We start from the raw sequence: 288,358 nt of genomic DNA, 5'->3' as shown, positions 1-288,358 counted from the left end.
ATGTTGGTGTAAATGAACATTGGACATTTTACACAAATCAATCGACTGAACATCAGATTGGAGCGGAGAATATTTTCCCTCGTTCTCTGTGTAAATGAACGGGCTTCGCGCTCGACCGGAAGTGTCTGGACAACGGAAGTGCCGAGACAAAGCAAAAAGTGGCAAAAGTGGGCGGGGCGGAATAAGGTGAATGTATATAATATACAAGTGACAGCTGGTGTCCACTAAGCCCCATTCACAGTAATGGTCCAGAGTCGTCTGTGAAACATGGCTGCTCGATCTCCTCCTACGAAGCCTGTTCCTTAAAAGGGCATAAAGGCGGGAAGTCCCACTCTCGCAGGGCGGGCAGACCCTCCACAGAGCTCTAGAGCTCTGGAGCTTGATTGACAGGCTCTGGAGCCAGTCAATGCACTGAAAAATGAATAATGTTTATTGTTCTTAGATATTTGCCTACTAAGCCAACTTCAGCTGAAAATACATTTTGAATGCTTCCTTCCTCCTACATTGACATTTCCTTGTATGTTTGAATCAGATAATATACATTTCAAATTAGCAAAACACATCATGTATGTTGCTGTATTAATCAATGGTCTGTTAGTGTTACTAGTTACAGAACCTGCCCCTCAAAATGTCTGTGCACGTCACTGCTCTTGTGGTTTTCCAGCCCTTGTAACCGCACGTGTAATTCCATATTTGATATCACAGTAACGCACGCCTCTTTGGTTCCTCTGTGTGTTTCCTCCTCAGACATTATTTCGTGTCCAGCCCGTACCTGGTGGCGAACCCCGGGCAGCAGTTCTTCATGTTCTCCGTGGTGGCGGCCTGGCTGCTGAACGCCGCGGGGCGCAGCTTCACTGAGCCACAGGAGTCTGACGAGCCCAACGCCACCATCTCCAACATCCTGGCAGAGCTGAGGAGCTTTGTACGGCACTTCTCCTCCCTATCAGACAGTCTTTCCCTCAGTCAAGTCCGAGCAGTGCAGCCCCAGTGGTTAAAGGCCCTGTACCATCTTTTTTGTAGTAGTGGGATTCTGTATAGACCCTTTCACTGCTTACATCATCAGTGACATCAGCTGGAGGCAGGAAGTGATCAAGAGAAATAAGATTAAACTAAAACTAGCGACGATAAGTGCCTCACTCTACGATCTAAGACCTGCAATTTTCAATTTTCCTTGTCCACAGGGCGTGAGGGTGGACTTTCCTCCCTCCAAGCTCAAGTCTGGCAGCGGAGAGTATGTCTGCTACGTGCTGGACCGGCTGGCTGAGGAGGCGCTGAAGAAGAGGGGCGCCCCCTTCAAACGGTGCGTTCACTGACTGCGCCTAGAGCGGGTCTGCATCGGGCCGGCGCTCTGACGTCTGCTCTGGTTTGTGTTGTGTCCAGGCCCAGTTACCCGACAGAGAGCACCGAGGAGGAGGAGCTGCAGGGCGACGAGGCAGAGCTGACCCTCAGCAAAGTGGAAGAAGACTTAGTGGTGCGTTCACTGTGTTTGTTTAGTTTCAGCCAGACACGGATTAGAACTATGACTCAGTATATACAGTGGGCTGATGAAGTACATGAATACTGGTCGTACATCGGCTTGATGAAGCATGATTAATGTTTAACCTGAACCGAGCGCCTTTTCACCAGTTTACCCAAATCTAAAGGCTTTTTGAAAAAAAAGCAAAATGGAGACTAAAACGACGATGTAACGGCAACAACAGGTGCCTTTCCACATGCAGGCGCGTATCAGCCGAATGACTCTTTCACCCACTGTGTTGAGTTTTTCCATAACAAAGGCCAGGGCCAAACCGGTCTGACCAGGTATAGGTGTTGGGACCGACCTCTGGCTGTGGCCAAAGCGCTGACCTGATGTGACCTGACCAGACAAACGTGATCACTATTGACACGCAGGTCATGCCATTTAATATTTCACATACGCTGTTCTAAAAGGGGATTTTGTCGATATTAGCATTTAGCCGCTGTTAGCGCGGCTTTAGCTTGTGTTAGCATAACATTTGCATGTAGCATACCTTCTGAAGGCAGCATTTGTCCCCATTTGTTCTCATCGTAACGTAGATGGTGGGGTGCACGGTCGGGTCGCGCTATGTGGAACAACAGCTTAAAGGAACAGGCCACCATTTTTACATACTGAGATATGTTCTTGCCAGAGCTTAGACGAGTTGATTTGTACCTGTCTGGTCTTTGTGCGTGCCCTCAGTCACTCTCCCAGCATATTCCTATAGCTCCAAATGGGGGTGAAGTTAGAAGCGAAGGGTGACCTTTGGGCACCCCTGACTTAGAGCAAGACACGACTCATCATTCTCATCACGAGTTGAAACCCCAGAAAGTTTCCTCAGAGCCTTTTCCCACATAGGTCTGCGTTCTAAAGGTCAAAGCCGTAGCCAGCAGGTGACTGTGTAAAGTCAATGCCATGTGTGATGTCTGGTCTTGTGTGTTGGTACTTTGTTTGAGATGAGCTCTGTGGTCGCAGGAGGAGGCGGAGGAGGATGAGGAGGAGGATGTGATGGACCTAGACGCTCTGAAGCTGCGCTCTTCTCACACGGTACGATTTTGGCGGCGTTCTCTCACGCGTTTCTCAGCTCATGCTCTTGTCATCATGTGTGTCCCGTCAGGAGCAGGAGTCACGGCTGAAGCCAGAGGAGATCCTGGAGTCCACAGTGGATGCAGCAGAGTGGAGCCTGGAGGTGGAGAGGGTCCTGCCCCAGCTCAAAGTCACCATCCGCACTGACAACAAGGTCCAGCACACGCAGGCGGAATATCCACTTTAATGCCATTTATTTACTTCCTTTTTCAAACCACTATTCACATACAGAACATATACAAGCAGCTCAGAGAAAACGCATCATCATCTATGGTCTAGTATGGATAAGTTATGAGCGTTATTGTTAAGTTGGTTAGCTTGCTAAACCTACAGGAGCAGTGTGCATGTCTGACTCAAATCTGAAAGTGACGACTTCCGGATTTTTATGACTTGTGACCACTCAGGCTCAAGCCCTCTGTGCCCTACACCCAGGTGTAACTTTTTTACCCTGTCTGGGGTCAGGGCAAGTCCCAGATTTAACACGACGAGATGTGAGACGGACGGCCTCTTATTGCAGGGGTAGCACTTAAAGTAAACTTGCCATATATTCCAGCTTTTCTGCGACAATGTCCAGCGAGGACAGCTCATGAAACTGCGTAAACGGTGAACAAGTTTGACCATAGCTTAAAAGTTAGCAGGCACTAGTTAATGCTTTTTTATTGGCTCTGAAAGGGGAGCAAACACCCAGCACCCCATTACTCTCTATGGAAGGAATGAAGTTAGTAAGATTTTAAGATTCATCAGCCCAGCACAATAAATGCTTTTTAAATGCAAATAGAGAATTATGATGTGGGAGGAGTGCCTTTTTGTTTTGCTTTTGTGTCTTAGTTCCACAAACACCAAACACCAACATCTTTCCATGAAAAAAACAAATTCTGTTGTTGACTTCCTGGGCACTTTGTCTAGTTTTTTCCTGTGTCAATAGGTTCAACCGAAACACCTGAAGATATTTAACAACATGACTAAATGTAGCTTCAATGCCAGGGTTTTACAACAGCAGGCGGTTGTTCAGTAGCAGAGATGCCTTTTGTAAACAAACTAGACTGCACTCATGTTTCTGTCTATGAACCTTTAGCCTAAACACAACATTTAACAAATTCATCTCATCAGTGGATAAAACGGACTGCATTGTTGTAGATGTTACCAAAGAGGAAGGCCTTATGTTTTAATTTCCACACAGCTAAAGCGCAGGCTAGCTAACTGCGGCACTATTGTCACAGAGGGTTAGGGTTGACGACATCAACTCCTTACTGCAAGATACAAGACACATACTGTCGCCTGCATAAGTTATATTTGTTGGGGGAAGAGTGGAGCATGCAGCCAAACACAGCGCTCCTTGGGTGACAAGAGACGCAGACTTTAAAATGACAATGACAAACTAGCTCAGAGCTGCTGAAGTGTCATGCTTAAAGGCACAATGGCAGTATGACCAGTGAGCTGGAGTGGCTTGTGTCTCCTCAGGACTGGAGAATCCATGTTGATCAGATGCACCAGCACAGAGACGGCATCAACTCCTCACTGCAAGATGCCAAGGTGAGATTACACACGGTCAACACGCACATACAGGATATCACACTTTAGTGATGCACCGGGTCCCCATCACACCCAGACCTGCGGGTGTTTGCTTTCATTTGCCCATGTTTCAGTTATCCCGTATACTTCTGCACTCTAGACACCACTCAACACTCTGATTTACATTATACAGAGATTTACATGAGGTCTTTTGGGTTTTATAGTCTGCTGGTACCTAAGTTCCATTCTTATGGTCATTGCTAGGAAAAGGTGTGCCCTCTGCTGGAATTTACTGTAACTACATACTTCCCGCACCTAAAGTAACTAGTCCATTTTACTTGTCATACTTGTACGTAGGAAGAGGTGTCCAGTGCCTCCGCGGATTTAAGTAATTCAGACTGAAGCGAGGGCTCCTGGATCTGCTGCTGCTCCTTGATTTTTATGTAATAATATATTGTTTTAAGGCGAGACACTGCAGGTGAATAGGGAAACATTTTTTTTTTTTACAGATATCAATTTGAAACTTTTGCTGTAGATTAACTGGCATAAATGTGAGAAAAAAAATACATTGCAAGTTTTCTGTCATTTTTATCTTTTCATATAAGAACAAGGTGTTCTTTCGGCAACAAAATCTAAAATAATGGATAGAGCTACATTCAAATTTGTGGTTTCATTTTATTGATAAATGAGTTACCGAGACTTTTTCAGATTTCTTTTTTAGTTTTTAAAAAAAAAAATCTGTTTTTTAGTGGAAAAATGTGTACACATTTTATTTTCGCCTTATTTTTTGACATTCAAAACTCAATAAATCAGGCTAGGGATTAGATAATAAAAAATCCCTCTGAAAAAATCTTCCACATATTGTTCAGTCCAAGGCTGGAAAAGGTGAAGTCTTTAGGTCCGACTGACGTGGACATAGTGTCGCCACAATGACAGAAACATGTGTTTTGAGAAAAAGGCCCTTGAAATTGCATTGTCCCATATAAGTCTATGGGGGAACATTGAATCAGCACTATATTTAAACATGTCATTGTGAAGATTAGGTATATTTTTTGTTTCCGGGTGAAAGCTTATATGTTCAGAGACCAATTTGGCCCAAAACCTGAAAACTGAAAAAAAAATAGTTTTGCCTGTAGTGTCTCCCCTTAAGCTGAAAAAAACCCACAACTTTTCATTGCAACTCTTGGAAAAATGGCCGGCAAAATCAAGCATTTTAACCGATTGATCTGGATCGTGGGATTCTTTGTGAAGGGGCACCTGGACAAACTGCAGGAGGACATCAGCAAGACTCTGGAGAAGGTCAGCAGTCGAGAGAAGTACATCAACAACCAGCTGGAGGGTCTGATCCAGCAGTACCGCAGCGCTCAGGCCCAACTCCGAGAGGTCGGTCAACGCTCCGTGTTTCTGTACAGCAGCCTGTCCTGTCAGTTCATTCTGCTGTGTTTCAGGTGAAAGAGCGCTACCAACAGGCCAGCGGCGGAGTCACAGAGAGAACCAGGGTCCTGGCCGAGGTCAGTCAGCGCAACATCCAAGTATTTTGTATTGCTCCAGATGAAATAGATAGACGGATAGATGGATGGATAGATAGGACCACAGATGGACAGTAAAATCATAGGAGTAACAGTTTGTTCCTGTTGCGTGTGTCAGATCAGTGAGGAGCTGGAGAAGGTGAAGCAGGAGATGGAGGAGAGGGGCAGCAGCATGTCTGACGGAGGTAAGCTGGTGCTGGTGGACCTCTGTCCGGTGTCCCGGTCTAACCCGGCCGTGTGCTCCCCCTGCAGCTCCCGTGGTGCGCATCAAGCAGTCGGTGACGAGGCTGAGGCAGGAGACGCAGCAGATGGAGGTGCGGATGGGCGTGGTGGAGCACAGTCTGCTGCAGGCCAAGCTCAAGGAGAAGAGCAACATGACCCGCGACATGCACCACGTCCCCGACAGCGTCCCGGGACACTTCAGCTGAGAGAGAGTACCTGGAATACTTCAGCTGAGAGAGAGTACCTGGAATACTTCAGCTGAGAGAGAGTACACAGGACATTTCAGCTGAGGAGAGAGTATCCAGGACACTTCAGCTGAGGAGAAAGTACCCGGGACATTTCAGCTAAGAGAGAGAACCTGGGATACTTCAGCTGAGAGAGAGTACACAGGACACTTCAGCTGAGAGAGAGTACACAGGACACTTCAGCTGAGAGAGAGTACACAGGACACTTCAGCTGAGAGAGAGTATCCAGGACACTTCAGCTGAGAGAGAGTACACAGGACACTTCAGCTGAGAGAGAGTATCCAGGACACTTCAGCTGAGGAGAGAGTATCCAGGACACTTCAGCTGAGGAGAGAGTACACAGGACACTTCAGCTGAGAGAGAGTATCCAGGACACTTCAGCTGAGGAGAGAGTACCCGGGACACTTCAGCTGAGAGAGAGTATCCAGGACACTTCAGCTGAGGAGAGAGTACACAGGACACTTCAGCTGAGGAGAGAGTACACAGGACACTTCAGCTGAGGAGAGAGTACACAGGACACTTCAGCTGAGGAGAGAGTACACAGGACACTTCAGCTGAGGAGAGAGTACACAGGACACTTCAGCTAAGGAGAGAGTACACAGGACACTTCAGCTGAGGAGAGAGTACACAGGACACTTCAGCTGAGAGAGAGTACCCGGGACACTTTAGCTGAGAGAGAGTACACAGGACACTTCAGCTGAGAGAGAGTACCCGGGACACTTCAGCTGAGAGAGTGTACCCAGGACACTTCAGCTGAGGAGAGAGTACACAGGACACTTCAGCTGAGGAGAGACTATCCAGGACACTTCAGCTGAGGAGAGAGTACCCAGGACACTTCAGCTGAGGAGAGAGTATCCAGGACACTTCAGCTGAGGAGAGACTATCCAGGACACTTCAGCTGAGAGAGAGTACACAGGACACTTCAACTGAGAGAGAGTACACAGGACACTTCAACTGAGAGAGAGTACACAGGACACTTCAGCTGAGAGAGAGTACACAGGACACTTCAGCTGAGGAGAGAGTACACAGGACACTTCAGCTGAGAGAGAGTACCCGGCACACTTCAGCTGAGGAGAGACTATCCAGGACACTTCAGCTGAGAGAGAGTACCCGGCACACTTCAGCTGAGAGAGAGTACCCGGGACACTTCAGCTGAGAGAGAGTATCCAGGACACTTCAGCTGAGAGAGAGTACCCGGCACACTTCAGCTGAGAGAGAGTATCCAGGACACTTCAGCTGAGGAGAGACTATCCAGGACACTTCAGCTGAGAGAGAGTACCCAGGACACTTCAGCTGAGAGAGAGTACACAGGACACTTCAGCTGAGGAGAGAGTACACAGGACACTTCAGCTGAGAGAGAGTACACAGGACACTTCAACTGAGAGAGAGAGAGTACCCAGGGTACTTAAATTGAAAGACAGTATCCATGATTGGAAGAAGAAGAAGAAGAAGATCTTTATTTATATAGTTAGTTAATTATAAAGTAATTGTACCTAATCAATAAAGATATTTTTTTGAATGAATGGACATTTGTTGAGCTCTCTAAATGAAAGGTTCTAGCAAGTCGGGGCGTTCGGTCAACTCTTCAGAGTCCGTTAGCTGCTCAGTGTACTGTCTTTATAGCTGTTAGCATTAGCCTCAAACATCGCAAATAATCAACAACCCAGATGTTTTCAGGCGTTGTCAACCGCTTTTAGGTCCAAGCCTCCTTAGAAATGATTAATGACTGCTCAGACCTTTTGAGATTTTACTTTAGATACAAATTAGCTAAGTTAGCAAAATGCTAACTCAAATTCAGTTCAAGTTTTTAATTTTTGTGGGTTGGAATCACATCCAATGTCCAGTACGTCAGGTTGCAGCACTGTGTGAATGGCTTTCTTTAGGTCATGCCAGCATCTCAGTGGGGTTCGGTCAGGACTTTGACGCTGCTTTATTCTTCTGAAACCATTCTCAAGTTCATTTGCTTTCGTGCTTTGGGTCGGTTTTGTTGCAGCTCCCATCCTCTTTTGAGTGTCAACTGTTGGGAGATGGCCTCAAGTTGTTCTGCAAAATATCTTGATAAACTTGATCAAATTATTTTTTCAATTGATGCTGTTGTTCAGGCCCTGAAGCAACAAAACAGCCCCACACCAAGATTCTCCTGCTCCAGACTTCACAGTGAGGAGAAGGTTTTGATGTAGGTGATGATTTTTCCTCCACACATGACGTTGTGTGTTCCTTCCTCAAGTTCCATCATTCTTTCAAGTGCAGCAATGTCTCCGTGGCGTTCTCCCATACATTTGTCTAATTAGCTCTTGGAGAGTCCTTAACCAGGAGGTTCACTTACTCTTTCCTCCCTGTCCTGTGAATGTTTCCATGTTATGGCAATTAGACATGTAATTACTTGGGTGGTATTTGACGCTGTTTACTCATTCTTGTGGTTTAAATAAAGATCAAACCACATCTTATGAGCAATTTAGGCAGAATTTGTGTGAAATTCCAAACGGTTCACACACTTATTTCTTCCCACTGTACCTCTCCATAGTTTAGTATAGCGCCTTTTTCACATATTTATTTGTATGGGGGTACACATTTGCAGGTACAAGCTCAGAGCTTAAGACCATTTCTATTATTTCTATGGTTTCACAACTTTTCTGGTAATGTAAAAAACAGCTGTCACCATTGATAAAAAAAAAAAGGCTTTATGACACTCAGCGCAGTTTATTCTCCAGTAATATCTGCTTTTGCACTGCACAAATTTGGTAGTAAAAAAAACAGTACAGCCCTTTAAACTTCATGGGCAAAATTATATATATAAAAACAGTAAATGAACTCAACTGTCACTACTAGTGGCAATCTAACACTGTATTATCCAGTGTCCATGTTTTATGTGAACAATATTGCCAGTATTTTACTTGTTAAAGTGCATAATGACACAGCAGACACTTTTTTTGTTAAAACATAGTTAACTGATTTATATTAGAAATTTTGCTAAAAAAAAAATTACCCAGTTTTCTTTAGTTAGACATTATTCGTGATGTTTATAGTTTCACTTCCTTATGGGACACCAACAGGAAGTGACATAGATCGAGGCAATCGTTTTCTGCTTCCAGTATATTTTGAGAAATACACTGTCAGTGGGTTCAACTGGTCTGTTGACGATTTAATATAAGTACAAATGGTTTATTTTGAATCACATAAATCTTTGCTTCAATCCCGACCTTTATTAAAGGATCTATATCCTGCTATTTTAGCCATTCCAAAGTTAAGTATAGGCATTTATATGATATATTGTACCTCTACCATTATGGAGCACTCATTTTTGTGATAAATATAAGTGTTTTCTGGAGGTATTTTTCAAACCCGGAAGACACAACGCTTCGATTCCGTTAACTCCGCCCCCTCTCTCCGCACATACTTTACCGTAATATAAATAAACAGCAGTAAGTGAAGTTACTTCACGATGCAGTTATATGGAGTTGACATCTGCAAAACAGCTTCATAAATGGCTAACACAAATGCTAATATGCTAACACACATGCTAATATGCTAACACACATGCTAATATGCTAACACACAAGCTAACACGTGCTTGGATTGACTCACTGCTCTGCTCCATCGCTGTTTTATGGGACTCGCGTTGGTTATAAAAGTTAATCCACTTTGGTTCTGGCGAAGGTTCACAAACATCCATCAGAGACATTCACAGAAAAACAATATTTTGGTGAAAGTCGCTGAATCCCGGAGAAAAAAACAACTTCGATTGGCCTCTTCTTGAAAAAGGTTGAACAAACTCCCGTCCTCGTAGCCAAACGCGCTTCTTTTTCTCTGTGACATTATCGTTAGTTAAGAATAAAGAACAGGTGTGTCCAGTTTAGAGATTAGATCGGGCCCAAAAAATCAAGCCCGACCCGAGCCCGCGGTTATAAAGCCCGACCCGACCCAGCCCGAGCAATTAACGTGAATTGTCAGCCCGAACCCGAAACAAACCCGACGTAAATAATTATTTATATAAGGCTCAGATAAGTGCATCTGCACAGCAGAACCATGTTTGCAAGGTACGTGGCTACGCGCACGGCATACGTGCACGCAGCAGTAGCGGACATACCTGGGTGGGCAGAGACGTACGCGGCGCGGAGCAGCTCAATGTGTCTGTCTCCTCTTTTCCGTCTCTCTCTCTCCTCCTTCATGTTTCATAAACATGGCGCTCTACAAAAGCTACTTTTTACGCAGTAACAGGAACCAAACTGCTTATTTATCCACTGTTAATGAAACGCTGTCCTGAGAGAAAGAGCTTAGAGTGATGTTCTCTGTGTGGCGCCGGTGTCACAGCCTGAACATGCTGCTTAAACGTGACAACACAGCAGCACGTGCGCCCGCCCCCCGCACCTGCACCACCTCCCTCCCGGACTCCTCTCCTCTAAAAAAAAAAAAAAAAAAAATTGAGCCCGACCCGACCCGAGCCCGACTCTCATGCGGGAAATCTCGGCCCGGCCCGGCCCGAATGTCGGGTCGGGCTCGGGCCGGGCTCGGGCTCGGGTCTAAAATCTAACCTCTAGTCCAGTTATAACGAGCTCCATCTTCAGCTGCAGCACAAACATGACTGATCTGTTCAGACGCTCAGGGATGTTTTTGTTTTGGCCTCAGCTGACCTGGAAGGTCTCTCTTACGACAGAAATAGTGAAAAAGCTGTTTTACAAATTAAAATCATGCTGTAAGACATTACATTACAGACGTCGAGCACTTCCGTTCTGCTGTGACGGCACAACTGAGCAGGTCAGTCGTTCACCAGCAGAGGGCGGAGCCTCAGAGAGCAGGATTCAGGAGGATTACTGAGAGCTGCGTGAATGAAGCCACAAACCACTCTGGGGGTGTTTTTGATGAGGAAATAGCAAAACAACATGGCTAAAAGCTCTAAAATGTCGATTTTAGCATGATTTAGGACCTTTAAAAGTTAAATACACACACGACACCACAAAGTAAAGAAAACAAAACACGAGTGAGAATATCTAAATCAGTTCATCGCTAAGAAGTGTTTCCTGTTTGAGCCGTTTTATTTTGAAGTACTTCCGGTGCGCGTGTCTGACCTCTAACTTGCCAGTTCTTCCGCGGCGCTGTTTCCTGTGTGTGTTTTGAGGGGAGAGGCTGCGGAGGCTGTCAGCTGCTGCTCAGCGCGCGGCCACTTCTTCACTTCATTACAACATTCACAGTTCAAACGACAAGAAAAACACAAACCGAGACAGAAACCGAGCCCAGGTCCGCGAGCGCTGCTTTGGAAACGCCGGTGTCGCTGGAAAACACGCCAAGGGGTAAGTTTAGTCTGATTCCGTTATTTCTTTGTCTTTTTCCTGGAAATCAACGAAAACTTTGATCTGATAGCCGTGCGCGCAGAAACTAATGTAAACATCTCAGTCTGCACTCGCTCCTTTCGCTTTCTGTCCTTCAGCCGTGCGTAAAAGTACTTTGTTTCCACTTTTGTGCGTTACCGTCAAGGGACAACTGCGTAAACCCCGTATTATTTTAAGCATTTGATAAGGATTCTGACGTAAGGAATTTAGGAACGCACTAAACTTAGCGCAGCTTTATCAGCAGCACGAGAGGAGAGGAGAGGCTCTACTTGGCTTTTTTTTTTTTTTTTTTTTTGAGAATAAACGAGCTTTGTCTGTCTAAAAATGTTCCAAATTGCAAAAGCATCCATATTTTATATAGGCTATACCTATATTTTCTAATGTCTTATAATTATAGCCTGTCCCTGAAATGAAAGATATTCTTAAGTAATAATGTGGAAATGTCAGTTATAGTTATTTGACTCCTTTTTGTTGGTCTGAGCCTATTGTTTTTATCATTATTATTTTTTTGTGAAATCTAATCTAATCTTATAATGTAAATATAATATGAATATAAGAAGTTAAACAATATTGTCAGAGTTTTTTTTATTAGATTGTTTTTTTTTAATTCAAGTTATTTTAATTGTATTTGTAGATATAAATATAAAAAAACATGAGCACATTTCCAAAAGAATAAACAAAGAAGCAGCAGTCTGTACATGTATTTGTGAGCATTCTCTGGTCATTTTCGGCTCACATTGAAAGAATCTTCCCCGTTTGAAAGTGGTAGGCCCCGGACGATGACGCGTTTAGCTCCAGCATCAGCAGCTCCCCGTTGTTCCCACAGACACACGGCGCGGCGCTGCAGCAAGGCATGATGGGAAGTGTGCGGAGGAGGAGGACGAGACCACCGCCAGTGGGGGGGTCCGCCCCTTTACACCCGTCTCCAGTTGTGCTAGTGGCAGGCCGTGATATTGCAGCCAGCAGCCCAAAAAGCCCTTTTTGTCATAGACACTCATGTAAAAGGAGCAGCCTGTAAAATGGTCCACAGGGCATCTGGAGTTTCAGACTATGGCAAATATATTTCTTAAAAATTACTATTTTTAGGACATGGACTTTTTTTCTTCGAAAAAAAATTGTAAAGCATCAAAAATACATTTTTAAAAGTTTTCTAATGACGTGACGTCACCAGGGCCGTAGACGTGCGCGAGCGTGTGCGTGATGACTCATGAACGAGCAGAGTTCTCCCTCGTGTGAGTTAGCGGCTGAAGTCTGAGCAAAACAAATGAACGGACTGGACTAAAAACAAGGATAAACGCGAAATATCTCAAGTAAGTTTATGTTCCTCCATGTCTTTAGCCAAAAACTAAATACGAAATGTATGATGAATATAACATGTGTTTATAGCATTGGATTATGGTTAATAAGAAACAACTAGTCTACATGTTATTAAACTCATTTCTGAAAATTAAATAATGGCACTAATAACCTGTAACTGTTTTATTAATTAAAAAAATACTACCAGCATTTAATGTACTTATGTACATGTACATTATTTGTGTAAGTAGAATGAAACACACAAAAAATGCATGATTTCCGCATCTGTCCTGGATCCAGTACAGTACAGTGCAGTACAGATAAATGCTATATAAAAAACAATATCTCACATTTTACCAATGAAAATGTAATATAAAACACTTTTGCAGTGCTCATTCTTTGTATTTCAGCCAAACAATTCTAGTTATGATGTTATACTAGCAAATACAGTGAAGTAATAACTCGATTTTTATCAATTCTATCACAATATCAAGACTTCCAGCACTTACGAAACTTCCCAGAAAAGTGACCGAGCGGAAGTTCATGAGCGCGGCTACGTACGTCCGAAGGGCCGCTAAGCGCCCGGTTGTTCAAAGAGCGGGCTAAACTAGCTTTTTAAGCCCCGCACTGACAAACTAACCCCCTAAGTCATCGTAGCATGGCAGCTTATTCGCCTGAAATGGCCTTAAAAAAACATTTTGTATTTAAAGAACGATGATATTAAGAGATTTTACTTTTTGCGTAATGGCGTCCGCTCCGCTCTGAGGCTTCGTCGGCAGCCGTGCGCGCTCACGCTGCTTTCACCCACTTGGGCCGTGGGGAGCATAGATACAGATGACGCGTCATACGGGTACTTTGGGCCGTTATGGCGGACGAAACTGGAGTCATGCGCCACTGAGCACCCCTATGCAAAGAGATAGGAGCTGGGACAACATGCCTCTTCCATGTATATATTTCTATGACCACCGCGCACAGGAAGGGGGAGGGAGGGAGGGAGGGCGGGGCGACCAGTGTTAGGACAAGCTGACCCAGTGGAGGAGTGTGCACGTGAAGCAGAGGGTCATGGAGGAGTGTGCACGTGAAGCAGAGGGTCATGGAGGAGTGTGCGCGTGAAGCAGAGGGTCATGGAGGAGTGTGCACGTGAAGCAGAGGGTCATGGAAGAGTGTGCGCGTGAAGCAGAGGGTCAAGGAGGAGTGTGCACGTGAAGCAGAGGGTCACGGAGGAGTGTGCACGTGAAGCAGAGGGTCACGGAGGAGTGTGCACGTGAAGCAGAGGGTCACGGAGGAGTGTGCGCGTGAAGCAGAGGGTCATGGAGGAGTGTGCACGTGAAGCAGAGGGTCATGGAGGAGTGTGCACGTGAAGCAGAGGGTCATGGAGGAGTGTGCACGTGAAGCAGAGGGTCATGGAGGAGTGTGCACGTGAAGCAGAGGGTCATGGAGGAGTGTGCACGTGAAGCAGAGGGTCATGGAGGAGTGTGCACGTGAAGCAGAGGGTCATGGAGGAGTGTGCACGTGAAGCAGAGGGTCATGGAATAGTGTGCACGTGAAGCAGAGGGTCATGGAGGAGTGTGCACGTGAAGCAGAGGGTCATGGAGGAGTGTGCACGTGAAGCAGAGGGTCATGGAGGAGTGTGCACGTGAAGCAGAGGGTCATGGAGGAGCGTGCACGTGAAGCAGAGGGTCATGGAGGAGTGTGCACGTGAAGCAGAGGGTCATGGAAGAGTGTGCACGTGAAGCAGAGGGTCATGGAAGAGTGTGCACGTGAAGCAGAGGGTCATGGAGGAGTGTGCACGTGAAGCAGAGGGTCATGGAGGAGTGTGCACGTGAAGCAGAGGGTCATGGAGGAGCGTGCACGTGAAGCAGAGGGTCATGGAGGAGTGTGCACGTGAAGCAGAGGGTCATGGAGGAGTGTGCACGTGAAGCAGAGGGTCATGGAGGAGTGTGCACGTGAAGCAGAGGGTCATGGAGGAGTGTGCACGTGAAGCAGAGGGTCATGGAGGAGTGTGCACGTGAAGCAGAGGGTCGTGGAGGAGTGTGCACGTGAAGCAGAGGGTCGTGGAGGAGTGTGCACGTGAAGCAGAGGGTCATGGAGGAGTGTGCGCGTGAAGCAGAGGGTCATGGAGGAGCGTGCACGTGAAGCAGAGGGTCGTGGAGGAGTGTGCACGTGAAGCAGAGGGTCATGGAGGAGTGTGCACGTGAAGCAGAGGGTCATGGAGGAGTGTGCACGTGAAGCAGAGGGTCATGGAGGAGTGTGCACGTGAAGCAGAGGGTCATGGAGGAGTGTGCACGTGAAGCAGAGGGTCATGGAGGAGTGTGCACGTGAAGCAGAGGGTCATGGAGGAGCGTGCACGTGAAGCAGAGGGTCGTGGAGGAGTGTGCACGTGAAGCAGAGGGTCATGGAGGAGTGTGCACGTGAAGCAGAGGGTCATGGAGGAGTGTGCACGTGAAGCAGAGGGTCATGGAGGAGTGTGCACGTGAAGCAGAGGGTCGTGGAGGAGTGTGCACGTGAAGCAGAGGGTCATGGAGGAGTGTGCACGTGAAGCAGAGGGTCATGGAATAGTGTGCACGTGAAGCAGAGGGTCATGGAGGAGCGTGCACGTGAAGCAGAGGGTCATGGAGGAGTGTGCACGTGAAGCAGAGGGTCATGGAATAGTGTGCACGTGAAGCAGAGGGTCATGGAGGAGCGTGCACGTGAAGCAGAGGGTCATGGAGGAGCGTGCACGTGAAGCAGAGGGTCATGGAGGAGCGTGCACGTGAAGCAGAGGGTCATGGAGGAGTGTGCGCGTGAAGCAGAGGGTCATGGAGGAGTGTGCACGTGAAGCAGAGGGTCATGGAGGAGTGTGCACGTGAAGCAGAGGGTCATGGAGGAGTGTGCACGTGAAGCAGAGGGTCATGGAGGAGTGTGCACGTGAAGCAGAGGGTCATGGAGGAGTGTGCACGTGAAGCAGAGGGTCATGGAGGAGTGCGCACGTGAAGCAGAGGGTCATGGAGGAGTGTGCACGTGAAGCAGAGGGTCATGGAGGAGTGTGCACGTGAAGCAGAGGGTCATGGAGGAGTGTGCACGTGAAGCAGAGGGTCATGGAGGAGTGCGCACGTGAAGCAGAGGGTCATGGAGGAGTGTGCACGTGAAGCAGAGGGTCATGGAGGAGTGTGCACGTGAAGCAGAGGGTCATGGAGGAGTGCGCACGTGAAGCAGAGGGTCATGGAGGAGTGTGCACGTGAAGCAGAGGGTCATGGAGGAGTGTGCACGTGAAGCAGAGGGTCATGGAGGAGTGTGCACGTGAAGCAGAGGGTCATGGAGGAGAACGTTGTGTCACCATTGTAGCCCAAAGTGAAGAACCATTTTCTGAGTTCATTAATGCATTACATTAAATATGACCAAGTGGGATGTTCTACTACAAAGAGTAACCCACACCGTAACTGAGTGCATTTTTTCCAGTTGAGCATTTGAAAGCTAAGATTTTTTGCTTTTCTGACATGTTTTGGTCACATTATAGTGGCTTAAAGCAGTACTAAGTAACTTAACGCTAAGTGCCTTAATACATCCTCCCCGTAGTCCCTGTGGGGGTAATACAAGTGTTAATGGGATGATTGGAGGGTCTTTTATCCCCCCCCTGGTGTCTCTGGCCAGAAAACCACAATGCAACTTGACTGCCACCGGGTCGGAGTCAGCAATACACACTAATGGAATCACGACGAAGACGCTAACAGGCTAACGGGAAAAGCTAACTGCGGGCTATCTTCACTTTAAACAGTATTTACAGCCAAGATTGAGTGAAAACAATGATCTCCATTGTGTAATTGGATGAACAATGTCCCTCTGTCCCTTCGCCTTTCCTGTCAGCGTAAAAAAACGATTAAAAAAATCGCAACTTGCTACGACACCTGCAGTTGCGTTTATGGCCTCTCGGGGCAAGAGTTAGTTAGTCCTGCTTTAATCACAGTTACATTGCCAAAACGCAACAAAAAAAAGAGAATATGACAAGAAATTGGACATAAAAAAACTGACAAAAGCGTGACAAACATGCGACAACAAAGCAATAAAAAAACATGATAAAAATGACAAAAACGACATACAAACGACTAACATGTGAAAACAAAAACAAGGAAGAACCTTAGATGAAACTTATGGTCTGTAAACTCCAGTCCAGAAGCTTAAAGATTTAGGTAAAACTGTAGAAAATATGCTGCAGGTTAAGGCGGGAGTTAAGGGGTTAGGCTTAAATGACTTAAATTGAGGTTAAGTACTTGAAAGAAAGACTAAATATATTGAAACAGGTCAGAGACATGTAGAAGAAATGAATAGTGAAGAATCAGTAATCTCAATGATCGAAGTGAAAAGTCCATCTACATCTAACTCGCCAAAACAACTCAATTTGGATTGTTATGCTCAAATAGAGAATTTTAAACTAACCCATTTTGCAGTGGATGGACAGTATTACACTCATACATGAACAGGTATTTGATCTCTATTTTGCATAATAGTTATATTTCTCAAAAGCTTCTCTGCTGGAGGGCCGGATTTGGCCCCCGGGCCTGACGTTGCCTACCCCTGGAGTAGATGCAGGTGCAGGAGGATGGTCATGTTTCGGTCCCGGGCCGTCCTGCTGTGGGAAAGACCCCGCGGACTGACTGCAGTGAACAGAGGCGTCTTTTGTTTTGTTGTTTTTTGAATGGAGGGAAGTCCGTTTGTCTCTGACCCACTTTGTCACAGAACCGCTCTGTGGGACGGACCGCCCTCCTCCGCCAACGGCTCTGGTTTATGGGGATCTTCCTGAGGGCGTCTCGAAAAACCGTCTTACACTAGGGCTGTTCAATTAATCGAAATTCGATTACGATTTCGATTACAACAGTAAACGATTACAAAATTAGCATAATCGCAAAAAATCGATTATACATTTTTTGTTCAATTTTTTTTGTTCAATTTTTTATTTTTTAATATTTTTTCTAATTTTTAATTTTTGGATTTTTGTCTTTTTTTGCTGTTTTTTTGTCACTTTTTTGCTGGATTTTTGTCTTTTTTTGATGGATTTTTGTCACTTTTTTGCTGGATTTTTGTCTTTTTTTGCCGGATTTTTGTCACTTTTTTTGCTGTTTTTTGTCACTTTTTTGCTGGATTTTTGTCTTTTTTTGCTGAATTTTTGTCACTTTTTCGCTGGATTTTTGTCACTTTTTTGCTGGATTTTTGTCTTTTTTTTGCTGGATTTTTGTCACTTTTTTGCTGGATTTTTGTCACTTTTTTATGGATTTTTGTCACTTTTTTGCTGGATTTTTGTCATTTTTTTGATGGATTTTTGTCACTTTTTTGCTGGATTTTTGTCTTTTTTTTGCTGGATTTTTGTCACTTTTTTGATGGATTTTTGTCTTTTTTTTGCTGGTTTTTTGTCACTTTTTTGCTGGATTTTTGTCACTTTTTTGCTGGATTTTTGTCTTTTTTTTGCTGGGCAATACATAATCGTTTGAATAATCGTGATTTCAATTATGACAAAAATAATCGTGATTATTATTTTTTCAATAATCGAGCAGCCCTATCTTACACTTTTGTTTAGTCCTGCATAAATCCATGGGTTTAATTTCAGCTGAATCCAGGTTTCCTCTATCTTTCGTCTCGGTTAAGCCCTTGTAGGAACCGATAATGTAATATTGGCCGATAACGTAATATATTTGTCCGGTTTCAAAATGCAATAAACCGATAACATAATAACAGGCCAATGACAAGATAAGATAATCCTTTATTGATCTCACAGCGGAGAATAATGACGTAATAATGATTTGCCGGTGATCATGTAAACCGTTAGTTTTGGCCTGAACAAAAGTGTGATGAAGTCGACTCCCTGCTCCCACTAGTTGCCGTTTGTTTTTGTCCAGAATGTATTATAATGAATACTAAATCGGCTCATTTCTAGTTTTGCCTCGGCTTGTTCTGAAACCAATACTGGGCGATATGCACAGATTTTCAGGCATTGGCAGTTACCTGAACCAAAACATATTCAATAGTGTACTGTGTTTTTGTGTTAAAGGACGTCGTAGACTCGAGCTGCGGCTGTTGACTGTGCAAGCCTACAGCCTAAAACCAGCATGTTTTGGCCTTCATTTAATCTTTAGAGTGAAGCAGAATGGAGTAGAGCAGGGCTGTCCACATATCGAAGCTGTGCAACCCGTTTAAAGCTGCATTATGGCCATTTTATGCAAAAAAAAAAGTAGGGCTGTCAACATTAATCGTGATTTATGGCAAAAATAATGAATCGCGATTAATTTAATTAATCGTGATTAATTATTTTAATTAATTTAAAGCAGTACTAAGTAACGTGTTTACCTTAATAAATCCTTTCTGTAGTCCCTGTGGGGGTGATACAAGTGTTTATGGGATGATTGGAGGGTCTTTCATCTCCCCCTGGTGTCTCTGGCCAGAAAACCATGTTTGCAACTTGACTGCTACCGGGTCGGAGTCACCAATACACACTAATGGAATCACGAAGAAGAAGCTAACAGGCTAACGGGCAAAGCTAACTGTGGGCTAACGTCGCTTTAAACAGTATTTACAGCCAAGTTTGAGTGTTTTTTTTAATTTTTATTGTATATTTGGATGCACAGTAACCCTCTCTCCCTTCGCCTTTCCTGTCAGCGTAGTATTTACTCTCCAAGACAATTAATAAGTTAAAAAATCGTAACTTGCTACGACACCTGCAGTTGCGCTTATGGCCTCTAGGGGGAAGAGTTACTTAGTACTGCTTTAATTAATTTTAATTAATTATCCTATTTCAACAAAAAATATTTAAATTTTGTCTATATTCTATATCTATATATTCTAGTTCATGAGCCTAAAAGTTTGCAGTTTCTGTCCAAAAGGTTCAGCACAAAAGAAAATGTCTCTAAAAAGTGAGTTCTCAATCCCAGGATCTTCAGAAATGGCTGAAGATCCCGGTTTTCAGCTGTTGGGCTTCTCATCTTCATAAATATGAAACTGTGGATTTGGTCAATGAAATGTGCAATCAGTAATCACGTGCTTTAAAGTGTTTTATGTGGGATAATCGCGATTAAATTTTTTAATCTATTGACAGCCTTAAAAAAAAAGAAAATGATATTAGTGCATATTTGACTTTTTAGTGACCCAGCGGCTGTATGAGTGGTCACTGGTCAGCATATTTGAAATCACAGTGGGCGGGGCGTATCCACTTTACAGTCTCTTCAATCCTTCAGCGACAGCTCCAGTGTCTGAGTGTAAAACGCACATTTCGAACGGCGTCTTTCCCGCAGACTTCAGCGCTTTGTTGTAAAATACAGACTCGCCCACACCTGTCACTGCCTTTGCCCAAAGCCGCACATAGATGGGCCGACATGGAGGACTCAGAGCGGGATGAACAGGGTCGGTGGCGTTGACAGGGGAGACACTGAGCTGATGAGGATGCTTAATAAGCCTCTATCAGAATCAGATATTCTCAAGTGTTGTTTTGTGCCCAGACAACACGGGAGCACGAGCTTAGAGGAACTGTGTAGAGACAGAGAGAGAGAGAGGGTGAAGTTTGGGCTGGTCTCTAATCGGACAGTTTAAGTTTGTGTTCTCACTGGTGTTTCCCCCCCACAGACCCGGCAGACGTCCATCATGTTCTCCGGAGCCGTTACCAGTACGTCTCACGCTGCCTCCGCACGGCTCACATACAAGACCCCCAAAAGATACACTTCTAATCTTCATTCTATCTTCTGAATGTTCCAGGTTCACCCATGAAACGCAAACTCAGGAGCGACTTCTGCCACAGGTAAAAGTCCTCATGTCTTCATTCCTCCAGGTTTAGTCAAGGGTTCTAGGAGAAAATATGTATCAGTGTTTTTATATTTCTGGTTCAGTTCTGATTTTCTCAAAGTTCTGTCCATAGGTTCTGATGTTTAGTCTTCTCGTAGTTCTGGTGTTGGCCTTGTTTTTCCTTCGTTATTTGTCATACCTTTGTACTTGTGTGAGGAAAAGCCGTGTGTCCAGTCCTGCTTCAGTCCCGGTCCATCCCCAGTCCAACTCTCTCTCTGTTTCAGTCCGGATGTGTCGCTCCTGTCCCCTGACTCCTCGTACCTGCTGGACTGTTCAGACGGCGCCCCCTGCAGCTTCCGTCGCTCGCCGCGGCTCCTCACCAACGGCTACTACGACGTGACGCAGGGGAGCTTCACCTGGGACCAGGACGGCAACGTCTCCCTGACCCCCGGGAAGTCCAGCGTGTGCTACAAGGAGAACCTGGTCCGGTGAGAGCCAGAGCCTTTCTGCAAACTCTTCAAATAGCGTAGGAGCGTTTAGGCGTGAGAGGAATTGGAGCTGTTTCTGTCCAACAGAGCAGAGGGTGAGAATAAGAACAGCAGGAGTGGCCTGATCCACAGTGTCTGCAGGACCTTGTTTCTGTGGGACATTCAAAAGTTTGAAACGTCATTAAGAATTGTGCCCAAGTTAAGGCATTAAATGAAATCACCAAAGCATTTTATTCAATCTCAAAAGGCATTCATTTATCAATTTACTTCTTAACCATCCAAATGTCCAAAGAAATGGTTGGGTGAATACTGGATTCTGATTGGCTGGTGCATTATTTTCATATAACCACACATGTAGTCCGGTAGTTAAATCACTGGGATGTCACTCCGCTGTGGGCATCGCCATAGCGACGCATGACACAGCTGAATCAGATAAAGGCGTAATTAGTGACTGACAGGAACGTATGAGATGGATTTAGTGTTTGCTAAATGTTTGTAGAGGAGAGTGAGCAGCTAGGTTAGCTACTGTTAATAACATATGAGCTTTACATTTCTATTGGAAACGGTTAAGGCTATTCATGATTTTCAGGCGTACATAAAATGATCCTGCATTGAAGCACATTTGTCTGGATTAGTAAAGTCAAACATAAAAGTTTGAGTTGGGGGGGCCCAGGTGTAAGCGACTCCACCGCAGCTGTTTCCATAAACAGTTGAGCTGGTTGAGCTAGCTAGCTTTAGCTTCAGGTTAAACCTTGTAAAAGGTAAATAACTCCTGCCCACGAGTGCCGCATATCGGTGTTTCCTTCCAGGGAAAAGTGTTTCCGGGTTAGTCCTGTTGTGTTGTGATTCTGTGCTGATGTTGTGTCGTTGAGCCTGACTGAGATCCTCGTAATAGCTGCGGAGAATGACTCGCTCTGAGACCAGCCTTCAGTGACCGGCTAATAACCCACATGTTTATGGCATGTGTTCTTGACTCCGCGTCGTGCATTATAACCGTCTAATGCAGTGTTTCCCAACCAGGGGCACTCGAGGACCTAGCAGGGGGTACTTGGAACTATTTGAGATCATTTTTTATAGGAAAAGCTATATTTTTCAGTAAAATGTGTTGCTTTGGGAGAGTTTTAGGTTTATTTTGACTGCAACATTGTCCTTTTTCTTTTAAATAATTACTTTCTAAAAAAACTGTAACACCCTTGAGGTAGGGGGTGCACGGTTGACCACTGAAAGGCCAAAGGGGTACGAAAGACAAAAAACGTTGGGAACCACTGGTCTAATGCACGGTTCCTGGTTGTTTAATTCTTACTTAAAGAACATTCAGTCGGACTGGCTGTTTCCTGTATGAACGCAGGCGTGTTCGATGCACTGAGTGACATAGTCGCTCTGTTGTGATAAACAGAGACCGTCGTCTGAACAGCTGTGTGTTTGCTCAGAGCGGTGCCTTCTCTGTGTTCACATGTGTTCAACTGGTCCTGCATTCCTCTGGGCTGACGTCGACATCAGTGTGTGTGTGTGTGTGTGAGTGTGAGAGAGAGCTGTCACTGTGATGCAAGAGCCTGTTTCTGACCTTCCAGTGATCACTGCAGACTTTGAATCCACTGTTCCTCCTCCTCCTGACAGTGAGTCGGGACCAGACTGACACATAACCGCAGACCTGTCACGATAACAACATTTGAAGTTCAATATATTGAGGCGATAATATCGAGGACCACTTCATAGCCACTGAAACCAACTTCAAAAAATGGAAATCTCAGTAATACCTCATTCTAAAAGTAGGGGAGGGGGGGGTAAGTTGAGCCACTCTTTGCTTTGGTGGTTATTGTGCAAAAACAGTATAGGGCACATACAAACAGTTATTTAACATTAATTTACATACATTTTGGGATGTTTTCTATTTGTTTGCATCTTCAAAAATCATCAGGAATATATGGTTTTAAAGATGCTAATCTTCAAAAAAAAAGAGAGAGAGAAAACAAGTTGTCTTGTGGCTCTCGCTTTACCCCAAGACCAGGGGAAGTGAACCCAGTGTTGGGGAAAATTGAACCACTAGATTTAAAGGTCAAATTGACACTGAACATCATAAAACCTTATTTATTTTTTACATTTTAATGTTTCCCATTAGCGATTTTATGCAAAAACAAGTTAGCGGGTCATTTACCAAGCATTTGCTCATGTGCAAAGCGAGTAGTCGGCCTATGTGCAAAATAGGGGTGTGACAATACATACATTTTGCAATATATCGCAATATTTTTGCGATGCCTATACATTTTCATAGACCTATATCGACACTTTTGATTACACCATGCATATTAATGAGGTAGCAGTGCTCCCCTGGTTTTCAGTCAATAGAGGCTAGTGAAGTCTTATCGTATCAGTTAAGAATTCAGTCAGAACAGTAGAGGGCAGCAATACCTCGGACACTGTCACACAAATATGTGACTTTTAATTCTAGTTAAAACACAGCATTGTAATACAGGCAACATCAAATGGTAGATTAAGTGCAACATGCCACGAAATAGCATATTTTATTCTTCAGCTTGCACTCGCTATTTAGCACCTGCCTTGATAAATGGCCCTAGGGCTGGGTGATAGAGCCAAAAAATAAAATCTAAATTATTATTTTCTCAGTTTGGACGATTACGATTTTAATTGATTTTATTTGAAATAAACTTTAAAAAAGTCTCCTGATCTTTCATATGAAGAAAACTGCTCAGAGTCCTGCTCATTATCCGTCCGTCCGTCCGTCCATCCATTTTCTTCCACTTTTCCACGTTAAGGTGGCGGTTCCAGGAGGGGAATCTGCTTGTGAATATTTCATAATGTAGCTATAATCAGGCCCATTAAGATAACATGACCCTTTATTTAAAAATGTATTTCTGTTTTAGATATTCCTCGTCTGCTCTCAAAAGTAAAACCTTGAAATCTGCCTTAACTATTTATCTGCTTTAATACCGAACTAAATGACCAACCAACATCAGAAAAGAAAAAGGATCTACTGTACATGTTTTGGTTTTTGTGGAACAGTTGTTTGTGTATCAGGCCAAAAAGTCCCTTTTTGAGCCAAACCACCTTCGCTCTGCCTCATCCCGTCAGATCTCGGGAGTTAAGCAGGAAGGGCCTGGTCAGTGCTTGGATGGGAGACCGTTTGGGAACATCAGGAAGCCTAGGGTGAATGTAGTGAGTGAGTGAGTGAGTGAGTGAGTGAGTGAGTGAGTGAGTGGTGGTCGGAGGGGCTGATGGCGCAGACTGGTTGCCTCAATTCTGTCAGTCTACCCCAGGGCAGCTCTGGCTAGTAGCTTACCAACACCAAGTATGGAGTGAATGAATAATGCAATGTAAAGTGTCTTTGAGTGTCTAAAACAAATTGCCATACAAAACCGATTTATTATTATTATTATTTTATTATTATTTTACAGACATTTTTTTTATCAAGCAGGTTAAATTAATGTAAAAATCAACGAAAAGAAAGAAAAAAAGGCCTACGTATCTGTCTCTGCATCATTTTTCTGTTATTTCTCCCTGGCGCACTCTCTCGTTTACATTCGATTAGGGCTTTAATACTATAATACAGACAATTTCAAATGGGAAAAAATTAAATGCAGCATGAAAAATGCAAAAGCTATTATACAGCTTGCATTTGCTGTTTAGCCCCTGTCTTTATAGTATAGAGTAGCACTTGATGAAAATACTGCTTCTGTGAGTGCTGTGTGTGTCGATAATATGAAACTGTATCTGCGTTTTTGAACATATCAATCAAATGTATGTTTTAGTGTTGGAATCAAATGAACAAAACAAAGTCGTGTCTAAATATTGTTGGCTCCAAAGAACACACCCTGGAATTAGGTCAAACAACAACGACGCAATAAAAGCTCTGAGTAATTGTGTCATGTGAAAAGAGCTGTATGTATATATGGATAAAGTATGACTTCCTTCCCCAAGGCTCATGAGTGAGGTCCACTATTCTTAGAAAATGGAAGTATCCCTTTTGGGTCAAGACCGGGCCTCTAAAAAAATGTTGTTTCTGCCTCACAGCGCTCACCACATACATCCTGTCCATTACAACTAACTGCAACATGTGTTAACTTTCTAAACAATCTTAAAATGCGCGCTCCGTTTAGAAGGTTCCTCTAGAACAGGGGTATCAAGCATATGGCTCGAGATGATTTAATCCAGCCCCTGCCCTGTAGAGCATAACTTCCAGAGTATGTCAAAAAAAGTAAGTCTCTAGCCCATTACTGTGCGGAGTTTTGAATTTTTAAAGAATTACCAGAATGATCATTCTAGCCACTAGGGGGCATTAAATAATAATTTTAAAAAAAGGATAGAGTTCTGTCCAGCAGAGGGCACTGACATAATAAGAGCTCAGGATATGAACAACACATTATATAGCCATGTGGTAAATGGACAGTCTGCCCCAGGGCGGCTGTGGCTTCAATAACAGCTTACAACTACCAAGTGAATGAACAATGACCACTGTACTTTCAGGACCTTGTGACACAGGCTTGTAAAGTGAAATGCAAGTGTGAGCCGTTGTTATTAATGAAACTACTGTCAAGTTGGGGCTTTGACCAAATCAAATAATGAATTATTCACTTATTGGAAACATGTTCTCTATTATATGCGGCCCGCGACCCACCGTGGAAGCTGAATTTCGGCCTGTGACCCAAAATGAGCATGTTTTGTATTATGGGCAACAGTATAGTCCAAAATGTTACGCAGTGTGCCTTAAACAAAACCAACCAGAAGATCACACTGTAGATTTAGGTAATGACATGGTGACTCACCAAAGAGTCAGGGAGGCGTGGAGTGAAAATAGAAGCCCCGAAAAAGGCAAAAACATGAAATCCTTTGAATAGAAAACAGAAGCTATTTCCAGACATTGACCACGAGAGGCAGGAGGGCGAGTCACCTGATGCCTCCCAACGTGCACTTCTTTGCATACATTTGTCTAAAATGTGTAAAAAATAATGGTCTGAGGTTCTGTGGGTCCTGGATGGTGCTACAATAAAATGTTTTCACTTATATCGGCAAACATGATGGGAGGGGCATGAGCAACATTATAACCGAGACGCCTTATGTCTATGGGCCGGTGTGGTGCAGTACAGATCTGTTCACTCATCTGGTCTGACCGGCCCAAAAGCACATTGGTCCACAGAGAAAACTCCCAGTGCTTCCAATGGCCTGTCCAGCCCTGGTTCTAAATATCAGTTCAAACAAGGTCAGGTTTAAGGTGAGCTTAAGGTTGAGCTTCAAACCATGCTATAACGTTGTTCCTGGAGTAGTAGTTGACTGCATTCACACTGTTTTGAGTAATCCACGGACAAAACTGTTCAGCTGTCTCCTCTTCTACAGTTCCAGCGCTTCGTTCTGTACTTCCTCAATACAAATGTGTCAATAATGTTTTTAAGTCCATTTGAAAGCCCCGTACGCATGATGTGTCCACTCTGATGTGGGATCAGCCTTCGTCCTGAGCCGTGTTGTGTTTCCTGTTTGTGTAGAATCTTCCGGCGCCGCCGCCGCCCACACGGCGCCCTGGTCAGTCTGCTGCACGACGTCAAAGACAACTGTCAGTCCTGGCTGGACCATGGCCTGTTCAGAGGGATGTTCAGGACCAGCCAGTGCCAGGACCTCGATCCCCCCAGCCCCGTCTGCAGCCCGCACAGACCCCCCTGGGACCAGGACCAGGGCCTGGACCAGAGCCTGGATCTGGACTGGAGCAAGGCGGATACAGACGAGCCCACGTGGACCAGGCTCAACAGCACTGAGCTGGAGGAGAGGAGCCCCTTCGTCTATGGTAAGTGTCATCCATGAAGCAGAAAAAGATGGAAATCCTGATCCACGTTCTTATAAATGTTGGTGTTTTTGGCTTATCATCCATCTATACTTTTGTGTCATGCCCGGCCATATTTAATCACAGCTGACAGGGTTCCCACAGGCATTGAAAAGTATTAAAAGTCATTGAATTAATTGAGGCCTTGAACGATATTAAAAGTTATTGTGCCTGAGAGGGTTACCAAACACCTGTGAAGAGCAGAATATTCCCTCTTTAATAAATAATTGCCGCTTTCTCTTTCTCTTCCGCAGACCCCACAGAAGCCCCGCCCCCTCCCGACAAACAGCCAATGATCCAGGAAGAGCCCCGCCCGGACACCTGCCAATCACAAGACGCCTTTAGCCAACCGGTGGGCGGCCTGTCGGAGGTCCCGCCCACCCCGGTGTTTAACTCCCAGGGCTGCTGCTGCCCGAGCCCCCAGCGGAGCGCGGGTAAACCCCTCGACTCTCAGCTTTCAGGGGGGCGGCTGCTCTTTACTCACTGTCTCTGCCTCACAGGTCTGACTCTGAGGGGCCTCCTCCTCTTCATCTTCACCGTCTTCATCACGGCCATGCTCTACTCACGGTAAATACTCGTCCGTTTGTTTAGAGCGAGAGAGTGGAGTTTGCATGTTCTCCTCATGTCTGCGTAGGCTTCCTCCGTGGACTCCTGTTTCCCCTACCACAAAGAAATCAAAAAAAGAAATATAATACATAAACGTGAAATTTACCCTGGTAAAAATGTATTTTGGTGGTTCAGTGACAAACAGGAAAATGTGAATGTGTGAAACTCTTTCTGTTCCAGGTGTCTGTGGTGGAGCTCTGCTGTGGCTTCTACTGTCCTCATCACTCTGTCCACATTCATGAGTGAGTCTCATGCAATGACCTCCACTGACTTATACTGACCCACACCGACCCAGACTATACAACCAGTATAGGCAACTGCCACATACTGAAATGCTTTGGGGATGTATCATGTTAAAAGCGACTGTCTTTTCCTCGTGTTGACCAGTATCTGGGACACTGACACTTGTCCATCTGAACATAACCCTTTACTGGTCCGACATTTAAAAAAAAAAACATGGCCTCATGTCCACCCAGACCGTGCAGTAGTGTGCTCAGTCTCAGTATGGTCCCCCTAGACCTAGATTTGAGCCGCTCCAATAGATTTTGTTGGGTTCCGCGAGGGGGTAGGGTGTGCCAATACTTTACGGAGCAAGAGGAAGTGTCTATCCCCCCTTACAAAGGCCCCTCGGCAGCAAGTCAGCCCTGGACCAAGGGAGTATTTAACCACAGACTGGGTGCAAACTGTACGATCTGAATGTGTCGGCCATCTTGTTTTTAGACAACATCCCGACTACTACAAACATACGGCGAGCGCTTCTGCTGTTTCGTGTGTTTCTTCTCCGTGTTGATCAAACGTAGATAAATCAATATAGTACAAACAACAGGCAGGAGCTCCGTTTGCTGTGCTCATTTGCATACTAGGGGGGTCCCACTTCTTAGGAGAAAGTCTTCACTTGCACTTCCCTCATTGAGGAGACTTTACTGTGGAGGGACCTCAGAGCAGAGGACTGGGACTGGGACTGGGACTGGGACCTGTACTTTCATTTCCACAACCTGGTCACTTCGGCTGGTTGGATTACGCTAATATCAGCTCTAGTAGTTTATCATATCAACCAACAATGTCTGGCCCTGGGCTTTCATGTCGTCCTCAAGTCCCCCGCACCAATCATTTACATTATGGTCAAGTAAAATGTTCAGAATTCAAAAGATAAAGCTAAAATACTCAAATGTTTTTACGCCTTACAATATAGTACCTCTGTTTACCCGCTTAGAAAATCGACATCACGTAACTGCATATAAGTAGCGAAAACGTGGAACAGCTTCTATACCTTTGCTAGGAGAGGCTAAATGCTAACAACATTTGCGTGACTGAGGACACACACAAAAACCAGACAGGTACACATCAACTCGTCTAAGCTAAGGTAAGAACATATCTCAGTACGGAAAAACGGTGGCCTGTACCTTTTAAAAGTACAGCTACTGATGCCCTGAGCCTCCAAACAGACAGCTCTGTGGCGCCCCCTGCAGGCTGGACTCATGAGCGTGTTCAGCTGTATGTCTGTGTGGAGGTTTGAGCTCGTCTTAGAGCTTAGATCTTTCCAGTGAACAGTGACTTTAACACAGTTTTATCGTGTGTTTCAGTTGTGACCAAGTCCGGTCCCATGGGCGAGTGGAGGAAGGCCAAGACAGAGGTACACGTTCTCTCTAGTCTGTAATCTCACTGACAAAGACACCGGGACTAACAGGCTTTCACTTTCAGGACATTACGTCAAGAAACGAGTAGACGCCAAGACAAAGGACGGGACCGACTGCAGTCCTCCTGTCCACACGCTAACAGGAGATTCTCAACTTAACCTCTCCGCTCGCTGCCACCTGGACAACACCATGAAAGAGGATCAAAATGTGAATGTGTTTGGTGGAGAATGGCAGCCTCATCTCTCAGTTGGCCCAGGCAGCTCTGGCTCACCAGAAAATGAGTGCCGAGTAAAGATCTATATTATTCCAATTATGATGATGTTAGACTGAGCTCGGCCTGGCCTCAGTGTGTGATGTGTTCACTAGGGATGTCACGATTCTACATTTTTCAATCACGATGAGGAAATGAGTAATTTTACGATTATCCACGAAATATTGAAAATGTTTATGATGAACCTACCGGCAGCTTTCATGACCGCGGTTATTGTAAAACCGCTAAATCTTGACATCTCTCGTGCTCAGTTTTTGCTGATGTTTTAGCTTCAGATCATGTGGTAAACATAATGGGGTTCTGTGTGTGGGGGATGGTCAGGGAGAGGTCTGATGAGCAGCACCTTCTCCACTGGGGAACTACGCAGCTTTGTCCCATTGACGTAATAAGAACGACGTAATGTGGTTAAAAAGAGCTGCGTTTAGAAAAGTTCAGTCAAGTCACATTTAAAGAACTTTTCTCTTTGACCAAATGATGTTGAACACAATCTGCTTTATCAGGAGGAAACGACATTTCTTTCTTCGTGGTGGAATGTCAAATCTCTTTAGTGGAGTCTCCTTAAAGTAAATGATGAATGCTCGGAGGCCTGTGGGGTGAAGCAGCATGGTTCCTCTTCAGACCAAAGATTGGGTCATTTGGAGTGCACGTTTGTGTCTCTGTGGTTGTGGTGCATGTAATGTGTGACAGATACTTTGCCACAAATCAGTGTCAAATATCCGTGTGGGGGAAGCACGTGATGACCGTCTGTGGATAGAAATGAAGTTTGATATTAAATGGATTGCGCTCACGTTTTAGAATGTGATGTCATAATGTCAGTTGGAGCAGGATGCACGATTTACTTGGCATTCAAAATGAGCAGGGTCCCAAACGAATGAAGAGAAGCTCAGGATTGAGAAAAGGAGTTACTGATGGTCAGCCACTGCAGCCTGTTAAAAACATCATGTTCACTGTGAATCCTGCCCCAAAGGAAACGCCAGTGGTCGTAAGGGCGGAGCCAGTGTTTAATTTGATCTCCTGTTTTGGGGGAGCGCATTCCCCCAATTTTCACCTTTTCAGGGTAAAGGATCCGGGACATATTTAGGAGGATCCGGCAAAGATTTGATCTGATATAATGGTGTTTAATGAAGCACCGGTAGGATCTTTTATTTTGGAGCTAAAGGCAAGTGTTAAAGGGATATTTCAGGATTTTTCATCCAGAGTGTCCAGATTTTTTATTTTTTTTTGTAATTCAAGCAGTTCTTACATTTGAAGAGTTTCGTGGCGCTAGGCTAATGCAAGGCTAGCGCATTTCTACAATATCAGCTAGCCTGCATTAAAAACAGTCTGACCCGCTCCACAGTGCACCTGAGGCAAATCACTTATAACACCAGACTAACCATATAAATCTGTCCATAGAATAATTTTAACCATTTTGCATTTAAAATAACTTTTATTTGAGCAGCATCAGCTTCGTGGTTGTATAAGCTACGCAGCGGCGGAGTGATCTGCTAGAAAATAGTCCCTCAAAATGTGATCATTCATGTGATGCAGGTCAGTTATATTCCAAAAATTATTCTATGGACACAGATATGGTTAGTCTGGTTTTATAAGTGATTTGCCTCAGGTGCTCTGTGGAGCGGGTCACACTGTTTTTAATGCAGGCTAGCTGATACCATAGAAATGCACTAGCCTTGCACTAGCCTAGCGCCACGAAACTCTTCAAATATAAGAACTGCTCGAATTACCAAAAAAATATCTCCAGAAATCAGCAACACTCTGGATAACTAGGAAATGAGGCCCTATGTCAAAAATCCGGAAATATCCCTTTAAGTAATGATGATATAAAATGTAAACTCAATAACATTTAAACTACTAACAGGCCGTTCCTTTTTTGCGCAGGCTTTGCACTAGTTTTAATTTTATCCGTTAGCCTCGAGACAAAAACACCCACCGTTATGAACACGGGGGTTTTCCTCCAGTGAAGTCGTCACGTCTCACGTAATGTTTTTAACCTTAACTTGTCCTTTACCAAATCCTGAGCTGTCTCTTCATCTGTGTGGGGTCATTGTGCAAATAGCCCATACAACTCTATGGGACAAAGGCGGTTTCTGAAAGAAATCTCCGAAAATAAAATTGACATGTTGTTCCTCATCAGTATTTGGAAGTGATTGAATTAAAAAAAAAAACATATTGTTTTACGGCTGAAAGTAAGTAAGTTTAATTTGTACGCGCTGATAGAGGAAACATGGTACTTTGAAATTTGCTCAACTTCCGGGTCCAACGGAACTTTAGCCCTATTCACTATGATGGGATTGAACTGATGGAACTAAATTATCATAGAGACTGTTGGAATAGATACATTTTAAATCATGTTACTAACGTCTGTATTCAAATATGTATGTGTTTAACTAAAACCCGGGAACTGTTTCCTAAATGAGGTTCAACAAAGTCTGATTTTAAAAGTTAACTCTATCTCTCAGGAATTAAAAATAAATAAATATTTATATAAAGTAAGTCAATTGTGTAACTAAAGTAAAAGCACTTAAGCCAAAAAGGAAAGTACTGCGACTGAGTGAGGCCTCCTTTCAGAAACAAACCCTTATTTCAGTGTGGTTAAACCCGTGTGTGCCTCGCAGCTCCACAAGGGGGCGCACTGGGGTTTTATACTCTTATTAAATGTGCTTTTGTACATGGCACTTGTTTTACTGTAATTATAATGCACTAAACTGAATAAATTCACTTTAAGTACATTCTCCTGTGTGTGGTTTGTAAAGTAAAACTTTATTTGTAAAACTTTATTGAAATATATGTGTTTGAACAAATGGGACTCATGTTTGTTTAAGTGTCTCTGTTATTGAAAGTTTTGCATTTGGCTTTCTGGTCCAATCAGGAGGGGAGGAACTAGATGTATTAACTTTCAAAATAACGGTTTGTAAACGCTTTCAAAATAAAAGCCCCACCTTTAGTGAGAACAACAAGGAAGTACTTTATATTATCTCTCTCCAATACATGTAAGTCAAACCAAACCAAACCAAACCAAAAAGACATTCATCTAAGGTACCAGGTACCAAAAGTATATTTAAAGTGATATTCTGTATGTATAAATGTTTTACAAATATAATAGAGTGTGTATAATTGAGCGCTGGTGTTTGAAATTTGATGTAATATGAGGAATATTTAAAAATGATACATTTTTGAAAGTCCCTCCCCTCTCCAGTGTCAGGGCCAATCAGAAGGGAGGGGGGAGGAGCTTAAATGTCTACTTTTGAAAGTTTGTTCTTGCTTGTCTTATTTTGCAGACTAGCAGTGGCTCTCGGGTCCAATCAGGAGGGGAGGGGCTTGATTGTTTACTTTCACATTTCAGTTTCAGTCTTTCCTCACTTTGCAATCTTACAGACGATCACTTTTTAAAAAAAAACTCCTAATGCCACATATTTGTAAGACCTACAGTGTAGAAGAAATGGTTAGAGAAGAATATGTTTGTAATATGTTGCAACAGACTTGTGAGCCAAAGCAAACTCAAGTTTATATCTTTCAGTTTTATTTACAGTTGAAATAATACAACAGTCAAAACTAGTCTCCTGTGTGTCAGATGCCCTGCCAGCCTCCTACACTCCAGCTGTTAGACCCATGGGCAGGTCACATTCTGTGGGGCTCTCTGTGAGCGACTTCATGACAAAGATGTAAATGTGTAAATATGCCACTCAGTTGGATTCGGAGGATTCTTTACTGCATTGCCCCAGGTCTTCTGTGTCCATTAGTAACCCGTCGTACACCTCAGAATCTTTAAATATGGCTTCATTTCTGCGAGACCCTGAAAATTCCTGTGAGGAAAAGAAGAACAGAAGACCATTTTGCTTGAGTGCGCGTCCTCCTAATGGTTTAAAAAAGTGGGATTATCAGCCTGGAATCAGAGCACTTGATTTGCAATGACGGAAATGTTTGTTCTGTTATGGGTACGAGCAAACGTTGTCCATTGAATAACATAAGCAAAATAAATAAATAGAAAAAAAGCCATGGATCAACTTTGTTCACAGCATGTCACTGTAAGTAATCGCTAACACACCATCAGCGTCACTGGATTACTTTTAAGTAATAGAACCCATTACAAATGTAAAACTGTCATTGGATTATAGTTACTTTACACAGTAACTATCAACTACTTTTTGTAATATTTTGACAGCTGAAAACGTCTTATTGTTCATAAAATGTCAGAAAGTTACACAAACAACAAAGTCTGACTGGAATTAGACGTTCTCAACTGTGAAAAACTCAAAGTCTACCTTGATAAAACAACTGCCGTCGAAAGCCAAACCAAAAACAGAACAAGCACAAGGCCGACACCGGCGATTTAGTTTAGCAGCTTAGAAAAATTTGAAAACATCGACAATGTTATTAATACTGCCTAATAATGAACATTTAGGCCATTTTATTTCAAAACCAACTTATTATTTATATTGTACCTGCACTGTGATGCATTGAACCATTACACCCGTAGTAACTAGTAATTAGATTACTTCTGAAATAAAGTTATCAAAGAAGCAACTAGACTTCTTATAGCAGGAGTAGCCAGTAGGCAGGACTTGCCCAACACTGCACACCGTGGTCCAACTGTTGATGTGAACGTTAACTCCGGTACTTTACACGGTAAAATCTCTATTGATTTATTCTTATGGAATTCTCCCCACATCCAGGACTCTTTTCTGAGCTCTAAAGTGAAAATAGACAGGATTCATCGATAGTACTACTCTTATCGATACTCCTTATCGAGCCGGCACTTTAACGGTACTCTTATCGGTACTTTGAAATGAAAAAAAAGGTTTAAAAAAAAGGTTAGATAGAGGCTACAGTATAATAACCTGGCTAACTCCAGGCTGCTGTGTGCGCTCGAATCATTTGGACCATGGCCCAAATTTCGCATGGATTTGGGACCCAATCACAGAACGAGGAGGGACGGCAAGATGATGACGAGCTATTCCATATACGGAAGCTTGTAGGTTATTTACGGATCAAACATGACAGCAGCAGATGCAACGCTATTTTTCGATCAAGCTTCAGGCCGTTCTAAATAGTTTAGCTCGAACGTTTACAGCGGGTACGTCACACGTCATCGGATACAGTATAGTAGCCTCTATCTTAAATGTAGACCAAATGCATTTTTTAAAATTATTACAAGGCTCTTATTTTGTAAATGAAGGATTAAGTCTCTAAAGTGTTGTGTTGGTTAGATTTGACTGTAGTTCTGGGACTGAGCCGAAATGAAAACTTATAAATAAAATAACCAAGAGCCAGCGTCTGTTTTCTCCTTGGTGTGACACTTGTGTCCAGTGGCTCGTCACCGGCTTGCGCTGACGTGCACGTGGAAGTGCGCACACGCTACCATGTGCACACGCTACCATGTGCTTGTGGAAAAACAGACTCCTCCTGAGACTCTTAAGTTTGGGTGTTTGTGAAAGAAGAAAAGTGCGCGTGGCTCGTCTGTCTGTTCAATACCAAGTTGTTTTGTTTTACTTTTTACAGCGGCAGCACCGTGCGCGCTCTAGGGCTTATTTGAGCGCACGTGGTTAATGCGTCAGCGCAGCGGCCCCGTGAAGAAGCCGGGTGGACCGGCACACGTGACACGGGGGTTCGGGACCCATCCCTATTCAAAGGTTTACTCAAACACTTGTCAGTTGAAAGGACTTGAAGTTAAAAGATGAAATGACTACGATTGCAGATCCACAAGTCAGTAAGAACAATAAGACGGTTATTTTCACAGATTGAATAATGACCAGTGGACACACAGGCCCCTGCCCTCCGTCTGACAGGACAGTCTGAGACATTGTGAACAGTTTGTGGGTGCAGAGGTAGCTCCCCTGTCCTCAGAGCGCCTGTGGCTCGTTGGGGTGGTGCTTTTGCTGGTGTATTCTCAGATTCTGTTTCCCGGCGAACCTCTTCCCGCAGAGCCGGCAGGCGAAAGGCCGCTCCCCCGTGTGCACGCTCTGGTGGGTCTTCAGGTGCCCCGACTGGGTGAAGCGCTTCCCACACTGAGCGCAGCAGAACGGCCTCTCCCCCGTGTGCACTCGGATGTGGGTCTCCAGCCCCCGCGCCGATGAGAAGTATTTCCCGCAGTACGTGCAGCCGAAGCGCCGGTCACTGCCGAAGCGGTTCAGGTCCAGCTGGGACGCGCTCAGGCCGATGAAGGGGAAGGCGTTCAGGTCACAGTCCGGGGCGGTCCGTGTGCCGTTGGTGGGGTTTAGAGAAGGGGCCGGGGTCAGGGTGAAGGGTTTGTGGGCGGGGTCTGGGGTCAGGGCTATAGCCGTGTCCGTCTTCACAGCGCCCCCTGCTGGATGAGGGTCCATGCACTCCGAGTGCAGCCCTGAGGGCCCCGCTGTGCTGTCCTCCTCTGATGGAAGAACAAGACACATGTATGAGATTCAAGTAGGGCTGGACAATCGGATTTTAATGAAGGTCGATCGCAATAATCACGTGGCCAATCCTGTTGCAGAAAAAACATGTGGAACGGGGCAAAAGGAAGCGCCTACTAAAGAGAGGCGTCTGTAACAACTTTAACAAACTTATTTATTCTCTCAAGAACCATCGTTCCTCTGAACTAGGGCTGAATTGATTAAATCGACAACTTATCGATTAATAGTTTTTGAGTAAACACCAACTCAAATGGTGATTGACTTTTGCAGTTTTCCAATTTTTTTCCTACGGGATTGGGAAATTTCCGCATGCATCTGTATGTAGAATCTGGCCCATTCGTGTGTATGGGGAGTCCAGCCCCTGCATTTGAATAAGATTTCAGGGACTCCAGGTCTTCTGCAATTTCAGCACTTCAACAGTTTGAACAGATTATGGAATTTCAAAAGTTTATGCAATATAAACAATTTATGCAGGACTTGAGGCGGTGCCACATAAACTATTCCTGAATGAATGCAAGGCACAGACAGGCTAACTAGCATTAGCCACACTAGCTTCACCTTGTTACCAGCGCTGTCCTCCATTCATTCTTCCAACACCTTTTCCTCATCAGTGCTCAGTATCTGTGCTCACCTTTGGTTCAAAGTCTGCCACATTTTGTCACAGATATTGTTGTGGTTCGTTGTATGTTTGTTGGAAAAAGACAGTTTCATTTATTTGGACAAATGACTTTACAGTGAATGTTAACGATTATTAACCTCTATTTACGTCACATCCGGTGCTCCATGGTCATCAATGTGGAAGAATTTTTTTTTTATTTCATTACCAAAATCAGGCAAAGTTTAAATCTGATTCTTAAATGTAGTTAAAAAAGGAAGGTGTTTTGATGGAAATGAGCCTGGTGTGGAGTGTTCCTCACCGGTTTTGCAGATGAGCAGTTTGTCTGGAGTTGGAGCCGTTGGACCGTCCTCCTCTGTGTCCTCCTCCTTTATCAGCATCACCTCTGCGGTGTCTGCTTCTGCTGAGGTGGACAGGTCCTGGACACACGCATGCGGTCAGCCAGAGACACTGCTTGGATTCTACACTCTCTCTTACCAGCCTGACGTGGATGCTCTGTGCTGCTCTGGGGCTGGGCTCGCCGAGGGGCTGTGGGGGAGAAACGCTTCGACAGGCCTTCTTCACTTTGGCTCCACGGCCTGGCGACGGGACTCGCTCTGGGCGAAGACAACAGCACATGTTCTGTCACAGCCCTGTCAGCCGTGTGGACAACGTAGGTGACATGTAAGCATTGTAAAAAAGAATTTCAAACACTGGACTCCAGTCATCAAGCCTCGTGAGTAACTGGAAACAGTTACTCACACTTCGAAACCCTGGAGTTATGGTTCACAGTAAAGCAGGGGTCACCAACGTGGTGCCCGTGGGCAACCAGGGGCCCTTTGGGGCATGTCCAGTAGCCCTTGGGACATTTTCTAAAGTGTAAAACACTTCATTTTCTTGAATCTAATTCTTAAAATTACAGTTATTTTGGTTCTTGTGACTCAGTATGAGTTTAAAATAAAGCTATTTTAATATAATGTGGGGTCAATATCCTATAAGTGAACAGTGTACGTTTAAGTCTTTAGGATTTGTTTTTAACTGGTAGCCCTCGAACAACTTAATGCTCTTAAAATTGTACTTACTAATATTAATATTGATATTATCATCTGTAAATATTGTTGCGGGTGGTAGTAACGGGAAAAAATATGGGAGACATTGTGGCACTGTTAGTAGAAAGTTTTACTGCTGTTCATTATACATGTATTTATGACTGTGTGTATATGTATGTGTGTATGTGTGTATGTGTGTATGTATGTATGTATGTATGTATATATATATGTGTTTATGTATGAAAGTACGTGTATGTATATATGTGTGTGTGTGTATGTCTATATACATGTGCACATATCGTTATTGTTCTTGTGTTTTATGTCTGTTGTTTACTTGAGTCCCTTAGTATATATGTCTTCTCTATAGCTTTGTAAAAAAAAAGCTTCGTAAAAATGTTTTATACACAAGGTGTAAACGGATTGGGTGTGGGGTATTTAGTATTTTTCTCTTTTTCTTTTCTCTGTTGATTTTTCCTTATATGTTTACATCCTTTGTAAATGTATTGAATAAAAATTAAATTTAAAAAAAACAACAACAACAAAAAACTTAATGCTCTTAAAGTAGCCCTCAGCTGAAATAAGGTTGGTGGCCCCTGCAGTAAGGCATTTTGGACACTACAGTGAGCTAGACACCTTGTGTAGCAGAGTCCTGCACGGGTCCATTTTTGAAGATCAAAAATAGCCTTAAATCATTGCTAATTTCTCTGTAATTCCTGGGCCAATTCACATGAAACAAAAACAGTCACAAAGTTCAAAGTCCTCTCTTCCAGCACATATGAACAAATGTCTAATTATTTCCTCACAAAGGCGTTTAAAAGTAGAGACAATATTCAAAAAACATGAGCTTGATGTTGGCCAGTAGAGAGGACTTTGAGCCATAAAATTCACATGTCAGGTTTTTGAATCCAATCACTACCACATGATGATCAGAGAAAACATTTGGACATTTTCCTTTTGGAAATTTCTTTCAAAAACTGTTTCTCTCCCATATAGTTGTATTGACACCTGCCCTCCAACTGAAATAGAATGCCAGAACGTGAATGCAACCGCAGGTTCTAGAATGTGATGATGTCATTGGACCCAACAGGGGGCAGGAGCCAGTTTTTCCTATTAACAGCATGACACTTTCACAAGTCATAGCTCAAAAGAAAATGTATGAATTACAAAAATGATCATTAATATCATTCGCTGGGTCCATGATCTCTCTGTACAAGACCAAACATTTCCTCAAAAACAAAATCATTTTTCCTCCATACAATAGTATTGGCCTTTAGAACGCTGTGATGTCACCTGCAACCCAGCAATTAAGAACATCACAACCACCCCTACTCCATCAAGAGAAACGGAACACCGTCTGGACAGAGGGAATCTTCATGTCAAGCGGCAGTGGTTTGACATGCCTTTCCCGAGCCCAGGCGTTCGGATCAGAGGAGTCATACGCATCAACAAACTTATGGAAACAATAAAAATAAAGGACGCACTGGATTACAAACATGTTTTTAAGAGGATAGGACAGGTAGGCCACTAAACGCTCCAAGCCCACACGATTTGAAATAATATCCAGGAGAGGGACAGAGGAAAGAGGCGAGGTTTGTCTCAAGTGTCAGAGAAATGTCCGCTCGTATAACCATACTGTCACCAAAGCAATCAGGAAACTGTTTTCCTTCATATCTTAGAAGCAACAGCGCGAGCCGTGTGGTCAGGTCTGTAGACATCATAATCAGATTAAATATTGTACGGCTAGCAGCTGCCCGCCGACCCGTCCGTGTGTTATCACTACCCACCCGCAGGTTGTTCCAGGACGTAAAATCCACCCGTTTCAGCAACTTTTGCAGGTGCCCGACCTGGTGCAGGACTCTGTTGTGTAGTGGTGAATAGCAACTATTAAAAGGTGCATTATGGAACTTCATTTTTTCAATTATTATTATTGTCTAATTTTTGTCAATTTATTGTCACTTTTTCCATCACATTTAAGACTTTTTTGTCACATGGCAGTCACATTTTTTCACTTTTTCATCACATTTGAGACTTTTTTGTCACATGGTAGTCACATTTTTTCACTTTTTCATCACATTTGAGACTTTTTTGTCACATGGTAGTCACATTTTTTCACTTTTTCATCACATTTGAGACTTTTTTGTCACATGGTAGTCACATTTTTTCACTTTTTCATCACATTTGAGACTTTTTTGTCACATGGCAGTCACATTTTTTCACTTTTTCATCACATTTGTCACTTTTTCCCCTCCATGCTCACCTACACCCAGCAACTAGTTTCCAATAATTTCAGTAAAAACAACACATTTTTTGTGGAACTTTTAATGATTTTTAACTAAAGAAATAAATAATTAAACTTGTAATGTTTGTTGTCTTAATCTCTGTCTGGCCCCAAAAATAGATACAAATAAAAAATAAAAGAGCAAAAACATCACACGAGTTTAATCTATTTTGTTGGACCACCTTTAGCTTTGATTGTTATTTCTTTAGGAGTGGGTCACTCTGACCCTCGCTGGGACCCCAGTGACCCACAAAACATAATAAACCCAACAACACTCACCGATGATGAGGTCCATCCGCGCCCCGCCACAGCCCTCCTCTCTGCCGCCGAACACCAGCACGTCCCCGCGGCGGTGCCCTCCTCCTCCCCCCCGGGCCGCCGTGCTCTCCAGCAGCCTCAGCTTGCTCCTCAGCGTCTCGTTCTCCCGGTGGCTGCGGCTGAGCTCCAGCTGCAGCGCGGCGTAGCTGTCGTCCAGCAGCTCGCACATCTCCGCCACAGCCGCCATGATGGAGGCCAGCTGCGCCCGGAACGCGTCGTACGTGGCCATCCCAAGAGCCGGCGCGGGACTGCGGGAGTCGGGTCCACTCGTACGGGCCCAGAGGAAAGAAACCGGAGCCAGGGGTGGCGGTGGTTGGGTCTGTCGCTGGAGCGGAGTGCTGTCCAGACCGGTGTGCCGTGTGTGCGTTTCTGAAGGAGCCTCTTCCGGTGTGTCCCTAGAAACCACAGGAAGTCACTCACTTTCACAATAAAATCCTCATTACCGCTATAGTAGGACTTTTACTGTCTGAATCTAACTATAAACCTGGAACCGCTCAGGTGATGTCAAAGAGAAGGGAAGCCCAAGAGAGACAAATGAATTCACCTTATTCCGCCCCGCCCATTTTTGCAACTTTTTGCTTTGTCTCGGCACTTCCGTTGGACAGACACTTCCGGTCGAGCGCGAAGCCCGTTCATTTAAACGGAGAACGAGGGAAAATATTCTCCGCTCAAATCTGATGTTTAGTCGATTGATTTGTGTAAAATGTCCAATATTCATTTGCACCGACATGTCAACACTGCACCGTTTCTCTGCGCGGCCGAAAAACGGCTTTGTTTTTGTGTAATGACTGATTTTATGTGGACTTCTCCAGTCCCATGTTAATATAGGAGAAAATGGGCGGGCACAATTCATGGCGGCGCCCACGCGAGCCTCCGGAAAAAGGTGAATAGGTACTGACCATACTGAAGGCATCACGGCATTCTACAAAACTACTCAAACAAATGTTGAATTATGAATTCAGTTTTCTACCCAATAAAGATAGAAGACATGGAGAGGAGCAACGGAGAACATGATGCTCATGCTGCTAACACTAGCTAACATTAGCAACGGCCGCTGTTTTTTGCTTCTACTGAACTGTTGTGAAAATCAATATGGAACCTATTTAGACTTTATTTGTGTGTGATAAATGAGTTTATATACCACCATATATATACCCAATCTCAGTGGGACTAATACAAATTTTCCTCCTTGGCGAGGCCACGCCCCCTTCTATGACGCGATGCCGTCGGCACGGTTGCCACGGCAACGCTCCCCAACAACAGGACGACCATGGTCTACAGTAAGTGAAACAGCCAATCTATGAACTTTATTTTATGTTACAATGTGACGTTCCTCGTTTCTCGCTGGCTCCTTCGGGTTTTCGGCATAAATAATACATTCCTGTTGTAACGTTCGCCCAAAGTTTGTGTAACTTGAGGAGCTGGGTGTGTTTACAGTGAGTGGCAGTGCAGCGTGCTTTTCTACCGCACACTAGTTAGCATACAGCAGGCTAAAAACATTACCCTTTAAACGTTTATTACAAAATCTCGTGGAGACAAAAACAGCAAAAAACAGGCAAGGCAAGTAAAATAAAATAAGAGTAAAATAAAATAAGAGTAAAATAAAATAAGAGTAAAATAAAATAAGGCATTGTTCTCAGATAAACAACAAGGTGTTACAGGATCAAAAACATTTCAGCAGCATTGCAAATTGCTTCCACAGTTTGGTTGGATCTTTTTACAAAATTCAAGGGGTATAAAAATATACACAATTCATTTTTAAAACAGCTAACATTTGGCAGCTGTTTTTTTCACTAATTGTATTATTTAACCAGTTATGGACATCCTGCCAGAACTTTCCACTAACTGGGCAAGAGAAGAATAGATGTTCTGTTTGTTCTGGATTTTCATGACAAAAATCACAAGGGTCAACATCAAAACCAGATCTACCCCTTAATGTCTCCGCAGATGGATATAAATTATTAAGAATTTTAAATTGCATTTCTTTTGCTGCCATGATAAATGACCCACTTGGTTTAAGTTTTGGACCAAATTTATGAAAACCTAAAGTTGTGCTTTCTCTATTCCAGCCTTTCAAAAATGTGTACAAAATCAATCAGTTTACGGAGCCCAGGAAGGGACATGAGTGGTGATAAAACAAAACAAAAGAAAGAAAAATAGGAGTAATTATGTTGGGATATACCGACATAATTACAACATTATCTGTGAACCACTTTTGGTCCTCCTGCCTCCTGGTGTTGTTGTAAGGTGCTATAGAAATAACATTTGATTGATTTTTGAAAACTTAGACCTACAAAACAGATCTAAACTTTTTTTTGTAGCATTTTGTTGCTTTTTTAAAAGTTGTATTATTGTTGCTTTTCCAATGCATTTTTGTCTCTATTTTGATGCTTTTTTCAAGAAGCTTTTAGTTTGAGGTAAAGCCAAACTGGAGAAACATGTCGAGATAGACATATAAAACAGGTGTCTCGGCCAGTATCTCATTCCCCTCGACTTACTTAGTATCTCGTGCCTCAGACTTGATTATTATTATTATTCGCCGAGGGGGAAAACAGAATCTTTTGTGAAACACAATTTTTTTTTACATTTTTAGCCATTTTCTGGTGGAACATGAAGTTATTTATCACACATAAACAAAATCAAGTCTAAATCAGGTCCATATGGACATTTTTTCACAGCAGATTGTTTAGTAGACGTGAAAAAATGGCAGTCATAGCTAGTGCTGGCTAGTGTTAGCAATAGCACAATGCTAGCATGAAGCGTCATGGTAGCGTTCTCCGTTATTTATGTATTTTTGGGCTGTTGAACCACTCTGCTCCTCCCCATGTCTTTGTTTCTTTATTGAGTAGAAAACTATATCAGTAATTCAGCATTTGTTAGTTTTTGAATAATTAGAGAAAGTTTAGATTTTTTTTCCACTTTGTTTTTTCCCTTAACTGTTTTCAAACATGACCATATATGGGTGATTCCAGAGACGCCGTCTGTATTTATTGATAGAGGTAAAGTTCCACAGCCGTTTGACTCACACATTTCCCATTGACGTAACATGGTCGGCACAGGCTTAAAACTTGAAAATTGAAAGTAAACTTGAAAATAAACTGAAATTTTACCCCTATATAACGCTACTACTACTGACATCTGTGGCATTCCAATAAAAGACACAGCAACATATCTAGGCATTAAAAAATCAAAAGAGGATAAGAACTTGGCTAACAACAACATTTTGCCTGTCACTGATGCAATCAAAAAGAAATGTAATTGTTGGCTGGCTAGAGACTTATCCATATATGGTGGAGTGCTATTAAGCAAAGCAGAAGGCATGTCAAGAGCCTCTTACATGTTTTCAACACTAGATGTCCCCAAAGCTCTCTGTTCCAACTGTGATAACATTTTGTTCAACTTCCTCTGGAAGAACAAGTCTCATAAAATCAAAAAATCTGATCTCTCCAACAAATTAGCTGAAGGGGGTTTAGATGTTTTATCATTTACTACTTTTAACCAAATACTCAAAATAAATTGGCTTAAAAAATTTCTAAAGAACTCCCCAATTTTTTCTTCAATAAGTTAGGAGGTCTACATTTTTTGTTGCGATGTCCTTTTGCCATGGGGAAACTGCCTGTAAAATTAGCTAACTTTCATCAACAGCTTTTGCTATGTTGGTCTTTATTATTCAAACATAACTACTCTCCTCACAATTGCATTTTATGGAACAATGCTTACAGAGTGCTTATTCAAAATTATACATAGATATTACCCGGTAAAAGATTATATTTGTCGTTTTGTCAGTAACAATTGCTCCTTTTGTCAAGGTGATGGTGAAAGTATTGAACTTTTATTTGTGGAATGTCCTTTTGTCTGCACTTTTTGGTCTGATTTACAGAACTATCTCACAAGAATATTTAGTAAGAGTATTACATTGACAAAAATTCATATTTTACTGACCTTTGATAATACTACCTTCACTTCAGATGAATCATTTATAATAAACTTAATTATAATACTAGCAAAATATTATATTCACAAAATGAAATGGAGTGAGAAAATACCCTCATGGTTCCATTTTTTTATTTTTATTTTTTTATTATCTTTTTATTTCACATAAGTTGCAAACAAGACAGTCTATGTGGTTTTTCCTCTTATGTCCCACCCACTTCCCACAAAACACACAAATAAAGTAAAATAATAATGACAAGAAAATTAATTAAAAATAAAAAAATAAAATAAATTAAAAAATAAAATAAAAAACCTTGTTACACTTAGCACTATGAATAGCAGTAATAATGAGTAGCAGTACTAATCATAGGGATGTCATGATCGTTTTTTTTTTGGGGGGGGGAGGGTTTCCCCCTTTCCTTTCCCTTCCCCTTTTCTTCTTTACACCATTGTTATTATCATTTTATCATTATTATGTATAATAATATTAATAATGACTGTTTTATTGTTTTCTCTCCAGTTTCATTCCATTTTTTTACTCGACTTTCTTTCTTGATTTCTTTCTTTTTGTTTATTTATTTTCTTTTCAATTGAGTTGAAATTTTTTTTCATCCTAATTGAAATTTAATTTAAGGGAGATCAACTTAGAGAGTTTTGGTCATCACAACATCGATATGAAACGTGTACTGCAACAGGACTGATACAGGTATAAAGCAGCAACCATCATTTCATGCCAACCAATTCCTACTTACACAACATCCAAAGGTACATTTATACATATGATTCCTGAACAGATGACACAATATTGTTACAAATGATAAATAATAAGGGTCTTAGCCCATAGTCACTTTTCTAAAGGAATCGTCCATGCTTAAAAGTAATGGGTCCCATAGTTCATGAAAGGTTTGGGTCTGGTTATATTTTTCAAAAGTCAGCTTTTCCAGTGGTAAAAACTGAGACAAAAATGTTTTGAAATTTGGAGGAGATTCATCCTTCCAGCGTGTAAGTGGTAAGTGGTTCCATTTTAAAGAATCTGATTAAAAAAATTATTTTGCCTCCCTTGAGAAAATGAATGTAAATAATAAAAAACTAATTAAATCCATCACTCTTCTTGAAAAATACAATCTTATTGTAAATTAGCAGACCCCTGTGTTTTGTTGTTGTTGTTGTTTTGTCTTATAGATTGTTTATTTGAACATGAACATGTTACATCTATGTGTAAGATAATTTTGATTGAAAATGAGCATATTGTAGTAAATTGTATACATTTGCACTGATGATAAATAAAAAAATAAAAAAAATACATGGTTGGCACAGCAACAGTTTAAACTTTTCCCCTATTTATGTCATTTCCTGTCGGTGTCCAACAAGGAAGTGAAACAATAAACATCACAAGAATGGTCAAACTAAAGAAAACTTGGTAAAAGGTTAAGCAAAATCTTGAATATAGTGTTTTTGCAATAATTGTGTCATACACACTTTAGGTCATGGACAGAGTGTGTGACTGCTTTGTGCTCTGCAAAACAGTAGCCTTTACCCCCCTGTCCTAGTTCCTGCTAAACTGGTGGATCTCTAACTTTAAATTGATGAACTCTGTAATTACTCTCTGAAATCTGTCTGCTGTCCCTTCTAAGCTCATATGAAGTGTAGTTAGTCAGCATCATAATGACAGCCTGTAATCCTGTATAGTGCATGTGGTAAGCTTGTTGTGTAGCATGTCGTAAGCGTGTTAATGTGCACAGTCACGGAGGAGCTGGTGCGGCGGCGGGCGGAGCACAATGACTGTGAGCTCTTCTCTCTGGAGGAGCTGTCTCTCCATCAGCAGGACCTCCAGAAGATCCAGTACCTGGAGCACTGGTGCAGGGAGCTGCGCATCCTCCTGCTGCAGAACAACCTCATCCCCAAGATCGGTCAGTGTCCAAGCATGCCGCCTTCAGACTTAAGTCTCGGTTTACTCTGAGTTTAAGAAGTGAAATCCCGGTCTAAGTATTAATCCTGGGTTAAAGGTGTATTATGTAACTTTTTATGTGGGGAAAAAGTAGATCCTTTTGCACACTTGACCTCTGAGTGACCCAGCGGCTGTGTGGGTGTTTTTTTTGTGTGATTATTTTCATGGCACCTTTATTTTCACGTTGATCATGCGCCAGGATTAATCTTTTTTTAGGGTTTCTGGTAGGTTTTTGGATGTATTGTCTGGGTAACCATGGAGATGGTTCCTTCAGAATCAGAATTGTTTCATTGGCAACAGGTTCACAACTAGGAATTTTGTTTGGTTCAATTGTGCAACAATGAAACATAAAACATGCAACACATAACTTTGATAAATAATAAACTATAAAATCTATAAATCTATAAAAGCTATAAGACTATAAGGGCATACATTACAAAATCAAAATATGATCAAGACAACAGCAATTTGACATAGATGTTACAGATGTGCCTTGTGTCGCAGCAGATCTGAGTGTGGACAGACCACGTGGTGCAATAGAGCAGTGCAAATGGTTGGAACAGGTGATTACGCTCATGTGGTTGATACAGTTATTAGGCCCGAGCGCCATCAGAGCTGGTGAAGGGCCTCTTGTAATCCGCTTCGCTCCGCGCACTCCCCCAAAGTGCACGGAGTGCTCCCCTCCTCTCAAACACTCACTAACGCGCTCTTCTTGACGTCCTGTGCACATAAATATATAATGGGCCATCTTGATGAGGGGCTGATGGTTGGCTCCCATTTGAGGTCCTGGGAGATCAGCAAAGAAAACCTGCCAGGAACCATAAAAAAACAATTGATCAATTGAGTGTCATAATGGCCAACCTGAAAATAAGGACGGCATTAAAAAAACACCTACACAGCCGCTGGGTCATTCAAATGTCAAATATGCAAAAATACCTTTTTTTCCGCATAAAAAGTGACATCATTCATCTGCAAGTTGTTTAACCTGGGTTTAGTCTCCGTTTTGTTTAGCTCTGCTTTAGCTTTTGCTGATTCTATTCCTGCATACTGTGGGGCCTTTTTTATGTTATCCCCTCGACTACATACAGTGGTGCTTCAAATTCCTCTACTACTAAAACATGTATAATAGGGCAAAGACTCCCTTGATAAAGAGATAATGAGTCTCGGAGAGACTTCCTTGTTTAAAGGTGCATTATGCAACTTTTTATGTTTAAATAAAAGTTTATGTTTTGTAATAGTGCATATTTGACCTCTCATTGACCCAGTGGTTGTATGGATGCTTAGTGCCTTTACTTCCATCTCTGTGGTTGTCCAGACATTCCATCCGACAAACTTACCAGAAACCCTAAAAACCTTGAACGTGATAGAGGCCAATGTGATGGAAAATAAAGGCGCCAATACAGCCGCTGATTCAGGTCAACTATGCTCTTACTGAAATGGTCAACTGTGAAAATACTGAAATGAAATTGAGCCTGCTGATCATAAGGCTATGATGCTTCAGGATCCATTTTATTTTAGGTGAAAACCTACCAGAAACCCTAGAAAACAATTGATCATGGAGCGTGTTAGAGGCCACTGGGATGGCATGCTAACCACCCAAGCAGCCGCTAGGTCACTGAAAAGTCAAATACACACAGATACCATTCCTTTTACATAGAAAGTTGCATTGCGCACCTTTAAATAAAGGTTAAATACAGAACCTTGCAGCAGTACATAAAATATGCATGTAAAATATACATATAAATATACATATAAAAATAAACACTGTGATATGATTGTGTATCCTTTCTGCAGAAAACGTGGGGCGGCTGAAGAAGCTGGAGTACCTGAACCTGGCTCTGAACAACATCGAGTTGATCGAAAACCTGGAAGGTCAGTGTCTGCGGAGAGTGTATATATGTATATATGATAAATATCTTTCTAGTTCGTCGGAATAAGGCTAAAAAGAGTGAACAATTGTGATTCCCAAAACATACTTCCTCCTGCCTCAGCTAGGCCACGCTCCCTTTTCTTGACATTTTACAATTCTGCGCTCAAGTGCGTTCATTACACTGACTTGTTAGCATGCCGTTATCTAAAAACGAAACCTTGTATTTACTATTTCTGTGTTTCTCATTCCCACCTTTCTGATCATTTCAATGTATTATTAAACTGCTGAGGTAGCCAAAAGAATGTCTCAGGTCTCGTTAAGTGATGGCTTGGATGAGCTCTACCCGACAGAAGCTGGGTGAGGCGTGTTCTGCCACCGTCTGTAGTCGACTCTTTGTGGTGTCCAGGCTGCGAGTCCCTGCAGAAGCTGGACCTGACGCTGAACTTCGTGGGGCACCTGAGCAGTGTGGGCTCACTGACGCAGAACATCCATCTGAGGGAGCTGTTTCTGTTGGGGAACCCCTGCGCCGAGTTCCAGGGGTACAGGCCGTACGTGGTGACCACTCTGCCCCAGCTACAGGTCAGCACTGGTTTGAATTAGATCATCTAAAACACATTCAGTTGCAGCTTTGAAATGAATCTTCTGCAAAAAAGGATCACTGTCCATGAGCTGTTGTTGTTTCTACGTGCTACAGAAAGCCTTCGCGTTAAACAGAGCCTTGATGTTTCAGCCGCGGGTGGATTTTGCTGAGTCACAGCTGCGTGGGAGACAAAGACACTGCAGCTTCTCTCTCCTCCACAACAGGGGCAGACCCCAGACTGGACAGGTTTCAATCATTACTGGCAAGGGCGTCGGTTTTGGTGATGAGTGATAAACTCCACTTCTTGACAGACCTAGCAAACATTGCCAAAGGGGGTGGGGCTTTTGCGAAAGGCCAATTCGGGCGTTCTGCTCTCCCAAAATTTCATCCGATGGGCCGGGGAGCGACTGAATTTTGCAGTGCATTATGGGTAACAATAGTCTTCGCAAGTTCCGGTTCTGCTGGAGCGTTTTCGCTCGCTCTGCTTGCTTCATCTTCTGCTAAGAGAGGAATATAATTCTGTAGCAGATACTTTATGATGCAGACTTCGACTGTTCCGACTCCCTACATTTGGGGCTTGTACCTCGCGCCCCCCCTCCTGCCTTCAGTGGACACTTTTAGCCACGCACTGCCCCGCTGTACGGTCTCCCGGCTCGGAGCCTCGAAGGCCGGGCAGGATAGCTAAGTGTTGACCCTGGGGTCTGTGAGCTGTCCCTGGGAGACTATAGTAAAAAGCACTGACAGCCTCTGATTATCTCTCTGCCCAAAACAACTTTATTGTGTCTGTGTTTTCACCGGGAGAACATCAGCCATGTCAAAAAAATAAGTCTGTAGCCGAGCTGCTAACCGCTCGCCCGGAGCTAACTAGCTCCTTAACGTCAATACAGCCGGTAACTATATAAAGCAGCCTTTGAGACGATCACACACTGAGCCGGGCTTGATGCATTTGTAGTTTATTGTGGACTTTTCATCAACAATGAGCTGTAGGCGATTGCAACAAGCTAACGGGGCTAACCTGGAATAACCATCGTCCACTGGCACAAAAATAGTCCTTTATTCGGACGTATGGGCTGGATATGAACTTAAATACTGGGGAGATCCTTGTGCAGATCGTGTGTATAGCTATAGTTGAAGATCCATAGGACATGGCAGTAACAAAGAGGGACTAGTTAGAACCAAAACAGCAGTTCTTTTTCAGTCCAGAGCTCCTTCCTACACTTCAGAACACATTCAAACTCACTCGCCCCTGACGTCTAAATCAATCAGTGGTTTTGTTTAGCCCAATATCACAACAGGAGTTTCCTCACAGGGCTGAACAAACCATGAAGGCAATAAAACAGAACAGAAAAGTCTCCATCACCTTCAGTCTGAATACACCTTTTGCTCTATTCACCTTATTCCGGGGGCTCGCGTGGGCGCCGCCTTGAATTGTGTCCGCCCCTTTTCTCCTATGTGTTAACATGGGACTGGAGAAGTCCACATAAAATCAGTCACTACACGAAAACAAAGCCGTTTTTCGGCCGCGCAGAGAAACGGTGCAGTGTTGACATGCTTTTGTTTTACACAAATCAATCGACTAAACATCAGATTTGAGCGGAGAATATTTTCCCTTGTTCTCCGTTTAAATGAACGGGCTTCGCGCTCGACCGGAAGTGTCTGGACAACGGCAGTGCCGGGACAAAGCAAAAAGTGGCAAAAGTGGGCGGGCGGTATAAGTTAATAGTTTCCCGTTGTGTCCAAACTGCTTTTAAATATACAAACCTCCCCTTATTCCTCTGTACGATGTCACAAAAGCTTTATAAAGCTTTGTTTAGCATTTGCGACTTTGAAGACATTAAAATGGCATTGTGACATGTTTTTGTTAACCTGATTTTCAAGTTCATTTCAGTGATGTTTTTATTCAGTAAAAGGCTTTAATTTGACAGTATTTTAGCTTCATTTTTAACAGAACACTCCACTAAATATTGAATAATCTTACTTTAGTTAATCTCGTTGTGAAAATATTAGCCGTATCCTCGAGGTAAGGTAAATATGTTTATGTACTTTCAAGGAAGATTTCCGGAAAACACATTATTTTCACTTTTCAGGTTTGCTCAAAACATTTTCTTTCACCTGGAAACCAAGAACATAATCTTATCCTCCATAGATTTATGTGAGAGCTTGTCATTTCAAAACTCACACTCTGGGACAACACCTTAAAGTTGCACCTACTCACACCAACAGTATTTGGAAGATTTCTTGAGAGAGAAATAAGTTGTTTTTTCTGGACACAATCAATTCCAGAGCTAAGCTGTTCAAAGCAGCTTAAAGAGCCAGAACAAAGCAATACTGTAGGATGGATAAACAGAAGCTCCTCCAACACTGTCTGGCTTGACCCACTGCACTGACGATAACCATTGAAATATAAGCAACCTTCTTTGCATGCTTGTCAGTTCCTGGATGGGAAGGAGATCAGCCGGTCGGAGCGGCTCCAGGCGGTGCAGGAGCTGAAGCAGCTCAGGGCTGATGTCCACCGACAGGAGCAGGATTGTCTGCTGAGGAGGGAGAGGGAGAAGGAGGAGGCCAGCGAGGAGCCAGGAGGTCAGGAGAGGAGGCCACACATCGACGGCACACAGTGAGTATGATGCCAGCATTAGCACCACAGCAGAAGTTTGAAAGTTTGAAAGTGATGAGAGTGACATTTGAAATTAAACAGTCAAATTCCTCCCCTCTTTAAAGGGACACTGCGCAACATTTTGGACTATACTGTTGCCATCAGTGCAAAACTGCTCCTATTGACCAGCTCGACACAGAGAGTGCTATTATTGCAGTGAGGAGGACCTAGGCTATTTAAATCTCAAATTCTACTGACTTTAGTCACATCTCCATGGAGACGAGCTGGAGACGTACCCACTCTCGGTAAAAGTTACAGTCATGTCATAGGAGAGCTGAGCAAAAACACATGTTTGTTTGTATAGTTATGAGGTATTTTTCCAATGATGAAATGATCTATCATGAAATAAATGCTAGTATTTCAATTTTACCTATAAGTGAAAATCCTACACGGTGTGGCTTGCAAAATGAGGAGAAATGATGGCGCAACATTTTCAAAAGCGCATGGTCAAACTCCTCCCCCTCCCCTCCTGATTAGGTCAAAGTGGTATCCCGTGGATACTAATTAGTTGCTGAAATCAGCGAAGGGCCTTTTGAAAAAATATTATTATAGAATGTGTTACCTCAAGTTTCTGATACAGGAGGTCAATTATACACAATCTGATGAATTTGTAAAACATTTAAACTTGCAAACATCACTTTAAGGGGAGACACTACAGGCAAAACTCAATTTGTTCAGTTTTCAGGTTTTAGGCCAAATTGGTCTCTGAACATACAAGCTTTCACCCTGAAACAGAAATTATACCTAATCTTCACAATAACATGTTTAAATATTGCTCTGAGTCAATGTTCCCCCATAGACTTATATGGGAGAATGCAATTTCAAGGGCCTTTTTCTCAAAACAAATTTTTCTGTCATTGTGGCGACACTATGTCCACGTCAGTCGGACCTAAAGACTTCACATTTTCCAGCCTTGGACTGAACAATATTTGAAAGATTTCTTCAGAGGGATTTTTTATTATATAATCCCTAGCCCCATTTATTGAGTTTTGAATGTCAAAAAATGAGGCGAAAATTACATTTTTACACTAAAAAACAGCTTATTTTTAAACTAAACAAGAAATCCAAAATCCCCTCTGAAAAAGTCTTGGTAACTCATTTATCAATAAAATGAAACCATAAATTTGAATGTAGCTCTATCCATTATTCAGATTTCCTCGCCAAAAAGATGGGAAATATGGGGCATTTTAGCCATAAAACTCCTTGTTCTTATATGAAAAGATAAAATGACAGAAAACTTGCCATGTATTTTTTTCTCACATTTATGCCAGTGATCGACAGCAAAAGTTTCAAATTGATATCTGTAAATATACATTTTTTCCCTATTCACCTGCAGTGTCTCGCCTTAATATAGAAAATCTATGAACTTATGGCAAGTTTACGACCATTTGTTAACACTTTACAAGAACAAGTATGAAACATCATTCTGCATAGTTTCATGCGATGTTGGCAGAGGTTCATGAGTCAGTGATAATTGTCTGTAGTGTTTATGCAGAGTAGTTTATTTAACACATTTGTCTGGTTGGTAATATCACGGCGCAGGAGGATTTGGAGTCCATTGTGTGGGTGTTGTAGTTTTTATGAATCAGCTGTTGGTTGTTCCCTCCGTCGGGTTAGGAAGGCTTAGATTGTCCTGAGCCGCTGGAGCTCCTGTTCCTCACTGCTCAGGAACCCCATGGTCGACCTCATGACGTAGGCCTCAAAGATGAAGGAATAGGAGGAAGGAGATGGAGGAAGGAGCTATTATTGACACTTATTAGATGCAGCCTGGATCTCCCATGGCCACACGAGGAGGTCACGTGCTTCATTCATAAACGATCGTGCTTCTCCCCTCACATGCTATATTGCAATTTCTATAATTTATGCGACAAAATGTAAATAATCGATAGAGCCATGTTTAAATGTCTGGTTCTATGTTGTTGATATACTATATTAGTTACAAAGATTTGCTAAGAGGGGATTCTTAGTTGTATTTATTAATGAGGAAATTTGCAAAAATTCAAATTTCACCTTGTTATTGCGGTTCAAAACACAATAAATCAGACAGGAAATAAAGATTGGAAAAATGTTAATGAAATAAAAAAAATCTTGTCAAAACCTTCAAAATATTAAGTACAAGACTGAAAAGAAATGGTGTTTGATGAAGATGAAAAGGCTGTTGAAGTTGCAGTTTTCTCATATGAATCTTTTGAGAAACGTTGAATCAGTGCAATAATTAAACACCATATTGTGGAAATTTGGTCACTTAATTTTTTCCAGGTGAAAGTTCACAAAAAGACCAGAAACCCTGTGAATTCAATTTGTATTGTTTCCTGTGTTGTCTCCCGTTAATGCATCAAATTTCCCTGTATGTGTCTCATTTGTGTGTGATCGGATTTGTTTAGTGTTGCTTTAAACCAGCTCCACTTCATTTTTATTTCTTCATCTGCTCCTCTTCATCGTATTGACTGCACGCCTGTGGCTCCTGCAGGTGTGACGAGGAGCAGGCCGAGTATGATTTCTGGAACAGCCCATGTTCCAACAGCCCCGAGTCTCGACTGGCCGCTCACAGACACATGGAGGAGAAACGCAAGGCCAGAGAGTAAGTCAAGCTCTCCAAAATCCTATCACTGAAGCTCACATTCATCTAAAGGCTTGGATCAAATGTGCTATGACTCTGGTTAGACTTGAGGTCAAGGTCAAGGTCAAGGTCAAAGTTTATTTATAAAGCACATTTAAAATACAGTTGACACTGCCCAAAGTGCTGTACATGTTTCAGTGCGAGACAAATATATATATATACATACACACAGTACAAAAGAACAACATGGAATGATCAACTCAGCTCGTGTTAAAAGCCAATGTGTAGAGGCGTGTTTTTAAGAGTGACTTAAAACTCTCAATGGATGAGGCTGATCGAATGCTCAAAGGGAGCTCGTTCCAAAGTTTGGGTCCAGCGACTGCAAACGCTCTGTCACCTCGGGTTTTTTTCTTAGAGCGGGGACAGGTTAAAAGCTGTTGGTCACATGACCGCAGGGCTCTCACAGGAGAATACAAAGTCAACATTTCAGACAGATACTCTGGAGCCAGGCCATTCAGTGATTTAAAAACCAACAATAGGATTTTAAATTGTATCCTGAAGGGCACCGGGAGCCAATGAAGAGACTGTAGTACAGGAGTTATGTGGTCATAGCGCCTGATGCCTGTTAGGAGCCGTGCAGCTGCGTTCTGTACGAGTTGCAAACGACGAATGGATGCAGCATCAAGACCGTGGTACAGAGAATTGCAATAGTCCAGACGTGTAGAAATAAACATGTGGACTTGAATCCAAAACCTTTCCATGTCTTTTCATTATGAAAGCTGTAAGTCCAATGCACCAGAATAGGGGAAAGAATGAAGCGAATCCACTGTGATGGTGCACCGTCTGCTGGATAGACAGATCGAGACCGATCATCTTTTAGGAAGGTTAGTGACGATATGTTGATCTACTTAACGCACGTGAGGAGTTAGTAATTTAGTTATTTCCATTTTTTTCATTGCTTCTGTTGATTGCTAAAGACAACGTAACTTAGAACAGCAAAGAGTCAGAATCAGAATAGTGTTTTTTGCCATGGTTATGAACAGGGTCACAACTAGGTTTTTTTTTGGTCAATTGTGCAACATGAATCATAAAACAAATAACATACAACTTAGAGAATAAACTATAAACTTTAAACTATAAGGACACACGTAAGAAGATTAGATTTAAACGATGCTACAGACAACAGGAATTGCTTGTTATTTTTTTTCCTAAATGACTCTAACCCTAATCGTAATCCAAATGACCCTAACCTAACCTAACCTAACCTAACCCTGATCCTAGTCCTAAAAACCCTAACCTGATTAACCCTAATCTTAACCTAACCCTAATGACCCTAAAGTAACCCTAACAATAATTGTTAAACTAATATATACAAACATTGGCTATTTCATCATTCCCTGTTCACTGTACTAGACTTGCAACTGGGGATGTGCGTATATATTTTTGCTGTTAAACATTTAATTAACGAACAATACCGTCGTTGATCCGCTCCTACCAGCAGAGGGCGTACTGTCACCGTGAATCAGCCTCACCGTCTGCAGCTTTCCATTATTGACGAACCACAATGAGCCATGCAGAAACAGTTACTGCAATTAACCACGCTAGTTTTTTGATCACTTGTAACGTCTTGATCAAATATTTCTGTGGTACTTAAAGAGGGGGTATTATGCTTTTTTCAGCCACATAGCACCAGTCTATGGCACACTACAATGATGACGAAACCTTCTGTTGGTCTGTAAATGCAGTAAATTAGAATAACTGCCTTGTATAAAATTGCTCTTTCAAAATGGCGGTAGCAAAAGACTTGAAATAGGCCCCTGTCTCTTTAAGAACCTCTGACCCTTTCCGACACGCCCCCTCCACACGCTGTCTGTGGCATCACAACAACACTGCGCTCGTTGTCTCAACTGTATTGAAACTACGATCGGTGCATTTAAATTTTTATTGTTGGTAAGGAGCTACTGTTTATCACTTTGTGAACAATGGCCACACAGGATATTATTTGGAGACAAACCTTCCACACCGGACGCTTGGAAGGGGCTCTTGCCTGAAAAATAACTGCTGTTTGGAGGCTCTCTCTTTGCATCTGCCATGCCCTATGGATCTCTAACTATACCCCCATGGACGACACCAGGATCTGCAGGAGCCCATACGATTCAAAAGACGGACATTATCTGTGCAGGTGGACAGTGGTTTTTCGAGGTTACCCGTTAGCTTGTTATAATCGACTACAGCTCATTGTTGATGAAAAGTCTGTAATAAACCACAAATGTGTAAAGCCAGGCTCATTGTGTGATCATCGTAAAGGCTGCTTCGAGTAGTTGCCTGCTTTATTGACGTTATTTGTGCATAATATGCTGCCTGTTTTCAATGAATGTTGTGAAGGTGAAGGTTGTTAGCTTGTCGTGGCTAATAGTGCCTTAGCTCCGGGAGAAAACCACTCGGCTACGACTCACTGTAGATGAAATGTGAGCAATAAACTACGAAATCAACAAGCCCGGCTCAGTGTGTGATCATCATAAAGGCTGCTTCAAGCAGTTGCCTGTTTTAGTGACGTTTTCAATGCATAATATGCTGCTTGTATTCAGTGAATTTTCCCGTTAGCTTGTCGCGGCTAGCTTGTTAGCTCCGGGAGAAAGCCACTCGGCTATGACCCATTGTAGATGAAATGTGAGCAATAAACTTCCAAATCAACAAGCCAGGCTCCGTGTGTGATCATTGTTAAACGGTTCTTTATGTGTGTGGTGGTTTTATTGACTTTATGTGTGCATATTTCTCGTTTTCACGTGATGACTCGAGGTTTAGCTTAGCATTAGCTTTCTCCGGAGGCTCTGTGCATCATCAAGGCCCAGCGCAGAACCAGACACTGAAATAAGTGTTCTTGTCACCGGTTTTAATCCTGGGTGTTTCGGTAACAGAAACACTGATGTGTGTCTTTGTAAAAGTCTGCTGTGGCTCCGGTTCACCACACATGAAGCTAATCCTCCATGATGACTCTGTTTACATCTTAGGGCTAGACACTGCGGGGAGGGGGTTCTGCTGAGTGCTCGGCTGGTGACGAAAGGTTGGAGGCGTATCCTGGAGGTCGGAGGCGTTTCCTGAAGGAATCAGGCGTTTTATCCCTAAAATGGCCGCCATCGGAGTTTTTACAGATTACTCGAAAATACGTGAATGTGCTAAGGCAACACTTCAGGCATGTTTTTAATGAGGGAATGACTTAATAACATGATGTAAAGCTTGAAAAAGTCGATTTTGCATAATACCCCCCCTTTAAGAAAGTTGTGCGAGACCATAAATCTCAAGTCTTTTCATATGAATCCATTGCGCCACAGAGCCATACATTTGAGTTGATACACTTCACCATTGGATTGTCCCATTGACAAAAAATGTAAGTCAGTGAGCAAACATGATAGTCATGTCATTGTCAAGAAGTGCTTCCCAAAGTGGGGGTCACAAAATTATTTTGAGACATAATTTTTTTTTTCTGACATTGAACATTGAACAGCATATTTTACTACTAATATTAAAAATATTACAGGACAGTATCTGAAAAACATCTTTGAACCAGATTTTAAATCTGGTTTTGAGATTACATTTTATAGAAGGGGTTCCAGAGTTTTTTTCTCTTTACATTCTCTACAATAAAAGCTCTACAAGTCATCTTGCAGGCCCGATATGTCTTATGGGCCTTGGGTTTGACACATATGCAGGAGACCGTTAATAACCATTTATCACCAGTAATGTTATACTCAAATAAATCTGTGGTACTTTGACTGAGAGATACATAAGAAAGCTCACACACTTACGGGAACTGAATATGCTTAATATATAGTATTTTCCTCATAAGCCATGACTCTGGTGGGACTCGAACCCACAACCTTTGAATGTCTTTACATGTGAGACCGAGAAGTCCAACCCACTATCTATTGCACCACAGAGACATACATCCATGGACTGACATTTTGACAACCTTTATTGTTGGATCTAAGACGGGGCTGCATGCCAACACATCATGTCATGGTGTATACACTGATAGTAAAGAAGAGTGCCCAATTTTATGGATGTAAAGTTGAATGATCTGGCTTTACTTTCTTAAACTACGATTCTGGTGGGACTCAAACCCACAACCTTTGAATGTCTTTGCATGTGAGGCCTAGAAGTCCAATGCGCTATCCATTGCGCCACAGAGCCATATATACAGGTGCTCATAATCTTTACTGTTTGATTCCCTTTAAAGGGACTATAAGGAGTTTAAAAATGTTAAAATTAAGTATTTTCCTCCCCCTACATGTTCCAGCCATGTCCTAATGTGTAGAATGAGCTCAGACCTGTTCACCACAACTGCCTCTAAAATCCTGTACGGTCACTCAAAAATGTGGCACTTCGGCCCGAATTGCCGTCATGCACGAGCTTAATACAGAAGGTGCAGTTACACATATGGCCTGAGGTGGCAGTAGTGAGTATAAAATGGCCAACTTCCTTCCAGCCCCTTTAAGACACGGCTGCATGCCAACACATCATGTCAAGGTGCATACACTGATCATAAAGAAGAGTGCCCTCTGGGATTCATATTTATGGATATGAAGTTTAACTCCATCATTTTATGGATATGAAGTTTAACTCCATCTCTCTGGCCATGGACATGTCAAGGTGTATACACTGATCGTAAAGAAGAATGCCCTCAGGGATTTATATTTCATGGATATGAAGTTTAACTCCATCTTACCTGGAATAAACTACTGACTGCAGAATGATTCTGCTGTTTCTATAGGTCTGAATCATATAAGCTCCAACTCTGGTGAGACTTCAACCTATGGCAGTGCACAATTTGCTTCTCATCCTGAATGTCTTTTTTTTTTCATGGTTTTGTACCTGCAGCTTTCCTGATATGGAATTTCAACCCATGGAGTGCACTCTACTGTTTCCTGTCCCTTTTAAACTCAGATGCATTACAGACAGTTGTTCCACAAATTAAAGGTCAGAAGCCTGATTTGTACATGATTTGTACATGCCCATCTGGGTTTGCTTTCTTAAACTGCGACTCTGGTGGGACTCGAACCCACAACCTTTGAATGTCTTTGCATGTGAGGCCTAGAAGTCCAATGCGCTATCCATTGTGCCACAGAGCCATATATACAGATGGTCGTAATCTTTACTGTTTGATTCTATTTAAGACACGGCTGCATGCCAACACATCATTCATATTTTATGGATATGAAGTTTAACTCCATCTTACCTGGAATAAACTACTGACCGCAGAATGATTCCGCTGTTTCTAAAGGTCTGAATCATATAAGCTCCAACTCTGGTGAGACTTCAACCTATGGCAGTGCACAGTTTGCTTCTCAACCTGAATGTCTTTTTTCTTTTCATGGTTTTCACCTGCAGCTTTCCTGATATGGAATTTCAACCCACGGAGTGCACTCTACTGTTTCCTGTCCCTTTTAAACTCAGATGCATTACAGACAGTTGTTCCACAAATTAAAGGTCAGAAGCCTGATTTGTACATGCCCATCTTGATCTGGCTTTGCTGTCACAAAGTACGACTCTGGTGGGACTCGAACCCACAACCTTTGAATGTCTTTGCATGTGAGGCCTAGAAGTCCAATGCGCTATCCATTGCGCCACAGAGCCACATGGCCATGGACCAACAATCTTTACTGTTCGATTGTCTCTAAGACACTGCTGCATGCCAACACATCATGTCAAGGTGTATACACTGATCGTAAAGAAGAATGCCCTCAGGGATTCACTTTTCATGGATATGAAGTTTAACTCCATCTTACCTGGCATAAACTACTGACCGCCGAATGATTCCGCTGTTTCTAAAGGTCTGAATCATATAAGCTCCAACTCTGGTGAGACCTCAACCTATGGCAGTGCACAATTTGCTTCTCATCCTGAATGTCTTTTTTCTTTTCATGGTTTTGTACCTGCAGCTTTCCTGATATGGAATTTCAACCCATGGAGTGCACTCTACTGTTTCCTGTCCCTTTTAAACTCAGATGCATTACAGACAGTTGTTCCACAAATTAAAGGTCAGAAGCCTGATTTGTACATGCCTATCTTGATCTGGGTTTGCTTTCTTAAACTGCGACTCTGGTGGGACTCGAACCCACAACCTTTGAATGACTTTGCATGTGAAGCCTAGAAGTCCAATGCGCTGTCCATTGCGCCACAGAGCCACATGGCCATGGACCAACAATCTTTACGGTTCGATTGTCTCTAAGACACGGCTTCATGCAGACACATCATGTCAAGGTGTATACACTGATCATGAAGAATAATGCCCTCATGCACTCATGCCCCTTTCATGGATATGAAGTTTAACTCCATCTTACCTGGAATAAACTACTGAGTGCAGAATTATTCTGCTGTTTCTAAAGGTCTGAATGACATAAGCTTCAACTGTGGTGAGACTTCAACCTATGGCAGTGCACAGTTTGCTTCTCATTCTGAATGTCTTTTTTCTTTTCATGGTTTTTTACCTGCAGCTTGTCTGATGTGGAATTGCAGACAATTAAAGTTCCACAAATTAAAGGTCAGAAGCCTGATTTGTACATGCCCATCTTGATCTGGGTTTGGCTTCTTAAACTACGACTCTGGTGGGACTCGAACCCACAACCTTTGAATGTCTTTGCATGTGAGGCCTAGAAGTCCAATGCGCTATCCATTGCGCCACAGAGCCATATATACAGGTGGTCATAATCTTGACTGTTTGATTCTATTTAAGACACGGCTGCATGCCAACACATCATTCATATTTTATGGATATGAAGTTTAACTCCATCTTACCTGGAATAAACTACTGACTGCAGAATGAATCTGCTGTTTCTAAAGGTCTGAATCACATAAGCTTCAACTCTGGTGAGACTTCAACCTATGGCAGTGCACAGTTTGCTTCTCATCCTGAATGTCTTTTTTCTTTTCATGGTTTTGTCCCTGCAGCTTTTCTGATGTGGAATTACAGACAATTGAAGTTCCACAAATTAAAATTTAGAAGCCTGATATGTACATGCCCATCTTGATCTGGCTTTGCCGTGATAAACTACGACTCTGGTGGGACTCGAACCCACAACCTTTGAATGACTTTGCATGTGAAGCCTAGAAGTTCAATGCGCTATCCATTGCGCCACAGAGCCACATGGCCATGGACCAACAATCTTTACGGTTCGATTGTCTCTAAGACACGGCTTCATGCAGACACATCATGTCAAGGTGTATACACTGATCATGAAGAATAATGCCCTCATGCACTCATGCCCCTTTCATGGATATGAAGTTTAACTCCATCTTACCTGGAATAAACTACTGAGTGCAGAATTATTCTGCTGTTTCTAAAGGTCTGAATGACATAAGCTTCAACTGTGGTGAGACTTACACCTATGGCAGTGCACAGTTTGCTTCTCATTCTGAATGTCTTTTTTCTTTTCATGGTTTTTTACCTGCAGCTTGTCTGATGTGGAATTGCAGACAATTAAAGTTCCACAAATTAAAGGTCAGAAGCCTGATTTGTACATGCCCATCTTGATCTGGGTTTGGCTTCTTAAACTACGACTCTGGTGGGACTCGAACCCACAACCTTTGAATGTCTTTGCATGTGAGGCCTAGAAGTCCAATGCGCTATCCATTGCACCACAGAGCCATATATACAGGTGGTCATAATCTTGACTGTTTGATTCTATGTAAGACACGGCTGCATGCCAACACATCATTCATATTTTATGGATATGAAGTTTAACTCCATCTTACCTGGAATAAACTACTGACTGCAGAATGAATCTGCTGTTTCTAAAGGTCTGAATCACATAAGCTTCAACTCTGGTGAGACTTCAACCTATGGCAGTGCACAGTTTGCTTCTCATCCTGAATGTCTTTTTTCTTTTCATGGTTTTGTCCCTGCAGCTTTTCTGATGTGGAATTACAGACAATTGAAGTTCCACAAATTAAAATTTAGAAGCCTGATATGTACATGCCCATCTTGATCTGGCTTTGCCGTGATAAACTACGACTCTGGTGGGACTCGAACCCACAACCTTTGAATGACTTTGCATGTGAAGCCTAGAAGTCCAATGCGCTATCCATTGCGCCACAGAGCCACATGGCCATGGACCAACAATCTTTACGGTTCGATTGTCTCTAAGACACGGCTTCATGCAGACACATCATGTCAAGGTGTATACACTGATCGTAAAGAAGAATGCCCTGATGCACTCATGCCCCTTTCATGGATATGAAGTTTAACTCCATCTTACCTGGAATAAACTACTGAGTGCAGAATTATTCTGCTGTTTCTAAAGGTCTGAATGACATAAGCTTCAACTGTGGTGAGACTTCAACCTATGGCAGTGCACAGTTTGCTTCTCATTCTGAATGTCTTTTTTCTTTTCATGGTTTTGTACCTGCAGCTTGTCTGATGTGGAATTGCAGACAATTAAAGTTCCACAAATTAAAGGTCAGAAGCCTGATTTGTACATGCCCATCTTGATCTGGGTTTGGCTTCTTAAACTACGACTCTGGTGGGACTCGAACCCACAACCTTTGAATGTCTTTGCATGTGAGGCCTAGAAGTCCAATGCGCTATCCATTGCGCCACAGAGCCACATGGCCATGGACCAACAATCTTTACTGTTCGATTGTCTCTAAGACACTGCTGCATGCCAACACATCATGTCAAGGTGTATACACTGATCGTAAAGAAGAATGCCCTCAGGGATTCACTTTTCATGGATATGAAGTTTAACTCCATCTTACCTGGAATAAACTACTGACCGCCGAATGATTCCGCTGTTTCTAAAGGTCTGAATCATATAAGCTCCAACTCTGGTGAGACTTCAACCTATGGCAGTGCACAATTTGCTTCTCATCCTGAATGTCTTTTTTCTTTTCATGGTTTTGCACCTGCAGCTTTCCTGATGTGGAATTTCAACCCACGGAGTGCACTCTACTGTTTCCTGTCCCTTTCAAACTCGGATGCATTACAGACAGTTGTTCCACAAATTAAAGGTCAGAAGCCGGATTTGTACATGCCCATCTTGATCTGGCTTTGCCGTGATAAACTACGACTCTGGTGGGACTCGAACCCACAACCTTTGAATGACTTTGCATGTGAAGCCTAGAAGTCCAATGCGCTATCCATTGCGCCACAGAGCCACATGGCCATGGACCAACAATCTTTACGGTTCGATTGTCTCTAAGACACTGCTGCATGCAAACACATCATGTCAAGGTGTATACACTGATCATGAAGAATAATGCCCTCATGCACTCATGCCCCTTTCATGGATATGAAGTGTAACTCCATCTTACCTGGAATAAACTACTGACTGCAGAATGATTCTGCTGTTTCTAAAGGTCTGAATCACATAAGCTTCAACTCTGGTGAGACTTCAACCTATGGCAGTGCACAGTTTGCTTCTCATCCTGAATGTCTTTTTTCTTTTCATGGTTTTGTCCCTGCAGCTTTTCTGATGTGGAATTACAGACAATTGAAGTTCCACAAATTAAAGGTCAGAAGCCTGATTTGTACATGCCCATCTTGATCTGGGTTTGGCTTCTTAAACTACGACTCTGGTGGGACTCGAACCCACAACCTTTGAATGTCTTTGCATGTGAGGCCTAGAAGTCCAATGTGCTATCCATTGGGCCACAGAGCCACATGGCCATGGACCAACAATCTTTACTGTTCGATTGTCTCTAAGACACTGCTGCATGCCAACACATCATGTCAAGGTGTATACACTGATCGTAAAGAAGAATGCCCTCAGGGATTCACTTTTCATGGATATGAAGTTTAACTCCATCTTACCTGGAATAAACTACTGACCGCCGAATGATTCCGCTGTTTCTAAAGGTCTGAATCATATAAGCTCCAACTCTGGTGAGACTTCAACCTATGGCAGTGCACAATTTGCTTCTCATCCTGAATGTCTTTTTTCTTTTCATGGTTTTGCACCTGCAGCTTTCCTGATGTGGAATTTCAACCCATGGAGTGCACTCTACTGTTTCCTGTCCCTTTTAAACTCAGATGCATTACAGACAGTTGTTCCACAAATTAAAGGTCAGAAGCCGGATTTGTACATGCCCTTCTTGATCTGGGTTTGCTTTCTTAAACTGCGACTCTGGTGGGACTCGAACCCACAACCTTTGAATGTCTTTGCATGTGAGGCCTAGAAGTCCAATGCGCTATCCATTGCGCCACAGAGCCATATATACAGGTGGTCATAATCTTGACTGTTTGATTCTATTTAAGACATGGCTGCATGCCAACACATCATTCATATTTTATGGATATGAAGTTTAGCTCCATCTTACCTGGAATAAACTACTGACTGCAGAATGAATCTGCTGTTTCTAAAGGTCTGAATCACATAAGCTTCAACTCTGGTGAGACTTCAACCTATGGCAGTGCACAGTTTGCTTCTCATCCTGAATGTCTTTTTTCTTTTCATGGTTTTGTCCCTGCAGCTTTTCTGATGTGGAATTACAGACAATTGAAGTTCCACAAATTAAAATTTAGAAGCCTGATATGTACATGCCCATCTTGATCTGGCTTTGCCGTGATAAACTACGACTCTGGTGGGACTCGAACCCACAACCTTTGAATGACTTTGCATATGAAGCCTAGAAGTCCAATGCGCTATCCGTTGCGCCACAGAGCCACATGGCCATGGACCAACAATCTTTACTGTTCGATTGTCTCTAAGACACTGCTGCATGCCAACACATCATGTCAAGGTGTATACACTGATCGTAAAGAAGAATGCCCTCAGGGATTCACTTTTCATGGATATGATGTTTAACTCCATCTTACCTGGAATAAACTACTGACCGCCGAATGATTCCGCTGTTTCTGAAGGTCTGAATCATATAAGCTCCAACTCTGGTGAGACTTCAACCTATGGCAGTGCACAATTTGCTTCTCATCCTGAATGTCTTTTTTCTTTTCATGGTTTTGCACCTGCAGCTTTCCTGATATGGAATTTCAACCCATGGAGTGCACTCTACTGTTTCCTGTCCCTTTTAAACTCGGATGCATTACAGACAGTTGTTCCACAAATTAAAGGTCAAAAGCCGGATTTGTACATGCCCATCTTGATCTGGGTTTGCTTTCTTAAACTGCGACTCTGGTGGGACTCGAACCCACAACCTTTGAATGACTTTGCATGTGAAGCCTAGAAGTCCAATGCGCTATCCATTGCGCCACAGAGCCACATGGTCATGGACCAACAATCTTTACGGTTCGATTGTCTCTAAGACACTGCTGCATGCAAACACATCATGTCAAGGTGTATACACTGATCATGAAGAATAATGCCCTCATGCACTCATGCCCCTTTCATGGATATGAAGTGTAAATCCATCTTACCTGGAATAAACTACTGACTGCAGAATGATTCTGCTGTTTCTAAAGGTCTGAATCACATAAGCTTCAACTCTGGTGAGACTTCAACCTATGGCAGTGCACAGTTTGCTTCTCATCCTGAATGTCTTTTTTCTTTTCATGGTTTTGTCCCTGCAGCTTTTCTGATGTGGAATTACAGACAATTGAAGTTCCACAAATTAAAGGTCAGAAGCCTGATTTGTACATGCCCATCTTGATCTGGGTTTGGCTTCTTAAACTACGACTCTGGTGGGACTCGAACCCACAACCTTTGAATGTCTTTGCATGTGAGGCCTAGAAGTCCAATGCGCTATCCATTGGGCCACAGAGCCACATGGCCATGGACCAACAATCTTTACTGTTCGATTGTCTCTAAGACACTGCTGCATGCCAACACATCATGTCAAGGTGTATACACTGATCGTAAAGAAGAATGCCCTCAGGGATTCACTTTTCATGGATATGAAGTTTAACTCCATCTTACCTGGAATAAACTACTGACCGCCGAATGATTCCGCTGTTTCTAAAGGTCTGAATCATATAAGCTCCAACTCTGGTGAGACTTCAACCTATGGCAGTGCACAATTTGCTTCTCATCCTGAATGTCTTTTTTCTTTTCATGGTTTTGCACCTGCAGCTTTCCTGATGTGGAATTTCAACCCACGGAGTGCACTCTACTGTTTCCTGTCCCTTTTAAACTCAGATGCATTACAGACAGTTGTTCCACAAATTAAAGGTCAGAAGCCGGATTTGTACATGCCCTTCTTGATCTGGGTTTGCTTTCTTAAACTGCGACTCTGGTGGGACTCGAACCCACAACCTTTGAATGTCTTTGCATGTGAGGCCTAGAAGTCCAATGCGCTATCCATTGCGCCACAGAGCCATATATACAGGTGGTCATAATCTTGACTGTTTGATTCTATTTAAGACATGGCTGCATGCCAACACATCATTCATATTTTATGGATATGAAGTTTAGCTCCATCTTACCTGGAATAAACTACTGACTGCAGAATGAATCTGCTGTTTCTAAAGGTCTGAATCACATAAGCTTCAACTCTGGTGAGACTTCAACCTATGGCAGTGCACAGTTTGCTTCTCATCCTGAATGTCTTTTTTCTTTTCATGGTTTTGTCCCTGCAGCTTTTCTGATGTGGAATTACAGACAATTGAAGTTCCACAAATTAAAATTTAGAAGCCTGATATGTACATGCCCATCTTGATCTGGCTTTGCCGTGATAAACTACGACTCTGGTGGGACTCGAACCCACAACCTTTGAATGACTTTGCATGTGAAGCCTAGAAGTCCAATGCGCTATCCATTGCGCCACAGAGCCACATGGCCATGGACCAACAATCTTTACGGTTCGATTGTCTCTAAGACACTGCTGCATGCAGACACATCATGTCAAGGTGTATACACTGATCATGAAGAATAATGCCCTCATGCACTCATGCCCCTTTCATGGATATGAAGTGTAACTCCATCTTACCTGGAATAAACTTCTGACTGCAGAATGATTCTGCTGTTTCTAAAGGTCTGAATCACATAAGCTTCAACTCTGGTGAGACTTCAACCTATGGCAGTGCACAGTTTGCTTCTCATCCTGAATGTCTTTTTTCTTTTCATGGTTTTGTCCCTGCAGCTTTTCTGATGTGGAATTACAGACAATTGAAGTTCCACAAATTAAAATTTAGAAGCCTGATATGTACATGCCCATCTTGATCTGGCTTTGCCGTGATAAACTACGACTCTGGTGGGACTCGAACCCACAACCTTTGAATGACTTTGCATATGAAGCCTAGAAGTCCAATGCGCTATCCATTGCGCCACAGAGCCACATGGCCATGGACCAACAATCTTTACTGTTCGATTGTCTCTAAGACACTGCTGCATGCCAACACATCATGTCAAGGTGTATACACTGATCGTAAAGAAGAATGCCCTCAGGGATTCACTTTTCATGGATATGAAGTTTAACTCCATCTTACCTGGAATAAACTACTGACCGCCGAATGATTCCGCTGTTCCTAAAGGTCTGAATCATATAAGCTCCAACTCTGGTGAGACTTCAACCTATGGCAGTGCACAATTTGCTTCTCATCCTGAATGTCTTTTTTCTTTTCATGGTTTTGCACCTGCAGCTTTCCTGATATGGAATTTCAACCCATGGAGTGCACTCTACTGTTTCCTGTCCCTTTCAAACTCGGATGCATTACAGACAGTTGTTCCGCAAATTAAAGGTCAGAAGCCGGATTTGTACATGCCCTTCTTGATCTGGGTTTGCTTTCTTAAACTGCGACTCTGGTGGGACTCGAACCCACAACCTTTGAATGTCTTTGCATGTGAGGCCTAGAAGTCCAATGCGCTATCCATTGCGCCACAGAGCCATATATACAGGTGGTCATAATCTTGACTGTTTGATTCTATTTAAGACACGGCTGCATGCCAACACATCATTCATATTTTATGGATATGAAGTTTAACTCCATCTTACCTGGAATAAACTACTGACTGCAGAATGATTCTGCTGTTTCTAAAGGTCTGAATCACATAAGCTTCAACTCTGGTGAGACTTCAACCTATGGCAGTGCACAGTTTGCTTCTCATCCTGAATGTCTTTTTTCTTTTCATGGTTTTGTCCCTCCAGCTTTTCTGATGTGGAATTACAGACAATTGAAGTTCCACAAATTAAAATTTAGAAGCCTGATATGTACATGCCCATCTTGATCTGGCTTTGCCGTGATAAACTACGACTCTGGTGGGACTCGAACCCACAACCTTTGAATGACTTTGCATGTGAGGCCTAGAAGTCCAATGCGCTATCCATTGCGCCACAGAGCCATATATACAGGTGGTCATAATCTTGACTGTTTGATTCTATTTAAGACACGGCTGCATGCCAACACATCATTCATATTTTATGGATATGAAGTTTAACTCCATCTTACCTGGAATAAACTACTGACTGCAGAATGATTCTGCTGTTTCTAAAGGTCTGAATCACATAAGCTTCAACTCTGGTGAGACTTCAACCTATGGCAGTGCACAGTTTGCTTCTCATCCTGAATGTCGTTTTTCTTTTCATGGTTTTGTCCCTGCAGCTTTTCTGATGTGGAATTACAGACAATTGAAGTTCCACAAATTAAGGGTCAGAAGCCTGATTTGTACATGCCCATCTTGATCTGGGTTTGGCTTCTTAAACTACGACTCTGGTGGGACTCGAACCCACAACCTTTGAATGTCTTTGCATGTGAGGCCTAGAAGTCCAATGCGCTATCCATTGCGCCACAGAGCCACATGGCCATGGACCAACAATCTTTACTGTTCGATTGTCTCTAAGACACTGCTGCATGCCAACACATCATGTCAAGGTGTATACACTGATCGTAAAGAAGAATGCCCTCAGGGATTCACTTTTCATGGATATGAAGTTTAACTCCATCTTACCTGGAATAAACTACTGACCGCCGAATGATTCCGCTGTTTCTGAAGGTCTGAATCATATAAGCTCCAACTCTGGTGAGACTTCAACCTATGGCAGTGCACAATTTGCTTCTCATCCTGAATGTCTTTTTTCTTTTCATGGTTTTGCACCTGCAGCTTTCCTGATATGGAATTTCAACCCACGGAGTGCACTCTACTGTTTCCTGTCCCTTTTAAACTCGGATGCATTACAGACAGTTGTTCCACAAATTAAAGGTCAGAAGCCGGATTTGTACATGCCCTTCTTGATCTGGGTTTGCTTTCTTAAACTGCGACTCTGGTGGGACTCGAACCCACAACCTTTGAATGTCTTTGCATGTGAGGCCTAGAAGTCCAATGCGCTATCCATTGCGCCACAGAGCCATATATACAGGTGGTCATAATCTTGACTGTTTGATTCTATTTAAGACACGGCTGCATGCCAACACATCATTCATATTTTATGGATATGAAGTTTAACTCCATCTTACCTGGAATAAACTACTGACTGCAGAATGATTCTGCTGTTTCTAAAGGTCTGAATCACATAAGCTTCAACTCTGGTGAGACTTCAACCTATGGCAGTGCACAGTTTGCTTCTCATCCTGAATGTCGTTTTTCTTTTCATGGTTTTGTCCCTGCAGCTTTTCTGATGTGGAATTACAGACAATTGAAGTTCCACAAATTAAGGGTCAGAAGCCTGATTTGTACATGCCCATCTTGATCTGGGTTTGGCTTCTTAAACTACGACTCTGGTGGGACTCGAACCCACAACCTTTGAATGTCTTTGCATGTGAGGCCTAGAAGTCCAATGCGCTATCCATTGCGCCACAGAGCCACATGGCCATGGACCAACAATCTTTACTGTTCGATTGTCTCTAAGACACTGCTGCATGCCAACACATCATGTCAAGGTGTATACACTGATCGTAAAGAAGAATGCCCTCAGGGATTCACTTTTCATGGATATGAAGTTTAACTCCATCTTACCTGGAATAAACTACTGACCGCCGAATGATTCCGCTGTTCCTAAAGGTCTGAATCATATAAGCTCCAACTCTGGTGAGACTTCAACCTATGGCAGTGCACAATTTGCTTCTCATCCTGAATGTCTTTTTTCTTTTCATGGTTTTGCACCTGCAGCTTTCCTGATATGGAATTTCAACCCATGGAGTGCACTCTACTGTTTCCTGTCCCTTTCAAACTCGGATGCATTACAGACAGTTGTTCCGCAAATTAAAGGTCAGAAGCCGGATTTGTACATGCCCTTCTTGATCTGGGTTTGCTTTCTTAAACTGCGACTCTGGTGGGACTCGAACCCACAACCTTTGAATGTCTTTGCATGTGAGGCCTAGAAGTCCAATGCGCTATCCATTGCGCCACAGAGCCATATATACAGGTGGTCATAATCTTGACTGTTTGATTCTATTTAAGACACGGCTGCATGCCAACACATCATTCATATTTTATGGATATGAAGTTTAACTCCATCTTACCTGGAATAAACTACTGACTGCAGAATGATTCTGCTGTTTCTAAAGGTCTGAATCACATAAGCTTCAACTCTGGTGAGACTTCAACCTATGGCAGTGCACAGTTTGCTTCTCATCCTGAATGTCTTTTTTCTTTTCATGGTTTTGTCCCTCCAGCTTTTCTGATGTGGAATTACAGACAATTGAAGTTCCACAAATTAAAATTTAGAAGCCTGATATGTACATGCCCATCTTGATCTGGCTTTGCCGTGATAAACTACGACTCTGGTGGGACTCGAACCCACAACCTTTGAATGACTTTGCATATGAAGCCTAGAAGTCCAATGCGCTATCCATTGCGCCACAGAGCCACATGGCCATGGACCAACAATCTTTACTGTTCGATTGTCTCTAAGACACTGCTGCATGCCAACACATCATGTCAAGGTGTATACACTGATCGTAAAGAAGAATGCCCTCAGGGATTCACTTTTCATGGATATGAAGTTTAACTCCATCTTACCTGGAATAAACTACTGACCGCCGAATGATACCGCTGTTCCTAAAGGTCTGAATCATATAAGCTCCAACTCTGGTGAGACTTCAACCTATGGCAGTGCACAATTTGCTTCTCATCCTGAATGTCTTTTTTCTTTTCATGGTTTTGCACCTGCAGCTTTCCTGATATGGAATTTCAACCCATGGAGTGCACTCTACTGTTTCCTGTCCCTTTTAAACTCGGATGCATTACAGACAGTTGTTCCACAAATTAAAGGTCAGAAGCGGGATTTGTACATGCCCTTCTTGATCTGGGTTTGCTTTCTTAAACTGCGACTCTGGTGGGACTCGAACCCACAACCTTTGAATGTCTTTGCATGTGAGGCCTAGAAGTCCAATGCGCTATCCATTGCGCCACAGAGCCATATATACAGGTGGTCATAATCTTGACTGTTTGATTCTATTTAAGACACGGCTGCATGCCAACACATCATTCATATTTTATGGATATGAACTTTAACTCCATCTTACCTGGAATAAACTACTGACTGCAGAATGATTCTGCTGTTTCTAAAGGTCTGAATCACATAAGCTTCAACTCTGGTGAGACTTCAACCTATGGCAGTGCACAGTTTGCTTCTCATCCTGAATGTCTTTTTTCTTTTCATGGTTTTGTCCCTGCAGCTTTTCTGATGTGGAATTACAGACAATTGAAGTTCCACAAATTAAAATTTAGAAGCCTGATATGTACATGCCCATCTTGATCTGGCTTTGCCGTGATAAACTACGACTCTGGTGGGACTCGAACCCACAACCTTTGAATGACTTTGCATATGAAGCCTAGAAGTCCAATGCGCTATCCGTTGCGCCACAGAGCCACATGGCCATGGACCAACAATCTTTACTGTTCGATTGTCTCTAAGACACTGCTGCATGCCAACACATCATGTCAAGGTGTATACACTGATCGTAAAGAAGAATGCCCTCAGGGATTCACTTTTCATGGATATGAAGTTTAACTCCATCTTACCTGGAATAAACTACTGACCGCCGAATGATTCCGCTGTTTCTGAAGGTCTGAATCATATAAGCTCCAACTCTGGTGAGACTTCAACCTATGGCAGTGCACAATTTGCTTCTCATCCTGAATGTCTTTTTTCTTTTCATGGTTTTGCACCTGCAGCTTTCCTGATATGGAATTTCAACCCATGGAGTGCACTCTACTGTTTCCTGTCCCTTTTAAACTCGGATGCATTACAGACAGTTGTTCCACAAATTAAAGGTCAGAAGCCGGATTTGTACATGCCCTTCTTGATCTGGGTTTGCTTTCTTAAACTGCGACTCTGGTGGGACTCGAACCCACAACCTTTGAATGTCTTTGCATGTGAGGCCTAGAAGTCCAATGCGCTATCCATTGCGCCACAGAGCCATATATACAGGTGGTCATAATCTTGACTGTTTGATTCTATTTAAGACACGGCTGCATGCCAACACATCATTCATATTTTATGGATATGAAGTTTAACTCCATCTTACCTGGAATAAACTACTGACTGCAGAATGATTCTGCTGTTTCTAAAGGTCTGAATCACATAAGCTTCAACTCTGGTGAGACTTCAACCTATGGCAGTGCACAGTTTGCTTCTCATCCTGAATGTCTTTTTTCTTTTCATGGTTTTGTCCCTGCAGCTTTTCTGATGTGGAATTACAGACAATTGAAGTTCCACAAATTAAAATTTAGAAGCCTGATATGTACATGCCCATCTTGATCTGGCTTTGCCGTGATAAACTACGACTCTGGTGGGACTCGAACCCACAACCTTTGAATGACTTTGCATATGAAGCCTAGAAGTCCAATGCGCTATCCATTGCGCCACAGAGCCACATGGCCATGGACCAACAATCTTTACTGTTCGATTGTCTCTAAGACACTGCCAACACATCATGTCAAGGTGTATACACTGATCGTAAAGAAGAATGCCCTCAGGGATTCACTTTTCATGGATATGAAGTTTAACTCCATCTTACCTGGAATAAACTACTGACCGCCGAATGATTCCGCTGTTCCTAAAGGTCTGAATCATATAAGCTCCAACTCTGGTGAGACTTCAACCTATGGCAGTGCACAATTTGCTTCTCATCCTGAATGTCTTTTTTCTTTTCATGGTTTTGCACCTGCAGCTTTCCTGATATGGAATTTCAACCCATGGAGTGCACTCTACTGTTTCCTGTCCCTTTTAAACTCGGATGCATTACAGACAGTTGTTCCACAAATTAAAGGTCAAAAGCCGGATTTGTACATGCCCATCTTGATCTGGCTTTGCCGTGATAAACTGCGACTCTGGTGGGACTCGAACCCACAACCTTTGAATGACTTTGCATGTGAAGCCTAGAAGTCCAATGCGCTATCCATTGCGCCACAGAGCCACATGGTCATGGACCAACAATCTTTACGGTTCGATTGTCTCTAAGACACTGCTGCATGCAAACACATCATGTCAAGGTGTATACACTGATCATGAAGAATAATGCCCTCATGCACTCATGCCCCTTTCATGGATATGAAGTGTAAATCCATCTTACCTGGAATAAACTACTGACTGCAGAATGATTCTGCTGTTTCTAAAGGTCTGAATCACATAAGCTTCAACTCTGGTGAGACTTCAACCTATGGCAGTGCACAGTTTGCTTCTCATCCTGAATGTCTTTTTTCTTTTCATGGTTTTGTCCCTGCAGCTTTTCTGATGTGGAATTACAGACAATTGAAGTTCCACAAATTAAAGGTCAGAAGCCTGATTTGTACATGCCCATCTTGATCTGGGTTTGGCTTCTTAAACTACGACTCTGGTGGGACTCGAACCCACAACCTTTGAATGTCTTTGCATGTGAGGCCTAGAAGTCCAATGCGCTATCCATTGGGCCACAGAGCCACATGGCCATGGACCAACAATCTTTACTGTTCGATTGTCTCTAAGACACTGCTGCATGCCAACACATCATGTCAAGGTGTATACACTGATCGTAAAGAAGAATGCCCTCAGGGATTCACTTTTCATGGATATGAAGTTTAACTCCATCTTACCTGGAATAAACTACTGACCGCCGAATGATTCCGCTGTTTCTAAAGGTCTGAATCATATAAGCTCCAACTCTGGTGAGACTTCAACCTATGGCAGTGCACAATTTGCTTCTCATCCTGAATGTCTTTTTTCTTTTCATGGTTTTGCACCTGCAGCTTTCCTGATGTGGAATTTCAACCCACGGAGTGCACTCTACTGTTTCCTGTCCCTTTTAAACTCAGATGCATTACAGACAGTTGTTCCACAAATTAAAGGTCAGAAGCCGGATTTGTACATGCCCTTCTTGATCTGGGTTTGCTTTCTTAAACTGCGACTCTGGTGGGACTCGAACCCACAACCTTTGAATGTCTTTGCATGTGAGGCCTAGAAGTCCAATGCGCTATCCATTGCGCCACAGAGCCATATATACAGGTGGTCATAATCTTGACTGTTTGATTCTATTTAAGACATGGCTGCATGCCAACACATCATTCATATTTTATGGATATGAAGTTTAGCTCCATCTTACCTGGAATAAACTACTGACTGCAGAATGAATCTGCTGTTTCTAAAGGTCTGAATCACATAAGCTTCAACTCTGGTGAGACTTCAACCTATGGCAGTGCACAGTTTGCTTCTCATCCTGAATGTCTTTTTTCTTTTCATGGTTTTGTCCCTGCAGCTTTTCTGATGTGGAATTACAGACAATTGAAGTTCCACAAATTAAAATTTAGAAGCCTGATATGTACATGCCCATCTTGATCTGGCTTTGCCGTGATAAACTACGACTCTGGTGGGACTCGAACCCACAACCTTTGAATGACTTTGCATGTGAAGCCTAGAAGTCCAATGCGCTATCCATTGCGCCACAGAGCCACATGGCCATGGACCAACAATCTTTACGGTTCGATTGTCTCTAAGACACTGCTGCATGCAGACACATCATGTCAAGGTGTATACACTGATCATGAAGAATAATGCCCTCATGCACTCATGCCCCTTTCATGGATATGAAGTGTAACTCCATCTTACCTGGAATAAACTTCTGACTGCAGAATGATTCTGCTGTTTCTAAAGGTCTGAATCACATAAGCTTCAACTCTGGTGAGACTTCAACCTATGGCAGTGCACAGTTTGCTTCTCATCCTGAATGTCTTTTTTCTTTTCATGGTTTTGTCCCTGCAGCTTTTCTGATGTGGAATTACAGACAATTGAAGTTCCACAAATTAAAATTTAGAAGCCTGATATGTACATGCCCATCTTGATCTGGCTTTGCCGTGATAAACTACGACTCTGGTGGGACTCGAACCCACAACCTTTGAATGACTTTGCATATGAAGCCTAGAAGTCCAATGCGCTATCCGTTGCGCCACAGAGCCACATGGCCATGGACCAACAATCTTTACTGTTCGATTGTCTCTAAGACACTGCTGCATGCCAACACATCATGTCAAGGTGTATACACTGATCGTAAAGAAGAATGCCCTCAGGGATTCACTTTTCATGGATATGAAGTTTAACTCCATCTTACCTGGAATAAACTACTGACCGCCGAATGATTCCGCTGTTTCTGAAGGTCTGAATCATATAAGCTCCAACTCTGGTGAGACTTCAACCTATGGCAGTGCACAATTTGCTTCTCATCCTGAATGTCTTTTTTCTTTTCATGGTTTTGCACCTGCAGCTTTCCTGATATGGAATTTCAACCCACGGAGTGCACTCTACTGTTTCCTGTCCCTTTTAAACTCGGATGCATTACAGACAGTTGTTCCACAAATTAAAGGTCAGAAGCCGGATTTGTACATGCCCTTCTTGATCTGGGTTTGCTTTCTTAAACTGCGACTCTGGTGGGACTCGAACCCACAACCTTTGAATGTCTTTGCATGTGAGGCCTAGAAGTCCAATGCGCTATCCATTGCGCCACAGAGCCATATATACAGGTGGTCATAATCTTGACTGTTTGATTCTATTTAAGACACGGCTGCATGCCAACACATCATTCATATTTTATGGATATGAAGTTTAACTCCATCTTACCTGGAATAAACTACTGACTGCAGAATGATTCTGCTGTTTCTAAAGGTCTGAATCACATAAGCTTCAACTCTGGTGAGACTTCAACCTATGGCAGTGCACAGTTTGCTTCTCATCCTGAATGTCGTTTTTCTTTTCATGGTTTTGTCCCTGCAGCTTTTCTGATGTGGAATTACAGACAATTGAAGTTCCACAAATTAAGGGTCAGAAGCCTGATTTGTACATGCCCATCTTGATCTGGGTTTGGCTTCTTAAACTACGACTCTGGTGGGACTCGAACCCACAACCTTTGAATGTCTTTGCATGTGAGGCCTAGAAGTCCAATGCGCTATCCATTGCGCCACAGAGCCACATGGCCATGGACCAACAATCTTTACTGTTCGATTGTCTCTAAGACACTGCTGCATGCCAACACATCATGTCAAGGTGTATACACTGATCGTAAAGAAGAATGCCCTCAGGGATTCACTTTTCATGGATATGAAGTTTAACTCCATCTTACCTGGAATAAACTACTGACCGCCGAATGATTCCGCTGTTCCTAAAGGTCTGAATCATATAAGCTCCAACTCTGGTGAGACTTCAACCTATGGCAGTGCACAATTTGCTTCTCATCCTGAATGTCTTTTTTCTTTTCATGGTTTTGCACCTGCAGCTTTCCTGATATGGAATTTCAACCCATGGAGTGCACTCTACTGTTTCCTGTCCCTTTCAAACTCGGATGCATTACAGACAGTTGTTCCGCAAATTAAAGGTCAGAAGCCGGATTTGTACATGCCCTTCTTGATCTGGGTTTGCTTTCTTAAACTGCGACTCTGGTGGGACTCGAACCCACAACCTTTGAATGTCTTTGCATGTGAGGCCTAGAAGTCCAATGCGCTATCCATTGCGCCACAGAGCCATATATACAGGTGGTCATAATCTTGACTGTTTGATTCTATTTAAGACACGGCTGCATGCCAACACATCATTCATATTTTATGGATATGAAGTTTAACTCCATCTTACCTGGAATAAACTACTGACTGCAGAATGATTCTGCTGTTTCTAAAGGTCTGAATCACATAAGCTTCAACTCTGGTGAGACTTCAACCTATGGCAGTGCACAGTTTGCTTCTCATCCTGAATGTCTTTTTTCTTTTCATGGTTTTGTCCCTCCAGCTTTTCTGATGTGGAATTACAGACAATTGAAGTTCCACAAATTAAAATTTAGAAGCCTGATATGTACATGCCCATCTTGATCTGGCTTTGCCGTGATAAACTACGACTCTGGTGGGACTCGAACCCACAACCTTTGAATGACTTTGCATATGAAGCCTAGAAGTCCAATGCGCTATCCATTGCGCCACAGAGCCACATGGCCATGGACCAACAATCTTTACTGTTCGATTGTCTCTAAGACACTGCTGCATGCCAACACATCATGTCAAGGTGTATACACTGATCGTAAAGAAGAATGCCCTCAGGGATTCACTTTTCATGGATATGAAGTTTAACTCCATCTTACCTGGAATAAACTACTGACCGCCGAATGATACCGCTGTTCCTAAAGGTCTGAATCATATAAGCTCCAACTCTGGTGAGACTTCAACCTATGGCAGTGCACAATTTGCTTCTCATCCTGAATGTCTTTTTTCTTTTCATGGTTTTGCACCTGCAGCTTTCCTGATATGGAATTTCAACCCATGGAGTGCACTCTACTGTTTCCTGTCCCTTTTAAACTCGGATGCATTACAGACAGTTGTTCCACAAATTAAAGGTCAGAAGCGGGATTTGTACATGCCCTTCTTGATCTGGGTTTGCTTTCTTAAACTGCGACTCTGGTGGGACTCGAACCCACAACCTTTGAATGTCTTTGCATGTGAGGCCTAGAAGTCCAATGCGCTATCCATTGCGCCACAGAGCCATATATACAGGTGGTCATAATCTTGACTGTTTGATTCTATTTAAGACACGGCTGCATGCCAACACATCATTCATATTTTATGGATATGAACTTTAACTCCATCTTACCTGGAATAAACTACTGACTGCAGAATGATTCTGCTGTTTCTAAAGGTCTGAATCACATAAGCTTCAACTCTGGTGAGACTTCAACCTATGGCAGTGCACAGTTTGCTTCTCATCCTGAATGTCTTTTTTCTTTTCATGGTTTTGTCCCTGCAGCTTTTCTGATGTGGAATTACAGACAATTGAAGTTCCACAAATTAAAATTTAGAAGCCTGATATGTACATGCCCATCTTGATCTGGTTTTGCCGTGATAAACTACGACTCTGGTGGGACTCGAACCCACAACCTTTGAATGACTTTGCATATGAAGCCTAGAAGTCCAATGCGCTATCCGTTGCGCCACAGAGCCACATGGCCATGGACCAACAATCTTTACTGTTCGATTGTCTCTAAGACACGGCTTCATGCAGACACATCATGTCAAGGTGTATACACTGATCATGAAGAATAATGCCCTCATGCACTCATGCCCCTTTCATGGATATGAAGTTTAACTCCATCTTACCTGGAATAAACTACTGAGTGCAGAATTATTCTGCTGTTTCTAAAGGTCTGAATGACATAAGCTTCAACTGTGGTGAGACTTCAACCTATGGCAGTGCACAGTTTGCTTCTCATTCTCAATGTCTTTTTTCTTTTCATGGTTTTGTACCTGCAGCTTGTCTGATGTGGAATTGCAGACAATTGAAGTTCCACAAATTAAAATTTAGAAGCCTGATATGTACATGCCCATCTTGATCTGGCTTTGCCGTGATAAACTACGACTCTGGTGGGACTCGAACCCACAACCTTTGAATGACTTTGCATATGAAGCCTAGAAGTCCAATGCGCTATCCATTGCGCCACAGAGCCACATGGCCATGGACCAACAATCTTTACTGTTCGATTGTCTCTAAGACACTGCTGCATGCCAACACATCATGTCAAGGTGTATACACTGATCGTAAAGAAGAATGCCCTCAGGGATTCACTTTTCATGGATATGAAGTTTAACTCCATCTTACCTGGAATAAACTACTGACCGCCGAATGATTCCGCTGTTCCTAAAGGTCTGAATCATATAAGCTCCAACTCTGGTGAGACTTCAACCTATGGCAGTGCACAATTTGCTTCTCATCCTGAATGTCTTTTTTCTTTTCATGGTTTTGCACCTGCAGCTTTCCTGATATGGAATTTCAACCCATGGAGTGCACTCTACTGTTTCCTGTCCCTTTTAAACTCGGATGCATTACAGACAGTTGTTCCACAAATTAAAGGTCAGAAGCCGGATTTGTACATGCCCTTCTTGATCTGGGTTTGCTTTCTTAAACTGCGACTCTGGTGGGACTCGAACCCACAACCTTTGAATGTCTTTGCATGTGAGGCCTAGAAGTCCAATGCGCTATCCATTGCGCCACAGAGCCATATATACAGGTGGTCATAATCTTGACTGTTTGATTCTATTTAAGACACGGCTGCATGCCAACACATCATTCATATTTTATGGATATGAAGTTTAACTCCATCTTACCTGGAATAAACTACTGACTGCAGAATGATTCTGCTGTTTCTAAAGGTCTGAATCACATAAGCTTCAACTCTGGTGAGACTTCAACCTATGGCAGTGCACAGTTTGCTTCTCATCCTGAATGTCTTTTTTCTTTTCATGGTTTTGTCCCTGCAGCTTTTCTGATGTGGAATTACAGACAATTGAAGTTCCACAAATTAAAATTTAGAAGCCTGATATGTACATGCCCATCTTGATCTGGCTTTGCCGTGATAAACTACGACTCTGGTGGGACTCGAACCCACAACCTTTGAATGACTTTGCATATGAAGCCTAGAAGTCCAATGCGCTATCCATTGCGCCACAGAGCCACATGGCCATGGACCAACAATCTTTACTGTTCGATTGTCTCTAAGACACGGCTTCATGCAGACACATCATGTCAAGGTGTATACACTGATCATGAAGAATAATGCCCTCATGCACTCATGCCCCTTTCATGGATATGAAGTTTAACTCCATCTTACCTGGAATAAACTACTGAGTGCAGAATTATTCTGCTGTTTCTAAAGGTCTGAATGACATAAGCTTCAACTGTGGTGAGACTTCAACCTATGGCAGTGCACAGTTTGCTTCTCATTCTCAATGTCTTTTTTCTTTTCATGGTTTTGTACCTGCAGCTTGTCTGATGTGGAATTGCAGACAATTGAAGTTCCACAAATTAAAGGTCAGAAGCCTGATTTGTACATGCCCATCTTGATCTGGGTTTGGCTTCTTAAACTACGACTCTGGTGGGACTCGAACCCACAACCTTTGAATGTCTTTGCATGTGAGGCCTAGAAGTCCAATGCGCTATCCATTGCGCCACAGAGCCACATGGCCATGGACCAACAATCTTTACTGTTCGATTGTCTCTAAGACACTGCTGCATGCCAACACATCATGTCAAGGTGTATACACTGATCGTAAAGAAGAATGCCCTCAGGGATTCACTTTTCATGGATATGAAGTTTAACTCCATCTTACCTGGAATAAACTACTGACTGCAGAATGATTCTGCTGTTTCTAAAGGTCTGAATCACATAAGCTTCAACTCTGGTGAGACTTCAACCTATGGCAGTGCACAATTTGCTTCTCATCCTGAATGTCTTTTTTCTTTTCATGGTTTTGCACCTGCAGCTTTCCTGATATGGAATTTCAACCCATGGAGTGCACTCTACTGTTTCCTGTCCCTTTTAAACTCAGATGCATTACAGACAGTTGTTCCACAAATTAAAGGTCAGAAGCCGGATTTGTACATGCCCATCTTGATCTGGGTTTGCTTTCTTAAACTGCGACTCTGGTGGGACTCGAACCCACAACCTTTGAATGTCTTTGCATGTGAGGCCTAGAAGTCCAATGCGCTATCCATTGCGCCACAGAGCCATATATACAGGTGGTCATAATCTTGACTGTTTGATTCTATTTAAGACACGGCTGCATGCCAACACATCATTCATATTTTATGGATATGAAGTTTAACTCCATCTTACCTGGAATAAACTACTGACTGCAGAATGATTCTGCTGTTTCTAAAGGTCTGAATCACATAAGCTTCAACTCTGGTGAGACTTCAACCTATGGCAGTGCACAGTTTGCTTCTCATCCTGAATGTCTTTTTTCTTTTCATGGTTTTGTCCCTGCAGCTTTTCTGATGTGGAATTACAGACAATTGAAGTTCCACAAATTAAAATTTAGAAGCCTGATATGTACATGCCCATCTTGATCTGGTTTTGCCGTGATAAACTACGACTCTGGTGGGACTCGAACCCACAACCTTTGAATGACTTTGCATATGAAGCCTAGAAGTCCAATGCGCTATCCGTTGCGCCACAGAGCCACATGGCCATGGACCAACAATCTTTACTGTTCGATTGTCTCTAAGACACGGCTTCATGCAGACACATCATGTCAAGGTGTATACACTGATCATGAAGAATAATGCCCTCATGCACTCATGCCCCTTTCATGGATATGAAGTTTAACTCCATCTTACCTGGAATAAACTACTGAGTGCAGAATTATTCTGCTGTTTCTAAAGGTCTGAATGACATAAGCTTCAACTGTGGTGAGACTTCAACCTATGGCAGTGCACAGTTTGCTTCTCATTCTCAATGTCTTTTTTCTTTTCATGGTTTTGTACCTGCAGCTTGTCTGATGTGGAATTGCAGACAATTGAAGTTCCACAAATTAAAATTTAGAAGCCTGATATGTACATGCCCATCTTGATCTGGCTTTGCCGTGATAAACTACGACTCTGGTGGGACTCGAACCCACAACCTTTGAATGACTTTGCATATGAAGCCTAGAAGTCCAATGCGCAATCCATTGCGCCACAGAGCCACATGGCCATGGACCAACAATCTTTACTGTTCGATTGTCTCTAAGACACTGCTGCGTGCCAACACATCATGTCAAGGTGTATACACTGATCGTAAAGAAGAATGCCCTCAGGGATTCACTTTTCATGGATATGAAGTTTAACTCCATCTTACCTGGAATAAACTACTGACCGCCGAATGATTCCGCTGTTCCTAAAGGTCTGAATCATATAAGCTCCAACTCTGGTGAGACTTCAACCTATGGCAGTGCACAATTTGCTTCTCATCCTGAATGTCTTTTTTCTTTTCATGGTTTTGCACCTGCAGCTTTCCTGATATGGAATTTCAACCCATGGAGTGCACTCTACTGTTTCCTGTCCCTTTTAAACTCGGATGCATTACAGACAGTTGTTCCACAAATTAAAGGTCAGAAGCCGGATTTGTACATGCCCTTCTTGATCTGGGTTTGCTTTCTTAAACTGCGACTCTGGTGGGACTCGAACCCACAACCTTTGAATGTCTTTGCATGTGAGGCCTAGAAGTCCAATGCGCTATCCATTGCGCCACAGAGCCATATATACAGGTGGTCATAATCTTGACTGTTTGATTCTATTTAAGACACGGCTGCATGCCAACACATCATTCATATTTTATGGATATGAAGTTTAACTCCATCTTACCTGGAATAAACTACTGACTGCAGAATGATTCTGCTGTTTCTAAAGGTCTGAATCACATAAGCTTCAACTCTGGTGAGACTTCAACCTATGGCAGTGCACAGTTTGCTTCTCATCCTGAATGTCTTTTTTCTTTTCATGGTTTTGTCCCTGCAGCTTTTCTGATGTGGAATTACAGACAATTGAAGTTCCACAAATTAAAATTTAGAAGCCTGATATGTACATGCCCATCTTGATCTGGCTTTGCCGTGATAAACTACGACTCTGGTGGGACTCGAACCCACAACCTTTGAATGACTTTGCATATGAAGCCTAGAAGTCCAATGCGCTATCCATTGCGCCACAGAGCCACATGGCCATGGACCAACAATCTTTACTGTTCGATTGTCTCTAAGACACGGCTTCATGCAGACACATCATGTCAAGGTGTATACACTGATCATGAAGAATAATGCCCTCATGCACTCATGCCCCTTTCATGGATATGAAGTTTAACTCCATCTTACCTGGAATAAACTACTGAGTGCAGAATTATTCTGCTGTTTCTAAAGGTCTGAATCACATAAGCTTCAACTCTGGTGAGACTTCAACCTATGGCAGTGCACAATTTGCTTCTCATCCTGAATGTCTTTTTTCTTTTCATGGTTTTGCACCTGCAGCTTTCCTGATATGGAATTTCAACCCATGGAGTGCACTCTACTGTTTCCTGTCCCTTTTAAACTCAGATGCATTACAGACAGTTGTTCACAAATTAAAGGTCAGAAGCTGGATTTGTACATGCCCTTCTTGATCTGGGTTTGCTTTCTTAAACTGCGACTCTGGTGGGACTCGAACCCACAACCTTTGAATGTCTTTGCATGTGAGGCCTAGAAGTCCAATGCGCTATCCATTGCGCCACAGAGCCATATATACAGGTGGTCATAATCTTGACTGTTTGATTCTATTTAAGACACGGCTGCATGCCAACACATCATTCATATTTTATGGATATAAAGTTTAACTCCATCTTACCTGGAATAAACTACTGACTGCAGAATGAATCTGCTGTTTCTAAAGGTCTGAATCACATAAGCTTCAACTCTGGTGAGACTTCAACCTATGGCAGTGCACAGTTTGCTTCTCATTCTGAATGTCTTTTTTCTTTTCATGGTTTTGTACCTGCAGCTTGTCTGATGTGGAATTGCAGACAATTAAAGTTCCACAAATTAAAGGTCAGAAGCCTGATTTGTACATGCCCATCTTGATCTGGGTTTGGCTTCTTAAAGTACGACTCTGGTGGGACTCGAACCCACAACCTTTGAATGTCTTTGCATGTGAGGCCTAGAAGTCCAATGCGCTATCCATTGCGCCACAGAGCCACATGGCCATGGTCCAACAATCTTTACTGTTCGATTGTCTCTAAGACACTGCTGCATGCCAACACATCATGTCAAGGTGTATACACTGATCGTAAAGAAGAATGCCCTCAGGGATTCACTTTTCATGGATATGAAGTTTAACTCCATCTTACCTGGAATAAACTACTGACCGCCGAATGATTCCGCTGTTTCTAAAGGTCTGAATCATATAAGCTCCAACTCTGGTGAGACTTCAACCTATGGCAGTGCACAATTTGCTTCTCATCCTGAATGTCTTTTTTCTTTTCATGGTTTTGCACCTGCAGCTTTCCTGATATGGAATTTCAACCCATGGAGTGCACTCTACTGTTTCCTGTCCCTTTTAAACTCAGATGCATTACAGACAGTTGTTCCACAAATTAAAGGTCAGAAGCCGGATTTGTACATGCCCTTCTTGATCTGGGTTTGCTTTCTTAAACTGCGACTCTGGTGGGACTTGAACCCACAACCTTTGAATGTCTTTGCATGTGAGGCCTAGAAGTCCAATGCACTATCCATTGCGCCACAGAGCCATATATACAGGTGGTCATAATCTTGACTGTTTGATTCTATTTAAGACACGGCTGCATGCCAACACATCATTCATATTTTATGGATATGAAGTTTAACTCCATCTTACCTGGAATAAACTACTGACTGCAGAATGAATCTGCTGTTTCTAAAGGTCTGAATCACATAAGCTTCAACTGTGGTGAGACTTCAACCTATGGCAGTGCACAGTTTGCTTCTCATTCTGAATGTCTTTTTTCTTTTCATGGTTTTGTACCTGCAGCTTGTCTGATGTGGAATTGCAGACAATTAAAGTTCCACAAATTAAAGGTCAGAAGCCTGATTTGTACATGCCCATCTTGATCTGGGTTTGGCTTCTTAAACTACGACTCTGGTGGGACTCGAACCCACAACCTTTGAATGTCTTTGCATGTGAGGCCTAGAAGTCCAATGCGCTATCCATTGCGCCACAGAGCCACATGGCCATGGACCAACAATCTTTACTGTTCGATTGTCTCTAAGACACTGCTGCATGCCAACACATCATGTCAAGGTGTATACACTGATCGTAAAGAAGAATGCCCTCAGGGATTCACTTTTCATGGATATGAAGTTTAACTCCATCTTACCTGGAATAAACTACTGACTGCAGAATGATTCTGCTGTTTCTAAAGGTCTGAATCACATAAGCTTCAACTCTGGTGAGACTTCAACCTATGGCAGTGCACAATTTGCTTCTCATCCTGAATGTCTTTTTTCTTTTCATGGTTTTGCACCTGCAGCTTTCCTGATATGGAATTTCAACCCATGGAGTGCACTCTACTGTTTCCTGTCCCTTTTAAACTCAGATGCATTACAGACAGTTGTTCCACAAATTAAAGGTCAGAAGCCGGATTTGTACATGCCCTTCTTGATCTGGGTTTGCTTTCTTAAACTGCGACTCTGGTGGGACTCGAACCCACAACCTTTGAATGTCTTTGCATGTGAGGCCTAGAAGTCCAATGCGCTATCCATTGCGCCACAGAGCCATATATACAGGTGGTCATAATCTTGACTGTTTGATTCTATTTAAGACACGGCTGCATGCCAACACATCATTCATATTTTATGGATATGAAGTTTAACTCCATCTTACCTGGAATAAACTACTGACTGCAGAATGAATCTGCTGTTTCTAAAGGTCTGAATCACATAAGCTTCAACTGTGGTGAGACTTCAACCTATGGCAGTGCACAGTTTGCTTCTCATTCTGAATGTCTTTTTTCTTTTCATGGTTTTGTACCTGCAGCTTGTCTGATGTGGAATTGCAGACAATTAAAGTTCCACAAATTAAAGGTCAGAAGCCTGATTTGTACATGCCCATCTTGATCTGGGTTTGGCTTCTTAAACTACAACTCTGGTGGGACTCGAACCCACAACCTTTGAATGTCTTTGCATGTGAGGCCTAGAAGTCCAATGCACTATCCATTGCGCCACAGAGCCACATGGCCATGGACCAACAATCTTTACTGTTCGATTGTCTCTAAGACACTGCTGCATGCCAACACATCATGTCATGGTGTATACACTGATCGTAAAGAAGAATGCCCTCAGGGATTCACTTTTCATGGATATGAAGTTTAACTCCATTTTACCTGGAATAAACTACTGACTGCAGAATGAATCTGCTGTTTCTAAAGGTCTGAATGACATAAGCTTCAACTGTGGTGAGACTTCAACCTATGGCAGTGCACAGTTTGCTTCTCATTCTCAATGTCTTTTTTCTTTTCATGGTTTTGTACCTGCAGCTTGTCTGATGTGGAATTGCAGACAATTGAAGTTCCACAAATTAAAGGTCAGAAGCCTGATTTGTACATGCCCATCTTGATCTGGGTTTGGCTTCTTAAACTACGACTCTGGTGGGACTCGAACCCACAACCTTTGAATGTCTTTGCATGTGAGGCCTAGAAGTCCAATGCGCTATCCATTGCGCCACAGAGCCACATGGCCATGGACCAACAATCTTTACTGTTCGATTGTCTCTAAGACACTGCTGCATGCCAACACATCATGTCAAGGTGTATACACTGATCGTAAAGAAGAATGCCCTCAGGGATTCACTTTTCATGGATATGAAGTTTAACTCCATCTTACCTGGAATAAACTACTGACTGCAGAATGATTCTGCTGTTTCTAAAGGTCTGAATCACATAAGCTTCAACTCTGGTGAGACTTCAACCTATGGCAGTGCACAATTTGCTTCTCATCCTGAATGTCTTTTTTCTTTTCATGGTTTTGCACCTGCAGCTTTCCTGATATGGAATTTCAACCCATGGAGTGCACTCTACTGTTTCCTGTCCCTTTTAAACTCAGATGCATTACAGACAGTTGTTCCACAAATTAAAGGTCAGAAGCCGGATTTGTACATGCCCTTCTTGATCTGGGTTTGCTTTCTTAAACTGCGACTCTGGTGGGACTCGAACCCACAACCTTTGAATGTCTTTGCATGTGAGGCCTAGAAGTCCAATGCGCTATCCATTGCGCCACAGAGCCATATATACAGGTGGTCATAATCTTGACTGTTTGATTCTATTTAAGACACGGCTGCATGCCAACACATCATTCATATTTTATGGATATGAAGTTTAACTCCATCTTACCTGGAATAAACTACTGACTGCAGAATGATTCTGCTGTTTCTAAAGGTCTGAATCACATAAGCTTCAACTCTGGTGAGACTTCAACCTATGGCAGTGCACAGTTTGCTTCTCATCCTGAATGTCTTTTTTCTTTTCATGGTTTTGTCCCTGCAGCTTTTCTGATGTGGAATTACAGACAATTGAAGTTCCACAAATTAAAATTTAGAAGCCTGATATGTACATGCCCATCTTGATCTGGTTTTGCCGTGATAAACTACGACTCTGGTGGGACTCGAACCCACAACCTTTGAATGACTTTGCATATGAAGCCTAGAAGTCCAATGCGCTATCCGTTGCGCCACAGAGCCACATGGCCATGGACCAACAATCTTTACTGTTCGATTGTCTCTAAGACACGGCTTCATGCAGACACATCATGTCAAGGTGTATACACTGATCATGAAGAATAATGCCCTCATGCACTCATGCCCCTTTCATGGATATGAAGTTTAACTCCATCTTACCTGGAATAAACTACTGAGTGCAGAATTATTCTGCTGTTTCTAAAGGTCTGAATGACATAAGCTTCAACTGTGGTGAGACTTCAACCTATGGCAGTGCACAGTTTGCTTCTCATTCTCAATGTCTTTTTTCTTTTCATGGTTTTGTACCTGCAGCTTGTCTGATGTGGAATTGCAGACAATTGAAGTTCCACAAATTAAAATTTAGAAGCCTGATATGTACATGCCCATCTTGATCTGGCTTTGCCGTGATAAACTACGACTCTGGTGGGACTCGAACCCACAACCTTTGAATGACTTTGCATATGAAGCCTAGAAGTCCAATGCGCTATCCATTGCGCCACAGAGCCACATGGCCATGGACCAACAATCTTTACTGTTCGATTGTCTCTAAGACACTGCTGCGTGCCAACACATCATGTCAAGGTGTATACACTGATCGTAAAGAAGAATGCCCTCAGGGATTCACTTTTCATGGATATGAAGTTTAACTCCATCTTACCTGGAATAAACTACTGACCGCCGAATGATTCCGCTGTTCCTAAAGGTCTGAATCATATAAGCTCCAACTCTGGTGAGACTTCAACCTATGGCAGTGCACAATTTGCTTCTCATCCTGAATGTCTTTTTTCTTTTCATGGTTTTGCACCTGCAGCTTTCCTGATATGGAATTTCAACCCATGGAGTGCACTCTACTGTTTCCTGTCCCTTTTAAACTCGGATGCATTACAGACAGTTGTTCCACAAATTAAAGGTCAGAAGCCGGATTTGTACATGCCCTTCTTGATCTGGGTTTGCTTTCTTAAACTGCGACTCTGGTGGGACTCGAACCCACAACCTTTGAATGTCTTTGCATGTGAGGCCTAGAAGTCCAATGCGCTATCCATTGCGCCACAGAGCCATATATACAGGTGGTCATAATCTTGACTGTTTGATTCTATTTAAGACACGGCTGCATGCCAACACATCATTCATATTTTATGGATATGAAGTTTAACTCCATCTTACCTGGAATAAACTACTGACTGCAGAATGATTCTGCTGTTTCTAAAGGTCTGAATCACATAAGCTTCAACTCTGGTGAGACTTCAACCTATGGCAGTGCACAGTTTGCTTCTCATCCTGAATGTCTTTTTTCTTTTCATGGTTTTGTCCCTGCAGCTTTTCTGATGTGGAATTACAGACAATTGAAGTTCCACAAATTAAAATTTAGAAGCCTGATATGTACATGCCCATCTTGATCTGGCTTTGCCGTGATAAACTACGACTCTGGTGGGACTCGAACCCACAACCTTTGAATGACTTTGCATATGAAGCCTAGAAGTCCAATGCGCTATCCATTGCGCCACAGAGCCACATGGCCATGGACCAACAATCTTTACTGTTCGATTGTCTCTAAGACACGGCTTCATGCAGACACATCATGTCAAGGTGTATACACTGATCATGAAGAATAATGCCCTCATGCACTCATGCCCCTTTCATGGATATGAAGTTTAACTCCATCTTACCTGGAATAAACTACTGAGTGCAGAATTATTCTGCTGTTTCTAAAGGTCTGAATCACATAAGCTTCAACTCTGGTGAGACTTCAACCTATGGCAGTGCACAATTTGCTTCTCATCCTGAATGTCTTTTTTCTTTTCATGGTTTTGCACCTGCAGCTTTCCTGATATGGAATTTCAACCCATGGAGTGCACTCTACTGTTTCCTGTCCCTTTTAAACTCAGATGCATTACAGACAGTTGTTCACAAATTAAAGGTCAGAAGCTGGATTTGTACATGCCCTTCTTGATCTGGGTTTGCTTTCTTAAACTGCGACTCTGGTGGGACTCGAACCCACAACCTTTGAATGTCTTTGCATGTGAGGCCTAGAAGTCCAATGCGCTATCCATTGCGCCACAGAGCCATATATACAGGTGGTCATAATCTTGACTGTTTGATTCTATTTAAGACACGGCTGCATGCCAACACATCATTCATATTTTATGGATATAAAGTTTAACTCCATCTTACCTGGAATAAACTACTGACTGCAGAATGAATCTGCTGTTTCTAAAGGTCTGAATCACATAAGCTTCAACTCTGGTGAGACTTCAACCTATGGCAGTGCACAGTTTGCTTCTCATTCTGAATGTCTTTTTTCTTTTCATGGTTTTGTACCTGCAGCTTGTCTGATGTGGAATTGCAGACAATTAAAGTTCCACAAATTAAAGGTCAGAAGCCTGATTTGTACATGCCCATCTTGATCTGGGTTTGGCTTCTTAAAGTACGACTCTGGTGGGACTCGAACCCACAACCTTTGAATGTCTTTGCATGTGAGGCCTAGAAGTCCAATGCGCTATCCATTGCGCCACAGAGCCACATGGCCATGGTCCAACAATCTTTACTGTTCGATTGTCTCTAAGACACTGCTGCATGCCAACACATCATGTCAAGGTGTATACACTGATCGTAAAGAAGAATGCCCTCAGGGATTCACTTTTCATGGATATGAAGTTTAACTCCATCTTACCTGGAATAAACTACTGACCGCCGAATGATTCCGCTGTTTCTAAAGGTCTGAATCATATAAGCTCCAACTCTGGTGAGACTTCAACCTATGGCAGTGCACAATTTGCTTCTCATCCTGAATGTCTTTTTTCTTTTCATGGTTTTGCACCTGCAGCTTTCCTGATATGGAATTTCAACCCATGGAGTGCACTCTACTGTTTCCTGTCCCTTTTAAACTCAGATGCATTACAGACAGTTGTTCCACAAATTAAAGGTCAGAAGCCGGATTTGTACATGCCCTTCTTGATCTGGGTTTGCTTTCTTAAACTGCGACTCTGGTGGGACTTGAACCCACAACCTTTGAATGTCTTTGCATGTGAGGCCTAGAAGTCCAATGCGCTATCCATTGCGCCACAGAGCCATATATACAGGTGGTCATAATCTTGACTGTTTGATTCTATTTAAGACACGGCTGCATGCCAACACATCATTCATATTTTATGGATATGAAGTTTAACTCCATCTTACCTGGAATAAACTACTGACTGCAGAATGAATCTGCTGTTTCTAAAGGTCTGAATCACATAAGCTTCAACTCTGGTGAGACTTCAACCTATGGCAGTGCACAATTTGCTTCTCATCCTGAATGTCTTTTTTCTTTTCATGGTTTTGCACCTGCAGCTTTCCTGATATGGAATTTCAACCCATGGAGTGCACTCTACTGTTTCCTGTCCCTTTTAAACTCAGATGCATTACAGACAGTTGTTCCACAAATTAAAGGTCAGAAGCCGGATTTGTACATGCCCTTCTTGATCTGGGTTTGCTTTCTTAAACTGCGACTCTGGTGGGACTCGAACCCACAACCTTTGAATGTCTTTGCATGTGAGGCCTAGAAGTCCAATGCGCTATCCATTGCGCCACAGAGCCATATATACAGGTGGTCATAATCTTGACTGTTTGATTCTATTTAAGACACGGCTGCATGCCAACACATCATTCATATTTTATGGATATGAAGTTTAACTCCATCTTACCTGGAATAAACTACTGACTGCAGAATGAATCTGCTGTTTCTAAAGGTCTGAATCACATAAGCTTCAACTGTGGTGAGACTTCAACCTATGGCAGTGCACAGTTTGCTTCTCATTCTGAATGTCTTTTTTCTTTTCATGGTTTTGTACCTGCAGCTTGTCTGATGTGGAATTGCAGACAATTAAAGTTCCACAAATTAAAGGTCAGAAGCCTGATTTGTACATGCCCATCTTGATCTGGGTTTGGCTTCTTAAACTACAACTCTGGTGGGACTCGAACCCACAACCTTTGAATGTCTTTGCATGTGAGGCCTAGAAGTCCAATGCACTATCCATTGCGCCACAGAGCCACATGGCCATGGACCAACAATCTTTACTGTTCGATTGTCTCTAAGACACTGCTGCATGCCAACACATCATGTCATGGTGTATACACTGATCGTAAAGAAGAATGCCCTCAGGGATTCACTTTTCATGGATATGAAGTTTAACTCCATTTTACCTGGAATAAACTACTGACTGCAGAATGAATCTGCTGTTTCTAAAGGTCTGAATGACATAAGCTTCAACTCTGGTGAGACTTCAACCTATGGCAGTGCACAGTTTGCTTCTCATTCTGAATGTCTTTTTTCTTTTCATGGTTTTGTACCTGCAGCTTGTCTGATGTGAAATTGCAGACAATTAAAGTTCCACAAATTAAAGGTCAGAAGCCTGATTTGTACATGCCCATCTTGATCTGGGTTTGGCTTCTTAAACTACGACTCTGGTGGGACTCGAACCCACAACCTTTGAATGTCTTTGCATGTGAGGCCTAGAAGTCCAATGCGCTATCCATTGCGCCACAGAGCCATATATACAGATAATCGTAATCTTGACTGTTTGATTCTATTTAAGACACGGCTGCATGCCAACACATCATTCATATTTTATGGATATGAAGTTTAACTCCATCTTACCTGGAATAAACTACTGACTGCAGAATGATTCTGCTGTTTCTAAAGGTCTGAATCACATAAGCTTCAACTCTGGTGAGACTTCAACCTATGGCAGTGCACAGTTTGCTTCTCATCCTGAATGTCTTTTTTTCTTTTCATGGTTTTGTCCCTGCAGCTTTTCTGATGTGGAATTACAGACAATTAAAGTTCCACAAATTAAAGGTCAGAAGCCTGATTTGTACATGCCCATCTTGATCTGGGTTTGGCTTCTTAAACTACGACTCTGGTGGGACTCGAACCCACAACCTTTGAATGTCTTTGCATGTGAGGCCTAGAAGTCCAATGCGCTATCCATTGCGCCACAGAGCCACATGGCCATGGACCAACAATCTTTACTGTTCGATTGTCTCTAAGACACTGCTGCATGCCAACACATCATGTCAAGGTGTATACACTGATCGTAAAGAAGAATGCCCTCAGGGATTCACTTTTCATGGATATGAAGTTTAACTCCATCTTACCTGGAATAAACTACTGACCGCCAAATGAATCCGCTGTTTCTAAAGGTCTGAATCATATAAGCTCCAACTCTGGTGAGACTTCAACCTATGGCAGTGCACAATTTGCTTCTCATCCTGAATGTCTTTTTTCTTTTCATGGTTTTGCACCTGCAGCTTTCCTGATATGGAATTTTAACCCATGGAGTGCACTCTACTGTTTCCTGTCCCTTTTAAACTCAGATGCATTACAGACAGTTGTTCCACAAATTAAAGGTCAGAAGCCGGATTTGTACATGCCCTTCTTGATCTGGGTTTGCTATCTTAAACTGCGACTCTGGTGGGACTCGAACCCACAACCTTTGAATGTCTTTGCATGTGAGGCCTAGAAGTCCAATGCGCTATCCATTGCGCCACAGAGCCATATATACAGGTGGTCATAATCTTGACTGTTTGATTCTATTTCAGACACGGCTGCATGCCAACACATCATTCATGTTTTATGGATATGAAGTTTAATTCCATCTTACCTGGAATAAACTACTGACTGCAGAATGATTCTGCTGTTTCTAAAGGTCTGAATCACATAAGCTTCAACTCTGGTGAGACTTCAACCTATGGCAGTGCACAGTTTGCCTCTCATCCTGAATGTCTTTTTTTCTTTTCATGGTTTTGTCCCTGCAGCTTTTCTGATGTGGAATTACAGACAATTGAAGTTCCACAAATTAAAATTTAGAAGCCTGATATGTACATGCCCATCTTGATCTGGCTTTGCCGCGATAAACTACGACTCTGGTGGGACTCGAACCCACAACCTTTGAATGACTTTGCATGTGAAGCCTAGAAGTCCAATGCGCTATCCATTGCGCCACAGAGCCACATGGCCATGGACCAACAATCTTTACGGTTCGATTGTCTCTAAGACACGGCTTCATGCAGACACATCATGTCAAGGTGTATACACTGATCATGAAGAATAATGCCCTCATGCACTCATGCCCCTTTCATGGATATGAAGTTTAACTCCATCTTACCTGGAATAAACTACTGAGTGCAGAATTATTCTGCTGTTTCTAAAGGTCTGAATGACATAAGCTTCAACTGTGGTGAGACTTCAACCTATGGCAGTGCACAGTTTGCTTCTCATTCTGAATGTCTTTTTTCTTATCATGGTTTTGTACCTGCAGCTTGTCTGATGTGGAATTGCAGACAATTAAAGTTCCACAAATTAAAGGTCAGAAGCCTGATTTGTACATGCCCATCTTGATCTGGGTTTGGCTTCTTAAACTACGACTCTGGTGGGACTCGAACCCACAACCTTTGAATGTCTTTGCATGTGAGGCCTAGAAGTCCAATGCGCTATCCATTGCGCCACAGAGCCACATGGCCTTGGACCAACAATCTTTACGGTTCGGTTGTCTCTAAGACACTGCTGCATGCCAACACATCATGTCAAGGTGTATACACTGATAGTAAAGAAGAATGCCCTCAGGGATTCACTTTTCATGGATATGAAGTTTAACTCCATCTTACCTGGAATAAACTACTGACCGCCGAATGATTCCGCTGTTTCTACAGACAGTTGTTCCACAAATTAAAGGTCAGAAGCCGGATTTGTACATGCCCTTCTTGATCTGGGTTTGCTTTCTTAAACTGAGACTCTGGTGGGACTCAAACCCACAACCTTTGAATGTCTTTGCATGTGAGGCCTAGAAGTCCAATGCGCTATCCATTGCGCCACAGAGCCATATATACAGGTGGTCATAATCTTGACTGTTTGATTCTATTTAAGACACGGCTGCATGCCAACACATCATTCATATTTTATGGATATGAAGTTTAACTCCATATTACCTGGAATAAACTACTGACCGCCGAATGATTCCGCTGTTTCTAAAGGTCTGAATTATATAAGCTCCAACTCTGGTGAGACTTCAACCTATGGCAGTGCACTCTTTGCTTCTCATCGTGAATGTCTTTTTACTTTTCATGGTTTTGTACCTGCAGCTTTCCTGATATGGAATTTCAACCCATGGAGTGCACTGTACTGTTTCATGTCCCTTTTAAAGTCAGATTTTTAACAGAAAGTTCTTTTTATTAAAATGATAATTCAAGGGGCATTTAGAATAGATATAAATGTGTGATTATTAATCACAAGATAACAATGACATTCATGAGATTAATCGCAATCAAACTAGTTTTTATACACACTTTACAATTGTACTGTCCCCGTTGAAAAAAATGTAAGTAAGTGAGCAAACATGACTGTCATATCATTCTCAAGCAGTGCTGAACCTTCATTGAAGATAGAAAACTCCTGAGCTTACACAGACAATCTTAATGGAATTGAAAAGGGTACTTAATTGTACCTGCCCTTGAATCTTGATGTATTATTGATGGAAACAAATATCAAAATACAGTATCCAAACGATAACGTCAAGCCAGATTGAAAATGTTTTGCATCTCAAATGATTGAAAATGCTAATTAATTTTCATAGAAGGGGGTCCAGAGTAAATCTTAAGACCTTTTTACACATGCAACGTCGTGTTTGCTTTTGCTAAAAATCGTTAATTTTCCTTCTTTTCAGCTTCTCTTTTGAACTTCTCTTAGTCTGTTTCATTCACTCCCCACTGTTGCTTGCAGAGGTCACTGGAACCACTCAAGACTTTCCTTCTGCTCTTGCAATGAAAGTCTCTGGCCCTGGTGTTGTACAAACTGAAGATTAGAGTGAAGTATCTGTTTCAAACTAACTCCCTCCTAATGTGTTTCTCACAGTAAACTCAGGGCTCAAGACAGCGAGAAGACAGTCCCTCCACCTCCCACCCTCATCACAGCGGACGGACGAGTGTGGAACATCAACCAGCCCAGGTCAGGGCCCTCCCACTGTTACGGCACAGCATTTAGTCCTGCTTTAGTCCTGGTTTAGCCCTGGTTTAGCCCTGGTTTAGTCCAGGCTTCGTCCTGCTTTTGTCCTGGTTTAGCCCTGCTTTAGTCCTGCTTTAGTCCTGGTTTAGCCCTGGTTTTAGTCCAGGCTTAGCCCTGCTTTAGTCCTGGTTTAGCCCTGGTTTAGTTCAGGCTTAGCCCTGCTTTAGTCCTGGTTTAGTCCTGGTTTAGTCCTTTTTTACTCCTGCTTTACTCCAAGCTTAGTTCTGGTTTAGTCCTGGTGAAGCCCTGCTTTAGTCCTGCTTTAGCCCTGCTTTTGTCCTGCTTTAGTCCTGGTTTAGCCCTGCTTTAGCCCTGCTTTAGTCCTGGTTTAGCCCTGCTTTAGCCCTGCTTTAGTCCTGGTGAAGCCCTGGTTTAGCCCTGCTTTAGTCCTGGTTTAGTCCAGGTTTAGCCCTTCTTTAGTCTAGGTTTAGCCATGTTTTAGTCCTGTTTAAGTTCTGGTTAAGTCCTGCTTTAGTCCAGGTTTAGCCCTGCTTTAGCCCTGCTTTAGCCCTGCTTTAGTCCTGGTGAAGCCCTGGTTTAGCCCTGCTTTAGTCCTGGTTTAGCCCTGCTTTAGCCCTGCTTTAGTCCTGGTGAAGCCCTGGTTTAGCCCTGCTTTAGTCCTGGTTTAGTCCAGGTTTAGCCCTGCTTTAGTCTAGGTTTAGCCATGTTTTAGTCCTGTTTAAGTTCTGGTTAAGTCCTGCTTTAGTCCAGGTTTAGCCCTGCTTTAGCCCTGCTTTAGCCCTGCTTTAGTCCTGGTTTAGCCCTGCTTTAGCCCTGCTTTAGTCCTGGTGAAGCCCTGGTTTAGCCCTGCTTTAGTCCTGGTTTAGTCCAGGTTTAGCCCTTCTTTAGTCTAGGTTTAGCCATGTTTTAGTCCTGTTTAAGTTCTGGTTAAGTCCTGCTTTAGTCCAGGTTTAGCCCTGCTTTAGCCCTGCTTTAGTCCTGGTGAAGCCCTGCTTTAGCCCTGCTTTAGTCCTGGTGAAGCCCTGGTTTAGCCCTGCTTTAGTCCTGGTTTAGTCCAGGTTTAGCCCTGCTTTAGTCTAGGTTTAGCCATGTTTTAGTCCTGTTTAAGTTCTGGTTAAGTCCTGCTTTAGTCCAGGTTTAGCCCTGCTTTAGCCCTGCTTTAGTCCTGGTGAAGCCCTGGTTTAGCCCTGCTTTAGTCCTGGTTTAGTCCAGGTTTAGCCCTTCTTTAGTCTAGGTTTAGCCATGTTTTAGTCCTGTTTAAGTTCTGGTTAAGTCCTGCTTTAGTCCAGGTTTAGCCCTGCTTTAGCCCTGCTTTAGTCCTGGTGAAGCCCTGGTTTAGCCCTGCTTTAGTCCTGGTTTAGTCCAGGTTTAGCCCTGCTTTAGTCTAGGTTTAGCCATGTTTTAGTCCTGTTTAAGTTCTGGTTAAGTCCTGCTTTAGTCCAGGTTTAGCCCTGCTTTAGCCCTGCTTTAGTCCTGGTTTAGCCCTGCTTTAGCCCTGCTTTAGTCCTGGTGAAGCCCTGGTTTAGCCCTGCTTTAGTCCTGGTTTAGTCCAGGTTTAGCCCTGCTTTAGTCTAGGTTTAGCCATGTTTTAGTCCTGTTTAAGTTCTGGTTAAGTCCTGCTTTAGTCCAGGTTTAGCCCTGCTTTAGCCCTGCTTTAGTCCTGGTGAAGCCCTGGTTTAGCCCTGCTTTAGTCCTGGTTTAGTCCAGGTTTAGCCCTGCTTTAGTCTAGGTTTAGCCCTGCTTTAGCCCTGCTTTAGTCCTGGTGAAACCCTGGTTTAGCCCTGCTTTAGTCCTGGTTTAGTCCAGGTTTAGCCCTGCTTTAGTCTAGGTTTAGCCATGTTTTAGTCCTGTTTAAGTTCTGGTTAAGTCCTGCTTTAGTCCAGGTTTAGCCCTGCTTTAGCCCTGCTTTAGTCCTGGTGAAACCCTGGTTTAGCCCTGCTTTAGTCCTGGTTTAGTCCAGGTTTAGCCCTGCTTTAGTCTAGGTTTAGCCATGTTTTAGTCCTATTTAAGTTCTGGTTAAGTCCTGGTTTAGTCCAGGTGTAATCCTGGATCATCTTCATTGAGAGTGCTCATCATCAGTGACGTGTGTCCTTTGTTGGTGATGCTCTCTCTCCCACACCACCTCCTGCTGATTACCATGTCGCTGTTGTTGTTTTTAGATTGGACTTTTGTTTGACTGAAGATGAGGAGAACAACACCATAGTTCTGGATTTGGCCATTTACCGGTGAGAGCAGGTTGATATGTTAAACTGAGCAGATGCTGATGTTTGGGCCTTGTTTATGGCTGATGATCTAAATACTGGGCCTCAGCCACAGAACCAAAGCCAAGTCTGACAAGTGGTCCAGGTCCTTCTCTGAATGCACTGACCCGACAGTCCTGGACTTCAGAATAAGACTGTGATGAAGTCACAATGGGCCTCATTCACCAACTTTCACAATCTGTTCTTATGCACACATTTCCTTCAAGGCCTTCTTTGGAAGATTTTTGGCATTCAAAAAAACTTGTTCTTCGCTGAAAACGTTCCTCTGTAAGAACAAATCCTAAGAACTGTCTGGAGGACTCTTACAAAAAACTCTCCAGTTCTGTTCACGATCATGCTTCTGATGGGCACATTCTGAGTCATATATATTGTGCATTATATCATGTATTCATTCATTCCAGTATGTAAATATAATATTAAAATACAGATGCCTTTATACAGAAATAAGTCGCTAAAATCACTTGTAAGGCAAGTACCAATGTATTACTGCTAAAACTTTTGAATGCTGCCATTCATAAATAATGCAGCATTAAATGCGCTGCATAAACGTTATTTGATAAAGACGATGCTGGTTCTCCATCCTGCGACCTTGTGTTCCCGAGGCACGTGCTCGACTCAGTGAGCTAACGGGACGAAGTGTATGGGACTGACCCGCGGGGAGAGAAGGAAAACCTTTCACAATGTACAGGTTATATCTGTTTAAACATTCTGTGATGAGAGTTAATTCGGGGGCTCATTGAATGTATATTAGCTCAGAACTGATCCAGTGTTGGAAGTACAGATCAGAGTGATTCAGCAGTAAAAGAATATGAATATGAATGAAGGGAAATATTTCATTAGGCCTGTTTTAGGCGACAAACATGGGTGAAAGCTCGAACAACGACAGTGAGAGCAGTCTCCTTTAAAATGCTGGTGGAAGTCCAAACTCTATCCTCATTTCCAAAACTAATTTCTAACATCCTGATTGAAGGCGGATGATAGAAAAGTGATTTATTTTTGAATTTTTTAGAAGTCACATAGATAGAGGTAAAATTCCATACTTTTGTTAAAGGGGCTGGATGCAAGTTGGCCATTTTATGCTCACTACTGCCACCTCAGGCCATATGTGTAACTGCACCTTCTATATTAAGCTCGTGCATGACGACACTTCGGACCCGAAATGACAGCTTTCTGAGTGACAGTGCAGGATTTTAGAGCCAGTTGTGGTGAACAGGTCTGAGCTCATTCTACACATTAGGACATGGGTAGGCAATGTCAGGCCCGGGGGCCAAATCCGGCCCTCCAGCAAAGAACCTCTGGCCCCCAAGATGATTTTGAGAAATATTATTATGCAAATAAGATCAAATACCTGTTACCTGACACCCTAAGAGAGAGAAATAGTGTCAGTATTTTAGAAATGTCCTGGCAGAACATCCCACTTGGTCATTTTATATAATGTAAAATGGGGATTCTAGACCCAAAAGTGGGTCGTGGAACCATTTTCAGTGGGTCGCGAGTCTAAAGGGAACTTTTATTCAATATTGTCCATCTGAAACTGCATGTGAACACTAACAGAGTTGGTTAAAATTTCTGTTATTGGGTTGTTTTGATCATAATTTCAGTCTTGTTCAACAAAAACTTGTGTGGAAAATACAATATTTTATACGACATGACACGATATGACAAATTACAGGTTTGTTTGGGACGCAGATTGTCATCCTGGGGTAATGCTAGGTCCCATAGCCACTTAAAAGCCACTGATGTTAAACATTGGTTTGTGCAGAAATAAGTTCTTTACTTTCGGCTACAATGGTGAGGTTCGGCCCCTGGTGTTTCGGCAAAGATGAAAATCGGCCCTCCACAACGCAAACTTGCCTACCCCTGCATTAGGACATGGCTGGAACATGTAAGGGGAGGAAAAAACTTAATTTGAACTTTTTTAAACTCCCTATAGTCCCTTTAACCGTGACTTACACACAATAATAAGCTTCTTCCGGGTCCAAACCAACGCAACTTTTTCTGAATCTCCTGCTGAAATAATATATCTCACCATTTCTCCAGGCAAAATGGAGCTATTTCTATATTTACAATAAGCCTTCAAAGAGCGGAAACAAGCAACTTGATCCTGGAAGTTTAACAAAAACTTTCTGAGGCGAAGTCGTCACATAAACTGATAGAAGAGACTTCTGTCCTCTCCAGGCCAAAGGCAAAAAAACGGTTTCCATCTTTCAAAATGCACATTAACACTTATGTAAGGGATAATGTATAGAACGCTGGTCATTATCGGGAAAATAAGTACCGACAGGGCGAACCGGACCCCGACGCGAAGTGGAGGGGTCTTGTTTCGCCCTGAAGGTACTTATTTTCCCGATAATGACCAGCGTTCTATACATTATCCCGCTTATTATACGGCCATTTGCCAACTGAACACACACAACATAAACTTCGTACGCTTTTATGAAGGCCGAAAGGTTTATTTAATGACATCCGCGACAAATAGTTCCCAAAAGTTTGCGCGTTGCGCTGCAGCGTTTGGCTAGGCTAGAAGCAGCAAGGCTAGCAGCTAGCCTAGCTGCTTAGTTGAAGGCGCAGTTGGAGGAATGGTGGTGAATCTTTGGGTAAATTGAAAGTCAGACTCACGCTAACTTCACGAGCGATTACCCCGACTTCTCTCTCAGTGACGGGGACAGAGATAGTGTCGCTACTACGTACGCGCGGAGTGATATGAAAGCACGAACTCCGTTGCCATGGGCAGCGGTCATTATTTTTTTCAGAGGTCCTTTATCAGAAAATAATGACCGGTAGAACGTTGGGAAATCCCATTCAAATCAACGGAGCTTCTACTTACGTTGTGAAGAGCCATATAATAATAGCAAATATCAAACACCACCCTGAGCAAGTGGATAAACTTCTTATGGCGAGTTAAGGGTTTTAAATGTGAAATTTGGTGTTTCCATCACTCTTCCAAACCTTCAAAATGTGCTTTAAAATCAAGAGATGAAAACGCAGTTAATGCCCTGATGCGAGTTTTGTTTTTGTGTGGTCAGACACTTGGACACGTCTCTGATCGACGTGGACGTTCAGCCGCAGTTCGTCAGAGTCACAGTGAAAGGGAAGGTGAGGTTCGGTGTATGTTCCGTCTGTGTGGCGTGTTGGATGACTGTGCTGTGGTCGACGGCAGGTGTTTCAGATGGCACTCCCCGATGAGGTTCGCCCAGACGCCTCGACGGCTCGGAGGTCCCAGACCACAGGGCACCTACTCCTCACCATGCCCCGGGTAACGAAGCACATACACATACTTAGAAATGTGACAGAAGTTCACAGGAGCGTGTCTGTTTCAGGCCAATGGAGAAATCCAAGTGAAGAAGAACAAAACTCCGGGCCCCAAGCACCACAGAGAGGCCCCTCCGCACACGGCCACGTGAGTTTGTGCTGCTCTGTGTGGACTTGAGTCACTTCTTGAACTCACATGAACTGGTTTTATCACACAAACATTTTACTTCAACTTGAGAATTGATATGATATTGAAGTAACTTCTCACTGAGAGTAGATCAGTCAGTGACAAAAGTTTAATTCATTCAAAGGAACAGGCCACCGTTTTCCATACTGTGATATGTTGGTACCTGAGCTTAGACGAGTTGATGTGTACCTGTCTGGTCTCTGGTAATTACATCAGCAAACCACCAAAACATAAATTTGACTCTTTCGCTCAGTTACTCTGTGCTCATTGTACTCAAGAAATATTTTCACTAATAACTTTAAGTACGTCAACTTTTAGTTTTTATTTTGGTCACTACTTTCTAACTTCTACTTGAGGACAATTATTTCAAAGTAAGTCCTGCTTTAGTAAATATTCTCTGTGACCTCTGCAGGGAAAGGAGAAAGCTAAAGTAGTTCCTATGATGTAACCTTGTAAAATTACGACAAAATGATATATTTTGTATCATGTAGTGTCGTACACAATGTGTAGCAGCGAACAGCAGGGGGCGCCAGCTGAACGAGAGCAACACCTGAACCCGGTGCTGCTGAGCTCAAGCGCCCGCCCCAGGCCGCCCATCATTACAAAAAGATTCAATAGATATTGTGTGATCTCTTTCACATTATTGAAGTGCAACACAAAAACACAGATGTAGCGCAGTACTTGGTAAAGTTGTCATACTGTTCACGTAGCTCTGAGAGGAGAGCATCCGGTTAACAAGCAGGGGGCGTGAGTTTGAGTCAGATGATGGTGGTGCCTGAAGATCCACTGGTAAACAAAAGCAAAAGTATGTTTAGTTGTCACAAGCACCATCCTCTTAGTCAGTGACTTCATTTTCAGATGGTTGTACCACTGATACTTCTCATTCATTTGTTTCTGTTCTCATTATCCGGAGCAGTTTCCTCTTTCTGAATGATCACTCTCAGCTGTTAAACAGCTCAATCCTGACGATTTGGTTCACATTTCTGAACGAGAATCAATGAGCTCAGTCAGTGTTGAGTTCGCTTTTTCAGACTCACTGCTGCAATGCCTTTTCACCACTAGATGGCGCCTATACGCCTACCAACACAGTGCGATACAGTGTGACGATGTGTGTGACACACACTTTGAGGTATCATTTACCCATCACTAGTTTCTGCTCTGCTTGTGCTGGTTTTAGTGTTTGCTCAGTTACATTTGTGGGAACAGTGAATAAAAAGATCTGTCATCGTCCCAGCGTCACATCACTGTCTCTCTCTCTGTGTTTAGGGTCAGAGCTGCGAGCCAGGCCCTGGAGGTGGATCCAAGCGGACTGGTGGATTTGTCCAACATCGTAGAGGGTCCTCACAGCAGAGAGGGTCCTCACAGTACAGAGGGTCCTCACAGCAGAGAGGGTCCTCACAGTACAGAGGGTCCTCACAGCAGAGTGACGGTCCAATCAGAGCCTGTGTCCCTGGGCTTTGTGGATGACCCTGACGTGCCCCCACTCATTTAGAAACGTACGTTTACATGTGTTGTATTGTTTCATTATTTCAGTAATAAATGTACTTTGTGGAAAATGTTTAGTTGGCCCCTGCACGACCAGTCAATAAATGGGTCGTGTCATAATCGGAAGGTCGGGGGTTCGAATCCCGACTCCTGCAGGTGCAGACTGTCGTAGTGTCCTTGGGCAAGACACTTCACCCAATGCCTATGTGTGTGGTTGGTGGTGGTCAGAGGGACTGTTGGCACAGATGTGAGCAGCCTCACTTCTGTCAGTCTGCCCCAGGGGAAACTGGCTACAAATGTAGCTTACCACCATCAGCATGGAGTGATTCATGTGAATCACTTTGGGTGTGACTTGTGTCATATGAAAAGAGCTATACAAATAAGATTCCCTAAAATAACTAAAATTCATAATGAATACAAAATTATGCTGGTTATTTAAAAATGTGATGTTAAAGGAATAGGCCACCGTTTTTACATACTAAGATATGTTCTTACCTCACTTTAGACGTGTTAATATATCCCCGTCTGGTCTTTGTCCGTGCGCTCACACATACGCAGCCTCTCCCACATGTCACATAGCTCCAAAAAAGCTCACGATAGAAGCTACCAAGCTCTTCCACGTGTTCCCTATTTAAATAAAGTTACGTGAAGTGTTTTCATGCGAAGTATATTTACACAGAAATGTAACATGTCGATTTTATAATCAGATAAAAAGGGGGACTATATTGTGAGAAAGAAAGACTTCCCCCGCTCACTTCCGTCAATAACCTTTAGGAGTTACTGCGGGGCCGTTTTACTCCTCGTATCATTACGCCTCACAATATAGTCCCCCTTTTTATCTGCTTATAAAATCGACACGTTACATTTCTGTGTAAATATACTTCGCATGAAAACACTTCACGTAACTTTATTTAAATAGGGAACACGTGGAAGAGCTTGGTAGCTTCTATCGTGAGCTTTTTCGGAGCTATGTGACATGTGGGAGAGGCTGCGTATGTGCTCCGTTTGCGTGACAGAGTGCACGGACAAAGACCAGACGGGGATATATTAACACGTCTAAAGTGAGGTAAGAACATACCTTAGTATGTAAAAACGGTGGCCTATTCCTTTAAGGGGCAGTCAAAAAATGCAGCGGCACAATATCATCAAAGCATTACATTCAGCAGTTCGTCATGAAGTCCCTCAGGACAGTTTGTAATGTGGTCGCCTCCTCTGGGTGGGCCAACAGTCCCACAGTCAAGGGAGCTAGATTACTGGATTGCTTCATGAGTCTATTATCAAACAGTGAAACAGTTTCTCCCAGGTGCTCTTCAGATTGGGGATCAAATCATAACTTTTCAAAAAAGACAGAAACTCATGGGTTTAGCAAAATATTAAAAAGCCTTTATTAATTCATGGCTATATCATAAAACACGCCACCACGTTTCAGCCTCTCCAGGCCTTCATCAGGGCATATGCTGCTTTAAAAGAATCAAAATGGCTGCCAGACCTCTTTTATACCTCACGGTCATGTGACATGTTCAGATAAGGGACAATGCACTGCCATACTACAGTCTTAGTGTTCATAAAGTCTACTTTTTAATTTTCTTGTCGTCCACACAGACACTCTGTACACCACACATTCTGTATGACAACTGAGAAATTAATTTGTGTCATATTCTGTGTTGACATCCATAAAATGAGTTGTGTTCATCATGTTATGACAATGATTACAATGGCCACACTTATAATTTCCAAATTGTATTCTGAGCCATGTTTTTGGTTGTAAAGGGGGTATGTCTTCTAAACAGTTTATCACTTCATGTTGGGGATCTTCTAAAGCACACTGTGGGTCGTTCTGGCAAGGCTTCTCACAGTACTTTGTTCTGGCCGCTTCATCGGGTGTTTACATTATGGGATTCACGTTGGTTGTAAAAGTAAATTCACTTTGGTTCTGGTGAAGGTTCACCAAACATCCATCAGAGACAGTCACAGAAAAAACACTGTTTTTGTGATAGTCGCCGAATCCTGGAGAGAAAAAACAACTTCTGGCGAGTGGCCTCTTCTTTAGGAAGGTGGACAAAACTCCTGTCCTCTTGTAGCCTGACCTACTCTGGACACATTATCGTGGTTAGAAAGAGCTCCTTCACAGCTTCCATCTGTTCAGACGCTCAGGGGGTGCTTTGTTTTCCCTGCAGGGGCAGCACGGACCAGTCAGGCACGTCCTTTTTAATATTTTTTTTTATTTCTTTCATATAACAGAAATAATGAAAAAGCTGTGTTATAAATTAAAATCAGGCCATAAGGCCTTACATTAAAGACGCCTGGCTCATCCTGTTTGACACTATAACGTATAAAACGTCAGAGTGTCACAACTCAGTGCTTCACCAGCAGAGGGCGGAGCAGCTGCTCAGAGAGCAGGATTCCGGAGGATTGCTGAGAACTGTGTGTATGAAGCCAAAAAAACACTCTGGGGGTGTTTTTGATCAGGAAATAGCCTAAAAGCTCCAAAAAGTTGATTTTGCATGATATAGACCCTTTAAGTATATCCCAATTTCTACTTATAACTTTTTGCATTTGCTTCACCACTATATTGTGTGACAAAATGAGCTTGGTTTGAATCATATTGTGTTTTTTTAGACTTAGATTTAGCTTTCTGACACTGTATTACAAATTCAATGCTGCGGTCAGACTGTACAATAAGACTGTGAAGTAACGCCGACTGTAACAAGTGAATTTCTCCTTTGTGAGATCAATAAAGGTTTATCTTATCTTATCTTATCTTACTTCAATGAATGAACAAAAAAATGCCCCCAAACAAAATGCAGCTCCATATGCAACCTTTGGGTTTACCAACCCAAAGGTTGGGTAACTTTGGTAAACCCCAAAGGTTTACCAAAGATGCTGTTGAAGGGTTTCCACGTTTTACTACATACCTCTTTCTCTTTTTTTACTTCATACACACCCAATTGAATGATGTCTTTTCTTTTCTTGTTGCCAAAATACTATATTTTCAGTGCCACAAATGCAAAAAAATAATGAGCATTTTCCAAAACATAGGATTTGCAAAAAAGAATGAGGGAAACTTTTCAAAAGCAAAAGCAAATTGAACAAAACGGGAAACAATTTCAGCCAAAACTGCAGTAGACTGTGTTTTAGCCCATCATTGTTTATATTTGAGGAACTTACACAGTAAATCTACTTCTAAAGCCCTTTAGAAGTAGAAATCATATCCTTTAGTAAAAGATTCACAAGAAATGACACGACCATGACGTAAGAAAAGTAGACCCCTTTATTGTCAGCTTAAATAGAAAAGAAATACAAAATAAATATCGTTGGACTTTGGGGCCGAGAGGGTCCGAACCGGAGAATGTAAAAAAAAGGAACCGAGAGCACAGTCTTTATCCTCCACCTTCAATAAAGCGACATTCATCGAGAGGCGCCGGATTTGGAGGCGCCCAATTGGCCGAGAAGACCTGCAGTGGGCGGGGCCGGAGGTAAGAATAATTATTTTTTTGGAATGTCATAATAATGTTAATAAAGTGTCTTAAACTGGACCACCGCAAAGCTTTTCACAATCAAGTGTTGAACTGTAGAGACAAACCGGAGGAAATGAGAGCGCTCCGGCCAAAAAGTGCTACAATAAACTCATACGCCGCCATATTCTGCCAAACTGACTTTTTCAAAAGCTTTTAAACATGTCATGATGTTTCCTTTCGAAAAAAAAAAAGAGACACCCCTGGAGTTTGTATGATTCACACATGCACAGAACCCGCCTTAACTGCACCCTGAGCCGCAAGAACAAAATGGAGTCACTTTTGCCTTGTCGCCATGGAGACGTTTTGTAACTGACGACAGTTCCATGGCGACAAGGCAAAAGGTTAGTGCGAGATGTTCTGCTCCGGAGGGACGGTCTGCTGTGAAAACGTGAGATATCATGACACAAATGAAGGTTAGGGCCAGGGAAATGGTTCACCTCTTAACTCCCGCCTGAACCCAGAGGATCTTTTTACTCATGTCATCGGATTTTTTTTCCAACATTTTTTTGTTGGGTGTTCAACTCATTTTTGTACGTTTTCTGTGATTTTTTATCACATTTTTTGGTCCATTTTTTTGTCAATTTTTTCATCAATTTTTAATCAATTTTTAATCCATTTTTTGGTCACATTTTTGTCATTTTTTCATACATTTTTCGTCAATTTTTAATCAATTTTTTGTTACATTTTTGTCACTTTTTCGTCACATTTTTGTCATTTTTTCATACATTTTTCATCAATTTTTGGTCACATTTTTGTCATTTTTTCGTCAATTTTTAATCAATTTTTAATCAATTTTTTGTTACATTTTTGTCACTTTTTTCTCATTTTCTCGTCCATTTTTTTGGTCAATTTTTAATCAATTTTTTGTGACTTTTTTTGTGACTTTTTTGTCACATTTTTGTCATTTTTTCATCAATTTTTCGTCAATTTTTCATCATTTTTTTGTCACATTTTTGTCATTTTTTCGTCCAATTTTGGGTCATTTTTTAATCAATTTTAATCACTTTTTTGTCACTTTTTTGTCAATTTCTTGTGACATTTTTGCCACTTTTTCATACATTTTTCTTCTCTTTTTTGTCAATGTTTTCTCACTTTTTTGTCACATTTCCATCATTGTTTTATTGCTATTTTCACAGCTTTTTTCCAGAAGCTTTTGGAATGGGGTAAAGCCAAACTGGAGAAAATGTGCTCGGTTCAGGTGGGAGTTAAGGGGTTAACCTTAAGGATTAGGGTTATTTGTATTTTTAGACAAACCAACTCAAAGATCATTACAAACTCACAGCAGACCGTCCCTCCGGAGCAGACGATCTAGCACTAACCAAGGCAAAAGTGACTTCATTTTGTTCTTGCGGCTCAGGGTGAAAGAATCTTGTGAAGTTTGAATGAGCCTTATATGGATTCAAATGACCTGGGGACGTGGGTAAAACTGAAACTACCATTCGTCTGTTATTCACTCATTTTTAAGAACTTTATCCAGAAATGAGCACCGGTAACACTTTATAATTAAAACAATGCACAGAAAGACACCGTCCAGGTGGGACTCGAACCTAGGACCTTTTTAGGTCATATTTTAGTCGATGAAAATATCTGGATGTTTTTATTTAGCTTTAGTCTCATTTTAGTATTACTTTGACTAAAATGAGGACACAATGATCACTGAGCCTGTGTTGTAGAGGTTTTCACTTGTCTTCGACTGGACTGGGTTGATTAAGTAAAGTACAATGGAAAGAAAAAATTAAACTGCGGCCTTTAATAAAAAGTCAGTGTAAAATAATAAAAGGTCATTTATTTCAGCCCTTACGCATTCTGAAAACCTGTTGAAGAGTTCACTTTTTGATATTTAATGTAGTTTTGTGCAGCCCGAAATATGTGAAAAATATATGCTCATTGGCTAATCAAACCTTTTGAAACCATATTTGAAATCTGCCCTCAGCTATAATACTTTTTCATCAGTAATTGGAGTAGTGCCCTCATAATCCTGTGTGCAGCACAATATTATCAGCAGAATCCACAAGATATGTAGCAGTAAACATTCTGAGACTTACATGTATTTGCTGAACTGCAGCTTTCATGTAAGTCTGTGGTTTTGGCATTTCGAACATCAGTGTTTACAGAGCAGTGTTTTTTTTCCCCGCATCCCATGAACGCCTCATACACTTCCCTGAGCGTGCTTTATAAAAGCTCCATGTTCCTTTGATGAGGGCTTCAAGCTCCATCAGAGCAGATCGGTCAGATGTTTCTTTTGTAAACTTCTGTCATAATGATCAACTGTGACTGTGTTAGCCGCTAATGCTAAACTCTGACTGTACTAGCCGCTAATGCTAAACTCTGACTGTACTAGCCGCTAATGCTAAACTCTGACTGTACTAGCCGCTAATGCTAAACTCTGATTGGGTTAGTCGCTAATGCTAAACTCTGACTGTTAGCCGCTAATGCTAAACTCTGACTGTACTAGCCGCTAATGCTAAACTCTGATTGGGTTAGCCGCTAATGCTAAACTCTGACTGTTAGCCGCTAATGCTAAACTCTGACTGTTAGTCAGAGTTTAGTCGCTAATTAGTCGCTAATGCTAAACTCTGACTGTGTTAGCCGCTAATGCTAAACTCTGACTGTGTTAGCTGCTAATGCTAAACTCTGACTGTGTTAGCCGCTAATTTTTAACTCTGACTGTTAGCCGCTAATGCCAAACTCTGACTGTGCTAGCCGCTAATGCTAATCTTTGACTGTGTTAGCGGCTAATGCTAATCTCTGACTGTGTTAGCCGCTACTGATAAACTCTGACTGTGTTAGCCGCTAACCGTTGCTGCGTCTGCTGCTTCAAACATTTACGATCCCTGCACGTGTCAGTGTTTACATGTTGTGGGGACGGGTGGGGGTGAGTAGGGGGGTGTCCTGTGAGGCGGGGGAGGCGCGGAGCTTGTCTGCTTCTGTGGGACAAAGCTAGCTCGCTGTTTCGACGGTGGCGCATCTAGCAATGCAATGAGGAAATGCAATCGTTCCGGTTCGGAAAAAGTAGAGTAGCTGAGGGTAGCTTTAAAGTGTAACCGAGATTTTTTTACCAAAGATTATTGAATTGTCTTGAAAACAAAACGTGAAAATTGACAAAATGTGAAATGTTGTCCACGTCTGCGCTTTAAACGGTTGCTAGCACTTTGTAAACCAACGGCACTTGCATGACGCCGTGTCCGCGCCTCGGTTCATTTGCGCAGGTGTGAGTGTGAGCCGGGGCGTAAATAGAACAAATGCCCACTCCAGGTCTGTTTTTGAGTGGAAAAACCGCACAACATTATTAAAAGCAAAAAAAAAAAAAACCCCAAACAAAAACAAAATCAGTTTAGCAAAATACAGACTTTTGAAAGATTATGCATTTGAGATCACTGGACAAAACCAAGGCATGACACTGAACAGACCACCACAAACCGTAATCCCATATTCAAATGTACTTTCTTTAAACACGTTCAAACATTTCCTCCACCAGCCCTTTTCTCCGCGTGGCTTTTTTTTTTTAGTACAAGTTTTTTTGTGCCAAGTTTGTTTTTCCGAGAAGAAGTCCCGCCCCCCCCCCACCCCCCGTCCCTCTCTTCCTCTCAGGACAGCTCGGTTTTGTCGGTGGACTCGGCGTGGTGCCCGCTCGCGCTGTCCGAAGCCGCGGGCGCCAACAACGTCCTGCGGTTGTAATGGTGTCCCTTCATGATCCCCGAGTTGTTGTTCTCGTTCAGGATCTGCTTCTGCTTCTGCCGGTTGAGCGACTGCACCAGGCCCAGCACCACCGCGGCCAGCGAGTACTGCCCGGTGATCTTGCGCGGCTGCAGGATGAGCGGGTTGGGCTGCACGCGGCCCAGCAGGAAGTGCGTGCGGATCTTGCCCTCCTGCTCGCTGATGCCCTTCACGTAGATCTCGCCGCGGTACTCGAAGGCGAAGCCGCGCTCCTTGAGGATCAGGAAGGTCTCCTCGGGGACCTGGATCTTGCCGCTGACCCCGGTGCTGTCCATGCGGCTGGACAGGTTCACCGTCTTGCCCCAGATGTCGTACTGCGGCTTCTTGGCGCCGATCACGCCGGCCACCACCGAACCGTGGGCCATGCCTGAGGGGGAGGAGCGAGAACGGAAATGTGAGGAAACTTTCAGAGTTGTTCAGGTTGTTGAGTAAAATGGGCCGTATTTTGAACTTGCTATAAAATGAAATGTTGTTTTATCGATGGGCTCTACGCACGCGAGCGCCACATGTCTTAATCCTCTCCCCGGCTCATTATTTTTCTACGAGTTAGTACTAGGACTGTCTTGTCCAAATATAAGTATACATAACTGAAGATTACACGGCAGCAGTGAGTTACTGTTGGACAAAGAAGCAAAGACTTCACCGGAGGAAACTTCCTGCTCATCGCTGTTAGTGTTTCTGTCTTCAAGCTAACGGCTAACACTAAATGAAAATAAAAACAGCGCCAAGATTTTGAATGAGCACTCAAAAAATACTGGCCCTGTGCTTTGTATACTACTTTGTGTTGTTGCTTTTTGATAGCCGTTACTCATAAACACAGATGTTTCCTGCTGTCAAGAATTTACATTCAACGTAATGTTTTGAACATGTCCCAGTGACTTTCTGTCTGTGATGAACACCAGGGGCCTGAGTGAGTGCTAAGTGAGGGAGTGCTTGGTTATATGTCAAACTGACCCAAGGGCAGCTGTGGCTACACACGAATGAAAAATTGTGAAGCGTTTTGTGACCAGCCTGTGAAAACACACACGCTTCACAAAAGCCCTCCGTGACTCCTCCCCATTCTAAAGGGCAAAATAATAATAATGAAAAAATAAACCCATGGTAATGTTCTTCTGTTATTTCAAAAGTCCCATGTTTTAACTCAGTCTTTGTCTTGGTCTGCTATACTGCCCCCATGTGGATGCTTGGTAATACCTCCCCTTATACAGTAACACTGCATAATAACTACACCTTAGCCTTAATAAATAAACACTTAATTCATCATGAACAATTCATTAGTTAAGTGTGACTAACACTTCATAACCACTTAACAATGAATAAGTGAAGTATGTGAAGAACTATTATGAGTTAGGTCAGGGGTGTCAAACTCATTTTGGGTCGCGGGCCGAAATTCAGCTCCCACGGCGGGTCGCGAGCCACATATAATAGAGAAAATGTTTCCAATAAATGAATAATAATAAGCTGTGATTTGATCAAAGCCCCAACTTGACTGTAGCTTCATCAATGACAACGGCTCACACTTGTATTGCACTTTACAAGCCTGTGTCACAAGGTCCTGAAAGTGCAGTACTCATTATTCATTCACTCGGTGGTGGTAAACTTTTATTGAAGCCACAGCCGCCCTGGGGCAGACTGTCCATTTACCACGTGGCTATATAATGTGTTGTTCATATCCTGAGCTCTTATTATGTCAGTGCCCTCTGCTGGACACGTGTGGAACTCTAGCCTTTTTTTTTTATTTAATGCCCCCTAGTGGCTAGAATGAGCATTCTGGTTATTCTTTAAAAATGCATAACTCCGCACAGGAATGGGATCCTTTTTTTTTGACATACTCTGGAATTTACGCTCTACAGGGCAGGGGCCGGATTAAATCATCTCGCGGGCCTGGTCCGACCCTAACCCGTATGTTTGATACCCCTGAGTTAGGTGTTCCCGGCCCGTTTTTCTGCACAAGGGATTGAGGCGCTTTCTTTTTTATAATTGGTGGGAATTGGTTCACTGTAAATAACAGTATTTATTCATCTTTTTGCTAATGTTAAACACTGCCTTTTTTATAATTGATTAAACCAGAAGCGCAATGATCACGTGACCTTGCAACGCGAGTTTATAAAAGCTCGGCCCACAGCCTCAGAGCAGAAGCTGTGGCCCAGTAGTGGGCCGTGGCCTACGCTGTTTTACACCTGGGACGTGTAAGTGTCGTTTTATCTGTTTGTTGACCCATTTTAACTTAATCCCCAATATGCTAAAACCTATTTTATTGTTTGTTCACAGGGGACCTATGTTTACCTTTTTTTTCTGTAATATTTGAGCTCAAAATAAACTTTGAAAAGACAACTGATTCTCCCTGAGGGGGCAACATAGGCATTAACTGTAGTAGTTATTAAGTGATAGTCACACTTAACTAATGTATTGTTAACTAATTAAGTGTTAGTTCATCATTAAGGGTAAATAAGGTGTAGTTATTATAAAGTGCTAACACTTTATAATCTCCATCTGGAAGAAAGAAGCATTACACTGCCGCACACAGTGCCAGAGTGAAAGGGTGAGTTCCTTTGCCACATTCACTTCAGTGACATTTGAATCAGTTCAATCCAAAGCAGCTCAGAGCAGGCGGGGGAAAAGCAGCTCAGAGCAGGCGGGGGAAAAGCGTCTCACCGATCCGCAGTTCGAAGTTGTTGAAGGAGTGTTTGTTGATCTCCTGGATGCTCTCGTTCAGGGCGGTGGCGAAGTCGGCCAGAGCGCACAGGTGACCCCACTTATCCTCGCACTGCTGCCAGAGACACACACAGCACCAAAGGTTTACTACTACACTTACGATTGGTGTAGAAAAGTAAAAGCATACCCTGAAAGAACACTGTATATGCCCACATGCTTTACAGCTGCCCCCTGGTGGTCATTAGACGGCTTCACTGAGCTGTTTTCTTTCCACTGCGCTGAGGGAGACTCTTTCATGGGTCACAGTTCTGCTTTTGCGTCAGTAATCTCATAAAGTACATTTTTTCCTTTTGTCAGGCACTTTAGGGGCTCTGCACAGGACAAACTCGGTTCACAGTGTCTCACCTGTTTCTCTGGGGACAGGCCCGACACAGCCATGTAGGTGCTGCCGATGGTTTTGATCTTCTCAATGTCCTGGAAGCGGTCCTCTCCCAGCAGCTGCAGGCGCACACAAGGAGCAACCATCAGTGGATGTCTTTAAAGTGAAAAAGCCTCTTCTAGTACAAACAGCAGTGAGTGTTCGCGAAACCCCCACCTCGTCGAAGTCCGCGATGATCTCGTTGAGCAGCCGCAGACACTCCACGCCCTGGTTGTTCATCTCCGTCTGAGAGTAGAAGTCTGCGAAGCCCGGGATGGAGGCGAACATCACTCCCACAGAGTCGTACGACTGAGAGTACAGCTCCTGCACACAGCAGACCTCAACCCTGTCAGACCCGTCACAACAACTGCTGTTACCCCAGGAGGATCAGAAGTGTTTTATTATTCGCCAACGGGACAAAAGCCTCAACCACAAGAGAAGAAACAGTGTTGGGGAGAATACTTTGTGACTGTGTTTAGTTACAGAATACCAGGGGTGTGCAGGGACATCATTTCGGACGTGAGCTTTATCATTTAAACCAGCCTACGTGTCCCCGAAGTGAAAGCTCATTTTGTAGGGCGTTAGTTTTGAGAACTTGTTGTAGGATCAGTTCCAACTCTTAGGCCATGACACTCATAATCTGGGCCTGACACATCTCCACAGTGACCTTTGAGTTCTGCAAATGAAAAATCAATCATGTATGCACTGTTCATGCATGGGCACTTCTGTGTTATCTCTGCTGGACTGCCACCATTTTTCCACACTGAAATATGTTCTTACCTGGGCTGAGACGAGTTGATACGTACCTGTCTGGTCTTTGTGTGTGCCCTCAGTCACGCAAAATGACCAAAGATGTTGTTAGCATTTGGCCTCTCCCAATGTATTCCTATGGCTCCAAACGGGGGTGAAGTTGGAAACTACCACGCTCTTCCGCGGGCACAAAGACCAGACAGGTACACATCAACTCGTCTAAGCTCAGGTAAGAACATATCTCAGTCTATATTTGATTTACATGACAAACAACATTAGTGTGGCACAGTTACAACTGTGAGAGTGCATAGGATTTTAACCAGTTACTTTGTTCACTCAGAGTATTGTATTTTGATTACTTTCACATTGATTTTCATTGTATTCATGTACAAAAACTGCATGTTATTCCAAAACGTAGTTGTTGGAACGCTTGTTATAAATGTATTTACCACTAATTAGGAATTCATAACTCAACAAGTATGTTGTGCGATAAGAAGATACATTGTTAATGGTTGAGTACTGTTATGTATTTCATTGATTTGAGCAAAGTAATTGTATTCTTAATACTCTCCAATGAAAGAGTAACTGCACTGGACATACTACATGTATGTAGACATACTACATGTATGTCCAGTACAGTTACTCTTTCATTGGAGAGTATTTTTTTTTAATTAATCCAACTCTCTTACACCAAACAAAGCAGCAGTAGTAGTTTGAGCTCAGCTGTAATTCTTCACTCTGGCCACTAGAGAGCAGTGTGCGCCTGCTGTATCCAGTGGATCTTTGGTCACGTCCACTACTTTACAATCATTTATTCACTCAGCTGTTGAAACTAATGACAGACGAGCACAAACGTGAATAAAGAGGGCTGTTCTCCACTGAAACATTTCAGAGCACTTTTCAACAATCATTATTTGAATATTCCATATTTGCTTCATCGTTGCCAAGTGTCAACTCTTGGCGACTCGTGCTTTGTAACGGTGGCAAACTGAGCATTGGTGAGAGCTTTCCCACTGCTCCCAGTGAGTCATGATTTTGTGAATGGAGAGCTAACGCGAGTTGGGGGAATGACTCTAAAGTTGAAAATCCGAAAGCACAAGTGGACAAATCGTTATGAAACAACCACATGAATGCATCCGTTATTTTCTTCTATTTTTCACGTTTACATTAAAACTGTACCCAGTCCTAAGGCTAGGGCTGGTTACCATAACAAAACTTAATTTACGCTACCGTTACCTGAACAATATAGTTTTTGTAAGCCTGTACTAAAATATTTGCATAAAACACTATTTCTTTAAAATGTGTGTAATTTACAGGGTTTCTACTTTACTGAAATGTTTTTTTATTGCCATTGTAAACATTCAATCAAACAACGAAAGGGGTGGAAAAATCCGGTATTCAAAAAGAAATTTGACACAACAGCCAAATTGTCAGCAAACGTTTCTTTAAGTTCAGTCAGAGCTGAAGCTGAGATTGTTCTAGACCAAAGTTTTTCTGTTTTTGACAAATGTACACAGTAAAAATAGTTCAGCGATGTCAATGTCTCAATATCACAACACGAGTTTGCCCACAGGGCTGCACTGAACGATACAAGAGTGAAACAATAACAAAAGTAATGTCCAAACAAGAGTAATGTCCAAACAAAAGTAATGTCCAAACAAAAGTAATGTCCAAACAAAAGTAATGTCCAAACAAATATAATGTCCAAACAAATATTATGTCCAAACAAAAATAATGTCCAAACAAATATAATGTCCAAACAAAAGTCATGTCCAAACAAAAGTCATGTCCAAACAAGAGTAATGTCCAAACAAAAGTAATGTCCAAACAAAAGTAATGTTCAAACAAAAATAATGTCCAAACAAAAGTAATGTCCAAACAAAAGTAATGTTCAAACAAAAATAATGTCCAAACAAAAATAATGTCCAAACAAAAATAAATGTCCAAATATAATGTCCAACAAATATAATGTCCAAATAAATATAATGTCCAAACAAGAGTAATGTCCAAACAAAAGTAATGTCCAAACAAAAGTAATGTCTAAACAAAAGTAATGTCCAAACAAATATAATGTCCAAACAAATATAATGTCCAAACAAGAGTTATGTCCAAACAAGAGTAATGTCCAAACAAACATAATGTCCAAACAAAAGTAATGTCCAAACAAATATAATGTCCAAACAAATATAATGTCCAAACAAAAGTAATGTCCAAACAAGAGTAATGTCCAAACAAACATAATGTCCAAACAAAAGTAATGTCCAAACAAAAGTAATGTCCAAACAAGAGTAATGTCCAAACAAATATAATGTCCAAACAAAAGTAATGTCCAAACAAAAGTAATGTCCAAACAAATGTAATGTCCAAACAAATATAATGTCCAAACAAATATTATGTCCAAACAAAAGTAATGTCCAAACAAACATAATGTCCAAACAAAAGTAATGTCCAAACAAACATAATGTCCAAACAAAAGTAATGTCCAAACAAATATAAAGTCCAAACAAAAGTAATGTCCACACAAATATAATGTCCAGACAAATATAATGTCCAACAAAAATAATGTCCAAACAAATATAATGTCCAAACAAATATAATGTCCAAACAAGAGTAATGTCCAAACAAATATAATGTCCAAACAAGAGTAATGTCCAAACAAATATAATGTCCAAACAAGAGTAATGTCCAAACAAATATAATGTCCAAACAAGAGTAATGTCCAAACAAATATAATGTCCAAACAAGAGTAATGTCCAAACAAATATAATGTCCAAACAAAAGTAATGTCCAAACAAATATAATGTCCAAACAAGAGTAATGTCCAAACAAACATAACGTCCAAACAAAAGTAATGTCCAAACAAATATAATGTCCAAACAAGAGTAATGTCCAAACAAATATAATGTCCAAACAAATATAATGTCCAAACAAATATAATGTCCAAACAAAAGTCATGTCCAAACAAATATAATGTCCAAACAAATATAATGTCCAAACAAATATAATGTCCAAACAAATATAATGTCCAAACAAGAGTAATGTCCAAACAAATATAATGTCCAAACAAAAGTAATGTCCAAACAAAAGTAATGTCCAAACAAATATAATGTCCAAACAAATATTATGTCCAAACAAAAGTAATGTCCAAACAAACATAATGTCCAAACAAAAGTAATGTCCAAACAAACATAATATCCAAACAAACGTAATGTCCAAACAAATATAATGTCCAAACAAAAGTAATGTCCAAACAAATATAATGTCCAAACAAAAGTAATGTCCAAACAAATATAATGTCCAAACAAACATAATGTCCAAACAAACATAATGTCCAAACAAATGTAAATGTGTGTTTTTTTAACGTAGAGTGATGGCTGCAAATCCAATTCCCCTGCCAGAACATAACATCACCTTGACCTTGAGAAAAAGTCGATTTTGTCTAACATGGGCCGTGTAACCGCCGTTCCCGCTTCACAGACCGCTAACATTGTTGACAGAAGCCCTTTTTTCGACAGACAGAAGGTCGAGCCTCACATTTTCACTGGCAGGAATAAACCCACTTGACCGGGCTGATCTGGGAGCTTGTTGAAGCCTCTTAAACATCTCCCCATAATGATAATGAGAGATAATTAAATATGCAGCGAGCGGGATGTCCCCCCCCCCCCCCACACACACACACACACACACACACACACACATCCATTTTTAATTACGGCCTTTTCATCAACGCTCCATCAGCTGCTCTCACGATGAACACAACGAAGCCCCGATCAGCTCTATTGTCCCGAGGAGACAGGAGACTCCGCACACGATCTGGCTCCGTCTGGCCGAGTCCTGGTTTTGTCAGGGCCAGATTATTTCCTGGACAAAGTAGTGCAAATGGAGGTGCAGTACAGAACAGGAAGGCAGATGAAGGCATATGGAATCACACGCAGAAGGCAAGTGTCAGATGCAGCTAAAAATAACTGTTCTCCTCCTGGATTTGAACGCTGTCAGAGGTGAGCCCTGTCTCACATCTTCAGGAGGATTTCAGCTGCATAAAACTGAAACACAGTCTCAGCGTGTGTGGACCTGACTCTGGGACCGGCAGGAGACCGTTCCCTGAGGTTCTTAGAGCAGAGATGGTTCATTTGTCACACTAAATTTGGAGAGCCACGCGGTCGACAGTCACAGGAGACTGTAGTGTTCCAGGACGCAGAACCACATTTGGTCAACAATCTTTTCCTATGTAGCAGTGAACCTTTTGAAATGATTTCATGCACAAACTAGCTTATTGTCCAAACCTGCCCAAGGAATGGTTATCAAAGCAAAACTGTACAGTGAACTTTAGGAACCTTGTGTAACATCAGCACGTTCAGGGACAGCTCTTCTTTTTGCACCAAATGTCTTTTGTGCATTGAGTCAAATAATCAATAATCAAATAAAGAAAATTCACAATTTAAATATGTAAACATATCCCAACATGTCAGAGAGGTCCTTTTGTGCTGAGCTGTTTTAAGGTCTATGCTCTGGGCGACTGAAGCCAGGCACTGGACTAATATGGTGGTGGGTCTCGTCAGGACGGGAGCAGCAGGTGTCTGACAGACCGACGCCTGGATCAGTCTCTCAGTCTGGTTCAGACATGATACTTTTGATCTGGACAATGTTTCAAGACAAGTGGCCTTAATGTGACTGTTTAACTCTGGTTGAACCTGAGACCCGCCCTAGTTTCAACTGCATTTACTTCAAAGTTAGTTCAGTCCGTGTTCACAGGCGCCTGCACCAGACATCGCACCATCAGTCACCTAACAACGATTAGCCGTTCAAAGAACTTATTCCCATGGCAACGGGCATGTACCTGTCAATGCGCCAACACATGCACATGAACGTGCGCACTTCCCCGTTGTTACCTGGTGGTCACTCCTCTCCCTCGTGGTTAAATACAGTGAAGCTGATGAAATGACCTTAATCAGCTCATGAAGAGGAAGGTTTTAAGGTGCGCTGGATTCACACTGACCCAAAAGGGCCGCTCGGGTCGAGAGCCCCTTTAGGTCGACCTGACCAGAGCCTGTGTGAAACGGCGAGTTTGGTCGTGACTCGGCGCTGGGTTAGTTTGGTTCTGCTGTACCTCTTTTGTGTAGTTGTTACTGTAGTTTTTCTTCATTATGACTCATATGTCCTCTGGCTCTAGTCGTGTCCTGCTTCAGGTTAGGTCCTGGATTAGTCCTGCATTAGCCCTAATTTAACCCTGGTTTAGCCCTGGTTTAGCCCTAGTTTAACCCTGGTTTAGCCCTGGTTTAGTCCTGGTCCTGACGTCTTTTGTGCGCAGGAGGTGACTAAACTTGACACTTTGGCCAGTCGCACACAGAGGTATCAGGTCTAGTGTCTAATAAGAAGCAACAAAAGCCTCCGCTCTCCGGTTGATGAGCGCGTTTGGATGGACCCGACACGGAGCGCTGGACCTGGGCTTTGACACGGACAGCCTTATTGAATCAGGTGTTGTAATTAGGGCGCACAGAGAATCTGGAAATACCCACATCCATCATGACTCCACTGTTCTCCTGACACCAGGCTGAAACTTTACTCCTCTGCATTCACAATGATGTTTATTACCTTTGAAACCACGTGAAACCACAAAAGCATTGAAACGGGGGACAATACATCCATCACAAATAGCTCGAAGCGGGAAACTAGAGGAGTTTATGGTCTGTTGTTGACTGTATGTTGATGCAAAGTGACTTTTTGGATTAGAAGTACATAAGCGGCAGGAGGAAAAAAGTTCTGGCTCTGACCTGGGTTTGGTTGAGTTTAGACCAGAACAACTTTCAGATCCAAGTTTATCCTGAATGAAACTCATTTACCTGTTGCTCCTGTTTCCTTTACTCCAGCGACATCAGCCATCAACAGAGAAAACACTCCCATTTCTTAGTTTGTACCGGCTTGTGAGATAAAATATAGATGTGTTTGTTCCGAAAAGCATTAATCGTCAGGTCAACTTTAGGAACAGTCATGTTTTAAAGTGGCCATTTAGTTTCCCTGAGGAGAGAGGAAGTGGATACAGCCGAGTGAGGAGCACGTTTCTGATCACAGCAGACTCATGTCCAATCACCTGGGCAGGAGCCGCTGACAGGTGGACATTTTCCCATCATGCACGGGGCCGTGTAGACCTCAGAGGGGTCCCAGGTGTTTTCTGTGCACCAGGTGCCCATGACATCAGAGCAGGTCTGGGGCAAGTCGGACAGAAATCTATCCAGCACCGTGCGTCAAAACTCCAGAGACGCTCATGTCCGGGGTGTTCTCTCTGGCTTTGTAGTTTCCAACCTGATTACCATAAAACAATCTGAATATTAAACCCTGTCATCGTTCTTAATCTTATTTCTTAGTTGTGGGGTTCATATCCAGCCTTCTCTCCAATCTTAATGTTCACAAGCTCCATGTTTGTCGTAAAGAGAGATCATATTCTGAAGGTTCGGCCCCACCCTTGTCTCTAGCCCGGGCTCAGGTCTGCGCCTTTGGATAAACAGCGGGTTGTCTTTGCATTGGAAAAATCAATGATTGAGAAATGAGAGCTTTGGGACCTGTGCACAAACAGGAGGAAAACAAAGACACGGGACGGAGAGTCAGAGTGCTCACTGTAGCGCCACACAGACACAGAGGGCTCAGAGGCTGAAGGTCACACGGTCTTGTCCAAGTATAGTACTGCACAGGCCCTCAAGCAAAATCGGCATCAAAGTATATATATTTTTAAAAATGGCTTTGTCACAATAACCGGCAGCCCTTTAGACAGCACTTTAGTTGAGCTCCAATAACAGCTCCGAGCCGTTTGCTGGCACTGCAGAGGAGAAAGGAGAAAACATGAGCCTGACGGTGAGAGTCTCTCTTGATCCTTCCTTTCCCTACAGTTCAGATCAGACTTTCATTTTGGATAAAACAGCCCAAACTATTTAAGCCCCGGCATTATTTTCGGCTGTGGTGTAAGGGCCAGTCTTCTGCTGTTCTCTCTCATCCGGCCACAGAACACAATCTCATGATTGAAATGCCAACAATTTGTTTGGCTGAGAACGTTGGCTTTCTTTTGGAGACTCTTCCGAGTAAAGGTGACGTCTGAGAGTACTGGCCAATATTTCTCCAAGCAACTCTGTACATTTACAGGTGTCAGAGAAAAGAATTGGATATAAGTTGATACAGAGAAGACGATGAACTTTGAGACAGTTTTTGTGTCATGTACAGGTGAAACTCGGAAAATGTGTATATCGTTAAAAAGTGCATTCATTTCTGTTAGTCAACTTAAACTGTGAAAGTAATATATAATAGACTCATGACATGCAAAATGAGATATGTGTGGCCTTTATTTGTTATCATTTTCATTATTATGGCTCAGCTTGTAAAAACCCCAAATTAAAAATCTCATAAAATTAGAATATTTTAAAAATGGACTGTAAGCCATGATCATCACAATTATAACAAAGGCTTGACCTAATCACTTTGCATGTCATGAGTCTATATATTAGCTTCACATTTTAAGTTGAATTACAGAAGTAAATGAACTTTTCAAGGATATTCTAATTTTCCAAGTTTCACCTGTAGATTCTCCCAGTAATGACAGAGATATGAGCCAAAAGCTAAGACAAAACATCTGCAATTCCACAGTTACCATAGTTACCACCATGGAATTTTCCAATGAATGATAATTTGTCAATTCTTTTTTATAGAGATTTCTTTGAAAAGTTGCATCTTTTCCATAGAGTTGTATTGGCCCCTGCCCTCCACCTGAGATCATGATGTCATCACGATCTAGAACATGTATGCAACCTCAAAACCTTCAAAAAAGAGAACGATACAAGGTCACATTCTGCACACTCGAATGAAGGCACAGACTGAGCCCCTCGGAGGTGAACTCGAGACCACTGAAAACTCTGCTGGGGCGACCTGAAGGATCTTATGTCTTCTATGTTGTTCTAAATGTAGTTTGGCACAATGTGCAGTATCAAGGTAGTGTAAAATAAAGTGCAACCAAGTAATAATTTGAGCCCTGCAGAGTCTGGTCCAGGTCTGTACTATAAAACACAGAACATCAGAAACACACGTGTAAGGCAGAAGATGGGCACGGCTTAGTTTAAGTCTCATCCTGGTTTAGTTGAATCGACTTTAAAACCAGTTCTTCTTAAACCACTTTGAAGTTAGTCCAGTTATAGTATTTATTTAAAACTACAGTGGGCTATCTTCTCTCTCATAGTTTCCAAACAACCCCAAAGACAGTAAAAAGAAGTGATGATGAGAATGTGTTTGACCTCATTGTCGCGGTCCTTCTCCAGGAAGTGTCGGGCCACGTGGCTGGGCAGGATGTTCCTCAGCATGTTCTCGTTGTGCTCTCTCAGCTCCTTCATCTCATTGATCTCCTCCTTGGCCTGGACCCTCCACAGAAAGTCCAGCCGGGCCGTGTACTCCAGCTGTGCAACCACACACAGCAACAAGTCAGTGAAAGCAGTGAAAGCAGAGTGCGCAGCATGTGCTCCTTTCACTTCACAAAAGCTGCTGCAATCACAACACAAGCTAGATGTTCACAAAATGAAACAAGACGTTATGTGTTGTGTATACATATATACATACATACATACATACATACACATATATATATATATATATATATATATAATATATATATATATATATATATATATTTAAGGGATGTTTTAATGGAAAACCTGCTGAACATTCAACCTGTGTCCTTTATGCTTTTAGTAAAAAAAAAAAGATAATTAAAATAATAAGTAGGCAATAGCGTATCTAAAGGAATTGGTGTGATTGTTTTAAAAAAAATATTCCCTAATAATAATCTGATCTCATAAATTCACTATATAAGAGTGACCCAAATCAGCTGATTTCTTCGTTTCACTTTTGTTTGTACCACAGCATAACAGAAGCAGTGCTCTACATGGTTCTTTTGGGACTCTTCCTTTGGCAGTGTGATGCAAATCTAGGGATGCAACGATCCGATACTGGTATCGGGTAGCAGAGCCAATACCCGAAAAAATACGGCATCGGCTACAAATATCCAAAACTTCACCGACACTTCTTTAGGCTTTGTAACGTTCATTGTGTCGACTCGTGTTACTGCATCACTTTTAGGGTTCATTTTGTCAGACACGGGGTTAGAGATGTTGAAATCCTATTTAGGCTTAAACGGTTTAAAAACCCAACTTTCACAGCTAAATCTCAGTGAATATGGGCCTGCTGTATCATATTGAAGCTTAGAATTCAATATGTTAATGTAATATGTTGTATGTTAATCGCCGCATATGACGCAGCTAGCGACAATACCCTAATGCTAGCGTCCACATGCTAATGCTAGCGTCCACATGCTAATGCTAGAGGCAGCACGCTAATGCTAGTGGCAGAATGCTAGTGCTAGTGGCAATATGCTAATACTAGTGGAAGTATGCTAATGCTAGCAGCAGAATGCTAATGCTAGTGGCAGTATGCTAATGCTAGTGGCAGCACGCTAATGCTAGCGGCAGAATGCTAATGCTAGTGGAAGCATGCTAATGCTAGCGGCAGAATGCTAATGCTAGCAGCAGTATGCTAATGCCAACGTCAACTAATCAAAGCTGGGTCCGAAATTCTGATTGGATCACCTCGTACAATCAAACTACTGTACTTTAGTTTATGAAATGGAGAACAGGTTTTGAATGCACAGGTTGTAATCATCAGATGAGTGTATGTGAGTAATGTAATGTACCCTACACTCAAGAGAATCTAGTGTAGGAAAATCCTTGTTTAATGTTTTCTATTACAGTCTATGAACAGATATAATTGGTCATTTACATGTAATGTAAAGTATCTTGGTATCGGTTAATATCGGAGATCGTCAGATACTCAAACCCCCAGTATCGGTTTCGGAAGAAAAATAACTGGATCAATGCATCTCATGAGAAAATGGCTCAAATTTGCTCACTGGATTATGGAACGTGCCGCTGAGTTCGCCGTGCTTCTCGCCAGAAGCTTAAAGGAACAGGCCACCATTTTTCCATAATGTGATATGTTCTTACCTGAGCTTAGACGGGTTGATACATACCTGTCTGGTCAGTCACAAACGACCAAAGATGTTGTTAGCATTTGGCCTCTCCCAATGTATTCCTATAGCTCCAAACGGGGGTGGAGTTAGAAGCGACCAAGTTCTTTCATGGACAAAGACATCAACTCGTCTAAGCTCTGGTAAGAACATATCTCAGTATGGAAAAACTGTGGCCTGTTCCTTTAAAGCCTCTCGGCCAGTGTAAAACCTCATTTGAAAGCTAAGACCTACAAAACTGAGCTAAATGGATCTTTTTCCTTGCTTTTGTATTTCTGTCACATTTTTGTTGCTCTTTTTGTGGCTTTGTTGTCCCTTATTTGTTTGCTTTCATTGGTTCATTTTTGTTGCTATTTTGACGCTTTTTCAAGAAGCTTTTAGATTTAGGTAAAGAAAATTTGCTCGGTTCAGGTGGGTGTATTTATATATATTTCAGAGAAAGGAAGTGACAAATAACTAACTCATTAGTATTTAAAGGTACTGCTTTGAAATCTTCTGGACCTGAACGATTTTCTAAGCACAAGGAAGGAGGAGTGAACCCCTGAGTTGGTTTTTGTTTGGTTTCTCAGACGCGTTCAGTGGCCCTCGTGTGAACACAGCCTCTGAAGCCTGGTTTCCGGCGCTAAAATGGGACGATGATTAAAGTCTAACGCCCAATCACAATGAGAGCTTCTCCGTAAAACACTAGGGGTGATGGGTAATGGGTTTGAACGCTGCGGGACGTTTCATGCTCCCATGAACTCGGCGACCGCGGCAGTGGAGCGCCCTGGGAGGAGCGCTTTGCTTTACTGATTAATTCTCCAATCAATTACGCTTTTCAATCGAATAAAGAGCGAGCAGACGGCGCGGAGGAGAGGCTTTCACAACCGAGCGCAATCAGGAAATAGCACTGACGCCCGAGCAAGACTTTATTCAGTTGTCCCCAAACTGAACGTCTTCCGCTCCATTAGGTCTTAGTTTGCACTAAAGTTGCAAATCCCAGTAGTTTAAAGTAAGCTCTTGGATGAGAGGAGAACAGACGACTACTTTTTGAAAACATTTACCCCATGGAGTAATAGAGAGAGGAGTGAGTGAACAGACGTGTCCGTGTGGCTGACCTGCTGTCCGTGGTAGAAGACCGCCAGGAGGAACATGGCCATCAGCAGCAGAGACGTCTCTTTGGTGCCCAGGAAGTTCCTGCAACAACAGTCGACGTGTCACAACGGGGCAAAAAAAGTCACATTTCAACGTTTTTGTCAACTCGGCGTTCTGTGACAGGCACACACTGCTCTAAGAAATCAACCTGGACAGACTCAAACAGACAAAAGCAGCGATTAGGGAGATTTATTGACATGTATATTAGTTTTGGCGATCAGACCCCGGCGGTAACATCCATGCATGAAAGTCAGTTTGGATGAACAGCTTGTAGTTAGGGAGGTCTTCCCCCGGAGCCTGGACACTGGTGGTGGTATGGGAGACCCGTGAAGCTGCAGCAGGGAGAAGCCGTGGATGGAAGAGGCGGAGATGGGGCGGAGGCGGGTCGCAGCGCAGCCGGGAAGCGAACGAACCATGATTGCTGGGGCTTAAAAGAGGTGCGGCTCTTATGCTGATGGCTGAGGTGGAGGTGTGGCCCTCTCGGAAGTGATCATTGGCTGGAGGTGATGCTGAAAATCATCTCCCAGGTTGAATTAACGCCTAGGCTTCATTATCATCATGGTGTTTAGCAGAGATAAAGAAACGCCTACAAAAGTGTAAAGAAGCAGAAAGAGTGCCTTGGTTTGTAGAAAGTCCATATCCTGCTCCCTGTCTCCTTCTCAAGAGCTCAGAACACTCTGTCCCACCTGATGATGTCATGAGGTGATGCTCCTCTGGGTCTCTAACCTCCAGATACATTCAACCGGCTCATGATGATCGTCTCAGAGGCACAGTGGCGCAGCAGTTAGTGCCAGGTTGGATTCTGTGGAGCTTGCATGTTCTCCCCGTGTCTGCATAGCTTTCCTCTGGTTTCCCCTACCACTAAAAACATGTACAATAGGCCAGAAGGAATGTAGTGAGTGAGTGTCTTGGTATAATCTGAACCATTAGATTTTTTTTACAGTTTCCCACTAGCTTTTTTATGCTGAAAAAGACATGATTTCTCTAAAGTTTGGGCTCACCCAGGCCAGTCCTATAGCTTCTCTAACCAGCTCAACAGTTTTCAGCAGAGCAGCAAAATGACACGAATCATCACCATTAGCTAACACAATGCACCATCAGACGCCCTGCACATGTGGAGATATTCCATTTTCAGCTAGAAAAGGCATTCACAACATTAACAATGTCTGAGTCATTTAATGTTATCCTCATATAATCCTCAGCAGTGCTTTTCCAGCAAAAATAAGGACATTTTGAGTGACCCCAAACTTTTCAGTGGTATTGTTTAGCCTATTATATATTTTTTCTTTCCATCTGCAGATTATGACGCTTTGTCCCTAAAAAAAATAATAATAATAATATAAGTATGATATTGAATTTCTTTGTCTCCACCAAAAAACAGATCCTAGGATGTTGTTCAGAACTCTAAAGGCTTTCTTCGATGTTTTTTGCCTCCTGTTTTTGAGGCTCACCAGTGGTTTCTCTGGTGAATCTTCTCTTGATTGTTGACTTTGACTCACACACACCACCTCCTGGAGAGCGTTTTTGATCTGACCTATTGTTGTGAAGCGGTTTTCTTCACCAGGGAAACAATTCTTCGCTCATCCACCGCATTTGTCATCCGTGGTCTTCCAGGTCATTGCTATCTCTCTGATGATTGATTTTTCAGCCTAATAATGGCTTACTTCACTGATAGTGATCTCATATTGAAACTAACAGCAAAAATATCCAAAATGCAAATATCACAGTTGAAATGAACTCTGGACGTCTCATCTGTTCCTTTTAAATGTGATTATGAGGGAGGAGCAAACACTTGACCATGGAGCAGCTGAGCAGACACTTGTCCCATTACTTATGGTCCCTTGAAAAGTGGGAGACTCGCATACAAACACTTGTAATTCCTAAACCGTTCATCTGATTTGGATGTGAATACTCTCAAATGAAAGCTGTGTTGTTTCATTTGAAATTGATTGTGGTAAAAACATAATTGAGTTGATGTGGACCGTTATCGGTGCTGTGTTAGTGTGGGACAAAGTTTAGAACAGTCTCCCTGTCTGCCACAGGCCATAGAGTCGTCTGTGTCCCTGCAGAAGGTAAAGAGCCATATTTCCTCTGCGGCGAATCAACTCATCATAGAACTGTAATGAAACTGACTTTCAAACGTCGGCGTGTTGGCTTTAATGGTTTATCCAAAGCTCAGTGCATGAACTGAGGGATGTTTTGACAAGTATCTAACTGACCTGCACCAGGAGTGGGTTTGAGTGCAGTTCATCTGTACGTCTGGTTGGTCCGTGCGGGGCTGAAGGTGCAGCAGTGTGTGGATGGAGTCTGCATCCTCCCGCTGTTCACTGGGGCTGATGTGGAAAGGCTGCGCTCGTGTCCACGGGCGTCTAACACGCTGCTGTCTCTTCTGGTTCATAAATACTTTTCCACAACTGTCCCATGTGAGAGACTTTTTTCTTCAATAGGTCATATTGTGCAGACGAGGAGATCTAGTTTGTCACCAGAGAATGTGAACAAGCTGGTCAGCCTGAGTGACCGGTGGAAGAAGGAGAAATAGAGCTTGGACTGATTGACACAAAGCTACTGACTGTAAACAGCTCATCACCACCTCTAATGTCGGCCTACAGCTCAACATTCATGTTTAACTGAATAAACAGTTACACGAGTGCATTTTATTGAACATGAATTATTTTCATCACCAAGTATCAGAGTAGAACGTTCTCAAGCAGGTTGTGATGCATTTTGGAAACAGGAGATGAGCCCCTGGTCTAACGCACCACCTGCTGAGAAACCTGTTCTCAAAGACTTGCTTTTATTTGGGTAGCAGACATATTCTGAATGCCTTCGACAGAATTCAAATGAGCCACTTTAAACTAGATTCATTCCATCACTAACATATACTGTATATGTGTATGCAACAATCGTTTTTGTGAAAAGGTCAAAAACGCTTTTTTTGTTCAAAGTGGGGTTCTTTTCAGGCAAATTCTAATCATGTAAAGATCATATCTATAATCTAACATAAAAATTAAATGTCTGACTTCCCTGATGATTAAACTATGGGCTGTTTTCCCAAATGACTTCTAAAGCTGCTAATTCAGAGTGAGGGACAGTATTTGTGTGAAAAGAGTGGAATGAAGTCCGGTGAGACGGAGAAGAGTTGTGTTCCTGCCCCGGTCACATGGTGCGGTGCTGTCAGAGCAAAGGTCGCGGTGCCTTCGCAGACAGGCCTCAGGGTGGGATTTCTCACCTCTGCATAATGTGATCAGAGAACAAAGGTCAGCGCTGCTCGACAATCAGCCTGAGTGTTCGCACCTTACGCCTTACTCTCATCTGTCTGCTGACCACACAGGCCACCCAACACCTCCGCACTGGGCAGGATTAAGGAGGTCCATCTGGAGCGTGGGGGTTAACCGGGTTTAATGCAAAGTAGGAAGTCCAAAGCCATTTAAATAAGTGTTAGGAAAAATAACTGATAAATTTTTTTTTTTTTTTTTTTTTTTTTTAATCCACATGTGTTTTTTTGCTACAAATGTGGTCTCAATTCCCCTCTGTATGGCAACACAATAGGGACAAACCTTCCTCCATGTTGTGAGTCAGTGGTAGTACATCTGCACAGCGCCACCTACTGCATCACTAGGCTTCTCAAATGAACCAAACACATGGACAAATGGACTTTTGACTTCGTAGAAATGTGGTGGAGTAGAAAGTATTACACTGTAAACAGTATACACTGTATATACAGTCAGGTCCATAAATATTGGGACATCGACTCTTGTCCCTATAGAGCACTACAATGGATTTGAAACAAAACTAAAAATATGTAGAGTTTCAGCTGTAATTTGAGGCTATTTACATCCAAGTCGGATGAACGGTGTAGGAATTACAAGTGTTTGAATGTGAGCCTCCTACTTTTCAAGGGACCAAAGGTAATGAGACAAAGCAACAATTATGAAACTTTTTCCTTTTTACAATTTGGTTGTAGATCCTTTGCAGTCAATGACAGTCTGATGTAGAGGCACAGACGTAACAGACGCTGGGTTTCATCCCTGGTGATGCTCTCCAGGCTTCTACTGTAAATGTCTTCAGTTCCTGCTTGTTCATTTTCCCTTCAGTTTGGTCTTCAGCAAGTGAAATGCAGCTCAGTTGGATTCATGTCAGGTGATTGACTTGGCCATTGAATAACATTTCATTTACAAAGCTCTTTGGTGGCTTTGGCAGTAGCTTCGGGTCATTGTCCATCTGCACTGTGAAACGGCGTCCGAGCGTCCGAGGCTGAATATGAGCTCATAATATTGTCCCAAACACTTCAGAATTCATCCTGCTGCTTTTGTCGACAGTCACATCTGTAATAAACACAAGGGAACAGTTCCATTGGCCCAAACAAGCCCAGGCCATGATGCTGCACCACCATGTTTCACTGATGAGGTCGATGTTTTCAATCAGGAGCAGATCCTTTATTTCTCCATATTTTTCTCTTCCCGTCACTCTGGCACAACTTTGTCTCGTCTGTCCTGGGATGTTGTTTCAGAACTGTAAAGGCTTTCTTAGATGCTTTTTGCCTCCTGTTTTTGAGGCTCACCAGTGGTTTCCACCTTGTGGTGAATGGTCTGTATTCTCTCTGGTGAATCTTCTCCTGATTGTTGACTTTGTTTGACTCTTATTATATGACAGGCACCTGTACAATGACAGAGCCCCTCAGGCCTTCTGTGTATCTACTCTGTCCCCTTTGTTTTCTCGCCTGGGAAAACTGCTACACAGCGCATTTTCAGCAAATCACAAGCGCGGAACTAAGGAAAACTCTCCTTCTCTTATGACATGTCAGAACGAGGCCAAATGAAGTGGATTTATTACTGATGGATATTTGTCGCCTCTCCCTGATGAAGAGCTCTGATAGAAAAGCAGCGGGAAACTGCAGAACGAGAAGAGTAACTTTGGTTTACACTCGTCCAGGGAAAAACAGGTATGAGACTCGGGGGCACTCACTGTGTGTTGTGATGCACGGTGTCGTAGCGGACGAACAGCGCGGTGTAGAAGGCCTCGGTGAGCAGGGAGTAGATGCCCATCATGAGCAGGAGGATGGCGAGCTTCAGCACGGAGTTGAGGCGCAGGAACACGGCACAGGTCACCATGGCCAGCACCCCCGTGAACACGAAGTACTGCGGACAAACACATTCATGTTCGGATCTGGGCTGGATGGAGTCCACTGGTTCTCAGTACGTTCACGTGACTTCACAACATTCTAAAGAGCCTAAAGCAGAGGCGGAGCAGCTGAAAATTCTTTGGTGGCAACTATGGTAACTCTCATAGATAGTGTAGAATCACGACTTCAGTCTGTTAAAATGACTGGTATCAGGTTGTTTTGGCTTGTTTAATGCTTATTCAACACCAATTTTGGAGGAAAAGAAAATATTTTACATTCTATTTTACAAGTCGCAACTCCAGGGGGCTTGTGGGTTTTGACACGATACCCGAGCCACTGTCGTAGACTACTCCAGTGTTTCCCAGCTGGGGGCACTCGAGGACCTAGCAGGAGGTACATGGATCTATTTCAGATTGAAAATAATAATAGGAAAAGCTATATTTTGTAGACAAATGTGTAGTTTTGGTAGAATTCTAGGCAACATTGTCTTTTTACTTACAAATAGCACTTATTGCTTTCTAAATAAACTTGAGGCAGGAGGTACACGGACAACCTCTGATCCAAGGGGTCCACGAGACAAAGATGGTCAGAACCACTGGACTGCTTTATCAATGAAACATGAACATGTGTAACACGTTTCCTTTTTATTGTCTACAAAACCAGACCAAGCTGTTTTTACAATAGGAACGGCTCTTTAGCAAAGACATGTTTCTGTTTAAGGGGTTGAAGTCTGGAATGGGCGGCACGGTGGCACAGCGGTTAGTGCTTGTGCCTCACAGTAGAAGGTCCCTGGTTGGATTCACCTGGACAGGGCCTGTGTGAGGAGTTTGCATGTTCTCTGTGTCTGTGTAGGTTTTCTCCGGGTACTCCAGTTTCCGCTCAAAATAGATTAACCTCTGGGGCCAGGACTCCCCTGTAAAAGAGATTTTTAATCCCAGTGGGACTTTCCTGGTTGAATAAATGTAAAAAAAAAAATCTAAATGGAACGATCAATTTAGATTCTTTGGTAAAAATTGTGTAAAATGTGATATAATTCATACAGTCCAATTAATTCATACATATCAATTTGCTATTATTGTCCCGCCTTTTTTGGCTGTGATGTAAATACAATAATTATTGTAAATAAAGTCATTCATTCAGTCTGGACAAAGGCTAAGCTTGTTCTAAACCAGGGACTTACCCTAAAGAGGGAAACAGGGCTGCTGACAATCAAAGGCCTCAGAGACACGAGTCCTTTACTCTGCACTCATGTGAAGGCCTGAACCCCGGCTTCACAGAAAACTCCTGAGGAGGGGGTTCCATGTCTCAGCCTCTCGGCCTCATATCAACTGCAGAATACGAGGACGAACGCAGAGTAGTCACGACACAATCGCATTATATTGTTTGTGAAGCTTCTCCCATTTACTATATTCTAGAGATGCACAATAATATCGGCCGCCAATTATTATGGGCAATTATTGGCATTTTTGACGCCATCCTTGATAAAAAAATGTTTGGCCAATAATCGCTGCCTTTCTCTCGGTGGCGGCGCCGTCCCACTCCTCCTGCAGCCCGGAGCTGCTGCAGATTCAACACTGCACATTTACAGCAGCAGATACACACTTTCTCCGGCCGACTACTGCACTGTTTTAGCTGAAAAATATGAAGAGTATTTCAGCGAAACAACGCTGTGCAAATATATGTACATCATTATTGGTGGCATTATCGGTTATCGGCATTGTGGTCTGGAAATATTCAGCTTATCGTAATAGGTTGAAATTTCCATTATCGTGCATCACTACTGTATTCAGTTAAAGATCAGGCAGTAATTAGTTTGTATTGACTTACTTTTACCATTGCCACTATTGCCATGAGAACAACGCCATTATTTTGACCAAAACACTGTGTTTCTTTCTGTTGTGCTGTTTCAGGACACACTGAAGAATTCAAAGAACAGAAGTATCGAGGAAAGCCCCTCCAGAGCTGCCGTCCTACTGCCCAGAGTGACCGCTCTCTCATATGAGCCTGTGGTCTGCACATCAGTATCACTGTCCTCATGGGCGAGTGGCATATGTGAAGACATGGAGATGATCTGTGTGGAGGTACCTCAGGGTAGAAGCAGATGTCGGGAACAGCCACAGACTCATTATACGTCTGATTCCTGAACGCACTGGGCTTAAAGTCGCACCACAGCTGCAACACAAACACATGTGCACTTTTATTAACAATACTCAACTTTGTGCATAATATGTATCATCAACAAAAGAATGTTCCAGATTGTCCATGCATTCATCCATGTTTGCTATGGCGCGCTCGGACTCACGATGTTGATCATGGCGGCCAGGAAGTTGGTGAGGATGGAGAGGCAGACGATGGCGTGCCGGGCGGTGGAGGTCTCGTTGATCCAGCAGCAGGCCTTCCTCAGCACCAGGGGCAGACACTTGTAATCCTCCGCCGTGGTGACCAGGAGCAGGCCGGAGTGCAGCACGATGAGGACGGAGAACTGCACGGCCATCGTCACCATGCTGCAGCCACGGGTCACATGTTAAACCAGATGTGCAACATACATTTGTACAGTGATGTTAGTGCAGTGATAACACTCCTTCCTCCTGTGAAACTTTGGAAGAGGACAGAAAGCCAGCCTCGCCAAGCAGTTAGAACAAAAAACAAATAAATAAATAAATTAGCCTACACCCCGGGGCTCGCACTAAAAGGCCAAACAAAACTAAAGGTGGTGTCCTGAGTTAGAGCTTGTAGGATCGGCACCGGGTGATGAAGGCAGTGTTGGGGACGATTCTTTGAAACCAGTACTGTACTGTATTCTGAATACTTCGAATACTTTCACTTTGATTTGGATTCCATTCATGCATAAATGCAGCATATCATTGATAACATGTTGGCTAGACTTGTTCCTAACAGGCGTGCTGTTAGGAACAAAAACACTTTGCAAATGTCCACAGCCCAAAACGACACAGAGCTAAAGTTCTCCTGGCGGGTTTGATCTTTTCTTTCTTGTTAATGTTTTGAATATGAAAAGTAACTGTATTCTAATGCTGCGTTCCAGGCAACTGGTAATTGGTAAATTTCCCACCTCCTACTTGGAAATTCCCTTGTAGCCGCTCCAAGTGGTAATTAGAACTTGTAAACTCGGAGAAGTCCAGACTCCTCCGAGTTCAGATACAAGTCTGCAATTGCGGCTCCACTGGAGGAGCAGCTAATGATAAAACTGTAACCAAACCACTGCATCAGTGATGTAGACGTTACTTTTGGTCACCGCCTTCAATATAACATTATGACACATGTTTTTTAATCATATCTGGAGTGAAGAAACATTCATATAATGTTAGCATCGTACTAGCTAACTGTTATAGCATTAGCTGTTTTGTTTACATATGACTTTATTCAATAATAATGTTACCAATTGCCTGGAATGCACTATAAAGACCCTCAAATTAAATCAATCAATCAATTTATATTTATAAAGCACTTTTCATACATTTCATGTACTTTACAGATTAAAAAACACTCCCTTATACCCACCTCCTCCCACAGATAAAAACACGTAGTCACAATCACACTTGCCCATTCTTCCAAAGACACACCTCACACACTCAAGGTAAAACAATGGAGACAGTGGACATAAGGCTGAGGTAAGGCTGAGATCAGGCTGAGATCAGGCTGAGATAAGGCTGAGATAAGGCTGAGATCAGGCTGAGATAAGGCTGAGATCAGGCTGAGATAAGGCTGAGATAAGGCTGAGATAAGGCTGGTAACAGATAAACCAGGTTAGGAAACACCATCCAAGGAGCGTCTGCAGCGGGAGCGGCTCCTCGGCTGCAGCCACAGGGACCAACACAGGGCGCCCGGACAACACCACACTTCCATCCAGACACCCACCGGACAGCACCCCAGCAGCCACAGCCAATCACCGCTCCCGAGACAGAGGGCCCCTCCAGCAGGAACAATTAAATAGCAATTAAGGCGAGACACGGCAGGTGAAAGTATTGATTTTTCACGCAGTGGTCGAAGTGGAGATTTTTATCCATTTTCCTCCCTTTACATCTTAGTTTTCATGTCAGATATAAAAATGATGATGTTTATTTTATGATGTTTTGTCTGCGAGGTGGGGGCGACCCGGAAGTAGAAAGGCCGTCTTTCCCGCGGGTTTTCATTCATAAATATTGACAGATTTGACATCCACGTGTCCTGCTAAGGGGCCCCGTGATGACGCTTTCACCCAAATATGGTGTTTTTCCTCCTACGAGACGCTGGAGCGGAAAAGTGGAAGAACGGGCCGAGCATGCGCACTCGCTACAAAACTTCAGGGCTGGTTTTCTCTGAATGTGAGAAGCCGCACTCGGGCAGAGCCTGAGCCCTTATAGAAGCTCCCACAGACTCCACACTTTACAGGCTGAGACTAAACAATATTTTGAAGGTTTTTTCAGAGGGATTTTTTAATATCTAATTCCTAGCCTGATTTATTCAACTTTGAAACCGAAAAACACAGGCGGAATTTGAGTTTTTACAGAATTTTTCACTGATGATTAGTTTATTGAAAAACTAAACAAAATATCCAAAATCCCTCTGAAAAAATCTTAGTTACTAATATGTCAATAAAATAAAACCATAACATTTTAATCTGGCTCAATTCATTATTTTGATTTCGTTGCCCAAAATATAGGCAATTTTGGCCATTTTAATGCTCAAAATGCCTTATTTTTGTGTGAAAACATAAAATGACAGAAAAAGTGCAATACATTTTTTTCTCATATTTATATCTGTGATGTTCAGCAAAAGTTTGAAATTGATATCTCTACATTTTTTTTTTTTCCTATTCACCTGCAGTGTCTCGCCTTAATAATAATTATAAGGGTGTTGAGATAAATAAATAGGCCTAGCAAGAATACATGTCAGTTATAAGCTAAACTAAAAAGCTGGGTCTTGAGCCTGCTCTTAAAAACATGAACGTATAGCTGTACCTGAATACAGTTAGTCATATTGAGTAATCTAAATAAATGTATTCCGCTACACATGGAAGGATGACTGGCCATTGACCGGGGGGGCGGGGCTGAGGAAACATATTGAGGCAGACGCAGAACAACGGGGGCGTGGTTAGGGAGGGGTATGTGTGTGCAGTTGTTTACAATCTCAGTTAGTGTTCAGCTAGAAAGCTAAGTCCTTATCTGGTTTAGCTCCGTGGCTTGGCTTGGCTTTATAAGTCAGAGATCGTAGGATCAGTCCCAGCTGATGACACTTTCTCTTTGTCACAGGCCTCTACACACATGATGCCTTTCTTTTTCTGCAGCACCGGCCACTCCATTGTTAAACGACTGACCCTCCTGATTACCCAGCACGCCATTGCCTCCCATGTCAAATGGTATCTCCCTGTTAGGCTAATGATGAAATGTAATAACAATGTATGAAATAACGCAGAAGGTCTTTCTGATGTCAATCCCTTAGTCATTATTTGAGAGATTTTTACATGACAAAAACAAACACCTTTGTGTAAGTTTTATTGACTGTTTTTTACTAAAGCCTAGGCCCCGGCTCCTGCTGCAGCCCAGTGAAACAGTGTGGTAATGTGGTTTACCTGGCGGAGGGCAGCAGGTTCTGGATGGTGGTGATGAAGAGGAGCACGATGAAGGCGCACACCAGGTTGGACTTGAAGACCTCGTCCCTCATCTGGGAGTACTGCAGGGACAGGGGACAGGGCGGTCAGTGAGAGAAAGAACCACACTGTCCTTGACACGATAAAATGACTTAAATTAATAACATTTGTCTCCATATTTATTACATTTTCTTATTAGTTCATTAGAATTCAAATCACAAACACGCTTTGACATAAGTTAAATAGTCTTGGAAGGATAAATCAGACCTCAGATGGCTCACATGCAGAGAACATGTCTCAATTCAAGTCATTTAAAGTGTAAATGTTTGCAATGCGCAGTCAAATCCACGAGTACGAGCTCACATGAACGCACCACGAGCAACACACAGGCGTCACGGAGAGCACACGGCACATGCAGCAGGGCGACACCACGGACACGGAGCAAACACCACATTCAGAGGACTTTTCTTTGACCCAGGGCTACCGTAGACTTTAGCCCATCCGGCAGAAAATCTGTCCGGAGCAGATGACCCGCAGAGCCAGGTACAGCAGACGCCTGGAGAACATGCACGCCGCCCGCCCATCAACCATGTCCCGTATACGTTACACTAGCTCCGTGATATCGGTCTGGGATGGCTGCCATTGGAGCAGTTTGTGAAGAGGACGGGATTTTAGTGGAGCATTTGCAGTGAATGCATCAAAAAGCAAACTGCTATGACCGTAAGTATATATGATAAAAAGGTTAAACACATTTGGGGCCTGGTTTCCTGAGCCAGGTGCTGAATTGCAACTTGCTTGTGCAGTTTTAGGAACTGTTTCTATTAGAAGTGCTGCACATCTGATATGTAAGCAGCTTTTCGTGCTGATGACAGAAAGAAACCATTACTGTACCTGCTTTTTGCCTGAATACTTTTTGGATCCGCAGCAGACTCAGTTGCACATTTTGAACTCATGTCACATTCTCTCAGATTTGGGACCCTAAAATTGGTAAATTAGGTGCAACATTCCCACAAATGGCTGTCTTCTATTTTCCAGCTGCCTGTCACTCACAATTCAGCGCCAGTCTCCATAAATGACCCCTTTGTGTTTGTGTAAATGTGTAGCACAACCGTATGTCCTTTTGGACGTCCTGAGTCGCCCCAGGACGTGATCTGAAATCAGAATAGTTCCCTCACTTGCTTCTAAAGAATACAATTTGTTTCTCTGATTCATGGATGGAGTTTTTAGACTCTTCAGTTAAAGAGGGCGCTCGAAAGTCCTTAGGATATTTTTGGAACTTCTGCCCCTGAACCACTCCATCCTCTTCAATAGGCCGGCAGATAAAAAGATTGGTGACCGTGGTGTGGCGCAAATCGAACATTTTTGTTCTGTGTGAAACCTAATTGTAGAGGTGGAGCAAGGGCCCAGCACTGCCCCCCCCCCCCCTTGGAATTCAACAGGCCACCTCGCCCAGAATATCTGAAAACGTGAAACACATTTGAAAATAAGATTGCTAAGGTTTGGCAGCACTTTGCTCCTTCAAAGCTGTCCACCCCCTTCCTCCCGCTCACTGCCGAGTGTGGACAGAGCAGCTAAAAGGATTCATCTTTGTTAGTGAAAAGAATCCAGAAACAACAATGACAGGGTCGTGTTAAGCTGTGGAGCTGAACCTACATGTCCCACAGAGTGAAGGGGAAGATAGTTTTTATGGCCACTTGTTGAGAACAGGTTCACAAACTAGGAATTTTATCCCAGGGATTGGCAAAGCCCATATTTAAGCACCATTTTTGTGTCAATAATCCTGCATGTGGAGCCCGTGTGGCAGTGCATTGGTGGCACAGTGGGCAGTGCTCTTCCCTCACAGCCAGAAGGTCCCTAAATATAACCCTGAAAAAATCACCAGCGATTGAGTCTGGTCAGAGTCGGCATCAACTACATTTCCGAGCGGAACATACACAAACAAAACAGGAAGTGGAGAAAACCAATCAGAGAAGGGCGGGCTGGTGTTATTGTTGCAGTGTTAATATTTCAGCAGGATTATGAATCACAAAAGTCACCTACGATCGATGTGTTTTTGGTCATTCACTCTCTCTCTCCTGTGCACCATCTGTAGATTGTTATTGAGGGACTTTCACATCCTAAGAGTGACGCTGGATCATTCTGGACTGGCCCACCCTACAGGCTGCATGTTCTCCCTGTGTCTGTGTAGGTCTCCTCCGGGGCCTCCAGTTTCCCCTACCTCTAAAAATATGTATAACAGGTGTCCTCTGGGTACAGGACATGCCTGAACACGAGATACTGAAATCTCAACTGCTGATACATTTGAACAAAGGCCGCAAAGTCAGGATAGGACAGGTCTTCAGTGTCATTCCAAAATGAAACACAACGAAATTCATTTTGAGTCGTAAGTTTGTTGACTGTTTTAAACTTCAGATAGAAAGTAGCGCCCTCTGCCAGTATTCTTTTTTATAACTACACTCCATACATCTAAAGAGGTAGAGGTCTTTTCTAGAAAATGTTCTAAAAACACAAAGAAATACTGTGGCCAATGTTTCCAAAGTACATTAGATTAAAAAGCAAGAATGAATCACTTTAAAGAAAACAAATGGGAACAGTTTCTCAGTCCAGGGAGTGAAACAGCACACGAAGCTAAAGACCACAGGGGGGGAGGGGGGGCCAAACCAGCACCCAACAGGTCATAGGGCAACGCACTCTGGGGTGAAAACAGGAGGAGCAGCAGAGCATTACATTCACCACACAAGTGAGGGCTCAGCTCAGAAACCACAGCCACGTCCGCCTTTAAAGCGGAAAGCATTGGCAGCTCCACAGTTTGAAAGGGCAAAGGCAACATGGTCGAGTCATGGTTTTACAGTTGTGTATAAATGAATGTTTGTTTGTTTGTTTCATGTCAGAAGAAGCGTGTGGAGTACATGGAGCCAGTGGGAGATTTGGAAATGTGACAGAGAGGCGACTTCTTAGTTTTCCCTCAGTGAATGTAATGCAGGAGAGTTTTTCCTACAGCCTTTAACAGTCGCACCCACTTCGCCCTACATGTTCGGCTCAAATGGTTCTCCTCGTGCCAGGGGTGCTCTGGACTTTTGCCGTCCTAATGGTAAAGCAAAGTTTGACGTTGATAATGCTTGTGGTCGGTCTTCACCAGTGGTTCGCAAACTTCACACACCAAGCACCACCTCGTAAAACATAAGTCCAAGTATCATCATCATCGGCCCAAAAACATCACCAAATCTGCTCAAGACTTCTGCCTCAATTTCGACAGCACCACCGTCACTCCGTCCCCACTCATCCGCAACCTGGGTGTTCTCCTCCACCCCACTCTTTCCTTCGAACCCCATGGATGGCGTTCTTCCATCTCAAAAACATATCACGACTCCGCCCATCCCTCACCTTCTCTTCCGCTGAAATTCTGATTCATGCCTTCATCACATCCAGAATGGACTACTGCAACTGCGCCCTCTACGTCTCACCATCCAAAACCCTCAATAAACTCCAGTACATCCAGAACTCCACTGCCCGCCTCCTCACGCACACTCGCTCCCGTGAACACATCACCCCTGTCCTTCAGAACCTCCACTGGCTCCCCGTCCCTCAACGCAGTTCAAGGTCCTCCTCGTCACTTTCACAGCCCTCCATAATGTGGCCCCTCCATACCTCACCGACCTCCTCCACCACCACCACCAACCTCCTGTTCCTCCCCTGTAAGACCAAGAGCCGAACCTGGGGAGACAGAGCCTTCTCCATCGCCGCCCCCACACTCTGGAACTCACTGCCCCAACCACTCCGTGCCCGTTCTGACCCCCCCCACCTTCAAGAAAGAACTCAAAACCTACCTCTCTAAAAAGGTTTTAATGTGCTAATTTTATGTGTGATCTTATTCTTGTTTTCTGTAAAGCGGCTTTGAGTGTCTTAAAAAGCGCTCTATAAATATAATGTATTATTATTATCATTATTATTATTATTATTATTATTATTATTATTATTATTATTATTATTATTATTATTATTATTATTATTAAGTACCGCTGGGCTGAAATCAAGATAAAATCAAGGTTAAATCAGGTCTAATGGCTGGTGTTCTTTGTCACATTACAAGACGTGGTGTTTGTAAAATCGTGAGCCTGTTCTCGTCTCCACTGTGCGATGGTTCAAAGAGACAGTCATAGCTACGACTTAGTCCAGGCTTAAGACGGCATGTGTTTAGCCGTGTGTGCTAGTGGTGTGCATGGAAAGTCCTGTAAAGTGCGGAGTCAGCGACCCTGGCGGAGGTGTGGTGTTGACGAGACACCTGACAGAGATCCATCCTGAGATTTTCCCCATGACGAGTGATCCTTTGTCACAGACGGCTAAAATCGTTCCTGTCTGAACGGGATACGGTTTGAATGTGTCCGCACTGATGTTTGCAGAAGTAAACACAGATAGAAACACAACCAAGTGGATCAGGCAATGTGAAAGTTGTGGGAAGCTAATGGAACCGATATATTAATGACCTCATCATTTTTAAGAAGGAGCATAGACAGTTTTTTAGACCATGGACTTTTGTGGAGCAGATGTCGTGCCGCTGTGGAGTCCAGAATTCACCCTAACTTCATTCATAACAAGTGCACGTGTTGTTTTCCAAGTATCAGATTTCGGGGTCACATTTGAAGATCAGATACAGGTTAAATCGGGGGAAAAATAAAATCTGCTTTGGGTCATGTCATCCTGCGGTCTGAACGAAGCCTGAAATAGATGGGTCTGACCCGTGTGTAAACAGCACACAGTTCTCATTCAGGCAGGTTCATAGGATCTTTTATATTTAGAAACAATGTGACTTTACTTGCAGTATGTTTTTGGAGGGAGGGGCGTGGGTGTCATAAAGACAAAATGCCATGAGGATGCCCTACGGAAAGGGAGCGAAACGTTGACATCCATCCAAAACAAAACAAGTCATGTTGCATTGATTTTGCATTTGTTTTAAAACCGATTTATTATTATTATTAAAGCACATGAAACTACTCGGGGTGGGAACCTCTGGGTCTGAGTACCTCACATTTCAATACGATACGCGATACATGGCTCACGATGACGATAATCTTACGATACGCCGATATTGCAATACAATTTTTAACCTTCTTTTTTTAAACATTACATATTATTCAGCATTTACATTTGTTTTCATGAGATTATTTCCCTTTTCTTAAAGGAACAGGCCACTGTTTTTACAGACTGAGATATGTTCTTACCTGAGCTTATACCTGTCTGGTCTTTGTGTTTTCTCAGTCACGCTAAACGACCAAAGATGTTGTTAGCATTTGGCCTCTCCCAGTGTATTCCTATAGCTCCAAACGGGGGTGAAGTTGGAATCAACCACGCTCCTCCACAGGCACAAAGACCAGACAGGTACCTATCAACTCGTCTAAGCTCAGGTAAGAACATATCTCAGTATGGAAAAACTGTGGCCTGTTCCTTTAAATGAATAAGTCAATAAATGATTTCTGACTTACTGAGAATGAGTCTATAAATCTGTCGGTGAAATCACTTCACTTACACAAAACAACAAACCATAGCCCTGTTTCAAAAGTAAAAAAAATCAACCGCAAATTAACCGTGAAAACGGTGACATTGGTCATTAATATGATCATCCAAAGAATCAATATAGAAATAAAGAAAAGCATTGGTATCTCATCGTCCTGCAAAATATTGCAATATATCAATATTGTCACACCCCCAGAAACTACGTTTGAGTCAAATGAATAAAGTGTAAAGCTTGCAGCATCGCCTGAAGAAGCCCAAGTACCACAGATTGAGAACCACTGGCAACCAAAGATCACCGGTAAATGTTCATGTTGTTCAGGAAGAAGCGGCTCCAGTGAACTGGAAAAGGCTGAAATGTGGGTGGATCTGAGTAAGTGGGTACCAGAGCGAAAGGCCTGAGTGTGGACTCACAGAGGCAGTCGTTCTTTTCTTACAGATAGATGTTAAAGGACGGAATGATCTTCAGGCGAGACACTGCAGGGGAATCATATAAATAATGAGGCATTTTGAGATGGGACGATCTAATCTGAAAAATGATAGAGCCATGTTCAAATGTATGCTATCTATTTTTTTGACTTGTATGATTCAAAGGTTTGCTCAGGGCGGCTTTTGGATCTAGTTCAGTATTTGAATAAGCGAGTTATTAGTGGAAAAAATGATTTGAAAATTGGATATTGTAAATCCCTCTGAAAAGGAGTGTAACGAAAACTACATATTGAGAAAACGGGCCCTAAAGTTGAATCAGTTTGTTCAGGCATGTGCATGTTTGTCTCCGCACACTTTGCAGGTTTCACCTTCCACAAACGAAATGACCATATTTGGATTAAAGTCTTATCTGGAAGGTAAGTATTTGTGAATTGTCTATTTTACTTTGTCATTAAAACTGAGACGTCAAGACAGAAAACTTGCCACACCTTAACCTGCCATGTCTCGTCTTTCAAGAACATTTCCATTATTTTTTTCCAATGTAACAATATAAAACCAATCACCAAAATCACGTGTAAAAAGTGTCTCTGCCTCTGTGCGTGAACCCTGATGGGGCAGGGGGGGGGGGGGGGGGGGGGGGGGGGGGGGGGGGGGAATGGGGGGGATGCTCTAAAGCCCACAGCTACCTTCTGTTCCAGGCTGGAGACTTTAAACATCAGTGACAATGGCTGGATATGCTCTCGTCTCAACTTATCGCCACTCCGCAAGTCGATGGCGCTCCCTATCCGCTCGTTAATTTCCTCGGGGCCGCACTGGACATGCAAAGCTTGAGCGAGATGGTTTGGAAGCAGATTAATGGAGTTTCTGGTTAGGGCAGCCAAGGTCTACGGGGGAGAAGCACATGCACAGAAACAAAGTCAGCCGCAGTGTGTTTCCCAGAAGGTCGGCCGCCCCAACACGTTGCACGGAGGCAGCTTCCGGCACAGCTCTGGGCCACATGCGGCGCGACGGGCGGCCTGATCGCGGCTCATGCTCGAGCAGACCTGATCGTAGTTAGTAAAGTGACGGAACAAGGGAGGTGGAGATGAGGGGATGTACAGAGGGGAAAGTCATGTGAATGGAGCGAAACAAAACAAGTGTCATTTTTGAACTTTTCGCTTTTCTTTTTCGATGAGTTTTCGATGGTCGCAGACTCAGTGTCAGAACATAAACCAATCCGACAACTGCTGTTTTCCCACTGGATTGGACTGCGCCAAGTGAAACTACAGTGGAGGGGTTTCTGATTTTGATACATCCGTCATTTGCGCTTGTGTCAGTTACGTTCTATCTGGAAGAGCAGCCCAGGCTCCTGCTGCAGCCCAGTTAAAGCCTTTAGCCCCGGAATAGCACAACTGTGAGTCTGTTATTAATCCATTATTTTATTCTGACGGCCCAGAAGCACCGTGGCCCACCGGGAAATGTCCCGACTCTCCCGATTACCCAGCACGCCTTTGGAGATACACCAATCCAGCTTTTTCCTTTCCAGTACTGATACCAAGGGTTTGAGTATCTGCCAGTATCCAGTTAGCATTGCATGCTGCCGCTAGCATTAGCATGCTGCAGCTAGTGGCGACATTTTATGGAGCGATCAAAAGTACATTTGACGAGGTTGAAACTACTCAGCGCTAGGATTCTCCAGGTCCAGAGCTTCAAAATGACATGCAGCATGCTCCTATTCACCTTATTCCGCCCCGCCCACTTTGGCCTCTGATGTTCAGTCGATTGATTTGTGTAAAATGTCCAATGTTCATTTGCACCAACAAGTCAACTCTGCACCGTTTCTCTGTGCGGCCTGAAAACAGCTTTGTTTTCGTGTAGTCACTGATATTATCTGGACTTCTCCAGCCCCATGTTAAAGGAATAGGCCATCGTTTTTACATACTGAGATATGCTCTTACCTCACTTTAGTCGAGTTAATATATCCCCGTCTGGTCATTGTCCGTGCGCTCTGTCAGGCAAACGGAGCACATACGCAGCCTCTCCCACATGTCATATAGCTCCAAAAAAGCTCACGATAGAAGCTACCAAGCTCTTCCACGTGTTCCCTATTTAAATAAAGTTACGTGAAGTGTTTTCATGCGAAGTATATTTACACAGAAATGTAGCATGTCGATTTTATAAGCAGATAAAAAGGGGGACTATATTGTGAGGCGTAATGATACGAGGAGCACAGCGTCCGCGTAGTAACTCCTAAAGACTTCCCCCGCTCACTTGCGCACAGAGAAACGGTGCAGAGTTGACTTGTTGGTGCAAATGGCGGACAAAGACCTGACGGGGATATATTAACTCGGCTAAAGTGAGGTAAGAACATATCTCAGTATGTAAAAACGGTGGCCTATTCCTTTAACAGATAGGAGAAAAGGGGCGGGCACAGTTCATGGCGGCGCCCACGCGAGCTTCTGGAATAAGGTGAATAGTCACACGGAAAAAGCTCAATACCAGTGTAAGCCTCTATTATTATTTATTACAATCCTTCCTTGCTTTCATTTTAAAATCACAGCTCATTATTATTAATTTATAAGAAACATGTTTTGTCAAGTTAGCATTTTCATGTTTACATTACATGTGACCTGCAACCCGCCGAGGAAGCTGGATTTCGGCCCACCACCCAAATGAGTTTGACACCCCTGTGCTAAGCCGTAACAAAGACTGTGGAGAAGAGCTGGTGATGTGAAAACAAAAGAATATTGATTCAATAATATGGCTGATGAGAGACGAGGATTCAGTCCCAGCTTGAACAACAAGAGAGACAGGTAGCACAAAGTAGGCCTGTACATTGTCTGTTAGCAGCCATTATTTAACACAGTGTCACAGAGGGCCAGTTACACTCTCCGTACTCTCACTGTGCCCCCACCTGCGACCCCACCCCGATGAGGAGCGAGAGTGAACTCCACAGTTTAAACTGAGATCTGTTCATTAAAAGGCACCACTGAGACTGACAGGATTCAAAATGTGCTTACCAGCTCTAAATACTTTTATTTTACTCTCACTCTCTTTGAACCGTGGCATTCGTCAGGGAGAAGTCTGACTTTCTTTAACTCAAGAAAACACATTTCTGTTAAATTGGCCAAACGTTCCTATAGTTTTGGGGAGAAGGTCTGAATCACAGAAGCCTTTTTAAATTCAAGGGTTTATTGTGCGTTTATAAAATGTCCAAAGGAGACTGTGGTTGTGATTTTCAACCAATCAGACTTGATAACTATTGCTTTTGTCCATGTCCTTTACTGTACTGTCTCATGTCAGTAGTTCAGCGTCCGCACAGTAAAGTGAAGATTACTGCGCGGATTTCGAACTACTGGTATTATTACGCCTTACAATATAGTTCCCCTCTTTATCCGCTTAGAAAATCCACATTGTTTAATTTTGTGTAATTATACTTTGTAGTGGAACACTTCACGTGACCATATTTAAATAAGGAAAACGTGGAAGAGCTTGGTAGCTTCTATCTTGACCTGGTTTGGAGCTATAGAGGAGAGAGGGAGAGGCTAAATGCTAACGCCGTCTGTGCTGTGTTTACGTGACTGAGGACCATAGACTGTAAAAAAAAATGGACGTCTTATGCTCACTCCTCCCCGTTTACCAGATTGACCACGGCCGTGGGGCAATTCATGGCGGATTTACAGGCTCCCCCTCCCCAGCTCTGACGAAGCATGTTCCTAAAAAGGACATACAGGCGGGATTTTTACCGTAGACTCGGCCCTTGCGTGACGTGTAGCTCGCGCTGCTCCAATGCTAACAGTCCGACCCTCATTAAGTACGAGATTTCAAAAAATCATATTACGAAAACCAGCCTGGTTTCATATATTGTTATTAACCCAGCGTTATCTCAGGAGGAATATCTAGCCTAGTCTAGTGTTGAAACAATTGAAACCAGGCTTTAAAGTAGTTTTTAACGTGTCTAAAGTCCAATGCTTTTCAATGGGGGCCTAGCGGCGATATGGAGGTACTGCAGCAACGGCGGAGCAATGGCGGCCCCCACGTTTGTGGTCAAAAAGCAGGGCAGCCAGCGGCCATTGCTGAGGACACGCGTGAAGACCAGACAGGTACACATGAACTCGTCTAAGCTCAGGTAAGAACATATCTCAGTATGTAAAAACGGTGGCCTGTTCCTTTAAAGCCAAAGTCTGAGGGCTTTCACCGGAACATTTACTCGCCTACACGCCATGATTGTTGAACATGGCGGAGGACGTCTCATTCAAGCTGCGACCGTTAGCCCCGCCTTGAGTCTCAATTTGGAAATCGTGTCCTACCACAATTCCAGACCGTCTTTTATATGTATTTATAAAAACATTAATGAAGTCAGTCTGGCTTTATGCAAGGCTCGGTTTAAAAAGGATCCTAATTCTGTTTAATCCCCGTCTTAACCAGGAAAACTCCAAATGCAACTCTAAATGCATGACTAAAGCAAAATAAAGTCATCTCTTATTAAAACAAATAAACTAGAAATGCAGATGACCCTGAATACCACAGGACTATTTCTGTGTTTGCAGGTATGAGCTAAATGGCCTGAAACCTGGAGATGGAAAAGCTGCGTGCAGTATTGCCTTTAAAAACAATAACACCACCATCCTTACTTTCAGTATATAGGCACAAATCAGCAAGGTGACATTGAAGCATCCTTCTATTTTTATCCGCCGGACCACCCCCCACGCGCTGCGCTGATAAGCTCGACTGGCTCCTCGTGCGGACCTGACCGCACCACCTCCGCTGAATAAGAATGAGCCGCATTAAGCGAGGCCCCGATGACAGCGGCATGCTCATTCTGCCGGGGACAATTGCTGACATTTCCACCAATCACAATCAGAATACCAGCGGTCAGGGGTCAACAGCGGCCCCTTCACATCAGCGCGCTCGCCGATCCAGGCTGGAAATAGATCCAGTCTATTCACGGCACGCCTGTTATGAAGATCAGGCCACGTTCGTCTTTTTTTTAATAGGGGTGTTATGAAAAACATACCATCCGAATAAAAAGGAGAAGCGGCGTTCAATCCTAATGCATGCGGAGAGCTAGCAAGTCGGCTAGTCCGGCTTTTTCCTATTGCCGTTAGCATTAGCCATCAAACATTGTCAACCCATCGACCACATAAGTGAGGTCAAAACCGAAATCGATAACATTATACTGCAGATACAAATGAGTGAGAAAAAGAACCAGTGCAATGAAGACTTGATGGTGTTTGTGTAAAATAAGTAAATGTCCTGATGAAATAAAGTCAGAGAGCGGTTAAAATACTGGAGGAGCTGGATCCGGTCAGAAAATAGTCCATATACATGTCTGAGAGAAGCGCGGTGGACGAACCGTTTTCATCAAGCACAATGGTCACCTGCAGAGTGTGGTTTGTTTGAACACCTATGCTGTGGAATCAGCCCATTCGTGCCGTGCCGCGTGTTTATTTACTTTACGTGCACTTTGCAGAGCACCAATGGGAAAATCATTCAACAGAGCTTCATTAGAACAGCAGCAGCCCGCTCTGAGAGGAGTCCAGACATGTACGGAGAGTTCGCTACCAAGGTTTGCTGTGAAGGGGGTCGGAGAGGCTGAGGGACAGACCGCTTGTGTAGCCAGAAAGTAGAGCTAAGGGAGAATTTGATATCCAATAATTATATAATTGCACTTTCTCTTCTCTCCTTCTACCTAAATCCTCTAGTCCGCCCCAACCCCACCACAGCAGCAGGACTAGTCACCCCCTTTGTGTGTTGAAATGCCTCTAATGCCTCTAAATGGATATTTCTTTTCTTTTTTAGCGCACTATATTAGTCCCGGCCTTGAAGGAGACTTGGTTTAGTCATGGCTTTGTTTTGATTCAGGTATGTTTAGTCTTGGACCAGTCCCGGTGTAGCCCCGCTCTGACCCCGGGGCCTGGTACACACAGCCTGGTACACACAGCTGCTTCATTATGTGGTGTATATCTCAGGGAGCGTACAGGGAAGTCTAAAGGCCAGAGGATGACATTTGGGATCTGCACTGGACTCATGTATGGTCCATAGGAAACATGGAGCCAATTCAAGTAAATGTCAGAAAGAGGCCACATGACCACTCAACAATAGACTGCAGGTCACATGACCACTAAACAATAGACTACAGGTCACATGACCACTAAACAATACACTACAGGTCACATGACCACTAAACAATAGACTGCAGGTCACATGACCACTAAACAATAGACTACAGGTCACATGACCACTAAACAATACACTACAGGTCACATGACCACTAAACAATAGACTGCAGGTCACATGACCACTAAACAATAGACTGCAAGTCACATGACCACTAAACAATAGACTGCAGGCCACATGACCACTAAACAATAGACTGCAGGCCACATGACCACTAAACAATAGACTGCAGGTCACATGACCACTAAACAATAGACTACAGATCACATGACCACTAAACAATAGACTGCATGTCATGTGACCACTAAACAATAGACTACAGGTCACATGACCACTAAACAATAGACTGCAGGCCACATGACCACGAAACAATAGACTACAGGTCACATGACCACTAAACAATAGACTGCAGGCCACATGACCACTAAACAATAGACTCTCTCCGTCCACGCTCTGATACCTGCCACAAACAACAAACTTCTGGATTAACATCCAGACAAACGTCTCTGGAGCACAAACGCTTAACCTGTTGCTGTAAGAGCCAGCGCTGAAGGAAAGGGGCTAGCACCATCGGCTAGCAAGCTAGTGGCCAGCTAGCCAGCTACCTACTCCAATCATGCCACTACCATATAAGAAATGCGGGTGCAGTACTCGGAAAATCGAACTGTGATGCAATGCTCTAACTGTCGGCACTGGATCCACTCCCTATGCTCTTGATTATCGATGAAACAACGATGCAGTCGTTCATGAGAAACCTGCCTCTCCCTGTGTAAAACATGCTCTCATAAAAGTGGCAGAAATTAAAAAACAACTTTTCAAGGCTAACAACACTGACTCAATCTATCTCCGATTCAATGTATGCCATTATGAACTTCGATGTGCCCGCATTGCTATCACTTCAGGTAGATACCCATGTGGAGACCATGCTAACTGCACTTAACCTAAAAATCGACAACTCATGTCAAAATCAGCACGAGTTAATGCAGAAAGTTAACTCTCTGGAAAAAAAACACACTGCTGAACTCGTCCTATTTGGAAATAGCGAAGCGACACACTATGAGGAATGGATCTATGGAAAAACTTCAACTACCTCGGAGTTCACCACGCCCACAGCGCCTTGTGAATCCTGATCATACAATTGTCATCGAACATGCGATAAATCCTACAAAATATGCAAATACATTGGAGCTCAAAAAGGCATTGGAGAACGAAAATGCTTATTAATGCTTCAGCTCGAGACACTATCTATCCTAGGATTGAAGGTGTCTCAGTATATTTTTCGTGTAGAGCCCTGGATAAATCCACCTCTTCAATGCTATAAAAGTCAAAGATTTAACCATGTATCAACCGCATGCAAATCACAACATCTCTGCATTAACTGTGGTGACAGTCATGCCCCTGATGAAAGCATGAGTCCTGCCCAATGTGCAAACTATGGTGAGGCGCATTAGGCAAACTTTAAAGGCTGTATTATACGCCGATCCCTAATACTGGACAGGCAGTCTTCCTTTGCAAAATGCAGGTTGCTAGCACCAACATTTCGAGGTCTCATCAGCAATCACTTGATGAAGTGATTGCCTTTCTTCAGTCACACTCTGAAATACTAATCTTCAGCCTAACAGAGACTTTTCTGACCTCAACAGTTCCAGACAAAACCTTCTACCTATAAAAAGAGAAGCCAATATGGAGGAAGCACCACATGAAACCATCTGGTTCACTCTCTGTTGCACTGTTCTGTACAGCATATTGGCCACCCAATAATGCAGAAGATCTCACCTCCCATCTGGCTGGCAAACGTCGGAATACAAATTGGATTTTAACACTGTTCCAATCCTACTAGGTGACTTGATATCTCTGCCAGATGAATATGACCAACTCGATCCACTGGATTCATTCATCATGAAACAAATTGGACTGAACTCAATGATCTCTTTAATAATGTTCACTGGAAATCTTTGCTTGACAGTGATTCTGTTGAGAAAGACTGGCAAAGTTTCATTACAACCTATTTCTTGCTTCTGAATGTATGTGCTAAGAAAATTCCAGTACCTCATACTTTCACAAAAGACAAATGATGCTGTGATAGAACCTATGCTGAACTCAAATCAAAGAAAGCAAGAGCTTGAAAAGATTACACACTCTCTAAAACCTCACAAGCATACAACCTATATCGAACTGCTCGCAATAAACTTAAAGCATATCTGCAAGAAACAAAAAGGAAGGATGCTGACAAAACAATGGAACAAATGGCGCACTCGGTTAAAACTTCCAAAAAATGGCATAAACTGGCAAGAAAGCTCTATGTTGGTGCTAAAATAACTGATGCCATCCCAACAATAACCACAGCGGATGCTTCTGCGTCTTGTAACTTTACAAAAGCAACACTTCTTAACAACCATTGTACGTCTAAAGGACAGAAGCCCAACTCTTAGATCTGGTTCCCACCTCTACCACTCAGTACATCTAAAGTTCTCTCCAACGTCTATTTTGACCAAACAAACATTGTTAAGGCATTAGCTACGCTTGATCCCTCAAAATCCACTGGTCCAGATGGAATAACCAACTTGACTTTGAGAAACTGTCACGAAGCTTTAGCGACGCCTCTGTACATTTTATTCAAAAAGTCTATTGACACCGGAGTTATGCCCAAGCCTGGAAAACAGCACACGAGACACCGATTTACAAAAACAAGGGTAACAGGTCAGATCCGCAAAATGATCGACCAATTTTGATAATATCAAATGTGGGAAAGATACGAGAGTCGATCATCAACAAAACACTGTTGGAGTTTCTGTGTACAAACAACTTAAAGGAATAGGCCACCGTTTTTACATACTAAAATATGTTCTTAGCTCACTTTAGTCGAGTTAATATATCCCCGTCTGGTCTTTGTCCGCGCGCTCTGTCACGCAAACGGAGCACATACGCAGCCTCTCCCACATGTCACATAGCTCCGAAAAAGCTCACTATAGAAGCTACCAAGCTCTTCCACGTGTTCCCTATTTAAATAAAGTTACGTGAAGTGTTTTCATGCGAAGTATATTTACACAGAAATGTAACATGTCGATTTTATAAGCAAATAAAAAGGGGGACTATATTGTGAGGCGTAATGATACGAGGAGTAAAACGTCCGCGCAGTAACTCCTAAAGGTTATTGACGGAAGTGAGCGGGGGAAGTCTTGAGGAGTTACTGCGCGGACGTTTTGCTCCTCGTATCATTACGCCTCACAATATAGTCCCCCTTTTTATTTGCTTATAAAATCGACATGTTACATTTCTGGGTAAATATACTTCGCATGAAAACACTTCACGTAACTTTATTTAAATAGGGAACACGTGGAAGAGCTTGGTAGCTACTATCGTGAGCTTTTTCGGAGCTATGTGACATGTGGGAGAGGCTGCGTATGTGCTCCGTTTGCGTGACAGAGCGCACGGACAAAGACCAGACGGGGATATATTAACACGTCTAAAGTGAGGTAAGAACATATCTTAGTATGTAAAAACGGTGGCCTATTCCTTTAATATCAGCTTCGCAATTTGGATTTCTACCACCAGTTCCTTCCACCACTGATCAGTTGAGCTATCTCTACCACAAATGTCTCTCACTAATGGAGAAAAGAGTTACTCTGTGCTGTTTTTTTGGACTTAGCAGCTGCATTCGATTCCGTTCCGCATCCTGCAATAATTCAAAAACTTCCATTATATGGAATCCGTGGAAATCTCTTTCGTTGGATTGTAAATTACCTTATGGACAGACAGCAGGCTGTCAAAATCAACAAAATTCTGTCAGAAATGTGTCCTCTCCTCTCAGGCGTCCCTCAAGGAAGCGCTTTGGCTCCCACTCTGTTTGTACTGTTCATGAATGATCTTTCACTTCTGATTCCTGGTGAAATCCAGTCATCAAGCAAGCCAGGGACTGTAAATGATTGTCTGCTTTACACTGCTTGTTGCATCCCAACAGCTCCCTCTAATGGTAGAGAAAGTAAATGAAGATCTCCTGGACTTTGCTCAGTGGGCTGAAACTTGGGGTATGCAATTTAATCCAAGCAAAACCAAAGAAACAAAGTTATTAAACAAAATTCCAGAACTGTGGGACTGTCCTACTTTGGACTGTTTTAAAAACAAATTATGGGACATCGATAAGAGGCTGAGCTTTGATGTTATGTTTTAATATTCATGAACCCAGCCGTCAATGCCTTTGGGCATGACGTTTCTACCTAAAAGTTGTAATAAAAAAAATAAAAAATAAAAAATGACCACTAAACAATACATTACAGGTCACATGACCACTAAACAACATACTACAGGTCGCTGCCAGGATCCTGACGAGAACTTCTAAATATGAACATATCACATCTGTCTTCTGTGATCACCACGATCGCTAAATGCATCCACATTCTGTCTGATCACATATCAATGCATTTATGGCCATATCTCAGACTATCTGAACTCCAGATCCCACGCACCACAACCAGACAACTTCAGTCCACAAACACAGGAGACAAGTGAGAGACACAAGAGAGTTTCAGGCAGCCGCCCTTATGTCATGGAACACCCTCCCGCCACATCTGAAGGCCCTGCAAACCAGGGGCTTTAAGGAAGGGTCTTTCCACATTTTTATTACCATTTTATTGTGTAAATTATGGTCCCTAATGTAGCTATCTGCTGTCTTTATTTGTACACTTTTTACTGAGATATTTGTATAACATGCATGATAAATGAAACATATTGTTATTATTACTAAAGGACACATGACCACAAACAACACACAGACACGCAAGTGCAGCCAAACACGACTTACTGCCACCGCTCACAAACACCACTTTACCACTGCAATTATCCACCATGATACAAACCACACAAGGACACTCCACTATTTTGAATCTCCCCCACGACATGATGACAGACCACACGCTTCACACGTTTTCTGCAGAGGTTTAAGTCCCAACATGAGGCTCTGACTATCAGTACACAAATAAACTGAACAGACACTGGACACATCAGCGGCTTGTGCCTCAGGAGTCTTGTTTGCAGTGTCTGTCAGGGACATGGATAAACGCATGCAGGCACTTTGTGACTGCTGTCTCACATCTGATCTGACCAGCCCAAAAGTACAACAGCTCCCAGGTCTCTCAATCTCCCTGTGGCCAGTCCAGCCCTGGGTGGTTGTGAGTGGACTCAGTGGACAGAAGCTGAGTTTCCAGATTGGCTGTTGCAACAGTAGCATCACTCAAATCGCAAGCGAGAATCGTGAATAAAACGTGTTTCTTAGCTATGATTTGGGGTTTTTGTTGTGACACAGTCACACTGACGCCACACACATGAGGAGCGCCACCACAAATTATCTCTTGCAAGAAACTCTCATCGGGCCACCCATCCCTGCACTCCGGGAGAGGCAAACTGGGCACACCACCTGACGCCACAGCCTTCTTCTCCTTGGCTCTGAGATAATGGAGTTGTTGAGACGGAGAAATGTGATGCCCTTAAAGCGTTACTGTTGTGAAAAAGAAACTAGATCCCTTGGACACACAAAACTTTATCAAAAAGTCCATCAACAACACGTCATACTCTCCTCAGCTGCCTACTGGCTTAAAGTCACTTTTATGGAAATGATTTCAGCGTAAATGACCAGTTCCTAATAGCATTAATCAGGGGCCACCAGCTGCTTTGGTCACACTTAGCGCTCCACTGCAGAGCTCAAACAGGCATAATGCGGAACAGTCTAGTGAAACTGAACAGTAACTGCGCTCCTTCCTGGTTTCCAATGTTGAGTGAGCGAATCACGGTTTGTTATCGCCAAAATAATGAGTTTCAAATTGCCAACTTGATGCTAAAACTTTGTCGTCGCTTCGATCTTCTTCAGTCATGATTCCATACCCTTTCAGATTTTCTTAGTCCGTGGTTTAAGCCTGTGCTGGTCCTGTGGTAGTACTCAAACAGACAAATATTCAGAACCACTGTTTTAAACTTTGTCAATCTATTATATTATATTATGGATCGTCTTCCAGGAACTCTAAGCTAACTTTAACAGGAAGCACTGGCGCTCACCTCCCCCTCGGGGTACACGAGCTTTACTGAGCGATACGACTGTAATGATGAGACTACTGCAGCACCACAGCACACGATGACAGAGGGCGTGTTTGCGATGGGTTCGGGGCACAATGGAGTGTGTTTTGGGAGCGGGTCAGCATATAAGGGATGGGGGTGTCTTGGGTTGGAGCGGGCCTTACGTTCTGCTTGCCCATGATGTTATCAAAGGGCAGCTCGGGGCTCCAGGACGCCTCGTTGAAGGTGGTGGTGCTGGCTCGTCGGTCCGCCGAGCTGCCCGCCTCCTTCATGATGTCCTCCGGGGGGCTGAGGCTGCTCTCCTCGGGCTGCTTGATCAGGTAGGTCTCGATGTTATGCCGCCGCAGGAAGTCATTGCGGTCTTTGCCGTGGCCCTCCTCCACTTCGTAGTCCCCGTTCAGACAGTCCAGAGCTGCCTTGGAGATGTGGATCCTCCTGGAGACAAAAGTCAGATAGATGGTTTTAAGATATATACTGTAGTCAAACGGCAGGCTCTGGACCGAGCGTTCGGCCTAATACTATTTCAACGAAAGAGTGAGAAGCAGCCTACTCAGAGCTAACCTTGGTGATTTCGATGACAGTAATCTGGGATCTTGTCTTGACCCAAAGCTATAGCCATAGAGTGAGAGGAGGAACCTATAGTACATTCACTGCAAACGAACAGCCTTGCCTTTCAGCTCAGCTCTTCTCTATCATAACAGTCTAATACAGGGGTGCCCAAACTTTTCGTCTCCGAGGGCCAAAATGAAAAAGTGCCTGTGGGTCGCGGGCCAAACACGGCAATGTCAAGCGTGAAACATAACTACAAATAATAAAAGTTATTTTATTTTCTTTTTTGGTAAACCTTTGCATTTAATTCAATCTATGCAATTAACCTCTTAACTCCCGTCTGAACCGAGAGGATCTTTTTCCTCACGTCATCAGATTTTTTTTTCCATCATTTTTTTGTTGGGGATTCAACTCATTTTTGTAACTTTTATGTAACTTTTATGTCATTATTTTGTCATTTTTTGTCACATTTTGGGCATTTTTTCGTCATTTTTTTTCATCAATTTTTCGTCACTTTTTTGTCATATTTTCATCATTGTTTTTTCCAGAAGCTTTTGGATTGGGGTAAAGCCAAACTGGAGAAAATGTGCTCAGTTCAGGTGGGAGTTAAGGGGTTATATGCTACAAAAGCCTAGTTTTAGTAGAACAAAATCAATTATTGTAGCGATATAGAGCAAAATGGAAACAACACCTACAGTGACTTTAGCTCATTCATTTCAAAGAAGTCAAAGAAAATGCCACATTATATCATTTTGAAAGTGTCAGTTCAGCATAAATTCTTTTATAAGTCATAGATGTCAACGATTTTTGCAAAAAAAAGTTGGAAAAATGGGAAAGTTGATGCTACGACGCTGTGATTGATAAGCACCAAGACACCAGAACAGTGTTTCCTCAACTTTGCAAAAGGAGTGAAACAGCGCCCCCAATTTGACGCTGGTGGACAAAAAGTGAACTGCATCTATATTTGCCATTGAGAATGAACGGGAGAGAGAGTTATAAACCAGATGCGGCGCAAAAGTAGGTCAACCTCTGGCGGGCCAACCTAATTGTTCCGGCGGGCCAAATTTGGCCCGCGGGCCCCACTTTGGGCACCCCTGGTCTAATACAACAGCCGCATCACTGCAGACGTGGAACCGCTCCGCCTGCCAATCTCACACTCCTTCCTTCTCTCCACCTAACCCTGGCGTAGCTCCTGAGGGCGTTAAATTCCCTCAGCAGGAGAGAATACCCAGTTCCTCCATATCTTCCAGAAACCCCAGGAAGGCCATGTCCCTCCTCTGACCAGGCACAAGGACAGGACTCTCTCCAACTTTTAATGGCTCAGATGGGGAGCAATGAGGAAGCCCACCGCAGCCGACCGCTCACATCATGAGCAAAAACCAGAGCAGTGAAGTCCAGCTGTGAGTCCAGCTCATATCCTGAGGAAACCATGGACCGAGCATCGTTATGAGCTGCTGAAGCCTATTCAAATGGGGGCAGGCCCCTATTTTATTTAGTTCCTTGCTGGAATTGACTTTCTATTAAATCTTTTTTGCCCCTCTTTAAGTCAGTATTGTACATAACATAACGTCATTCTCACCTCCAAGTGATTCACTCACATCATCATCCTGTTTTTTCCCCAATTCTAAATATACAAGGTGGATCCAAAAACCCAGCCGAACTGTTTGCATGGCTGAGCATCAGCTAGCCCGTGCTGAGGGGGAAATCCCCCCTCCTCTAGTAGGGCCATGTCCCCAAAGCTAGTCTGCCCCCACCTTTGACCACTGCCTGGGCCTCTCTGCACTGGTCCCTTACGGTTTCGCCGGCAGGTGGGGGGTCCATGTGAGGATGGCCGCATAGCTCCACGGTGTGGCCCCAGTACCGTGCGATGTAACCTGCCGTGCATGAAACTGACTTTTTACATACTTTTTCATTGAACATTGATGACTAAAATAAAATTGAAATATTACAAGCAATAGTTATATTTCACAGAGAGGTCTTGGATTGTTTCATTTGGGGGTCGGTTTCAAAACGGCTTGCAACTTAAAGGGATATTTGAGGATTTTTGACATAGGGCCTCATTTCCTAGTTATCCAGAGTGTTGCTGATTTCTGGAGATATATTTTTTGTAATTCAAGCAGTTCTTATATTTGAAGAGTTTTGTGGTGCTAATGCAAGGCTAGCTTTCAACGTGTCAGCTAGCCTGCATTAAAAACAGTGTGACCCGCTCCACAGAGCACCTGAGGCAAATCTCTTATAACACCAGACTAACCATATACATGTCTGTGTCCATAGAATCATTTTAACCATTTTGCATTTAAAATACCTTATCTTTGAGCAGCATCAGCTTCGTGGTTGTATAAGCTATGCAGCGGCGGAGTGATCTGCTAGAAAATAGTCCCTCAAATTGCGATCATTCATGTGAAGCAAGGTCAGCTATATTCAAAAAAAATATTCTGACACAGACATGTATATGGTTAGTCTGGTGTTATAAGTGATTTGCCTCAGGTGCTCTGTGGAGCGGGTCACACTGTTTTAATGCAGGCTAGCTGATACCATAGACATGCACTAGCCTAGCATTAGCCGAGCGCCACGTAACTCTTCAAATATAAGAACTGCATGAATTACAAAAGAAATTATCTCCAGAAATCAGCAACACTCTGGGTAACTAGGAAATGAGGCCCTATGTCAAAAATCCTGAAATATCCCTTTAAGGCCCATTCATGCTATATGTTCAAAATGCATGCGGATATGAATATGAATCTGTCCTTTGTTAACCCAGGCCACGTGGGAGTCAGGCCGTACATGAGCTAACCGCTAACAGCACATCGGCTCATCAGGATGAAGCAGAACCAGCGGCTAAACTTCTCATTTAAACAATTTACAAACCAACCATCTCCAACTTACCTCATTGTCCTCATTTGCCGCCATATTGTTTACATTTCTTCTCTTTTTTCTTTGCATTTTCTGATGCACTTCCAGCGGCCACTGGTGGCAAGTTCCGATAACACAGGCTGGACATTATAAACGCGAAATTATGCAGTGACAGCAGCTTCCCTTGGAATGCACAGGTCTATTTATGAGCCTTCAGGCATCATTTATTATTGTTTTATATCCTCCACAGCTACAGTTTAACCATAGGCTCTGCCGTTGCCGTGTTTTGTCCTGGTTTGGCCTGGTTTAGTTGGAGCGGTGTGTCTGGGCTCTGCTCCAGGCCAAACTGTGCTGGACCCTGGGAGGTGCTCAGGGTTAAAGGGCCTTGTCTATGGGGTCAAAGGTGGTGGTAAGGTCAGCAGAGGGTCGATGAGCAGGTGAAAACATGGGACATGGCAGACGGTAATCCCATCACAGTCGCCCACACTCCAGAGATGACTCAAGATTCATCTGCTCACAGTTCATCCAGACTACAGCGGAAACAGAACATACTTAGAAGCAACGATTTCTAACTGGGACAGCCGTGGTTGTGTGACCCACTAATGACAGTTTTAGAGTTTCCATAAAATGTTTAGTGACACATCTGTCAGAAGCCAGTCCGCAGAATCAGGCAGACTTTGGAGAGAGCCCGAGTGGAGGCATATCATCTGACCACTGCCCTCGTGTGCAGCATCAGAGCTCAGTGTGTCTGATCAATAACATTTATCACCAAGAACACAAGAAACAAACAAATCCATAAAGGTGTTCTATGACTGTGGTTCTCAGACCTTTCACCCCAAGTGCCACCAGGCCTAGACCCAGATCAAATCAGGAATAAAGGCTCCAAATACAACACAAAAAGACATTTAAAATATAAAAGATATGCTGAGTTATTTCACCCTTTTTCGACTCCTCCATGATTCATCATTTAACGTCTTCAATGAGAAACACAGAATGGAAATAGTGTTGAAAATAAAGAGAATATATATATGTGATATATACAGTACATGTCAAAAGTTGTTTTCATATTTTGGCTTTTCTTTATTTTCAACACTATTTCCATTGTGTGATTCTCATTGAAGACGTTAAATTATGAATGAACACATGGGATTATGGAGGAATCAAAACAGGGTGAAATGACTTTTTATTTGAACTGGGATGCACCGATACCACTTTTCTAAAACCGATGACCGTCGAAGACATTTTCTTCAACATGCTTATTTTTCACAGCAGATGGGTTAGTTATTAGTTGATTTACTCATTTACATTTCCTTAACTAAGGTAGGCGACACTTTTAAGAGAAATTATATCAAAATTGTACAGATGCCATTTTATTTATTTTTCGTTCAATATATTTTTTTATTTTTATTGCTCTGTCCATCACAGACAGAACAGCTCATGTCCTAAAGCTCCTCAATGCCTGTGCTTTATTCATTTATCTATTTTTATTTCACAATAGTATTGAGATGTTACTTAATACTGCAGATAAATGCTCTCTTTTCTCCTTTACTTCAGCTCTGTGTGTTTTTTCTCGTGTGTTTATAGTAACTTATCCAGTAGCTTCAGCATTTTGATTGTTTTGCTGCAGCTCATTTTGGCTCAATATAAACATGCTGTATCTCTTTATTTGGGATTTTCTGACGACTTTTTAGTCGCTGGGTTAGTTTTTCAGATGAATGAGCCCCTGGACATAAAACGACGTAAGAATCGCCAGAACTGTTAGCCGCGAGTTAGCGGCTAGTTAGCAGCATTAGCATCATTAGCAACATTAGCCTGTATGTTGTAAACACTGCAGACTCCACGCTGCAGTGCTAACAACATGTAGCTCTGGTTAAATCCAGCTCAGACTCTGGTTTAGGGAGTGTCGTCTGTAATAAAGTCAGATCTATGTGGAATATTGGATTTACACTAAACTATTCTACAGTTTGTTGTTATTTTCTCGCCTCAGTGGAGCTGCTCCTGTTGGAGCGCCGGACACACGGCAGGTGGTATCGGTTTCTGGTATCGGGAGTACTAGTATGAGTACAAGCATGTGGTATCGGCCCCATACCCGATACTGGTTACGGTGCATCCCTAATTTAAACCATTTATTTTTGCCATTTTCTCAATGAGCTTGATATGTACCTGTCTGGTCTTTGTGCCCGTGGAAGAGCGTGGTCGCTTCTAACATCACCCCTGTTTGGAACTATAGGAATACATTGGGAGAGGCCAAATGCTAACAACATCTTTTGTCTTTTTGCGTGACTGAGGGCACACACAAAGACCAGACAGGTACGTATCAACTCGTCTAAGCTCAGGCAACATATCTGAGTATGTAAAAATGGTGGCCTGTTCCTTTAACCATTTCCAAATAGAGTTTCCAAACTGTTGTCAGGTACTGCGCGTCCCGCTGACTCACCCGGGGATGCCTCCAGACTCCAGCTTGTTGGCGATGTCCACGTCCCAGGACCACACGTCGAACTGCCACTTGCGGAGGCCCAGGACGCCGCAGAGCACGGAGCCAGAGTGGATCCCAATGCGCATGTCGATGTCGTGCTTGGTCCGCGAGCGCACGTACCTGCGACACCGGGGAAACACCGGTCAGAGGCTGAACTCTCACTACCACGGACTGTTGTTATGAGTCTCATGAGAGGCCAAAGTACAAACATTCATTTCAAACACTGGACCACATCTGGACTGAACGGGGCCCTCTCAGCATGACTGTGAATGATGGTGGTGGGAGGCAGGACCAGAACAGACTGTGAAGTTTGGAAAGTAAAGTTCATTTGACATAGTCTCCTTTAACCTTGTGCCACCCTCCAGAGAGCAGCCTAAAGTGCGGGACGCTCAGGCCTGTTGGTCCCAGTGCGCACTGCGGCACTGCCCTCCCCCCGTCCCCCTCCTCTCCCCCGCGCCCGCTCATTTCACGCCTCGTAACCCCCCGTGTGATGAAGGCCAGGTGAAAGGCATCGTGGGAGCCTGCGACAGGTGCTGGAGGAGTGGAGCGCGGAGGGAACGGCGCCGCGGGCAGATGATCGGCTTCAAACTGAGGAACGTCTCTGTCCCCACTGCTCAGAGGACACGGGGGCCTCACACTGGTCCATAACCAATCCACCTGACCCCTGGTTCACTGCTTGTTTAGTCCTTTGTGAGTTTGCGTCTGAAACAGTGCAGTGGTGTTGTTGCCTCTGACATCATCGTGCCTGTGCTTGGAGACAGTGACTATGTTTACATGTCGTTAGTGTTTGGGTGAAGGTCACTTCATCTGGACAGAGTTACTCCTGTATACATGGTCGGTGTAATCAATAGATTCTTTCACAGTAGCTAAAAATAGATTGCCGCAAAGCATCATGGGGTGTGAATGGGTGGCTATGGTCTGAGTCGCTTCAATAGTCAAGTCTTCAAAAGTTTTCTGCCACAAAACATGTTCCAATGCCAAGGAACTGAGCACTATACCAGGTGGTCCTTAGTTAGGCCAGAATGATCTTAATAAGAAGGAGGAACAGGCTCCGTAGGACGAGATCGAGCAGCCATGTTCGTGTCTAATGCATTTCTGCTTATGGTTTTACGTCGTACTATTTGTTGTGTCATGTGGGTTTTAAAATGAGCAACATAAACGTGACCAGAAAAAGTGAAAAATGTGTAACAAAAACACAAGAAAAAAGATCAGTTTAGATGTGTTTTGTTGGTCTTAGCTTTCAAATGAGGCGCTACACTGGCCTATATAGGCTCTTTTCCACATGCAGGCACGTATCAGCTGAATGGCTCTTTCACCCACTTTGTCGAGCTTTTCCAAAACAAAGGCCAGGGTCAAGCTGGTCTGACCAGGTATAGGTTTTGGGACTGACCTCTGGCTGTGGCCAAAGCGCTGACCCGTGTCTGATGTGACGTGAACAGACTCTGGCCTCTGATTGGCCACGAGAGAGTGGACAGTCCTCACTATTGACCCTCAGGTCATACGGATTTAATACTTCACAACATCATACCGCTGTGCTAAAAGGGGATTTTACCGATATTAGCATTTAGCCGCTGTTAGCGCAGCTTTAGCTGGTGTTAGCATAACAGTTGCATGTAGCTTACCTTCATAGTTGTATTTAGAGGTTTCTTTTCTGTTTTAAGCAGCTTGGCTCCTCTGAGTGATTCCATAACAGCACACAACAAATGCATGTGTGTGTGTGTGTGTGTGTGTGTGTGTGTGTGTGTGTGTGTGTGTGTGTGTGTGTGTGTGTGCGTGTGTGTGTGTGCGTGTAGGTGTGTGTGTGTGTGTGTGTGTGCGTGCGTGCGTGCGTGCGTGCGTGCGTGCGTGCGTGTGTGTGTGTGTGGTGGAAACAGAAGCATGTGCGGGGTAGAGTCGATACGTGCACGTAGATCGTGGCGTGCACAGCCGGGTCACACTATATGGAACAACAGCTTATGCTGTAACCTTTTAGATTTGGGTAAGGCTGAACTGGAGGAAACACTTTATAATATGGTTAAATGAAGTCATGCATGAATAACATGAACTTATGCATAAAATACTGCATGATTTCATGATGTAGTCATGTATGAGGAAATCATGACTCATCATGAGATCACATGACTTCACGTTCTTTCATACATGACTTCATGCATGAATTAATGAAGTAACTACTGTAATGAATTCATGAGAAAAGGAGTTCATATATCATGACCTAGTATCATGATGAATTCACTAAAACATTTAGATTTTTTAACAAAAACATGAACTAATCATAATTAGGAAATGTATGCATGAATAATTAATTAATTCATGCATGATGTCGTCTATGAAAGAACATGAACTCATGATGAGTCATGATATTGTCATGCATGAATTCATCATGAAATCTCGCATCAAGAGTGAATGAACATGATTGTTCTGTGTGTTGGTTCTAGACGACATATATTACATGATAGGTATCAGAAAACAATGGTTCAGGTATCGGTTTGGTAAACCATGTCTCCTTGAAGTCACCTGATGGTCTTGATCATGCTGAGGCCCATCTCCACGCAGCAGTGGGCGTGGTCAGGGCGGGGCTCCGGCAGACCAGACACACAGTAGTAACAGTCGCCCAGGATCTTGATGCGCAGACAGTGGTTCTCCTGCGCAGACGACACATCGGGAGCACAACTCAGACAGAAGTAACATCCACTGATACATGTTGATATTGAGAAACACTGAAGATACTGGGCTGGAGACACCACCCAGGTCCTGATGCAGGCACTTCATTTTTTATCCTTTTCCATCAAAGAGTCGCAAACCAGATGAAGTGGTTCATCTCAGTAAAAAGTCCCTGAGCCATGTTTGGGTTTGCTAAAGTCGCATGATATTTTCAGACTTAGAGTAAGCCCACATCACAGGGAAAAGAAACTTTGATGAATTATAACAAAAACATTTTCTCAAAGACACACTGGCTGCGTTTACATGGTCAGAAACATCAGATAACTGGAGAAATCAAATAAATCCTCAGATCTGTCCGTTTACAGAGAATCCAGAACTCCAGGTTTTTACGTGAGCCAACTGAACTCTCTCCCCGCCCCGTCCTTCAGTCAGGCCCACAGCAGAACCAGGAGGAGGGTGATGTTCCTCCAGATTTGGACTTGGAGTCAAACTGCTCCATGGATACAGCACAGGTTTAGTTACTCAGAGGTCTGAGGTTCAGCTGTGTTTTATTTTCTTTAGTAATTCTAGTAGTGAAGTCAAATAGAAATAGCACAAACTGTTCTTCAACTTCTAATAAAAGTTGGAAAACTCTCTTCACCCTGCCTTCTGGGTGAAGAGAGTTTAAACAGTAAATCATCAGAGCTAGGACTCGAACTCACAACGCTGAGGAAGGAGTAATATTGTGCATATGTGCAGAGCCCTAACCACTCCACTGTTGGAAACACACTGTACTGTCTCCACAAACAAATGGCACATTTACTTTGGTCTTTTTTCATTCATTTTTAATAACAAATACTATCAACTTTTTTATAAAATCTTTTAACCTTTCTCTTTGTGACATAAGTTTGGCCTCCACTGTGTTGTCCTGGTTAGCTTATGCACACGTGTGAAAGATCAGAGAGATGAATGAATGAATGTAATAACACATCAATAATACATCAATCAATTTGTGGATTTTCAATTTCCTATCTTTTGTTTGTTTTGTTTTTATCTCTAATGTAAATAGTAAATGGACTTGACTTATACAGTGCGCTGCTGCCTTTATCAGGCCCAAAGCGCTTCACAGTGAGGAACCAGTCACCCATTCACTCTCTCATTCAGACACCGATGTACGCAGACACTGGAGGCAAGGTGGGTCAAGTGTCTTGCCCAAGGACTCAACGACAGTGTGCATTTGTGGGAGCTGGGACGACCCGCTCTACCACCAGTGCCACCGTCGCCCCATGTGATGCTTGACGATTTGTTTTTCTTTGACCTGAGCTCTCTTGTAGCTCGTGTGTGTTTCCTATGACGGGGGCTCGGATGGTGAAGCGGGTCATTTTATGTCTGAAAGGTTACTGGTTCTATTCCCTGCCCCCAGCGCTGTAGCCGTGTCCTTGAGCAAGGCGCTTCATCACCTCACCTATGTATGACTGTGGTGTATGAGTTGTTGTTGGCAGCCTCGATGTTGTCACTCTACCTCAGGGCTTCATCATATACTGTGGTTACTTTGATCATTTTCCGATTATCAATGTGCAATGGTGGAAGAAGTCCTCAGACACAGGAGCAAACTCTTCACTAGTAAGGCTCATTCATGCTCTCCGTCGAAAAGCAGACGGACACACATGCAGCTTTCTGTCCGTGTGTCCCGTCAGTCGTTTGTTCATCCAGAGTCACAGGGGGCGCTACTGCACACAGCTCAACAGGTGCAGCAGAACAAACGGCTGATCTTCTAACATGTGATTTGAACCATTTGCAAAACAAACCATCACTGCTTCACCTCATTTTCTTTTCTTCTTCAGTACATGTGGAGAAAACATTGTGGGTGGCGCCATATTGTTTACATTTCCTCTTGTTTTCTGCATTCTATTTACATACGGAATGGGAGCATGAATGAGTCACGGTCATACATGGGCGAGGAACATTTCATCATAAGACGGCTTTACCATCTGAGCCACTGCTGTAGGAAAATGCATTTGACCTGCAACAAGTTACAAGTGACCTCACCTCAAAGAAAAACACACAAACCGATGATTCAGATGAATGGATTATTACATTATCGGCTGAATGGATTACATTTGGGAACGATTTTTAAATATGACATTATAGGCTGGTTATTACGTTATAAAGTTTGGATTTTTTGGGGAAAAAATACTAAATTACTAAATGCATGCTGTAGGCTTCATAACTATTGGTTAAAAAAACGTAAAACCATTGCTCTCCGTCCTGTTGACAGGTCAAAGGTTATCTCAGGTTGGGAACTTGGGCATCAAAATGATTTCCCGGTTTCCCATTGGAAAATACGAGATGATGAGGCATTATTAACTATGACAAAGCACATACTGGGCGGAGTCGGGATGTGGCGCCGCTGTGACAGGCAGGGGGCGCTGTGAACCGTGTCAGGCCGTGTCTCTAACTCACGAACCACACATACTGTATGGGGAGGACTCACGTGTGCCAGGCGGTCGAAGCGGGCGAACAGTTCGTTGAGCATGCGGACCAGCTCCTGGGCCGACAGGGTGGTGGACAGGTTGGTGAAGCCTTTGACGTCTGCGAAAAGAATGCTGTATAAAATATGGACACGTCACTTTGGGAGTCACAACAGAGGAGCCAATAGACAGTGACAGTTACAGGCGTGCGCTCCACGGGCCGGGCTTTAAAAGAGACACATGCTGCCAAACGGCCCCGCTGCAGGAAACAGGAAACAGGACCAGTTTAAACCTACGGGCTTCTGTTTAGTGTTCAGCTACTTTCAAATTCAAATTTCATCTTGTTTTTGGCAGGTTAAAAGGTTAAGAAACAAGACTGTAAATGATGTATATACTATACTACTATATAAAAAGGGATATCCATGTTGAAAACATCAGTCCTGCTCAAAGGAACAGGCCACCGTTTTTCCAAAATGTGATATGTTCTTACCTGAGCTTAGACGAGTTGATGTGTACCTGTCTGGTCTTTGTGTGTGTGCTCAGTCACGCAAAACGACCAAAGATGTTGTTAGCATTTGGCCTCTCCCAATGTATTCTTAAAGCTCCAAACAGAGTGAAGTTAGAAGCGACCACGCTCTTCCACGGTCACAAAGACCAGACAGGTACGGATCAACTCGTCTAAGCTCAGGTGAGGTGAGTATGGAAGAGCCTGTTCCTTTAAATGAGTTTGGTGTAAAATACCATCCTGTGCTTTGAAGAAAGACACGGCCCTCAGTGGGGCCATCCGACTGGTCAACGTGTTTTAAAATACATACATGTATATTTTTTTGCTCCCATTCATCCTAATAGTCCAGTGAAGGTGCGTGGACTCAGGAGCAATACGCTCAAACAAAGAGACCAGGGGTCTCCAGCTCATGTGGAGCAGGGGCCAAAAACGCAGGATTTTAGAGGCCGTTGTGGTGAACAGGTCTGAGCTCATTCTACACATCAGGACATGGCTGGAACATGTGGCGGGAGGAAAATACATCATTTTAACATGTTTAAACTCCGTATAGACGCTTTATACATTCAAAAGGTATTTATTCTCTCAGAAAGCCCCGAGCTGCCGCCGCTGACCCGCTGTGAAAGGCCAAACGGAACGACTTCATATTGAACAGTCAGACGAGCCACGTGCACTTTGCTTCTTTCACAAACACCCAAACTTAAGAGTTTCGGGAGGCGTCTGTTTTTACACAAACGGGGCACATGGCGGCGTGTACGTGCATACACGTGCACACTCCCATGTGCACGTCAGAGCGAGCTGGTGTCGACCCACTGGACACAAGCTGAGAGGCAGAAAACAGGCTCTGGCTCTCGTTCATTATTAGTTTAAGTTTTCATTTAGGGCTATAGTCAAACCAAACCAACACAACACTTAAGAGACTAAGGCCCAATTTCCCTACACCTTGAAACCGAGGGCTAAGGGCGAGGGTTGAAAAGACCGCCCTAAGAAATGGGACAGCTCTCCATTTGACTGCATTTTACAACTAGCACAGATGATTAAGGTTATGTGAGTTCGGAATTTATTTTCTTATTCTTATTTCTTATTTCCGTGTTTTGTGAAACTCCTCCTACCCCTTCGTCTGAAGTGTGCATCAGAAAAACCCTGACTTTGAGGGCTATGTGACCCTCTCCCTCACTGAAAATAGAATTGAGACGCCTCTACATCTCTCGTGAACACGCAAAGCGGAAGGGAAGGGCTAAACGGAGGGCTGAGGGGTAGAATAGAGATCGGGCCTAATCCTTCATTTACTTGATAATAGCCTAATAATAATCAAATAATATATTTGTATTTTAACTCCAATATATTTAGTGTATGTGATAATTGAAATTAAATTAGGTCCAAATAGAGTAAATGTGTAGTAAAAATAAATATAGGCCGGCCTTTATTTTTTATTTATTTTTTCATTTCAAAGTACCGATAAGAGTACGGTTAAAGTACTGGATCGATAAGGAGTATCGGTAAGAGTAGTTGTATCGATAAATCCTTAACGACCCATCTTTACTGGTTGGCCCACGATGGTGCCGAGCTCAGTCGCAGCGACTCAGGACTAACCTAAACTAATGACAAACATCACTTTCTTATAACTCACTTTTAAATAGACTCTACATGACATATCTGTACACTTCTTAAAGGGAGACACTGCAGGCAAAACATTTTTTTCCATTTTCAGGTTTTCAGTGCTGAAAATAAGTGGTATTATGGTCCTTTTTAGGCACAAAAGGTCTTTTTTATATGAAAACTAAAAAATGACTAAAAACTTGCAATACATTGTTTTCCTCATATTCATGTCAGTATTATATAGCAGAAGTTACAAATCCATATCTCTAAGTAATTGTAGATACAGTGACCTGCATATGAGCATGGTGTCTCATGGGAAATGTAGTTCTAACATGTTGCAGCTTATAATATCAATAAGAAATCGTCTCTCGGCAGCCAAAATGAACCAGAACACCTGTATGAGAGGGCCTCACAGATCACAGGACTACAGGGCTACTTGTATGTATTTGTGACACAAACACAAAACTCTCCAGCCTTTTTCTTGTACTTGCAGAATGAGCCACAGGCAGATGTAGAAGCACAAAGACTTAAACCTGGCTCTGTCCACGATCCATATTGAGTTGGAAAAGCTGTCTCTGCATGTGTCTCCTTTAACCTGCCCCGCCCGTGTCCGCCTGAGGGGGGCGCTCACCTCACGTTCTCGTAGCGGTGGATGTAGATGCGGTGGAACTGATGCTGCAGATTTTCGTCCTCCACGTTGGTCATGTCGTTGATCATCTCCAAAACCACAAAGCGCGGCAGCACCGAGAGCACCAGGCGCTCCTGCCAAAGAGAGAAAACAGGTGAGGCTTTCATTTTCTATTGTCGATGTTGTGAAAGAGGATCATCCGACCAGAGAAGCCGAATGAGCGCCACAAAGGAGCGAACAAGAAAGGAGCGAGCAAGAAAGGAGCGCAGCTGAGCAGGCCGTTCGCTGTCCATGGTCCTGAACCCGGGGACGGGGGAAACCAGAGAAACATGGGCCTTATTCGTCTTCACACAAGGTTTAAACCGGCAGAAGCAAGTCACATGTAATGCTTTTTAAAGAGCCTATATCATGGAAATGGACTTTAGAGCTTTTAATCATGTTGTCGTGCTATTTCTTTATCAAAAACACCCCCAGAGCGGTTTTTGACACTGAGCGGACTGAGGGGGCGTTTTGTCTTCCGGGTTGGAAGAATACCTCCAGAAAATACTTATTTATCACAAAAATGAGTGCTCCATACTGGCAGTGGTTCAATATATCAAATAAATGCCTATGTAGTCAATATCGTGATACAGACCCTTTAATGCCCCAACACTATATTTGAAACTAATCAGCGTATGTTTAATTTCTTGGCTTTACAAACGTTTCTTGAACAGAGGATTGAGAATTTGACAAAATGGGCAACTTTTGAGCATATAAAATGTGGTCTATTTCAGCCAAAACTGTAACTTATAAATATGTTTTAGACCCTAATTTTGGTATTTTCGATGAACTTACATAAAAACTGTTGAACAATGTCCTAATTTTTCATTAAATTTACATTTAATGCCAGTTTGACTCTAATTTAAGGCTTTTTAATGATGTTTAAGACCTTGATTTCAGCACAATTCATTCAATGACTTTTGAATTAGCTTTTTTAATGCCCTGGCACAACTGTTTATTTAAAAAAAAAAAATTTTTACTGACACCCAACAAATAGCAAAACAGCATAAACAAAAAACAGCAACTTTTTCAGCCTTTAACCATGTTTCCTCATCAAAACGACACTGGGGTAGTATTTTCAATATGATTTTATGAACTTAAGCAGGCGATACAGAGCATTGTAAAAGCGTAAACCAAGTGTAATTCCCGTAGAACCTCGTGAAGGCTGCATCTTTCATTTCCGATCGAGACCTGTTGGTAATATGTGCAGAGACTTTGGCCCCGGACTCCGAGCCAGCTGGCCCCCGAACTTGGGACTTGGAAGGGCGAGCTGGCAGCTTTTCGCTTTCATTAAAAGGGAAGATGTCCTCGCTCAAAATCCTCCACTCATCACATGACAGCAGCTCAACCCCCCAACCCCCTCCCCCCGGCAGGAACGAGTCTCAGCTCCGGGAGGAACAGTGGAAAGCACACGCCGTCCCGGACGACGAGTCTCGTGTCGAGCCTTTGTTATCCCGCTGCTTTACGGAAGAGTTCCTATGGGCCCAGAGAGATTATGTGCTCGCTGGATCACCATAGTAGCAGAGTGAATGCTTAAACAGTAGCATCAGGTGACTCGTGGGGCCAAGCATACTTATAAGAGAATGAGAAGGGGCGGAGGCACTCTGAATTTAATTATTTATAGCCTCACCACGTTTTGACTATCAGGGACATCACAGGTATGAGCCTGAATGAACAATTTGTTCTTCTTCTGGGGGGAAAGGTAGTACCACACTCTCACTATAGCATGGCACCAGTGTTGGGGAGTAACTAAATACATGTATTGAGAATACGTATTGAGAATACTCATTTTGAGTAACTGGTAAAGTACCACTTTCATTTGAGAGTATTTGGAATACAGTTACTATCCAAATATCAAAGGAATACATCCCAGTATCAATCATTACATTTTAGCTCCATATTGCACAACATTATTAAGAAAGAACTTCTAATGTTGTTCCTCCTAAAATCAAATCAAATAAATATTTAAAATGCCTCATGCCACAGGTCATACTAGCACTGCACATGTGTCACATGACCCTGTATCTTCTGCTCCATTTGCCAAGAGTTCATCATTAAAGGTAAGTGAGTTATAACAGGTGTTTCAACAATCGTAGTCTTTATTATTGTAATTATACATAAATATAATGACAATCAATGTAAAAGTATTCTAAAAGTATTCAGAATACAGTACTCTGATTAGACAAAGTAACAGAATAAGTCCCAAAATACATTTTAACGGAAGTATTCAGTATTCAGCAACTAAATACAATTTCAAAGTACACTGCATGAGCTGGACAGAGCACTTCCCTCTCAAAGCGCAGAGTCCGGGCGACTCCTCTCCTCTCTAAAAGCAAAGTAGTGGAGCTTTAGCAGCACTCACACCAGCAGTGGCACAGTCATTCTCACGGACACACACGGCTCACCTCTCCGAGCGACCGGGCGGGAGAACACTTTGCATAGAGATGAAATGAATGAAACTCTACACAAACACAGAGGGACTGGCGGCTGCGACCCCCAACAGGCTGTGACAGACACCTTCAGCTGTGTGTCACACCCCCCGCCCTGCGCTCCTGCTCCAGGGGGGCTCTCAAAGGCCCGCTGAGCCAAGGAAAGCACTTTTTATATCGCTCGATCTGAGTGAGCTGGAAGCTGCCAAGCTCTGGTTTTATGTTCATGTTAAAGAAGCAGAGTCTCCACAGTTAAAATGTCCCTCTTTGAATTAGCTTAAGGTCAGGTCAGATAGGTAACACTCACCCACAGCCTAAGGCAAAGCTGCCTTTGGATGAACTCTGCTGGGGAAGTCCAGTACACTGAGCCCTGTCGTCAGGTTCTTCTTACTGTATACACTTTGTCCTTAAAGAGGGGGTATTGTGCTTTTTTCAATCACATAGCACCAGTCTATATCACACTACAATGATGACAAACCTTCTGTTGGTCTGTAAATGCAGTAAATTAGAATAACTGCCTTGTATAAAATGTCTCTCTCAAAATGGCTGTAGTGAATGTCTTGAAATAGGCCTCTGTCTCTTTAAGAACCTCTGAGCCTTTAGACACGCCCCCTCCACACGCTGTCTGTGGCATCAGTGGGGAGGGGGTTCTGCTGAGGGGCAGTGGTTGGTTACTCGGCTCGTGACGAAAGCTCGGAGGCGTCTCCAGGAGGTGGGGGCGTTCCTAGGAGGACTCAGGCAAACCTATCCCTAAAATGGCCGCCATCAGAGTTTTTACAGATTACTCACAAATACGTGAATGTGCCAAGGCAACACTTCAGGCATGTTTTTAATGAGGGAGTGACAGAATAACATGATGTAAAGCTTGAAAAAGTCAATTCTGCATAATACCCCCCTTTTAAACTATGTTTGTTGCAGTAAATGCAGTATAAGCCGGCCTTCTAGCAGCGGAGCGCCAGGTGTTAAGAGCGGAGGAAATCAGCTGGAAAACACTGGCGCTTCTGTGTTCAGCTGTTGAGGACAACTGAGGACAAGTGCCAGTAAGGGGCGTTTTCTTCTGGAGACCGTGGCATCAGGTTCATTTCCACAGCGGGAAGTAGAGTAAACCAATCAGCAACCGGCGTCTGCTGTTGATGCAGCGTTATCAGCAGTCCTGCATTCATATCTGCACAGGATTAGGAATGACGAAGCTCACCTACTCATTTTCCACCGATTGGAAAAAAGATCTCTGTCTCTGCCATCCGTAGGTTGTTTTTGAGGGACTTCCGTGTCCTGTGAGTGACGCTGTTTGTGAAGAACACATGATCGCAAATAAACAAATCTGATTGCACGGGCTCGTTTGAGTTTTCTATTTCCGCCAATGATGGCAAGGGTCCCAGACTGATATCCCACCGTGTAAAAAAATACAGAGGGACATCATTCAAACGATCCACTTCTGCCTTGGCTTTGTGGCTGGACTGTTGCATTTGATGAACAGTTCAACCGCTCCAGTTAAGTGTGCTTTCTTTATAAACCCCCTGATGGCAAAACAATTATTATTTTCTCTTTGAAAATGAACCATATACAGTGGGAGAAAAAAGTATGTGAACTCTTTGGAATTTATTACATTTCAGCCTATATTTGTCACGAAATGTGGTCTGATCTTTATTAAAATCACAAGAATGAGTAAACAGTGTCTGACTAACACCACCCAAACAATTACAGTTGATCATATTCTTAGTGGCCATAACATGTAAACATTCACCGGACAGGGAGGGGAAAGTAAGTGAACCCTTGGATTTAATAGCTGGTTGACCCTCCTTTGGCAGCAATAATTCCATCCAGACGTTTCCTGTAGTTGCAGATCAGACGTGCACAACGATCAGGATGAATCTTGGACCGTTCCTCTTTACAAAACTGCTGCAGTTCTGGGATGTCTGGTGTGAACGGTTTCCTTGAGGTCATGCCGCAGCATCTCAGTCCGGTTTACGTCAGGACTTTGACTGGGCCATTCCAGAACGCATATTTTATTAAGTGGATTTACTTTTGTGCTTTGGGTCATTGTTGCAGCTCCATCCTCTCTTTTGAGCTTCAGCTGTTGGACAGATGGCCTCAAGCTTTTCTGCAAAATATCTTGATAAACTAGTGAATTGATTTTTCCATTGATCATAGCACATTGTTCAGGCCCTGAGGCAACAGAACAGCCCCACACATGATTCTCCCGCTCCAGACTTCACAGTGAGGAGAGGGTTTTGATGTTGGTGCTGCTCCATTTTTCCTCCACACATGATGTTGTGTGTTCCGCCCAAACTATTCAACTTTGGTTTCATCAGTTCACAGAATATTTTTCCAGTAGTGCTGTGGAGCAAGTGCTCTTTCACAAACTTCGAACGTGCAGCAGTGTCTTCCTCCGGGATGTTCTTCCATGAACCCCATTCTTCAGTGTTTTACGTATTGTAGACGTGTCAACAGAGATGTTGGCATGTGCCAGTGTAAGTCTTTGGATGACACTCTGGAGGTCTTTTCTATCTCATTAAGTGTTCCTAAAGTGGTGCTCTTGGAGTCATCTCTACAGGGCGGCCACTCCTTGGAAAGAAGCAACAGTGAAGCCAAACTGGATTTATGAACATCAAGGCTTTTAGAGATGGTTCTGTAATCGTGTCCAGCTTTATACAAATCAACAATTCTTGATCGTCTTCAGAGAGCTCTTCTGAGTGTGGCATGGTGCACATCAGATAATGTGTTTTTTGGTGCCCAGGGCAGCTTTAAAGGGGGGGGTATTATGCAAAATTGACTTTTTCAAGCTTTACATCATGTTGTTATGTCACTCCCTCATTAAAAACATGCCTGAAGTGTTGCCTTGGCACATTCACGTTTTTTTTGAGTAATCTGTAAAAACTCTGATGGCGGCCATTTTAGGGATAGGTTTGCCTGATTCCTCCTAGGAACGCCCCCACCTCCGGGAGACGCCTCCGAGCTTTCGTCACCAGCCGAGTAACCAACCACTGCTCCTCAGCAGAACCCCCTCCCACAGTGTCTAGCCCTAAGATGTAAACAGTCAGAGTCATCATGGAGGATTAGTGTTGTGAACCGGAGTTACAGCAGCTCTGAGACTTTTACAAAGACACACATCAGTGTTTCTGTTTCCTAAACACTCAGGATTAAAACCGGTGACAAGAACACTTATTTCAGTGACTGGTTCTGCGCTGGGAATGTCTTAGGGCCTTGATGATGCCCAGAGCCTCCGGAGAAAGCTAATGCTAAGCTAAACCTCGAGTCATCACGTGAAAACGAGAAATATGCACAAATAAAGACAATAAAACCACCACACACATAAAGAACCGTTTAACAATGATCACACACGGAGCCAGGCTTGTTCATTTGGAAGTTTATTGCTCACATTTCATCTACAGTGAGTCGTAGCCGAGTGGTTTTCTCCCGGAGCTAACAAGCTAGCCGCGAGGTGCTAACGGCTAGGTCGGAAAATTCACTGAATAAAAGCAGCATATTATGCACTAATAACGTCAATAAAACAGGCAACTGCTTGAAGCAGCCTTTACAATGATCACACACTGAGCCTGGCTTGTTGATTTTGAAGTTTATTGCTCACATTTCATCTACAGCGAGTCGTAGCCGAGTGGTTTTCTCCCGGAACTAAGGCACTATTAGACGCGACAAGCTAACAACCTTCACCTTCACAACATTCATTGAAAACAGGCAGCATATTATGCACAAATAACGTCAATAAAGCAGCAACTACTTGAAGCAGCCTTTACGATGATCACACAATGAGCCTGGCTTTACACATTTGTGGTTTATTGCAGACTTTTCATCAACAATGAGCTGTAGTCGATTATAACAAGCTAACGGGTAACCTCGAAAAACCATTGTCCACCTGCACAGATAATGTCCGTCTTTTGAATCGTATGGGCTCCTGCAGATCCTGGTGTCGTCCATGGGGGATAGTTAGAGATCCATAGGGCATGGCAGATGCAAAGAGCGACTAGAGCCTCCAAACAGCAGTTATTTTTCAGGCAAAAGCTCCTTAGCGTCCGGTGTGGAAGTTCGTCTCCAAAGTCACTTTCCGTGTCAGACACTGGATCAAATCATATCCTGTGTGGCCACTGTTCACAAAGTGATAACGCGTAGCTCCTTTCCAACAATAAAAATTAAAATGCACCGAAAATCTATCGTAGTTTGAATACGTGTGGAGACAACGAGCGGAGTGTTGTGACTGCAGAACCCCCTCCCCACTGATGCCACAGACAGCGTGTGGAGGGGGCGTGTCGGAAAGAGTCAGCGGGCGTCTTAAAGAGACAGGGGCCTATTTCAAGACGTTCACTGCAGCCATTTTGAGAGAGCAATTTTATACAAGGCAGTTATGTTAATTTACTGCATTTACAGACCAACAGAAGGTTTGGTCATCATTGTAGTGTGCTATAGACTGGTGCTATGTGATTGAAAAAAAGCATAATACCCCCTCTTTAAGCCACACCTCAGTGATTGGACTTCAGGTTGGCTCACACCTCATTCTAAATGCCTGCATAAATGTGTCTAATTAGCTCTTGGAGGATCCTTAGCCACTTACTTATTCCACGCTGTGTTTACATGTTATGGCCAATAAAAATATGATAACATGTGAGCCTGTGCATGAACCTGTACATGAGCCTGTACATGAACCTGTACATGTGCCCGTACATGAGCCTGTACATGAGCCTGTACATGTGACTATACATGAGCCTGTACATGAGCCTGTACATGAGCCTGTACATGTGACTATACATGAACCTGTACATGAGCCTGTACATGAGCCTGTACATGAACCTGTACATGAGCCTGTACATGAACCTGTACATGAGCCTGTACATGAACCTGTACATGAGCCTGTACATGTGACTATACATGAACCTGTACATGAACCTGTACATGAGCCTGTACATGAACTGTACATGAACCTGTACATGAACCTGTACATGAACCTGTACATGAGCCTGTACATGAGCCTGTACATGAACCTGTACATGAGCCTGTACATGAACCTGTACATGAACCTGTACATGAGCCTGTACATGAGCCTGTACATGTGACTGTACATGAGCCTGTACATGAACCTGTACATGAACCTGTACATGAGCCTGTACATGAACCTGTACATGAACCTGTACATGTGACTGTACATGAGCCTGTACATGAACCTGTACATGAGCCTGTACATGAACATGTACATGAGCCTTTACATGAGCCTGTACATGAACCTGTACATGAACCTGTACATGAACCTGTACATGAACCTGTACATGAACCTGTACATGAGCCTGTACATGAGCCTGTACATGAACCTGTACATGAGCCTGTACATGAACCTGTACATGAACCTGTACATGTGACTATACATGAGCCTGTACATGAGCCTGTACATGAGCCTGTACATGTGACTATACATGAACCTGTACATGAACCTGTACATGAGCCTGTACATGAACCTGTACATGAACCTGTACATGAACCTGTACATGAGCCTGTACATGAACCTGTACATGAGCCTGTACATGAGCCTGTACATGAACCTGTACATGTGACTGTACATGAGCCTGTACATGAACCTGTACATGAGCCTGTACATGAACCTGTACATGAACCTGTACATGAGCCTGTACATGAGCCTGTACATGTGACTATACATGAACCTGTACATGAACCTGTACATGAGCCTGTACATGAACCTGTACATGAGCCTGTACATGAACCTGTACATGAACCTGTACATGAGCCTGTACATGAGCCTGTACATGAACCTGTACATGAACCTGTACATGAGCCTGTACATGAGCCTGTACATGTGACTATACATGAACCTGTACATGAACCTGTACATGAACCTGTACATGAGCCTGTACGTGAACCTGTACATGAACCTGTACATGAGCCTGTACATGTGACTGTACATGTGACTGATATTAACACTTAAACACTTCAACTTTCATATTTTTTATTTCATTTAAGCCTTGCTAAATGGAATGATAGAACGTTTATTCACAAAGTATCTTACACCTGACCAAAGTAAAAAACATCTATTTGATATCATGTGTGTTTTTAAGGAGGATGTGCTGTAATAGAATAACAGTTAGAAGCTGTAAACCTCCTGGTTCCATGTAACACTGTGTACCCAGCTCACAGCACAAAAGCTCCACATGAATGAGCCTGGCTGCTGCAGTAGTTACTCTGTGAATGGTCCTGTATGACTCAATGAATGGAGTGTTTCCGGGGAGAGGAGACTGTGCACTCACGGGCCCGCAGACAGTGTGTACTGTGACGGAGAGGTGCTGAGAGCTCTTCAGTGTGGAGCACATGTGGAGAGGCAGTCAGCTCATGCAGACTCACTGTACACTGACCTCACACTGACCTCACGCTGACCTCACAGAGACCTCACACTGACCTCACAGAGACCTCACGCTGACCTCACAGAGACCTCACACTGACCTAACACTGACCTCACACTGACCTAACTCTGACCTCACAGAGACCTCACACTGACCTCACGCTGACCTCACAGAGACCTCACACTGACCTCACAGAGACCTCACACTGAACTCACACTGAACTCACAGAGACCTCACAGAGACCTCACACTGACCTCACAGAGACCTCACACTGACCTAACAGAGACCTCACACTGACCTCACAGAGACCTCACACTGACCTCACAGAGACCTCACACTGACCTCACAGAGACCTCACACTGACCTCACAGAGACCTCACACTGAACTCACACTGAACTCACAGAGACCTCACAGAGACCTCACACTGACCTCACAGAGACCTCACACTGACCTCACAGAGACCTCACACTGAACTCACACTGAACTCACAGAGACCTCACAGAGACCTCACACTGACCTCACAGAGACCTCACACTGACCTCACAGAGACCTCACACTGACCTCACAGAGACCTCACACTGAACTCACACTGAACTCACAGAGACCTCACAGAGACCTCACACTGACCTCACAGAGACCTCACACTGACCTCACACTGAACTCACACTGAACTCACAGAGACCTCACAGAGACCTCACACTGACCTCACAGAGACCTCACACTGACCTCACAGAGACCTCACACTGACCTCACGCTGACCTCACGCTGACCTCACGCTGACCTCACAGAGACCTCACGCTGACCTCACGCTGACCTCACGCTGACCTCACAGAGACCTCACAGAGACCTCACACTGACCTCACAGAGACCTCACAGAGACCTCACAGAGACCTCACAGAGACCTCACAGAGACCTCACAGAGACCTCACACTGACCTCACAGAGACCTCACAGAGACCTCACACTGACCTCACAGAGACCTCACACTGACCTCACAGAGACCTCACAGAGACCTCACATAGACCTCAGAGGCCTCACACTCACTGCAGACTAGTGCTGGGTACCGTTAAACAGTTACTACTTGGTACCGACCAAAAAGCTCTGGTCGGCGGGTGGTATCAAATAACAAAGATTCTTTCGGTGCCAACTGTTGTAGCCATGAATCACCACTAGGAGGTGCTGTGGTGGTGCTCTATAAATGGGGGGCCACACCTCAGTCCCACAGGTGTTGGCAATCCAGAAGAGCACACAGTTTGTTGACCGCTTCACTGTGAGTGGTTTTAGCCCTTTTTTATGGAAATAATGAACTGGATTTTATGATGAATTATTAGAACTTGACATGAATTTGAACTTAATGAAGCAGCTGCAATTTTGTACATTTGACTCTTCAGATTTGTATTGAAGGGCACTGACAGTGCCTCACTTACTTCACCTGGATGTGCTGCCTTCATCGGCCTAAATGGGATTTAGCCGGAAAACCAACTTTCGCTGCTTTTCTCTCCAGAAGTCAATATATGACCCACAGTGAGTCTAAAAAAAGCAACATGAACGTGTGTGCAGATAATAGGCCGCTTCAGCACAAATGCTGCTGATGTCTTGATGAGGGATAGCTTAGGCTGCTAAGCTGGTGTAACTATTAGAGGTCTGAGCCAGGACTAAACCAGGACTTAGACTACACCGGTTGTAAACCCAGGAGGACCAAACCAGGACTGAGTAAGAAACTAGAGTTCTTAGACAAACAGAAGAGCACAACGCAGCAGCGACAACAAAACATTTTTACCTTTAGCAACAGACCGTCAGAGGCGGAGCTTACACATGACTGTTGTTTACTACACTCCAGCTGTAGTAAACAATCAAAGACTGTTTGTGGAAAAGTGAGCGCTCACTCTTTATTACACATTTTTGGTACAGCTCTCATTGTGTAAAGAACCTTGACGTGTGAAGTTGGTTTCGTTTGTCATCGAACGGCTCAGCTCGCGTTTAGAAAAGTTGTTGATCAGATTGTTCATGATATTGTTTGTTCATTTAACAGGAGCTTTCTAAACGTTATTATTTTAGTAAGTAGTCGTCATGAACAATGTATTTACGTATGACCATCATTTTTTTCCTTTTTTTGGTTTGAATGTCTTTAAATAATGACATTTGGCTCACTCTGTATTTCACATCCATATTTCTGATTTTGTCATCGATTCGTTTGCCGTATTGAAGTGGCTGTCACATTAGAAGAGACCTGATCACCGACTGAGCCATGGACACTTGGGGAGCCAGTGGACGTGGCAGTCGATAGAAGCGCTCAGCGAGTGTGTGTGCGGATCGAAGAGTGTGGTCAGCGCCTGATTGTCCACATTAGACAAAAGAGCCACATTTGTGCAGCTCGATAAAGTCCCTGCATCTCCATATCAGTCTCCATAGAACACACACATACTCCAAACTCAACACAAACCTCCCTCCAGCGTCACGCCGACTACTCAAAACGCCATGGCACCTGCTCGTTTAACTCCATCCCCGGAGCTGGAGGAGAGGCAGCCATGGACGGTGTTAAAGAGACGATCTGCAAAGCACGTCGAGCTACAAACCAAGAATGGGACGCTTTTGATCAAACTGTTTAGTTCAATACGGCATTTTCAAAGCAACAACATGGAAGACACTGATGAAGATGTGCTTGAACTTATCATCAAATATCTTAAAAAAATAGGTGTGTGACAATATTGATGTTGCGAAATATATCACGATATTTTGCGGGACGATGCGATATCGATACCTTTGATTATTTCACACATATTAACACATTGAAGCATCAAGTATTTAAGTCTATCTCCAGCCCATACGATTGAATATGGGACATATTTTGTGCCGGTAGCAAGTGGCTATAGGCCAGGTTAGCCCTGTTAGCTTGTTACAATCACCTACAGCTCATTGTTGATTAAAAGTCTGCAATAAACCACAAATGCATGAAGCCCGGCTCAGTGTGTGATCATCATAAAGGCTGCTTTATATAGTTACTGGCTTTATTGACGTTACTGGTGTATAATGCTTGTTTTCACGGAAGAAAACCGGAGTTCGATGCGAGCTAACTGAGCTAACGAGCTATGGTTTTCTCCCGGAAATAATTGTAGATGAGCAATGTGAGCAATAAACCACAAAATCAGCCAGCCCAGCTCAGTGTGATACATTTTAAACGGTTCTTTAAGTTGATAGTGGTTTTATTGACTTTATTTGTGCACATTTCTCGTTTTCAAGTGAGGACCGGAGATTTAGCTTGAAGCATTAGCTGTATCCGGTGGTAATGCTACAACAGGCGTCCTTGAGGCCCTAAGACATTCCCAGCGCAGATTCAGCTACTGAAATAAGTTTTCTTGTCGCCGCTTTTAATCCTGGGAGTTTAGATAAAGAAACACTAACGTGTGTCTTTGTAAAAGTCCCAGAGCTGCTGTAGCTCCGGTTCACAATGAAGCTAAACCTCCATGACTTGTTTACATCTGAGGGCTGGCATAGCATCTGCCCCGGTGGCTCAGCTACTGTTGGGGAAAGCTCCAGATTGGTCGACGCTTGTGAATTTCTCCAAAAAGTTCAACAACTTCCCAACTCTAGCGTGGGCCGCGCTGGACGCCCTGGAGGCGCGTCCCAAGCTTACCACACACGAAAAGCTTCACAAGGCGCGTGACTCGCTGCAGGACCTCTTGACGCTCTTGAGGCGCGTCCTCCATGTGTTTTAAATGTAAAACTGACGCTTGGCCGTGTTTGGTGTGGACGCACCTTTAGGTCGTAGCTCAAAATTGCAGGTCATAGGTCGTGCAGTGAGACGGGGACAAAGATGTCAGATAGAACCGTCGGACGACCAAAGAAAGCTAGGATTGCTATGATCTTGCTACAACTAGGATCTCTGTCAGCGTCTCGTCAACATCGCATTCTGTCAGAGTCATAAGCAACAGAGGCCGGCATGAGCGGGTCTGACTCCGCATTTTACAGGACAGTCTCTGCACCATTCCGCAAAAGTAAACACACGCCGTCTGAAACTGCCAAGACAAATTTGGTTGTAGCTCCGATTGTCTCTTTGAGCCATCGCACAGTGGAGTCGAGTGCAGGCTCACGCAATGGGACATCGAAAAATCGTATAAATCACACAGTGTACACCAGCCATTAACCGCCGAGTACAGAGGTCGGCTTAAGAACTCGTGTCTCCATCTGAGAACTTACTCAAATATTGAGTTTACGCTTCAGAATTCTTCAGGAGTGCCCAGCTAAAGGACAGAGGGAAAAACATAATGTCACATGTGAGAGTATGAGGACATGTCACTCACTCAGTAGACAAACCATCATTAAAGGGGATGGAAGCAAGTTCGCCATTTTATACTCACTACTGCCACCTCAGGCCATATGTGTAACTGCACCTTCTATATTAAGCTCGTGCATGACGGCAATTCGGGCCGAAGTGACACATTTTTGAGTGACCGTACAGGATTTTAGAGGCAGTTGTGGTGAACAGGTCTGAGCTCATTCTACACATTAGGACATGGCTGGAACATGTAGGGGGAGGAAAATACTTAATTTTTACATTTTTAAACTCTTTATAGTCCCTTTAAAATCAGACCTGGGGTGGTTTTTCAGTAATCTTGCATATTAAATAAAGGTTAAATAAATAAAAAATAAGGTTGCACAATTGATTGATGATTTTTCTGACAGATATCAGAATCAGAATGAGAATAGGTATTGTGATTGTGCTTCATACAATTGAGTATTGAGCTGTTGTTAAACATCCGGGCACTCAGCTGTTCCATTCAGCCTCATGCAGCAACAAGACACAAATCTGCAAGAGGCAGAAAAACATCCTTGGTTGTAATCATTCTCTACAAAATGACGGTGCTCTCACACTCTTCAGAGACATAAGAGCGTTCGCTGACTCACAAGCTGAAAAACGCTGCCTCACATTCACGTCCAAAACCTGCTGTAAAGATGTGGCAGTTAGACACGGGTTGGGTTAGGTTACCGCAGAAGCTCAAACCCCTTCTCTCTTTCCCATCCTCAAAACGCCATCCCACACTCCGGTACACGTCACAGGAATCCATACAGTTTCTCTTAACTTTAACCTCTGCTCTTATTTTATACAACTATTTTATGTTATGTTATTTGAAGTTGTACCCCTCGCTCGGCCTGACAGTAATATTTGTGCCCCATCGCGAGAACGAGGGACACAAGTCGGCAGCCCAAGTTTAGAGAAAAACGCAAAAGAAGGTTTTTTGGGGGAAATTTGGTGATTTTCGCTTTTTTGCAGAATCGTTCAGTTAAAGCCACAAAGAAGTCTCTCCGTGTTTGAGCTGCAGTAATGGTATATTTAAAAGTGTAGACTGTTAGGTTAGGGAGATTTGGGAGCGTGCAGTAGGGGCGGGACTTTGTCTGGGAGTATTTACATACTGGGTAAACACTGGGTTGTGTTGGAGACGCCACAAAGAGCTGCACTGTGGACGGTACAACCAACATGTTTGGAAGTGGATTTATTAATCACGGATTATGTGGCGCCGCTTCCACATGAAGAGCCTTGAGCAAAGCAGCGACAGCGGGACAGAGACGCTGCTTTGCTCCCAGACAGGACCACACTTTGGCCACGGAGCTTCAGTGTTAAAAAAGCACCAAAAGTAAGTTTAGTCTCTTTTCAATCCGGTGGATTTTGCGTTTTTCGTTGATCTCTGATGTCTCGCTCTGTTTCCACGTAAGAATACACTTGTCTCCTGTTTCCTGTTGTTGTTGTTTGCGGAGGAGGCACCGCCTTCCACATTCTTTAGCGAACAAATGCCACGCAATAAAAGGCAGTTTTAACTCAAGGCCTGAGGACTGAAACCCCACACACATGACACGACAGGGGGAGCTTTACAGCGGGATGGCTTTTCTAAATGAGATGTTAATGAGCCCTATTGTCACTCCCAGAGAGGAGAGAACAGCCCAAAAGTTTAGAGGCCGATTCTTCTCTTTGACATATTTCCAGTTTCTAAATTCAACTTGCCACATCTTCTCCAAATATGATCAGATTTCCATGTGTTACACATTGTTGGAATCTTTGGAGACGACACTTTCACAGCTCTGTCCCGCTCAAAATGCCCCAAAACCCAGTTGTGTCCCCTGTTCTCATGATGGGTCACTTTTTTAGTCTCGGTAAATGCACGATACATGCACATGCTGCGCTGAGTGAGCATCATCTGCCTCTGTCTCCCTGTGCGTAAAGGCAGCACTGAGCACATCGGCCGTATCCCGCATGTATCCAAGTCATTTATAGATCAGCGCTGCTTTCGGAGAGAGTGCAAACAAAACGCCGTGCTGCTGAGCTCGACCGATGGCAACGCTTTCTGTGAACTTAGCGGCGGAGTAAGAGGGACTTACTCGGCTCCTTCAGCCAAACGAACGCATCACAGAGAGAATAACAACATAAATGCAACTGCAGGAATGTCCAACGTGAGTGAGAACTGTCAGAACTAAACCACCGCCCAGTCAGTGTGTCAGAGCTCATCAGCGCTACTGTTAGCGAGAGGAGCCTGACCGCTTTAGCCAACTGTCCAAATACAAGCGCGAGAGTCCTGAGAACATCACTCAGTACTTGGGCGACATGTTTCCAGTCTGCATTGTTCAAAAGCCAGAGAAATGCTGCAGCAGTTTGACAAACAGGCGACAAGTTTCCCCAAAACAGCTGCATCAACTAAACAAAAAAAAACAAATATACTCTAATGTTGCATTAACACAGTTTTATTTGAATCCATAGATTTAATATGCAGATCATTCTAACACAGAAGTGAGTGTCAAGTCTTTTAGCTCTAGCTGTGCATTTCCCAGACTTGAAGAGGATGGGTTGTCGACTGGATTAAAAACTGGATTCCACTCGGACCATTTTAATTCTCACTTTTATTTCCGGTTGGGGTTAGGTGAAAAACCTTTAACAAAAAGGTAAACCCAGTGTAAGTTAAACAAATACAGTCCTTTTACAGAAAATCCATAGGCAGAAAAGCGTGCAGGTTAGTATTTAGGCAATGTATTTACCATTTGTTTTTATGTAAATCACCTCCTATGAATTCTTAAGGTTTACATTTTAACTTTTGTACCAGTGATTTTAACTGTTTACATTTATTTCATAAGTATTTCAAACAAATGCACAATTAGCTTTAAGTTGTATTTATGCACAGATTTTAACCCAATAGTTAAGCTTACTTTTTAATATTTACAGTTTAAACATTAAGAAAGTGACTGTACTAAACACAATGAAAACATCTATACAAACATCTTTTTAGGCTTTAAATGTGCAGCAGTGCAAGTCTCGTTTACCAACAAGCAGCAGTGGGGAAAAGATCACAGCGTGATCTAGTGCTTACCAGCTGTCTGTCCAGTGTTTTTAGAACCCGATCCTGCACAGCAATGTTTTTAGAGAGTTTGTGTCTTCGTTGGCGCTTTGAATGTCCTTCTTCTGCTGCCGTGGTGACCTGTCTGCTCCCCAGTGCACAACAACAATGGGACGCGCACACCTTTTAAATCAGTCCGGGAGCACCTCGTTGATTAGTGAATTGGTTCCACCTGCGTGCCGGTGGGGAAGGCGGGGCAACGTCAGGTCGACGAAACAGTGAGTTTTTGTTTGGAAACATTTCAACAGAATAATGTAGATGAAATATTGATATTATCATTTATCGGGATGTTTTTGGATGATTTACTGATCATTAAAAAATATATATATCGTGACAGGCCTACGCTTGGCTAAAGCTCAGAACACACAACAGCTTTTGTTTTCCCGATTTTGCTCTAACTCTCAGTCGTATTGTGTCTCGTAGGGCCATTGGAATCCATCCACAAACAGGAGAACAAGGCAGCATCACCACTGTCCTGTGGTCTGTTACATTTTGAAAATATGCTGGCTAGTCTCAGATGATGTACAGAATCACACATAACTCTGCACCTGCTCCTCTTCAGAAATGTGTACAATTAACATGACACTGACAAATAGAGCTACACGCTCCTCCTCTAGAGGACAGTGTAGTGTCCCAATACGCAAAGCTTCATTTGCACAATCAGCGTTTTCATATAAAGCAATCAAAGAAACACGTTATAGTACTGCAAAGTGGCTGCTGAGAGGCCAAACCTGCAGCACACAGGGGCTGGTTTTAGGTCCTTCATTATTCTATGACAAAATGTAGCTTTTGCTCATTCATTGTGAACCACTGGGGGCAGCACTGAATTATTTTAATGTATTTTAATATGCCTGTAAATAGGAACGGCGATTGGACTTATGCAGAATGAAATATAGTGTGTTCGGTAAAGTGTTCTGTGACTGACTATGTGATTGACTGTTAGAAGTATGAATGGTCATGCTGTATATTGTTATTTATTTTTGATATAACCAGGGACCACAGATGGAAACTAGCTATTCAGCTATAGTCTGGTGCAGTATATCTCTGTCTCTTTGAGCTTAATGTCTTTGTACATTGTCCCTACAATAAAGATTAAAGTAAAGTAAAGTGACAGACAGAGGCCAATGACAGCGTAGCTCCTCCCTCTTCATTTCTCTGTCATAACAGCGGCACAAAGACCACGGCAAAAAGCACAACGCTATATCATCAAAAGTTCACAAGAACCAGCTTTTCCAGCCACATATTTGAGTTTAGAGGCTCTTACTGAGTTTGGAGAGGGACTTCTCCTTTTCTTATTAAATCCACTGAAATACTTCCAGCTTCATCATGTCGCCGACTTTTATTTCTATTTGACCGAACTATAGACACGTGGAAGACCCGTGGCCTGCAGCACTGAACTTTTGCCGACAGTGATCACATGACACTGTTTCCCACGCTCACAAACATGGACAGAGATGCTGGAGATGCTGGACGCACAGCTGCATAAAGACCAAACTGTAGCAGCGTTTCGTCAGCTGTGACAGACTAAATCCAGTCGTGTCTTGAAAAGCCAGACCAACGCGTGGCCGGGTTTACCTGTCTCTGGTTCTCCGTCTCCAGCCGCAGTCGAGCCTCGATGCAGCGCCGCGTCTCCAGAAAGGCCTGCCTCTGGGCGCGGTCCGACAGGTAGCTGATGAAGACTCCCGCTGTGTTCACGCAGAGGAAGAGCGCCGCCTGGGCTGCCACCTGAGAGAGGGAAACAAACAGAACCAGAGACACATCAGCAGACGGCCAGCTTTAAATGTGGGCTTTGATTTTTGTTTCAGCCTGATTGAAGCGCTCTCCATAGGCAGCGGTAGGCGCAAAAGGAACTTCAAAGTCTTTATTCTAAATGTTTCTTCGGATTATCTTTAGCATTTATCCCCCAGAGTTTGGGCGGAGAGCTGGATGTCCCGCTGCGCCGTGGTGCAGACATGTAGAGACTGTTATTTACCCAGCCAGTTAGTGCTGTCCCACGGGGAGCAGAGAGGGAGAGGGGAGGAGGGGTAGACTTGTCCAGACCTGACTGCACCGACAAACACAACAACCCCCAGAGACCACAGCGCCCCCTAGACACCGACCTCATCAGGATCTGTTACAGTAAACTCCAGGCAGCTGCGGCCGGGCAGTGACACAGCGGAGGTTCTTCTCCGGTCATTGTAAACATTAGAACATATTATTCTCAGTGATCCCGTACATTATTCAAATAGGACACATGTATTTTACCAGCTTTAAGACGCCTGACTGAAAGGGTCTCGGCTGAAGTGAAGACTAACCCCATATACTGCTGTGACACTATCACCAAAGATAGCACGTAAGGAGCTAATCTTGCTAACATGCTATAGTAGCTGTTTGAGTAAAGGTGCGATTTACAATACAGCCGTGACATCAATGAGAAGCAAGTCATGAATGAGTTTTTAGGAAGAATAAACAAAAAATAAAATAATCATTTTCATCATTGCCAAAACACCAAAGGCCCCCCAAAGAACAAGAAAAAATGTTTAGAGTACTTTAATGGGTACTTGATCTCTCATAATATAATAATATAATAACGATCTTGCATAATATAATTTATTAAAATCATCTTGAGGCCCAGAGGTTCTGTGCTGGTGACCTGGATTTGGCCTGAGATTGCAGACCCCTGATCTAAACTGTTCCATAGATACTCAGCGGTTAGCACTTCAGTCCACCTGCACGGGGCCTCTCTGTGTGGAGTGAGTCGGTCTCCCCCAGGGGAAAGTGAACACCACTGAGTGTGGAGTCAGTGTACAATTGCCTCATGTAAACGTTTTGTGACCATGTCTGTGAAAGGCTCGAGAGGAATAAAGTTCTTCTTCTCTGATATTAGTCCTCGCCTTGGGCTTTTGGACAATACCCAGTTGCTCTGAAGTTGGATCTAGATTGTCTTGTTTAAAACATCTCTTGTAAGGAAGCATGTTGTACATCACACCGCAAAAACGTTTAGGTAAAAAAGATAGTGGAAAAAAATGTACCAAAAAAAAACCAGTCTTGATGCTGTTGGTCCAGGGACAGGACAGGCATCGAGATCGGGGAAAATGTAACAGCACTTGGCACACACTGGAGCACGACTGACCTCTCGAATTACTTTCTTTTGTAACAAGAACATAGGCTTTGTGTTAGTGTCCCCCATATTTGCACACCATCATTAAAGTATGGAACAGTGTTATTGTTTCTGTACAACATAGAAACCCACAAAGTCATCAGTGATACAGCATTTATGTAAAAGTATAAGTATCGTTGTCTGGAAGTTTATCATATATAAGTATGCATGTTCTGTCCACTTCATATCAAATGTGCAGTAATGGGATTCCAGCCGGACCATGTGAAGTGAATTCCCAGGCTCTCCGGTTGTGCTGATGGAGCCGCCGGCCGCGGTCACTGTGACGTCAGGGCGGCCCCTCTTTGTCAGCGAGCCGTCTCATGACCGCGGTTTGAAATCAACACCGCGTCACGTCAAACGGCGTGACCGACCGCCACCTTTCACGCGATGTCACGGCGCTTATGGAGACGGTCATGTGACCACAGCCACACGCCGCAGGACCGAGAGGACACAAGCAGGAGCAGTCAGTGTCAGATGTAAGAACGCTTCACGCTCACTTTGGGTGTGGACGGGGCAACATTACTCTTCTTGGTGGTGGTACGCTTTTTATGTAGCCACAGCTGCCCTGAGGCTGACTGACCACACACCACCACCTCACCCACTCACACACAGGTGTAAGAGCTGCCCTCTGAGAACAAGGCTGTCATAGAGTCCAGTAGAGTAGAAAGTTACTCATTTAACCGTGCCATGGAAATCCGCCATGTTGAAGGGTGCTAGCAAACAGCCAGATGGACAAGTGGAGAAAAGATTTATTAGGTTTATTAGAACGGAAGGCCTCAGAAATCTCATACTAAATATTGGACAAGGCACATCACTTACTGTGTGTGTTCAGGGAGCAGGAGAGCTTTTTTAGCCAGCCCCGGGGCAGCTGTGACTACAATAGTAGCACTTCACTGCTCTGTGACGGCTCCGTGACACGCATTTGTAACAGCGCCGGTGAACATTGGTCTTATTTACAACCTGACCTCAAGGCATGTGTGTTTACGGAAGAGAACAACAAAACATTATCACATTTAGCCGTGTTAGCTTCTGCCGGGATGGGAGAAGTCTGAGCAAAGATATTTGGTAAAGGCGGTTTTCACGTTCCATTCAGGATCAACTGACTCCTTCAGTGTCCCCTCATTGACATCTGAACATCATTCTACTGCACTATGACTCTCCAGCTCCTCGTCTCAGTCCTGGATCGGGTCTGCGTCTGTCACGTGCACCAGCACCGAGCAGCACAAAGCAGCACGAGCAGCACGAGCAGCACCGAGCAGCACGAGCAGCACAAAGCAGCACGAGCAGCACGAGCAGCACGAGCAGCACCGAGCAGCACCGAGCAGCACCGAGCAGCACGAGCAGCACGAGCAGCACGAGCAGCACCGAGCAGCACGAGCAGCACAAAGCAGCACGAGCAGCACGAGCAGCACGAGCAGCACCGAGCAGCACGAGCAGCACAAAGCAGCACGAGCAGCACGAGCAGCACCGAGCAGCACGAGCAGCACAAAGCAGCACGAGCAGCACGAGCAGCACGAGCAGCACCGAGCAGCACGAGCAGCACAAAGCAGCACGAGCAGCACGAGCAGCACGAGCAGCACCGAGCTGCACCGAGCTGCACCGAGCTGCACCGAGCTGCACCGAGCTGCACCGAGCAGCACCGAGCAGCACGAGCAGCACCGAGCAGCACGAGCAGCACCGAGCAGCACGAGCAGCACCGAGCTGCACCGAGCTGCACCGAGCAGCACCGAGCAGCACGAGCAGCACCGAGCAGCACGAGCAGCACCGAGCAGCACGAGCAGCACCGAGCTGCACCGAGCTGCACCGAGCTGCACCGAGCTGCACCGAGCAGCACAAAGCAGCACGAGCAGCACGAGCAGCACCGAGCTGCACCGAGCTGCACCGAGCTGCACCGAGCTGCACCGAGCAGCACGAGCAGCACAAAGCAGCACGAGCAGCACCGAGCAGCACGAGCAGCACGAGCAGCACCGAGCTGCACCGAGCTGCACCGAGCTGCACCGAGCAGCACCGAGCAGCACGAGCAGCACCGAGCAGCACGAGCAGCACCGAGCAGCACGAGCAGCACCGAGCTGCACCGAGCAGCACCCGATCCAGGACTGAGACGAGGAGCTGGAGAGTCATAGTGCAGTAGAATGATGTTCAGATGTCGATGAGGGGACACTGAAGGAGTCAGACCCGCCACTGTGGCTAGTGAGGGAGACGGCCTCGCCCGCCACAGCCCAAATCTATCTAATGTTAAGCCCTGGAGCCAACCATCAGCTCCCTCATAGAGGATGTTCCTCCTGCGGCAGCTGAGGAAACTGAAGCGGCCGACCGAGCTGCTGGTGCAGTTTGACACGGCCGAGTGCATCCTCACTTCCTCTATCCAGGGTTTATACCGGCAGAAGCAAGTCAAATGTAATGCTATGGAATACTATATCCAAATACTATATTTTATTGCCCCAATGCAGAAAAAAATCGGCTCAAATCACATTTCTTAGGATTTGCAAACATTTCACCAAACAGAGCAGAGAGAATTGCTTTTCAGCAAAAAAAAACTGATCAATTTCAGCCAAAACTACAGCGGAACATGTTCTAGACTATCATTTTGTTTTTTTCAATTAACATGTTAAAACGTTTTTAATAACATCTAAAGGTTTGATTTTGGCAAAATGAATGTAATGAATCTGAATGCTTTTACCCTGTTACCCTGTTCACCACTGTGTGGTGTCCACTGCAGCTCATTGTGCTGCTGAGAAGGTGATTGGCTGTGAGCTCCATCTCTCCAGGACCTGTTCACCACAAGGACCCGGAGGCGGGTAGGTCGGATCACAGCTGACCCTTCAGCTCCAGCTCTCCCCTCAGGCAGGAGGCTACAGTCCATCCAGACCCAAACATCCTCCCCTCCACCCGATCATCTGTGTCAGACTCATGAATGTAACAACAGTAACCTGTTCCAGCATGTGGTAAGTGTGTTATAGTTTAAGTTTTTACAGTTTACTACCTTATCTACATGTTGCATATTTATGCAACATGAAACATTTTCTTGGGGGACAGTGCAACTTTGTGCACTGTCCCCCAAGAAAATGGATGGATGGACAGTGTAATTTCTTATAACACATGTAAGAACATGCTTAAAAAGCCAGTACTAGCCAGAGGGCTAGTCCCCTGGCCAATGAAAAGCAAAATCTATTCTATTCTTCTCTGTGCACCAGCAGAGTTTCCTGATCTTTCTAAACAACCACAGAGCGGGGTTCTGGGTTTCAGTTTTTGGCTCTGCAGGAGGGGGCGGGGCAGGCAGCGCTGCTTGGACAATGTCGTTCCACTTTGGGAGATTCGACGAGCACAAGGCCAGCGGAATGCCTGAGTGTCTGGCTCCAAACGCCCAGGTTATAGACACAGCCCAGCCAGGAGTAAACCTCCAGTGTCCGGGCGCTGACAGGTCTGGCGGGATCACTCTCACTGCTGTGGCCTGCTGCTCTCATCAAAGTCAACTTATAGATGTGTTTCTGCAGTTGTTGTTCATTCTGTCTTTGTTTTCTGTAAATGCTCACCACAATATGCTTTTGTGAGCTCCTATCTGAATCTGTCTGTCTGTGAGTCATTTGACCCGATCACTTCACGCTCTTCGATTTGGACAGTCACATGGCCTCCACTGTGAAATGATCGTGATCCTCATCAGACTCAGCTTGAACCGAGACCAGGATTTGTTTCTTTTGCTCAAATCAGAGTTTGTTTTTTTGCATTCACGTCAGCTCAATGGAACCGCACTGGAATGCACCCTGAGGCTCACTAGTTTTGAAAAGTCTCATAGTGTGATTTCTTTTGGGGACAAAAAGTTGCTCTTGTGAACTTGTGGACATAATGTGCTCTTTGGCGTGATCTTTATGTGGCTCGCTGTGGCCATTTGTGCTGTAATAGCGTAACTACCTCGCCTTTTCCTTTCTCTGTGTGTAGTTCACTCTGTGTGTTTGGCCGCTGCATTCTGTGCGTCCACTGTTGGGACACAAACTCATTTTCTGCGCCTGGGGCCTGGTCGCGCCTTTCTACCACCCACATTACAGCTAATGTTAGCTTCCTGGTTAGCATTGTCTGCTTTTAAAGTATATATGGGCGGTTGAACCTCTTTGCTCGTAGTAAAATCTCTTCATAATTCAGCATTTGTTAAAGTAATGAGAGAAAATGTAGTCTTTCTCTTCTTTGTTTTCCCTCTGACTGCTTCGAACCTGACCATATACATATAGATACAGACGCATCTCGTCATAGAAGGGGGCGTGGCTTCGCCGTGGGGGAAAATAGAATCTTTAGAGAAACAATTTTTCACTCTTTTTAGCCATTTTCTGGTGGAATATGAACTTATTTATCACATAAATAAAGTCAAGTGTAAATCGGGCCCATATGGATATTTTCTCACAGCAGATTGTTCAGTAAAAGTGAAAAAAATGGCAGTTGTAGCTAGCGGGAGCTAACCATTAGCATTAGCCCGATGCTAACATGTAGCATCAAGTTAGCATTCTCCGTTATTTATGTATTTATGGGCTGTTGAACCACTTTGCTCCTCTCCATGTCTTTGTATCATTATTTAGTAGAAACTATGTTCATATTTCAGCATTTGTTACAGTCGTTTTTGAATAATTAGAGAAAATATACATTTTTTTTCAAAATTGTTTTCCCCCTTAACTGTTTTCAAACATGACCATATATGGACAATTCCAGAGATGCCGTCTGTATCTATGGGCCCTTCCAAAGTCCAAAGTATCTATTTCATTCCAATCATTGACACCAGAATGGGTTATAAACCATTTGATGTTGAGCACATTAAAGCCCAATGCTCCACGATTCCGTTATATTTGGCATTGGGAACTTTTTTGAAGGATTTGTTCCCCTGCTGGCTCTTAACCATCAGACTGACTGCAGCGTTAAAACAAGAACAACCTCTTTAACACTCAGTCATGAGTCATATCAACCTCTCCTCTCTCAGTCCATCTCTGTCTCTGATGCGCTCGCGTTTTGTCCTTTACGTTTCCTAATTTCCTGTGTGACATGCGACCTACATGAGCCTGTTTCCATGGCGACGTGTCTCAGCTGCGACCGCTTAAATAGGAGGGCGCAGACACGGAGCTTCGTGAGGGGAGCATCGCGAATGTCCTCGTCCGAGACACTGGAGGGAGGTTCAGCAGAGAGCGGGTCTGTCAGTGTGTTTTCCAGCTGACGCGGCGCATCACCAAATCAGTCGAAAAGGCAGAACAAAACCAGGCCCTGTCCAGATCATTGTTGGGTCACTTTTGATCCAAAGAGTGTACAATGGCCTACCGTAGAGATAGACTACTTTGTTTCAGTAACAAGTAATCTAAGGTGTTACTATTTCCATACCAGTAACCAGATTAAAGTCAGTCCAAGTCAGTGTTGTCACTATCTTGTCATTCTTCTGATATATTTCTTTCTTCATGCGTCTCAGGGAGCAGTGTGTATTTTCAGCCTGAGAACCATTGTGTCAGCTTAAAGGGGCTAGATGCAAGTTAGTCATGTTGTGCTCACTACTGCCACCTCAGGTCATACATGTAACTGCAGCTTCTATATTAAGCTTGTGCATGACGGCACTTCACACCCGAAGTAACACCTTTCTGAGTGACAGTGCAGGATTTTAGAGGCCGTTGTGGTGAACAGGTCTGAGCTCATTCTACACATTAGGACATTGTTGGAACATGTAGGGGGGGGGGGATACTTAATTCTAACATCTTTAAACTCTGTATAGTCCCTTTAAGTATGTAATGGAATAGGACTGGGTGATGTGGGGCAAAAGTCATATCCCCATATACTGTGTTTATGTTGACATTTAGGTACGATATATATCCCGATATTTTTTCTGCAAAGTGAGAGTGAAGTCAAAGCCAAATATGAGTAGTTTTAACATTTAATATTGCAATTTAGATTTTTTTTTTTTTACCCCATTTACTGTTAATAACTTTATGTTGCATATAACTAATCTATAGCCTAAGCCTGAGACAATAAAATATGACTTTTTAAAGTGTTACTTACTTTTTAGTCCTGATTAATCATATGAAATATAGTTCAAAATAGTCCACATGTCTATTTACATAATTTACTTCTAAGCTTATACTGATTTGTTTTTTTTGTTTTTTGCAAATAGCCCAAATTATTTCTTGATAATTGCTCTTGATTTAATTAACATCAGCCTCCTAAACTGAGCCACGAATGACTCTTTCCTCTTTACAGCAGCACAGGCTCAGCTTCATCTCTGTGGAGGCAGAGAGGTGAGGGAGTTTATGATCAGTGCATCAGAGCGGGCAGCAGCGAGGGAGTGGAGTGATTAGCGCTGTGGCTAACACGATGCTAACGGGGAAAAAGCAGTAGTCCTTCGCAGTGGCAGCATTATATCCGCTGATATTCACAGTACATCCACGATCTCCCGCAAACCTTAACTGGACTTTGGGCGTGTGGAGCAGTGCAGAAAGCTCCGAGTGCCTGAAGCAAGTATTGCAGCGCAAATTTGGACTATATTGATACATGTAATTTGGTCTAATTCAACATCTCATTTTTTTTTTTTTTAAATATCTTAAATATCGACATATCGCCCAGCCCTATACGCTTGTTAAGTGGTGACGTCACAGCTCTATTTCCGGGGTCTTAGATGTGTGAGAAACTCCAAAAAATTCTTTTAGCAGAGATAAATGCTAACGGCGGAGCAGCTACGCTAACCCCGGAAGTACCGACTTTAGTAAATAATGCTTTTTGAGCAGTAGGTGTGGCAAAAGTAGGTTCAGGCACTGCCCCTTAAGTTTCAGAAATATTGATTGTTGTATTAAAGAGTTTTTAATGTTTTTTTTTTTCTCGCATGTCGTGACTTCACACTCAACAAACGTATAATGGAATATTTAAAAACTTGACAATGCTATCCAGGAAGCTAATGATAGCTTCATGCTACATATGCTAACATTCCAACTTAAAAAAGAAAAAAATTGGGGGATAAAAAAGGCACAGAATGGGAGAGAGGGCGCTGAATGAATGTATACAACTGTACGGTGTCCACTAGAGGGCGCTATAGTACTGCCCAGTGTTCAGAGCATGCGGTGTAGCATCGGTTCGTAACTATCGGCTATATTTTAAAGTCAAAGAAACAAAAATAAATTGACTAAATTTGTATTCCTGTCTCTGAACCTGTGGTGCCTTAAGCGTGGGGTTTTGTGTAGTAGTATACTGCATTTACAATAACGACGGAGTTTAGCCAAAGTGATATTGGGGCTGAAATGGTAACATCTGGGTAAGATAATGCACCCCTGCCTAGTCACATGAGCTATAGCCACAGCTGCTCTGGGGTAGACTGAAGGAAGCGAGGCAACCAGTCAGTGCCATTGGCCCCACCCACCACCACCAACCACTCACTACATTCATCCAGGCCTATTGTACATGTTTTTAGTGGTAGGGGAAACCTACGCAGACACGGGGAGAACAGGAAAACTCCACAGAAAGGCCCCGTCCGGCTGGAGATGGAACCCAGACCTTCTAGCTGTGAAGCACGAGCACTAACCGCTGTGCCACCGTGCCGATAACACTAGATAACACTGACACAAACGCAAAATAGTGACTCAGTCCTCTCTCTCCTCCATCCATTGTTGTTAATGTTTGTGCCGTGGTCCTCAGGCTAAAAATACACGTTCTGTCACTCTCCCGAGACGCCTGAAGAAAGAAATATATCTCTTTACTAAGGAACATTGCCCAGCTCCTGCTTTCCATACTTTCATTTGCTCGACACCAGTAGTACCTATGAACTTGTTTTCCGATACAGGCTGGCATTGTTTAACGGTAGCCAGCCCTAGTCAGGAAACAGACATGCCAACCGGAGTCGAGCCAGTCCACTACGACGAAACACCACCAAAACATCCAGACACTCACAAACACCACAAACCACAAGACACTATGGGCCAGATCTTGTGACTGGCGCAGTCCGTGCGCAACTCTAAACGCACCGTGGTGCACGCGCGATCTTGCATGTGGCGCTAAAGGCTGCGCCACTCGGGAGAGGGCGTTATTTAGGAAAAAGAGGCCGACTGAGGCGTGGTTCATTACAAGCAGCACTTGGAGCCGCTCTTCTGTGGCAACCTTCATATTATGTCCTCTTTACATCGCGCTGCCTTGTCTTCTTCCTTAGAATCGACGTCAAATTGAAAACAAAAGCGAAATTGCCATGAAAAGTCTGTTTGAGCGTAGGTTATGCACAGGTTTTGTTTGATACAGTAGATCAACGCGCACACCCCAACACCAAAACAACAACAGTTTTCCATAAATAAACCACACATGCCTCAAGTGCCACAACACCAGGTCTGATCTGAGTTTTAAGGAGACGTTTCCATCGTGTGTCAGTCTTTACCTCCTGATGATGCTCCTTGTGTAGCCACAGCTCAGTTCAAAAGAAAGAAGCACATTTTACAGGGTGCAGAGCAACTTTTTTTTTTTTTTCCAATTCAGCCGCTCCAAGAATCCTGCAGCTGTAGCGCAAATGTTCCAATACGCCACAGTTTTCTTGCAGCTGCTGCATAACTCTGTAACTCCTGCACAGCCGATATGACAGCTTCTGATCAATTAAATCCTGTACATTTCGTAATTTTGCGAATTCGATCTGTGTCCAGCGCGAGGCTGCTGCCTCTCTGTCCCGCCCGCTCATCCTGGATCTGCAGCAGCGGAGACACGCTTTTATTTCTTTAATCTGTATTAAACATTGCGCGCTGCATCATGCATGTTACGCATGTACAAGAGAACCCCCCCCCTCTCGCAATCCACCGCCTTCCGCAGGTCTGGGGGAAACATGGGGAGGGGGCGGCACCACAACATCGCAATGCGAGTCTGTCCCCCCTCCTGTCCTGCCCACTTTTTGCTCCAGGTATGACACTGAAGATTGCAAGGAGCGCCATCCGTCTGCGCACTCGTCTGCTCTACAGCCTGCGCTATGAACCACAAGATCTGGCCCAAAGAGTTTGGGACGAGAGAAGCAACACCGTGGCCCCGTGTTGTCACAGAGATTTTACGAATGTGTGTAATTATTGTCGTATCCCATTCCGGTGGAGCTGTTGCTTTGATGAGGATTGTATGTGTGAATCGTTGCCGCCCACAGCACTGCACGCCCTGGACTAATTTCCCCTCGGGACAGGGAAGTGTAACCTCTCCTAACCATGTGGACAATGTTCATTTGTGCTCGGGGACGTTACTGACAGCTCGGCTGACTTGTTTTGCCTCGTCTCGGGGGACTCTATCCACACGTCCTGTCCATCTCTCTTCTAGTTGTCCACTTAAAGCAAAAACAACATGGCTGCAGGCGGAGGCAGCTTTAATGGAGGTTGCCGTGGTGACAGAGCGGGGCCCGGTGGACGCAGCTAATTTAATCAGGGTCCCGCGGTGAGACTCGGGCCTGCTCCGAGCTAACCGTCCTGGGATCCGGCAGGAGGAGAGGACCTGCACACACTGAGGCTGGCTATGAACGCATCAGGAGGGTGTTTGTTACGGGGAAGTATGGGCTCCAAAGTTCTAATGAACATAAAAGTTTCAGTTCGTGGGACCCAGGTGTAAGAGACTTCACTGCAGCTCTTTCCATAAACAGCTGAGCTCATGGAGCCACAGGTTAAACAGTGTAAAAGTGAAATAACTCCTGCCCAGGAGCTGCATATCGGGGTTCACTTCCACAGTAAAGTGCTGGTTAGTCCTGTCGTGTTGTGATTCTGTGCTGATGTTGTTTGGTTGAGCCTGACGGAGATCCTCACAGCAGCAGAGAATGGCTCACTCTGAGACGAGCCTTCAGACAGTGACCGGTTAAAACCCCACATAAAATAGTCCCTATAGTCCCAGCACCACTTTAGTCAAACTAAAGTGGTGCTGCTGGAGATCACATGACACATGTTGATGAACTAAACTTAAAGTGAGTGTTTTTGGAGGCTCCTGCCAATTCTGATTTCTGATTGGACGAGACACATATTTATTTATTAAATAAAAGACATTTTTGCTCAATTTAAGCCTGTGTTTACTAGAAAGCGATTAAAATAGTTATTGATGAATTGATCCGTTGTTTCAGCCCTACTGTAGGCTGTAAGCTCCAGTCGGGAAGCTTTTGGATTTGGGTAAAGCCGAACTGGAGAAAATACACTGGGTTCAGGTGGGGATTAAGAGGTTAAATAAAAAATGCGTCTTAGATATTTCATATTTATAACCTTTTATACGAAAAAGAGCAAGTCTTTGAACGGCTCTTTGATCCCAGTAAAGAGACATATTTACAGGGCTGGACTAGCAGAACAAACGAAAGATAGATGTATTGTATTGAGTATGGACTAATACTATTACTTGGAGAAATAATAGACTAGAAACATACCACATACCATAAATCAGGGATTTAATACTATTAATACTGTAAACGTTCACCAATAGCTCAGTATCAAGGATTCAGACGAGTTGTGAAGCAACCATTCAAAACTAGATTGGAAAAAAAGTCATTTACAATTCAGTGTTCAAGGCAGACATTACCAAAACAAAGTACAAAACAAGACAAGCTCAAAAACACAGGACATGAGAGCTGCGTTTCTGCTGAAATAAAGTAAACACGTGATAAACCGAGGTCTTGAAACTGTGTTGAAACATTTGTAACAATCTATAAATGTGCTCGCTGTTAAGGAGGTTCCTCTCGTGACTGTGGTTCAAAGCCTCAAATAAAAGTCACAAACCCAAACAAAGTATCACACTGTAGTTCATGAACTGAGTCACTGAGAACAGAAGTCCCAAAACCACAGAACATCCTTTCACTGAAAACAACAGGCTAACAAGCTAACACGCTAAGTGTGCACTGGAGAGAGTGAGTTTCTCTGAATAGACGTCTAAGGTTCTCTGGTTTCACTGAGGCTTTATTGACAAATGTGCTGCTGTTGAGCCAGGACTAACGATAGGTCTTTGCTTTAGCCGACTCCTTCTGAGCCGCCATTACTGTGCAATGATGTCAATTCCTTTAAAGGTCTAAAGAGCATCAGCATTTGAATATTTTGCACTAGAACCTATTTTGGCACAATACAGCACATTGTGTAATTGGTTTTAAGGATGTTATGTCAGCATAATCTTATTAAAAAAAAAAAATAGGACTTGCATTTCTTTTTCAGCGCATTAAATGTATCGAATCGAATCAAAATCGTGACCTTCATATCACAATACGAATCGAATCGTGACATCCTATAGTCCCAGGTTTGATTCAGTGCAGTTTACATGTTCTCCCCGTGTCTGCATTGGTTTACTCCAGTTACTCTGGTTTCTCCAAACACTAAAACATGTACAATAGTTGAATCAGGTGATTCTGACCATCAGCCTGGCTCTGCCTCTACTGCTCCTTACGGGTCATCGAAGGATGGGTCAAATGCAGAGGACACATTCCTTATTCCTCACAATATTGGCTCTGTTGGGCTGAGTGTGTGTATATCAACAAACCAAATCCACACATTTAAACTTGGCTCTATCCATTCATGAGATTTGGCCGTAGAAAATACTGTGTGTCTGATTCTCTGAGCTGTGTTTTGTTTCATCAAAGCTTGTTTGAGTAATCCTGCATATTCAGTCCTTCCCTCCTTCATCCTCAAACTCATTCCAGGCCTCAAATTGTCAAAACATGCCGTGTTTGTAGCCCATCGCCGGGTCCCACTCAGCCCCATTCATAGCAATGATCCCGAGTGGTCAGTGAAATGAACCTGGCTGCTCAATGTTCTACGACGTCTGTTCCTTAAATGGCCCGCCACAGAACCACAGGCTCTGCAGCTTTGAAAAGGCTTCTCCTTTTGGTGCTGATGTCCAGAAACCAGCGTGGTTAAAAATATTTCTACCCCAGCGTTGTCACATGGGTCATAACATTTTTTAGAAAATATAAAACTCTTTATAGCCAGGCTTTTAACCAGTACTAGGGATGGTCAAAGTGCTCACCAAGTGCCTTTAGGAGCCGCCCCCTGGCCACAAGGCGGTGGTATTACAACAAAGTCAGCTCCCGCCATGAGGACCGTAGAGGCGCGTTCCTCCCCATGGCTGTAGTTTAACCTCTTCCCCTCCGGCCCGTGACTGAGCGGCTGTCCCAAGCTGCTCCGGCTCTTCATGTGCGAAAGGAACGCTGCTGTTATATTTCGTTGTGAAAACCTTTTTACAACCCAGTTCAAAAACAGCGACTTGTCAGATGAGCTAAGGCGTCGTCAGCGCTGGGAGGTGTGACCGCTGTGACACGCTCTCCCTCCGAGGCGAGCGCTGGCCTTCCACGTCTCAGGAGGCGTTTGAGTCCCCTCGGAGACATGAAAACTGCACGTATAAACAGGCTGTGACCTGCCATCAGCTACCAGAAACTTTAGAAAACCATTAGACACAGCGGCCGGTGACCAAAAAGTGTGAGCCCTGGACAGAGTGTAGTGACAGAGGGTACCAGGCCAGCCATGTTTTTGGGGGTGACTGGCCTAGTAGTCAGGCATACCGGAGACGGCGGAATGTGGTGAACTTTTAGGGAGTTTAGTAAAAAAAAGCCGATATTTTAACTCCTATCGATAAATATCGCAGCAATAAGTGAAGCCACTTCACAATGCAGTTATGAGGAGATGACATCTGCAACACAGCATCATAAACGGCTAACACACATGCTAACACATGCTAACACACATGCTAACACACATGCTAACACACATGCTAACACACATGCTAACACAGATGCTAACACATGATAACACATGCTAACACACATGCTAACACACATGCTAACACACATGCTTACACACATGCTTACACACATGCTAACACACATGCTTACACACATGCTAACACATGCTAACACACATGCTAACACACATGCTTACACACATGCTAACACACATGCTAACACATGCTAGCACACATGCTAACACGCGTTTTGATTGACTGACTGCTCTGGCCTCTCCATCGGGTATTTTCTTGTGGGAATGGCACTGGTTATAAGAGCTTAATCCACTTTGGTTCTGGCCAAGGTTCACCCATCAGTGAGGTGACAAACATACTCTGGCTGGTGAGTCGCAGGATCCCGGAGAGAAAGTCCAACTTCTTTAGGAAGAGTGAATAAAGTCCTGTACCCCTTGTAGCCAAACGGGCATTTTATTTATTTATATTTTAAAACACATGGCACAAAGCTTTTAACAATACCTATTGTTCGACATACATTAAAATGATAATGACTTATTTTTCTTAGTTGTTGTTACTTTTTTCTTTTCTTTTTTACACTGGGTAGACCCACTTTCTGCAGCGTCACGCACCGAGGAGAAAGTAGAGCCCCTGTCCGAATCAACAGAATCAGTGACTACTATAAAGAGCGGGCCTGTGTAGTGAATGAGGGGTTAGGGAACAGTGTGGACGTTCGGATACAGCCCTTGTGACGTGCGCGCCCACGTGCGGGTGGTGTGTGTGTGCGGCGGCAGGTGTGTTAGAGCGGTGGGAGTCAGCGGCAGTGTGCATCAGCTGTTCAGAACAACATAACCACCTCGACTACATCATAAAGACACACGTGAAACGGAGACCCATGTGAAAAGAGGAGCAGCAGCTATGATTTGAAATGCCTTTCCCAAGCCCAGGCATTCGGATCAGACGATTTATGTGCTTCAATAAACTTATGAAAAGAACTGCACATTCAGCCACAAGTATTATCCGGGAGAGACAGGAGAGAGGAAAGAGTCAAGATTTGCCTAAAGTGTTAGCGAAAGGTAGGCTGGTGAAACAATTCCACTGTCACACAAGCAAAGAATCAGGAAACAGTTTTCAACAGCACAAAGTGTTTTTTGTTTTTTTTACAGCAGTGGCGCCTCCTGAAGTGACCTCATATGAGCGTCTGATTGCAAGACTTTCAAGTGTCCAAATAGAAGCAACAGCGCTTAGGTGTGTGGACACCATTAGAATCAGATATAAAACAATCCCGACTACTCAAGTGGTGAGGTCGTTGCATGAATGGAGCAAAAACAACATTTTGAGAAAAGTGGCCACGAAGTTCTGTAACGATGCAAGAACATTCCTCCGGTCTTTTGGACAGATGGCTCCCAGAAAGGGAATGACCATATTTGGATTATGGCATCATCTTGTGACCCTTCGTAGGACTTGTGGGTATAATCAATATTTGTGAATGAATGTGCGAGGGAAAGCCGACTTTGTGAAGCAATGTAGCTAGAAAAACATCATAACATAAGCTTCATGCTGGCTAAGTTTTTTAAAATACTTTTAAGACATGAAAACTACGATGTTAAACTCCTTAACTCCTAATTTCAACATTGACCACTGTGTGAAGCAATGTTTTCACCTGCAGCGACAAACAGCTGGCACTGCAGTTAGCGCTCGTGCTTCACAGCTCTCAGGTTTGATCCTGGACCTGCTTTGGCCACAGTTCCTCTCATCACAAACATCACCATCATCCAACAGCCCTTCTGTTTACACTGTTTTTGATGTTTGAGAATGTGAAGAACAAAGGAACAATAGTATGTTGAAAAACCTCGTAGTAATTGTGCACACGGTGTAAACATAGCTCACCGCTCACTATGTTTCTATTTGATTACATTGCACTGGGTTAGAAGGGCCAGTCACAAGATGGCCACCAGAATTGCCATTCGCTCCAACGTTTACTCTGGCCATGTCTTACCCAGAGCTTTATTTAAGATCTTTGCTCTAACTACTGTGCCACCGTGCCATCCAGTGCATTATGAAGGACACATAACAATCATTCAGGAAGTTGAAGAGAAAACTAAACTAGCCATAAATCTCTAGATTGACCACAGCAAGAAAAGTCAAGGTACTAAAACGGACTGCATAAAAAATGTCAACCTGCCGTGTAAAGTAAAGTTCTCTGTAGCCCATACTTCATACATCCCCATCCAGGACGTGGGATGAGCGTGTCCTTACAGTAGACACTTGCCCCGCCTCTGTCACTATTTACCCAGACTGAGCCTTTAGCCTGACTCTTGTGGTCAGTCGTCCATATTTGAAGATCTGAATAAGCTGACGTTAGTCTGGTTTTTAATCCGGTTTTAATCCGGCCGTGATCCTGTTAAACACTGACCCAAAGAGGAGCCGCGAGGGGATCAGGCCGGCGGAAATCCGCTCTGTAATCACCGCGCCTCCATATGCTCACGTGAACCGTCCGCTGAGCCCGGTCAGCAACGTCACAGAGCACTGACGCGCCTTTTACCGCTTCACCACCAGGGCCTTTGTGTTAAAGGCACTCTAACTAATTCTTACATCATTTTGACAAAATACACTTGTTTTCAAAAAATGTACAGAATAGGAATTTTTAACGTTATGGTCGTCCTTTGGGGTCAAAATGGGACAGAAAAGGTGCATACTGTAGGTATGACTCTTTTCCTCACATACACAACAAGAACATCATAGTATGATGACAACTGCAACAACCTATCTGTGTTTGTTTAACTGGATGGTCTGCTGTCCGACTTCAGGCCTCTACCACTGTTTAATAGAATGAACACTGTTGCTGCCAATTAAATGAGCTTTTATGATTTATCTAATCCATTAAATAACCAGTGAGCCAGTGCCGTTCAACCCGTATCAGCTGTGCTCTTGGCCGCCTCACTGACCAGACCACAGCGGACCGACCGACTGTACCAAGTGTGGGAGAACTCAATGTGACGGGACGTCGATGTGTGACTACTCTCATGTGACCTGAGAGACCCAGAAGTACATCTATATATATGTGAGCGGAGAGAACACAACTGCACAGATAACTAACACCAATCACACTGGCACCACACACACGACAAAACTCTGAGCTCAGGGAGAGTCCAATCAGGTTCAGTATCAGACAAAAACATCTCCTCCTCATTGACTACAAGGGAACCTGAACTTTAAGTCAAAATACTATTTATGAGGCAAACCTAGGTATTAAATGCCATGAAAAATCCACAAGAGTGTGTAAAATGTTGTGAGAAAGTCAGTTGTCAATCAGGTGTTTCTTCCCTCTTGTGTCCCTGTCCCTCACAGCTGCTGAAGCTCTGCTTCTACAAAGCAGCTTCTGATTGGCTAACTATGAAGTTCAACGTGTTATAACACCCACCAGCTGAATGCTGATTGGCTGCCTCCGCAAAAAGAAGAAAACAAAGCTCTGACAGCTCCTGTGCTCTGTGTCTGTGAGAGCATTAGCAGTAGCAGTAGCATTAGCATTAGTATTAGCATTAGCATTAGCTGCTCTGTGTCTGTGAGAGCAGTAGCAGTAGCAGTAGCAGTAGCATTAGCATTAGTATTAGCATTAGCATTAGCTGCTCTGTGTCTGTGAGAGCAGTAGCAGTAGCATTAGCATTAGTATTAGCATTAGCATTAGCATTAGCATTAGCTGCAAGGGGTGTGCTCAAAAAATCGATACAGCAATATATCGTTGCGGGCTTCTAGACAATACACATATCGATACGGAAGCCGTAGTATCGATACTTGATCTGGCTCTTTTTAAACGGCGTTAATCCAATGTAATTTGCCGAAGCGGGCGCCTTGAAGGCTTTCCCTTATGGTGCAGTACACATCTCCGCCAGCGGTGGCGCTAAACTGCACACGCTGCCAGGAGAAGTGGAGCAGTAGAGAGGCCTACGCAAAGCAGGAAGACAAACTTCGAACAAACTTTTACAGCTGCGCTGCCTCGAGACAAATTCAAGGGAAAATATTGGAGCACTACGTATTTTAAAAGGTTTAGGGAGTCGGGAGTTGAAGATGACACATCCAGCATCGCTGCAAATCTCTCTCTTCACGTGACAAGATCAAGCCACTGCTAACAACACAGGTTAAAAAAAACAAGCTCTCAGTAAGACTTCAAATAAAAACACCCAATGTTTCAGTAGTGGCTGTTATGTGCACAGATGACACAGAAGACACACCCCTTTTGTAAGAGGGAGAACACCATAGTAGCAAAGGCAGCATTAGGCTACGTCAGAGGTGAAGGTTTTTGTGTTACTAGTAAGGAAGTAAAGTTTATTCGTAAAGTGCTTTTCACATATAAAATCACAGAGTTGAAAAAGAGAATAGGTAACTACTACTAAAAGCCTAAATAAGGTACTGAATAAACAAAACTGCTCAGCACAGTCATACTGTTACTATTCAAAATAAAGTACCAGGATCAAATGATTGGAATTGAAAATTGAAGAATACTTTTTAATTTGCGTATAGCTTGCTTTATTTTCAGAGAGTAACCTACTGTAGAGGAGCAGCCTGATCCTCCTCCTGAGCCTTAGCAGATCACATGGATAGAAGTCCTCTTCAAAAACACCAGGACTCATTTATGTTTCCAATTAATAAGACTGAATGAAATAAGGGCATATTCAGAGGCACATCCTGGTATTTTAATGCTTTTAGACCACAGCAAAACAACAATTTGGAATATTTATAAGGCTTCTTTACTTAAAGTGTATTGTGATACGTATCGCCTTTAGGGCTCCGTATCGAAATGTGTATCGTGATACGTATCGTATCGTGAGGTGGTTGGCAATACCCAGCCCTATTAGCTGCTGTCACTAGAAGAAAACTGAGGCCAAAGTGACAGGGATGCACATTATTTCAGACATGGACCACATGTTCTATGAAAGAAAAAAGAAGAAAAAAGAGACTTTTGTGGTGAGTAAAAGTCTTTTCTGGTATTAGCTCCCCCTGCTTTAGCTGCTATTAGCCACATATATCATGACACAGTCATAACTGCAGTCACAGTGTGAACATGTAGGTTTATTACCGTTTGGTCTTTGTCTTATCTGTGTTGCTTTGTTTATAATGTCTGCTTACTGTTACTGTGTGTTCATTTTCTGTTTTCATTTGACTAACCATTTCATGTCATTTCATGTGAATTGTCTTTTGTTCATGTTTATTGTGCTTGTTCTGTGGACTTTCCTGACGGTGAACAGCAAACTGCCCTGGGACGACAGATGAAAATGATCCTTTGTGGCAACTCTGGCATATTCACATGTGGACTTCGACGACTCATGTTCATTAATATGTGCTGTCCCATCTTAAATAAAACAATTGACTGGTCAATTGGTCCAAATGTAGTTTTCTTCCAGATTAAACCCTGTTAGCGTTGTAGCAACTGTTTGGACAATTGCTGATGTAGGAAAACTACATGTCCCCTAAAGCTTAGGCCTAATTCGATCGTTGAATTGTGACATTTTAATTGAAACTATGAGTCTAAAGTGTTCAGGGACAGCTCCAGGTCTGCATAATGGTGCCTTTGGAACGTGCGACTGCTGACGTGTGTGTGTTGTGTTTGTTGGTGCTGTGTGAATGCAGCCTCGCTCGGGGGAGACAGTGCGGACAGTTGATGCGATGCAGGCGGCTGATTTCCCAGCATGCCTTGGTGCGGGTCAGCTGCGCGTCAGCCTGCAGCGGAGGTCAGGGGTCAGGGGCCGTGGTCTTTAAAGTGAGCAGTGACTCAGTGTTTGGGCTTTTCCCAGAGAGCGCCGAGAGGATCACGCTGACGTCGGCAAACACATTGTGTGTCCCAGAAAAGGCTGAGTTCACATTCAACATTCTGAAGAGCCGATAGTTTAGCCTATAGTTTAGCCTATAGTTTAGCCTATAGTTTAGCCTATAGGTGCTGGGCTGCTGAGAAGCCCATGGAGGGAACTATGGTAACTGTCCAAATGCCGATGACAGGTTTTAATCCTTTTGCAATTATGACTTAATTATAGATGGATATCATCTGTTGTAAATAACACAAGGAGCAGTTTAATGAAGAAAATCAGGGTGGAAGAGTTATTTAGTGTTTTATATTAGTGATGTAGATAGAGGGAAAGTGTTCGGTCAATTTGTGCAAGTTAGTCTCAAACAAGTGTGAACGGCCGGAAGTTGGGACATGGTTGGGACAGGTGTAAATGAGCCAGAGATTTGCATGAGGGGAATCCCAGTCTGGAAGCATCTACATTTATCATATTGGGTCATGCTGTAAGGCCATTCCATCTCTGTAGTGCAGTCATGATTCCATTATAAACAAGTAGGCTAACATTCGCTTTGGGCCGAGGGCCGAAGTTCAGCCCCCACGGCGGGCCGCGGGCCACAGGCCACATATATGGTAAAGGGTCAGTGGCCTCATAGATAACGGCTTATAACACTTATTGTGCTTCATCAGCCTGTGTCAGTTGTCAGAGCTCTCGCTTCACAGCTAGAAGGTCGAGGGTTCGATTGCCACCTGGACGGGGCCTTTCTGTGTGGAGTTTGCATTTCCCGTGTCTGCATAGGTTTAATCCGGGCACTAAAAACATGTACAATAGGCCAGGATGAATGACGTGTGTGAGTGAATGAATGGTGGTGGTCAGACGTGTACAGTCATGACAGCATTTCTGTCAGTCTCCCCCAGGGGAAATATATAAATAAAGATCTTCTTCTTCTCAAAGTGCTCACACTATTGTAGTCACAGCCGCCCTGGGGCAGACTGACCATTTACCACGTGGCTATAATATGCTGTTTATATCCTGATCTCTTATGTCAGTGCCCTCTGCTGGACACGTGTGGAATTCTTTCCTTTTTGAATGTAAGCTGCCCCCTAGTGGCTGGAGTGAGCTAACTGGTTATTTCTTTAAAAATCCATAACTCCGCACAAGACTGGGCTAGACTTACTTTCTTTTTGACATGCTCAGGAATTCATGCTTCTCAAAGGGCCACATTAAATCATCATGCAGCCCGCGGGCCTTGACCTTGACACATGTGCGCTAATGCTAACGCGGCTAGTGCTATACAGCAGTTTTTTCATCCTCTCACTGAGGAGAGTCTTCACCTGCTGAAACATCCTTTTTGTTGAAAGACTTAAGATAAGATAAGATAAGATAAGATAAGATAAGATAAGATAAGATAAGATAAGATACCTTTGCAGTGCAAACATGTTGCCTTTAGGATAGAGGAGGAGCAGTCAGAACTCTGGCAGATCCATGGCTACTTAGTATTCGAGTACAATAGGACGCTCCTGACTCTGTTCTAAAGGCGACATTGACGCACTGCAAAGACAATAATGACATCATGCTGAATTATGAATACTGCAGAGGAGCAAAGTGGTTTAACAAAACACACATACTTCAAAAACGGACAATGCTAACCAGGAAGCTAACAATGTCTTCAATCTACATATGCTAAAGTTAACAATGAGTGCCATTTTTTTTCTACTACTGCACAATTTGCTGTGAAAAATGTGTTTATAATCCACCAGAAAACGGCTACAAAGAGCAAAAATGGTGCCTAATGTGTCATATGCACTTTATATTCACACGGGATTAGAATGACCTGGGGACATTTGTCATATTCACGGGCATTTGCACGGGATCTGCAACGTCAGTGATTCACTAGTTTTTACAAACCTTTTTTTTCTGGAAATGACGGCTAGATAGTGATGACAACAATCCTTTTATTCATTAGTTTTGCGAGCGCTGACTGTCACATTTGTTTATGAGCTTTACTGTCGAGAGAAAAGCCGTTTCTTAAACATGCTACGACGTCTCTGCGATTGAGCTTCTCATAAAACTGCACTTGCCTTTCTCCTTTAATCCTTTCACAATCCACATGAAACGAAAACAGTCTCAGAGTTCATTGCCTCCTGATAGGCGACGTTGCGTTCCCGTAGTGGTCACACGTGCTCGGTTCCTGGACGGGAGGCCGCGAGGGAACACCGTGGAGCTCACCACCCCCGAGTGTGGAGAGAATGGAAGGAATTGTCCCTTGTGAAAGCGTTTGGGTGGAATCGTGTCCGTGAAAAGCTCAACACACAAGAGTTATTTACAAATCGATTACAAAATGCTTTCACAATGGAGCAAAAGAAGCACACGCACAAAAACAATTTGACTGCTGGTAGAAATCAGACACTGGGGCTTTAAAGAACAACCTAGAGAGAGATTGTTTTTCCCATTTCCCAGCTGATCTTGATTTTATTTGAAGTGCTGCGGTGACCAAAGCTCAAGGGGAATCTGCACACTGTATTTCAAATCTTTTTGATAGTAATTGTTTGAAGTTTTACTACAAAAACATGCCAGAGCTGAGGCACTAAAGCAGTTGTAAAATCCTGAATGAATCATAGAGAGGAGTTTTTTTATTATAAACAAACAAATGCTTTGCAAACATCGGCCTCTACAGGAAACTATCATCATTAAAACGATCATGAAACATGAGTTCCAAAGTGACCCCATAATGAGTGCACATGTTTTCTCTGCGGCCTTCCTGAGAGTGGCCCCCAGGGGCCCGTCAGTGTGAAGTAAAGGGATAAATGGCTGTACAGCACAGACACAGCAGCAGCAGAGTGAGAGCCACCGCTCTGAAAACATCATGATTGCTTTTAGTTTTTTACATCCTGATCATTTCAACCAAAGTAAAAGAGCAAATTCCATCCAAATGTTTGCTAAAATAACCTTATAAGCTTTACTAAAACATCCAAAATGATCTCTAATCGAAACGAATGAAGTATGAAATTGTACATGACCTTGAGTACCACCTGATAAAGCCAAGAGCCCTTAGAGCAGAGATCAACTCAAGACCTACAGCGAGCAAATCAGTAACAGTCGTGCAGGAGGAGGGGACAGAACCATAGTTGTCCTTCATTAACCATTCCTCTTATCGATGCTGCTTTGTGCCGGAGCCTCTCTTTCTAAACCTGCAGCCAGAGCTGCTGCAGATTCACCACTACAAATCCACACACCTCTTTCACTTCATGCCAGACTGCAGTCTCCACTGTTTTAGGATCAGCTTCTATACGTGCAGCTGCTACACCCTGAAGAACCGAAACAATGAGCATGTGCCTCTGCATTCAGGGCCCAAAGTGCTGACGAGAACAGACGAGGGCAAAGACAGGAAACAAAAATCACTAACCACCTGCTTCGATGTGTCTTTGTATGGGGACGTTTATGTCAGAGTTATTAGCAACTACATGAAGCATGCACTCACTATATCGCCTATTCTTTATACATTTGGGATCGAGAATGAACCGGATCGATAAGAGAAATGATCAATGGCATCGATGACGATAAAAACTGAAATCAATTCCCATCCTGCGTTAATACAACATTCACACCACTTCATTTACGTGAACAATCATGTATTGCGAGAGCTAGAAACAAGGTTGGGGAAATGCCGACACACCGTATAGCACTGACCCACGGCAGTAGATGTTTGATTCAAAGTGGAGTTCGTGGGACTGGGAGTGTAAATGAATGATTCAAGGGCTGATACAGGGGAGATCAAACCTGCTGGAGTCATTTTAAAGCACTCACATTTCTTTACGCAGAGTCATCATCAAATCCGAGGAGCATTTTCAAATACTAATACAAGCAAGCAGAGGAGGGAGTTCAGTCAGAAAAGTCAAGTTCAAGTCAAATGGTTGGGGGTTGTGTCGGTTTTGCCCCTGCTCAAAATAAGCTCTCAGAAAACTACAGAACAAGAACTCTTGTGAATATTCTTTTGCTCTAATCTCAGAGGAGTTGTTTCTTAAAGCTATTCACCTTAGTCCGGAAGTTCGCGTGGGCGCCGCCATGTAGTGTGCCCGCCCCTTTTCTCCCATCTGTTAACATGGGACTGGAGAAGTCCAGATAAAATCAGTCACGAAAACAAAGCCGTTTTCCGGCCGCGCTGAGAAACGCTGCAGTGTCGACATGTCGGTGCAAATGAACTTTGGACATTTTACACAAATTTTCCCTCATTCTCCGTTTAAATGAACGGGCTTCACGCTCGACCGGAAGTGTCAGGACAACAGAAGTGCCGAGACAAAGCAAAAAGGGGCAAAAAGTGGCAAAAGTGGGCGGAGCGGAATAAGGTGACTACAGTATTTTGTAGCCTCCCAAAGCCAAGCCACTTTCCATTATTTAATGAAGTGTTGGACCAAATCTATCAATCCAATAAGACAGAACAAGACTCTGAAGGATATCTGGGCTGACACGTTAAGGTCAATATTAGGTGAATGTCTTGTGACAACAGCAAGGCTGCGACCCCTTTTGGAGACGAGGCTCTTTGTTTGATCCCCCTCCGAACACACACGATGGACTAACACAGAGAGAGACATCTTCTGCAAACACTATCACGCTTCACATCCCCCTGCGAGGACGGGCTGACGGCGCGAGGCCCCGCTCAATCCGGCCGTGTCTTCTGACGCGTACGCACACACCAACGCGTACGCACAGCCGCAGAGGGGGGGGGGGGGGGGCGAGCCGATTAGCCCGCGCCCGCCGCTAGCTCCCAGCTTCAAGGTCATCCGCGGCTTATACCTGAGGCCCAGCAGCTGGCGAGGCGAGATACAGGGCCTTCCCCCGCGCGGCGCTGAATTTCAAAACGCCGTCGGGCCCATCTCCAAAGCCTCCCGAGCTTTTCTCCCTTTCAGCGGCCGCGAAAAAAAATATCAAAGCGCGACGCGGCAGACAATGCCTCTGGAGCGGAACCTTCAGAGGGGATCGGTGCCAGCTTTAAAGATGCGGCAGCCGGCCGGTTAAAAGAGGGGTATTATGGTTCAAACATACGGCAGGTGAAAACGTCTCAGCCACGTCAAAGATCTGTAGCTATGTTTCTGTAAATAATAGACCAACCTCATCAGTTACAAGGTTTATTTTATGACGCTTTGTAGATTGGCACATCAGAGTTGGTCAAGTGATCACCACTACAACAGCACAGCGTGTTCAGTACAGTATCTAGTAGGGATGTGCAATTAATCGAAATTCGATTACGATTTCGATTACAACAGTAAACGATTACAAAATTAGCATAATCGCAAAAAATCGATTATAATTTTTTTTTAAATTATTATTATTATTTTATTTATTTATTTATTTTTTTCTCCAATTTTTTTTCACATTTTTTTTTTTTTTTCTCTAATTTTTAATTTTGGGATTTTTGTCACTTTTTTGCTGGATTTTTGTCTTTTTTCTGCTAAATTTTTGTCTTTTTTTGATGTATTTTTGTCATTTTTTTGATGAATTTTTGTCATTTTTTTGATGGTTTTTTGTCATTTTTTTATGGATTTTTGTCTTTTTTCTGCTGGATTTTTGTCTTTTTTTTGATGGATTTTTGTCATTTTTTTGATGAATTTTTGTCATTTTTTTGATGGATTTTTGTCTTTTTTTCAGTTGAATTTTTGTCACTTTTTTGATGGATTTTTTTAAAGTCAACAAATAATCGTTTGAATAAATCGTGATTTCAATTATGACAAAAATAATCGTGATTATTATTTTTTCAATAATCGAGCAGCCCTAGTATCTAGGTGTCGTACATTCAGTGACCGAGATATGAATACAGCCATTTACTTTCTGAGAGGCAGCATTGGCAACAAACAAAAATGCAGAAATATACACGTGCGTGCACATATGTAACAAAACCCATTCTCACAAAATGAGGTTTTCATCTCCACTTTAAGCTCCCACAGACACTTAACTTTACAGTCTTAACAAATGAGAAGGATTCAGCTCCTGACAGAACTGAAAGGACGAAGGACACACTCCAGGTAAATAAACAAACTGACATAAATACACTGAAACAGAGACAGAACGCTGGGTTTAAAGCTCGAGATTGAGGAGCCCGGTCGTAAACACGCACTGTAGATGAGGCTCGCTGCTAAACGCTCGCATTAGCGTCTGACGTTGCGTAGCAGAAAGTTAGCGGCTTGGGTTTGCATCGCTGACCGTGAACAGAGTCAACTGTGCAGAGGTGCTTAGAACCGTGAGAAAACGATCCCACAAAAATGACAGATCGTCAGCTCTGGAGATCGTAAGACGGTCTAATAATCGTCATATCGCCCTACTTGACTGGGAATGTCTGTGTGATACAAAGAAAACCACTTGATGTTAAGAATCCTTTACAGTAGACACATGTATGAAATGTGTACTTCTGCAGGTCCGATTAGACAACATGATGACATCTGCCCCCTTTATGACAGACCGTGTCCCATCAGACCGCCATGCACCATCGAACAGTTCTTACGGAGGATATCTGAGCCGGAGTGTGCAGTGTGTGTGTGTGTGTGTGTGTGTGTGTGTGTGTGTGTAGTATCTCGTAATGTGATCATGTCTGCGTTTGTGAGGAAACATCATCCGAAAGTCAATAATCCAACAGCTATCTCCATCACTGCATCAATACATCCATATCTTCTCACCAGAGGGAGCCGGCCCCTATTCGGGGCACGACAGATGGGTGAGGCCCTCGGCCATATTCCATCCCGTATGGGTGCTGTTAGCAAGCCGGCTACTCCAAGAAATAACCTCGAAACAACGTTAATTGTGCGTATTAAAGGATTTATATCCTGCTATTTTAGCCATTCCAAAGTTAAGTATAGGCATGTATATGATATATTGTACCTCTACCATTATGGAGCACTCATTTTTGTGATAAATATAAGTGTTTTCTGGAGGTATTTTTCAAACGCGGAAGACACAACGCTTCGATTCAGTTAACTCCGCCCCCTCTCTCTGCTCATAATTTACCGTAATATAAATAAACAGCAATAAGTGAAGATACTTCACAATGCAGTTATACGGAGTTGACATCTGCCACACAGCTTCATATATGGCTAACACACATGCTAATATGCTAACACACATGCTAATATGCTAACCCGTGTTTGGATTGACTCACCCTCTGCTCCATCGCTGTTTACATTATGGGACTCGCGTTGGTTATAAAAGTTAATCCACTTTGATTCAGGCGAAGGTTCACCAAACATCCATCAGAGACAGTCACAGAAAAACAACCAGAATAAGTTGCAACGAGCTCCATCTTCAGCTGCAGCACAAACATGACTGATCTGTTCAGACGCTCAGGGGATGTGTTTGTTTTGGCCACAGCTGACCTGGAAGCACCTCGGGCACATTCTTTTTTATTTTATTTTTTTATTTTATTTTTTCTCTTTGCATCTCTCTTACGACAGAAATAATGAAAAGGGTGGTTTACAAATTAAAATCAGGCCGTAAGCATAGAATTAAGACATTACATTACAGACGTCGAGCGCTTCCGTTCTGCTGTGACGACACAACTGAACACTCAGTCGTTCACCAGGAGAGGGCGGAGCCTCAGAGAGCAGGATTCAGGACGATTACTGAGAGCTGCGTGAATGAAGCCACAAACCACTCTGGGGGTGTTTTTGATAAGGAAATAGCATAACAACATGGCTAAAAGCTCCAAAAAGTCGATTTTACATGATATAGGACCTTTAAAGGGACTATACGGAGTTTATTTTTTATTATGTATTTTCCTCCCCCTACATGTGCCGTCATGCACGAGCTTAATATAGAAGCTGCAGTTACGTGTAAGACCTGAGGTGGCAGTAGTGAGTATAAAATCACAAACGTGCGTCTAGCCCCTTCAATTTGACATGTTTGACATTAATCATACATAACTCTTGTATCGCACTTTACAAGACACTTGGAGAGATAGACCAGGGTTCTATGGTTCTAGTAGCTTAGGACATCTTTAAAACACCACACATACATCACACAACAGTACATATAGTTCACAAAACAGTTTAGTGGAATTAAAGTGCACTGGATTGGTCTGAAAGTAACTGTGAATGCTGTCCCTGCCCCGGAGACTTTGTGTTCGCTGCTTCCAAAGGAATTCTTCAGCAAAGCCACGAAGTTTAAGTCCGACACGCATGACAGGGGAACAGGAGAGCAAACTTCAGAGGCTGGATCAGGCAGAGGGAAGACTTTCATCAGAGCTACAGCAAACATTAGCATTAATCAAGCATGCGAAAATAAGAAATAAGCATCAATAAAGTCACTAAAACCAGCTAAAACCATCAACTATTCAACTTTGAGTTCGTCAGTCCACAGCATATTTTTCCAGTACTGCTGTGGAGCATCCAAGAGCTCGTTCACAAACCAAAGTTGAACAGTTTGGGAGGAAAATATGGAACAGCACAACAACATCAAAACCCTCTCCCCACTGTATGGCAAACAGATATTTAAAGACCTGACACATTTACAACAGCGTGGAATAAGTAAGTGAACCCTTGTATTAAATATCTGCTGATCGTTCTTTTGCAGCAGTAACTACTGCAACAACCAGGATGAATATTGGATCATTAGTCTTTACAAAACTGATGCAGTTCAGTGAGATTCAGGGGGTGTACTTACTTATTCCACGCTCTCCTGTGAACGTTTACATGTTATGGCCAATAAAAACATGATTAAATGCAAATGTTTGGGTGGTGTTAGTTTAAGCAGACAGTGTTTACTCAATCTTATTATTTTGATGAAGATCAGACCACATTTAGTGACACATTTAGGCAGAAATGTGAGAAATCCCAAACGGAGTACTTACTTTTTCTTCCCACTGTATGTATGGAAAAGACTGTTATGTGGAAGGTCTGCTCATTTAGTCAAACCATACGCTTCTTGGAGCGCCCTCCATTGGCAGCTGGAAGAATTAACCATAATAAAGATGGAGATTCTAGTTATCATTATTTATTATTGTATTATTACTTACAGATGTTATCCATCTAAATAAGTCATCTTTTCAAAAGCATCTAAACCTGTCATATGTGCTGTAACTGCGAGACAATTGGTGCCACAGTTACAAAGACATTTTCAAGGGACTACTTTCCATTAACTCTAGACTCATATGCAGTAGACCACAGGTGGAGCCACAGCTGCCCTTGGGGTGGACTTAAAATATCTCATTTAGCCTTTGGGAACACCTGGAGCAAGGCAAGGCGTATTTGCTTATACTGCGCATTTCATACACAAGGTAACTCAATGTGGGGGTTCATTTATCAAGACATGTGCTAAATAAAATATGACGTAGGGCTGTGCAATTAATCGAAATTCGATTGCGATTTCGATTACAACAGTAAATGATTACAACATTAGCATAATCGCAAAAAAATCTATTATATATATATATTTTTTTTCAAAATATTAAAAAAAACAAAAACTTTTTTTTTTTTTTTTTTTTAAATATATATTTTTTTTTGCATTTTTGGCTGGATTTTTGTCTTTTTGATGGATTTTTGTCGCTTTTTTGATGGATTTTTGTCATTTTTTTGATGGATTTTTGTCGCTTTTTTGATGGATTTTTGTCTGACATAAAAACAAGCAGCGCTGTGTGATGACATCATCAGGCCGCGCTGCTCAGTTTGCTTGCGCAAGTGTGAGGGCCGGCCAGCAGGGGGCAGGTGTGAAACAGGGACCTCTCTTTAATCAAGGCGTACATGAAATCATTTGCACTTTTATGACTGTCCAGAAAACATAAAATATCATCATAGTGTTTTGATTCATAAATAAATAAAATAAAGACAGACTTTTTCTTAAAGGCAACAAATAATCGTTTGAATAATTGTGATTTCAATTATGACAAAAATAATCGTGATTATTATTTTTTGAATAATCGAGCAGCCCTAATATGACGTGCTATTTTGTGGGCGTGTTCATTTTGCACATGAGCAAACCCCCGTCATAGGGCTGTCCAGGCAATGACTGTATGGACTTATCTTTCAATAAATAAATGGGCTCAATATGACACGATATAACTAAGGCTTTGGTGAAAACCAAGCCTTTTTCAGAAAATCAAAACATCGTAATACAAAAGAGTGCAGTTTTATTGATGAGAACTCACTGCCAGTCATCAATGTTAACATCAAGTCACAAATCAATACATAAACAATCAAACAATCAAACAGCTGAAATCTGATGTTCTTCAGAGCAGAATGCAGAAAATGCATCAGAGCAGAGGCAGACAGAACCTCAGACAGGACCTCAGACAGGACCTCAGACAGCACCTCAGACAGCACCTCAGATAGGACCTCAGACAGGACCTCAGACAGGACCTCAGACAGGACCTCAGACAGGACCTCAGACAGGACCTCAGACAGCACCTCAGACAGCACCTCAGACAGCACCTCAGACAGCACCTCAGACAGGACCTCAGACAGCACCTCAGACAGGACCTCAGACAGGACCTCAGACAGCACCTCAGACAGGACCTCAGACAGGACCTCAGACAGGACCTCAGACAGGGCCTCAGACAGCACCTCAGACAGCACCTCAGACAGGACCTCAGACAGCACCTCAGACAGCACCTCAGACAGGACCTCAGACAGGACCTCAGACAGCACCTCAGACAGGACCTCAGACAGCACCTCAGACAGGACCTCAGACAGGACCTCAGACAGCACCTCAGGCAGCACCTCAGACAGGACCTCAGACAGGACCTCAGACAGCACCTCAGACAGCACCTCAGACAGGACCTCAGGCAGGACCTCATACAGGACCTCAGACAGGACCTCAGACAGCACCTCAGGCAGCACCTCAGACAGGACCTCAGGCAGGACCTCATACAGGGCCTCAGAGAGGACCTCAGACAGGACCTCAGACAGGACCTCAGTCTAGGCCTCAGACAGGACCTCAGACAGGACCTCAGACAGGACCTCAGACAGCACCTCAGACAGGACCTCAGACAGGACCTCAGACAGGACCTCAGACAGGACCTCAGACAGCACCTCAGGCAGCACCTCAGACAGGACCTCAGGCAGGACCTCATACAGGGCCTCAGACAGCACCTCAGACAGGACCTCAGTCTAGGCCTCAGACAGGACCTCAGACAGGACCTCAGACAGGACCTCAGACAGGACCTCAGACAGGACCTCAGACAGGACCTCATACAGGGCCTCAGACAGCACCTCAGACAGGACCTCAGTCTAGGCCTCAGACAGGACCTCAGACAGGACCTCAGACAGGACCTCAGACAGCACCTCAGACAGGACCTCAGACAGCACCTCAGACAGGACCTCAGACAGGACCTCAGACAGCACCTCAGACAGGACCTCAGACAGCACCTCAGACAGCACCTCAGACAGGACCTCAGACAGGACCTCAGACAGCACCTCAGACAGGACCTCAGACAGCACCTCAGACAGCACCTCAGACAGGACCTCAGACAGCACCTCAGACAGGACCTCAGACAGGACCTCAGACAGCACCTCAGACAGGACCTCAGACAGGACCTCAGAGAGGATCTCAGACAGATTCTTTCACAATAAAGCTCTCCCAGAGGCTGGAACATCGATGGCTTTTATTATGTAGAGACAAAAGGAAGCCCATATATTTACATATATATATAAGTATGTTTTTATTTTTCTGAAAAAGGCTTGGTTTTCAAAATGAGCTGTATGAATTAGGTGCAACACGCCCACAAAATAGCACGTGATATTTTATTTTGCACATGTCTTGATAAATGAACCCCCACATTGACTTACCTTGTGTATGAAATGTGCAGTATAAGCAAATACGGCTTGCCTTGCTCCAGGTGTTCCCAAAGGCTAAATATCATGGCGCGCCCCACACACTCGATTCTCCGTGTGGGTGCGGCAACTTCGAGCGGCTACACAAGCTCCTCTACCTTTAACAGGACACTATGCTGGTGCCCGTCTTTGAGCCATCATGAGGAGACTGGTGAGCATTCATTCATTTGTCTGTACTAGCATGCTAGTGCTAGCTACTAGCCGCCAGCCTTTGTTTTGAATGGGGTTTGGGGCATTTGTTGTTGGTGCGGGCGCTAACAACCTCTGACCTCTGATCATTTTGTCCTACGGTGTTTGTCATATTGATGTGATTATCTAATGCTTCACTGTCAGTGAGTTTGCATTAGTTATACCTGTATGAAAGGAATTTTCACATAGGCTCCTCCGAACATAGACTTCTGTTCCAAGCTAAAACATACTGTATTTGGAGTTATTGCACCATTTTTTTCTTTTCTCCATAATCTCATGTGTTCATTCATTGTTTAATATCTTCTGTGAGAATCACACAATGGAAATGTGCTGAAAATTAAAAAAAAACAGATACATTAAAAGTGTTTCCAAACTTTTTGCTGGGCACTGTACATATGAAGCACAATGAAGCAAAATGTACTTACTAAAAATGATTAAATACTTCATGAAAAGAAGAAAAAGCACAAATAAATGCACATTGAGCCCATAAAATATCTTTCATTTATTGAACGATGAGTCGATAGTAATTATATTGTAGCGACAGGCCTATTGCATCTAGACGCGGTGAATAATAAACATGCTGTGAGAGTAAACTTGCCAAAAATAAAAGGTTTCACCCACCGCCATGTCTCCCTTTAATTCTGTTAAATGATCTGTATTCAGGCTTTTTGAATCTGACAAATTCCGGACACCATGATGATCAGAATGAGTCCCCTGAAGCTGTCTGGACTAAATCAGGTCTAAACGGGTCCAGCTGCTTTCCGCCTTCTCCGTTCTTGACCTCTAAATGTTTGCTGCACTTGTTCTGACCCGGCTCAGTCACCAGACACAGCACTCACGCCGTCTCAATATTTAATGGAGGCTTCTGGAGCTTTTAGCGCCCTCCCCTCTCCTCTGCATCCCTTTCTTCCTCCGCTCTGCGCTGCCTCCGTCTGCCTGCGCTCTCGCCGCACTCTGGCATTAGCGAGGAAGTCAGCGTTTAGCCTCCGCTGGAGCGCGGCGGGCGGCTTTTGTGACTCAGCCCCGACTGGCTTTGTGCGACAAACCATTTGGAAACGCAAAATGGGCTCTGTCGATTGAAAAAATGCGGTTCTAGTCTCTGTTCATTCATTGGATTAGTTTTTGTCATTTCAGCGCTCAGATTGCCTTCAGAGCTGGTTCATTCTGCCCTGTTAGTCCTTCCTCCAAATAGGGCTGACAAAAACTTTTTTTTTGAGGACTTTCTCAAGAAGGTCGATGAAACAATATTTTTCGCAAACCATCAGAAATATGAGGGAAATATGCTGAAAACATCTCCTTTAGATTTCTTTGCCGCTCAAAAAGATCAATGTCTTGAAGTGCAGAAAAATCCCTTATTACTAAGAGGTTGATTAATAAGTGTTTTTCTAAGACCGATGCCGATATGCAACGCCAATATTTTTGCTAATTTTGTATGAGGCTTCAAAACTCAAAAACGTGTCAGTGTTGAACTGTGACAGCAGGGGGCGCTGTGTGAGGGGCAGAGGGCTGATTTATTCAGGACATTCGTGTTTAGTAGACACTTCAGAGGGAGCTCGTTGGAAGGACAGACGTCAGCAGATTCCAAAACAAAACCCGAGGCTCCCGAGGCCTAGGAAGTGGTGAGAGGGTTAATGTTAAAGCTCTAACTGAACGGGAAATCTCATCTTCTGTTCCGGAGAAATCGGCTTTTTATCTGCATTATATCGGCTGATAGCCAGTATGGTAAAATACCCATATACCTCAACTGAAAACCTCTGCTCAATAACCTTTTTTGATGGACGACACAAGTATTTTATATTTGTATTTTTTAGCCGCAGTTTTTTTTTACATTGGAGATAAACTTAATGCAGTTTACATTATGTTCCAAATATGATCTTGTAGATGTTATATTGCCTTGATATCGCTTTTAGACTATACTCATTACAATGGCAACAGATTTGTTTCACCTGAGGCACTTAGCAGAGAAGTAAACTTTGTAAATGTGCCACAAAAGTGGGTTTGTTAAAAGGGAGACACGGCATCCATTCTTCCGCTGCCCACATCAATCACATCACTCCTTTTCTCGTGTCGCATAAAACAGCACCTGGAGCTGTCCAGTTCACACTCGCGCAAGCATATTTCCCCGCTCACAAATTCTAATTTCTTTTATCAACCCCGGTCTCATAACGGCCCTGGGGCTGCGTATGCAAGTCCTCCAGGACCAACACACTCCAGCCTTATCGGTGCTGAGGAGTCGAACTGATGTCACGCTCTCTCCCCTCTCACAGATGCATTCCCTGCATCAGATCTGCTCCTCTCCAGTGTGTGCAGTTCTGACAGAAGCAGACAGTCGCTCTCTGTGCTTCTCTGAAGTGCATGGGAAAGACGCGGTGTTTAACCTTCAAAAGGGTGCGTATTTTACTCAGAAGCCCGCGCTGCTGCTGCTAACCTGCTGCTAACCTGCTGCAACAGTCTTTAGAGGCATCCTCGCCATGTTGTAAGGACAGACTCCACAGCGCCAACTGAGCCACACACTCTCGTCTTCATGGATATTGCCTCAACTCAAATACATAGAGCATCCCTAAATAATTAACGATACACACTTTTATTGAGCTTCTAACCCTAAAAACAAGGTGACAATTCCATTTTTACAACACTAAATTTAGAGGCCTGGCTCTATCTGTTATTCATGTATCAAAATATACGTATACATTTTGTTTTGCCATTCTGCACATATAAGTCCTAAGTTTTGTGTTGAGTTGATGGCAGGGCTAATTCAAACCAAAGGGAACACACTGATCATATTCCCGCCTTTTTGACTGTTCCATGTGGTGGAGGGCCACACTGTAGCAGCTACTTTGTTCCTGGAGACTGTTGCTATGGACACCACTCGCCTGTTTCGTAAAACCTTCCATTTGGAGGGGGCTTCTTACTGAAAAGGTCATATCTTCAGTTAAACCCGCAGCTCACTGATACCACAGCGCCACTCCCCAGGCACAACCAGCGCGGGCCAGCAGGGGGCAGTGCACCGGCAGCACCATCACTGCATATTTCACACTCAGCAATGGGCCAAGATAAACCGCACAAGTGTGGAGAACATGAATGTATGAGAGGTGTTTTATGAATGAGGGAATATGTCTGTGAGAGGAAGCTGTGAGGTGGACAGCTCCTGGTGCTGAAAGTGTCCACACACTTCAAAAATACTGCATCAAGTGTTCCACAACAACAACACGCTTCAAAGACACTGCATCAAGTGTTCCATAACAACACACTTCAAAGATACTGCATCAAGTGTTCCACAACAACAACACACTTCAAAGATACTGCATCAAGTGTTCCACAACAACAACAACACACTTCAAAGATACTGCATCAAGTGTTCCACAACAACAACAACAACAACACACTTCAAAGATACTGCATCAAGTGTTCCACAACAACAACACACTTCAAAAATATTGCATCAAGTGTTCCACAACAACAACACACTTCAAAAATACTGCATCAAGTGTTCCACAACAACAACACACTTCAAAAATACTGCATCAAGTGTTCCACAACAACAACACACTTCAAAGATGCTGCATCAAGTGTTCCACAACAACAACACACTTCAAAGATGCTGCATCAAGTGTTCCACAACAACAACAACAACACACTTCAAAGATACTGCATCAAGTGTTCCACAACAACAACAACAATACACTTCAATAATACTGCATCAAGTGTTCCACAACAACACACTTCAAAGATACTACATCAAGTGTTCCACAACAACAACACACTTCAAAGATGCTGCATCAAGTGTTCCACAACAACAACACACTTCAAAGATGCTGCATCAAGTGTTCCACAACAACAACAACAACACACTTCAAAGATGCTGCATCAAGTGTTCCACAACAACACACTTCAAAGATGCTGCATCAAGTGTTCCACAACAACAACAACAACACACTTCAAAGATACTGCATCAAGTGTTCCACAACAACAACAACAATACACTTCAATAATACTGCATCAAGTGTTCCACAACAACACACTTCAAAGATACTGCATCAAGTGTTCCACAACAACAACAACAATACACTTCAATAATACTGCATCAAGTGTTCCACAACAACAACAACAACACTTCAAAGATACTGCATCAAGTGTTCCACAACAACAACACACTTCAAAGATACTGCATCAAGTGTTCCACAACAACACACTTCAAAGATACTGCATCAAGTGTTCCACAACAACAACAACAATACACTTCAATAATACTGCATCAAGTGTTCCACAACAACAACAACAACACTTCAAAGACACTGCATCAAGTGTTCCACAACAACACACTTCAAAGATACTGCATCAAGTGTTCCACAACAACAACAACACACTTCAAAGATACTGCATCAAGTGTTCCACAACAACAACACACTTCAAAAATACTGCATCAAGTGTTCCACAACAACAACACACTTCAAAGATGCTGCATCAAGTGTTCCACAACAACACACTTCAAAGATACTGCATCAAGTGTTCCACAACAACAACACACTTCAAAGATACTGCATCAAGTGTTCCACAACAACACACTTCAAAGATACTGCATCAAGTGTTCCACAACAACAACACACTTCAAAAATACTGCATCAAGTGTTCCACAACAACAACACACTTCAAAAATACTGCATCAAGTGTTCCACAACAATAACACACTTCAAAATTACTGCATCAAGTGTTCCACAACAACAACAACAACACACTTCAAAGATACTGCATCAAGTGTTCCACAACAACACACTTCAAAGATACTACATCAAGTGTTCCACAACAATAACACACTTCAAAATTACTGCATCAAGTGTTCCACAACAACAACAACAACAACACACTTCAAAAATACTGCATCAAGTGTTCCACAACAACAACAACAACAACAACAACAACAACAACAACAACAACAACAACACACTTCAAAGATGCTGCATCAAGTGTTCCACAACAACAACAACAACAACAACAACAACAACAACAACAACACACTTCAAAGATACTGCATCAAGTGTTCCACAACAACAACAACACACTTCAAAGATGCTGCATCAAGTGTTCCACAACAACAACAACACACTTCAAAGACACTGCATCAAGTGTTCCACAACAACAACAACACACTTCAAAGATGCTGCATCAAGTGTTCCACAACAACAACAACACACTTCAAAGATACTGCATCAAGTGTTCCACAACAACAACAACACACTTCAAAAATACTGCATCAAGTGTTCCACAACAACAACACACTTCAAGGATACTGCATTAAAGGGGCTAGATGCAAGTTAGCCCTTTTATTCTCACTACTGCCACCTCAGGCCATACGTGTAACTGCACCTTCTATATTAAGCTCGTGCATGACGGCACTTCAGACCCGAATTAACACCTTTTCTGAGTGACAGTGCAGGATTTTAGAGGCAGTTGTGGTGAACAGGCGTGAGCTCATTCTACACATTAGGACATTGTTGAAAGGGGGAGGAAAATACTTAATTTTAACATTTTTAATCTCTGTATAGTCCCTTTAAGTGCTCCACAACAACACACTTTAAAAAATACTGCATTAAGTGTTCCAGAGGTCGCACCAGGGTCATTGCTTTATAACCGAAGCATTTTAGGGAATCTTCTTTTAAAAAAAAGTCTGATTTACAATTTGTTTTCAAAATCTGAAATGACAAACAAACGACAATCTATTTAGTGCAGCTAAAGACTAGATTTTTTTTTTTTACATACTCGGGAAGGTTTGCTCTGCAAGTTGCAGGCCGGATCTGTTTGACATGTGTGACCTAAAGTAATAAAATAAAATTGGCCTCTGCTGGAGTGTCCATGTGTTTGTATTTTAGTTCATGAAAAGCTGATGAATAACTTGTTGAGTTGTTTATATTAATGCAACCTAATAGTCTGTCTTATACCCTTGGATCCTTGTTTAATGTTTTTCCATTAGTTTACACATAGATATAATTGATAATTTATATATAACATGTCATTTACTTTTTACCATTCACTTTTCACTCACAGCAGCCACTTTTCAGGAAGTCCCTTGGTATCGGTTAATATCGGATATCGGCAGATACTCAAACCCCTGGTATCAGTATCTGAAGCAAAAAAGATGGATCAGCGCGTCTCTATTTTTCGTGCAACTTACGTTGAACCCAGCAACGACAACACAGTGCAATGTACGCTGCTGGTTTTGAACAACATGTGTGTTTTAGCCAATCAGCAGCGAGCACCTCAATGAACGGAAATAGGCAAATACTTCAGATCCCCGATGGAGCTGACTCAGATGGAATGTTTGATTATAACAACCGTTTGATTGGCCGAGGACTTGGTCAGTGAAACCGAACTATGAAGAAATGTTTGGAGAGAGAAAGAAAACAACAATATGGCTCATAATATGAAGAAAAAAGAAATGACCCAGGCAATCATGCTAGGAGGCTGCCAGATTGAGAGAAGACTAAAACCGAGATGATGTTTGTAGAGTCTAAACTACAGTACAATCAAACCACTTGACAGTCTTTGATGTTTGCAGCAGTAATTAAAATGACAACTATACCCAACACCTCCCATCCACTGCACGGGGCTGTAGAGGAGCTGAGCAGCTCTTTCAGTGGAGGACTGAGACAATCTCAGTGTAAGAAGGAGCGCTACCGCAAAGCCTTCATCCCTCTGCTGTCAGACTGTACAATAAGACTGTAAAGCAACATGTGCAATAACCCCCTTATACCCCATATAATAATCTCTGTATTTATGTCACTTTATCTGCATCACTTTAACTACTTGCACTATGAGTGTACACCTGCACTACACTTTTTGTCCCCATAAAGTTCTTGGTAGTCATTGTATATAAGATATTAATATTTTATTGTTTTTCACCCTGAGTGTTTCTAAGAGCTGAATGTAACAAGTGAATTTCTCCATTGTGAGATCAATAAAGGCTACCTTATCTTATCTTATCTTATCTTATCACTAGCCAGCAGGAGTGGGACGTTCCTACCTGATTGGTCGACAGCGTTGCATTGTGGGCCAGGAACATTTGCACCAGGATGTGCAGCGTGGAGGTCAGCAGCCCGGCGAGGATGGCCCAGGTCAGCGGCAGGGGCAGCATGCTGTAGGTAGCGAACAGCGTGAACAGCACGTAGCCCACTCCGTCTCCCAGCAGCCCGTACCCGAGCCCCGCCGACAGGATCTGCGTCGTCATGACAACCCAGGTGACCACGCCGCTGTACTGCAGGTAGCTGTGGGACGTGGCGTCCTTCCTGACCACCACCAGGGCGCACACCACCACCTCGATGCCTGTGAAGAAGCCCAGCAGCGCCCCCTTGACCGGGTCCATGCGGGTGGAGGCCAGGGTCAGGTGGAGGACCAGCAGGGTGAGCTTGGTGACCACGTCCAGAAGGTTCATCACTACCACGGACTTGCGGCGCTGGCCCAAGAAGTAGCGCTGGTAGAGCCGCTCCAGGTCGCGGGACTTGAAGGCGTTGCGCAGCGTAGGGAAGATGACCCCGCGGTAGGAGTAGCCCCAGTTCAGGAAGAAGTCCGAGTTGGTGGGAGCGCAGTCGATTTTGAGGAAACCCAGGTCCGACGTGCGCTCGGGGAACACCTGCCAACACACGCACAGGAGGAGGTCACCACTCTAACCATGTGCAACATCACAGGCAGTATCAAGGAATCACATCTGAATGACAATATCAACACAAACATGTGTATTTGAAGCATTACTGAATTAAAACATGGTTGACAGTTTCCATCATGGGAACATTATGGGTCTATACTAAGCCTCGTGCTATATTGTGAGTAGTACCTAAAATTAGCCATTGCTTTTTGTGTGCGTGTTGCACCTGATTTACCATGTGTGTGTATTTTTAGTGCCGCACATGTGATATGTAAATGAGTTTACTGCGTGAGACGCGGAATCACAAATCTGCTGCTTCTCTTTACAGCCTGAGCGCCTTAGAGGAAAAGAGCCACGTATAAAGTAATGATAGATAACGGACAAATGGCTGTTAACATTATTATTGTATTGAAATACGAATAATAATAACTATAGCAAATCAAATCTTGATCATAGGGGAGTGTTCGGGAAAACCTGCAGCAAACAGTGACCATCGCCGCTGAATGTAGGACTGAAGATTACGAGGTTTTGTTCATAAACTCCTCAAAAGCGAATGGAAAAGAAACAGGAATCAGGACAGATGCAGGACGCACGGCTCACACTCGCCCAGGGATGACAGGAAGATGAAACAACACATTCATGATTTTATCATTTTAAATGAGCCACTTTCAAACATTTGAGAGCGTTTATAACACTTTTTTGGTGCAAAATCTTTTGGTGCAAAATTGTTTTAGCAGTTTTACACTGCGTTCCAAATTATTATGCAAATTTATTCATGAGTCTTCATTTATTTCTGAGCCACTGCAGCCGTTTCTGCTTCAGTTTCAATGAACAGTTTAGGGGAGGCCGGATAGAAGGTTTATGCACAACTGCAGCCTCTGGAGGGTCCTACACCTTGATGTTCAGGAGACTCCAGAGGCACCAGCAGCTTCAAATACCTGTATGCTGCTTTGTAGCAGCTGTTCTCCTAATCTGGTGTGTTTGTCTGGCAGAAACTGTCCATATTGTGCCTTTATCTGCACAAACACGAGTGTGTCTGAATCAGCTACAAATCTCTTATCAGATTAAACTTAATCTTTCATAAAATATTGAAGGTTTTCATACCTAGACCAAGGCATTCAACTATTTCACGCTTCTCATCAGCAGAGAGATCCTTTTTCTTTCCCATATTGCTTGAAAATGATGATCTGCTTAATAAAGTGGAACACCCTTTTTCAATAATTTTTCCCTTAACTGGACTTAACCTGAAACTAATCATCCCAGGTCTCTGAGATTAATGTCAGTGATTCAAAGAGCCCGAGACACAAAACCATCCATGAGTTTCATCGAAAAACATGTTTTTTTTCACTTTTATGACACTGAAATACAATTTGCATAATCATTCTGCAGCTTCGCTCAGCAAATTCATTTGGCCCCATGCGCTAACTTTGCACAGCGACCGCGCAGCGTTTATTAGACACGCAAATATCAACAGCACTTGCTTTTCCTCTGCTTTAACGCGCACTGTCGTGTTTGCACGTGAGCAAACGCTGAGCAAATCAGGCCTTGTATGTGTCAAAAATGCCAAGTTGGATGTTTTTTTTCTGGGAATTTTTATACCAAATGTAAATGGTTAGTCTTTGCGTAAACCAGAGTTCAGACCCCAGGACTCGGGGGTGGAGCAGAGCGGCTGTTCAGTCCAGTGCGCTGTCATAATGCCTATTGTTGACTGGACGCCGCGCCTTCAGGTCACAAACGCTGTATTTTGCGCTGACAGATTCAGAGCATTGGGCGCAGTAACACATCAGCTGTGAGAGTGTCATGGGGCTGATGTGACACTGTACAGTCCTCTGACCCTCCTCGCAACAAATCACCCCGACGGCCTCAGGACAGCCCTATCAGCTGAGCTCCTCTCCAATACAGGACACTTTTCCACGATCTGGGGGATTAGGCTCTTTATTTACACCCACAGGCACAAGTGGTTTTCAGTTGTTGTCGCCTTGCAGACATCGGCTTAACATGATTCAAAAACGAGTGAACACTAAATCAGATACAAGTATTATTTGAGAGTGTCGTAGGTTCCCATCAAAAAGCTGTTTTTCTTACTATCCTTTCAGGTCTCTAAGAACCTTTGCTCATCTGGAAGAAGCAGGCAGTCTTTTTGGGGTTGAGGCATCCTGAATGCAGCTATTTAAGTATTAAAACACACATTTGCAGTCCACACAGTGCACATTTCAACACGTTCGCCCTTAAGACTAAAATATGACCTGCAGAACTAATACAAGTCAGAATACAGTGCAAGGCTCCACGTTTGAAGAGCTCTGAACAACTGCTACTTTTTGCCCAAACCTCGAGCATGAATGTCACAGTCTCCACAAACACACATTATGTTTATGAGATTATGTTTCTTTCTTTTCTCCAAACACTGCTTCATTTTAGGACGTCACTGGCTTTGTCCTCAGCCAATCAGAAGGCTTATTACAACCAAAGAGTTTTTTTTTTTCTTCCCCCCCGCCTTAGCCGAGTGCATTTCCTCCAGTTCGGCTTTACCCAAATCTAAAAGCTTCTCCACTGGAGAGCAATGCCTCATTTGAAAGCTATGCCCAAACGTTTTTGTCATGTTTTTGTTGTTTTTTGTTGCTTATTCATTACTTTTTTGTGACTTGTTTTGTTTTTGTTTTCATTGCTTTGTCGTCGTGTTTTCCTCACTTTTTTGTTGTGTTTTCGTCACGATTTAATCACTTTTTGATTTTCTGTTTTCATCTCTTTTATGACGTTTTTTGTCATGTTTTTGTTGTTTTTTTGTTTTGTGTGTCATTTTTTTGTGACTTTTTTGTTCCGTTTTCATCCTCGTTTTCGTCGCTATTTTGATGCTTTTGTTTGAAGCTTTTAGATTTGGGTAAAGCTTGGTTGGCCTTTGTGCAGCAGAAACAGAGCGACGGGTTCAGCCTCTCCATCTGTCGGGTTCCCTCAGTGTGACAGTTACACTAACATGTTTAATCTACTCCATCTAATGTTCCACTCTTAACCCCACGCAGCCAACTGAACCATCAGAAGCTCTACTCAAACTAGCACTTCAGATGAAAGGTCAATAAAGGCTTATCTTATCTTTTGTTATTGTTTTCATATAATGCGTAAAATTGTCCAAAAAAAAGATTTGTTGGCAACAAAATCTGAATAGTGGAGAGATCCGAGCTTGAATGCATGGTTTTATTTTGTGACATATTAGGAACAAAGATATGTTGAGAGGGGATTTGGGAAATCTCATTTTCTTCTGAGTCGGAGCCGCACCAACAATAACTCAAACTTCTTCTGCTGGACTGTGTATTTTGAATAGCCGATACCTACCGTTATTTAGTTATATTCTGTAAATATTCAGCCATGCCAAGGACACACATGTATGAGCATCGTTATTTAGGTTATTTAACTTTTTATCCTTGTTAACTTCAACCATCACACTGAAAGCACCTCTGTGCTCTGTAGCCGGGTCTCCAAGTACATTTCCCTGGGTCCAAAATAAAAGAAATGTTTTGATTGGGAAAGTACTATTGAGGAAACTTTTTTTCCATAAATAAATAATAATGAGCCTGACAGGACTGTAGCCTCATAAAAACATCTTACACTTATTGCACTTTCACAAGTCTCTGCTACATTATAGTCAAGATTCATTCACTCCAGGTAGTAAGCTACTATTGTAGCCACAGCTGCCCAGGGGCAGAGTGTACATTTCCCACTTGACTACAATGTGTTGTTTATATCCTGATCTCTCATTATGTCATTTCCCTCTGCTGGACACGTGTGGAAGTCTTTCCTTTTATTTTTATTTAAGCTGCCCCCTAGTGGCCGGAGTGAGCATTCTGGTCATTTCTTAAAAAAAAAAATCTTAACTCCGCACAGGAATGGGCTCGAGACTTTTTTTACATACTTATGAATTTATGCCCTACAAGTCGTGGGCCGGACTGAATCATCCGGCCCGCGGGCCGTATTTTGCCCAGGTCTGGCATAGACGACATTCTATCATTACTTGTGTCGTCAAACATATTTTGGGATCAAAGGAAATTCCATCAAAATAAATGTATTATTTTAAAAAGTAAAACTCTGGCATCATCATTCACATCAGAGACTGTGGACACTACAGTGCGTTAGATGTTGATAAACTGTGCTTTTCTGTACTTTTAATGTTGTTTTTAGCTAATATTAAAGGCCTTATACCTGATTTGTTTTTATTGCAAACAATGAAAGGGAAAGGCACTAAATTACAATGTTCGTTGTTGTCCAATCAGGCAAAACTTCACTAATATATTTGTAGGATCCAAAATGGAGGCACATTTCACAACTTGCCTGGAAAAATAGCCTGAAAGTGAATAAAATTGATTCACATGTTTTATCATTTGAAGCACGCTGTTTTCACCACAAACGTTTGAGCTTAAAATATACCAAAGGAGGACAAAATACATTTCAGTCCATATCAGTAAAATCAGGTATAGTACCTTTAAGGCAGTGTCCGCTAGTTCCCCCACAATGGCAACACTAGACTTAGAACAATCAAACGGAAACTCTTTCGGTTGTGGCAAAGTTAAGAGTTTTTTATTGCATACTGTAAAATACGTCTTTAAAAAGAGTCTTTACTGTGAGCAGAATGTTTCTCAGAACTAACTTTGCAGAGAGCGGGACATGACCAGCTCGTCTCCAGGGAGATGTTACTTCACTTTGACTGTGGGATCCAAGTATGGGATTTAATTCCATAAAGCCCATTTTCAAAAGCTTAATAAGATAAGATAAGCCTTTATTGATCTCACAATGGAGAAATGTTCTTGTTAAAACATATATAACAGGACATTACATGAAACAAAAGACTGCTGTGTTGAGATTCATCCAAATTCCCACGATAGCAAAGAGCGTGGTGACACCTAGCAGTGCACAGGTGTTAAAACTGCTCCCTGGTCACAAACTTTAGGCTCATGTACAAGGGAAGTGGAAGAATCTCGGAACGTTGGTCATTTGTGTCAAGCAATGTCCAGCTGATTCACTGGACTTCACTGGACATTCTCATTAAAAGGGAAAAAAAATAGGTTTCGCTTTATTTGACACTACCTTGGTACATTGTACTTAACCAAATGAAGAACAATGTAATCTGATTTGTAGTCAGTATTCTATAGTCTAATAACTAGTACAGTATGTAGTATGTAGTATATAGTATGTAGTATGTAGTATGTAGTATATAGTATATAGTATATAGTATGTAGTATGTAGTATGTAGTATATAGTATGTAGTATATAGTATATAGTATATAGTATGTAGTATGTAGTCTGTAGTCTGTAGTATATAGTCTATAGTCTGTAGTATGTAGTATGTAGTATGTAGTCTGTAGTATGTAGTATGTAGTATGTAGTATGTAAGAGCGTCAAGCTTAGAGTTTCTGTCTTATTACATTATGTTCCTCCACTCTACAAATACATATTATTCCATTGTGTATCTAACCCATAGTTATTACACATTGTTACAGCACATTACACTGCACTAAATTTGGCAAGTACGAAGTATCAAGGGTAGCGTAAAATAAAGTAGGGATGCACTGACACCACTTTTTGTAAAACCGATACGAGTACTTTGATTTAAGTACTTGCCGATACCGAATACCAATACAAGTACAAGGCATTTTCTCCAACAGACTGACTTTTTCGCAGCAGATTGGGTAGTAATTAGTTAAGTCAATATAAACATGCTGTATCTCTTTAATTTGGATTTTCTGAGGACTTTTTAGTCGCTGGGTTAGTTTTTCAGATGAATAAACCCCTGGGCATAAAACGGCGTCAGAATCGCCAGAACTGTTAGCCGCGAGTTAGCAACATTAGCCTATGTCTTATAAACACTGCAGACTCCACGCTGCAGCGCTAACAACATGTAGCTCTGGTTAAATCCAGCTCAGACTCTGGTTTAGGGAGTGTCGTCTGTAATAAAGTCAGCTCTATGTGGAATATTGGATTTACACTAAACTATTCTACAGCCTTTCTTAGTTTGCAAATTGAGGAGAGCAGGAACATCATTTTCAGACGTAAATGATGAAGCTCCTCCCCCTCCCTCCTGATTGGGCCAATCACAGGAAACCTCGTGTCATTGGTCAACGCGGGACTCTGATTAGTTGCTGAGATCTGGGAAGGAGGGACTTTATAAAAAATAATCTGTGTATATATTATTTACTTTACAGCAAAATGCAAGACCAGCTGTTTCTGATTTTGCATATTCTATAACATTTATAATACATTTAGATTTCATGTCTATCCCTTTAATGCTGTCACTGGACCAACAAAACGTGTTTGAAGCTCTGGGTCGTTCTGAGAGGACAACCCAGTCCAGTTGACGACTTTGAAATCAAAAATAGCTTTGCCTGAGTCCCGCTGAGCACGAGGAGTAGGCTTGGTGTCGCTGGCTTTGTGTTTTTGTTTATTCATCAGCATGTTATGACAGTTAACTCGCTCCTCAACCTGAAACGCTCCGCAGTGGCGCTTTAAAACGAGCGCGAGTCCGCCCCTCTGTGCGAGGCCTGACCGCTGAGCTCTCACCTTGGTGCCTCCGTTGTTGTGGCTGAGCGAGGCGCGTCCGGCTGACTCCTTCCCGCCGTCCTGCTCCGGGGCGTACTCCTCCTCCTTGCCGCCGCTGTGCTCGTGGATGAAGCGCTGCTCGGTGATGTGCCGCACCGCGTTCTGCCACAGGAGGCGCTTGGCCCGTCCCGTGCCCTGTGGCGTCTTGGCGGTGGCGTTGATGGTGTAGAGCTCTTCGCTGGCGCCGGAGCAGCGCACCTCGGACAGCTCCATGGCCTCAGTCCGTGCGGGGGCTCCAGCGGCTATAGGCGCGGCATTCTCCGGCGCCTACATTGGCCAGAGATCCGGGGAGTGCCCGCTGTCCCCTAACCGAGGGGGTGGTTTTTCCTCTTTGGCAGAGCCCAAACCGCAACTTACAAACGTAACTTAAGTGTAACCACGGTTCTCCGAGTCGCACCACTTTGGCTCCGCACTGCTTCCTGTCAATACCGCTACGTGATGCGTGGGAATGTCTCGCTCGGCTGCGCGTCGTTACAATGTAGGGAAAACGTAACTCAAATGTAACCCTGGTTCTCCGAATGAAAGTTACTTGTAGTTGCTTTGAAGTTCTGTTTATCTGAATTCAGTCACATGCGAGAGACTTTTACTTTCCAAAGTAACAAGTGTGTCATGTTTTGGTGCAAACCGCAAACGCAACTCCCACGTAACCGCAGTTCTGTGAGTAATAGTTACTAGTCGCTTGATATGATTTAATTTCTATAAAAACCTATGCGTACCAACAGGAGCGAACGCTAAAGACTACACACATCCACCAAAGGTTTCGCCAGCCGCCACCTTCGCCTCTGAGCACCTGGACAGCCCCGATGTTTGTTAATTTTGGCATATCCAATCACCTCGAAGCTCCTCCTGAACTACCGCGACATTCCCACGGTAGCTCTCGCCTGAAGAAGCTTTCACCAGCTCGAGGCTGCCACAAGGGAGCCCGAAATTCTATCACGGACCTTTTAATCAAATTACGCGCTTACTTGTTGACACCGGGCGTCAGACAGCAGAAAACGACGCTGGGTTTGCGATTACATTACACCCTACGCTCCGCATCTACAACATCTCAGTACTGCGCGTGAATCCATGCAGCGCGAGCCTCGCAGCGACAGTCACAGGCCGAGCAGCATCAACAAGATCGCCGCAGTAACGCGTGGTTAGTTGGAGACACCGCTCGTTCCCAATGTCACCGTTAGCCGCCTGTCCTCTGCGCGGAGCAGGGCAGGGCACCTCGCCTCCCCGCTGATCCTCATTGTGAAACGGTCTAATGTGAGAGCAGTGCCAAGAAACGAGATCTTCACATGGAGAGTTTGAACACGGACTAGTGCAAATGAGCCGCGGGCTGACTCGGTTCGGTCACTCTGCCGTGATCATGTTGGGGTCGGTGCCAGAGTCAACACGCTGCTGTTTTTTCTCTGAGTGAATGACTTCAGAAAAGGACTGGACGCGCTCCGGGATAATGAGCCAAAACAGCCAGTCGTCCCCGCGGATCCCGAATCCAGAGCTGATCCACTAAAGCCAAGACCTTCGAGTCAACACGTCCACCTGTTTAACGCGCGTCTTCCGCGAGGAGGGGGTGGGTGGCGGGGTGGGGGTGTCCATAATTATCCAAATGTCAAGCGTTCTCACAATGCGCCAGGCTGCTCCCCCCCCCCCAGCCGTCAGCGCGTCCACAGCCGGCGCGGCGCGGCGCAGTGGCGGACCATCCCGAAACCAAAGGCGTACGTCTCTCTGCTCCCCGCGTCTCCTGGCAGACCTAGCCCCGCCGCCTCACCATCCTCCTCCTCCACGCTGCAGTCGGAGCCCCATCGATGCAGCACGCGGTAGGACAGGACACACACAAAAAAAAAACCCACACACGCGTCAGAGCCGAGGAAAAAACACAACAACTACAACAGCGGTAACGTGCGCCGGTGCGTTCCGCGGCGCGGCAAGGAGCGGCAAGACGCGGTAGGAAAAACACAAAAGTACTGGCTATCCCACCGCGACTCCTCTGGTGCCGCGCGTGGAGGGAGACTGATGAGGGTCCGTGAGAGAGGCGCGAGTCAGCTGCCGGCGCCCTGACGTCACTCCCGCGCGTGCGTGAGTGAGTGAGCGCGCTCGCGTCCCGGAGTGTGTGTGCGCGTCGGGTTTTTTTTTTTTTTCTTTTTTTTTTTTTTCTTTCCCCCCGCGCGCCCGTGTGTCTCTATCCAGCCCACGCGTTTCTTATGCGGCGTCTTGTTATAGGGCTCCGTCCGCACTGATGGAATTTACCGGAGACGTAGGAGGGGACGGCAGCAGAGCGGGGGGCTGGAGGGGCCCGGAGTGAGCCGGGACTTAAGGGGGGGGGGGCCGGGGGGGGGGGAGGGGGGCAAATCACACAGAAGGCGAAAGCTTAAGTTGGAATAAACTGGGGTCTGTCGGGATTTAACCTTGAACCAAAGTCATAGCCCTACCATGAGAGGAAATGAGGAAACATGTGTAGCCATGATCCATCAACCTAGTTAGTGTCTCGTTTGATCAACACTCCCTAAACCTATGTTTTGTCTGGTTTATTTACAGTTTACCCCCATTTTAGACATAATTCAGGTGTATTTTAGCCCTGATTTGACCTGGATTTTGATCTGGTGGGACTTGGAAGGTCAGTTATTTTATTAGTTTAGTTTATTGGCTTCTTATTTTGTGTCATGCGCTATTTAAAAAAAAAAAAGAACAATAGGAAGACTTCCAAATACATTAGTGTTATTTTATGTTGAAGCCAAGCGCTTAAGAAAAAACGAGACGAATAAAACGGCTTATCCTCCTCCGACAATTCATGTACAGAATAATATCCTCCTTATAGAAAGGACAATAAGCACAAACAAATGCAGCTCATTTTCAATATCATTTACACAGACAACAGGTTACAAAATATTAGAAAGTTTGAGAATCAGTGGACTAAACCGATCAGCTATCCTATTTTTCCCTCCTGCATTTTTTTATGTGGATGTTCTGTCAAAACTTGCAGCCTTGTAGAGATTTGCATCAACAACATGCGAGAGCGAAGTGCTCCCCTTTGTTTCACAAAATCTACATGTTCCAGCTTATTTCTTTGAGGTTTAAACCTGAATGTCTGTGGTTTGTTTAGAGAAGTTTGTAACTCACAAATAGCCTACAAAAGCTCTGTAGGTTCACTGAATGTTCATTTCGGAACTCCTCACACACGGACCACAGGTGAGCAGATAACGCTGTTTGAGGAGGAGAGAGGTGGTCAACAGCAGTGGAGGTGATGGGGTGAGGATATGTCGCCTTGGAGGTGGTGGTGATGGGGTGAGGATATGTCGCCTTGGAGGTGGTGGTGATGGGGTGAGGATATGTCGCTTTAGAGGTGGTGGTGATGGGGTGAGGATATGTCGCTTTAGAGGTGGTGGTGGTGATGGGGTGAGGATATGTCGCGTTAGAGGTGGTGGTGATGGGGTGAGGATATGTCGCGTTAGAGGTGGTGGTGGTGATGGGGTGAGGATATGTCGCCTTGGAGGTGGTGGTGATGGGGTGAGGATATGTCGCTTTAGAGGTGGTGGTGATGGGGTGAGGAAATGTCACTTTAGAGGTGGTGGTGATGGGGTGAGGATATGTCACCTTGGAGGTGGTGGTGATGGGGTGAGGATATGTCGCCTTGGAGGTGGTGGTGATGGGGTGAGGATATGTCACCTTGGAGGTGGTGGTGATGGGGTGAGGATATGTCGCTTTAGAGGTGGTGGTGATGGGGTGAGGAAATGTCACCTTGGAGGTGGTGGTGATGGGGTGAGGATATGTCGCTTTAGAGGTGGTGGTGATGGGGTGAGGAAATGTCACCTTGGAGGTGGTAGTGATGGGGTGAGGAGCTGTTTCTTTGGAGGTGGTGGTGATGGGGTGAGGAAATGTCGCTTTAGAGGTGGTGGTGATGGGGTGAGGAGATGTTTCTTTGGAGGTGGTGGTGATGGGGTGAGGAAATGCTGCTTTGGAGGTGGTGGTGATGGCGTGAGGAGATGTTTTATTGGAGGAGGTGGTGGTGATGGGGTGAGGAGATTTTTTTTGGAGGTAGTTTTAGTAATATTGCGAGGAGATGTTGCTTTGGACGTGGTGATGATGGCAGTTATGCGCACTACAACAAAGAGGTGATGGGGTGAGGAAATGTCATTTTGGAGGTGGTGGTGATGGGGGAGGAGCTGTTTCTTTGGATGTGGTGGTGTGAGGATATGTCGCTTTAGAGGTGGTGGTGATGGGGAGATGTTTCTTTGGATGTGGTGGTGATGGGGGAGGAGCTGTTTCTTTGGAAGTGGTGGTGATGGGGGGAGGAGCTGTTTCTTTGGAGGTGGTGGTGATGGGGTGAGGAGATGTTTCTTTGGATGTGGTGGTGATGGGGTGAGGAGATGTTTCTTTGGAGGTGGTGGTGATGGGGTGAGGAGATGTTTCTTTGGAGGTGGTGGTGATGGGGTGAGGAGATGTTTCTTTGGAGGTGGTGGTGATGGGGTGAGGAGATGTTTCTTTGGATGTGGTGGTGATGGGGTGAGGAGCTGTTTCTTTGGATGTGGTGGTGAGGAGCTGTTTCTTTGGAGGTGGTGGTGATGGGGTGAGGATATGTTTCTTTGGAGGTGGTGGTGATGGGGTGAGGAGGCGTCAGAGCAGACGGGGCGGTTCTGAGAGATGCTGCTGTGGAGGTGGAGGTTTGAAGTCTGTGGGAAGGCGCTGCAGTAGAAGGAGCACTTTGACTCATGTTTTCGCTTGAGGCTAAAGGAGTCCGCCTCATTTTTATTCCTGCTATTTTTACTTCCTAGCTCCTCTGCACGTCTCTGCTGTGTGCTGCGGCTCTGCTGTCTGCCTGTGCCAGGAATACTCCACTCTACTCCATCGGGTGGATCGGTTACTCACCCCCAGCTCGCTGACAGTCACTCGGGGTGATGGGCACGGTCATCAGAGTGAGGCAGAACGGGACAGCAGGATGAGAGGACGCAAAGAGGCTCAGGTCATTTTGTCTGCAGAACTGCAAGTAGTAGTTGTGGTCGAGAGTGGGCTTGCAGACATACTTTGAAGCATATATTAAGTCATCAGTAAAAGCTATTAAAGGGTCATAAAAGCTGGACAATAAGCAACAGGATCAACGTGTTCACTTTTAAAAAACAAAGAAAAATTACAGACCAACACTAAATAAATTTGAACATAAATATGGTCGTTCATTTTGTTGAATTGTACCTGATTGGGTTTCCATGATAACAATGCTTTTATACCTCATCTGATTGAAATATAATGTTTTTTGAATTGTGACTGCAGACATGCCCCAAACCTTTTCTACAAAACAAGTACATTGAAATGTATTAATGTAAATGTGTTACTTTAATGTACATATATACGTATTTGGCCCAATGTAATTATTTTCTATTGTGGTAAAAAATTACAAATTAGTTTGAATGGAATAAATTGCACTGGATTACCAAAAAAATATATATTTTGAACATTTTTGCAGTAGCTGAAAATGTTTTTCTGTATGGGTTTTTTGTGCTGAGTAAGCAGCTGAGAATTACGTGGTTCTATCTGCTTTCTGAGTAATTCTGAGATACTGAGCTTTCAAGTGTTAATCAATCATAGAACATAATGGGAATGGGCAATATGATTTTGCTCATAAAAAACGCAAAAATGCACCAACCTCTGTGTGAATAACTCAGTTTTGATTAAAAAAAATGTCAGATAGAACCTTCTAATTCTAAAGGGATGAAACAAATGATGCTCCAGCTCAAGAACGAAGACCTAACATAACATTCCCTTTGGCAACATTTGGCCCCGGGTTAAAGCAATGGACTTGACTGAGCAAAACCAATTATTATTATTATTATTATTATTATTATTATTATTATTATTCCCCTCCTGGAACCGCCACCTAACGTGGTGGAGGGGTTTGAGCACCCGAATGATCCTGTGGGCTCTGTTGTCGGGGGCTTCATGCCCCTGTTAGGGTCTCCCAGGGCAAACAGGTCCTATAGGTGACGGGTCAGACAAAGAGCAGTTCAGAAGCCCCTTATGAGAGACCAACAGGCCCAGTTAGAACCATGAGGCCGTCCTTCTGTGGACCCACCACCTGCAGGAGGAGCCATAGGGGCTGGTGCAGTGTGATTTGGGCAGCTCCAACAGCTGCCTCCACGACCCGGCAACGGAAAAGTGGAAGAAAATGGATGGATGGATTATTATTATTAGAGGAGCCCGGTGAAATCTTCTGATCATTACGAGAACCATGATGCTCTGGACAGCTGGAGTACAGCCAGTATTGTACAACTAATGTTTCCGAAAGAACAGCTTTCCGAAACAGTGCAAACACTTCCGGGGTTCTGTTCCTCCACTTCAGCACAGCTTCAGGCAGTGATGGTCCCCAGAAGCGCAGGCCTCATACGTTCAGCAGTTGATATCTCTGTGTGTTGGCTGTGTTTTCCACACACATTTAAGTAAATCCCTTTGAGTTTCAACATGCTATCTCAATATCCTCACAATTTCTAGATCTTAGTTTTATGGTAGCGGTCAGGAGTATCTAGTTGAGAAAACCAGAGAGCCCAGAGGACACTCCACAGAGAAAGGCCCATAAGGTCTGGGAAATGTACCTGGGACTGTGACAGTCCTAGGACACATTGGCCGGGACCCATGGGTTGCATTCAGTGGGCCAGGGCAGGCTTTTACCAAAAGTGTCTGTTGATAAGTTGTTTTTGATAATTACGACCAAAGCGTAAACCAACAGAAAACCAATATTAAACAAAAGTCATACTGCCAAATATTTGGATGATACGTAAGGCCCAACACACACTGCACTATCCCAGAACTGAGTGCATCACGGTGAGCGGTGTTTACTCACACTGCCGACAGGCAGGGGAGAAGTGGCTGCAGCCTCTGAGTCTCCCTGAGGTGAAGCTGTTCTGCTTCAGGAGGGGAGCATACCCCACAGAACTGATCTAAAGCGGCACAAGCTGACTGAGGAGGTTTCTTATCCCCCAGGTTCTGCTTTGTTCAAACGTGAGTCTTTTATAAAAGTAAAAATAAAAGTCTCTTCTCCTCCTCAAAACCAGCCAGTGATCTATCGGCGGCACGGTAGCGCAGTGGTTACTGCTCTGGCTTCACAGCTAGAAGGTCCAGGGTTTGATTCCCACCTGGACGGGGCCTTTCTGTGGAGTTGGCATGTTCTCCCCGTGTCTGCGTAGGTTTCCTCTGGGTACTCTGGTTTCCCCTACCACTAAAAACATGTACAATAGGCCAGGATGAATGATGTGTGTGAGTGAATGCATGGTGGTGTCAGAGGGACTGTTGGTGCAGATGTGTGCCGTCTCCCCCAGGGGAAACTGAAGCTACAAACGTAGTTACCACCACCGAGTATGGAGTGAATGTACAGTTGTCTCATATAAAGTGCTTTGTGTCTACGTATATGTCTACGTATATGTCTGGCGCTATATAAATAAAGATCTTCTTCTTCTTCTATTGTTTGAAACGTGCACAAAAGGCATGTGGTTGCAATGCATACCTCCTTATTCTTCAATAAATGAACATTTTCTGTATATTTTGGTTGGAATCTGCTTCACTGTGCGAGACACAGGTGAACACATGTGCTTGTGTGCTGTTTAGGAGCGTGCAGTGTGTGTACACAAAAGCAGGTTCTGTAAAAACAGGGCGTGAATGAAAGCCGTCCTTGTGCCAAGTGCTTCACTCGTCAGTTCACTCAGAAAACGTGTGCGGTGTGAAACACTCTTATAAAGAACAACAAAGACTAAGAGCAGTTGGACTGATAAAAAAGAGAGTGCAGATCTGATAATAGCTCTTCCACTTTGCCATATTATGTCCCGCTGAAAGCCTGAGCCAGCAGCTTCCTGCGCAGGAACCGAGAGTCCAATCCGTAAATTGCAGTTGTTTTTGGAAGCGCTCTAAATTTACACGTTTGCACCTGCGCTCACCGGGAAGCTGTGCCCCGGCGGACGCTCTGGCTGTGGGGCAGACTCCCCGGCTCCTCTGCTCTGGGAGATTCAGAGCAAACAGCGGTGCATTAGTGCTGTCTCTCTGCGGTGCAGAAGAAGACAAACACTCAGAGAAGTGCACACAGAACCACAAGTACAGTGACGAGACCCAGCCCCATCTGCATTCTACTCCAAGACACTGTTTCTGACACTGCACACATTTCCTTTAACACTTTTCTTCAATAGAAACCACTGCACTACTGGATCAAAACACACGTTGTGATCAAAATGTGAACCTTGGTGTTAAGAAAGACACAAAGGCTGTTCAGTCAATGTGTTCAATAGAATCGCTTTGACAAATGTCTCAAAACGGGAACAACTTGTGGAAACAGCTCACACAAATTCCTGAACTACATTTCCTTTTCTCTAAACCAGATATGACCTAAGTTAAGTTTTACATCCAAAATGGTGCACGATGGCACAGCTACAAGGTCCCAGGTTCGATCCCTGGGCTGGACGGGACCTTTCTGTGGAGACCTGTCTGTGGAGACCTTTCTGTGGAGACTTTTCTGTGGACTACTCCAGGTTTCCCCTACCATTGCAATAGGCCTGGAGGATTGAGAGTGTGTTTCAGAGGTGAGACTGAGCCCAGGGTGTTAACACACATGTGTCCCATGTGTGTGTGCACATATGTGCACAATCCCGACCTAATAAATAAGGCAGAAATAATATGATCAAAGGTCCACATGACACTCTTGGTCTGTAAAAATGCCACACCAAAAGTTTGAATTGCTATTCACTCGCAATTTATTGTGTTACTTATACACCGCGTTCTATATTATTATGCAAATTACATTCTTCTCATAATGTTCAAGTCTTAAACTGTTAGAGGATCATTTGAAAAGTGACAACAGTATTTTTTTCAAAAATAGATATTGTAAAAAACTCTAAATCTACTGTTCCAAATTATTATGCAACTCATCGTTTCAATACATTTTAAAGCTTGTAATTAACTGAAAATGCTCATTTGTTGAATTTGCAGCATTAGGAGATCATGTTTACTGAAATCAAAAGATATTTCAATCAAAAAAGTATTAACAGGTCGAGTTATATTTGACCATAGGAGCCCTTGTGTGATAGCAGCTTCAAAATTCTTAAATCCATTTGAGTTTTTGGACAGTTTCTGCTTGGATTTCTTTGCAGGATGTTAGAATAGCCTCCCAGAGCTGCTGTTTGGATGAAAACTGCCTCCCACCCTCAGAAGTTTTTTTTGTTGAGGCTCCAACGGTTCTCAATAGGGCTGAGGTCAGGGGAGGAGGGGGTCCACATCATGAGTTTCTCTCCTTTTATGCCCATAGCAGCCAGTGATGCAGAGGTTTTCTTTACAGCAGGACATGGTGTGTTGTCATGATGAAGATGATCTTGTTCGGGAAAGCACGGCTCTTCTTTTTGTACCATAGAAGAAGGTGGTCAGTCAGAAACTCCACATATTTTTCAGAGGGGCAGTTCTCTCCCCATGATTCTGGCCCAAAACATGACTCCGCCCCCTCCTTACTGACGTCACAGCCTTGTTGGGACATGGTGGTCATTCACCAACCACCACCACTCCATCCATCTGACCATCCAGGGTGACTCTCGAGGCATCAGCAGCTTCATATACCTGTTTGCTTCTTTGTAGCAGCTGTTCTCTTAATCTGATGTATTTGTCTGGCAGAAACTGTCCTCATTGTGCCTTTATCTGCACAAACCAGTGTGTGCTCTGAATCAGCCACACATCTATTAACAGTACGATGATCACGCATGATCATTTGTGAAATATCGCAGGTTTTCATACCTAGTCCAAGGCATTCAACTGTCATTACAGGTGTGATAATTAGTTTTTTACCTTTATGACACTGGAAATAGAATTTGCATAACAATTTGGAACATACTATACATCACAATGTATATATTCTCTGGCCAAACATTGAGGAAATCAATCCATCGATCAAGTTGTTTTGTAAAGCCCAACAGGAGTTGTCTCACAGGGCTGCACCAAACACTCAAACTGTGAGACAAAAACCAATGTAATGTCCAACAGAGGTAATCTCTAAATAAGAGTCGGCAATAGATGGAAACATGCCCGGGGAGTCCCCCGTTCTTCGACTCTAGGCTCCGGCTACAGATAGACTCAGGGCTGGTGGGAGTCCACCCAGTCCTTGTTGGAGCAGATTACAGGTAAAAGAAACATTGTATCATAATAAAAGTATGCAGTAGGGAGAACGAGAGAATAGTGCTCAATGTACCGCACTTTCCCAGCAGTGTTTCTCCTGAGGCCACTTTGCTTTAGGCTGTGGATTAGAGCTCAGCCTAACTGAGTAGAAGCTAATTCGAACAGGTACATTTTGAACCTACTCTTAACTGTAGGGACTGTGTCTGCATCTTTAACATGAGCTGGGAGTTTGTTCCATAAAACCGGAGCTTGGAGCTAAAGGCTCTGCCTCCTAAAGTGATTTTGGAGACTCAAGGAATCACTAGTAGCCCTGAGTTTAGAGAGCGGAGTCTCTGCTTGGCTGATATGGAACGATAGCGACTATGAGATAGATTGGACCCTAAGGCCTTACGCGTGAGGAGCAGGATTTTAAATTTGATTCTAGACTCAACAGGAAGCCACACTTTAGCACGTGAGTAATGTATTCTCTTCTTTTAGTTCCTGTTAACAATGTTGCAAGTTGAAATCTTCTCAAAGAACTTTTAGGACCCGCTGCTAGCAGGGAGTTACAGTGTTCCAGCTTCGATGAAAGAAACGCCTCAATGAGTTTTTTCTGTGTCACTCTTAGTTTAGAGGTTTCTTCTTAGCACAATGTGAATGCTGTTTTACAGGCCTGGTTTATATGTGCTTCAAAAGAGAGGACCTGCTCAGTCTTTCTTTACTGTAGAGTTTGACTAACACTATCCAGGGTGACTGATGATCTGCTCAGATGGAGACTCTGAGTTTTCTTAGCTGGCTCATACGGTCACACCACACGGTAGAGTCACACTAAGCACTAAAAGAGATTACTTCACAAATATCTACAACAGCCACCTGCCAGGAGATGTAGCACCCCCTGAGAGAGAGAGTGAGTGAATGAAAGGGCTTTTGTACATTTGTCTTGGTGCCACCTGCTGACAGCTACAGATGTGCCTATACATTATTAAGTCCACACGTCTCCTTGAAACAAAGCATTGTATGAGGAGAAGCCTTCAGCCCGTGTGTTCCATCACGTTACGGTCCAACAGCAGATGTGCAGCAGGCAGCACTTGACAGTTTGACTCGCAGCCATGTGCCGGTGTGACAACACGTATAACTCGACCGCATACCCGCTCCACCGCGCAGGGCTTCGCACCGGAAATGTCACGCGACTGCCGATAAAGAAGGAAGTCTTTAAAAGGTTTGCAGGCGCACCGCTTCAACAAGTCTGGGCACCATGGAAACAGAAGAGGGAGCAGCGACGAGCTTTGTCAGGAAACTGCAGGTAAAGGATAATTATAGCATGGTACAGAGAGGTCACATGGGGAACCGACTGTCTGAGCGCCGAGCCGTGGTGTGACAATGTTCCCTCATGGAAGGCAAAAGCACATGAAGCCGTGACTTGGTAGTTTAAAGTGTTGCAGACTATCACTAGAAGCTTCGACAGCACCAGGAGAGCGAGACACTGCCGGTGAACAGGGGACAAAAGTTAAATGTGTCAGTTTGAAACGTGAAGTAAATTACTGGCATATAAAAAGAGTATTGTTCATTGTCGAGACCTGCGACAGAACATCCTCTCTCCTCCGTCTACAATTCACCTCATTTAAGAACAAAAGATTCATCTACACCTTGCCGTGTCAGTTTGTTTTATTGAGCACATTCACAAGACAAACCTTGAGATACATTGTATGCACTGGGTTTCCAAGGGCATTACAGCGTCACGCATCTGCCCAACAATTACACAAGTGTGTTTGTTTTGGAGTTTCTCTCAGCACCTCCAAAACAAACACACATTATGTCGTCTGCAAATACAGCGTGCAGGCAACTTTTCTCGCCACACTGTAGGACAACTTCCATCTCTAAGTTCTCCCACCAGCAGCAGTGCTTGATCGGTGGGAAACAGCCGACCTTTAAACTGACTGTAGACCTTGCACTACCAATGCTGACATTTTTTTAATAATCATTTTATTGTTTATTGTTTATACTTTTTGCCCCCTAAAGTTTTTCATTGTATGTAAGACACCTTTATTTACTATCTCATTGTTTGCACACCCTGAGTGTTCTCTTGAGAGCTGTATGTAAGTGAGTAAAGGCTTAACTTATTACACTCCTGTGGGTTTGTGTGGATGACAAACGTTGAAAAAAAGTTAGAATAAGGAGCAGCAGGGGCTTACTGTTTGCTAAATAAAAGGACACAGATCAGCAATCCATCAACAAAACAAGTTAAAGGCGCTATATCATTCAAAATCGACTTTTTGGAGCTTTTAGCCATGTTGTTTTGCTATTTCCTTCTCAAAAACACCCCCAGAGTGGTTTTTGCCTTCATTCATGCAGTTCTCAGCAATCCTCCTGAATCCTGAGCAGGCCTGATTTTAATTTATAAAACATATTTTTTCATTATTTCTGAAAGAAAGAAAAAATAAAATAAAAACTAACCTACTCTGGACTCTACTATTTTTTCTTACCTAACGATAATGTGACCAAGAAAAGCGCACTTTATTCAACCTTTCTTAAAGGAATAGGCCACCGTTTTTACATACTAAGATATGTTCTTAGCTCACTTTAGTCGAGTTAATATATCCCCGTCTGGTCTTTGTCCGTGCGCTCACACATACGCAGCCTCTCCCACATGTCATATAGCTCCAAAAAAGCTCACGATAGAAGCTACCAAGCTCTTCCACGTGTTCCCTATTTAAATAAAGTTACGTGAAGTGTTTTCATGCGAAGTATATTTACACAGAAATGTAACATGTCGATTTTATAAGCAGATAAAAAGGGGGACTATATTGTGAGGCGTAATGATACGAGGAGTAAAACGTCCGCGCAGTAACTCCTAAAGGTTATTGACGGAAGTGAGCGGGGGAAGTCTTTAGGAGTTACTACGCGGACGCTGTGCTCCTCGTATTATTACGCCTCACAATATAGTCCCCCTTTTTATTTGCTTATAAAATCGACATGCTACATTTCTGTGTAAATATACTTCGCATGAAAACACTTCACGTAACTTTATTTAAATAGGGAACACGTGGAAGAGCTTGGTAGCTTCTATCGTGAGCTTTTTTGGAGCTATATGACATGTGGGAGAGGCTGCGTATGTGCTCCGTTTGCGTGACAGAGCGCACGGACAAAGACCAGACGGGGATATATTAACACGTCTAAAGTGAGGTAAGAACATATCTTAGTATGTAAAAACGGTGGCCTATTCCTTTAAGAAGAGGCCACTCGCCTGAAGTTGGAATTTCTTTCCGGGATTCGGCGACTTTCACCAGAATAGTGTTTTTCTGTGACTGTCTCTGATGGATGTTTGGTGAACCTTCACCAGAACCTAAGTGGATTCACTTTTAGAACCAACGTGAATCCCCAAAGTGATGCAGAGGCCAGGACAGAGCGGTGAGTCAAAACGCGTGTTCGCTTGTGTGTTAGCGTGTGTGTTAGCTTGTGTGTTAGCGTGTGTGTTAGCTTGTGTGTTAGCATGTGTGTTAGCTTGTGTGCTAGCTTGTGTGCTAGCGTGTGTGCTAGCGTGTGTGCTAGCGTGTGTGTTAGCGTGTGTGTTAGCTTATGTGTTTGTGTGTGTGTTAGCTTGTGTGTTAGCTTGTGTGTTTGCGTGTGTGTTAGCTTGTGTGTTAGCTTGTGTGTTAGCTTGTGTGTTAGCGTGTGTGTTAGCGTGTGTGTTAGCGTGTGTGTTAGCGTGTGTGTTTGCGTGTGTGTTAGTGTGTGTTAGCGTGTGTGTTAGCTTGTGTGTTAGCTTGTGTGTTAGCGTGTGTGTTAGCGTGTGTGTTAGCTTGTGTGTTTGCGTGTGTGTTAGTGTGTGTTAGCGTGTGTGTTAGCTTGTGTGTTAGCGTGTGTGTTAGCTTGTGTGTTAGCCATTTATGAAGCTGTGTTGCAGATGTCAACTCCTTATAACTGCATCGTGAAGTAACTTCACTTATTGCTGTGATATTTATATTTCTTACTGCTAATAATGCATGGCCGGATTAGCTCGAAGAGAGGGGGCGGAGTTAATTGTATCGAAGCGTTGTGTCATCCGGGTTTGCCAAATACCCCCAGAAAATACTTATATTTCTCACAGTGATAGAGATACAATATATCATATAAATGCCTATACTGGGATGGCTAAATAGCATGATAAAGATCCTTTAAGTTACTACATAGCTCCAGACCACGGCTCGAGGCGCATACGAGGGGAACACCGGAAGCTACGCCCTCAACACATTGGCCGAGACCAATCCAATCAATACACAAAAACATTTAAAAACAAAAACACCAGAGTGTGATCTCCCTAATGTCAACACACACCTTTGCTGAATCGAATAATCACAGCAGTGGAACTGACGGAAACCAAAGGGCATTCACGAACACAGTGGTTGTGGGAACTTACAGCACTGATAACCAAGCACTTGGTTACATCCCTGCGGCGTGTGGACGAGGCCTTAGAATCATCAACATGACAGAGCCTTAAACATGCTGGAGAGAGCTGCTGGACATAGAGGACAAGCTAAAGAAGAATATTGCATTATTCTAAAAAATAAAATGTTTCTTTTTTTTCATAATAATGCACGGAGGAGAAGAATTTTGTTATGAGGGGTAGAGGGGATGGCCCAAACATGGTTCAAATCCAGTCCTTTGTTTTGTGATAGTTTGTGCTGCTCAGAGGGGTACACGATTAGAAGGTTAGCAGGGTCAACATTCTAGCAGGGTGGATCTCCAGGGAAGCATGCCCAGGTTTAGTTCCAGCTTAGATAATATAATATATAATACAGTGCCTCTCAAAAGTATTCATACACCTTGGACTTTTGCACATTTTGTCATGTTTACAACCCTAAACATAAAGATTTTGATTTTTTTTTACTGAACGTTCACACACAAGTAACAGACAACTGTGAAGTGAAAGCAAAATGATACATGATTCCGTTATTTTTCAAAAAATAGAAAAGTGAAAAGTGGGGCGTGCATAAGTATTCATACAACATTTTCTGAGTGCAATAAATTGCCTTTATAACATTCCTAATGACTCCAGAATGTTCACACCTTGGCCTAGTGGTTAAACAGAGGCACCTGTGTGTAATCTACTCTCAGTATAATTACAGCTGTTCTTTTAGGCCCTCAGAGCTGTGGTCGGAGTGTATTGGTCACTAAACAACATCATGAAGGTCAAGGAGCACCAGAGAGGTCAGGGATAAAGTTCTGTAGATGTTTAAAGCAGCCTTAAGTTATACAAAGATTTCCCAAGATTTAAACATCTCCCGGAGCAACTGTTCAATCCATCATTCAGAAATGGAAAGAGTAAAGCACCACTGCCAACTTACCAAGACGTGGTCGTCCACCTAAACTAACAGACCAAACAAGGAGAGCACTGGTCAGAAATACAACCAAGTGCCCCAAGATAACTCTGGAGGAGCTGAAGTCCTGCCGCTGAGCTGGAGGAATCTGGACATGGGACAACTATAAGTCGTATCTACACAAATCTGGCCTTCATGGACGAGTGGAAGAAGAAAGCCATTATTGAAAGGAGGACATAAGAAATCCCGTTTGAAGTTTGCTAGAAGTCATATGGAGGACACAGCTCCATGTGGAAGAAGGTGCTTTGGTCAGATGAGACAAAAAATTTAACTTTTTGGCCCAAATGCAAAACGTTATGTATGGAGCAAACCTGACACTGCTCATCGTCCTGAGTGCACCATCCCCAGTGTCAAATATACGGGGGGGAGCATCATGCTGTGGGGCTGCTTTTCCTCAGCGGGGACTGGGGAGATTGTAAGAATAGTTTTGAAGATGGATGGAGCCAAATACAGGGACATTTTGGAGGAAAACCTGCTGGAGTCACAAGAGAACTGAGGCTGGGGCGGAGATTCACCTTCAGCAGGACAATGACCCTAAACACAAAAATAAATCTTCAATGGAATGGTTCAATAAAAACATATTAATGTGTTAGAATGGCCCAGTCAAAGTCCTGACCTAAATCCTATTGAAAATCTGTGGAATAATCTGAAAACTGCTGTTCACAAACGCTCTCCTTCTAATGTGACAGAGCTTGAGTTGTTTTGTAAAGAGGAATGGGCTAAAATGTCAGTCTCTACATGTGCAAATCTTGTACAGTCAGACCCCAAAAGATTTTCTGCTGTTATTGTAGCAAAAGGGGGTTCCACAAAGTATTCATTCATGCTGTATGAATACTTATGCACCCCCCACTTTTCACTTTTCTATTTTTTTTAAAATAACAGAATCATGTATCATTTTGCTTTCACTTCACAGTTGTCGCTTACTTGTGTGTGAACGTTCAGTAACAAAATAATAATAAAATCTTTATGTTTCGGGTTGTAAACATGACAAAATGTGCAAAAGTTCAAGGTGTATGAATACTTTCGAGAGGCACTGAATATATAGTATAAGGGCGACATACTAGCGCAGTTAGAAGGTCCGGGTTCGATTCCCACCTGGACGGGGCCTTTCAGTGTGGAGTTTGCATGTTCTCCCCATGTCTGTGTAGTTTTCCTCCGAGTACTACGGTTTCCCTCACCACTAAAAACATGTACAATAGATTAATCCTCCGGCCAGGTGATTCTGACCATCAGAACTGGCTCCCCATGTGGAGATGGTTCCCAGTCTCCGTCCACCGCTCCTTACGGGTCGTCGAAGGATGGATCAAATGCAGAGGACAAATTTCTGTGTACACTGTTGTATAATGACAAAAATAAACAACCACAACCTTAATATTAGAAGACAGCTCTTTGACCAGACTCTGCCGTGCACGGAGGGAGTGAGGAGCGGAGAGGGAAGAGGAGGAAGCACCGTCGAGAGAAGTCCTTTGCTCCATGTCTGGGCTTGTCGAACTAATCCAGGTTAAGTTCAACCAGCTTCGTAGTATCGCCGAAGCTGGTTGAACTTAGCTTCGGCGATACTAAGTTCAACCAGTATTGCCGATACTGACGATACTGGTTGTGAAAGGGAAAAGCTATCCTGTGGGTGAAACAGCTCACGCTTCTCTCAAAATCCACTCTACATTTCTAACATGCTGAGCCGACGAGGACCGGTGTCTGTGTTTGTGTCTTTTTACCCGCTATGATCCAAATGTGAGTCGAGTTGTAAAACCCCTCACACTACAAGATATGTTCTGTTGCAACTGTGTTCAACATACTGTGGGAAAAAAGTCATTGCGTGGCTTTACTTCTTCTTCACTGTCTTCTTTCCTGGACACACACAGACAGCCTCGTGACACACTGTCTTCAAAATGTCCGCCGTGAGGACTGTTGCCTCATTAGGCCTGAGTGCTCTGCCCACACTGCTCACGCCGGCCCACAGCTCCACCACACAGTGTGTCCAAGCATTACTGTCCCATTTCTGAATAATCAGGGAAATGGCTAATCCAAACCAGGCACACACAGAGCTCAGGTATTATGGACTCTGGGTCTTGGTACAAAGAGCCGACTCAATCTTCACTTCAGGGTTTTTTTGTTTTTTTTTAGGCTACTTGTTTATAGAGCACCGCAAGCTAGGGGCCGAAACTGGGGCGGAGCTGACACAGGTAGGGGAGGTGAGGGAGCCCTACAGGGAAACAATAATAAACTATAATACATGTATTTTTCTACTAAATAAAGATAAAGATACACGGAGAAGAGCAAAGTGATTCAACAGCCCATCAATACTTCAAAAATGGACAATGCTAACAAAGAAGCTATGCTAGCTTCATGCTATGTATGCTAACATTAGCGAGGCGATGTTAACAAGTCTGTTTTTTGCTTCTACAGAACAATATGCTGTGAAAAAACATATGAACCTGATTTTGGCTTGACTTTATTGGTGTGTGATGAATATGTTTATAGTCAGAAAACGGCTAAAATTGTGATTCCCATGAGAGGTTTTCTTCTCCCTCGGTTGAGCCACAGCCCCTGGTATGACGGGTTGCCGTCTGTATCTGTGTGAGAAAATGCATTTGAAAATGTCCCTTAGAAACCCAAATGTTTCTTGTGAAAATTGGGCAATGTATTTCAAGTTTAAAAAATGATTGTCTCCCCTTAAAATAATATTTTTTTCAATTTTTCACTATGCAACAAGGGCTTGGGAGTAATATAATGTTAATCATGTGACCGTTCTGGTGATGGATTAAGACCTGTGTGAATAAAGCAGAGCACTACTCCAGGTTTGTTGTAGAAGACATTGTATTGTAAGGGGGAAAGCTCTGATGAGTTTCGTGAAATAGAGACTCAGTTTATTGAATGTAGAAGGAAAATGTCAGGAAGGCAACATGCAGACAGGCTCCAACTCGCGTGGACGCCGGACCAAGTAGACGAAATCATGTTGAAAATATTGTTTCAATTCAAATACTACAGCATTGTACAGTTTGTGTGAGCCCCCAGTCAAGACATTCGGTTTCCTCCATGGACAAAGGTTTGCATGCCGTCATCTGTACTGGGTCGTTCCTGTTGAGGACGCTTCATCTCTCACCTCTAGAGGCTTCGTCAGCATCTTTTATCAGTATGTTGAATATATAGTGATCTTTGTCTCACCACCCATCAATGTATGCACTTCCCCTTCCTTCAACTGCCGTCTCGTTTTGCCCTGTTTAACAGAGCCGTTTAGCTCTGCTGCCTTTATTTGTGTAAAAACTCAATAAAAATAAATAAATAAATAAAAAAAGAATATATAGTGGGAACCAGATGTTTATATACACATTATAAAAAGATATGTACATTTTTTCTTTCTTTTTTCTGTCTGACATGAAACCAATTAGAATTTAAACAATTATTTCTATTTGATAAATGCCAGAAAAATAAGAGTTATATATTTTTGGATTTTTTGTGTTACTTTTTCCAACGTCAAGATAACTATACTTTCAAACAATTTGGGAAAGCCCAGATGACGATGTCATGACCTTCTGTCTGGTTCATCCTTGGGTATAATTTCAAGACGCCTGAAGGTGCCAGATTCATTGGTTCAAACAATTACATGCAAGTATAAAAAAGATGGTAATGACCAATCATCAAACAGATCAGAAAGAAGGCGGGTTCTGTGTCCCAGAGATGAACGTGCTGTGTCTGAAATGTGAACATCAACCCAAGAACAAAAGCAAAAGACCTGGAGAAGATACTGAACATCTTATTATCCAGAGTGAAACAAGTCCTGTACGACATGGGCTGAGAGGGAACTCTGCAGGAAGACGCTCTTACTCCAAAAGAAACATCAAATAAAGAAGGATAAAGACTTTAATTTTGGAGACATATCCTGTGGTCCGACGGAAAAAAAATTGAATTGAATTTGAATGGCCATAATGACCATCATCATGTATGGTGGAAAATGCCTGAGAACACCATTCCAACTGTAAAATAGATGGTATCATGAAGAAAATATTCTGGAAATATTGGAGCAACATCTCAAGACATCAGCAGGAAGTTAAAGCTTGGGCGCAGATGTTTTTTCCAAATGGACAATGAGCCAAAGCAAACGGACAAACTGTTACAAAGTGACTTAAGGAAATCAAAGTCAATGTTTTGAAGTGGTCATCACAAAGTCCTGATCTCAGTCCAGGTGAAAATGTATGGGCAGAGCTGAAAAGGCATAGGCACACAAGGCAGCTACAAATGTGTCTCAGTTACACCAGTTCTGTTTGGACGAATGGACCAAAACTCAACCAACTATTGTGAAAAACTTGTGGAAGGAAATCCAAAACGTTTGACCCAAAATATACAGTTTAAAGGCAATACGACCAAATATGAATGAAATGTATGTAACCTTTTGCTTTTGTAAAAAGTTATCGCGGGGGCAGCAGTCTCAGCAGAGATGCCCAAACTTCATGATCCACACACACCTCCTCCAGCTGTTCTGGGGGGACCCCGAGGCGACACCAGGCCAGCTCGGAGACATAGTCCCACCAGCGAGGCCTTGTCCCACTAGGACATGCCTGGAACACCTCCCGCGGGAGGCGACCAGGAGGCATCCGAAACAGATGCCCGAGCCACCTCAGCTGCTCCTTTCAATGTGAAGGAGCAGCGACTCTACTCCGAGCTCCTCCCGGGTAACTGAGCTCCTCACCCGATCTCGGAGGGTGCGCCCAGCCACCCTGCGAAGGAAACTCATTGCGGCCGCTTGTATTCGCGATCTTGTCCTTTCGGTCATTACCCAAATCTCATGACCATAGGTGAGGGTGGGAACGTAGATCGATCGGTAAATCGAGAGCTTTGCCCCGACTCAGCTCCCTCTTCACCACGACAGACCGATACAGCGACCGCATCACTGCTGACGCCGCACCGATCCGTCTGTCCATCTCACACTCCATCCGTCCCTCACTCGTGAACAAGACCCCGAGATACTTGAACTCCTCCACTTGAGGTAAGGACTCCCCACCGACCTGTAGAGCGGAAGTGCCTTTTTCCGGTGGAGAACCATGGCCTCAGATTTGCAGGTGCTGATCCTCATCCCGGCCGCTACACACTCGGCTGCAAACCGCCCCAGAGCAGCTGAAGGTCCTGCTTTGATGAAGCCAACAGAACATCGTCCGCAAACAGCAGAAATGAGATCCTGAGGCTCCCAAACTGGACACCCTCCGGCCCCTGGCTGCGCCTAGATATTCTGTCCATAAAAGTAATGAACAGAACCGGTGACAGGCACTAGAGACCTTACGGTCACTACTACGAGCAGCCGCATCGACAATGGAGGAGGAGAACAGGGTCCACTCGGACTCCATGTCCCCAACCTCCCTCGGAATCTGGGTGAAGCTCTTCCGGAGGTGGGAGTTGAAGACCCCACTGACAGAGGCACCGTGTTCCAAAGTGTGCTCTGGGATGCCCCAGGGTTCAGTGCTCAGGCCAATTTTATTCATGTTGTACATGCTCCCTTCAGAAAGACATGGCATGTTTATTACCTTATTATACCCTTATTAATAATTGTATGAACATTTTAACATTTCAACCGGTTTGATTCTCCCCCCTCTCCCTCTGCCCTCCTTCCTCCTCCCACTTCTTCACATGTCTCCAGCCCAGTGGACACTGGTTTTCATGTGCGTTTTGGACACATCCAGGTGGAGCTGGTCAGCGGAGCAAAGTGCTTTGGACGGGGCATGGACAGACAAGAGCTCAAACAGATACAAAGGTGCCATGCCATTTAAACATTTAAATACAATCCAAAGAATCTTGAAGTGGATTCTGAGACAGACACCTGCAGATGGGCGAGCACAGGTGTTATGTTTTTTTTTAGTTTTTCCTTGCTGAGTAGGAGAGTTGTCCCGGGTACTTTTCCATCGGCTGCTGACGCTTATCTGAACATAACGTTGTTTTGTTTCAGTGTTCAATGGTGCTGTTTTTAGTGCAGCCCATCCGTCCATCCATCCATCCGTCCGTCCGTCCGTCCGTCCATCCATCCATCCATCCATCCATCCCTTTTTTCCGCTTTATCAGGGGCCGGGTCACGGGGGCAGCAGTCTCAGCAGAGATGCCCAAACTTCCCGATCCATGCACACCATGGTGTGGGATCATTGGGACAGGTCCACCATGATCCTTGTGGCCCGTCTTCTGCAGCGCTCTATATAGTAGGTGTCTGTCCTGGGGTGTCATGGTACTGTGCGTGTGAGAGCCTGGTGAGCGACAGTGACCCGGTCCACGACATCAGGAATAATTGGGCACAGGTGTGACACCACAGTCTGCTCTGTGGGGCAGCTGGGCCCAGGTGAGCACATTTGTGGGGTCGAGTGAGTGGGACAGAGGTGGAGCTGCCAAGCAACAGGACACATTGTGGTAACAGTGGAGGGGGAGAGTTGGCCATCGCCCTCCTTACCGCTCAGTGACCGTTTTATTGAGCTGTGTCCGTTGCATACAGGGCTACTGCTTGATCTTTCTGTGTGTGGTTTGCTGTGGCGTGTGAAAGTAGCCCTGGTCCGATCGGCTAATTAGCTAATTAGGATTCACCATCGGAGCGTCCGGAGAGCAGTGAAAAGTGGAGTGGCAGAGAGAGGATGCACCGTTGGAGCAGTTTGAATACGGCATGTTCATATTTGGCTTAATTTCACTAAAACATAATATGACAGCGATATCCCAAATGCTGATGTTTGCATCAAGACACTGGTATCACAGTGCAATGCTGAGATTGAGTTGAGTGAAGCCGGTCAATCAGCTGAGGATCAAGGCTGGGTCAGTTACGTCGGAGATCTGTAACACAGGTGAGGGACGTCTGTGCGGCGAATGTATTTATTTGTATGTACAGTACTGGTCAAAGGTTTGGAAATACTTTGTTATGTATTGTCTCTGTATGCTCTCAGTTGTACAGGAGTTGTTCATCTTCAATGAAGGTTCTTGCCTCTTCGTCCAAAAGGCTTCATCAGCAAACTTAAGTTTCAGCTCAGCTCACAGACCAGATAAAGACCACTAGGAGGGGTTTAACTTAAGTTAAGAGAAATCTCTGTAGAGAAATGTGTTCTCTGCATTTGACCCATCCTCAGTGTCATTGGGCAACCTGTAGGAGCAGCATGGGCTGGCACTCGGGAACCCATCTCCATGATGTGGAGCCAGGCTGGTGGTCAGAAACACCTGGCTGGAGGATTAACCTATTGCATATGTTTTTACCACTAACCTACACAGACACAGGGAGAACATGCAAACTCCATACAGTGAAGATTGACTATCTTGACCTGTTTTGGAGCTATAGTGGAGAGGGGGAGAGGCTAAATGCTAACGCCGTCTGCGCTGTGTTTACATGATAGAAGGCACGGGTGAAGATCAGACAGGTCCTAAAGAACTCGTCAAAGCTAAGGTAAGAACATATCTCAGTATGTAAAAACGGTGGCCTGTTCCTTTAACTGATAGAGGAAATATTTATACTTTAAGTCTGAAAGGGACTGAAGCTTATTGCACCGAGGTTAAACTGAACAGCATTTCAATATTATTTTAAAAGAAAACTTATTCTTAATAACTTAAAAGTAAAAGGTTTGAATTTGAGAGTGTTTTTGCTTTATTTTATTTTTGCACAATACATAAGTAAACACCAATAAATCTGACTTAAGCAGATCATTTTCTAAATACATGGCTGCACCTTAGAGTGAAGGGGTACTTACTTTGCGTACAAATGACAGACTCAAGTGGTACGCGAGACACTGTCCTACATAATACACGTCCTACATAGAAAATATCTGAAAAATATGTTTCAGCTTTTCTATACTCAAAAGAAAAAGACGAAATGAAGCAAAGTTAAATTAAAAAGTAAAAATATAAATAAACACTGTGAATGTGCTTTTATTATTAATATAAATGATTTATGTTTTGAAATGACAATGCTTATGTTGCGTTTGAGTTTGGTGAGGAAAACCCATGGAGCAATTAGAGTTAATTGCACTTTGAGCAGGTCTGATCTCTTAATTCTGTTTCGCAGCCCATTTCCTGCTGGGACCAGAATAGAACGAGATTAAACTCTGGGTAAATGTAAAAGTGTTGAGCCTGGAGTGGAGCACGGCCCATACATTTGAATATTAACACTTCACACGATTAGTTCAGGGATGATTAACGCAGACGCTTCCAGCTTCAGCAGCCTTTGGAGAGTCATTTATCAATCACCACCGCCGTGCGAGAGTCCAGAACCGCTGTGCGAGAGTCCAGAACCGCCGTGCGAGAGTCCAGAACCGCCGTGCGAGACTCCAGAACCGCTGTGCGAGACTCCAGAACCGCTGTGCGAGACTCCAGAACCGCCGTGCGAGAGTCCAGAACCGCTGTGCGAGACTCCAGAACCGCTGTGCGAGAGTCCAGAACCGCTGTGCGAGACTCCAGAACCGCTGTGCGAGACTCCAGAACCGCTGTGCGAGAGTCCAGAACCGCTGTGCGAGACTCCAGAACCGCCGTGCGAGACTCCAGAACCGCTGTGCGAGAGTCCAGAACCGCTGTGCGAGACTCCAGAGCAGGCACCAGTTTCAGCAAAAATAAAATATTACAACAAATAAAATCCTCCACACACATATTCCGTAATTCTGTTTATATATTTATTGGACAAATGTTTATTGGAGGATTAGCCCGATGAGATAAATCATCTCGTTTTTAAGGGGTTCCTCCTCAGGATCAAACAGCACACCACATAAAACAGTACAACAAAACCTTTTAATATTCTTCACATATTCCTCCTTCTACAAGTGATGCTCAGAGCTGGCAACAATTTTACACTTTTAGATATTTTTAATTTGTACTAAAGAAGGGAATTGAAGTTGTCATTTTGACATGGTTCACACCTAGAAGACTCTTATGGACGTACGTACACTACACAAGGACCGTGACGTCGCCCGGCATGGCACAGCCGGGGCCCCACCCTGGAGCCAGACCTGGGGTTGGGGCCCGAACACGCGCGTCTGGTGGCCAGGCCTCTGCACACGGGGCCCGGCCGGGCACAGCCCGAAGGGACGACGTGGGCCCGCCCTCCTGTGGACTCACCACCCGCAGAGGGATCCATAGGGGTCGGGTGCTAAGAGGACTGGGTGGTAGTCGGGGCCGGGTGCCTCGACGACCTGGTCCACGTGCGCAGCTTCTGGCGTTCGGGACACGTCACTTCGCTGGGGGGGAAGGAGCCTGAGCTTGTACGGGAGGTTGAGAGATACCGGCTAGATATAGTCAGGCTCACCTCCACGCACAGCTTGGGTACTGGATCCCAACTCCTGGAGAGAGGCTGGACTCTCCATTTTTCTGGAGTTGCCCGCGGGGAGAGGCGGCGGGCTGGGGTGGGTTTGCTCATATCCCCCCAGCTCAGCCGTCACGTGTTGGAGTTCACCCCGGTGGACGAGCACATAACGAACACCATGTTCGAGCAAAAGGGTGTCCATAAGTGCACGTGGCACCAGGACGCCCTAGGCAGGAGGTCGATGATCGACTTTGTTGTTGTGTCATCTGATCTCCGGCCGCGTGTCTCGGACACTCGGGTGAAGAGAGGGGCGGAGCTGTCAACCGATCACCACCTGGTGGTGAGCTGGATCCGCTGGCAGGGGAGGAAGCCGGTCAGACCTGGCAGACCCAAGCGTGTTGTGAGGGTCTGCTGGGAACGACTGGCGGATCCCTCGGTCAGTGGGGTCTTCAACTCCCACCTCCGGAAGAGCTTCACCCAGATTCCGGGGGAGGCTGGGGACATGGAGTCCGAGTGGACCATGTTCTCCTCCTCCATTGTCGATGCGGCTGCTCGTAGTTGTGGCCGTAAGGTCTCTGGTGCCTGTCGCGGCGGCAATCCCCGAACCCAGTGGTGGCGCCCGGAAGTAAGGGATGCCGTCAAGCTGAAGAAGGAGTCCTACCTGGCCTTGTTGGCTTGTGGGACTCCGGAGGCAGCTGAGAGGTACCGGCAGGCCAAGCGTGCTGCAGCTCGTGCGGTCGCTGAGGCTAAAACTCGGGTCTGGGAGGAGTTCGGGGAGGCCATGGAGGAAGACTATCGGTCAGCCTCGAAGAGATTCTGGCAAACCGTCCGGCGCCTCAGGAGGGGGAAGCAGTGCTTCACCAACACTGTGTACAGTGTGGGTGGGGGGCTGCTGACCTCGACTGGGGATGTCGTCGGGCGGTGGAAGGAGTACTTCGAGGACCTCCTCAATCCCGTCGTCACGTCTTCCAATGAGGAAGCAGAGGCTGGGGACTCGGAGGTGGGCTCGTCCATCACCCAAGCTGAAGTCACCGAGGTGGTGAGAAAGCTCCTCGGTGGCTCCGGGGGTGGATGAGATTCGCCCTGAGTACCTTAAGTCTCTGGATGTTGTAGGACTGTCTTGGCTGACACGTCTCTGCAACATCGCGTGGCGGTCGGGGACAGTGCCCCTGGATTGGCAGACCGGGGTGGTGGTCCCTCTCTTTACAAAGGGGGATCGGAAGGTGTGTTTCAATTACAGAGGAATCACCCTCCTTAGCCTCCCCGGTAAGGTCTACTCCAGGGTGCTGGAGAGGAGGATCCGGCCGATAGTTGAACCTTGGATCCAGGAGGAACAATGCGGTTTTCGTCCTGGTCGTGGCACACTGGACCAGCTCTATACCCTCCATCGGGTGCTTGAGGGTTCGTGGGAATTCGCCCAACCAGTCCACATGTGTTTTGTGGATCTGGAGAAAGCGTTCGACCGCGTCCCTCGTGGTGCCCTGTGGGGGTGCTCCGGGAGTATGGGGTCCGGGGCCCTCTGTTAAGGGCTGTCCGTTCCCTGTATGACTGCAGCAGGAGCTTGGTTCGCATTGCCGGCAATAAGTCAGACCTGTTCCCGGTGCTTGTTGGTCTCCGCCAGGGCTGCCCTTTGTCACCGGTTCTGTTCATTACTTTTATGGACAGAATTTCTAGGCGCAGCCAGGGGCCGGAGGGTGTCCGGTTTGGGAGCCTCAGGATCTCATCTCTGCTGTTTGCGGATGATGTTGTTCTGTTGGCTTCAACAAACCAGGACCTTCAGCACGCTCTGGGGCGGTTTGCAGCCGAGTGTGTAGTGGCCGGGATGAGAATCAGCACCTCCAAATCTGAGGCCATGGTTCTCCACCGGAAAAAGGTGCTTCCCCTCTTCAGGTCGGTGGGGAGTCCTTACCTCAAGTGGAGGAGTTCAAGTATCTCGGGGTCTTGTTCACGAGTGAGGGACGGATGGAGCGTGAGATCGACAGACGGATCGGTGCGGCGTCAGCAGTGGTGCGGTCGCTGTATCGGTCTGTCGTGGTGAAGAGGGAGCTGAGTCGGGGGGCAAAGCTCTCGATTTACCGATCGATCTACGTTCCCACCCTCACCTATGGTCATGAGATTTGGGTAATGACCGAAAGGACAAGATCGTGAATACAAGTGGCTGAAATTAGTTTCCTTCGCAGGGTGGCTAGGCGCACCCTCCGAGATCGGGTGAGGAGCTCAGTTACCCGGGAGGAGCTCGGAGTAGAGTCGCTGCTCCTTCACATCGAAAGGAGCCAGCTGAGGTGGCTAGGGCATCTGTTTCGGATGCCTCCTGGTCGCCTTCCACGGGAGGTGTTCCAGGCATGTCCTAGTGGGACAAGGCCTCGTGGAAGACCCAGGACACGGTGGTGGGACTATGTCTCCGAGATGGCCTGGTGTCGCCTCGGGGTCCCCCCAGAACAGCTGGAGGAGGTGTGTGTGGATCGGGAAATTTGGGCATCTCTGCTGAGACTGCTGCCCCCGCGACCTGGCCCCGGATAAAGCGGAAGAAAATGGATGGATGGATGGATGGATACACCTAGTTGGAAGACATTATGGAACTGTTTTATGTGCCCCAGTGTTCTGCACGGCACCCGTACTTTTCCATCACAGTGGCCTCTATGATGCTCTAGGATCAATTGTTTTTACAGTTTTCTGGTTGGTTTTCACTGTTGATGGACCGTTTCACCAGACAACCTATCAAAAAACAATGAATCCTGGAGACTAGTAGAGGCCACTGATAGAAAGTGAAGTGTCTCCGAAACGTCCCCTGGAGATAAGGCGAGTCTCCAGGTAGTCTTTGTGAAAGCTAAGAGGTTTGATTTTGGCGTGGTCTTTGAGAGGTCTCCGCACGGTTTCAAGCAGTTGTGGCAACATCGCAAACACTATTTGTTGTCCTCAACCTATGAGGCATTTCTGTGACGTCCCTGCGATGTCTCCATCTCAAAGACACATAACGGGACGTTGCAAAGAAATCATGGAGACATCTCGCAATTCCTCGTTAACCCATTCACAAATAACCAACGCTGAATCACTGCTATGAATATTTATTCATGGTGCATTCAGTACCAGTATTCAGTATTGGCCATTTGTTGATGCTCTGAGACGTCTTCTCAGTTGCTGAGGTTTCTCCGTGATTTCTCTACAACGTCACCGTTACGTGTCTTTGAGATCTCCTTGGTATCCAACATGTCTCGAAGACATTGCAGGGATGTCACAGAAACGTCTCACAGGTTGAGGACAACAAATAGTGTTCGCAACATTGCCTCGACTCAAACCGACTCAACCATGAAACCTGTTGGATTTCACTGAGACGACCTGGAGACTCGCCTTATCTCCAGGGGACGTTTGGAGACATCTCCATGACCAGCGGTGACTTGAGTCACCAACTAGTCTCCAGATAGAGACAGGCCGTTAAAGGCGCCATGCTAACCACCCATACAGCCATTGGGTCATAAAACGGTCAATACGCACATATATAGTGAAAGTGTGTTAAAGATCATCTGTCTCATGTAAAGGACATGAATGTGTTGGTGCACAGCCCATAGTAACCCTTTCAGCTGGGGCAGCCTGACTCAGAGGGAGCGGCTGGATAAGCTGATGAAAGTGTCTGTGATGGGGAGGAGGGAGGACTCAGTGGGAGCTGTGCTGGACAGAAGGATGAAGACTGTCATGCTGGGCGTCCTAAATTACACCAGGCACCTTCGAGTCTACACAACACCTCTGCTTAAGCCTGGTTCACACGGCAGGATAATTAGGCCGATTTAAGACCCGATTCACCCCTTACGACAATCTTAAAAACGCTCCGATAGTCGTAAAATAATCTGATAAAATAATCATGCCATGTGTGGTGTGTTAAAACTGCTCTCGTCTGCTCGGAAGCACGTCGGGACCGCTCCGATCTCAAATCGGGGATATCCAACATGTTGGATTGTTTTGGCCCGATTTCTCCTCGTGTGTGGTGTCCTCCGGGGACAGACGAGCACGAAGCCTGTAGACTGCGGCGTGTAGCCAATCAGAAGACGAGGTGACGAGGTGACGAGGCGGCGAGGAAACACCGGGAAACAAAATCAAAACAGCCGGCGGCATGGCGCACCAGAAAGTCCGGTGGACGTCGGAGATGGAGGACCAACTCGTCGACCTATGGCAACACCGTGAATGTTTGTTCAACGTTTCGTGTAAAGAATATCATAACCGAAATGACAAGGAGAGGAATTGGGCAGAAATTGCTGCTGCACTTGAGATACCAGGTAATGTTTGCCTACACTACCCATCGCTAGCATGACGATAACAGTAGTTTATATAAATGTTTCGTGTTTGTTCCTGTCAGTGGAAGAAGTGAAGACGCGGGCCACAACTTTAAGAACCCAGTTCAGCAAGCTTCTGAAAACTAAACCAAGTGGGACTTCTGAGAGGCCACTTACAAGCAAACAAAGATGGCTCATGAAGACACTGATGTTTCTGAGGAAGCATGTCACCCAACGTGCCACTGAAAGCAGCGTATGTAGCCTAATTGTTCACTGTTCATCAATATTTAAGTTCAATGTCTAAAAATCTCTTCATATATTTTATATAGCTGCCTCAATCAATTAAAGATGGCCTGGCTGCAGAGAGGGACCCCTTGAGTGAAACAGATGACGACGTCTCTCTGATGTCTGAGGAAACATCTTCTGAGGAACCTTCTATTCTCCAGAAGGATGATGACCTTTCCCCTCCTGTACCTCGTACACCCACTGCGAAGAAACTAAAGAAAAGCCAATCGGCTGATGCCATTGAAATGGAAAAATTGAAAATTTTACAGCAGATGTCAACTGCTTTTAAGGCTGGTAGAAGCAAACCTGTAGCTGATAGTGACAGCAACTTTGGAGCACAAGTAGCTGAGGAGTTGAGATCAATTCAAAACACTGTGGTAAAGACAAGACTAAAGAGAAAAATAATGAATGACTTATATGAGGCTCAGGAGAATGATGCACAGGCATCTACTTCATATCAGCTACCACCTAGTATTTACCCTTTACCCTCCTCTGTTCACATGCCCAATACACAATCAAACCCTTTACACACATATACAGCTCCACAAGAACCACCGCACCACATAGGCGCACAACTGCTACCGAATCAGTACCATCTTCAAAATGAGACACATAGTTACAGGAGAATGCTTGAAGACGATGAGTGAACACAGATTTAAGGTTAGATTGTCAGTTAAGGTTCTCAAGGTTTACTACAACTACCTCTTGTTTTTTGTGGTTAAAAAGAAAACAATGCATTTGTTTTATCGAATGCATCTTGAGTTATAACTGTGTCTTTGTTATATATATATTTTTCGGCACTTTTGTTATGTCAAGGCCTTAAGTTGCAGTTTACCACTATTGTGGGAGTCACACGCAATGCCATTGCTTCAAGTGCTTGACCATTTTACCGTAAGTGACATGAACAAATGTTTTATTGGATTGCTTATATCCTGAAGTGAATAATAAAGTTATCTATTTTTCTAAGCAGACTCTGTTTGTTTGTTTTTCATTTTTTTCATTTTGACCTCTACCCAATACTACAAGGAGTAAAAAAAAAGTAACATAACATTATTTCATTACATTTTCAAAAGATGTAAAACCATTTGGTCATGCAGGCAGTTTTATTTGTTACTCAGGGAATTTCAGGTGGCACTATATATCAAAATGTTAATGCTCAACACAACAGTAAAATATTGCAAAGTTAAGGCAGTTCAGTGTCAATTTCTTATTCATGTTAGATTTCCAGACTCTTGTCATTTGTAACATACACTGAAGAAACAAGTAAAAAAAAAAAAGGGCTGCATTTACAGAACTATACATTTATTAATGCATATAATGCAAAAAGAATTACTGAATATTGAATGACATGTTTGTGCCTAAATGTAGTTGTCCTGCCAGGAAACCTTGCCTGCAGATGAAACAAAGTAGCTCTTCAGCTTGTCTCTTATTTGTTTGGCAGCCATGGCGCTGTTGCAGGGTCTTCCAGGTTGAAGAGGGAGCATGGCACCCAGACCATCTTGTCTCCAGGCACCCTCCACAAATCTGTGGTCACTGTCTTCTGAGTCAATCAGGGCTGGAGGTGCATATGTGTCAGACCGAATCCCACACAAATAATTGTGGAGACACACACAAGCTAAGGCCACCTTCTGTACTTTGTCTGCGTTGAGCATTATCGTGGTGAGGAATACTCTCCACCTGTTTGCAAGTATTACAAATCCATTTTCCACCACTCTGCGTCCTCGAGAAAGCCTGTAGTTAAAAACTCTCTGCTGATAATCCATCTGACGAAATGAGTATGGCTTCATGAGGTCTGTGCGCAAAGGATAAGCATCGTCGCCCAGGAACACAAAGGGTGCTTGTATGTCTGATTGTGGAAGTGGTTTTGCTGCAGGGATATTGAGAAGGTCCTGGTCTAGTGCTTTCTTAAAATCGGACTCATTAAACACTCCTGCATCTGATGCTCTTCCTTGTGCTCCCACACTGACATACAGAAACTGGTACTTGGCATCAACAAGAGCCATCATTAACACAGAAAACCGTCCTTTGTAATTACGGAAGACACTTCCACTATGAGCTGGGGGCAAAATGTTTATATGTTTCCCATCTAGGGCCCCAAGGCAATGGGGGAACTGCCACTTTTGATGAAAATCTTGTGCTATGTCCAGCCATTCCTCCTTTGTAGTTGGTGTCTGAAATGACAGATGTATGCATCAGGGCAAAGATCTTAAATAATTCCACTTTCAGTGAGTACCACTGGAATATTTGAAGTGATATCAAATATATGTTAAATACTTATGACTATTTAAAAATACATATGTTTTCATAGCATTTATTACTGTTTTTATCTAAATACTTGTTTGATAAAAAAAAAAAAAAAAACAGACCACATGCATGTGTTTAATTTCATTTGTGTGTGTATTTAAAAAAAACAACAAACATTTCATTAGTAATCTATTAAGACATTACCTTGAGATAATCCTTAGCAAATGCTTGGTACAGGGCTTCACATGTTTCGGTGACAATCAGGGAGATGGTTGACTTTCCAACTCTAAACTGGAAGTTTAAAGACGTAAAGGACTCTCCTAAAAAATAAAGAAACAACATTAGTGGCAGTCAGAAGATTTAGCAAAAATAAACACAATATACAAAACAGGCTGTTGCAAACGAACCTGTTGCCAAAAATCTTAGCGTTAACACTAGTCTCTCCTTCGCAGAAATGGACAGCCTCATGTTTGTATCCTGCTTTGTGATCAACGGGGCTACTTTATTGAGGACAAACTCAAGCTCCTCCACATTCATGCGGAGTAGCTCTTTGACCCCTTCTCTGTCAGAAACCTGTACAATATAACAATACAAAGAGACGATAGGCATAACTACGTCCACAATTGCAGTCCACCAGAGCAAATGATGGCAACGAATATGAACACTTTTATTTCAACGGTAATAAATCTGTGTAGTACGTAACGACATTCCTATGAGGAAAAAAACAACAACTCACCTCCATATCATGATGCAGCAAGTATAGTCCATGCCCACGTTGTCTCCACTTCTTTGACCATCGCCTTTTCTTTTGATAACGTCTTTTTTCTGTTATAAACAAACTGCAAACTATCGCCACTGCATCCTCTTCGTCCGCCATGATTGTTTACTCTGAAGTCACGCTTGATCTCGAGGGGTTTTGCGAGATTTCCCGTCTGACCTGGGAATGCTCGGGAGTGAAATCGCTTCGTGTGTGATGTGCGTGATGTGTGTTATTTTGCCGTGTGGCTGCGCACCACACACTGTACGACCAAAAGTGTTAGACCTTTGATTTTTTATCTCCGTGTGTGGGGTCTCTCAGGTTTGGAAAATCGGCCGACAATTTTAAAATCGTCTCGTGTGAACCAGGCTTTAGAGGAGTAACCGCAGCAACAGACTCCGCCCCCCACGCCGCAGAACGGAGAAGCGTTTTAAGAGATCATTCTTTCCTTCTGTTATAAGACCAAGATCCGAATATGAGCTCTTTGTATTAGCATTGCTAGTAACTTTAACCTGTTGCCTGCTGTGCCCTTGATCAGGGGCTAGGATTAGGATGTAATTAGGGTTAAGAACGGTAAATGTTACGTAAGTTGTGTTTCACACATTGGCACATAGGCTGTAAGATCTCCAGTCAATGGCCCTCATTTATCAAACGTGCGTACGGTGAAATCAGAGCGTATGTGGGGTGTACGAAAAATTACCGCCTGTTTTGGCATTTATCAATCTGAGATCCTACACCGAGTCGGGAGGTGGTGTACATGACACACCAATTCTAACCAAACACTAAACAGCGCTGGAAAACAGTTTTTAACAGCATGAATTGCATTGCCACATCGCATATAATCCACACTGATGATTTAAACATGAAACAAGGCACAGCGTTAATGTTTATGGACAGACTTGATTCAATGTTGCGCTGCATCGACCTGCTCCTCCAGCCACGGGCCGAACGCAGAGGCTCAGCCCGACCAGAGACACTAGAACCTGGACTGCGGGCCATAGAGACACTCATGGTGTTTTTTTGTAATATATTTTCTTTTGTAACAAAAAACGCTGCTGCTGCGCAATCTTTGTGTGGATGGCTGTCCCGCCTCACACACGCTGCCGTGTACCGGGACACCGGGAGACCGAGACTCACCTGGGTCTTCATCGAGGCCCTGCTCCGTGTTCTGGCTGGTTTGAGCGTCAAGTCTGTGGACCGTATTCCGTGGCACGTGTAGCCCTGGTGTCAAACAAATCCTTCAGCACCACAGTTTTCTTCGGTCCGGACGGTTCGTAAGGTCCGGGAGTGGCGCGCGCAGGGTCTGCTGACCGCGCGCTCTCCTCTCCTCAGGGGAATGATCGAAGCTCGTCCCGTCGTAGGGCTGTCTTTGGACCGGACGGGTTCATTAGGTTACTTCCGGTTGGCTGTCAGCTCTCAGCGCACCTGTTCCCACCCGGAGGAAAGCTCTGCTCAGGCCAAAAGCGTAGTTCTGCCCCCGGCTCCAGCGCTGAGTCCGCTGAGCTGACACCTGCTTTTCGCTGGTTCAGATCATGGTCCAGAGTTTCTGTAGCGTTATATCCACGCCTTTTCGTTTTACTACACACTATTTTTTTTAATGTGGTCAAATTGTTTACCCTTCTTTATATTGAACTTTTTGGTTTCTTTGTAAAAGACACTAGGTTGAAACAAACAAAAGCTGTTCAATTACCTTACGCGTTTCGACGGACAAGGAACTACTTCCGTCTTCGTCAGAGGCGTCTCCCGACGTGCATGATGCGTCTCTTACTGGGATGTTGTTGTTCCCTGGCATGGCCACACTAACATAAGCAATAAACCTGTCAGTGTGGCCATGCCTTCCGCCGAGTGCTGGTTAGTGGAGAAGTGCGTCCCATGTGTGCGCCAGGGTAAAGGCGCCCTCATCTCTGTTGATGGATCTTATTCCTCGCTCTCTGATCTCTATGGCCTCCCGGATCCAGCGCTTGTACTTGTGCTCCTCCGTGCCCACGATCCCCGCCCCCTCCCAGTCCATAATATGATTTTCCCTTTTGCAGTGGTCTGATATTGCGGATTTGAGGTTTTCTTGTGTGGCCTTTTGTTTTATTGCTCTGGTTAAACGTCCCGCTGTCTCCTTTTCGCACTCCTTTTGATGTTCCCGTTTGCGTGTATTGAAAGTCCGTCCTGTTTCACCAATATATGTTTTATTGCAAGTTTTGCATGGAATTTCATAGATTACGTTGCATTTGTGATCGGGTTGAATTTTGTCCTTGGGGAAGACGGAAGTAGTTCCTTGTCCGTCGAAACGCGTAAGGTAATTGAACAGCTTTTGTTTGTTTCAACCTAGTGTCTTTTAAAAAGAAACCAAAAAGTTTATAACTCAAGAAGACACAATGAATGTAATAAAAGAACTTCTTTATATTGGCTATTTAGGCCTACAGCGTATTTAATAATTATTATTAGCCGTTTCCTCCTGTTTTTTTATTTAGTAGATGTGATCTTGGATTAGCTATAAGGTTACTGTGGGTTTCTAATCGGTTCTTTAATTTTCCTCATGCGCCAAAATATCAGATTTGTTGTGTTAAAAACAACTCTGTATCATTTCCTGGTTGGAGAAATGTTCTTTTTTGCCGTGTTTCGTGCGTGCCGTAAAACCCGTGGGTGAGGCCTCCTGATTATGAATATTTTCGGGTGTTTCATTCAAATGACGCTGGGATTTCTCCGTGGCATTTACCATCAGATCCTTCTGCGTACGGAAAGATCTGAGCGTGAAACACAGGTTCATAAATTCGTATATCGCAAATGCACCTACACATACACCATTTTTGTACGCAATGTTGATAAATGAGGGCCAATATGCTTTGAGATTTGGATGTAAATAATTGTAAAACCTAAGGTGGCAGTTAACAGGTTAATAAGTGTTGTGTGTCACATAGACTCCTGCTCTGGGTGATCGAGATCTATCTATACACAGAGAGAATATCAAATATGTACTTTGTGTTCTTTTCAATCCAGTGGACACGGTACAAAAACAACTCCAAAATGGTCTGTAACAGAATGATCTTGGGTCTCATTTGAACGATACATTAAACTTTATAGGAAAGCATGAGGCGGGTTTATGTGAGCAGTGCCTGATGGAAGAGACTGTTTTACATGTTTTACGTCATTGCATTAGGTATAATGAAGAACTATTTGAGATGGAGGAATTAAAGAGAGAGGGAATTCATTTCTTTAATATCAAATCTGTTGTACACAGCCAGAAAGCACTAATTACAAACCTCGGGCAAACAGGTTTAATAAATAAAGATTTACTTACTCTCTGATGGCACTACCAAGCACGAGGCGGTCATGTTCCTTTTGTTGGTTAAAAGAGAAGAACTACATTTGTGTTAGGTCTTAGATCTCAATGGGAAGGGGGAGAGTTCAGCGATCTGACAGTCTGTTGGAGAGTCTGCAGTCTTCTCCCTGAGGTGGAACTGAGGAGACAGTGAGATTGGTGTGTTCTGCACAATGGCTGCTCTGCTTTGTGACGACGACACTAGAGGACCAATGGAATGCATTGCACTTTAGACACGTTAAAAACAACTTTAAAGCCTGGTTTCTAATTTGCTTACTTCTACAGCTAGATATATCTCCTGTGATAACACTGGGTTAGATACAATTTAAGAAACCAGGCTGGTTTTCCATCCATCCATCCATCCATCCATTTTCTTCCGCTTTATCCGGGGCCGGGTCGCGGGGGCAGCAGTCTCAGCAGAATTTCCCGATCCACGCACACCTCCTCCAGCTGTTCTGGGGAGACCCCGAGGCGACACCAGGCCATCTCGGAGACATAGTCCCACCAGCGTGCCCTGGGCCTTCCACGAGGCCTTGTCCCGCTGGTTTTCGTAAGAAGAATTTTAGAAATCTTGTACTAATGAGGGTCGGACTGTTAGCATTGGAGCAGCGCGAGCTACACGTCACACAAGGGCCGAGTCCGCAGTGAAGATCCCGCCCTTATGCCCTTTTTAGGAACATGCTTCATCAGAGCTGGGGAGGGCGAGATTCCCCCTCGAGTGTAGTCATTGAGGCAAACGGGGAGGAGTGAGGAGGAGACGTCTGTTCTTTTTACCGGTCTATGGTTCTGCAGAGCAGCAAATAAAGTGATATCCATCGAGGACTGCTTCAGTTAAAATTGTTTGGGGAAAGGACTAAACTTTGATGTCGCATTTGCGGCTGACTGGATCAACCACACATACAACGTCTTATGATGCACAGAAATTTGAAATGATCCATACAGTGCATGTGGCTAACAGCTCAGGAAGAGTGTTTTGCGCAGCGGAGGACCTTTAAGAGATGTGATAGGCCGTGCATCAGACCGACGCATCATTATGGACTCCGCAGTGAGACCGTGGGCAGATCTGAGCCGGATTGTTTGTCATGTCCCTCCTACGCCGATGCTCCTCCGGCATCTCTCATCTCGCTCGCTCCCCTCTGAAGAAAGTCTCCAGTCGTGTGGTTGAATCCATCACGCAGTTGTGCGCCCAACCACCAATTGGTCTTCAGAAAGACACAGAGCACAGTTATTCAAGAACAAACCATCCAAACACATGAAATCAAGCATAGACATAAAGAAGACACTTTTATTATTTGATTGACACACCTAACAATAAACCAGGACATCCCTCAGAAAGAAGGCCATCTTCCCTCTCAGGGCTCTCGTGCCGTGTGCTTTTTCCTGTTGTTCATGTTATTGTACAGCAGGAGTAAGTCTGACCTCTCTGATCCCCAACTTTAGGCTTTACAGAGGAGCTGCCTTTGTGAGTGTCGCAGTCGAGGCTATACTTAAATAAAACTTTAGTTACTTTAATAATTACCAACAACGCCACCTTGGATTCTGGGCCCAAGGAGCCACAAATATTTGCTTACAGAGGTCACAGGTTCGATAGGAGCATGAAAGTAGAATTTATTTTAGTTAGGCATTAATTTCAATTTATCAATCTAATTTAAAATATTTTGTTATTCACACACAACCGCATTCACACTCATTCATATCCACATCCACTCAAATTATAATGAAATAAATAAAATACAACAAAAGTTTTAATAACAGTCCTATTGCACAATGTGGCGCTCAGGGCCAAGCTCCACTCCGTGGAGACCAGGATAGGAACGAAGTATTACAGCAGCTGGTGCGTATCAGGGCCTCGCCGATGGCGAGAGCCTGGTTACCTTGTTTGTGGAGGAGTAGTTCGTGAGACCGGTGAGGACCGCACTCCGGTACAGGAGCCCTTGGTCAACTGAGTTCAGTTCAGTTCATATGCAGCTTTAACTTGTGCGCCAGGTGGGCGCTGACTTTAACCAAACGACCAGCAGATCGAAGTGACCACGACCATATGGACAGAAGGGGAGGGAGGAACAGGATCCTATGAAAATATGACTTGTACATATTTACATACATTTGTTTCCTGGAAGCACTGTGAAAACACACCGTCAGTTGAAGCACTCTGCTCACGATTCGCCCGGTCCTCTCTCGATATGACCGCTTTGCACAGCGTTACGCACGGCGAGGAAACCCCCCCCCGCCACAGCCCACGGGGACGGCAGGTAGAGCACGTGTACGGCAGAGGCGTGAGCTCAGGAAGATGCCAACATGCTACAAACAGATTTGTAGCATGTTGAACAGATTTAATGAATGAAAACCACACGGGAACTTGCCAAAGACACATACGGCGAGAGCGTGGTTCAGAGGCGCGGCCTTACGCCTTGTGCAACCGAACGAGACGGCACGAGACGCTGGCCAAACACAGCAGCTCCGTCCCCAGGCTAAGCTACGTGAGATGCGCCCCTAATATAGCATCGGATCTCGCAGTGATTGGCTGATCATCCCACCACATGAGCACACGCCACAGACAGGTGGCAGCGATCAATGAGCTTCATGTGCAGAAAAAACAACAACACAACAGCTCATTGATGAAAGACGGCTCTCACCATTCACATCCTACTTGTGCGCGACTGACCCATTACTATTCAGCTGTAGAAGAAACAACCAAAGTGAACCGGATCAACCAACGTCTGTGAATGTAGTGGGACTGTGACCTTGTGTTTCTTAACGCCGGCTGTAGAGTCGACCGTGACAGCTTCAGCTCCAGATTTAACACAGGGAGTGGGGCCGGACATTACATTTATTTATTTATTTAATATGGACATATTAAATACATAAATATGGTATTGTATTGGTTCGTCCAATGCATTTTGGACAAACCAAATGCATTGGAACTTTTAGAAGATAAAACACATTATTAAACAAGATAAGGGACATTTTACACATGGGAACAGCTTTGGTAAAGATGTTAATGTTGGTCTGCAGTTTCAGAGCAGTGGGGAGAGAGTTCCACAGTGAACCCCTTCTAAAGGAGAAGCTAGACTGTCCAAAAGATTTTCTAAACTTTTGGAGCACACAATCCCCACTAACTGAGGCTCTGGTGGACGGTCTGAGAAAGCCCCCCCCCCACCATGAGGCCAGAGAACAGTGGTGACACACAGCTGTTCAGATATTTAAAAGTCAATTTCAGCATACTGAAACGTACAAAGTTTTCAAAAGTAAAAAGCTCGTGCTGATCATATCACAATGATGCCTCTCAGAGGTTTCTTGTCAGATATTTTAATTGCCTGTTTATACAGAGAAGTGACTGGTTTCCGAGTGGACGCTGATGTTTGTGACCATGCTGTAGTGCAGTATGACAGATGTGAAAAAACATTGCATGCACATACAATAAAGTCACGTGGTGTGACTTTGAAACTTCAGGTGTTTATCCAAGATAATGCCCAAGTATTTTGTTTCATGAACCTCCTGAATGGGTTCACGTTCTAATTGAACCTTTAAGGTGCTGTCAGGGGACCTCCGACTGATATATATATATGGAGAGAGAAATGTTTTCTATACTTGACAGATGTTAAGTAAAGCCTGTGTTAACTGCTGCCCAGCCAGTGCAGATGTTTTTGCTGACACATGAATGACTGTGTCATCAACATAAAGCTGGCAGTTTACACCCCAACAGCAATCTGGAAGGTCATTTAATACATTGAAAACAGCAACGGTCCTAGGACTGACCCTTGAGGCACTCCCAGGTCATATGGACTCAGGGTGGATTTAAGGCGGCCGACTTTCACACACTGTTCCCTACCCTCAGACACCCTTAGTACCAGCACCAGAGCCACACGTATATTCTCTACGCGGCCAGTGGGATACAGTTTGTAGTTTGTCCTGTAAGAGGAAATGATGTAGCCTGGATGAAGTACATGAGGCCGTGCGATGTTAATGTAAAGATGAGGAGAGAGAAAGTGAAGAAGCAACAAGCACTCGTTGCAGCCTGCTCCACAGCTCAGTCGACCCTGTTTTTCTAAGCCTCTTCCCTGTGCCCTGGCCAAGCAAGCACTAGTGCACAGTTTGTTTGCTCTCGTCTGCACTAGCGCTGTCACGCCACGAGCAAAGATCAGGCCCGAAATGTTTTTCATGAGGGAACATTGGGCCTCTTTCGTGAACATCTTCTTAAGAAACTTCTTAAAATGTGTCCTTTTGAAGGCAGTGTCAGGAAACTGCTCCGGATTCACCACATGTTCTTAAAGGAATAGGCCACCGTTTTTACATACTGAGATATGCTCTTACCTCACTTTAGCCGAGTTAATATATCCCCGTCTGGTCTTTGTCCGTGCGCTCTGCCAGGCAAACGGAGCTCATACGCAGCCTCTCCCACATGTCACATAGCTCCAAAAAAGCTCACGATAGAAGCTACCAAGCTCTTCCACGTGTTCCCTATTTAAATAAAGTTACGTGAAGTGTTTTCATGCGAAGTATATTTACACAGAAATGTAGCATGTCGATTTTATAAGAAGATAAAAAGGGGGACTATATTGTGAGGCGTAATGATACGAGGAGCAAAACTTCCGCGCAGTAACTCCTAAAGGTTATTGACGGAAGTGAGCGGGGGAAGTCTGTGCTCCGTGTTCATGACAGAGCGCACGGACAAAGACCAGACGGGGATATATTAACTCGGCTAAAGTGAGGTAAGAACATATCTCGGTATGTAAAAACGGTGGCCTATTCCTTTAAAGGTCCTATATCATGCAAAATCGACTTTTTGGAGCTTTTAGCCATGTTGTTATGCTATTTCCTTATCAAAAACACCCCCAGAGTGGTTTGTGGCTTCATTCACGCAGCTCTCAGTAATCCTCCTGAATCCTGCTCTCTGAGCAGCTGCACCGCCCTCTGCTGGTGAACGGCTGACCTGTTCAGTTGTGTCGTAACAGCGGAACGGAAGTGCTCGACGTCTGTAATGTAATGTCTTAATTCTATGCTTACGGCCTGATTTTAATTTGTAAAACAGCTTTTTCATTATTTCTGTCGTAAGAGAGAAACAAAGAGTAAAAAATGAAAATAAAAAAATAAAAAAAAATAAAAATAAAGGATGTGCCCGAGGTGCTTCCAGGTCAGCTGTGGCCAAAACAAACACATCGCGTCTGAACAGATCAGTCATGTTTGCGCTGCAGCTGTGAAGATGGAGCTCGTTATAACCTACTCTGGACACACCTGTTTTTTATTCTTAACTAACGATAATGTCACGGACGGAGAAAAAGAAGCGTGTTTGGCTACGAGGACGAGGAGTTTATATTCAACCCTTTTCAGGAAGAGGCCACTCAGCTGTTTTTTTCTCCGGGATTCAGCGACTTTCACCAAAATATTGTTTTTCTGTGATTGTCACTGATGGATGTTTGGGGAACCTTCGCCAGAATCAAAGTGGAATAACTTTTATAACCAACGCGAGTCCCATAATGTAAACAGCGATGGAGCAGAGGGTGAGTCAATCCAAACACGGGTTAGCTTGTGTGTTAGCATATTAGCATGTGTGTTAGCCATTTATGAAGCTGTGTTGCAGATGTCGACTCCGTATAACTGCATCGTGAAGTAACTTCACTTATTGTTGTTTATTTATATTACGGTAAAGTTGTATGCGCGGAGAGAGGGGGCGGAGTTAACTGAATCGAAGCGTTGTGTCTTCCGGGTTTGAAAAATACCTCCAGAAAACACTTATATTTATCACAAAAATGAGTGCTCCATAGTGGTAGAGGTACAATATATCATATAAATGCCTATACTTAACTTTGGAATGGCTAAAATAGCAGGATATAGCCCCTTTAAGTTGGGAAAGTACTTCACACGTGTGTTCTGGGGTTGGTGAATGCCGACTTGAAAGCGTGTGCTTGTGAGGACTAAGTTAGCTTCTAGATTGAACTAAATCGGCTGGTCCTGATGATCTTCAACCTTACTTCGAGAAACTTGCAGCAGATATTGTTGCTCCACCACTAGCTGTTTAATCTGTTTAATTTGTTCTTGTCCACAGACAATGTTACACATATTTGGAAAACAACTTACGTTGCACCATTGTTGAAGGGAGGTGATCCCTCTAATCTAAATAGTTTGGAGATAGGACGATAGTTGTCTGTCCTGGCCAAAGTTTTAGAATCTTTAGTCAGTGCCCGACTAAAATTGTTCCTTACTGCATCTAATGTATTAAGTCCTTTGCAATCAGGATTTCAACAGCAGCATAGCACTACAACAGCAGCCATGAAAGTTTTGAATGACCTAATGGAATCTATCGATAAAAAGCAACATTGTGCCGCCCTCTTTGTTGACCTCTCGAAAGCTTTCCACACAGTGAATCACTCGGTACTAAGCGAAAAACTACAGAATATTGGATTGTCAAGCCACACTGTTGGACGGTTTGAAAATTATCTGACAAACAGGACACAATGTGTAAAGGTCCAAAATGAAAAATCATCGGTGTACCACAAGCAGAGCCAGTGCTGGCCCTTCTGGGGCCCTAAGCAAAAATCCACTCGGGGGGCCCAAGGCTATTTGATGAATAGTGAACCCATTTACAGTCAAAAACAGTTTTACTGTGCAGAAGTGGATGTGACAACCACTAACCACTAAGCCACTGTCAGACTGGGGGTTAGAACAACACTAGTCTATTTTCCCCCACTTCTTAAAATGGTAAATAGTAAGTGGTCACATTCTCTCACCTCCGGTCCCTGACCCAGTTGGGAACCACTGACTTCAAACTAACTGAAACCTGCACCTGACGGTTATATTTTTATCTTACCACTGAGAATAAGCCTAGTTTTTTAGACTGTGCACGACTCAAAGTAAGTGCGCTCATAAGAACCATGTGTTCAACTCCCATCTGACAAATACAACGGCTTTTTCTCTCTTCTATTCACCGAGCTACTGACCTCATACTCCACAGGTGAAACTCAGAACATTAGAATAGCATAAAAAAGTTCAGGTTTTTGGCTAATTTGATCTCTTCACATATAAATATACCTAAACTCCACAATAACATGTCTAATTATGGCTCTGATTCAATGTTTTTCAGTAGATTGATCTGAGAAATGGTCCATTTCACCATTTTCCCCAAATCCATTTTTATCACCTTGCAGCAGCAACATCTTTTCCCAAGGGATCTTTAATACCCAATTCCCAGCCTGATTTTTTATGAGCTTTGAATTTCCAAAAACAAGGCGAAGTTTGAATTGTACTGATTTTCCACTAATAAATATCCAAAACCACCTCTGCAAAAGTAACACATATCTCAACACATACATTTACTCTACAAGAATGGGATAATACTACAAGAATAAAGGACAACCCAGAGCTTTCCATACATACAAACAGTTGATCTGAATCAGTGACATTTGCAGCGCCCCTCGGGCCAGTGCTGGTCAGACGCTCCCCTCTGTACGCTTCATCGAGTGGCCCCCTGGAGCCTGCAGTGGTATCATGAGAGCACACACTTACAGTATATACACACATACTCCCCGGGGCCCCTGCTCTTTGTGGGGGGCCTGCTTCATTGATCCCTGTCTCACTGGCTGCGAGCCACAGCGCACTGACTACTCGTGTAATACAGACGAGCTCACAAACGCGCAGTGGGCAGGCCGAGGTCCAGCCCGAGGTCCAGCCCGAGGTCCAGCCCGACGGGAGACTCGCTCCACTTACTGTCCCACTGCGGTTACATGTTTGTGCTGCTAACCATGTTGTAACATTGTACGGCTCTTCACTTCATTACCATCGCAGTGGAGAGTCTTCCTCTAGTCATTTGTGCTCCTTCTACAGTAGATGTGTGAATGTTCCCTGCGATGTTCCTCGGCTCCCCGGAGGTGGAACACCAGGATTCCACATCTTCCGCCTGTTCGCTCAGCTCCACTCCGCTCGTCGCCGCCTCTGAACAGCAGCGCCCACTACCTCCGCCTCTCCACGAGGAGCTCCAGGTGAACGTGGAGTTTGAGAAATAAAACTCCGGTAACACTTTACATTACGGGCCGGTCTGTCCGTGGGACTTATAGTGGTAATTACTAGTAATGACAGTGGTACTTACAGTGGTAATTACTAGTAATGACAGTGGTACTTACAAGTAATGACAGTGGTACTTACAGTGGTAATTACAGGATAATTATTACTAGGTTATTATTGTGGAACTAAAAGTCATAATTACTAGTCATTAGGATTTGGGAGACACAGAGTTACCACTGTATCTCTCATTACTAAGAGATACAGTGGTAACTCTTAGTAATGAAGGTCATACTTATGTACTTTGGTACTTTAAATGATAGTTTCTAGTAGATTCAGTGGTATATCTATGGTTCTTATTGGTAATTCAAGAATACTACAGCAGCAATTCATAGGTAGTAAATGTGGTACTTCTACAAACAGACGTAATTTCTAGGATTGTGTGACTATAAAACAACATAAATCAGCATTAGAGAAAACAAGAAGTACAACCTTCATTACTAAGAGTTGCCACTGTATCTAGAAGTACATAACTTGTAATTCTCACTATAGTTTCCTTTAAGCACCACAATAAGTATCTAGAATTACCAGTGTAAATGCCACCATAGGTACCACTGTAGTTACCACTGTAAGTACCAAGGACTTACCGGCCCGTAATGTAAAGTGTTACCACGAGAGTCTGGGAAAAACCAGGCTTGGTTTGAACCTAAAAGTATACGCTTTGAAATATACCATTACTGCAGCTTAAACATGGAGAGGCTTCTTCGCGACTTCAACTGAATCATTCTGCAAAAAAGCGAAAATCACAAAATTTCAAAAAATTGTCCCCGGTTCTAGTGACTGGGCTCATGTGGCTGATGACGTCTGCGCTCCTCTTCTTCGCCCTGTAAAGAGCCATGAATCCCTGCCCTAAAGGCCCCGTCCCGTCACACAGTGTAGACTTCTTGAGCCCTGCTGGGAACAGAGCGAGCCGTGCAGAGGGATGTATGGGCTTTAGGCTGGCGTTACTGTAGCAACGCTAACACCGGAAACTCGCAGCTTTGTCATGTGCGTACAGACAGAAAAGGACTGTCTGAGATTGAAGTGAATTACCTCTGCAAACTACTCAGCCTCTTGAAGCGCATTTACCATTTGGATTGATCCTAGACGAAGTGAAAACATCCTACACTTCAACGACAGAGTGCAGACGATGACTCAAGAACCTTCATCTGGACACACACACATTTGGAGGGACGCAATAAAGAAACTCACATCTCACTTCACGCTCACTCTGGGGACCCAACCTGATCATTGGGAAATCTGACTAAGTCCTGGTTTAGTCCTGGTTTAGTCCTGGTTTAGTCCTGGTTTAGTCCTGGTTTAGTCCTGGTTTAGTCCTGGTTCAGTCCTGGTTTAGTCCCGCATGATTCCCGGCTGACTCTGGGTGTCCGATGTGGGCTGTGGTGTCCTTGGTGGAGCTGCTCATTAAAGTGTGAAATGGCTGCTCAGAGGAACATGACAGATGATTGACGGGACAATGATAGATGCATTACCCACAATGCATCTCTCTGTAGGCGCAGCGCTGGCAGCTAGGCCCTGCGCGAGGAGGGAACAGCAGCTCTGGACTTTTTTCTCATCAAAAAGGATCTTTTAACTGTGTTATATGTCGGCGCATGTGATTAATCATAAACAAGTGTCGCTCTGATCACACTTCATCACAAACTCCTGTATATTGTGCGGCTTCTTAACTGCCTTGTTCCTCCATCCTGGGGCCTGTAGATCCACCGATTGGAGAGACCGGGGTTGTTGTAGGAACATTTTTTGCATTTGTGCAGATATTAAGATGAGATTATCCTTTATTGATCTCACAACGGAGAAATTCCATCCATCCATCCATCCATTTTCTTCCACTTTTCCATTGCCGGGTAATGGGGGCAGATGTTGGAGCTGCCCAAATCACACTGCACCAGCCCCTTATGGCTCCTCCTGCAGGTGGTGGGACGGACTCACGATTCTAACCGGGCCTGTTGGTCTCTCATAAGGGGCTTCTGAACCGCTCTTTGTCTGACCCGTCACCTATAGGACCTGTTTGCCCTGGGAGACCCTACCAGGGGCACGAAGCCCCCGACAACAGAGCCCCCAGGATCATTCAGGTGCTCAAACCCCTCCACCACGTTAAGGTGGCGGTTCCAGGGGGGAAACAACGGAGAAATTCACTTGTTACAATGGGCATTCAATAAGATCAGTCAGGGTGTGCAACAGGAAATGTGCAAACAGTTCAATTGTAGGAAAAAGAGGTGTCTTATGTACAACAAGTAAGAGCAAAAATTTTAAGGGGCGGAATTATAATAAGAAGGAAATATGAATAAATAAAAAATAAGATCAAAATTAGAACAGATTATAAAAAGTAGAATATTGAGGTGCAAAGTTTATGGTACAAAAACACATTTCGCCAAACTACTTTATCGAGCACAGGAAGTCGCCAGGCTCAGAGCTGGGAAACGCAGTTACAGCAGCAAGCGGCAGTGAAGGGAAAGAAATGCCGTCGATCCATTTTAAGCACATGTATTGAGTTTTCCCCCTGACTAATGGGCGTGGATCTCTCCTTCTATAGTTGCCCCCGAGGTTTCTCTTTTCTCCTGCTGGGTCTTTGAGTGTTTTCTCACCGTGTCGGAGGGTCTGAGGACAGGGACACCCGCCTTCTGCTGACGTTTGCTTGACGTTTGCTTCATCTGCTTGAACTTTACATTTGTTCTTTAATGTTCGGTCATTGTACTTTTAATATGTTTCCTTGATGTGAGGCGATCTTGAGTGCTTAGAAAGGAAAGCAAAATGTAGGATTATTATTGATTGACTGCGGAATTCTTCCGTTGTGTCCTTGGGCAAGACACTTCACCCACATTGCCCCCAGTGTCTGCGTACATTGGTGTATGAATGGCAGTATGAATGGGTGAGTGGATCCTTGCTGTAAAGCGCTTTGAGTGCCTAATGTAGGTGGAAAAGTGCTATATAAGTTGAGACCATTTACCAATATTAATAATTTATGCAAATTAACCACTTTATGGGATTTAACCAGTTTATGCATTTTAAACCGTTTATGCAACTTAAGAGTTTATGCCATTTAGGATTTATGAATTTTAAAGAGCTTATGCAATTTAATAATTGATGCAAATTAACCCATTCATGCATTTTACCCCTTTATGCAGTTTATCCACCTTATTCCGGAGCCTCGCGTGGGCGCCGCCGAATTGTGCCCGCCCCTTTTCTCCTATGTGTTAACATGGGGCTGGAGAAGTCCATATAAAATCAGTCACTACACGAAAACAAAGCCGTTTTTCGGCCGCGCAGAGAAACGGTGCGGTGTTGACTGCAAACATTGGACATTTTACACAAATCAATCGACTAAACATTAGATTTGAGCGGAGAATATTTTCCCTCGTTCTCCGTTTAAATGAACGGGCTTCACGCTCGACCGGAAGTGTCTGGACAACGGAAGTACCGAGACAAAGCAATAAGAGGCAAAAGTGGGCGGGGCGGAATAAGGTGAATACAGTTTATGCAACATGACATTTTATGCATTTTACCAGTTTATGCAAATTAGTTTATGCAAATTAAGCAATTTATGCAATTTGAACAGTTTATGCAATTTCTGCATTCGCTTCCCGCAATTCCGCAGTCAATCTATTATTACTATTTTTCTGAATAGTGAATAAAAAAACACTCTATTTGTATTGCACATTGTCTTTTTATGGTGTCTATTACGCTGAGCACAATTGTTTTCTTCAACAATATACTCGCAGCAGAATGAACCAAACAAATTGATGGTTATTGTCCAGCTCATAAATACTGTCCTCTGGGTCACAGGAATGTCCAAAATCATAGTCCTGTCCTGGGGTAGACCAATGGCCGCTGGCTGCCCTGCTTTTTGACCACAAACGTGGGGGCTGCCATTGCTCCGCCGTTGCTGCAGTACCTCCATATCGCCGCTAGGCCCCCATTGAAAAGCATTGGACTTTAGACACGTTAAAAACTACTTTAAAGCCTGGTTTCAATTGTTTCAACACTAGACGAGGCTAGATATTCCTCCTGAGATAACGCTGGGTTAATAACACTATATGAAACCAGGCTGGTTTTCGTAATATGATTTTTTGAAATCTCGTACTTAATGAGGCTCGGACTGTTAGCATTGGAGCAGCGCGAGCTACACGTCACGCAAGGGCCGAGTCTACGGTGAAAATCCCGCCCGTATGTCCTTTTTAGGAACATGCTTCGTCAGAGCTGGGGAGGGGGAGCCTGTAAATCCGCCATGAATTGCCCCACGGCCGTGGTCAATCTGGTAAACGGGGAGGAGTGAGCATAAGACGTCCATTTTTTTTTACAGTCTATGGGGTAGACTGATGGAAGCGCGGCTGCCAATCTGTGCCATTGGTCCCTCCGACCACCACCAATCACTCACTGTCACATACACCCATTGTACATGTACATGAAAATTAGCTTGTAGCTATCTCAGACATGGACCCCCTCGAAAATAAGATGGCACATCACAAGGGGCTATCCAAAATGAAACGATATAAGCAAAGAATGAGGAGAACGTGCAAACTCCGCACAGAAAGGCCTCACAGCCCTCCAGAGGTTCGATTCCCACCTCCGCACAGGTGGGAATCGAACCCGGGACCCTCTTACTGCAGGCACGAGCACTAACTGCAGCTAATTGTGGGAACAATTTACATTCGACGTTCGATTTAGGCTCTTCTGAAGACAAACTGATCAGGAGCCGAACACGGGGTTATTTTTGCCGCTGCTGCCTGGTAACGCGCGTTTCCACGGCAACAGCACCGCACAGCCTTGAACCTCAGTGTGCTGGAGTCATGCTCAAAGTTGACTTGAGCAGTCGGCAGTCCGGGAGACGTTACCGCGCTGGTGTCCACGGGCGAATGCTGCTGCGCTCCACTCCGAACTTCTGATTCTGGAAAAGTCAGACACAACACTGTACGACTCTCACTTATGCTCAGATTCAGATTCAGAAAACTTTATTGATCCCTCAAGGGCAATTGATTTGCTGCAACATCAGACAGATACACATCACAACACTCACTGTGTAACTTCCAACAATACAGAAAAGGGATGATAAAAAAAAGGACACATTTCAAACAGGTCAGGGACACTTGGTAAACACACTCCCTTCAACAGCTCAGAGACAGAGGGGACAAAAGAGTTGGATAAACGATTTGTTTTCCGATAAGGTACATGGAAACAACGTCCAGAAGGCATGAGCGAAAACTCAGAGAACAGCAACATGAGCAACATTATCACAGAGTGACTGTCACAGGTTCTACACTGCGTTTCAAATTATTATGCAAATGACATTTTTCTCTGATTTTCTAAATTGTCAACTCAAATGAGAGTCAGCATAATTTTTGGGTCTTTACCTGGTAGAGGATCATTTAAATGTGGTGGAAAAAATTTCCTAGTGATAACAGTATTTTTTTCAAAAATAAATATAGTAAAAACCTCAAAATCCACTGTTCCAAATTATTATGCAACTCATCGTTTCAATACATTTTAAAGCTTGTAATTAACTGAAAATGGTCATTTGTTGTATTTGTAGCATTAGGAGGTCATATTTACTGAAATCAAAAGCTATTTCAATCAAAAATATATTAACAGGTCAAGTTATATTTTACCATAGGAGCCCTTGTGTGATAGCAGCTTCAAAATTCTTAAATCCATTAAAATTGTAAGTTTTTGGACAGTTTCTGCTTGGATTTCTTTGCAGGATGTTAGAATAGCCTCCCAGAGCTGCTGTTTGGATGAAAACTGCCTCCCACCCTCATAGAAGTTTTTTTGTTGAGGCTCCAAAGGTTCTCAATAGGGTTGAAGTCAGGGGAGGATGGGGTCCACATCATGAGCTTCTCTCCTTTTATGCCCATAGCAGCCAGTGATGCAGAGGTATTCTTTGCAGCAGGACATGGTGTGTTGTCATGCATGAAGAGGATCTTGTTCAGGAAAGCACGGCTCTTCTTTTTGTAGCATAGAAGACAGTTGTCAGTCAAAAACTCCACATATTTTTCAAAGGTCATTTTCACACCTTCAGGAAACCTAAAAGGGCCTAAAGGGGCCGACCAGCTCTCTCCCCATGATTCTGGCCCAAAACATGACTCCGCCACCTCTTAACTGACGTCACAGCCTTGTTGGGACATTGTGGCCATTCACCAACTATCCACTACTCCATTGATCCGACCATCCAGGGTTACACGGCGCTCATCAGTGAACAAGACTGTTTGAAAATGAGTCCTCATGTATTTCTGAGCCACAGCAGCCGTTTCTGTTCATCAGCTTCAATTAACTGTTGAGGGGAGGCCCGGATAAAAGGTTTATGCACAACTGCAGCCTCTGGAGGGTCCTACACCTTGATGTTTGGGGGACTCCAGAGGCACCAGCAGCTTCAAATACCTGTATGCTGTTTTGTAGCATCTGTTCTCTTAATCTGATGTGTTTGTCTGGCAACAATGTACTCGCAGCAGAATGAACCAAACAAATTGATGGTTATTGTCCAGCTTATAAATACTGTCCTCTGGGTCACAGGAATGTCCAAAATCATAGTCCTGTCCTGGGGTAGACTGATGGAAGCGCGGCTGCCAATCTGTGCCATTGGTCCCTCCGACCACCACCAATCACTCACTGTCACATACACCCATTGTACATGTACATGAAAATGCCGCCTCTGGAGGGTCCTACACCTTGATGTTTGGGGGACTCCAGAGGCACCAGCAGCTTCAAATACCTGTATGCTGTTTTGTAGCATCTGTTCTCTTAATCTGATGTGTTTGTCTGGCAGAAACCGTCCATATTGTGCCATTATCTGCACAAAACGGAGTGGGTCTGAATCATCCACAAATCTCTTATCAGTTCGATGATTACACTTAATCTTTCATGAAATATCGAAGGTTTTCATACCTAGACCAAGGCATTCAACTATTTCACGCTTTTCATCAGCAGACAGACCCTTTTTCTTTCCCATATTGCTTGAAAATGATGATCTGCATAATAAAGTGGAACACCCTTTTTCAGTAGTTTTTCCCTTAACTGGGCTTAACCTGAAAACTAATCATCCCAGGTCTCTGAGATTAATGTCAGTGATTCATAGAGCCCCAAGACACATTAATTCTTCCGCAGTCAATTATTGGTTTTCATGTTCTTTATTATTATTCCTCTTCCATCTTTTTCCCGATTTTCTAGAGCTTTCAGCACCTTCATGCTTTGTGCCATTTATGCAAGTTATGCATCAAAACGTTCCGCATGTTCAGGAGAAGGGTGCTATTACTTTTGGGACTTCTGCAACTTACGGTTTTTCCGCAATCGGCCAAAATGTCGGAGATTTTTCCCATTGACTTATAATGGGGCTGCCGCAAATCCATGCTTTTCTGCACTTTTTTCTGCATTTTATGCAATTTCTGCACTTTGTGCATGTTCAGCTTCTGCAACTTGTGGGTTTTGAGAAAAAATCGTCCTTCTGCAGTTTTCCAGTTTTTTTATACGAGAGTTTGAAATTTTTGCATTGGTGTGTATGGGGGAATCCAGCCAATGGGGAGACTCCAGGCCTTTCAGCCATTTGTGCAGCTTCTGCCAATCAAGCACTTTCAACAGTTTGACCAGTTTATGGAATATAAAAGTTTATGCAATATTAATAATTTATGCAAAGTAACCACTTTATGCATTTTAAACCGTTTATGCAACTTAAGAGTTTATGCCATTTAGGATTTATGAATTTTAAAGAGTTTATGCAATTTACATAATTTATGCAAATCAACCCATTCCTGCATTTTACCACTTTATGCAAATTAGATTATGCAAATTAAGCAATTTATGCAATTTGAACAGTTTATGCAATTTCTGCATTCGCTTCCCGCAATTCCGCAGTCAATCGCAATGGCGCAGCCATTGCATTTCTAGTTGGTTTTCATGTTCTTTATTATTATTCCTCTTACATCTTTTTCCCGATTTTCTAGAGCTTTCAGCACCTTCATGCTTTGTGCAATTTATGCAAGTTATGCATCAAAATGTTCCACATGTTGAGGAGAAGGGTGCTTTGAAACCAAAAATAACACTTTAAGTCATTCTCGAACCTCGAACCCTTGACATCGTAGTCATGCACGTAACCCGTTAGGCCACGTAATATCTACAACGAGTTATAGAATGTCAGTAGATGTGGTCTATAATCGTAATGAGTACAATTAAAAAAAAGATCATTAATGTCGCAAATTTGCGTATTTCAGTTGGTTGGAATGAATATAGAGCAATGTTTGAAACAGATGATGTCGAAAACCATCCGGAAAAAGAATATGATTTTCAAATAAAAAATCTTCCCAAAACAAATCGTTGGTTTTCCTCAATATGAATGAGAAATATTGATATAGACCTATTAGGACTCCACTCCTGCCACACATAATACACAGGACCATTAATTCAGCCCAAAGACCATTCGAGGGACCTAGAGACCATCTCAGGGACCATCAGGGACCACTCGGACCAGTGCACAGCGCCCCTAGAGGTCATGGTCCGTAATGGTCCGGACCGGTCTCTTAATATTCACGGACCAGACCACACTTTCGGCTACAACCGCTGCTGGGAGTGTGGGAGCAGGGATGTTGAGGAAGCCTTCGTCGAGTGCCATCATCAGAATGAGCACCTTCATGAGCGTGGCACATGCTCCCATTGGCCCTCATTTATCAAACTTGCGTACGGTGAAATCAGAGCGTATGTGGGGTGTACGAAAAATTACCGCCTGTTTTGGCATTTATCAATCTGAGTGCACCGTACACCTGGCGTACGGTGCGCTCAGATCCTACACCGAGTCAGGAGGTGGTGTACATGACACACCAATTCTAACCAAACACTAAACAGCGCTAGAAAACAGTTTTTAACAGCATGAATTGCATTGCCACATATATCATCCACATTGATGATTTAAACATGAAACAAGGCACAGCATTAATGTTTATGGACAGACTTGATTCAATGTTGCGCTGCATCGACCTGCTCCTCCACGCCACGGGCCGAGCGCAGAGGCTCAGCCCGGACCAGAGACACTAGAACCTGGACTGCGGGCCATAGAGACACTCATGGTGATTTTCCTTTTTTAACAAAAAAGACCGCTGCTGCTGCTCAAACTTTGTGTGGGCTTCCCCGCCTCACACACGCTGCCGTCGGGACACCGGGACTCACCTCGGTCTTCGCGAGGCCCTGCTCCGTGTTCTGGCTGGTTTAAGCGTCAAGTCTGTGGACCGTATTCCGTGGCGCGAGCAACCCGGGTGTCTAATAAATCCTTCGACAGCTCCACAGCTTTCTAAGGTCCGGGAGTGGCGCGCGCAGGGTCTGCTGACCGCGCGCTCTCCTCTTCTCAGGGGGATGATCGAAGCTCGTCCCGTCGTAGGGCTGTCTTCGGTCCGGACGGGTTCGTTAGGTTACTTCCGGTTGGCTGTGAGCTCCGTGCACCTGTTCCCTCCCGGAGGAAAGCTCTGCTCGGCCAAAAGACGCGTAGTTCTGCCCCGGCTCCAGCGCTGAGTCCGCGGAGCTGCTTTTCGCTGGTTCAGTTCATGGTCCAGAGTCTGCTCGGACTGCAGCGTTACATCCACACTTTCATCTTTTTACTACACTTTTTTTTTTTTTTGGTGGTTTAATTTTATACCCTTTTTATATAGGCTATTTAGGCCTGCAGCGTAATAAACTTTTTTTTTGATATTAACCTATTTCTTTTTAGTAAATGTGATCTTGGATTGGCTATAAGGTTATTGTGGTTTTCTAATAGATTCTTTAATTTTTCTCATGCGCAAAAATATCAGATTTGTTGTGTTAAAAACAACTCTGTATCATTTCCTGGTTGGAGAAATGTTCTTTTTTGCCGTGTTTCGTGCGTGCCGTAAAACCCGTGGGTGAGGCCTCCTGATTATGAATATTTTTGGGAGTTTCATTCAAATGACGCTGGGATTTCTCCGTGGCATTTACCATCAGATCCTTCTGCGTACGGAAAGATCTGAGCGTAAAGCACGGGTTCGTAAATGCAACGCGCACTCTGGCGTATATCGCAAATACACCTACACGTTTTTGTATGCAATGTTGATAAATGAGGGCCACTGTGTGCTGCTGGTTTCCCGCTTATGTTTTCCATCGATAACATCCAAACAAATTGGGCAATTCCACTTTTCAAAGAAGTCACAGCCATTTTCCTCCTGCCACCTGTGGTTTTGGGAGTCTACAAAGCATAAAGTGGAATAACAAAGTACTAGAAGACAATAATGGATTAATGACTGTGAGAAACAACATCAATACACTTAAACTGTGGAGTTACACAAACAACAGAGGGGAAAGAATTTCTCCTTTTAGTGGTTGGTAAAGGCCTTAATGACAGTGGACACTCCAATCCAGAACTGAAAATGGAAAATCGCACAGAGAATTAGACTGGTACAGGTGTGTTTCCACTTTTGAATGACAATACGTGGCATTAAACCTGTTTCCAAATAAAACCCCCGCTGGGTTCTGCCAAGTCTAACCTTGGCAGCGATGGCCAAGCCTGGCTTTGGGGTCGATTCTGGTGATTAACTTTGTTTAGTAATGGTTCAAACTCTGTTGCTGTGATCCCAGGAAGCTCCCCAAATCCTCTATCTGTTTAAATAGCGAACAGTGATGAGAGAGGCTATTGGAATGGCGTTCACTCTACTTCAGTCCTCACTAATCCACTCCTGCGGCGCCTTTGCAGCCATCACTTCACCCGCACACTGCTGATGGTTTAAACAACAGAGGACGCTTTTAAAATGTGCACATTTGCAGTTTTCAAAGTCTTTAACTCAAAGTCTGACTGATTTATATTTAACCGATTTGCCCGAGCACATCTTCTCCAAGGCAAGGCAAGGCAAGTTTATTTGTAGAGCACAATTCATACACAAGGCAATTCAAAGTGCTTCACAGTTGCATAAATACAACAAAACAAATAGAATCAATAAAAACATCAACATAAAATTAATCAATTACAGTAAAAGTCGAGAGTGCAGATAAAATACTTTCAGTCATATGCATCGGTAAAAAGAACTGTTTTCAGCCTGGATTTGAACATTGTCAGAGTTGAGGCCTGTCTCACATCCTCATGAAGACTGTTCCAGATTTTAGCTGCATGAAACTGAAACGCAGCCTCACCGTGTTTATTATTGACTCTGGAGCCACCAGGAGGCCCCTCCCTGAAGTTCTCAGGGCCCGAGATGGTTCATACGGCTCTAACATGTCAGAGATGTACTTTGGTGCTAAACCATGAAAAGACTTGTAACAAGCAGAGCTGTTTTAAAGTCTATTCTCTGAGTGACAGGAAGCCAGTGCAGAGACCGGAGCACTGGACTAATATGGTCGTATTTCCTGGTTCTTGTCAGGACTCGAGCAGCAGCGTTCTGGATGTTCTGTAGCTCTGATAGCTCGTTTAGAGAGGCCAGTGAGCAGCCGTTACAGTCGTCTAACCTGCTGGAGACAAATGCATGGATAAGTCTCTCTAAGTCTGGTTTTGACACTGTTCCTCTGATCATAGCAATGTTTTTCAGATGGTAAAAAGCGGCCAGTTCGGCTTTACCCAAATCTAAAAACAAGACGTAAATGAGGATGAAAACGCAGCAAATGGTGAAAGGTCTCAACTTTTACAGTGCTTTTCCACCTACACTAGTGTAACCAGGTGGTTAAATATTGTTTTACTGCTACGAGTTTTAAAGTTTCTACCTGCCCATGAACGCACCGTCATGCTCCGCCGCACTACTGATTGCGCGATTACAAAAAGGTGCGCACTTGAGTTGCTCAGTGTCAGGGCTGGTATGCTGGCGTCTTTCTCGTGAGTAACCTTTCCATCTTGTGTTATTTTTAAAAACGATTTGTCTGTGGACTGGTTTAATTTGAATTGTTCGGCTAGGGTTTTTTTGTGTGGAGTTTGCTGGGCTGATGCTGCTCCTCGGAGGTGCCCCGAGCCCCCTGTTTGTGCGCCTGCTGTCGGCCTAAGGTAAATGGGTCCGTCATACAGCCTAGGTTCGGCTAATTGCCAGTGAACTGATGTTTTTCTGTGTATTTCAGCTATGTCCACGCTGCTCAATTTAAGCTCCGAATTTTCCTGACAAATCCTGTAACTCAAAGCACTTAAAGCACTACAGCACCTTAGCTGGTTTATGGGGGATTTGTTTGCGTTTTTTTCCTACTAACGTTTTTCATTTGTTTGAGTTGATTTATTAATATTTAGTTTGTTTGTTTTGTGAATATTTTCTATTGGTTTAAATTCCCCATTTATGTTAGCTATGTTTTAAGTGTTTGTTTTTGGTTAAGGAAGGGTTATGTTTTAAGCAACTTTAATAAAATTGAACTATGTAAACTATGTAAAACTCTGCTTTGGTTCCTTTTGTTACCAGACTTACCTCGGGCATTGGGTTTGTTTAAATGGGGAACCCCTAGCCTGGCCCCGTGGTTACACGAGATACTCAAAGCACTTCACAGGAAGGAACCACTTACGCACCCAGAATAAAAAAACATATTAACAGCAGCAAAACAGCAGTAAATAAAGTTGCTGTTTTGAAAAGCAGCAAAAGCAACAAAACAGGCGACAAAAACACATCCAAAACGGGTCTTGGTGTTTTTCAGCTCACCAGTGTGTTCTTTCTTTTTAATAATGTTCCAAACTGTGGATTTGGCCACACCTAATGTGTTTGCTATCTCTCTGATGGGTTTGTTTTGATTTTACAGCCTAATAATGGCTTCCTTCACTGATAGTGATAACTCTTCAATTCATATTGAGAATTAACCGCAACAGTATACAAAATGCAAATATCTCACTTGAAATGAGCTCTGGACGTCTCATCTGTTCCTTATAATTGTGACAATGAGGGAAGAACAAACGCCAGGCCATGGAACAGCTGAGCAGACACTTGTCCCATTACTTTTGGTCTCTTGAAAATGGAGGCTCACACTGGCATGTAAATACTCTCAAATGAAAGCTGAATGAAATGCAGATTAAGTACATATGCGGTGTTTCATTTCAAATCCATTGTGGTGGTTTATAGAGCCAAAAACAAAATAATTTAGTTGATGTCTCAATATGTATGGACCTGACTGTAAGTGTATAATCCCAGCCCCACTTTTTAATGGGTTCAGGTAGGGTTGGGTTTGATTTTAATGGAATCGGGTCAGAATGGAAGCTGATATTTTCCAGTGCTGACAGAAAGTGGACGTTATGCGTGTGAGTGGCAAATCTTTCCTGCAAACTGCAAGTGTTAGTTTCTCTGAATCCCTCTGAGTCTCGGACTGAATCTTTGACTAATTGGGATCTACCTCTCCTGCCTCCTCTGACGCTGGTGAAATGCCAACTCCACACAGTCTGCGAACCAAACGCGGGGCATTCCTGCTGTGCAAGAGCCACACGCAGAAAGATGAGTTTTAGGTACAAAATTGTCTCTGTCTTTTTATAGACAAATGAGAAAAACAAACTGAAGTGTCCATCTGCTCCGTGTTGGACGGCGGGGACAGTTGGCGTTGCTCTAAATGAGTTGGATTTCCGCTTTTTCGGAGACTGTGTTGGTTTACATCAGTGTTACTCACTGTGCTGCTCAGAGCGCTCTTCTTATCGTGCCAACTCCTGCTCCCCGGCACAGACGTACATTTCCTGTTGTTTTTTTCTTCACGTCTGTGATTTACTAAATTATAAACTGTGCTGCTTCTGGGGAAAACTGGATGATAATGACAGCGTGAAATTAAATATGACACGTGTGCCTCTGTCAGTTCGGGACACACACTGTTTCGCCAAATTATCCTCACTGCAAGATTTGGTGACGCAACATCCATATCGCAAGAAGCCACAATGTAATCACTGAGGTGACAGTCTGACTGAAAACCACATGGGAACTTCAAAATGTGCAAGAGTTCAGGGGTCTCATTTATAAAGCCAAAGGTTTCCGTACGAGCTGTTCTGCGCCCAAGGTGGTGTTTAGAGAATCAAACGGAACATGCAAGCTTATTCTGTAGTTTCAGGAAACTTGAGCTCTGTGAACAGTACTGGGAAAT

At 43.7% G+C, this 288,358-nt stretch overlaps 5 protein-coding genes across 14 annotated transcripts in view; 3 read left to right on the top strand and 2 right to left on the bottom strand.

Moving 5' to 3' along the window:
- Positions 1 to 6,937, top strand: part of ift57 (intraflagellar transport 57 homolog (Chlamydomonas)) — an 8,393-nt gene extending 1,456 nt beyond the window's left edge. The window contains exons 2-13 of one of the 8 annotated variants that reach the window (XR_013793564.1): positions 748 to 922; positions 1,182 to 1,300; positions 1,381 to 1,471; positions 2,471 to 2,542; positions 2,613 to 2,735; positions 4,043 to 4,114; positions 5,345 to 5,476; positions 5,542 to 5,604; positions 5,741 to 5,807; positions 5,875 to 6,056; positions 6,452 to 6,509; positions 6,796 to 6,822. Coding sequence is in view for 7 of the 8 variants with exons in the window: in XM_079570249.1 (XP_079426375.1) it covers positions 748 to 922; positions 1,182 to 1,300; positions 1,381 to 1,471; positions 2,471 to 2,542; positions 2,613 to 2,735; positions 4,043 to 4,114; positions 5,345 to 5,476; positions 5,542 to 5,604; positions 5,741 to 5,807; positions 5,875 to 6,050 (1,090 nt within the window). In the remaining variant the exon portion in view is untranslated. Of the gene's footprint in view, positions 1 to 747; positions 923 to 1,181; positions 1,301 to 1,380; positions 1,472 to 2,470; positions 2,543 to 2,612; positions 2,736 to 4,042; positions 4,115 to 5,344; positions 5,477 to 5,541; positions 5,605 to 5,740; positions 5,808 to 5,874; positions 6,057 to 6,111; positions 6,227 to 6,451; positions 6,597 to 6,795; positions 6,823 to 6,910 lie in introns of those variants that run through there. The other 7 variants (XM_079570249.1, XM_079570251.1, XM_079570245.1 and 4 more) reach the window with 7 other exon arrangements.
- A 13,359-nt stretch (positions 6,938 to 20,296) lies between these two features.
- tmem71 (transmembrane protein 71) lies at positions 20,297 to 29,221 on the top strand. The gene is made up of 9 exons (XM_079570196.1): positions 20,297 to 20,336; positions 20,426 to 20,468; positions 20,737 to 20,940; positions 26,436 to 26,731; positions 27,022 to 27,201; positions 27,268 to 27,334; positions 27,554 to 27,615; positions 28,957 to 29,006; positions 29,075 to 29,221. The coding sequence occupies exons 1-9, from the start codon at positions 20,315 to 20,317 to the stop codon at positions 29,096 to 29,098; spliced, it is 948 nt and encodes a 315-aa protein (XP_079426322.1). The 5' UTR covers positions 20,297 to 20,314; the 3' UTR covers positions 29,099 to 29,221.
- A 5,791-nt stretch (positions 29,222 to 35,012) lies between these two features.
- LOC306972397 (uncharacterized protein) lies at positions 35,013 to 40,298 on the bottom strand. Its single transcript, XM_079568986.1, has 4 exons — positions 39,869 to 40,298; positions 36,761 to 36,879; positions 36,585 to 36,702; positions 35,013 to 35,645 (listed from the first exon to the last, which is right to left on the bottom strand). Exons 1-4 carry the CDS (start codon positions 40,134 to 40,136, stop codon positions 35,122 to 35,124), a joined length of 1,029 nt encoding a protein of 342 aa, XP_079425112.1. The 5' UTR covers positions 40,137 to 40,298; the 3' UTR covers positions 35,013 to 35,121.
- Positions 40,299 to 41,146: 848 nt separating this feature from the next.
- On the top strand, positions 41,147 to 101,959 carry dnaaf11 (dynein axonemal assembly factor 11). Its single transcript, XM_079570159.1, has 12 exons — positions 41,147 to 41,187; positions 45,583 to 45,750; positions 47,583 to 47,660; positions 48,065 to 48,237; positions 50,671 to 50,852; positions 53,362 to 53,472; positions 94,655 to 94,747; positions 96,925 to 96,990; positions 100,053 to 100,122; positions 100,187 to 100,282; positions 100,347 to 100,426; positions 101,732 to 101,959. Exons 1-12 carry the CDS (start codon positions 41,178 to 41,180, stop codon positions 101,955 to 101,957), a joined length of 1,353 nt encoding a protein of 450 aa, XP_079426285.1. The 5' UTR covers positions 41,147 to 41,177; the 3' UTR covers positions 101,958 to 101,959.
- Positions 101,960 to 108,701: 6,742 nt separating this feature from the next.
- adcy8 (adenylate cyclase 8 (brain)) lies at positions 108,702 to 231,183 on the bottom strand. Of its 3 annotated transcripts, XM_079570086.1 has the most exons (19): positions 230,725 to 231,183; positions 223,564 to 224,169; positions 184,564 to 184,713; positions 166,786 to 166,916; positions 164,077 to 164,188; positions 161,457 to 161,584; positions 158,904 to 159,062; positions 153,229 to 153,499; positions 141,526 to 141,723; positions 134,885 to 134,985; positions 131,618 to 131,819; positions 131,401 to 131,487; positions 129,159 to 129,331; positions 124,157 to 124,235; positions 121,279 to 121,437; positions 112,436 to 112,582; positions 112,246 to 112,338; positions 111,841 to 111,955; positions 108,702 to 109,552 (listed from the first exon to the last, which is right to left on the bottom strand). In XM_079570086.1, exons 1-19 carry the CDS (start codon positions 230,974 to 230,976, stop codon positions 109,056 to 109,058), a joined length of 3,660 nt encoding a protein of 1,219 aa, XP_079426212.1. In that variant the 5' UTR covers positions 230,977 to 231,183; the 3' UTR covers positions 108,702 to 109,055. The 3 variants fall into 3 exon arrangements, with proteins under 3 accessions (XP_079426212.1, XP_079426210.1, XP_079426211.1); XM_079570084.1 differs by lacking the exon at positions 141,526 to 141,723; XM_079570085.1 differs by lacking the exon at positions 141,526 to 141,723 and having other exon boundaries at positions 111,841 to 111,952.
- Positions 231,184 to 288,358: the final 57,175 nt, after the last annotated feature.

The sequence above is a fragment of the Gobius niger genome (genome assembly GCF_951799975.1).
Source record: "Gobius niger genome assembly, chromosome: 13".
NCBI lineage: Eukaryota > Metazoa > Chordata > Actinopteri > Gobiiformes > Gobiidae > Gobius > Gobius niger.
This window is presented reverse-complemented; position numbering and strand designations above follow the sequence as displayed.

Bases quoted from the DNA above. Each gene is read 5' to 3' on its own strand.
- dnaaf11 (XM_079570159.1), top strand. The intron at 45,751-47,582 runs GTCAGTGTCCAA...TCCTTTCTGCAG, and splicing joins CAACCTCATCCCCAAGATCG to AAAACGTGGGGCGGCTGAAG. The intron at 100,123-100,186 runs GTGAGGTTCGGT...GGTCGACGGCAG, and splicing joins GAGTCACAGTGAAAGGGAAG to GTGTTTCAGATGGCACTCCC.
- LOC306972397 (XM_079568986.1), bottom strand. From the start codon at position 40,136: ATGGCCACGTACGACGCGTTCCGGGCGCAGCTGGCCTCCATCATGGCG. The intron at 36,703-36,760 runs GTAAGAGAGAGT...GCGTGTGTCCAG, and splicing joins AGAGCATCCACGTCAGGCTG to GACCTGTCCACCTCAGCAGA. The intron at 35,646-36,584 runs GTGAGGAACACT...TTCTTCCATCAG, and splicing joins ACTGCTCATCTGCAAAACCG to AGGAGGACAGCACAGCGGGG.
- adcy8 (XM_079570086.1), bottom strand. From the start codon at position 230,976: ATGGAGCTGTCCGAGGTGCGCTGCTCCGGCGCCAGCGAAGAGCTCTAC. The intron at 153,500-158,903 runs GTGAGTCAGCGG...TTTTGTCTCCAG, and splicing joins GAGTCTGGAGGCATCCCCGG to GAGGATCCACATCTCCAAGG. The intron at 129,332-131,400 runs GTACCTCCACAC...GTTTGTCCGCAG, and splicing joins ACATCTGCTTCTACCCTGAG to TACTTCGTGTTCACGGGGGT.
- tmem71 (XM_079570196.1), top strand. From the start codon at position 20,315: ATGTTCTCCGGAGCCGTTACCA. The intron at 20,337-20,425 runs GTACGTCTCACG...TGAATGTTCCAG, and splicing joins GTTCTCCGGAGCCGTTACCA to GTTCACCCATGAAACGCAAA. The intron at 20,469-20,736 runs GTAAAAGTCCTC...TCTCTGTTTCAG, and splicing joins AGGAGCGACTTCTGCCACAG to TCCGGATGTGTCGCTCCTGT.